The sequence below is a fragment of the Onychostoma macrolepis genome, chromosome 21, assembly GCF_012432095.1.
Source record: "Onychostoma macrolepis isolate SWU-2019 chromosome 21, ASM1243209v1, whole genome shotgun sequence".
Lineage (NCBI taxonomy): Eukaryota > Metazoa > Chordata > Actinopteri > Cypriniformes > Cyprinidae > Onychostoma > Onychostoma macrolepis.
In genome coordinates, this window is record NC_081175.1 from 14,188,493 (window position 1) to 14,425,372 (window position 236,880).

The 236,880-nt window shown below is 36.8% G+C and overlaps 2 protein-coding genes across 8 annotated transcripts; one reads left to right on the forward strand and one right to left on the reverse strand.

Moving 5' to 3' along the window:
• Positions 1–1,926: 1,926 nt before the first annotated feature.
• jam3b (junctional adhesion molecule 3b) lies at positions 1,927–32,866 on the reverse strand. Its single transcript, XM_058758151.1, has 9 exons — positions 32,729–32,866; positions 8,149–8,217; positions 7,929–8,042; positions 6,456–6,608; positions 5,854–6,056; positions 4,812–4,911; positions 4,601–4,730; positions 4,310–4,364; positions 1,927–4,179 (listed from the first exon to the last, which is right to left on the reverse strand). The coding sequence occupies exons 1-9, from the start codon at positions 32,775–32,777 to the stop codon at positions 4,144–4,146; spliced, it is 909 nt and encodes a 302-aa protein (XP_058614134.1). The 5' UTR covers positions 32,778–32,866; the 3' UTR covers positions 1,927–4,143.
• A 45,255-nt stretch (positions 32,867–78,121) lies between these two features.
• On the forward strand, positions 78,122–232,271 carry igsf9bb (immunoglobulin superfamily, member 9Bb). Of its 7 annotated transcripts, XM_058758149.1 has the most exons (22): positions 114,194–114,484; positions 144,290–144,481; positions 152,255–152,401; positions 167,103–167,254; positions 177,893–178,010; positions 180,888–181,029; positions 183,180–183,325; positions 187,833–187,975; positions 189,405–189,545; positions 189,654–189,770; positions 189,856–190,006; positions 192,082–192,205; positions 205,589–205,764; positions 207,330–207,556; positions 207,991–208,075; positions 210,807–210,968; positions 211,256–211,301; positions 216,001–216,087; positions 220,590–222,233; positions 223,265–223,310; positions 224,823–224,845; positions 225,218–225,329. In XM_058758149.1, exons 1-20 carry the CDS (start codon positions 114,421–114,423, stop codon positions 223,308–223,310), a joined length of 4,110 nt encoding a protein of 1,369 aa, XP_058614132.1. In that variant the 5' UTR covers positions 114,194–114,420; the 3' UTR covers positions 224,823–224,845; positions 225,218–225,329. The 7 variants fall into 7 exon arrangements, with proteins under 7 accessions (XP_058614129.1, XP_058614132.1, XP_058614127.1 ...); XM_058758146.1 differs by lacking the exons at positions 114,194–114,484; positions 223,265–223,310; positions 224,823–224,845 and adding exons at positions 78,122–78,248; positions 227,638–232,271 and having other exon boundaries at positions 225,218–225,345; XM_058758144.1 differs by lacking the exons at positions 223,265–223,310; positions 224,823–224,845 and adding an exon at positions 227,638–232,271 and having other exon boundaries at positions 225,218–225,345.
• Positions 232,272–236,880: the final 4,609 nt, after the last annotated feature.

Consider the following 236,880-nt stretch of genomic DNA (forward strand, 5'->3'; position numbering starts at 1 on the left):
GACAGACAGTCCCACAGAATCTCTACATTTGAAAGCACTACAAACCCAAGAACTGAACCCCGAAAAAAGTCCCCTAAGTCAGCTGGTTCTGAGACTTACTAACCTGACTAACTCTGCTAACACTAACCAGTCTCAGACAGCACTGCTTCTCACCCAAACATCAAAATAAATCAAATTATAAAACAATCTAAAAATATATATCTGGAACATTGGGATCAAGAAACCAAAACACAAAGTAAATTACAACTCTATCGAACTATAAAATCAAAATATGAATTAGAAGAATATCTCCAGAGTGTCAAAGGCACAAAGCAGAGACCGATCCTGACCAAGCACAGGCTCAGTGAGCACAGACTAGCCATCGAGACCGGCAGACACAGAAAGAGCTGGTTACCCAGAGAGCAAAGGGTGTGTGCTCACTGTAAGACAGGAGAGATCGAGACAGAGACACACTTTCTCCTTCACTGTTACCAATTTAAATCAATCAGAGACATATACACATCAACAAATTCACAAACATTATAAAGAACTTTACAGCCATGACTGAAGAGGAACAAATTTAGATAATACTAGGAGAGGGACAGACAGCGGCACTGGCTGCGAGATACGTGTGGACGTGCCACAGACAGCAGGTGAATATTATGTCTGACCTCAGTGTGTTTCCTTACTGTCTACCACAGTGACCCTCAGCATGTGTGTGTTTGTACGTTAAACACTGTGGTATGAAATGTTCACACAAGTTCTTATTTGTTACACTGTTTATTTAAGTTTATATTGTTATAATGTTTTTATTCTATTATTTTGATCTTTTCATTGTTATTATATTTCTCCATATATATTTCAAGCTTTGGCAATATTGTATTTTTTACAGTCATGCCAATAAAGCAATTTTGAATTGAATTGAATAGATAGATAGATAGATAGATAGATAGATAGATAGATAGATAGATCCCATCAAGGACAACGTAATTTACTTGCATTTACACACATAGATTAAAGGATTTATGAATAATTTGAAGGAGCCATACAGCATATACTGTACACTGTCATACAGCAAAACTAGGAAAAATGGTCCTTTCTGCACCAGAAGAGTGCGCTGTTTACCAAACTTTGGTTAGCACTTCATTGATGTCCATTGATCCAGAGCTGTTCAGTGTCCAAACAAGCACTAGTTTAATCTAGAAAGGTCAGTGGATCAGAGGTGAAGCCCTCAGCAGTGATGACCCTTCGGCAGGGCTGCTGATTCGGGTTAACTCGTTAATCAGGTTACCCTGCAAATCCTGTTTGAGGCGGCTGTTGGGTGTAACAAGTGGATTGTGCTCGACACGTTTATAAGACTACGGTTAAGAGGAAAGAGCGGGCTTTAGCAACCATACATTGTGGACTGGCGGTACCATTTAATTTCTCTTTTGATCTGAAACCAAGTATTACCAAGGCTAACATTCAATATTAATAACAAGTATGTCAGGTAAATTCTTATTTTTATTTTTAAATAAAATAAACAATTTGCCTTTAACATTAAGAACCTCTATCATAACATTAAAGCTGCATTCAGCATTTTGTTTGTTTTATGGCAGTCGACTTGGACCTATTTATAATATTAATTTACTCACCAAGGAAAAAAGTCCAGAGACATTCTGCTGGACATAGCAGCTACCCATGAGGTGACCTCCTCCATGTAAAATAAATCTATTTTTATTAGACTGCTTATATGTCTGGAGCCTTCATCTCTTTTGAGTGTACAGGATTTTCAAAAGTCCCGATTTTTCGGTGTAAAACACTGTATGCAGACTATGCACCTTTAAATGATCGGCCCAATAACTCGGTCGTTGTTGATTGGCGTGAACTCCAAAATGTCTGTCTCTGTTATTCATTACCTCTTACAGTCATTTATATTCAGACAATGAATTCATGAAGACAACATAATGAATTTAAGAAGTGAGTTTTATTAATCACAAACATACTGTTCAAGAATTCACACAGGATTTGTACCGGTCCCAAACCAATGGGACATTACATGAATTCAGTGAATGAAATATGTTTCATTTAAATTCCAGCTGTCTCCAAAACAACCACAAACTCCACAGAAACTAAAATGAGTGAAAAACATCTGAACTCAGCTTCCAAAAAATCTTGCTCAAGAGTTACAAACAAAAAGAAAAAAGAAAGAGAACTGTGAGCAGAATAATACTGGAATTGGAGAAAATGCTCTTTTGGCAGTCAGTATTTGGTACAGCTCTCCCTGCTTTTTTTCTTTTCTTTCAAACCACAAAATTTTTCATTTTTTGTTTCCCTCACAGTAGTCTAGTGACATATGCAGGGATATTGGGCTGTGTGTGACCCATAATGTAGGCTACCTCGCTTTCTAACTTACTATATAAATCAATCATATATCTCATGTCTAGTGAAACTATGAATTTCCAATTCCATCTGCTGAATTAACACTAGTGCTCTGTCCTCCTGAAACATTATTTCATTCTACATTTAGGCACTAATACATAATAGAATATCTACGTCAATGAAAAGAAAAAAAAAATAAAATCCCCAAATCAATGCACAACAACAGGTCTATTTACAAAAAAATATATAGTATTAGATATGTGTGACCAAAACAGTGAGCACAGAACATTATCATTCCTCTCAAACACCTGTTATTTTCTAAATATTGTCCTGGTTTAAGAGAGATGAATTGGATGTGAATTAGAAAAATTGTTCTGCATATTCCAATTAACTGCTACAGCATTTAACGATTGAAAACTGCATTATTGTCACTGTCTACAGAGGAAGGCACTTAAGAGGAATGATTTATGATTCTCTTCAGAAGTTAGCTTCAGAAGTTTTCTGAGAACATGGGAGAATAAAAAATGGTTTTACACATAAAATATAATCAATAGCATTTAGTTTCAGTGGATTGTACTCTTTAAAGTCTTCAAAAGTATGTGTGAATAGTCCAAATTTATCCATAATCATTGCTATTGAAGAAAATGTAAGTTTACATGGTTCCATGTTGTTGTTTTTTTATGTATTTAATAAGGCAGATCCCCTCTCTACCATGACCAATTCATTTTTCCATGGAAAGAGTGTCATATTTGCCTCATTCAACGTTTGGTTAAACCAGAAACGTCTTATGCACAGTGTAGTGGATCTATATACAACCAGTACAGTTAGCCAACAAACAAACCCTGTAATATTAAAAAGTAACATGGAGAGTGTTTCTCACTCAAATAAGAAAAAGAAAAGATGTAGAGAGAGAGAATGAGAAGAAGAAAAAATAACAATAAAAAAAAATAATAAACAACCTAGACAGTATATTCACTATATACAAGATAAACAGCTAGCATAGAAGGACACTTAAAATCAAGGATACGCAGCACTGGTCTTTCAAAATATTCTCCAGCTTTTTTGCTGGTGTTTTTCTGAAGATACTCACTGTCTAAGACTATCTACAAACATGAACATGGAACGTCCTTTCACTATTAACATGAAATCCCAGCAGTATAGTAAATACATAAGACCTTTGATTGAAGCCAGTGTCGCTGGATGTACAATTGAAAGGATTTGAAATCTGAATGTAAAATAAAACATCCACACATTGAGTGGTCTGGTACATTATTTGTTTGTTGAATGACTGAAACAAGATGGGAAGTTGGTGGAAATGGTTTCTTTCACAACCAAATAATAAAAAAAAAAAAAAAATGTACTGGCTTCCAGGTAAGTATTTTACAAATATTTAAAAAAGTAAAACTGTTTTTTTTTTTTCTGTAGGCATTTTAAAATATACTCCATCAAAAATAGTCTGACAAATTTACCTAGTACAAAATAAATGTTTTAAAAATGACAGAAGATTCGAGGAAAACGTTTTCTTGCTGTATATCGGGTTCTAATTTTAGTAAAAAGGGGCTGAAAAAGTTGAATTAAAGAAACAAGTAACATCTAGTGTCTTTAAACAGTGATCAGATATGATTATTTGTCACCTTTGGCAAATACAAATTGTGTTGTCGCAGACGTGCCGTAAAGCGAGGCACATGCAATGGCAGCTCCGACGTCGATGTCCTCATTTGGAGATTTATGTCTGCGAGGTATAATAGCGCCAATAACTTTCAACGTAATTCCACATCTCTTCCATCTCCCGTCTTCCTCCTCTCAGATGACAAACGAGGATTTGTGTCGGAAATCCCCCTGGAAGAGAGAAGATTGAGTAAAGGAGGTTAAACTGATTCCCTGTCTTAAAACTGCTAGACTTTCCAGGAGATTTCTTAAGCTCTTGGAAGCCTTAATAAAAAAATAACATCTCTTTATTTTCCCATACCTCATCCTCTGTTCTGACATAGTCCACTCCATCTCCTTTCGCTGGAGCTTTGTAACTGAGGAGAAAAAATATAAACTGTCAGTTTTACATCTGCAGAACATTTTAAGCTGACAGTCACTACTATGTATTTCAAATATCTGAACAGACTACATGTGATGTTAGGACTGAGCTAAAAACATTCAGGAGCTCCTTGGGTGATGAAATGGAAAAAAGCCATAAAACGGTGAGTCAAAACTGCTCTGGGACAGAGTGTGACTCAGACCGAAGTCGCTGTCAAAGTCGTGTGCTTACTTGTTTCCCGTCTGCTTCTGGCTGGTGAAGTAGCCTCGTTTATAGGCACAGAAGATGCCCACTGTTATACACAGAAGGACCGTCACCACAACCACTACGCCAAGGATGATTCCAGCAATGTTGATGTCATCTACAAATAAAAGGCCAAGCGTGAGACCATGGCTTTGCAGGGTGTCTTCATCACATGTGAAAAGGCGATCAAAATACGTACAAACTTCCATCATCTGCGGTCCACATTCGGAGAACCCAGCCTCATTCCTGGCTCTGCAGTAGTATTCTCCAGCGTCCTCCTTCCTGACCGCACTGAATTTCTGAAGATTAAGTTGACAAATCATTTTGCATAATGTTTGGGCTCGGTAATCAGGGATGCATTAAATTGATTAAAAAATGAGAATGTTATAATAGTTTTTCAAATAATAATTGTATTTGTAATTGTAATTGAAATAATAATTACGTTTCTCATTTTTTAATCAATTTAATGCATCCTTGCTAAATAACAATGAACTAACAATGTTTCTGTGGACTAAACTTTTTCGGTAACATTTTAATATAGGGACCAATTTTCACTATTAACTAGTTGCTTAGTAGCATACCTATTAATAACATATTGGCTGTTTATAAATATGACCATATACTACATCCCCAATACCTAAACTTAACAACTACCTTACTAACTATTAAAAATCAGCAAATTAGAAGTTCATTGAGGCAAATGTCATAGTTAATGGTTTGCTAATAGTGAGAATTGGACCTTAAAAAAAGCGTGGCCACTTTATGAAAATTAATATACTAAATGTTTAAACATTTGGTTTATTTTTGAACTCTTGCAAGAATGTTTTCAGTCACCTAAAATTAGATATCAAAACGAATGAAATATGACGTGATGAAATATTAAAACAAAATTTAAAGGATCTTTTCATCAAAAAACTGAAACCAAAAGCGTCTTTGTGTGTGCGTATGTTATAAAAGTAAGACAGGAGTGTTGAACGAGGCTCTTGCAGATCTTAAAAGACACACAGTAAACTCTTCAGAGGTTGTCTCCTCAGGGGAAGAGGCTGTACTGCAGCGTAGGTCAGACTTTAAAAAGTGGTGTGAAGGTTGACGAGGGCACAGAGTACAAATGGCGGAGAATGGCACTGTGGAATGTGCAAATGAGGGCAGCAGATTCCCTTCATGGCTGAGCCTATCGCACATCAACTGGCTCCCCAAAAATATCCCTACGCCTACCCCATCGCCTCTTTTTCCGAACTCACCAGAGTGCCCATCTCTCCGCTCAGGGTGTAGGTGGAGTTGAAGAACTTTGGGCTGCTCTTGGGATCCTCCGGGATTTCCTCCTTGTTGCGGAACCACTGGTACTGGGACTTTGGGTAGCCCTCGTCCTCCGAGCAATGCAGCTCTGCGGGTTTGCCTACCGGGACGGACTTGGGTACGGAGCATCTGGGCACGACGGGCTTGACTGCATGGCACAAAAGAGATCATCTCAGAGAAGAGAAAGCATCCTCACACACGTGCACCTTAGTGACTCCAACTGCAAGCATCCTGGCCAACTGAACATGCTGCTCTTTCCCCTTTTAGACCCCTGATTAAACTCAGATGCAGTTTCAGAGGTTTCCTCATATAGCCCTGAACACGCCCTGTAGAGTTAGAGCTGCAAGCATCCTCAAATGTGTGCCAAGGGTGGGTGCGTTGGCCCGCCGCTCCGTCTCGTGTTACATCGTAGCAGTTGGGTACTAACAATGCTACATCTACAACAAATTCAAAATTCCTCTCAAAAGTATGTATACTAAAGACCCATTACAGCACAAGACAGGGTGAACACTTCATGGATGTAGAATTATTTGAGTGGAACCCTCACCTCTTACAGTGAGTGATATCAAAATCTCATCAAAGGATTTCTGGTCGTTTGGGGCAGTAACTTCACAGCGGTAATCAGCAGAGTCGGCTCTTGTTGCGTTGAGAATGACTAAAGTCGCAGGTTCTCGAATTTTCGCTCTTTTTTCCAAGTCACCTGGAGAAAATTAATACAAGTGAGAAGATTCAAAGCTGGCTGAAACAGTTGGATGAAAAGCTGCTAACACTGATACAAAGCAGTGTTCGTAAAATGTGGGACTTAAATTATACTCCAAAAGTCCAAATCCTTATTAAACACAATAGGTTTCAATTTATTAACAATATCTGAGTAAACTAAACACATGAATACTTTATAATAAGTTTCAATTTGACAACAGTAAAAGCTAAACAGTTAAAGCAATAGTTAACTTGAACTTAAATTGAATTAATGTTGTATTGTTCATTTTAGTTCATGTTAATTTATAATAAATAATAAATAATATTAATAATATATAATATAATACATACTACATTATTCACTGTTCATAATTTTTGTTTTGAAAGTGTATCAGTACACATGCAAATTAACATTAACTTATAAAATAATAAACACTGTAATTGTTCGTCATTGTTCATTCAAGTTAAATACTGCATTAACTGTTAAACTGTTAGTATAAATGTTAACAAACTAAAATGTATTATGCTTAGTTGTACCATATTTTTAATTAATCTGGGGTTAATTTATAAATATATTATTGTTTTTTTTTTCTCATTCAAATTTATGTATAGTACTTTTAATTTATATTTCACTGAATTTAAAAAAAAATTCAGGTCAATAAAATTTTTATTTTATTTTTTTTTGTAGAGAAATTAATACTTTTATTTAGTATGGAGGTATTGAATTGATCAAAAGTGACAGTAAAAACATTTTTTAACTTCCAAAAAAAATCTATTTCAAATAAATGCTCCTTCTTTCTATTCATCAAATAATTCTGAAAAAAAAAAATCTCACTGTTTCCACAAAAATATTAAGCAGCACAACTGTTTCCAACTTTGATCATATTAAGAAATATTTCTTGAGCAACAAATCAGCATATTAAAATTACTTCTGAATGATCATGTGACACTGAAGACTGGAGCAATTCATCAAATTCATCTTTTGCCATCAGAAGAATAAATATATTAAAATAGAAAATGGTTAATTTAAATTGTAATAACATTTGACAACATTACTGTTTTTACTGTACTTTTGATCAAATAAGTGCATTAGGGATTTAAAAAAACACATATTAAAAAATCTTAATGACCCCAAATCTTTGTATAGCGTTTTTTTTTTTTTTAATTAACACTAACCAACAGTATTAAAATGCTGTTGAAATTTACTGTTATTACATGTTAAATATTGCATAAACTGAATGTTAGCAACTTGAACCTTATTATAAAGCATTACTCAGTGTGTTGTATGGCACAGTGTTCAGTAGAGAGTTGTATAGCTTACCTGCTATTTCTTTTTCAAAATATACATAACTTGGCTCTCCCTTCTTAATCTTCTTCCATTCTATTCTGGGATTAATAGTGGAGATTGACTCTATCAGGCAGGACAGCTCGATAGCTGCATGGGGAGAGAAAACGAAAGAGCTCGTGAGCAGTTCCAATGGCCTGTTTAATGTTAGAATCAGCAGCTAACGACTGCTGGAGAGCAAATTACTCAGCCTTACATTCAAACTCATTGACCCACGGTTTAGCATTTATCGTCTTGAGGATGACTGCCAAGGTGCTAATGTAGCCTGCAATGAGAAGACACAAACAAACATCAGTTTTATGTTGAATTAACAACTTGACATTTGGGTGGGGGTGTTGTTACGGTCTAAACCGCACATGATATTGGTACCAATGTATTTCTCTAAAGATTTCTGAAACTCAATTAACAGATGAGCCCAACGGCCAAACCCTCTACCCTGACAGCACACATTCTTTGCATCACTGTGAGCTGTGAACAGATATGTTACCAGCCATTTTTAGTTTCACTCTCACAACAAACATCACTGATGTAAAAGCGTCCCACCGCAAATAATTGTGTAGACTGACAAGCAGTCTCTGTTCTGTTATGAAAAACAGCTGACTGCTTTAAAGTGAAGGCCAGGGGGCTCGCTAAGTTCATGTAGTCGCTAATAAACAAGCTAAATCAAAAAGGTCAAGTTTGAAGTTCATACTAATTTTAGAAAATTGTGTCTCATCGTTTTTGTCCAACATCAAGAAAATGTTTAAAAGAATTTAAATGAATCTAGTAATGAAGGTTCACAGAGGAAGAAAAACAGTGTTATATATGCATAGAACATGACCTATAAACCTTATCACTTTCTTTACCATTTTAAAAGGTTAAAAGTTAACTCCCTATGAAAAGCTGTTTGGTTAAAATCAATTTTAGCACTACCATGGATAAGCAATTGAACGCCATTCAAAATCAGCTACTGGAATAAGGTAATTTTGTGTCATAATCTTCCATATAAATATCAAAAACATTGTTTTTTTATGAAAGAGCATATATTCAGGGCAAATGAAATTTTAATGGCCATCTGATTGCTAGGGATAATTTTTATGAATCTTTGATGATTGTATTTTGGGCCAAGGCTCTTGAGAATTCATCCATCTAACACAGAACAAGGCTAGCAATACAACAGAAGTAGCAGCAAATCTGACTGAGAAACCGCATCAGTGTGTTGTGGTAAAAAAAAAAAAAAGTGAGAAAGACAGTATGATGAAGATCACTGTCAGAAATATCCAAGCTTTTTCTTTTTGTTCCTGAATACCATTATTAATTTACACAATTTTATGTACACATTGACATAGGAACAACCAGAGAGTAAACAGACAAATGTAATTCTCTCAAACAATAAGTTTACATCAAACCAGACAGAAAAATGAAAAATGACTCAGCTGAACATAGTAATGGCTCGGGATGATTTACTGAGTAAGTTTGAGGATGCTTCATGAGTCTTTTTGACCAAATCATTAAAAGAATCAATTCATAAGAGTCATTTGATTGCAAATCAGGATATTACTACTGACATTGTGCACACACACCCTAGTAGGACTCAGTGTTATTTTAGTATTATTTATATACTATTAAGGTATTGATTCATATTTTGAATTATTATATTTTCATTTTAATTTCAGCTATTTTTTTATGCACTTTTGATTTTTTGATTAGTTTTTATTATTATTTCTATTTAACTCACATTTATTTTTATTTTAGTTTTAGTTTGAATCATTTCAGTATTCAACTTCAAACTTGTTTCAGTTATTTGCCAAGGCAACATTTCAAATCAATTACCATAGATTAATTGTTTTAGTTTTAGATAATAACGGCACCAGTTTACTCTGATGAATTCAGCATGCACAAAAAGTTTTCCTGACTATTTTTTGAATAATTGTCAAATTCTTTTAGCCGTATTTGTGATCATTGTAGTGACAGACTATATGGCCCTGCATAGACTGAAGAGCAAAAACAATGCTGTTTATTGTGTATAAAACAGTATGAGATGAATGTCATACTTGAAAGTATTAAAAATTGTCTTCACAATTTCCTTTAGTCAGATAGATCAATTAGGCATGACTAAATATTAGTTCTTAATTCAGTACTTATAAGAAGAGATGCAGATCAGTGCAATGATGTAACGGCGAAGGATGCAGGATGTGCCCAAAAAAAACACAACAAAACATACCTCACACACAAACACATCCACAGATGCTTACATCCTCTTTTACAATCACATCCAGCCATATGGAGGACACAAAGGCCTCTGGCCACTCTAGACGGGCAGGAAGTGGTGACGATGTCTCCCGTCTCCTTTTTCTGCCTGCCACATCCTGTCCTATCATATCATCAAACAGGAGGCTGGTGCTCAGAACTACCAAAACCATAGCTTGTGTCAGTAACGTTCGCCTCCGTACACCTCACCCGGTGATATAAGTTCTGTCCTGTCGGGTAAAGTCTCTGTGGTCTGATGCCATTTGAAGAATAATTGAGCCCTTAAACAAGGCAGGTGCTCTATGACCTACATATCCTGACCTCTCTCTTCCTGTTTGGAGAGCACAGCTGGATGAGATGTGACAATCCTAGCCAAGCTTTAATCTTCCACTTCTTCCTTTAGAGGCATAACTGTTGGTTCTCTTCAGTAATCTTAGTGTAATGCCCCGGTAAAATCCTAGGCATTACTGAACTGAATAATACAATAGACAGAGAGAGCTTCCATGACTTAGCCTAATTTCCATATCTACATAATGCATCTGCACGCTTTTAAACGCAGTGGATAGTGTTTGTGGCACAATGTTGATAATCACAAAATTTAATTTCCACTTATCCATCTTTATTTTTTAAAAAAAGGGTCTGCCTAACAGTGAGGTACACAGGAAGTGAACTGGGCTGTAAACACTAAAATACTTATTGTTTCAATAGTATAGCCACAAGACTGCATTTTAACATGATTTGATTGTGAAAAAATGCTTACAAACATTTTATGTCTGAAGTTATATTTATTAAAAATAAATAAACACACACACACACACACACACATTTTGAAATAAGTATCTTATGCTCACCACTGCTGAATTTATGTGATCAATCAATCAATCAATCAATCAATCAATAAATAAAAACAGTATTGTTGTGAAATATTATTACAATTTAAAATAACATTTTTCTATTTTAATACATTTTAAATATAATTTATTTCTGTGATGGCAAAGCTGAATTTTCTGCAGCCTTTACTCCAGTCTTCAGTGTCACATGATCCTTTACAAATCTTTCTAATATACTGATTTTGAAATCTTTTGTAACATTATAAATGTCTTTACAGTCACTTTTGATAAATTTAATGCATCCTTGATAAATAGAAATATTACTTACTGAACAATATCATCAAACTTTTGAACAATAGTGCTAGTGCTTTAAAAAAAATATATATAAGCTTCACATTTCTGCTCTTAAATTATCCACACTTTTTTTTTTTTTTAAGAAAAGGAAGGACAAGTCTAAATGAATTTTTTTGAAGTAATCAATACCATGCCTGGAATACTTCTTCAAAACCGCACAAATGGACCACCTTGGAATTAAACTGAAAAACTGCACGATGGTGAAAAAGGTCAACAAAGGGGTCGCCCTGCTCGAGGAGGCCATTTTCTAATCCTGGCATCGACACCTAACTCAGCATGACGGTCTATGGAGAAACATTACACCACAGAGAAATGAGTTGTACGGCCAGAATCATGGGGCTGTTTGGACAGCCTCCACAGCGCAGCGTTTAAACCCCACCACACCCTGCATCGTGATCTGCGACCGGCGTGCAGAACCGCCGAAACACATTCTGCTCCGATGCAGCCTGTCAGAGAGCATTCAACACATGCGGTTCACTCAGCAATGCATGAAGTGGATAATATTCCTTGTTATTTTTAAACGCCAACATTGGTTCATTTTGCTGGGGGGAGGAGGGGAGGCTGTTCACTGGCTGAGAAAGAGATGCCCACAGAGCCATTCATTACACATCCCGGGTCTACTTCACTGGGATTTGATTGGATGTTGATCGTATCCAACTGGAATAGATTCTAAAGCTGGAGGAGCGATATCACATGGAGAGCCGAACTCGGGCTCTGCCCCCGCAGCTTTAAAATGATCTGCATGTTTGCAGCCCTGAACAATTCATGATGTGCAAGAGGTCGCAAATCCTCCTCCACTGACACATGGATAACTGTACAGCAATATTCCCAGTGTGACTTTGCTGAGGAGTGTGGTTCTTACACTACACCCTCCGAGCCTCGATGCACACTTGTGCGGATGCATGGTATAAACTTGAGTGTCGGATTTATAAACCACTGAGAAATAACAAAGCAGACAACGTGTTTTAAATTCACATTTCGTCTCATGGGCATTTTGGCATTTGTTTTTGTTTGACGCTGACAGGAGGAATTAAGGCTCTGTTCTGAAATCTACTGGGCTAACTACCGCCTACATAGGCAGCTGGCTTCTAAGGGAGCATCTTAATGGACAAAGAGCCTCACAGTGTCTGATGTGCAACACTTTACAACTCCATATTCACACAAATTCTGGGTAAAATGGTTTGAATTATATTTATAATCAACATTTCATTTGCCATCTTGGATTTTTTTCCAAAGCTATATATATATTGTATTCATATACAATATACAATATGTAAAGAATAACTGACGACGGGTCACTGAATTATTAGAAAAATAATGCACACCCAAGGTAGTGATGCGGCCACAACGCGAAGTGGATTATTATTTTTAATTTAATTTTGCATTATTTTTCTAATAATTCAACGGGCCGGAGTCAATTATTCCGCTTTTACTATGGTGGCCACACCTCAAGACATCAATCAGATTATATATTTCAAGGTATTCGTCTGGTTTTTGTACTTAAAATGCTATTGTGAGTAAGATTAGTTTCTTCCGCATCTCATCCAACGTCTCTGTTGCTAATTCCAAAATGTCATTTTAGACCTAGTAACTGAGGACTGAGCCGTTGATAGCAGACTTATGCAACTATTAATGAAGTTATTAGAGAAAGAGAGAGAGAGCAAGCCTGTGAATTACCTCTGTGAGTCTGTGTGTCTCTCAAAAGTGTTCAGCAGCAGCGTCTCTACTAATAGTGAAACTTTAAGTTCATTTTCTTCATGAATAGCACCGTCGTTACCTTGCTTGTGAGAAATGTCACGTAGCTTTTAAGTTGCTAAACTATTTTACTAATAAAACTGATAGCGCTAACAACATAAGCATGTATGTATCCGTGTGTGCGTCTGTGAGGGAGAGAGAGCGGGAGAAATAGAGTATGTGCTTTACGTAGCCTACATAAAACATAATTTTGGGGCAAAACATGGAACTAATCTCTCGTTTTTATCCTATTGACTACTATATTTATTTGTTTGGCCAGTGTCGTTGTGGGTTTTGGTTATTTTGCTGTTGTAAGCTGTAAAAGCCTTTGAAATAACTGAAATAATTTGGTGAAGTGATATTTACATGTAATGCGGTCAAGAGCTGCCTGGAACTACCTACCTCTGCGTTTCCCTGAAAATAATTGCACACCTTATAACATTGGTCAACCAATCAGATTCAAGCATTCAACGGTCCCGTAGTATAAATAATTATAATTATAGGAACTTTTAAAATTATAAATAAAAAGTATATATATAGTTTTTTTCCTACTGAGATATTGCTATATATATATATATATATATATATATATATATATATATATATATATATATATATTTATTTATTTATTAATATATATTAATTTTAATAATTCTAATTAATAATATATCTAATTAGTAATAATAATATAAATAATATATATATATATATGTATGTATTTATTTATTAATATATATTATTGATTTTAATTAGTAATATATCTAATTAGTAATAATTATATATATATATATATATATATATATATATATATATATATATATAAAATAGGAATTTTTAAAGTAACCATCTAAAAATTATTCAGTTTATTTTAAATGCGAAATTCCATAATATTAAATCACATGCTGTAAATAAAAATATGAAAAATAGTTCTGGATTATTAATCTCAAAATAAAAATGATTAATTAAGAAATAATTTGTTAATCAAAGAGAAAGGAAAGGGAAGGAAAGGTCATTTTACTCAATGCAAAAATATTAATGCCCACTGTATTCCAATATTCACTAAAAGCATAAATTTACAAGAGGAAAATCTCATGTGAAGATGCATTTCTGTTGAGATAAGGCTCCTTGTGAAGCCAGTCATCTCAATACTTGACATGGCGGTGTTAAACCCCCTCTACAAATAATCTCCTGCATAGGACATCCCACCTGCTCCAGGGAAAGTAGCTTAGCTGACCTCTCAGAACTCATGAAAACAACGGCATCAACAAAAGTGTAGAGGTTTAAGCTTTGAGTCAGTAATGGTGGTGTTTTTACAGCTGTGGACGAATGACCTCAACGGTCTACATTTTTATCTCCTTTATTTACACATTTAGGTCTGCTATGGATTTATTTGCATGGGTGTTACAAGTCAGAAAGGTTCAACAAAGACTCTTTTGCATAAGCACATACGATTAAAGTGAAAATCTTCATTTGTAAAGGTCTGAAGTTGAATATTCAGTCGCTTACAGTCTAAAAAACTCCCAAGTTGCTGGAGAAATGACAGTAATGACCTCTTGCTCTGCCCTCAGACTCATCAGTTTCATCTAATCTCAAGTGAAGACATCTAATAATGAAAGCTGAGAGGAGGGTACCTCAGGGAGCTAGACACAGTCATTACATCGGCTGTACATCTTGTTCATTTCTCTGTAACCCTCATGTTGGATCTATCTGTATTCTCTGGTTTTTATTCAATTGAGAAAAATGATTCTGTTGCACAACATATTCCCAAAGTCCCATTACTCTAAATTTTGTGAACTGCTAGATTTCTATCATGGAAGAAATGGGTTTGTTTCTTGTTCCACCATGACTAAAAATAGTAGCGTTCAGCAAAGATAAGGCAATCTCCACAACGAAAATACCTCTGATATTCCTTCAGCTGCTGAGCAAATGTCACTAGGCGTCACTTCAAAGTGCAAGTGTAGAACAAGCAGGCATTCCTCTTGAACTGCACCTCTGACGAAAACACAACACTGACTTTGCTGTGGTCTACAGTAGGAGGAATGTTCATTGTCTTTGTGTGAAGATCTTTTTAAAATGACTTTTTTTTTTCACTCTTTACATAAAGAGTGTTCCTGTGTTCAAAAACAAGTAGACGAAGAGCAAGGGAACAAAACAGAAAGCAAGGGAATTGAGACACCTTTTTAAAAGTTTGACTATTTTTAACTTGACACAGCATCTTAGAAACACACCACCCGCGGTGGGACGCTCAGGAAATGGCATGCAACAGCTTAAGATGTCTGTCAACATATAGATCCTATATATGTGATATATATATTTAAAACTATTTTTAAAACTGTAAATACAAATTTTTGCACTATATAGATTATATATATAAATATACTGTAATATATATATATTTTTTATTTTTTTGAAGTGGTAAGTAAAACAAAGATTGGAGTATGTTTTTCATGAAAATTCTATTTCAGCTTTTCCAATAAAAAATATCACATTCAGTGTGTTCAACGTAATTCTGAGTGAAAATTGTTTCTATACCATTTTTCTCAGTGTTCACACACACACACACACACACACACACACACATATATATATATATATATATATATATATATGTATATATATACACACACACACATTTTTAAATATATAAATATAATTTCTTTCTATCTGGATAGATAGATAAATAGATAGTTTATTTATTGAGAAGGGTAAATCTAGGTAGACTAGACTAGGTTGCAACTCAGATCACGTGCAACAGGATTCATTTGCATTACTTCTAAATTTGGTGGTCTGTGACAGTTCACTTTTCGCCAGAGGCTCTGCTCTTTGCATTTGTAATTTTTGCATTCACGTGTGGATGCTATAGGCTCTCTTGGAGGTATTTGAGGGCTAGACTCCAGCCGAACTCCGCTCTGATCTAGCCAGGTCAAAGACTAAGCTTGAGTTGAGCCAGTGAGAGAGGGGCAGCGGTGTCACAGAATGCCTGAGTACATGTCACTTTGCGTCAGCATTAGTTACTGCAGGAGGCCCCCTTTCCTTTTGTCCTCCAGCCGACTGGAGTTCACAGGACCGGTGTGCGTATCTCCCACTCCACTGTGTCCATCTCTGTCCTGTATCGCTTTATGCCCCTTCTGCATGCCAACAAGCATCAAATGAGGTGAGATTTTGACAGCCAGGTACGATTTAGTGATGGAAGGTCAAAATAACTGAGTATGGCTTCGGTTGACTGCATTTGGAAATATTATATTTTGGCACCAAAAACTAAAAATTAAAATTAATTTCACAGATATGTCATATTAGAAATACTTTCCACTTCACATTCCAGTCACATGAAATAACTGGGCTTGATTATATCACCTCTTTTTTTTCCAATAAAAATAGACCCCTTGTTTAGTGTCACACATCACATGGTTGAAGTCCACATGAACACCAATCGAAACCTTTGTTTTGTGACACAGTTTCAGGCAGTGGGAGTGAATGAATACTAAATTAATCGGGACAGGGCCTGATGGCAGAACAAAAGCATTCCTGATAGCAACAGTACAAAGGCGGATCACTTTTGAGTGGCACAATTTCACTTTTTTTTTATACAAATATCTGTTAAAAGTTCTGTTAAATTTGAATTTACGGTTTTAGCTTTTAAAACAGTGAAAGTCAAAACATTATATAAAAATATTTACATTTATAAAACAAAACAATAAATGATTAAATGATTAAAATAACATTTTAAAATAAAAAGTACTATGGATGGTCATCTTTCCATGGTGTTTCTCTGCCTTCGGTCTGAGATGCTCCAGCATCACTTCATCACTTTCCTTACAGGAAAAAAAACAAAATAAAATAAAAAATAACAAAGAATAAACTAAAATAATAAAATAAAAAAAATACAATACAATACAATAAAATTAAATTAAACAAAAAACAAAATAAAATAATAAAATAAAATGAAATTAAAAATAAATAAATAAATCTAAAGTGTGTACATGTAAATTTTTTTGGAGTCCCTGAGACCCCCAAACATCAGTAATTCAATATACCTTTTAACATGCATTTTTTTATTTTGTTTATAATAAGTATGCGTAGGAAAAGCTTTGATGTATCAACTTGATATTTAAGTGCTTTTCAAGCTATTAAAATAGCCCTGGGGTCTCAGAGATTCCCGCACAGAACATGATGGTTAAAATGCAGCCTCGATTAACCACCATCATTGAACGTCTCCCAACACAGGTTAGTGATTATTCAGAGGGCAGTTGTACGTAGCAAGACCATGAGTTATTTTCCACAGGGGTGAGAACAGGTTACCGTTGGAGAAGCCTTTGCTATTTATAGCAGCTGTCAACAGCAGGCAGAGACTGCGCGGCATACTAATTGGTTGCATTTGCAGGTAAGTCAGAGCTGTGCATCTCCCCCCGTCCCATTTGTGGGCAGCTGGGAGCACTGACCGACCCCCGATAAGATCTACTAGAGGCTTATTTTTCACCCTCGTGGCTCTCAGATGCCATTTCAACAACTGCTTCCCACAGAAACTGATAATGAGAGATATGAAATGCATTTGCATACATGCACACATTATATTTTAGACTATGCTTATCTCCTCCGTCAGCGATAAAAGGCCCTAATTTAGCTCACCAAATCAGCTGATCGGAGGATCCCGTATTCGCCGTGAGGCTCCAGCCGAAATCTGTAAATCGTGTCGCACTCAGCTCCAGAATTAGCCGCTCACTGCTTTCAGCACAGATGGCGTCATCCCCGCTCACTGCAAATGCCTCACATTCTAGTACAAGCACACTGACCTCTTCCTTAATCCTAATTAGGACTGCAATTTCTGCCAGAGCCTTCTTCAAGAGATGTGGCAGTACAAGCGTGCGCTTTGAAACATAAAGAAAAACCTTGTCTTCTCTAACTTGTGACATTAAACAATATGAGATGGTAACATGGCTGGATTTCTGATGACGTCTTTACGATGATGGATTAGAGCAATACATACAAGTGTCATTGCAGCCAGCCTGCGTGTTTCTCTAAATAATGGGCTGTGACAAATACATAGGCGAATTGGGCTAAATCCCTGAGCAGGCTTAATAAAATCGAGAGTGAGCTGAAGTTTAAAGGACATTAACTCGTATATTCTCTCAGCTGTTAAGAATCCTAAAAGAGCCCAGTGCTGGAAACAACATCTATTGTTGAGCATGTGAATTGTGCAGCAAAACAGCTAGGTGCGGATTGGCTGACAGCTGAATAATGCCACCCCACAGTCGCTGGAGACTTGTTGATTTAGCAGGGATATGCACATAATCCTCCTCTCTTCCTGTTGAAGAGAAATGCCCCAGAATGCAACAGGGTAGGTGAAAAGAGCACCCTGGGGGTGACTCTTTGTATTGTTATGTTTCACAAATGTAATAAACATTTGGTGAAAAAATTTAAAAGTTTGTGTGTACAACTTGGTAATTTTGAAAAGGTTATTTTAAGAAATGATATATATATATATATATATATATATATATATATAAAAAAAAGATAAAATATAACAAAAAAATAGAGAATTTATTTTTATTACTGTTGAGAATTTTGTATTTTAAAACAACGTTGTACATGTAAATATATTAATAAAATAATTAAATTATATAAAAAAACTACAATGGACTGGCCATTTTTCCATGGTGTTTCCCTGTCTATGTTCCAAAATGCTGGGATAGGATTTATTTATGTATTTATTTTTTTGGAAATGCAGCATGCTAATCATGTAATTGTAACTTTTACTCATAATAATCTAACAAAAAAGTTATATAACATATTAAAACATAAATACCCAAATAATAAATAAAATAAAATAAAATAAAAACAATGGAGTAAAAAGTCTCTGTAGAATCACGCTCTCGCAGAGCAGTGACTAAACCAGCAGCAGGAAGCCTATAAACTGCATAATAGACCCGATAGCAGCATTCACTCCTCTCTTCAAGATACAATCAGTGCTAAAACAGCAAGCCAAGCAAAAACCCCTGAACTCTCATTGTCTATTGTACAGCGCTGGCCCCCCATAGCATCTCTTGTTAATTGCCTTTTGTTTGCACTCTTGTACAAAAGCCATGTTGTGTAGTGCTACTCGCTGCTCTGAACAGTTGGAGCTGAAGTTGTTGCTGCTATTATAAAAATCTTTACCTCTGCCACACGCATCTGTTATAAAATAAATTGCATTTAAAAATTAAATCAGTATGACTATTGGTGAAGAATAACATTAGTTTGCATCAGTATTTGCGGATTGATTTCTTGTCATCACATATTTACAATATAGGGAATTCTAGAAAACAACAAGTAAAATGTGCTCAATCATCTTAATGTATAAAATGCATAAAGTCTTTTTGTATTTTATTATTTTTAATTAACGAAATTTTCTCTTTAAATCAAATTAATTAGATTTGAATACAATTTGAAAAAAAGCTTATATGCTGCTATACAAGTAGTAGAGTCTGCCAAAAAGTATGTTCCTTCATGACCACTTCTCTCTTTTCATTTGCAAATGTGCAAATACAGGCCACATTCACTTCTGGCTCTATAGCAACACCATAAAATATGCCTTCTCTCGCTTTGCTTCAGTACCAATAATTAACTAGAACACAGAGTTTTAAATCAGGACCACAAACCCAATCAATCCATGAACTCAGTTCTGCAAATACTGTATATAGCTGGTTATGCAAGCCTTTCATTTGGAAAACATCCAAACACACAGACGTTGAGGTTTTCAACAACACTAAAATGCAGCAGAAAACCTGTTTATCTGAGTAAATTAATTAACATGAACAGTACTGTGACAGTCTTCCGGGCTTTTGAATCTCCAAAGGGTCTCTAATGTAAACGAGAGTGGATCTACTCTCAGTATGATTTATACTATGTTTAACCGACTCGCCTGTTTGAGGAAGGCTTTTGAATCTGTTTTCTTTGATGCCAGATTAATGCTCATCCTCATGCCAGATCCACAGAGGTAATGCAGAACAGCCAGGCACGAGGGTCACGGATAATGTGTGTCGGTCTGAGACAACAGACAACAGGTGAGTCAGTGTTTGGACAGACACTAAAGGTGAGAGGTCAACCAGGGAAAGCTACTTTCAGGGCTGGATCGACTTTCTACAACTGTTGCAACTTTTCTTGTTTGCCGATTGTAAGGGATTTTTTAGTCAAAATTGAAAATCCTGTCATCATGTTCTGTTTTAAACCTATATGGCTATATATACCCACACAACATATATATATATATTTTTTCAAAGTAGTCTCTCATGCTCACCGAAGCTGCATATATTTGATCAAAATGATAGTGATATTGTGAAATATTATTACAATTTGAAATAGCTGCTTAATATGTTAATATATTTGAAACTTTAATATATTCCAGTGAGGCAAAGCTGAATTTCTTAAGTGTCACATGATCCTTCAGAAATCTTTATAATATGCTGATTTGAAACTCAAGAAACTTTTCTTATTATAGTCAATGTTGAAAATGGATGTGCAGGATCTTTTATTTATTTTTTATTTTTTTGTGGAAACATTTTATTCAGTGTTCTTGGATGAACAGAAAGTTCAAAAGAAGAGCATTTATTTGAAATGGAAATCTTTTATAACATTATAAATGTTTACTGTCACTTTTTATCAATTCAATTCATCTTTGCTGAATAAAAGTATTAATTTAAAATGCTTACTGATCCCAGACTTTTGAACAGTAGAGTATAATTTAAATATATTCATATAATATATAAAACTAAATAATAAAAAGGCCAAGATGTCAAGAATTTTAAGCAAATAAACTTAAATTTCAGTCAATTTCTCACATAATATGATCATGCAGAATATGTGCTTTATAAGTACTAATAAACAGCCAATATGTTAATAATAGCCATGCTAATAAGCAACTAGCTATTATTAACATATTGGCTGTTTATTAGTACTTATAAAGCACATATTCTGCATGATCATATTCTACATTCCTAATCCTACCCAATACCTAAATTTAACAACCTTACTAACTATTAATAATCAGCAAATTAGGAGTTTATTGAGGCAAAAGTCATAGTTAATGGTTTGTTAATAGCAAGAACTGGACCTTAGATCAAGTGTGACCAAATATTCTTATGTAATCAAAATATTCATATAAATTCCATTATAAATCAGAAAGAATTTTCCAGCTTGTACTGAGACGCTTTATGCATAAACATCTTCAGTTTCATGTGCAAGACTGATCACTCCTCAGAGACTGATCAGTCTTGAGGAGTGTCGACACTACCACAAATTAAAACAGTGAGAGTTTTGCACAAATCTGTAAAATATACTTGCTTCACCTTAAAAAAAAAAAAAAGGCTGAGGAATTTAAAGAGAGCGAGTTAGGCTGAAACAACAAATGTTTGCAAAGGCATGCTTCAGACTCAAATAGTTCGCATACGCCGTCTAAGTGGCCAGAGAGGGAATGCTGCAGTAAAACAGGTGGGGTGAGAGTGGGGGTGCACGGCTCGGGACGCACACCATCTGAGCACCACGCAACGCAAGCAGTGACCTCCCCAAAGGAACCACTTCATCACCTGCTCTGGAAGATCCCCTCTTGTTTGGGAAACGCTTTGCTCCTGCTCACTCGGCGAAAATGTGGAGCATTCAATGCCCATCCGCTTGCCCGGACATCTAAAACAAATGTGGACATTCCGGTGGACCGTGGGAGGATGTAAAAGACTGACATCTCGATGCAACCACAGGAAAGCACATGATATCATGTGGCTGTAGCAGCGGAGCAAGGGTGTGTACTTCTATTCAACAGTCAGATTCTGTTGCCCTTTTCCCCATTTGCAGATATGCCAGAAGCGTTAACACTTGCAAAAACAAACGCAGCATATTTCAAATCATAAAATGTTCTTGGTTTTCCACAGAGGCGACATTAAAACTTGGACAGAGCGCTCACAATCCTTCATGATTTACCAACAGTGACATTTCAACTGCTTTTGCGCTTCTTCAAGGCCCAGGAGGCCCCACTGATTAAGGATGGAGATTACAGACACATCTGATGTTAACATGACCAGTTTCAAAAGAATAAATCAGGGAAAGAACCACGCTTACAAGTGGAGCTTGTAATTCATCAAAAGGACCCACTTAAAGAGTCATTTGTTTATGAATCGAACTACAATGGTTGTGCCGCATAGTTTTGATTCCCAAAAAAGGAATGTTTTCATAAGAAACATTAGTTTATATATTGGATGTTAACATGCATAGAGAATCAGGGAAAGAACCACGCTTACAGGTGAAGCTTGAACCAGAAGAATCGGAAACTAGGGCTGGGTATCTATACACATTTCCTGATTTGATTCTGATTCCTAAGAGTATTTTTCAGTTGCGATGCTAATTTAAATGGTAAATGGTAATCATCAGAGTGATTCAAACTCCTAAGCTCGTCAGCTTTTTTAACAACTCACCAAAAGGACCTACTCAAAGGAGTCATTTGTTTTTGATTTGAATTACACTGGTTGTGCTGTATGGCTTTGATTGTCTAAAAAGAACCAGTTTATAAGACTCGTTAGTTTGTGAAATTAACTACACCGGCCATGCAGGTGTTATTAATTGCAGCCCATGTGGACAACAGTGGAGCAGGCCATTTTACCTCACACATTCAATTTGGAGGGCAAACTGAGGTAAAATATGGCTTCTTTTGCTGAAAAACTGCAGACTCAGCAAAAAAGTGGTGCAGGAAACACTGGCACAGAGTAAAAGATTGACAATCGATAAAGTGTGCTTTCAACTGTTTTTATCAAGGTCTCACAATTATCATCATCAAATGTTGGTGCATTCAAGCTAATCCACAAATGTAGAGCAGAGAAAACTACAGTAACACAGCTCCACCTTTCCTGTAAGGATTTATACACAATGCATACATTTTGCATCGGTTGATCCAGATGTGCGTGCCTGCCAATTCCTAATGTCCTGACCCGGCTGCATGACGCTTATCTGCTTTAAGCCTTTGCTGCCCTGAGAGAATACAATGTAAACTCACTAATGAGGGTAGTTTTACGAAGGGAATAGTATTTCCTCAACTGCTGAAAATATCTCTCACTCAGTCAACTCTATTGCCGTCATTTTGGAATCTCCAATTTGGATAGCAGTAGATATAATTAACCCCACCCATGATAAGTGTAACACATGCGATTTCTACTTCTGATAGACAACTGCACTCTATTTTCCTGAAGTGCGGCCAGATAAAACATCCAGCAAACTGATACGAGAATAAGTGCATACCCTACATTTTCTACCTCAGATTTGGAGTTTCCATTGCACTGATGGTTTCAACTTGTGCAAATATTCTCCCTTAACAATAGGATGTTGCCCATAGACATATGAGGAGTGATCTTGAGTGGTGCTGATAAGAAATAAAGCTGCATGGTTGCCCACTTCTGCATGAATGACTCTGTAACAGAGAATTTATTTCACTGAACGTCTGTAGCAGTTTCATCCGCTCAAAAATGGAGATTCCAAGTGAAAATTCCATGAATGTGCACAGAACCATAAGATCATTGTGCACTGGAAAAGAGGAGGAAAAAGAATCTATTCTCAACTTTGGGGAAAACTTTCACTTCTGAGGCGTGCAATGGCTATATGGGTTCGTACTTTCAAGGGACCAAGCTAAAAGGCATTATTTGTGTGTCTTCTTGGGCCTTATTTTTGTCATAAATTATTTGTTGTCTCTATTCTCTCTCTACTGTTTTATGTTTTAATATTTCAAGAAGCCACACATCAGTGTTCTCTTTGTTCTTCAGTCCACAGAACAACAAAGGAAAGCTGTAATTTAAGGTACTACACAACACATCCTCAGACAACGTGGCTTCCTGCCTCTTCTAGCTCAGTACTGTGAAATCAAACACAATAATTTAATCGACAATAAGTGCACTGCATCATGATAAAAACATGGTAAAAAAAATAGTAAACATTTTTCTACACAAATAAAAAAAATGAAAGTACTAAGTGTCCCTTGAGCTTGGAGGCAAATGACTGAAACTAACCCTCACAGAAATTCAATTGAAGCATCAGCATAATTAGAAATTCTCTGTCCTCTAAAGAGACAATTTATGCAAATGCCATTGCAGTTCAATACTTTCAGAAGCCAGAAATTATCATAAAAGGCATTAGGAAAAATTGCTACAGCCAATCATTTCAACTATTTATGAGAACATCCCCCAGGCCATGCACACTCCCAGAGCTTTGCCAATGAAGAGGTCAAGCACAACAGATACAGGCTGTTAATGTAGTGCAATAATGCTAGCGAATACACATCAGTGTATATCTAATACTAAATCGATACACAAACAAAATTATAATCCAGATCTTGCCTGAGCACTGCAACACTGATATATATTGATATATACATACATGAAACTATATTAAATATTTTGATAACGCATAAAAATGTTTATGGAAAACATTGCAATCTGTAATCTTGATATGGTCAATATACTCAATTTAAATTTATATATTAAACCAAAATTACAAAAGGTACACTTTTGCACTCCTTCTGTATTTGTACTCTGTCTGCTCTGATGTTTCGGTAAACATCAACAACAGCAGCATCTTTTCCACTTCGGTTAGTTACAGTAAGATCTTTTAATTACATCCAGCATTCTGGCATTGTTTCCATATCTCTGCACGTTATTAGGACGTCTTAAGTCTCAGCAAATCTTCTTAAAGGCTACTGTCTGATTAGTTTCCTGCAGGAAGCATCTCATGCACCCTATCTTAGCGACTCCTTTTAAGGTCATCTTGGTGTACGCTGATATGCAGCCATGAAGTAAACACGTAGCCTGTATTGTCTGCTATAGGGCAAATCTCTGAGATAACATGTTCGCCTTGGGACACCCTGCATATGTATAACCGTCAGTTTTCCGAAAAAAAAAAAAAAAAGCTTTTTGCCATGATACTTTGGCCTGATCCCATTTCTACCCCAACCCTCTGTTTTGCGCGTTCATGTGAAGAGGTAGGGGTGTCTCGATTCTCTTTTGGTTGGACGCGTAGGGGGAGGGGCCAGACAGCCTTTCAAACGAAGATTTTTCAGGACCACACTTCAAATGAAGGGGAATGAGAATTATCTCAGCATAAACCGGCTACAGCGGCAACATGGCTGTCCAAGCGAACAAAAAGTACAAAAACGTAAGCATTTTTGGCATTAATAAAGATTTTAAAGAAAAGTAATTATTTGATTTATGTTACATTCAATCATGTGTTCATATATACAGTCATGTTGGTCAAAGAAATGTTGGCAAAAAAAAAAATATATGAATGCGATAACCACAGTAGACATTGAGGGGGACTAATCCCCGCAATAATTATAAATTGCTAAAACTTTTTCTCAAATTTTGCCAATTCGAGAGAGAGAGATCTGAAAGTCTCAAGATCTAAAGTCTGTGCATCTCTCTTTACAATGAGCGAGTTTACTTCAAAAACAGCTATATTATCCTCTCGTTGCTAGAAAATACAACGTAGCGATTCAGTATTTAAACTGTGTTATTAATAAAAGTTGCGGGGCAGCGTTGAAAAGTTTTTTGTTCCTGGGTGTGTGAGCTGCATGTTCTGTGCGTGTGTATGTGTCAATAAGCAGCGCATTAATATAAAACGGTAATCAAAGGCTCTAATGCACACCAGTATAGGTGTGTGTATTCTAGGGGCTAATCGACGTATAATGATGTGTAACGGTATAGTAGTGATGGGATTGGGATTGGGCCTTAGACTATAGAATGATAGAAGAACATGAATTGTGAAGTAGTTTTACATTAAATATCACTCAAATTTATATTTTTGTTTTTTTGTGTTTGTTTAACTGTTTTTCCCAATACAACAAAAGTCAATGGGGTCTGAAACAACAGTCCATTGACATTCAATGTATGAACAAAAAACAGACACTTTTCAAAATACCTTCTTTTGTATTCTACAGAAGAAAGAACGTCAGACAGGTTTGCAACGACATGAGGGTAAGTAAATGACAACAGAATTGTCATTTTGGGCGATCTATCCCTTTAATTTTCATTCTCATAAATTCGAAACCTCTATACTCATAAAAACTCATTCGAAATTCCTGAGTTTTCCACATTGGCCAACTAATTGGCGTCATGATTGAAATTGTCAGTAAACAGTTGGTTAACAGCTTTATCCATAAAACCACCAGTCAAATCAAACCTATTCTGCCTATTAAATATACTATACATACATAGGCTTATATACACACCTCTGAGCCACCGGGTGGGAAGATCTCGACCAATGTCTGGCACAATGACAAATATCCCAGGCACTTACTTGTTCAGGACATACTCTCAAACCCACAACAGCTGTACTCAGCGCATACTATTACAAAGTTCATTTAAGTTTTGAGGCCACTGGAGGAATCAAACATCCTTTTCAAAATATAGACAAACCATTAAGCTTGCATTTAAGAGCAACTTGCTTTTTTCAGTCTGATTTTGCTGTGCATAAAGTCCATGAGGGAGCTACAGTGATGGTAATCTGACTTGAATAAAGACTTTTAAGTTTTATCTTAATCTTTAAATACAGACGCTCAGATTTAATAGCATTTTGTGAATCAGATGGCATCTTGAAATAGATCTAATTCGCCTGAGGCTGTCATAAAAAGTTCAAGCACAGCTTTAAGGGTTGCCTGGTTTTATTTTCAAACTCATCCCTGTTAACTTAGCAAGTAAGTGCGAGAAGCGGTATGAGGTGGCCTTAACGCCGGCCCGCCAGATGGTCTGAGCGCAATCTGTCAGTGCAATCTGACCAGTCGGCTAAACGCACACAACAAATCTGGTGCTAATGGTGGATTTTAACCCAGAGTGGAGTTACACTGCAAATAAGATTCTCATTAAGGTTGCTCCGTTTATGTTGCCTTAACTTATCAACTGCTAATCATTCTTTGATACAGTGAGTGGAGGCACTATTTTAAAAGAGGTATTTCACAGCTACTGCTCTTTAAAATATATAGGCTTAAAGGCACTACAAATGGAAATCGTTAAAAATTGATATGAAATAGGCTAGGGTAATACATTTTCTCCTTCCTGGTGAACAGCCGTGCGAACCCGTCGAGCAGGTGATAAATTGTTCTTATGATTGACTGTATGCAGGTCTGACTAGAGTCATAAAAATGACAAAGCGTAATTCGATGGAGAGATAATAAATCCAAGTGGATGAGCTGTTTGTTGATAGAGTTTCGTATCATGTATCGGAGTTTCTTGTACAGCCACACATCATCTCCCACAGTCACTAACCTCAAAAATGAGCTTCTGCTTATGTGAACTTCTCAGTATTTGGAAATTGTGAAAATCTGTCACCCTCAAAACCTTTGCTGGAAGTCAACGAATGTATTTGCGGGTCTTTTTTTATCACCATACCGAAGTCATCTGCTCGTCATAGCAGTTGCTTTAGAACTTGATATCTGCTGTGAGGGATTCAAATCATCGTCACCAAGGTGAATCATGGGAGTTAGTCTGTTCTATCTGTCAACATTTGTACTTGTGATAGCGAACATCAAATACAAGGTGTGCAAATGGCAGATGTTTCAGCTGGGAGGAACTCAATGAAGATGCCACTCCATTTAACCGAGGCAAAGATCTTATATCTAACTGTTTTCTGTCCTTACACATCATTAGATGCATGAGACACAAGGCAGTGGAATGACGAAAAGTTTTTTGATAATTGAACTTCTTTTAATTTGAGCGGTGCGTCATGCACCAGACATTACAAAAGATGTCAGACACAAGCACAACAGCATGTTTACATAGAAAAATAATTGAAAAGCAGCACAGTGGAATGCAAAAACGCATTCTGTTTGAACATCACCTTAATCTATATGTGACTGATATAAAAACAACAGAAAATATGACAGTTAGAATTTCAGTTATTATCATGTCAGTCCTATTCAAACTACTGTCGTATGCATTTGTGCGCTTATAATCAGGGCACATAGCTTGTTTCCATAGAGAGCCCAGTATTTGATTCCAGCGGCTGTCAGATGATCTGTTGCATATTTCTATTTTTAGCAATAATAATTACCTTTGTGATTACATTATAAATCAAGGTTCAATTTGAATTTGTTCCATACACGAAACAAGTCTATTTGAAAATGAAAACTGAAGAGGAGAGAGACGCTCATTATCTTAGTCTCTGAAATTGGCCAATAAGAAATTATTGCATGAAGCCGACAGAATCCAACTGATTCACTCTGGAGCTATTCACCTACTGGGAAAGACAAAGTTGAGAAAAAAATTGCACAATCTTTTCCTTATAAAAGGATGTGACAAGATAGAAGTCAGTGACAGGAAGTTATCTACAGTCTTCAGTATTCAGAAATTATCACCCAAACTTGGAATAAATAAAGAAGAACTGTATCTGGGAAGTTGAAAATATACAAATACTATTTATGTATTATGATAATTAAATGCATTGTTTTAGAAATACCAGTCAAGAGGGAGTCAAAAATCAAATATAATCAAAAAAGGAAGACAAAACTATTTAAAGGGATAATTCCAAAATGACCCGCAAAGACCATATTAAACCCATTTTTTTTTTCTTCTGTGGAAAAAACATTTGAAAAATGTTTTACACTTTAATAATGTTGGCTCAACTCTCAACACTCTTTTTTAGTTGTAACAACTTCAAATGAAGTTATGTTTAACCAACAACCTAAACTGAGTTAGAGGAAATCAATAATTCGTAGCGTAAACACAATTTTTTTTTTTTACATTTATTACAAAAAAAATTAAGCTGCCTCAAATATTTAAGTTGGTCCTGGAACCAATTATTCTTGAGTATTTCAGTTCAAATTAACAGCTACACTCTAAAAAATGCTGGGTTAAATACAACCCAGCACTGGGTAAAATATGGACAAAAGATTGGGTTGTTTTCAACCAACGGTTCGTCCATATTTAACCCAGCATTTTTTAGAGTGTACTAACACATGCAAAATGTAATGTATTTAGTATGTAAATTTAATGAACAAGTAAGATATCACCTGTCACTGGCATTAGCGCAGTCATTGCAGTGTAGCCACCAACAAGCACGACTCTACTGCACAGTGGTAACCACAAAAACTTCAACATAACATGTTAAACATAACAGCATTAAACACTTACAGGTCTTTACCTTCACTAATAAAACACATTAAAAATAACACTATCCAGTCCTATGCAAAGCATGTTGAGAACTAGAAATCCACCGTCCAATTTCCAAAGTTAACAAGACCATTTCATTAAGTTACTAGAACTTATTTTTTTAAGAAAATAACCTGACACAGAAATGTACGCAGAGTTTACATTACACACAATATTCTGTTGATGTAAATATCAACATAACGTTAACTGAACTCATCAAAATAATGTTTGCAAATTAAAAGGTTTAATTAAATCATTAAATTAGAATTTTTAACTCACAACCACGTATTTATTTAAGTTGTGGTAACAGGTCGCCAAAATAATTTTTTTAAACAATGAAAGTGGAGTTCAGTGCTGTTTTTGTCTTTCACTTTATGTTAAAAACAGTCTTTCAAAATATCTACTTTTGTGCTCCAAGAAAAAAGAAAGTCAGGAATGACACGGAATAAAAATAAAAGCGGGGTCTGTCCTAATCCTGCTCCTTTGCACGGGCTCCAGTTTATCCAGCACAGCAGTCAGGAACTATTTTGATCAATGCACATCTTACACATGGAAGTCTTATTGACATTTAAGGAATGCACATGCCTGCCATTTCTGACTTGCGAATCTGTTAGTTCTAGGCTTTCCCTTCCACATCTGTCACTGCTTACCAAAATACAAATACAAATTCACAAAAAGCAGGATAAGCAACACCTTTCATGCTTCTTTCAGAGGGATTTCCATTTCATAAAAATCTCTTAGATTTCCTTTTCGCACTTTTATTTAAATGACTTAGTTTTTAATACTTAAAATGCAAAATGTTTTGTTCACTTTACATCATCTTCACCTCTGCGTGACTGTTATTACGCATATGAAGCGAATTAATTATCACGGCTTCTGTTTGTGGGTGAGCTTTCCACATTTGTTCTCAATGCTGAGTATCTGTGGTGGGCTGAGTGGGACATATTTCAGCTCTGTGTCAGGGGGGTCCTCCATTCACTCGCACCCACAGCCGCTCAGCTGTTTCTGCACGTTACTCCGGGTTACTCCGGCTGGCTGACCGTTCTCCTGTTGCTCAAAGACTCAGCATGTTTCATCACGACAGCCTGCCTGTCCTGGTACCCATGCGGATTATGCTGGGACCCCCTGTCTGGAATTTTTCCCATCACTATACAGTGACGATAAACTGCCTTTAGGAACACAAGATGCTGTTTACAACATACTTTTCTCATGCGGTACCTTCCAGCTAAAACGAACCTTATCACGTGCGGAAGGGCAACGTGTCTTTGTCTGCAACAGCCCTGGGTGAAGAACACAGAGAACGGCTATCTTTTCCGTGCATATTTCTCTCTGTCGCTTACTGAACACATCAAAAATGTCAGCATGTAACTGATGGACATGCCCAGAAGGTCCAGCAAGCTTTTCATGAACCCCCAGAAAGCCATTTGCTGGGAAGCAGCGGGTAGAAGAGAAAGCACACTCAGCCTTCTAGGGACAAGCTATCACTTTCACTGTTTTTCACTATTTAAGCTGTATTTAATCACATCTGAAGTACTAACTTCACGAACAGACAATTATCAGGATTTTCATAGGTGACACAATGGTGAATATGTTTTTCTGTTTCACGACACCACATTTCTCCAAAAGTCTGAAGCGTTCTCTGTGGACTAAAATGGAGGTCTACCACTCGTCCAAGCATTCATCTAAAATATGGGGTGTGATCTCAACCTTTGTACTATTCCTGAATCTATTTTATCCTATCCAGTAAAGCATATCTTGGCACCAAAAGTGCTGGCAAAAGACACCGGAGAGTTTCCACTTTACAAAAACACTCCAGAGACTAGACACAGGCTTTTAAACATATAAGGTATAACAAAGCACAGAGACACTTCTTTTGGCATAGACTTTCAGTTGTTCTGTTGATGAGGTGACTTACATTATCAAGTACTTTTAATCCATATTAAACTGAACTGCCTGAAGAATTCTATGGAACTTGTAGAGTTACGCTTAAAATTACACTCCACATTAGTTGCAATGTATTTAAACAAGTAAATACTAAAAACAAAGCATGTTTAAAAAAAATGAATGTATGACTACTACTAGATTTTGCCAAATCTAATTGCAAAACAAATTTTAAACACTGTTCTCTTTCTCAAAAACATAAATTAATTAAATAAAGGAAGGGACAACTCATGATAACAGAAATTAAGAATAAGAAAGATGGTAGATTTTAGAATACGTATAAAACACAACACAGATTTATCAGCAGTATTTAGTACTTTAGTCTATAATTAAGCCAATCAGCACACTAGAATAATCACAGGAGATGTGCAATTTCTACAAGAGCCTACGTGACAGTCTAGAAGCCTACATCCCCACAACCACAACTAGGCTACAGTTAACCTTTAAAAAAGGTAATTTAAATCAAGCAGAAGTAATAGAGATAAACAGAAAATAAAAAGCACATGACCTGAATAACTGAAAGAGTTTATACTGGCTTCAAAATCGAATTCGACAAACTGTCAATATGAATTATTTAGGCTACAACATCGAAGCTACTGATTATTTTCAGTCCACAGAAAGAAAAGAAACCTCATTTTCTGACTGAATTTAATTAAGCTATTGGTCTAGACTGAGTCTGAAACCTCTGATTAAATTACAACCGACTCTTCAATCGAGCCAGGACAAAAATATGACATCTTTTTAATTATTTCCCCAAGCCCTAAACTTAAGACCGAAGTATTGTGCAGACTAAAGGCAATATGCTGTTCAAAGCGCGCCGCCTGATCCCCTCTCGTGCATACTTTAGGCAGAAAACCGTTATCTCGCAATAAACATGCCCCGTGCCAGTTTCTAAAGACAAAAACACCCAAAACTAACGAAAGCGTGACAGTTTTGATAAAGCAAAATGGAAAAAAACACCACCACCAAAACACCACTCAGTCCTCATTTGTTTATGCCATTTCAAAAACTTTTAAAGCGTGAACAAAGAACCGAGCCGAATGGAACAGTGAATCAAAACAGCACGAAAACAACTTTTACGTGAGTTTATGGGATTATAAAGCCTGAGCTTTAAAAACAAATCTAATATTCCCGTAAACAACCCATGTAACCTGTAGAATTGTGGAATTATAGAGGCGTGCGGATTTATTTATGGTTAGTTGGACAAACACGCAGAGCGGGATGCGAGTCTCAGCCGGCGATGAGAAACATTCCAGCGAGAGAAAACTAAAACCTCAAGCTCGTGCCGCGAAACACGGCACATCCACGCGAAAATGTTACTTTTATCCCACTTTGGATTCAACAGCCACATCTAACATCTCATCTTAAAGAGCTAACGGGTTAGCTCAATAGTTTAGTTGGATTGAAGAGACGAACACTTCTGTGAAACTGAAACAGACGTTCACTGAAACACATTTCAAGAACTTCTATAAATGATTCACCGCTATTTGTATCACTTTTGCCTCTTCTGCAAAGAAAGTATAAAAGTGTGGGGATGCGTACTCACATTGCATGGAAAGGAGAAGCAGAACGCAAGCCAGTGGTGTTAACGCCATCTTGGAGTCGATGAAATGTTCAGTTTAGCTGTACATGCGCAAAGTAAAGGGCTTTAGGAGAGGATGGAGAGGGCTCGCGCTCACCGACCGAAGTGAGAGAGAGAGAGAGAGAGAGAGGGAGAGGGACGTAGACCTATTGTGTTGAGTTTCCATGACTACAAACAGCATCATAGTCATGAATATTCAAGATTTTTTAGGAACTGGTCACGGAAGTTGCTCCAGTTCATATACTGGAAACATCATGTTTTTATAGTTATGCTAACAAATTAGTTATGATCATTCATTACAGCTCAGAATTTCACATGTGACAGACTATCTAAGCGTGGACGGATTATGGACGTTTCCACAAACTTTTAAACTTCATATCACACTATTTGAAATGACTTTACATATTTCCAGTCTAATTTCTCATTGTTTTATTATATTTCACAAATGATCAAGAGGGAAACACGGGGCTAAGGAAATTTATATTCCAATATAGAGCTATCCACCCTTATGAAAAAAGAAGTGTGCTTGAAAGTGCACTTGCAGTGTACTACATCAGATCGTAAAAGTAGCCTATAAAAATGTATAATGTAGCCTAATTAATTAAGGGCCTCTATTAATGAAATAAAAGGCCATTTTCACTGAAAAAAAAAAGTAAAATTTACTTAATTTTTATTTTGCAAGTTTTTGCACGCATATTTTTTAAAGTAAAATTTAAATACAGAAATAAGTAAAATCTACTTAACTAAGTTATCTAAAATCAGTAAAGGAAATAAGTAAATTTAACGTGGCCAGGTAGAGTTTGATGAGTAATTTCTACTTAATTATTTTAAGTTTACCCTACAATACTCAAGTACATTTCACTCAGTCACAGTTTGTAAACTTTACTCAAACATCAAACATAGCACTGAAAAAAAAAAAAAATGCTTGTAAAGCATATGGTTAAGTTACAAGCACGTATGTAAGCACATAGACTGCTTGTTATTCATTTCAATGTAATATGTTGACTCAATATAGTTATTAACTGAATGAAGAGACCTGAATACTTGGCACATGATACACAATGACGGTGACAATCAGTGAATAGTGTTTGAGTATGAATGGGTCATCCTGAGTAAAAAATGAACTCCAGATGTCACAAAACAGCAAGTTACTTAACCTAACAACAAAAGCAACCACAAACAGTGTAAATACATCTCGAAAACAGCAAAAAAAAAATTACCTTATTAATTATTCATGCCCAAGTGCATGATGGGAACAATGCGATCATGACGTTGATATTTACTTAAACAATATTTGTAAAAATAATAAACAATTCCAAGTAAAATATACTTAGAAGTTCAAACTTTAAATTCTACAAGCTTAAATTGAGTACTAATATTGAATTTACTCTTTTATTTAAATTCTTGCCTGAACTAAATTATTTAATGTAGAAATTACATTTGTTTTTCTTCACCACAAAATCATTTTTATCAGTGAGACAATACTTTAATGACTTCTGATTTATTAATACATTTAAATTCACTTAAAAAAACAACAACTTTGTAATACTTTCAAATTAAATGATTTACGTTAAAGCAGGCCTACATTTCATTCATTATGTTTTAATAATCTTTTGTCATGCTTTAAAGTACACTAATTTAATTTGTCAACTGACATATAAAGCACATATCAAGTACTTAATTATAATTTTGACTCCAGTGTGTAAATATACTTTACATCTTTATCTTTACAAATGTATAATTAAAAATATAGGTTATTTAAATAGATGGCATACACGTTTCAAGTATATTTTAGTTTACCATATACTTGTCAGTATTCAGCAGTGCACTTTAATCATATATAAGACAGTAAGTGTTTATGAAATTATACTTCCACAAGTATGTCAAAAACACATTCTTAAGTTCAACTTAAATTCAGTTCGCACTTCGCACTTAAGTATGTTCTTTAAAAGTATATTATTTCTGTAATAAATACTCTTAAAATGTATGCCAAAGTGTGCTTCTTTTTCACAAGGGCAGTCTAGTTCGGGGTTTTCTCTACAGTCTGTATTGTATTTAGCCATACAATGTGTTGGAAATCAAGTACAATACTGGATTTTGAGAATCCCACATAATCTTAAAGTAAATTGCAGGATTTAAATCTGCACAAAATACCACAGCATTAGAGTTAATAAGTGATGTTATCACAATCTGTTTATGTGAATCTGTCTGATGGCAAGGATAGAGTGTGTGTGTTTGTGTGGGACCATTTCAGCAAAAAATTATTCCAGTGTCTGACAACGGGAGATAAGAGCAAATCCTGAAGGCTTAGGGCACATTATGTTTTTTCCAATTCCAGACATTATCGACAACAAGGACGTTCAAAGCAAGAGACTCTGGCTTTGCCAACCACTCGCAGCACTTTGACACATACTAAGAGATGTCGTTCAGTATGAAACCAATGTGCTGGGAAGTGATTATAGTGGGGCTGAAGACGAAGAGATATCAAGGCAGTGTATTTATATCTTGATGTTCTATCTTTTATATGGAGGGTATACCAGTCAAGGCCACTCGCATCCAATGTCACTCTTGTTTGACAAGAAATATAAATAAATAATACAAATTAATAAATAAAAAAGACATTTAAAATGACATTTACAGGATGACCACAAGCTGAAAAAGGACACAGAGTAAGTATCATATGGACATATTGTATTAAATAGATATATTTGTTTACACACATTCGCTACTTACTACTTACTACTCCTTGTTGCAAGCTCCAGAAACTGGATTATTACATTTTTCCTAAAAAAAAAAAATTAAATGAAAAAATTATATCAGTATATCAGTGCAGCACTCGTCAGAGCTCCATTAAGTAAACATAAATGTTCAGCAAAAATAATCTGATTTAAAATGACATTATCCTACACGTTATTAGAAAATAGCCGTATAAAAATAGCTTTTTAATACGTCTTACTACACTGTAAAAATAAATAAAAAAATACATGCATACATACTTAATCCTATCATTGGAAAAAAAAAAAAAAAATTAAACCCTGGCAAGCTGTGGTTGCCAGAATAATTAGTAAAAATACAGTAAAAATACAAACATCTTTACAAAACAACCAGTAAATGTACAGTTTAATGATAACCTCCATAATAACACGTGGTAAAAAGAAAGAATTATTAATGCTATCTCACGACCCAATTCGTACAAATTTGTACGACCTCACTTGAACAATTTTGTACGTTTTCTGTGAGGGGTAGGTTTAGGGGCGGGGTTAGAGGTGGTCATTCGTACGAATTCCTACGAATTATCCACCTCGTAAAAAACATACGAATTGCTGTGAGATCAGGTTGCAAATACATAGAAGGTGCAGTGTCAAATACAATGGAAATATACATAACATTAAAATAACGCAATAAACATCATGCGATAACTTTACTGTATTTTACTGTAAAATGACCTGAAATAAATGCAGGGAACTTTCTGTTAAATAACTCACAGGTTTTTACTGTAGCATTTCTAAAGTTTTTACAGTGCATGTTAAAAGAGTATTAGCAATAAAAGCTGGGAATAGAAATATATTTTTTTCCTTTTGGTTCAGTTTCACCTTTCCCCCTTTTAGACTTTTACTGCAATTTCATTTTGTAGCACAAACAAAGAAAATGAGCAATGAAAGCTGCGTGTCAAGAGAGGAGTGGCAGATGGTGCTGTGTAAGGTGGACAGTGTGGTGAGCTCAGGGGAAATGAATGAATTCCCCCTGGCTTTGCGTGGCTTGCGAGCATTCAGGCAGACATCCCGACATCTTCACACACTCACCGTAACCCCTGGCCGCTGAACACAGGAGAGCAGTTGTGTGTGTGAAGATGTACTTGATATTCTGGGAGGCAACAGAGGTTTGATCTGTCAAAAGAGTTTTGTGGTTCTGCATGGAAATTTCTGAGGAAACTCATGTGAAAATACATTGGAATCTTAAGCAACTATGGTATTCTTAAGGGCTTTACTCATGGTTTACTGGAAAACCTCAGGCACCTGGCAGCCTCATTAGTAGTCATGTCTGATAAAACAGCCTGGTTAACTGTAGACCAAAGTATAAATTAAATACATCAACATACATTCCACACATGAATAAACACAAATTAAACATGAACAAGCAAAGACTTAATCTCAGATCACATTCTTTTAAAGAATTTGTATTGGGTATTGTATTGTATCGGCCTTGATTAAAAAATGCTTTACTTAATAACACCAGATATTTTGTAAATACCAAGGTATCTGCAAACATGCTTGTCTGTATTTAGCTGTGCAGTTCATCCTTTTCCTCTTATACCAGTCGTGCAGAATTCCTTTGACTTCCCATGTTAACACACTTCCCGTCATGCGCTTAAGTTAAACAATATTCCCCACTTCCCTATTGGCATCAATCACTGCTATTCTCTAACAACACATTTCGTCCAACTGTGCTAAAAAAGGATGTGCATAAACATTACAAATATTACTGTATTCCGAGTCTTTTACCTTCAAAGGTTACCATCGAATCGGGATGATTACGCTTATTATTATTATTACTAGTATTATTATCAGTAATAATTATAATAATAGGCATTATTATTATTTTTATTTATTTTATTTTACCTTGTGACAGACATGGAACTGAAAAAGGCAATCGTATAATGATTGTACATTAAAAAATTTTTTTTTATTATTGTTGTTTTCTTTACTATTGTTATTTACTTTATTACTAGTACTACAACTAATAATAATAATAAAAACTCAAAAATATGTCAGTTTAACATTGTATGTATATATTTATGTATTTGCTTGTGACAAAGGTATTGAAATGAAAAACACAGTTTCAGGATAATGGTATAATTTATTCTGTTAACGTTCCTTGTCTCATTACAAAGCTATTGTAATTGGTTACATTCAATTATAGGGAGTAAATGTCTTCGGTACATTTGAGGAATGGGGAAAACAGTTCAGTTCAGGATTTTTTGTTCTTGTTACCCTCGTTTGATGAGTCACACTGTAAGATGACACATTTAGTCAAGCTGCCAACAAACGATTTCAGCCAGAAATGATGAAAACTGATCCAGGCTTCACGCAGCTTAAATGGCCCATGGTTAAAGGCTTCAGTTTTTAAAAGAACATTATAAAATCCTCTTGAAAAATGGATTTCAACTTAAGTGGGTTGGATCCTGCGACTCTCCCCCCGTCTAGCTAGGGAGGAAATTTAATCTCATGATATCAAGACACATATACTGATATTCAGTGCAAAGCAGAGCCTTCCACCAGTGTGGGTGGTAATTTTGTCAGCTGAACCTATTTAAAATACATTTTTACAACCTTTTTGACTCCAAGGCCAAAATTTGGCCAAGACTGCATCCGATCTTAGCTAATATTAAAAAAAAATTACAATTAAAAAAAATTAAGACTTATTGGGGCCCCTCTGGAAGCTTGCTGAGGCCCCCTAGTGGGCCCCTGCTTAAGAACCACTGTTGAAATTCATATTAAGTCATATAGTTTATAACAGCAGCTCAGAGGTGAAATCAGAGAAAATCAGTAAATAAATAAATAAATAAGGCCATATACACTATATTAATATGATGGAATCTTTTGTATTTATTTTTTGCTCATATTTTTAATTTCGCATAACATTGTATTATGTCTTAGGATTGAAGGAATTGTCTTTAGATGTAACGTAAAAGGTACTGGTGATTTACTTCCACAACATTATCCATTTTTCTAAGGATTTCGTTACATATACAGGATGAGAACACTAAAGGATGTCATTTTTATAATTGTTAGCTGTCCTGTGGGTACTGCTTTAAACAGGAAGTCTGATAATTAAGTTAGCAACTCCCTGCCCTACAGATGTTTAGCTTTAAATTCTATAGGACTTCCCGGTTTTCACTAATGAAGCCAGTTCAGCTGTGCCCTACAACAATGTGAGGACTATCACAAGGGAAAACAAGAAGACTGATCAATGTCTCAGCTCAAAATTAACATTGATCACTTCCTACTTGTGGTGAAACTAAATAAGAGTCATTATAATGGATGCTGCATGCTGAGAACTGAAAATGTGCAGTAACGAATCCGAGTTGAAATTTAGAGTACAGTCATTCAAATTCCAACCACTGCTGTTTCTATTATGAACCAATGACACAACGTGCGGCTGATAGGATTGTGACACTTGTTGGGTGTGGTTGTTATTCTCCTACACATATTTTAAAAGACAGCTGCATAATAAAGCACATCGTAACTCTTCGCTCGCGTAAACATTTCACATTGCATAAGAGAGCTTCACACAGCTTCAGTCTTTACATTAAATGCTGTTGCCATATCCGTCGGTGCGTTGTCAGTGTCCGTAACTGCCTCTCATCACAGAGAGATTGTCGGACGCCTTTAAAGTCTGCAACATGCAGCATCTGTGTGAGGCTGAGCGAGGCACGCCATGCAGGCAAAAACACAGGACAGCTGCATCTCAACTCCAATTAGGTAATGGGAGCTGACAGTGTCGGTGCCTACAGCCTCGGTTCAAGGGGAGAGAAAGAGAGAGGGGCTGAAGCTCTAACCCTACAACCCTCGAATCCCTTTGGGCCTGGCTGGAGACAGGACGCAGACAAAAATGATTGTGGGGAACCTAGCTGGAAGTAACTGTAGGTGTCACGTGAAATCGAAGTGTAGGCTCAGTGAAGCTCAGCACAGGGTGAGGGAATTAATTGCTTAATTCACTTAGGTGAAGTGTAAGCACTGCCGGTTTACACACCTAAATTAAGAGGGATTAAGATTCACTGAATCCATTTGATGTAAAGCTCTCGATTGGAGTGGAGCTTCTTAGGTAGTAATATACTAGGACATTAGAGGAGCTTTTGTGGAAGGTATTAAGTCCTAAACCTCTTACACCTTTCTTTTCACACTGTAATATGAAGTCGGATTGTGCTGGTAATGTCTATGAATGTAATAAAATGAGTGTAATCTTTATTTTTGTCCTGGAAAAGGAAGACTTTTGGACAGTCATGTGTCTTTATGTTGATTTAATGTTGGTATAGGATTTACTCTGAAACTATTTTCACTCAGAAAATTCTAAGAAATGATAAGTAACACATTGAATTTAATTTAAAAACTGGAAAAAGTAGAAAAAAGAAAGACTGAAATAGTATTTTCTTGTAAACGTTTTCTTTCCAGTGTACCTACATTTTTGCAAAACTCCAAAAATATACCTACACATACAATTCACTGCAGTATCCAGCTGAAATGAACACAATTCCTTGCACAATATTATGTTAGGAGATCAAAACACTTTTAACACTTTTAGTGCATGATTTGTAAGCTAATACATTTGATGTTTGCATCAGATAACCAGTTCCATATGTAGGGCTTTTCTGATGTAGTAAACTTGCTCAGTAGCTCACCTGGTACAGCGTTGCACTGGACCCTATTCACAGACTGTGATGACACATATCTGCAGTTATTAACACTATGAATCTATCTAATTTTTATATTTTCATTTTTTTTTTAATTTTGTACATTTATAACATTATACTTTGCGCTACATTACATTGGCATTAACGCTACTGTACATTTCTAATACAATGACTGAGTGAGAGCACATTTGACATCTTTTGCAAAGTTATAGATATGTTATTGTGATTTTTTTTCTTTTGCTAATGGAGCAAATGGGAATGCAAAAATGATATTTGTTGTAGTTTCAGTTCAGCACTTTAGAGGCTTAACCAACTATGACAACTGAGAACCCTGGAAATGTGAAAATAGTCCCTTGCGATGTGGAGCACTTATAGGTATGAGTCCTGTGAAAAACAAGCCTCAATAAAAGAGCTCAAAGACTTGAAGATGCAAGCTAAAGTTGTATGTTTGCCTTAGAAAATGCATTTTATCCCATGTTTGCTTTTGGTACACTATTGGTAAGGTTTAGAATGGGGTTCACATAAAAAAAACCAATGTAGTACAACATTGCCAGATTTATGTTCATGTGTTTTGGATTAAACTGAACTCAATTTTATCACCACTCCCTGGACATTTCACCTTAAAAGTGTTGCAAATCTTACAAGAAGCAATGACTAATATCATTTTGCAGAAATATCACTATTTTCCAATGGGTATTGTTTTGAAATAACCTAGTCAGCTATTATGATGCTAATGACATAGATCTGTGCGCTGTCAAAACATCACGTTTTGCTTTAAAAGAAGCAGTGATTGCCCAACATCTTTTCACAGCTCCATGTTTACTCTTTCCAGGTATTTGTCACAAATAGATTAAGTCACTTGAACACCGACGCCTCACATTCCTGGCACGTGATATAGGTGTGCCCTTGGCCAACCCCATACACAGATGGGTCTGCTAGTGCTAGTCTTATCCACCTGTTCATTCGGCCTGCCAAGACTCAGGCACTGTCACTGTCTGGCCTACACAGTTACAGCTGTCATGAGCTCCCAGCGTGTCAGGCGTGCATGTGGTCAGAAGAGCTAAAGAGGGCAGAGCCTGAGTCTGAGCCGTCGGCCACTGATGGAACGCAGTCTGGCTGTAGTCACTGCTCTAATAGGACAGAGAGGAACATACGCAAAGGAGCAGACAAGTGAGAATGAGCAATAAAAGTAGGGAAGCAAGTCATAAAGAATTCCTCTCAATGATTCAGTTTCCTTAAAGGAATAGTTCACCCAAAATTAACGTTATAACTGAATTAACCTTTATGTTGCCCCAAAACTGTATGGATGTCTTTCTACAGTGGAACATGAAAAATGATATGTTGAAGAATGTTGGGGTCCAAGCAACATTCAGAGTTTCACTGTAAGGAAAAAAGACAAAGACATTACTTAAAATAATCATACACATTTGGAATGACATAAGGGTAAGTAAATCATTTTGATTTTGTGTGAACTTAAAAGAATTGTTGATGGAGCCATTAACAATAGCTAATTCTTTCTTTCATTCTTTCTTTTACAAAAATGAATTTAAAACACTGCTTTTTAATGCAAAGCAATAACTGTCCTTATATACTACAAAACAAAAAAAGTTAACATTTTAACATTATACGTTTTGATTAATTAAAAAGAAACTAAACAATTGTTCAAGAATCAGACTACATAGGTTGCGTGCATTTTTAATTCACAAGAACCATTAGATTTAGATTAATTCATTCGGGAATAGTAGCCTACACCCGTGTCATTCTTTCTGGAGTCAGACGATGTCTGTTTTGCGCTCTAGATTGATTATCACTGTTCTGTCACTAAAAGCTGCTATGGTATTGGTCTGATATTCTGTCGGCAACAGATTGCAAAAACGGAAGCAACAAGAACAAGACATGGATCTCAGTTCCCAACCCTAAAGAATAGACAGAAAAAGAGAGCATGGAGAGAGAGATGGGGCTCTGGATGTCTGCCATCCGAGCAGATGCTACACACAGGAACACCTGGGTCTACAGCTTGTCTAACCTCCCCGTGCACAGATTAGCCAAAGTCTCACACTTCTGAAAACCTCATGAACCAATGATAATTATCCTGGATTGTATTTATAGCCCTCTCGTTCATTGGCAGCTCCCAAGTTAATTTCCATTGTGGGAGGAAATTTATACACCTGCGTTGCATGGCAACTGTGTTAAGCTGGAATACAACTTGATGGGGAGGCGTTTCTCATAGACCTTTGATTACAGCTGGAGGGGTTGAGTTGCCACAGTGAGTTTAACCAGTTAGAAATGGATGAAATCTCCACATAAACATCCACCAAAGGTTACAGCAGACGTATTGTACATATTGTAATTACTACCACAATTTTTTTGCTTAATTACTATATTTTATTTGCTGATTTCTCACTGACATAACGCTTCACAGATGATTCAAATTCACCATCGAGTGTGTGTTGATGCCCACAGTGTGTTTTCTGTAAAAGAGCCTCCCAGTAAGGGAAGGATTTTAGTGTTTCCCAACGGTTGTTCAAATTCCAGGCTGGTTGTCCAGGTTTCCAGGCCTTTTAAGACTCTGCCAGCTCTCCTCAAACCCTCAAATGCCCTCGGTGGATTGAAATTCTCCAAGCAGAAGTAATAATACGGAGTGCAGATGATGAATTCGTAACACCTGGTTCACCGGTGTCTTTCAAAACAACCCCCGTCACGTTTGAGGCTAACAGGCTAACTTACTCAAGGAGTTCTTTTGAAAGAGAAACTGGTCACATCTGGAGCTGGTCAGCTTTGTAACGTCACACGCAAATGAACTCCATACGGTGTAATATAAATCCTTTGAAAAGGTACATATTTGAATGAATTACATTTAATAGCAGTTGTTGAGTCATACAGGAAGCAAACATACTACATTTTACATATTATGAAACGTTATCTTTTTTTAAAAAAAATGTATGTATACATATGAAGAGTTTACTTGCAAAAACAGATGACTTTGTTTTTTTTTTAAATTTTCAAAAATCATGTTTTTTTATTATGTTATCATGTTTTTATTGTGTTAGTTAGCTGTATTTTTTAGTTATTTTTTTACCTAATCAAAATAACCCAACTGCAGTTTGATTGAGATTAATTGGAATGCACAATAAAAAAAACATGATTTTTGAAAATAGTTAAAAACAGAGTTATCTGTTTTTGCAAATGAACTCTTCATATATTTTTAATTATATTCTTTTATTTTTCAATTAATACTTTTATACAGCAAGGATGTATTAAACTGATCAAAAGTGGCTGTCACTTTTGATTAATTTAATGCATGCTTGCTGAATAAAAGCATTAATTTATTTTTAAAAAATATGTACAAATATATCAAAGAATCCTAAAAAAAAGTATCAGAATGATTTCTGAAGGATCATGTGACAGTTGAAGGGCTGAAAATTCACCAAAATAAATTACATTTTAAAAATACATTAAAATAACTGTTATTTTAAATGATCATTTATAATATTATCGTTTTTACTATATTTTGACCAAATAAATGCAGCTTCGGTGAGCATAAGAGATTTCTTTAAAAAAAAAATTTAAAAAAGAAGAAAATCTCACAAACCCCAAACTTTTGAATAGTAGTGTAAAGTGTTGTTCTTCCAAACATTGATACTGAAACATTATCACTATATTGACAGCAACTTAAACACAAGCATTTCACATGTAAACGACTTCAGAGACATACAAATGTTGATGAATGCTGTCAGTATATCCTTATTGTAAGTCCCTGTATATATCCAAACATACAAAGATATACATGTAAACATTACATACAATAATTTGAATACTAGTGCGATCAGAAATCAAAGATGAGTAGTGAACTACATACAAATATACGACATGGTATCACAAGATCATCAGAGAGATGCATCAAAAAGTGTCAAGAAGTGACAGAGGAACAGTCAATGTTTCATGAAGGAGTCTCGTGCATTATTCACCACTTTCATCTTTTATGGAAACGAGTCATCATACACTTAAAGATTTAAAAGAAGTTGTCAGCGAGGTTTGTGAGAAGCATCGGTCACACCGAGCGGCATCTTGTGACCTTCTGATAAAAGGAGCCCTTCATTGGTTTGGACTGGCCTCTAATCAGATTTTCAGAGGCTGTCACATTTGTCAGATTTAAGCGCTGATGCTTCAGTAGGGCTCATGCTAAAAGCTTTCATGCAAACAAGCTTGTGTATATATTATTGAAACTCCTTTCTGTGACTTGCACGCTACTTTGTGGGTTACGTCATCAATTTGTTTGGAAAACAAGCCACTTATTCCCTTGCTCTATTAAGATTCTAGTGTTTATTTGAAAAAGAAACTTTTATTTATTTTATTATTATTATTTATTAATTTTTTTGTAAAAATGTCTTTAATGAAAATAGAAAGAACCCTCTGACAGCTTTTACAAGGGCAAGAAACATTATATTTATTTGAAATATAAAAAATAATGACAGTGAAACTGCTGAAAATTAATTACATTTTTAAAATATATTAAAATAGAAAAACGTTATTTTAAGTTATTATTCAAAATAATATCGTTTTTTACTGTATTTTCATCAAATAAATGTAGCTTTTGTGAGCACGAGACTTCTTTCAAAAATAAATAAATAAATCTCACAAACCTCAAACTTTTGAATAGTAGTATAAAGTGTTGTTCTATATATTTGTATTGATACTAAAACATTAACATATTGGCAGCAACTTAAACACAAGCATTTTACTTATAATCAAATTTAGAGACATACAAATGTTTATAAATCTTTTTGGTTAATAGAATACTGAATACATTTTTAAAACTGGTTGATTTTATAGTATTTACTCGATTTAATAGAGATTAAATATATTCATCAAATGTATTTACTGTATTCTGAAAGACCCCTCTGACAGATTATACAAGGGGCAAAAAAAAGTTATTTATATAGCACATTTCATGCATTACGGTAATTTTAAGTGCTTAACATAGGCATAGTTAAGATAAAAGAAAATTAAATATATAAAGAAATAAAGAAACTGTAAAAATTACTTATGAATAAATGCATTAAAGAAAAAGATAAATAAAAGCATCTTTTATTATATAAAATAAAAAAACTATAAAACATAAGCTATAAATTTCATATAATATAAAAATAATATATTAATATAAATAATGAAAATATATATATTTTTTTAAATTACAACTTAAACAACAAGACATAAAGGGTATAAAAAATATTTAGGTGTAAAATAATATATGTATACTTAATTTGATTTAAAAATTGCATTTTAAATTATAAATCTGAAAACAAAACACCAAGGTATGGATTGAACTGTATTGTTGTATATATCTGACAAAAGTATATATATATATATATATAATTATATAAATATAGGACAAAAAAGGAATATGAATTGAAATAAAATAATGCAATTAAATCAGTAAAGCAAAGCTAGATTGTTTACCCCAGGAGCAAATACTGAGACCAGAGGGATTTCAGCTTTACAGCTCTATCGCACTATATGAAAACAGACATCGCATAGCTTCCACAGCAAGGACAATTGTTTAGCAGCGCGTCATAAAGGCTCCAGACTGTCAGTTGTTGTCATTTTGTGATCTGCCAAATGCTTTCTAATGTTGTAAATGAAATGCTGGAGAAGGAATGTCATCAGAATGTACAGTTGACATCAAAGTGTGTTAACATCAGCCAGAGTCTAGAGGAGCTGTGATGACAGATGAGTGGGCCACTCCGCTATGGGATGTTCCTTCTGCCAAGGCACAAAAGCCTCTTGGCACAGGCACGACTAAAGACGCCCTAAAAGATGAAGAGATAGTCCTCTCATTCACTGTCTGTTGCAAAGAAGCAAACTTTGTAAAGTAGGTTATATGGTGGCAAGTGATGAGAAATCATTTGCTATCTATCTATGACTATGACTTATGAATTGTACGAGGTCAGTCATTTGGAATATCGGACAGAAAGGCAAATGCTCTAGACTGCCACTCTCACATCCCGGGCCATTTCCATGCTAAATGTTTAAGCGGCAGGTCTGCCTGAGGCAGCAGAGCACCGTGAGGAGGTCTTAAATGCCTTGTCAGATCCAAGGAAACTCATGGTGAAACTGTTAGTGGAAACACCTGCCCACAGCAAAGTCACTTCAAGTCTCTCCTCAACAAAAGGCCTGTTTCAAGACCGCCAGCAGGCGAACTGAGGAAAAACGGCTCTGACAGCACAGGAATACGAGGAAAAAGCACACTGAGATTACCTTTGACCTTTTCTCCCAGTCTTTGGAGCTCCATATGAATGCATTTTTTATTTCTAGTAGTGTAACCTGTTTCTGGTTCTGTGCTGTAAAATAATAATGATAACACAAGTAATGCTGTAAAATATTAACTGTACATAAGAATCGTTTTCTTATCCTTTATACCCTATTCTCACGATGATTTCGAAATCAGCTGCTGCAGTTTTGAAGAAGCAGTCTTTCATACTGTTTTCACCAATGTATTACTATTTTCCAATATCCACAGCCCTGTAAATCATCAAATACTTCTTGGCAGGAAAAAAGAAAAAAAGAAAAAACACTGCAGAGTTTTGTAAATCTACAACATTAACATTCATAAATAACTGATGAAGAATGAATTGAAAACATGACTGAATTATTGATTTCTAGAAAAATAATTTTAGCAGCTGCAGCATCTAAAAAACACTGGTTGATCACTGACATCTAGCGGTAAAAATGAGACTTGCAGCTAATTTATTTTCCTGAATTTATGCTTTGAGCTTTTTGTCTCACTTCTAATAAAGAGAAAGAGAGAGAGAGAATATATTAATAACAATTAACTTAATTATTTAATAATTCAATTTATTAACTAACAGTTAAATTATTACTTTATTATTATTATTACTACTGGTAATGGTAGTAAGTAGTAGTAGTAGTCGTCGTCGTCGTACAACAGCAGTAATAAACAAACAAAAAAAGTTTAGTTTGATATAATGTTGTAGTTTATCAAAGTGATTTTGATATAGGTCATTGTCTACATATTTCTTGCAGAATTATGCCAGCAATTAAAAAAAACAAGACAAAAGCATATGACTCTCTTATACAATCTCAACACAGAGAATGGCAGTAGCTAATATATTACTATAGGTGGTGATATTTCACTAATACAGATATATTGCGCGTACGCCATTTATATGCATATGAATGAAACACATATAATATATAAATATGTTAAATTATTTTTTTCAAGTAAACACACACACACACACACACACACACACACACATACAATTTCAAAAACAACTAATTCATAGCATTCATTCATGCTTAACACTAAAGTCTCCTATTTCAGTTCAGGTAGACTGAAATTTCCATAGATGTAAAAAAAATTCAAAAGGTCCCAGATAAGTAGATTATCACCTGTTACCAGATGAGACTCTGAGGATTGAGGGAGACGTGCCCAAACTGAGATTACGTCATAGGCTTCTGTTTCTATATGAGCCATTAAAAATAGTCAGCGATAATGAAGTTAGTGTAAAATCACATTGAATTTAGATTGCCTTCTGCCTGGATATTTAACAGCAGGGTACAAATTCTGTGACGATAGACGGTGCATTTTCATCTGCTATTATGAGAGGTGTGATAAAATATAGCTGAATAAGAAGATGATTAAAGCTTTCCTTTATTACAGATAAAGTTTATTCACTCTCAGATCTCAATAATATGCTATTACGACTGTTTCAAATGAAACCTGCACACAGGTTTTATTTAATAATATATATTTTTTTTAGTTCACTCCTTATCCTCATCGCCTTGGTTTTAACTGTAAGGGGGAGCTGATAGCATCAGTTTGCAATCCTCTATCAGTCACAAGAAGCAGAGGAAATCCAATATAATGCAGCATCGAATACAAATCAAGACTCCCAGCTAAACAACAATCAGGAATTACAAATAAAGCTTATAATGAATCCACCAGCCATGCACACATATAGAATCACACAGTGACATAAATGCTATCTCTTGTCAGGGGTCCTCAGCTGTGGAGTGGTCTTACACCCTTGTGTCACAGCACAACCAGGTGATGCCATAACCAACAAAAGTTGCTAAGTGATCCAGTCCCCCTGGATAAGACGCCTCTCTCCTGAGACGCCCATTTCTTACATGCAGCACTGAACCCCACGTTACTGAGAGAGCCTAAGAATGAAAGCTCTTGGATTGTTTTTCACATCATATGGTTCTCCTCATACTATAGCCATGTGCTCTCTTCTGTTTCACAAATGTGACCATGGACAAAAAAAACAGTCTTAAGTGTCAATTTTTCAAAATTGAGATTTATACATCATCTGAAAGTTGAATAAATAAGCTTTCCATTGATGTATGAGTTGTTAGTATCAGATAACATGAAACATGAAAATCTGGAATATGAAGGTGCAAAGAAAATCAAAATATTGAGAAAATCGCCTTTAAAGTTGTCCAAATGAAGTTCTTAGCAACACATATTACTAATCAAAAATGAAGTTTTGATATATTTATGGTAAGAAATTTACAAAATATCTTCATGGAACATGATCTTTACTTAATATCCTAATGATTTTTGGCATAAAAGAAAAATAGATCATTTTGACCCATACAATGTATTTTTGGCTATTGCTACAAATATACCCCAGCGACTTAAGACTGGTTTTGTGGTCCAGGGTCTTATATACTGTATGAGTGTTTCCTAACTTTTATTGTCTTATGCATGCCCACAGGGCCATCAAAATGAATGAAATACCCTGTTCAATGACACAAACCAGAAATTAGCTCCTATTAACTCACATTGTGCTACATATTATCATTAAATTAATTATTACACAACAGAGTTTCAAAAGTTTGATCTGAGATATTTGATCAAAAATACAGTAAAAATATTATTGCGTTTTAAAATAACTGTTTTCTATTTTAATACATATTAAAATGTAATTTATTTCTGTGATGGCACAACATCTTTATTTCAGTCTCAGTATCTCATGATCCTTCAGAAATCATTCTAATATGCTGATATGCTGCTCAAGAAGCACTTATTATTATTAATGTTGTGCTGCTTACTATCTTTGTAGAAAAATATATATTTATATATTTTAATTATATATTTTTTTAGATTTTCAAAAAACTTAATTATGTATGATTTATAAGCTGTTTTATAAGCCAAAAAGAAAAATAATAATAATAATGTTCTTTGGTCCCCATAATATAGGCAATACAAACACACAATACCATGATACCTGAACAACTGGACAATAGGCCAAAGTATAAAATTTTAACTACAAAAACCATTTTCCTTTCTAAAACGGAATGAATTTTTTTCTCTGATTTATAGTTTTAACAAAGCCAAACTGGAACCTGGAATTCATATTCAAGAATGAATAATGAAATAGCTGTGTTAGAGGGAGGTGACTTACATCATTATCTGGCAAGTATTCTTCCTTTTGTAATTTATGGAACTGAGATAAACAGTATCTAAATATACTAACTGTTAGTGTGCTGAGACGTGAGTGTGATGTTGTATGTTGTTATATTTAGTGCAGTAATAGTGGGAAGAATAGTTCCTACATACTGTAGGAGGAGAGAGTTCTCAGTAACATGTTGTGATTATATCTTTAGATGTCAATTAAAAAGTGAGACATCTACTTGCCATTTTTAACAGTTAGGTGAGAACTGAGATTAAATAACACATGTAAGCTTAGATTAAGTACAGGTGAGCTGTGCCACTCAAGGTGTAATTTACAGCAATAAAATGGTGAAAAACATCAAGACTGTTCATACATACACCTTGAAACTGCAGAGAAATCAACTTTTTTGAGCAGTATCATTTTTTAATTTCTTTTGATAGGAGCCATGACAATAGACAATGTGATGTTTGATGATTTACAAAGGGTCACCTACCAAATTGAGTCAAAAAGTACCTTCACAATCTTATTGTTTGTTTGTTTGTTTGTTAAAATTCTACATTACCATTCAGTTGGTAAAAAAATTTCATGTTTTTGAAATAAGCCTCCGTAACACTTTACTTAAAGCCTCTATGTAATGCATTATAAAGGTAGTCATAATGTATGTTGCAATGCATTATATCTTTTCATAAGTAATTATAACCTAATTTAAAATGCATTATAATATTTGAAGGTTTGTTTGTCATGTGTTTTAATGCATTATATTTTCTATAGGCGTAACAATGAATAGATTGGTATTATAATGTACTATAACTGAGGTTATAATTATTCATGAGATCATACAATGCATTATAAGGTTTATTATAAGGCATAATTAATGCTTTAAAACTTTTATAATACATTATGTATAAAGACCTTCAGTCTCTTTGTCAGGGTTATGTTTAGTTTTGAGTTTGTTTTCATTGTGTTTTCTACCTGCCCTGACCTAGTTTTCCTTAGTCCCCCCAATTATCATTCTGATCACCTGTTCCTTGTTAATTTACTCATTAGTCCCTCGTTTGGTTCAGTATTTATAGCCCTGCCTTTCCCGTTTCTTTGTCCTGTCTCACGTCGTTTTAAGAGGTTGTTTGTTTATTTTTTTCCTATGTGGATTTATTAAAGAATGTTCGTTTGACTACCAGTGAAGCTTTCAACCCAATCGTATGGCAAAAAGGTTCATTACTCGAAGCTTTTCAAAAGGGTTCATGCTGTGGCCATCTTGTGGTCATAATAATGAATAACACCTTCCAAAGTGCTGTGTTCCATTTGTTTTTTACAGTCTATGGTTCCATTACAGCTGCTGGTTTCACATCTGGTTCTACAACTGATTATTTGTTTTAATTTATTGTATAAAAATAATGGCCATTGTCAAAGTCATTCATTTGTCGGTGTACTGCCACTAAAATAATTCAAATATATCAAACATAAACTCTGTGATTTGTCTATGTTAACTCTGCCTCAGTCCTTAGACTGTTATTTCATGGGCAAAGTTCATTTGACCTTAATTTATACATTACGATAAAAAGAAAACAATGCTAACGCATTATAATGTAATATAGTGTGTAAAGGAAATGGTGCTGAGGTTCGAAGATACAGGAAACCAGATACTGAAGCAGTCACGGGATGCGCATGATCATCGCGTTCGATATATCGCCCAGCCCTACTTTGAGCTTCTTGCTCGAGCAACCCGTGACAGAAGACAGGACCCAGAAGATAACTGCTGAGGACAAGTTGTGGGGTTTGCGGTAGGCCGGTCGGAGGTTGGAACGGTATGTGGAGGATTTCCTCGAGCTTGCTAACCAGCTGAGCTGGCATGACACCACTCTTGGTGCGTGCTTTCAGCTGGGGCTGGACGATGAGACAATCCGCTGCGATCTTCCTGTGTGTGATTTTCCCCCGATTGAGCTGATTAATCTTGTTCTTTATTTAAACGGTTCCAATTATGAAGTTTCAGTCTTGTCGTCCAGTCCCCTATGAGGCACGCCGTGTCTCTCCAGCTCACTCGACGGCAGGAACCCCCACATACCGCACCAACGGATCAGACTGCCTGCTCCGTCCCAACTATCCCCGTATCCTCCGAAGCTCCACCATTGCCCTCAGCCCAGAAACGCCAGCCATTCCCGAGTCAAGCCTGCCGGCTGTTGTTCACTCAAGCCCTCAGTTGACAGCAGCTGCCTCCCTCACTTCTAACCAGAAGAGGAATATGAGGAGAAAAAGACTGCTCTCAGCCCTCATACCAACCCCATATATGACCCTCGGCCCGGCCACTATGGCCACGGAGGCTGCTCCGCCATGGTCCCCTGAGCTCCCTGCTCTGCCATGGTCCCCTGAGGTCCCTGCTCCGCCATAGCTCCCTGAACTGGCTGCTCCGCCATGGCCTCCGGAACTCCCTGAACTGCCCTGGAGGCCCTCCTCGTCTCCACCCTGTTCATGCCCTGCACCAGCCTCCAGGGCGCCCGCCGGGTTATATTTAGTTTTGAGTTTGTTTTCATTATGTTTTCTGTTCTACCTACCCTGACATAGTTTTCCATAGTTCCCTGATTATCATTCTGATCACCTGTTCCTTGTTAATTTACTCATTAGCCCCTCGTTTGGTTCAGTATTTATAGCCCTGCCTTTCCCCTGTTTCTTTGTCCTGTCTCACATCGTTTTAAGAGGTTGTTTATTTTGCCTATGTGGATTTATTAAAGACTCTGTTCATTTGACTATCTACCTCCTTCGTGCTCCTTTGAGCTTCTTGCTCCAGCAACCCGTGACACTCTTATTGATACTCGTGACATTTTTTTCACACAATTCTGAGTTTCTATCTCATAATTCTGACATTTTATATATAAACTTGCAGTTTTGAGAGGAAAATTCTGAAATGTCAGCTACACATAGAAAAAAGTCAGAATTGTTAGATAAAAAGTCAATTATGATGTGAGCCTTATTTTTTTTTATTCTATGGCAAATCAATAAAAAGAGCTTGCGAGATATAAAGAGAGTTCTGAAAAAAAAGGCTGCACTAGACTTTCGCAGTAGAAAGTACTGCAAGTAAAGAATTGTGAATTGTGAGATGTAAACTAAGCATTCTGAAATTTTATAGAAAACTATGAAAGCCTGTTTCTGCCATAGAATAAAACAATAATAATCAAAAAAGATAATTAAAACATTTTATCTCACATTTTGGACTTTTTTTCTCGCATTTCTGGGAAAAAAGTCAGCATTGCGAGAAACATACAGAAATGTGACATAAAAAGTTGCAGTACCATTTTTCATTCTGTGAAGAAAACAGACTTCCATAGTTTTATATCGTTACATATATTAAAAAGCAATTTATTCGTGATGGCAAGGTTAAATTTTCAGCAGCTATTACTCCAGTCTTCAGTGTCGCATGATTCTTCAGAAATTATTATGTTTATTTGCTGATCAAAAAGCAATTCTTATTATCAGAGACAGTTGTTCTTCTTATTTTTGTGAAAACCGTGATACCTTTCTTCAGGATTCTTTGAAAGTTTAAAAGAACAGCATATACTTTTCAACATTAGTAATTTACCGTCTCTTTTAATCAATTTAATGCATCTTTGCTTAATAATCTCTTTACAAAAAAATCTTACTGACCGCAAACATTTGATTGGTAGTGTAGTATCTGATTAAAAAGGAATTTTATTAACTGTTAAGGGAAACAATAGCATAAAAGGCTAACAGCATGAACTAACAGCGACAAAACTCTACTTTGATGGGTGCATGTAACTTCTGAATTTGTAATGTATGGTAAATTTTGTCCATCTAGTCTCATTTCGGAGGCTGAAGGTTGGGCCTACATTGCTAGTATTTAGTAAGGCCAACTCTTAGTTTGAGGGTCTGACTCGCAACTCTTCCCTCCCCTTCACTTTAACATGCAGGGAGCCACACGCAATACACTGTGACGAATGAGCTGGAAACCATGGCAACAGCAGGGAACAAGCGGCTTGCCGTTCTTCAGCTGTACGATCAGAACGACAGTCTGGCTGACCAGCAGAGTGCTAACGGTGGGCCGGCGGCTTGATTCATTGTTGTGAATCATCTCTGTAGGTCTAATGAGCGTGTTCATTTCAACACCTCCTTAGAACATGAGAGGGAGTCCGGTACAAGGAGGGGGAAGGGAGGGCTATCTGACTCACGCTGGACACGGAGGAGCCGAAAAAGGTAGCTGAAGGTTTCTCTGTCAACCCCTATCCCGTCACTATCAGACTGCTACAAGGAGATGCGCTCTGACTCACGGTGAAGTCTAAGTACTTAATGTACCAAGGGCAGCACGTACCAGCGTAGGGATGCTTAAACAATGACGATACAGTGGGGTAAGTACTATGAGGCATCGGCATCAGGTGTGGGTTGTTCGTGGGCAGCAGCTGAGAGGAACATGTCATTCAAACAGGAACGTGAGGCCTTTATATTATATTACAATTGTGCTGATGCTATGAAAGGTCATAGACGATCATCCTACACACTGCAAACTCACTCCTGACCATGAAATCACGTTTTCAACAATTTCTGTTTCATGCTATTTCATCCTATTATCCAATAAATTTTATTAAATACTATTTGACTCACTGTAAATGTTGTATTATTCATAAGGTGCTTTTCGATGATAGAACCTAAACTGAAAAAGCTATAATGTTAGATAGTGCTATAAATCTTAAACTGTTTAATGTAGTATAGTGAAAACTGACTTCAAAGCAGTATTTTTCAAATTGGGTTCAAGATTATAGGGTCATGAAACCCCAGACTACTTTTTTCAGAGATTTTAGCAGAGGTGTTTGTGTTTCATATCATAGAAGACCATGTTAACATCCGTTAATTTTAATTGTTGGAGAAAACTGGTTAATTTTAAGCTTTTTTGCGCTATTTTCATACTCATACTCATACTTCATTTGTGACGTGGCAAAGGACTGTAATACATTGATGACACGTCGGTGTCTATTAAATTATTCATGAGACTGCGTGTTCTTATTCTATGAGAAGACGCTTTGCTTAATTATTCACAACAGCATGTATTATTTGCTATGACAGATGCTTCAGACTGAGATCACGTACATTAACTGAGAGAAACGTTCATGGATCGAAGGAGAGTGATTGTTTTTGCTTTGTAATAAGAGTTTGGCACAACGCAATTCATTCACTTAGTGAGTGTAACCGTTTTTACAGCTCCGTGACACAACCCGTCAAAACACCTCCAGAAGAAGTGAGTGTAAGGTAACATCACTTCTGTCCATAATCCATAATAACGCTTCCTCCAGTGAAAAAGTCCATCCCCTGTTGTCCTCTCACATCAAAATCAACCAATCTTGATCTGTACATATTTCTCTCCTGATTCAGACAAAGTTATTTTCATTGGAGAAAGAGTGGAGTATTTTATCAGCTGTTTGGACTCTCATTCTGACAGCAATCATTCAAATGATTTATTGGTGAGCAAGTGATGTAATGCCAAATTTCTCCAAATCTGTTCTGAAGAAGAAGAAGCATACTCATCTACATCTTGAATGGCCTGAGAGTAAGTAAATTTACAGTATTTAATACATCACAACTTCACAAGCAGATAGGGGTTTAATTAGAGTATAAGTTTTGAATCAAACTAAACAAGCTATGAAAAAAACTGCAATATTTAATTAATTCACTGATTAAAAAAAAAAAGGTCTGAGAAGTTCTGCATTAAGTCTTTACTGATCACCACAACATAAAACTGCTCTGTGATGTTTAATGAATTTCTCAGAGAGCAGAATTAAACTAGCTTCTCATATCAGGCAGTTTGTATGCATGAAGAAGTCCACTTATGGACCCCACTGTGAGAGGTCATGTCTGTGGGCAGAGAATTACATGGACAGTACAGTCATTCAATGAGTCACCAAGACCCCCTATGTCCAATACATCTTCAGATTACAAACACAACCCAACACCACCGCCCACAACAACAACAAAAAAACTACATTAAAGAACACTATGAGAGTATGTGACAAGGGTGACATTTTAGAGCAAGATTTGCCAAAACAAGTTCTTTATGGGTAAAAATTAGTGCAAAGTTTCAGAGATATTAAAATTGTAACAAAAATGTCAATATCATGGCACAACCTGCTATAGCTTGGATCTTTTTCACATATATGTAAGTGAAGTGATCATGTACGCTTTAAGTCATGTTGGTTTATTCTGCGATAAATACTAGTTAACTGCACATTAATGTTACTTGGCTATTTATCAAATAAAATTTTTTTTTGAGTTTAAATACATTTAAATGAATAAAAACGTCTGTTACAACAAAACAATTGGCCTAGCAGCATCGTGCACTCTGAAGTCATTTTTTACTACTATTGATAACTAAAACACAAAATGGCACCAGTTTCGTTTGTAAGAAACGAAAGAGCGAGTCCGCAGTGTGATACAAGAGACATTAAAGTAACGCTGCTTTCAAAGACCTTTGAGTCCAAAGGTGCATTCCACTCAGAGGTGGACAAAGTACACAACTTCATTACTTGAGTGGAAGTACAGATACTACTGGTCAAATACTACTCCACTACAAGTGAAAGTTGTAAAGACTTAAGTTTTTACTAAAGTAAAAGTACGAAAGTACATGCTTTTAAAAGTACTTAAGTATCAAAAGCAAAAAGTAAATGCATTGTTTTATTGTCACATTATTGTATACTTACAACACCTTATGCCGCTAATGCAACCTACTAAATACACTGATTAGCTTGTATTATCTTTGGAATTAAGAGCTTTTATGTTACCAAACCTATAGAAATGGAACAACTGAATGAAGATAATCACTTTTTTTATTTATTTAACACTCCTACAGCTACATTGAACTCATTTTATTACTTGTTTAAAAGTTACAAAGTTCTTTTTCAAAGAGATATTGAAAGCTATGATACGGTTCATTTTAGGAAAACAAAGCAATCATTGAAAAGAAAAAAAATCTTTCGTTTTTTCAGAAAACTGGAACATACTCTCTCAGTATGTCCATGGTGTGCACATTGCACCAAAAAAATGTCTGTTGAATGTTGCCATCAACTGATCAGTGTTCATAAAATGCTCAGAAATCAGTGAACTTCAACATTGGGACCTGTGTGATCATTTAACCTACTTATTGGTCATTTGTTTGCAAAAAAGATATGTATTTATGTGCAGTGTTTTGACAATAAAATAATGTTCAGATTTATATACTTCCTTGACCAGTTTTTAGCAGCAATTTACTAGGGATTCACCGGTATCGGTATCGGGCCCGATACTGAGCTCCTGTACTCGTACTCGTTAAAATGCCCCGATACCAAGCGCCGATACCTCACAGCATGTGATAAGTGCCATATTCAGACAAAGAAACAGGACAACATGCAGCAGAATGGAGTTATTAGAGATTAAGGATGTCTACTAAGCAGATGTATGCAATGAATAATGTTAAACATTCAGTATTAATGCCTTTATAGCTGATGTGCGCGAACTGAAAAGCAAAGCGCTGAGTGGATTGAGCGCGAGGCGGCGCAGATGCGCGAGCTTGTCGAGTGAATATACTTTTCTCACAGACATCACTGGAACGTTTGTAGTTCGGTCGGATATGTCAAAAACAAGTAAGCAAAACAATGCACAAGTTACTTAACGGTAGGGAGGGAGGGAGAGATAGAGCGCGCGCGCACTTCTGTGATCTTTATTGATGTTCGCTCACATAGCATGCATCACTTGGATTAAAACTGAATCGTAAATATAAGACAATTTATAGGGGCATTCACTATAAAATAAATAATTTATTTTCAACCTTAAGCATACACGACTTTCTGGCGAAAGTGAAATTTTCAGCCCGGGAGTGTAATGCTCAAGACCAGCCCACCACCTATCCCCATCCAACCCCCTCCCACCGTGGTGGCTTCTGGGAATCTGGATCAACGAAGTGACAGATCTGTTCTTACTATCCTGTTATATTTATTTTTGACACGTTTCAATAAAAAATATGAATAATGTAAATATGGCCATAAATATCAATAACAAATCACATACTGAGTTTTCTGCAACAAGTAGTCCAACTGTTACATTATGAAAAGAATGGTTTGCATTCAAAGGAAAATAGTGCAGTAAGAAATATACTTTTTGCACTATTGCTTTTTTATATCCACGTCAATGTAATAAATAAAATAATGAAATAAATTATATGAAACATTTCTGTAACAAAACATACAACTGTAACATTATTTAAAAAAAAAAAAAAGTTTAATTCAAAATTGAAAGCTGCCAAGCAGTCATCAATAACTACATGGAAAATCAGTAAGCATCTCGAAAGAAAGAAAGAACAGGCTAAAATCACTTACATTTAATTGAAACAGACAATCAATAGAAAAAACTGAATAAAACTGAATACTAAACCGAATTAAAAAAATTCCTTCAATGTAAGTCAGTTTGGATAAAAGCGTTTGCCAAATGCATAACTGTAAATGTTGCTAGTGTACCTTGCTTGAGTCGCCAGTTCACGTGTGTTCGTTTGTCTTCTTGAAAAAATATTTGTCAGTTTGGCACATTTGGCCGCGTCATCCTCCAATGCCTTTCTTTTTCTGGCTTTTTTTTTTTTACTATCCATTTTATTCTTTCCGCGATTAGCGCACTCTCGCTACACATTTCAGCATTAATGGTTTCGGTTTGTCTCCATGGCAACGACCTGGGACACTCGCTTGTGTAGAGGGAGAGAGAGGGTGCGCGCGCGCGCTCTGACAACAGAAAACGTCACATTTTAATGTTAAATTCAAATATAGTGATATTAGCTTAGTTATCAGCCACACAGTAACTTAAACACATAGACGTTATTCTGTGTATGTAAAAAAATAAAAATAAAAATAAAATAAAAAGCTCGGCCCAATTTATGAGCGGGGCAGAGCGGCCCACCAGGAATTCTCCCGATGGCCACTCCGGGCCTGGACTGTACTGTCCCTCTCATTCTGCACCAGTACAAATACGTGCGCGCGTTGTGCATGTTTTGCTTGCTTCATGAGTGTTTCTGCATTAGAAAGAAAAGCAAAGAAAAACGCGACTTCTATTTCTGAAAATATCACAGGATATTTATAACGAGTGGTTCCCTGCATTATTATAGCAAAACGCCTGATTTTAGCAGCTCTAATGCAATTGAATTAAAGATGATGTAGGCCTACCATAGAGCAAAAAATAAAATAAATAAATAAATAACAGTGAAAGTAACAAAAACTTGTAAAATACATTTTAATGTGCATAATTAAGTGTGAAAATAACCGAAGGATATACAGTCAAACCAAAAATTATTCAGAGACCAAATATAATTTTTGATATTTTTTACTAGTGGGTGCAGGACACTATAGTTCATTTATGTAAGTGAGGATAGCAAAATAAAGTCAACTGTGACATATTATATCCAAAAATTCTTCATACAGTGGACTACCAATAAAATTGATACAAATTTGGAACCAAAAATTATTCAGACCGAGTCTGGGAAAAAAACTGAAGTTCAGGTTTGCATGAACCTGGTTGACAGCATGCCCAGGAGACTACAGGCTGTCATTAAGGATAAGGGTGGCCTGACAAAGTATTGATAGTTGTGTAAATATTGTCATACTAACAGCTGTCTGAATAATTTTGGTTGATTGTAATCCATCACATACCTTTCTATCAAAGTTATCTGATATTATCGAGCTGAATTTTTCTGACACAGTTTAACTCTGAGTTCTTGTCATATTTTACTACCATAAACTACAGCGAATAAACTGTGATAATGTGAGAAATTTTGAAGGTGTCTGAATAAAGTTTGGTTTGACTGTATCTATTTGATAAATTAAGTTAACCAACTAACATTATACATAATCTTTTGGTTTCTGCACCCAATATTTAAAAAATTTACAAATGCAATGAAAATATTGGTATCGGTACTCGGTATCGACAAGTACCAAAAATAAAAGTATCGTTATCGGGCGAGTACTGGAAAAAGTGGTATCGGTGCATCCCTACAATTTACCAGTAGGCCTGAGTAGTAAGGTTTTTTATATATGGTAACAGCAGCCATTTTTGACGGATATATTTGCCTACCATTTGTATTGCCATAGTTTAACTACAAATATTAAACTATAGCTACTATAATGAAACTATGTTAAATTTGTGGTTACTGTAGTTTTACAACAAATAGCAAAATTACGGTTACTATAGTGAGAGAATAGTAAATTTGCGGATACTGAGATTTTACTGCAAATACCATAGTTAAACTAGTTATTATAGTAAAAACATGGTTCATTTTCCAAAGAGCTTTAATGAGTTAACACATACTGTACACATGCGAGTTCACAAAGAATAAAAACTATACATTTTCTCTGTCATGTAGATCAAGGTGTAGGAAATATTACCATATGCCGATCATTTATTTTCTATGATCTTTGATCGTAGTGCTCGGTCTATGTAAAGCATTACGTACAGTTGTCTCTTTAAAATCAATGTGGTGAACACACAGATGATCACACCACACTATAAATATGTGCCTTTTTTATCATTTATTATCTTATTTGCCTTTTTAGAGCACTTTTAGCTGTGCAGTAGCGCAGACATTTACATTAATTTAGCGGGGAAGGTCCCGAGGTTGCCAGATTTGCCAAATATCCATTCAAAGCTAGACGGAAAACCGCAGGCTTAGAAAAACTGTAAGACTTGGCAACACTGGAAGGTCCTGGCAGATCGCAGGCTGGATTTTCGCAGAAAAAAAGGGTTTAGTGAATCTGAAAATGACCACACTGTAAAAACTGCTACATATAATGACTTTCTACTTGGGGACATTGATATAAATGTAATGGAGTAAAAAGTACGATATTTGTCTTTCAAATGTAGTGAAGTTGAAGTAGCAAGTTTCCAGAAAAAATAATACTCAAGTAAAATACAGATACTCAAAAAGTGTACTGAAGTACAGTACTCAAGTAAATGTACTTCGTTACTGTCCACCTCTGGATCCACTCGACAGTAAGTACCCTGCGAATTGCACTTCACAGTGTGCAAGGTGACCAGGAAAACAGCAAAACCCACCCAATTGCTACTCAAAACTAGCCTAAAACTAGCTCAATCGGTTTTCAGGGGGGATCCCCTGATAAAAGTCACATTCCAGGGACTAAATATCACATTATTGGGGTCGATTTAAACCGCGGACATGAAAAACATCGGAAAGCAGAAAGAGTGTTAAAGTAGCCCAATTTTGTGGGAAAACCTTGGCAACACTGAAAGCGACTATTACGGGCTTTTCACACTGAACGCGAAAATTCGGTACGAATGTTCAGCACAATGACGTTTTTGAAACAAAACAATAGATCCCTATGGGGCTCTTCACACCAGGCGCAATCATTTGCAGCGCAAAAAAGCAGTTTTTTTATTCGTGTTTCGAAAACAAGTGTAAACAAACACAGAAGAAGAATATTCCGAGCGATTCCGAAAGAGAAGAGAGTGGATGCTGAGTTCCTGTTATCTTTGGTATCTGAGAACAGATTTATTCTCACATGTTCTTAATAAAATTTCTATTAATTCTCAACTGAATTATGCGAGTGTTATGAGTCAGAGCGTGTGAACTCACTAGATCTTCCGTATTAAAAAAAAGAGTGAAATATATTTCTACACATGAAATATGAAAGCAAATAGACATATGATTATAAAGATATATTTTCTGTATGTGTTTTGTATGCAAGCAGCTCATGGTATTTTTTATAACAATAAAGGATGTTTATGACAAGAAGCAGTGTGACGTTATTAAACATACAAAGAGTGCTTGTCTGCCTATTATAGAATCAAAATCAACTATAGATCACAATCGGAAGTTATTACAAGCACTCGATGATAGTTTAAAGTGGGTTTCAAGCAAAAACATTAATAATTAACGTACATAAATTTTCAAATGTGGCTTGATGCTACTTCTGTTTGTATTTTAAGATGTTTTTTGTAAGCATTATAGATAGTTTGTGTTTCTCGCACCGAACCAAACTTTATTTATCTTAATTTAATGCTGTATATTGCACAGCGGACGATGTTAAATCCCTATCCACCTTTTTCTTGCCGTAAAAACGCGCGCAGCCATTTGTAAATTCTTTGAGTCTAGCTTCCGGTTTCATCCACGTCCAGCTATTTTTAGCTGTACAAAAGAGTTTGTTTTGCTGCTTGATATGCAGGCGTGAATTAGCAGAAGGCGATCAGTCGTTTCACGCTCGGTGTGAAAGCAACATTCGTCTGCGATTAGCCTCACTTTTCCGCATTGTGCTCAGTGTGAAACGGCCTTTACAGTGCAACTACCATGATTATGGTTAAATAAAGTAAAATACACATCTACTACAACCAAATTACGTTTTATATGTTAACATCACAATAGTCATCCATCTTTCAGTTCAGCACTTTAAATCATGCCATAAACACTTAAATTGATAATAACTTAATAATTATATAAATACCCATGGATATAGTATACTTTATACAAACGTCTATTAAATCAAATTCATTTATATTCTAATTATTTACAATAGACATAAAATGTAAATATTAAATGTGTTACTACTAAGTTTCATTGTGTTTGATGACATTTCAGGGTGTTTCGCATGAACACATTTTGTTAAATGAAATGGACTTAAACTGATATCTCGTGTTCAGGTGGTAGGGAGCAGTGACGCTGCGTAGGGACCCTGCCGATTGGAACACAGCTTGTGTTTAAGCTATAATTTCAAACAGTACATTCCCTCCTTTGACTTAGGCCATCTCTGATCTCCAGACATGTACTCATTTCTTCAATGACTTTCTTTATTCAAGCAAGCACCTCAATGGCCTCATTTGCAGGAATGACAGGGCAATATTTGCTCGCCGCTTACTGAAGCACTCGGGCCCTATGGGGAGATATGAGACAGCCTTGTTAATATTCCACTCAGTGGTCAGACTCTTGTGAGGGATCACAGCAGATGAAGCACAGCGTTGTGTAAAAGTGACGCGCCGTGTCACTAACAGGGTTGTGGGATAATGAAGATGACTGCTCTCCTTGACAGTGTCCTCTCCTTTTTTCCCTCCCTCTTGGGAAACGCATCTCACGTTTTCCTCTCCTCAGCACTAATCTGAGGAGGGTCTGGCACCCCCACACTCTCCATAGCCCACAATTATATTACACTGAACATGCTGAGAAGTAAACATGGAGACCAATGATTGCAAAAACCACCATGTTGCTGAATTAGAATTTCAACAATTGTTTCTCACTCCTCTTGTAAACCTTTTAAGTGTTTCAAACAACCTTCAGCTGAGCATGCGAGCTCAATTATAATTTAAAATAAGGATGATTAGAAAGCACAATGCATAGGAAATGAGATATGCACACAGGGGCAATTACACTAGAAAGTACTAAAAGCTGTTTGGAAAATTGGTTCAGACTGACTTTTTACTGTAAAAACATTATTCCCATGCTCCATTTACACACAAAATGTACATTCTATCTCACTAATAGGATGCCTCAATTAATAACTAAAAGTTACATTTCCACTTTAGAAGAATAGGCTTAAAGTGCCCTTATTATGCCATTTCTAATATTGCCTTTCATATTAAGTGTTTTTTGACCTTGCATGCATGTCTCGTAGGAGACTCCCAAAACAGTATTAGAAACTTTAAAAATGGCATAATAGGGGTACTTTAATATTATTGGGGCCCATCTTGGAAGTGATTCAAATGTACTTTGAAAGCAAATGGAATCAAATATTTTCTCAGACTGAAAAAAACATCCCTATATATCAGTGGCCCTACATTTTGACAACATCAGAACTTGTTTAACTTTACTTACTGCATGATTAAAGAGTAAAGCTGGCAAACAAAATGCTTTGACAAAATCACAGCTTTGAGGTAAGTAACTGAACTGGAACCAAATGAGACCCTGATCCTGGTGAAATATCCATTGGCACAGAGCTGAAATTTTAATAGATTTATTTAAAAGGATGAATTAATCTACTCCAGCATGGGAATAGAACCCAGGTCATTCTGTAGACCGAGCACTATTGCTAAATGTGCCCCAACTGCACACTGTAAAATTCCTATAGATCATAAGAATGCTCAAAAATGTGTTAAAGGTCCCATGGCATGAAAATTTCACTTTATGAGGTTTTTTAACATTAATATGAGTTCCCCTAGCCTGCCTATGTTCCCCCAGTGGCTAGAAATGGCGATTTCCTTTGAGAAAATGAAAGCTCAGATCGCCCAATCTGGAATCTTCCCTTTATGTCGTCATACGGGGAAAGGTTACCTCCCCTTTCTCTGCTTTGCCCTCCCATGAGAAAATGAGCTACTACCATGCGAGGCGAGCGCAATATATATTTTTTCCTCGAGAGACAGCGTGGCTTGCATACATAAACAAACCAACTAAAGTACCGTATCCAGACACAATATTTTAAACTAACCATTCGGAGACGTCCTGCTGTAGCCGCTGAGTTGCAACTTCTTCATCAGGTGCTTCTCCATCCGGATCAGATTCTGGGTCAAACTGAAAAGCTTGAAGGACTGTGTGTCTACGAGCCATTGCGATACATCCACTGTCAACATTAGCGCATGGTAGCGCAAGCTGGTTAAGGCCACACACCCACCCTCCACCTTGCCCCGCCTCTCTCCTCCTCATTAGCATTTAAAGCTACAGACACAGAAATGGCACGTCCTAAGGAAAGCTCATTGTGGGACTGGCTCGTAGTGGCTGAAATTCTGCACCAAGGCTGAATTTTGGGAAAGAGACATCAGATACAGTACTAGGGACCACTTAGGCCTATATAAAAGCATCCAAAAAGCAGAATGTCATGGGACCTTTCAGTGTCAGGTCCTGAAATCATAAGGTTTTATGATGTTAACTTGATATGCTAAAATAAAGCAATTTAAAAAAAAAAATTTAATTATTGTTTTTCACCACATTTTTACCACAATTTACCACAACCAGTGTCCAACAACCACACTGAAAACAACCAATACCTCCTCTCCAAGAAGTGACACTCCTATGTCTGAGGCAAAGCAGTGTTGGATTGCAGACAAGTCAGCCTATCATTTCACTGTCTCAGAAACAAGCAGTCCACACTGGCACAATACAGGGTGGCTTATTTTGTGGATATGTGGGACAACTCGGCCACACGGTGCCCTGCTGAGCCACATGGATGTGACTCAGAGTGTAATAACCAGCGAATGAGGGCATTAAGTCTGTGTGACAGTGTTCCGAAGGCCCACTTTACGTCTGACAGGGGGGTGTTAAAGGTCAAGGCCACATCCAGCGCTGTTATTCCTCTAATTTCACTCCCTGTCAGAATCGTTCTGCTCTCCGTTTGTGTGAATGGTTTAAGTTGTTTTATTCAGGCCCAACAAACCAACAGTATCAACTGAATTATTAACATCATTTGTCATACAAGACGGTTATTGTGAAACATGGCATACTGTATGGTGAAATGTGACATAGCATTTTAACTACATGACATGAGATCAAGACATGAATGTTTTTGATGCTGAACATTGAAAACATTTGTTAATAATAGCCACCATTTCATGCGTGGTTTTCACCAACAGATCAAATGGTTCCAGAGGGGCGAGTTGGAACTCTACATAAAAGCTCATCAATCCAATGATACAGAGGTGTGAATTCTACTCGGACACCATCATTTACAGGTCACATGATCATAAAGTGTCTGTTCAGTCATTTATTAATGTTAACATTTCATGCTAGAAAGAAACTTATTTGCCGTTTAAGGCCTGTATTTTCTTAATTTGACAGGACAGCAAAGAACATGTGCATTGTTGTATGGTGCTTTATTGCGAGTTAAAAAATCAGAATTGCGATATAAACTCACAATTCCAAGCCCGTAGGCAGGGGGGGTTCGGGTGGTTCGAACGAACACCCCCTCACTGCCAAAGGTCCAGAATTTAAGTCGGGTTTTTTTTTTTTCATGTTATTATTGTCATCATTGTTTTAATCAATGCTTGGGAGTGTGACAAATATACTGGGTTGCTGTTTCAAATTAATATGATACATTATTGTAGCTGGACGTATGTGTGTGTGTGCGCGTGCAGTTCAGAGAGAAGGGGGTATTTATATTTATATATATATATATATATATATATATATATATTAATTAAAATGATTTCTATATTTTATCCACTCAATAGTCTACAATATAATAGCCATATAAACGTAGCGTAATTATAATAATAAAACATAGTGGATATTCAGTGATATTGGCTGTGCAATATCGACTTTTGTGATTGGCCAAGACCGCAGACTGGAGCCAATGGAAATGCTTCTCCTTCGTGCGCGTCTTATTCCTCTGAGAACGTCTAAGCAGACCGCTTGAGGTAAATTATCTGGAAGAATACAGAGGTAAAAATTCAAAATGTGGAGATTTGTTTTATAATATATGATAGACTGACAGTTAAGTAACACAACTAAGGGATCTGTTCAACTGAATATTATCACGATTTCAAATGTTACATTGCATTTATAGTTTAATAAACAAGTAGCCTAATATGTAGTCACCATTTAGACGCAATATTGACGTTTTTGTTCTATTTCACCAACGAAAAAAGTTACAGAAGAAAAGCAACACTCAGCACGGTGTTTTGTTATTGAATGATTCATCATTTTGAACGAATCGTTTTAATGAATGACTCAATGATTCATTTGTTAAGACGGTCACTTGCCGCCACCTATTGGCGGTTTAGTTTCATGTTTAAAAGTAGGCTATCGTCGTCGTCGTTGTTTTTACATTTGTTTAAACATCAATCTCATAAATTATTTATTACAGTTGTAATCTTGCAGTGTAAATTATTTAATTTGATTGATAACAGCCCTTATTATTAAAACTGAATTTGATCAAATGTAAGAATTTGACATGAAAGATCAAGCTTAAAAAGATAAAGTAGCCTAGAAATAAATCATTTTTAACCTTTAATATTAGAATGATGTACCAACTGGGGTTCCTTATGGTTTACAGCATTAGTTGAGAGATATTTTTTTCTTTGAAGAAATTTGCGATGTACTGTACCTGATAGGCCACAACTTAATATTGAATCAAATTGTGTCAATAAATGTTTTCTTTTTATTTATTTTTTAAATAAATGTATTGATGCAAAATGTTTCTTGTCAGAATGCACCAAAATGCTTCATTTGGTTAAAATCATAAACATAGTCTCATGGGGGACAATGCCCCAGACACCCCTACAACAAATTACTTCGTAAACATGTCACCTTTTTCAGAACTTTTGAGTTTGCAGGTCTGTAGTATTATTTACTATGATTTACCGTGTTTCTAGCATGATTTACCATGATTTACCACATTGCTAGCAATTGTGTGAAGTGTCAGTACAAATGAAGTGATAAACTCTGTGAGAGTGTTATGTCTGTAGCGAGAGGCATTGACAGAGTCAAGAATTGATGATGAGAAGAATTATTATTAATTAATATTAATATTTCAGTAAAGTTCATTAAATCTATTCTGTTGTTAGTGTGGTCTTTAAACTTATGAACTGCGTATGGACTGACAAAGGTGTTACATGAGGAAGCAATTTGACAACAATGCAGTAAATATTTTAGGTGCATCAAAAAGCGTGCTTGTTAAGATACCAGCAAACAAGCTAATCCAGCACAAATTAGTGCATAAAAGGTCACCGAAATGAAGTATTTGAACCTCATAATTAAATACAAAAGAAGGAGAAAAACTGCAAAAAGGTCCACTTTTTGAAAAAAAGAACCCCCCCTTTCAATAGGCTGGCTACGGACCTGCAATTCTGACTTTTGTTTCTCAGAATTCCCATGATATAAACTCACAATTGCGAGCTATAAAGTCAGAATTACGATTTATAAAGTCACAATTGTGAGATAAAAACTTGCAATTCAGACTTTTCTTCTCACAATTCAGACTTTTTTTCCTCAGAATTGTGAGATATAAACTCAAAATAAAGTCAGAATTGCGTGTTTATATCTCACAATTATGACTTTTTAACTCGCAATTTTGGGCAATTTTGTTTGTTCAGACTGCATATCTAAAAACTCATCAAGTTTTGAATCACTCAGATTGAGGAAACAATTAAAAAAAGAAATCTGTCCAAAATGAAGATAAGCATATAAAGGCCAATTCACACTGCACAGACAAACGCCAACAAACACCAACAAACTAGTCTGTTGGAGTTTGTTGGATCAGTGTGTTAGAGGTCTGCATTCCCGCGGCTGTCCCGCGGGAACCGCGGGACCCGACCAGATTTCTTGCGACGCGGGATTAAATTCCCGAATAAAACGCGGTTGCGGTCGGTAACTCTGGTGCAATTTGAACGGGAGCGGGCTAACAATATCCCGTTCCCGACGTCTTTTCAGAACAACATATCTGCGCTTTATTCAAGCATCGGTACAGCCTGCACGGGACTGTTATGCACGCGCAGCACGCATGAAACAGTGCTTCGTTTTATTTGCGAGGTCTGGGCACAGCATGTGTATAACGATGCTCAGAGCAGGCTAGCCTACCAGTGAATATACGGCCCACAGACAGAACAGGCAGGTTGTCGATGAGTGACAGAGCAGAATAAAGATGGAGCAAAGTGTGGATGCGCTGTCCTTGAAGAATGCTCAACTCGGTTTTGTTTATATTTTGCTTAGCCTATAATTTTAAATGACACATGTCCAATTTATTTATTTATTTATTTATTTTTCTTCCGCGACACTTTTCCTAGGCTAGCTACTGTGTTTACAGCAAGATGTTAAACTAATTTAGTATTTTGACAAGACGAATAAAATTATAATAGGCCATTTTTGTACAACCTACATTTTTTTTAATGCGACACTTGTTAAACGAACTGTATCCTGACAAGACGAATAAAAATAAGGAATACAATTTTTGTACATTTTATTTTCTCTGTGACACTTTTTTCCTACTGTGTTGGCAGCAAAATGTTAAGCAATTTCGTGTCTTAAGACACAAAATTGTTTAACATTTTGCTGTCAATAAAAGACTCTTGACGACGAATAAAATAACAAATACAATTTTGTGCAGACTACACTTTTATTTGTTAGCCTATTTGTCTTTCTTTCAGTAGAGGAAATTTAAATGTGTGATTCTGGAAACGAGATCTAAATTTAGCGGGAACGGTCGGGTCGGGAAGAAAATTATTCAAAGCGGACAGCGGGTGAACAAAGAGTAAATATATCGCGGGAGCGGGCGGGTGCGGGATATAACCTTGCGGGAGCGGGACTTAAAAAACAGTACCGCGCAGACCTCTACAGTGTGTTACCCCTGCTGGCGTTGGTTGGAGTTTGTTTTCACCCGACTGAACATGCTTAATCGGCGTTTGTTGGGTTGTGGAATCTGAGCAGTGTGAAATGATTTTCCAACAAACGACAACAAACTCTGACGTAATCTGATGTGGCCACAAACTGTTGCCATGACAATGCACATATTTCATTTAAAGAGAGCTTCAACCATGGCGTCTTTCGTTTTATTTGCCATTTTTCATGCGAAGAATGACACGCAAAGACATTAATAACAGTAAAATTTTGATTGTGGCTACAGGATCATCCATTTCTTCCCCAGTCAGACTTATACCATCTACACCGGACGCAAACGGTGCGGCACGACGCGAAAAAATACAATGAAGTTCTGTTGATTATAATCAGTGATGCTGTCTTCACTGGATGTGGCGCGATGCGACAACTATCGCGTCCGGTGTAGACACGGTGTTACTTGACTATCTTTGACTTGAAGTTTGTTGGTGTTTGTTGGGGCAGTGTGAACATGACAGTTATTTTTCATAAAATTCTAAATCCAACAGCCAACTTGAGCCAACTTGTTTGTTGGTGTTTATCTGTGCAGTGTGAATTGGCCTTAAAGGGGTGGTTGATTGTGATTTCACTTTTTTAACGTTAGTGTGTAATGTTGCTGTTTGAGCATAAACAATATCTGCAAAGTTGCAGCGCTGAAAGTTCAATGCAAACAGAGATGTCTTTTAAAATTCTGGCAGTTTAATGCCTACAAAAACGGATCGTAGGGACTACTACAACGAGTTACTTCCCGGGTCCGTTACGTCACGAACCCAGATAAGCCCTGGCCCCGGGAACACGCAGCAAAGGGGCCGAGGCCATGCTGCGCTGCTTTAGAGAAGAGGAAGAGAAAACTAGGGGTACACGTAAAAATCTATTCATATATGAATATGTCTTCTAACGATTCTAATGGACACAATTTTCAAAATCAATGTTCTAAAGCAGCAGTTCTCAATCCTCTTCCTCGTGTCCTCCTGCTCTGCACACGCTCTGCTCTCCCTCTCTCTCTCTCTCTCTCTCTCTCATATTCAGATCATCAGCTCAATGAATACACTTATTTTCACATACTGTAGCTACGAGAAGCGTTATACATGGACACGCGTGCAGTTGCCGCACTGTATTAAAGTTTTAATCATGATAAAACCGTATGTTAAAGGTTAACAGAAGCAGTAGCATTTACAAATAACAGCGTATCTAAAAGTATGAGACAACAACAAACAAACATACCATTAAGAGCCGTACTTGCACAGGTTCTGCGCGATCCTTTTCACTAATATCCTCTGCATCTCAGTTGGGCTCAGATTGATAAGATAAATAGACGACACCATTGTTTACAATACAACCGGAGCACATGCCGCTGAGCTGAGGGGTAGGACGTTTAGACGTGCACTAGAGCATCTTTAGCCAATCACAACACACTGGGGCACCTAACCAATCGCATATTTCTGAGGGAGGGGCTTCATAAAAGCATGAAATGATCAGCGAGTTTATCAGAGAAGGGACAGAGCGGTGTGGAATAAAGGTAAATTATGTGAAAAATAATGTGTTTTTTTAAAAACGACGCATTAACACATGTTAGACTGCACCCCATAAACACAATCAAGCCTAGAAAAAAAAAACAGTCAACCACCCCTTTAAGGGCATTTAATGGAATACATTTGACCTTTCATCATTTATTCCCCTTTACGTTATTCCAAATCTGTTAGACTTGCTTTCTTTTCTGTGAAACACAAAAGTAGCTGTTCAGCAGAATGTTTGGGCTGTTTTTTCCCCTTTAATGATGGATGAGGGCTGGACTGTCACCATAAACGTACCTTAAAGTGGTCCATATGAAGTGTTCTGCAGTCTTCGGAAGCCATTAGATAATGTTAATTTCTCTCTCCTTCTTCCACATGAGACTGGACAGTTCCTGTGAAAGGACAGTTTTTCAGGAAATTTTATTTTATTTTCCTGTAACAAATGTTTCAACAAATGCTGTTTTATAATCATATTACTGTTGTTTTCGAACAGAGATCTTGTTCCTGGCTGAGGTAGGAGAGGAGGGCTGTTACAATAATAATAATAATAATATTTTTTTTTACCCCCAGTATTTGTGTTGGTGTTATGGCAGCCATGTCTTTTGAATGACTTTCTTGAGTTACACTAGTTTTAACAAAATGTACAGTTGTTTGAATATCAACCTTGTTGTGAAAGACTGAGTGATTGCAGTGCATGTAGTGAAGTTTTTTCTTTTCATATCTGAGTTTCCCTCAGATTGATGTACAAGAAGTGGTTCAAGGTATGGAAATTAATGTTTTTTATTATTATTTAATTATTAGTAGTAACTTAAGTCAAAGTACAGCTGGTCATGTGATCAACATTAGGGTATACCTCTTGATAAGCAGACTGTGATGTTCTGACCCAGCGAGCCATGAAGTATGTCCTGGCTTACATACAAGTGGACGTCCTCTGCTCAAATGTCTTTGTTATATAGTTGCCCAGAGCTGAAACACAAAATACACTGCTATCAGTCCTTCTTATCAAAAAGTGCTGATTTCCTACAGAGTACAAGAAGACATTTTGATTCTGTATATAAAACTGCAGAGTAACTTTAAAAAAAAAATTTTTTACACTAAAGACTGGAGTAATGATGCAGAAATTTCAGCTTTGCATCACAGGAATAAATTACACTTTAAAATGTATTCAGATAGAAAACTGTTATTTCAAATTGCATTAATGTTTGACATTAAACTGTCTTTACGTATTTGTTACAAAATGAACATGAACTAAATATGACCTCATAATTAGCCTACAGTCAAAAGAATTCACTATGCAACATGATGTTACATTGATCAACAGATTACACTTTTTTTTTTAGCATTTCATGTATTGATATTAAATAGGATTTTGAAATCCTATCAAAATCGTCTCCGGTTACTTAGGTAACCTCGGTTCCCTCAAATGGGGGAACGAGACGTCGCGTCAGAAGCTAACGCTTTGGGGAAACACCTTTCTCCTGAAAATACTGAAGCCTTATTGAGGTTACCCAAGTAACCGGAGACGTTCCCTATCAATTTCAGTCTCTCGATGGCGCGTCAGAAGCTGACGCTTTGGGGGACGTCTAAAATCATGCCGCGTTACCGTGATACCCCATAAGGGGAGCAGATAGCTCTGGTAAGGTCACACAAGCATACACAATCAAGTGACTCTCTGGCGGTAGGCGCACATAGGCGTGCAGTACCAACCCCAGTTAAGCACCTTAGATTCAAAACCTATGAAATGGCTAGGCGGCGGTAGCACCTACACCTCCCCCTATATGACGTGTTATGCTACCGGACCTAGTTGAAACACGCACCAAGCGAGGAGGGGCTCTCGTTCAGCCACTCTAGCACATCCATGAACAATACAGGGGAAGGGAGGGGAGGCAGCGTACCCCGTGCTTGTGAATGCTTGAACTGTAACTCGCTGGTAAAGGGGGGCCAGTGGCCGCCCAGTGAGAAGTAGAGAAAAAATGACATAGCATTGTACCTGGCTATGAGGTCGCTCATCAAACGAGGTGTTTAAGCCTCATTCCGCCTCCTGATGATTGCAAAATGAAGCGAAGGCTCTGGTTCATAATTGCAGTGTTAGGGATGTAAAGCTCAACCTAAATAATGGTGTGGTTAAATACAATAGTTTCGATCCATGCACCAAGAATCACTGAGTGGGTTAGGCGATGGCAGCACTGGTGAGCATACAAACGTCTTGTAGAAGGAGCTTGCGCTTCTGAAATAGTATTTAGCACGCGCTGAGGGAGTGTAGCTATCGGCGAGCTCCGCTGAACGCCGTTGCAGATCCCATAGTTCTGGTTGGGGATGCCAGTTCGAGATTCCTGCTTGAGACAGAAGGTCCTTCCTCAGTGGAATTGTCCAAGGCTGTCCCGACAGCAGTTCTAACAGGTCCGAGAACCAAGGCTGCGTGGGCCATTTCCGTGTGACCAACAGTACTGTTTACTTCTCCTCCCTGATCTTGCACAGCACTTGATGGAGGAGCTTTACAGGCAGAAACGCATATTTGCGTGTCCTCGACCAGCGGTGGATCCACTCCCATGGTGGATTGTTCCGTCGGGGAAAAGAATAATGGAAAGTGAGTGTTCTCTGCTGACGCGAAGAGGTCCACTTCCACTTGCCCGAATACGTTCCAAATCATACTTGCTGTTTGAGGATGCAATCTCCATTCCCCCTGGAATAAACCCTCTCTCGACAGCATGTTCACTCCGCAGTTCAAGTGGCCGGGGACAGGGACAGCTCGAATAGATAGGAGATGTTGGTCTGCCCCATAACAGGAGCGTCGTTCCGAGCCTCAAAAGGGGCCGCGAGCTGATGCCGCCTTGGTGATTTATGTATGCCACCACTGCCATGTTGTCCGAATGAATGAGAACATGCTGGTGATGGACTTGAGCATAAAACTGCTCGAGGTCTAAATGAACCGTCTTCAATTCCAGGCAATTTATGTGCCACGTTTTCTCCATGTCCGTCCAGACACCAAAGGCTGGGCTGCCATCGCAAAGGGCTCCCCATCCCTTGCATGACGCGTCCGTCGTGACAGTTTTGCATCTGCTTACCTGTCCCATCATCACGCCCCGTCTGTACAGCACATCGCTCATCCAGGGGGACATTGCTTCCAGACATTTGTGAGTCACCTGCACGCACATCGATCCCGAATGCCATGCGTGCGCCGGGACGAGGGCTTTTAGCCAAAGCTGGAGGGGGCGCATGTGGAGCATACCCAGGCGACATACCGCCGAGGCTGCTGTCATCAGGCCAAGTGCTCTTTGAAAATGTTTCAACGGTAGTAGCTTCCCTTCTCAGAACGCCACGAGCGAATTCATAATCGTATGCACGCGTTCCGGGAACGAAATGCATTGCGTAGGTTGGAGATTGCTTTTTTGGAAATTGATTGTAAGTCCCAAACACTGCAGCTGGTTGATAAACATACCCTTGTGAACATCTAGCGCGCTCTCTGAATGAGCCATCAGCAGCCAGTCGTCCAGATAGTTTAGAACGCACACTCCGTTCAGACATAGAGGAGAGAACGGCGTTCATACATTTCGTAAATATGCGTGGCGCCAGGGACAGGCCGAATGGAAGGATTGTAAACTGGAATGCGACTCTCTTGAATGCAAATCTCAGAAAGCGCCTGTGTCGGGGGGCTATTTGGATATGGAAGTACGCGTCTTTTAGATCTACAGAAGCGAACCAATCCTCCGGTCAAATTAGCGAGAGGATTTGTTTAAAGGTGATCATCCTGAACGAGCACTTCGCCAGAGCTCAATTCAGTCGACGCAGGTCCAGAATAGGGCGGAGCCCGCCGTCTTTCTTGGGAACCAGAAAATAACGACTGTAAAACCCACTCTCGCATTCGTCTGGATGAACTACCTCTATCGCCCCTTTTTCCAGGAGGCTGTGAATCTCCGCTCTCAGAAAAGGGGACCACGAGCCATCTGCACAGCGAGTGTGAGTGGTGATTGGAAGACGAAAACAGCTCTTTTTGTGAGGTTGTTTCATTTTAATTGCACAACAAACAACAGAACAACTTAGAACATTCTCGTCGCCCGGGGAGTGGATGGGCCAGGAGAGCAGGTACGCCGACGTGTGCTCACCAGCAGGCCTGCCGGCTTCCACCTCAGGGCAACGTGACTTCGTCTTGCGCGGCTCAGCATAGCTGGCGGAAGGAGACTGTTGCAAACTGAGACTGGGCTGCTTGTTGAGCAAGATGGCTATCCGCGTTCAGAGAGCCTTGACGCTCATCTTCCCACAATGAGGGCAACTGGACTCAATGACTGCGGCCTCCGCGTGGGCGCGGCCCAGGCAGAAGACGCATGAGACATGTCCGTCTGGGAGCTCGATGGGTCCCTCGTAGACTCCACAAGTTTTGATGGACATCGTCGTTCTCACCGGAACGTTCGAAGGGGAAAAAATACACTTATTCTGTAATAAATTCCACTTATTCGTCGATGAATCCACGGCAAGAAACTTCTAATGTGTTTTATGAAGGAGAAAGGTTCTGAGGAAATGGCGCCAAGCGACGCATTATATAGGGAGCGGTGCCACTTCCAAATGCGCGCGCTTGAACGCACAAAATTTGCAAAAAAATCTTACTTTCCAGCCTGAGATGATATGTAAACAGACAATGGAAAGACTTCACTGCAATAGAAAAATAATGTTGGGAAAGTGTACAGTACAGAACAGTATGTGTTTAAATAAACCATATTTCTGAAATTTCAATTTGATTAGAAATTGTTTGTACTAACAGTTAGAAGCCAAGAGCAGAGCATAAAACCCCACACAATTAGTCAACGCTGTCTTTAAAGAGGTCATTACATGGAATTTTCTTTAAAAATAAATAAATAATATGCTCCTTGAAGTTCACGTATAAAGTTAATGAGGTTTTTTGCACAAATGTTATGTGGGAAAAAAAACGTCATTTACACATAAGGAATTACGAAATCATTTACTTCCAAGTTACAGTTTGAAATGCAGGTGCTGTCAGATAGTTGGCTGTTTCCCTTTTCAACAAAGGTTTTTGCGAACTCTCCAGTGACTTGTTTACAAAACAATCTGCAGTTTAATGTTCCGAATAAACACCGTCGCAATCCGGGACGCCACTTTTTCCTGCGTTTTTCAGTCATTTTCTTGACTTTCCCCCCCTTATGAACAACACATTTTCGTACACGATAAAAGCTCCTTGTGTTTTCTCGGTTTGACCGATTTCAGCATTCATAAACAACACAAAACACAGGCATCTTGAGTTTCTGCTACTGATTCCTATGGAGAAAAATCACTTCCTGCCCTCCAGCTGCATTTCGCGCCACAGCAATGACGTCATGTGCAAACAACCTATTAAAAATAAACCAACCGCTTGTTCCTGGCAAAGGGATCCTACTGGTGATGGGAAGTTCGGATCATTTTATGGACTCGGACCTTTGAGTCTCGTTCAACAAAATGAACGAATCTTTTTTCGAGTCATTTCGTTCATTTTAGTATAATATAAATATTAAAAATATAATTAAAATGTTACGTGCTACTTCCCTAACACATCTACTAATTATGCAAACGTTGATCACACTACAAACAATACAAAAATATAATGTATAAGAAACAGAAACAAATCAATTCATTGTTTACCTGGGTCTTTAGTCTATGATTAGCTCACCTCACCTCTTATCTGACAAGTCTTCGGGTTTGAGTCGTTCGTTCATCACGTCACAGCCTCATAAGCTAAACCTATGCAGTCAGAGCCGGAAAGAGAACTGATTAGTTCATCTCTTGAGTCTTTCGAGTCGGTCGGTTTTGTCACGTACTTGACAGCATTGGACAGAGAAATTAGTTAATTTACAACATTCCTTACAAACAGCTGCATATTATTATTATTATTATTTACTCTTACAGTTACTTAATGCGTTTCTGGTCTCAATTGTAGCTTTTTATTTCTTACAGTTTATAAATGTGTGAATTTCTGTCATGATGGTTCTTTTCCATAACACTGAATGTGGTAACAAAGGTAATAAACTAAAGAGTTGGTTATTATTATTATTATTAAGTCTTTTTCCGCTTTGACTGCATAGGTTTAGCTTATGAGGCTGTCACGAACGAACGACTCAAACCCGAAGACTTGAAACAGGTGAACTAATTCAGAACAGAACCATGCGCGACTGAACGAATCACTCCCCGAGACAGCTCTAAGTGAATGAAAACATCTTGCAAAGTTTTAAATCTAAAAGTGCACCATGTATAAAGTTATTGTCTTTCAAAAGAAAGAGTCGACTCCGAGTCATGAAAACGAGTCGTTTTCATGACAATCTTTAGCTGTTTCAAGGTGACGTCAACATGAAACATTAGCATATTTATGCCCGCCCACTTGTTGCGCGCACAGACCTGGGAAAACATGAACTCAAACCCCGTAGCGGGATTCCTGTGTAGAAGACGCTGTGCTCTGCACTGTGAGGGTTAGGGTACAGTTAGGGTATGTCAAAAAACTCCCAACTTCAAAATCATGCAGAAGCACCGACCCAGTGTTTACTAAGCAAACATGCAACAACAACAAAAAAAAAAGGTAAAACAACGATGTAGTACGATCTTGAAGTTGGAGGAGAAAAGTAGAAAGGTGAAAAGTGGAGTTTTTAGACATACCCTGTCTTGAACAGTTGCACACAGACAAAGTACGCATGCGCCTCGCAGAGCTAGACAAGACGAGCATTTGTGGTTAAAAAGTGTATAAACATTTTTTTTAAAGAAAATTACAAATGGTTTCGCAGTTGTGACTGATAAATTCTTTGCGACTGAAGAAAGGAAGACATTAACATCTTGGATGACATGGGGGTGAGTAAATTATCAGGAAATTTTTATTCTGAAAGTGGAGTAATTCTTTTAAAAACTGTTGCTGTCATGTACTCTGTACTGTAGCATGCAAAATACGTATTTAGTTGTGTGTGTTGTGTTCGCTCCGCGCAGCTTGTAGGTCTCCGTCTAACCGGCTAACAGCAATATCAGCTCGCTCGCAATTGTCTAGAAATGTGTCGATGAATAGTGAATGTTTGTCGTTGTTATTATTTGGAGTTCTGATAAAGAATAGAGCAATACATTGGTGTACAAACTGCACTGCTTTATCAATGCGTTTCTGCATTGGGCTAACGCATATACCATGGCTCTTTGGGTGTTTACCACCGAGCTGTGGGCTAAGTGGCGATGGGCGTTCCTTTATTGACATGCGCTGCACGCAGAAGACCAATCACAACACACTGGGTCATCAGACCAATCACCGCAGATTAGCGTCACGCAAAGGAGGGGTTTGGAAAATGAATCGTTGAAGGAGCCGTTTGGGATTCGTGAGCAAAAAAGGAAAAAATAAATGCATATTTTAAGACAATGAAAGTGTTTTTTTGACCTTGCATGCATGTCAACCTGTTGTTGGGGACTCCCAAAACCAAAATATGAACCTTTCATAACCCATAATAGGGGCATTTTAACTGATCCAGAGCCATGGCTCTGAACTATGCTCTGAACTGATCGAATGCTAGTGGGCGGGGTCTATGGTGCGATGATGTATGATTGGTCGAGGTCTTGCTGGAGGCGGTCATATGCAAATGTATGACGTAACAGGCGCCCAGTACCAGTATAAAAGTTGTCAGAAGATCAAAGCTCAACCTGTCAGCTTTCAACCATTATGACATTTTAATTTGGAATTCCTGGCCACACAGATTCACACGGAGTCAATTAAGAAATGAAGCACAAGGACTTAGAGAAAGTGTGAAAGACTTCTGAAGGCATGTCATAATATTCAGAAAGAAGACACCACAACAACAGATGACAGAAGAGTCGCCAACAAGTAAGATTTTAACTATGAGATTTAAGAATAGTTATAAGTATAATCGGCAGATAAGTTACTTTTAAAGTGAATCCTTAAACAGGGCTGCCAACTCTTATGCATTTAGCGTGAGACTCACGCAATTGACACTTTTCTCACGCCACAAATCCATTTTCTCACGCAATCAAAAGTACCCTCAGTTAAAACTATAATAACAGGATATTGGCAAATTGCAGTTGCAATTATTTATAAAATGACTTTCTTGCAATTCTTTGTACATTGCTATTCTTGTAGTGAGAAGAGTTAATAGTTTTGCAGCACTGCAACAGTTATTTTCCATATTTTCCAATTTTTATATAAAAACAAAGTAGGGAGATGAGCAATTTTTTACTTATGTGGTCCTCAAGATAAGGGGAAATGATGCAGAAGTACAATGAAAGTATCTAAAGCATGTTTCCTATCATTTGAAATTTTAAGATAATTTACCTCTTTTAAAAACTAATTTAATTATCAAATTTCCTTTTCATATTTCATTTCTTAAAACTAACTTAAACAACATAAAACCAACCAAATTAAGTTTAAATTCAGTCTTTAGTTGTTTGCGTTTCTGAAACAATATGTTGAACACCAAAGTTGTAATCTTCTCAAAAACAGACTAAACAGAAAGTTTAAGTAAAAAAAAAAAAAAAAAAACTGGATTAGACTGAAGGAATAAATGTCACTGTAACTAATAAACATTTTAGTCAAAAGATTCCTGGCATGGCTTGCCCTTCATGCCAAGCTGCCACATTTCTGCAATGTTCAACCGGCCAATAGGGACTTACGGTTGGAAAGATATATCTGATTATAATGTGACGAAAAGCATCTTCTGGTTCTTATCAGAGAAGGATTTGGTGCACTTGTACATTGTCCCTATTAAATAAACTACAAATAATATTTATATAATAAACTAAATCAGTTGTGTAATATCACATTAAAGCATTCAGTGTTTATGGTGGGGTAAGTTAAAATGCTGGCTCAATTTACCCCACATCATTTGGCTCACTTTGCCCCATAGCTGCCAATTTGGAAAAAACTAGCTTGTTTACCAATTCAGGCTAATATTTTGTTAAATGATTTGCATGGTATTATATGTTGCTAAATCACCTATGCATCATAAATATTTCTTAGACCTGGATAAATTGAGTTACAGCCATTACATCTGTTATGCTAAAATTTTACTTTGACAAGCCAAAAACAGTTTTTAAAGTAAATGGGTGCCTGTTTCTTCTTTTCAGTCTGGCAGAGATAATCTGTGGTTCCAAAATATATGGTCACAAATGTGTACAGTTGGCAAGATACAAGATGCAACTTACCAACTGGCTCATCTTACCCCACTCTCCCTATGACATTAACTACTAGGCATGCAGATGTCAGACAAAACTCTGGTGGTTTATATATATATATATATATATATATATATATTTTTTTTGTATCAACAATTGTGTGTGTGTGTATGTGTGTATGTATGTATATATATGGTATATAATAAAAAAACAACCCCCCCCCCACTCCAAGTTGAACTCAAAAGTTGCCAGCCCTGCCTTAAATTTGTAAATCACATTTTCATTTATACACACAGCTGTTAGCAGTGTTTGAAAATTAGTAAGGTTTAAGAGCTGTGCTATAATAATACCTACAAAAGCAACTCTTGTATGCTAACTTGCATAAAGCCTTTAAACGAGACAGACATGCAGATATTTGGGAACGTTTTATTTAAGATGCTTTACAATTTAGGCATGTTGCAAACTAGTTAGATGCTATTTACATTTAGTCATTTAGCTGACGCTTTTATCCAAAGCGACTTACAAATGAGGACAATGGAAGCAATCAAAATCAACAAAAGAGCAATGATATGCAAGTGCTATAACAAGTCTTAGTTACACTGTTAAAAATGACCGTGATTTTAACGGTAAAAGACCAGTTAAATGGTTAATGGTAAGTTAGGGTTGTATATTACATCTAATGTTGTTAAATGAATGTTTATTGCATATTTCAGTTTAATGAGTCTCACCATGATGGTGTTAAGTGTTTGTGTGAATGACACTGTGCACCTTCTATATATGTTATTATTTATAAACAGCTTGTGATGGGCTTTGGTTCATCATGTGACTTTCTCATCACCTTCTGCATTTGGTGGTTATCAGTGTAATACAAAGGTACAAAACAGATTTCAGTACTTCAATAGGTTGGCATATTAACATTATATCAGTTAATGAAATTACGGTATTTAACTGTAAATTTAAGTTAAAACCGTAAAAAAAAGTAAAATTTAAGTTAAAACCGTAAAACCTAAGACGTTGCTACCGTATATTTTACGGTAGAATTCTGGCAACCACAGCTGCCGGTATTTTACCGTATAAAAAAATATTTTTATTTTTTTACAGTGTAGCTTAACACAGTATACGTAGCAAGGTTTTTTTTTATTATTATATAATAAATAAAAAATAAAACTGATTGAATAGAAAAAGAATAGTGCAAGCTAGTGTTGGAGGCCTTTTTTGCTTTTGTTAATTGTTTTTTTTAAGAATAAATTTAGAATAAAGATAGCTAGAGATAGAGGGTCAAATAAAGATGGAAGAGATGTGTTTTTAGCCGATTCTGCTCGGATTGAGTTGGGCAGATCGTTCCACCAGGGGGGAATATTTAATTTAAAAGTCTGTGAAAGTGATTTTGTGCCTCTTTGGGATGGCACAATAAAGTGCCGTTCACTTGCAGAACGTATTAGAGGGCACATAAGTCTGAAGTAATGAGTTTAGGTAAAGGGGTGCAGAGCCAGTGGTGGTTTTGTAGGCAAACATTAATGCCTTGCCTAATTAATTAATTTATTGTTATTATGCTACTGTTTTTGGTAGCACTGATACAGCCCCTGCTGTCTATGGGCCTTTTTTCATTTTCACACCACAGACATCTGTGAATACTAAACAATCTAGGCAACTGTCTAAAAAATATATACATGCAGACAATTACAGGAGTAGGAGTAGTAGTTAAAACATACTTTCAATGAACTTTAATTTTGTAAATTGTCTGTATTTGTTTAGTTATTATTACTTAATCAAAACAACCCAACTGCAGTTTGACTGATATTACTTGGAATGCGCAATAAGAAACGTGATTTCTGGGCCACGGGTAGTGGCTCCTCGTGGGGATGGGGGAATCGTTCCTTCCCCCCACAATCTCTTTGAAGCTCAAAGAGAAAGTTGACTGTCTCTGCTAGCGTTGGAGAAGATGGCGATAACGCTCTTTGATACGTTTGGACGTTAGACATGCATCTTTAATTGCATCTGTAATTTCATTACAACAAGGGAGGAGGGAAAGTTTAAGATGCCTAAAACCTGATCGAACATCTTGATTGCATTCAAACGCTACAGTGCTAATGTAAAAACTTAAATGGCGAACTGTTCTTGCGTCTTGTACAGTGTAGGTCAAAAACACATAAACGAAGGTCTTCATTTCACTGTCTCTTCATATTAAACTGGTTAAATGTAAATTAGTATAATCTTACCCTGTGGTACATTAAAAGTGTTGATCCAGGATTTTTTCATCTGCAATCGTGACGACCGTAATATGAGACTTCTCCTGCTTGCATTGTGATCTGTAAACCCACGCTTCCAAATTAATACCCACAATATTTATTTTAAAATCTTTTATATGTCCCTCCATGGCATATTTAAGTACCACTTGAATGGTGGTCCTTCTGTGTCCAAAATTTATCAAAAAGTTATAGAGACAAGGTTTTCACACTGACAGCTGACAGTTAGCAACTCTGACAGTTTTTAAGTTCTTAACAGTAACTAAGCCAATTGACCTATCGGTAAGCCCCGCCCCCCTTAGTTACTGTTGCTCCCTCGGACAAACAAACGGAGTTGCTCACTGTCTTACAATTACAGATAAAGTGTGAAAACCTTGTCCCACGATGTTTTTGCACAATTTTGGACACAGAAGGCCACCAAATAGGAATTAAATATTCCATGGAGGGATTTATAAAATATTTAAAAATAAATACGGTGGGTAACTGGAGGGTTTTACAGATCACAATGTAAGCGGGAGAAGTCTCATATTACGGTCAGTCATAACGATCGTGGATGACAACATGCAGAATCAACACTATTCATGTATCGCAGGGTAAGATTAAATTAATGTACATTTAAACAGTTTAATATGGAGAGGAACTGAAATGTAGACCTACATTCGTGTGTTATTGACCTACACTGTACAAGACGCGAGAACAGTCCGCTATTTAGGTTTGTACATTAGCATCACTAACTTTACCGTTAGCTAGTTTTAGCCAGAGATACCTTGCTAAAGCACAAGATAACATTAACTTTCTGTTTGAGAAAATGAAAACTGTAACTTAATGAGTGTATGACAACCAGAAAACTAACGTTTTTGTCTTCATTTGTATTGGGGTGAATACTTGGGGACATTTTACTGTTTTGTTTGGATTCAGGAAATGTAATAAAATAAATTCCATTGCCCATCCTCTCCGGATATCTCAAATCAGTATTAAAGTGCCCCAGGCACATCGTTTTACCATTTTTATGGCACAATCACCACAAAACCGACGAGAACTCGCAATCTTTCAATGCTTTTCTATGGCGCTGAAACCTAAAGATGTCCGAGTTCCGGTCCCTGTGCAACTGATACTCGACTGCTATTGGCTCATCAACGTTCTAGGGGAGGGGCTTACCGATAGGTCAATTGGCCTTTACGTTGAATTGGTTCCTAGCTCAGGTGCAGAACTCTGGGTGGGACAGACCAGCTGTGTAACTGCCTGTACAATTAGAGAGAGGCCAAACCCTGATTCATCGGCTAAACCCCGATTCATTTTGGAAAAAAAGACTTTGACGTAGTTTTAGGAAATGACAAAAAAAAAAAGGTCCCAGAAATGTGCTACAAGAAGTAATTTTAACAAAACATATTAATGTTTTATTGTGTACTACTACTGATAGTGCTTACTCATGAGCACATATAACAAAAATAGCAAAATATGCTATCAGTGAAGGGATTAATCACAAATTGTGCTTACTCTTGACTTTTTTATTCCGCAAAGAACTGTGTCCTTAAACTCCATGCAAATTCTGTCGAGTGTCAGCCAACTTAAAATCAATTGTTAAACTCCCAGTAGAGTGCTCACTTCTCAAGCATTTGCATGTGGGTTCATAAGAGACTTACATATCCTTAAACCTATTGGTTTTGGCAAACATAGTTTATAAGAATAATTTTATGTAAATCTGAATTTAATATGGGTCAAGAACTGCCTTTGTTTTTTAATGTTGTACTGTTCTCTGAGGTCCACTTATAATGTTATCAAGATTTTTACATCAAAAAACACAATTTAGAGGTGATAAGCTATTTTCTGTCCTGTTTTTAACCCCCCTCATCAGAACACTTTGTTTGAATAGGCGTGGCGGATTGTAGAATGAGGAGTAAACGCCCACTGCTATATGATTGGCTAATAGTTGAGTATGTTTGACAGCGTACATTCCTCATAGACGCACGCTGCTGTGATTTAGGTCAAAAATGCATAAATAACTCAATACATATCAAACAATCCGTAAGAAGAGAGAGCAATAGAGACCACTTAATGAAAACTGTTACTCACACTTGTGTTGTGACATTACTGTCAGACCCAATATAGTCGGCACAGCATCATCTTTTAGTTTCAATCTTTTTGAAAATCGAATTGAATTGTGCTTTGTTTGTAAATGAATCCACGGTAAAACGAAGTGAACAAAGGACCAAGTTCTTACTGATGCAGTCTGGATTTCACTCGTTCCTAACCCTGGAATCAGAAGGAAGGCAACGCAAACACTGTTTTTTTCACAACTTGGCACTGCACAGCGTCTTGTCTTCAGAACCATCTTTATTGTTTGGTTTCTGCGTAGACCTGCATGTTCGCCTTTCTCGTAAACACTGCATGCACAAAACGGTGGGCGAGGCTAAACTAGCAGCAGTGCAGAAGCAGGCGTTGATCATCTTCTGCAGAGGCAGCACTTATTAGGACAGTGCAATTAATTGCATGCGACTGTCACGCACATCTCATCAGTAAAGCTGGTTCCGTAATTGGCATTAAATCGCCATCACCTACTCTCAGATGGAGCGGCATTTAATACACAGAGCCGTAGTTCACTGACAAGCTATACAATATCGCGTTCAAATCGCAGATGAATTGCATACGATTTTGAACGCGATATTGCCTAGCTTGTCGATTTAATGCCAATTACGGAACCAGCTTTACTGATGAGATGCGCATGACAATCGCATGCGATTAATTGCACAACCCTAGTACTTATCCACATTGTATCTGATATCTGAACATATGGAAGAGACCATGGTGTAGCTTGACATGTTAATGGAGGCCTGCTGTGTCTCAGCATAATCTTGTAAGCACTGTTTGTTTTCTGTGTAATTAAACAGAGTGAGTGCCTGCTAGTGTTGTCTCTAATGTGTGCTGCCCTCTCTGTTGCTCTCTCACTTTATCTGTGCACTCCCGTTAAGCAAAAGCACTATCGGGATTACAGGCGATTCCTTGGACTCCTTCCAGCCCAACCAAACATTTAGGAAGAAAAAGAAGAGAAGAAAATTGATATTATAATGTCACATTAAATATAATTATGGGATAATATAATATAATATAACATAACATAATATATAAGCAATACCACACAAGTAGACATGAGATATGGCTGTATATCAGCAGTTCGGCACGGCTGTGATTCGGCCGTATACAGCTATATCTCATGTCTACGAGTGTGATATACAACAGTTCGACAGCACGAGTGTGTGAATACATAAAAAAAATAATGGATCATCTTTAAAAGCCCTCTTTTGTGCAGAAATACTTCCTTCCGCCACAGATTCAAATCTAAAGTTGACAGCTTAACAGCTGAGCCCAAGCCTCCGTTACTAATTCCAAAACGTCACTTTAGAACTAGTAACGAAGGAACGTTGCTTCATTAAAAGCTTATTGTATTACTGTATTGAAAGTGGTGTATTGTGTTTAGTAGAGTATTATGAAAGAGAGACTTACTGGGCGATCGTGATTACCTGCACCTGATCCAGCATTCATTCTTCAGATCAATCTCATATTCTCATTAAAACATTAGTTTGAATGTCTGATAGGCTTGTACTATCCTTTCATCTGTTAAGGGTGAATCCTGATGACAATGCTGCACGGTGTTGGCTGCTTACAAGCTTTTTGAAAGAATAATGTCCTTGTTCAAAACTGCGCTTTAATATTTTTCAATATAAAAGTCTTTACTGCTGACTCGTAAAACACACACACACACACACACACATACACTGTTTCCTGATACTAAATACTACTGTTATTTATATAAAATATTATTTATTGAATTGTAATATTTAATTAACAACAGCAGCAGCCATCATAAAAGTTGCTAGGCAAATCAGTTAAAAGTACAAAGGCAGCGCTCTGATATATAGCATTGAAGTTACATAAACATGGTGAGCTTTTGCCAAAACGATTTGCTTTGGAACAAATAATAGATTGAGACCAAAGACTTCCCATTAGATTTACCCAAATCGAAATATATCTCATGTTTAACCACTATATAGACATCAGAGCAGCGGTAAATTCCAGAAGATCTGGCTGAGGTTAGCCGCTCTCGGCAGGTTTATGAGGGCTGAATGGCCGCTGACGTCCTGGAGCTCACGTCTCCAAAAACTTCGAAGCAAATTTTCAAGTAGATGTTATCTTTATTAACAAACCGCATATTTGAAGTCCAAACAAGTACATTCTTACCTAAAGAAATTTTGTAATGCTGACACATAACTGATATGGTATACAAATATATTGCGCTTCCATTCGATTCCATAAAATAAAATAAAACACCACGATTGACCAATCTGAGTCAAATATCCCAGAGAGTCATATAATAAATACAAATAAATACCTAGTTTCATTAATCACCTTCTTCTTTTCAAACTTTAGTTGCATCGCCTCGTATATATAGTTAAGACTGTGTCTGGACTTCCTTCAACTGGTGTGACAATTTTTTTCTCTGACAGCTCTTTGAAATACTGTGCCATTTAAAATTTTTTTTTGACGTTTTGATGTATTTTTAACACATCTGCTTTGTAATCTAAATTAAACACAGTTGCTCTTGAACTGCATTGCACAAACAAACTCTAAGCATGATGATTTCTCAAGCCTTTAAATGCCTCCACATCAGGAAGTGACTGAGCTGGACTGGAGGCCCTCAATATGCTGGCAATTAAGCCTGAGCACCGCTATAAAGCATTAACCGTGGAGTCGAAGCATGCTGCACTCTGATTTATTGGCCCCTCTCCATTGAGAAAATGAGAATGTATATGAGATAGATGTTCCTCCAAGCATCGGGCCATCTAATGAGGGCATTCCCGCTTCACTCCACTACTGCTCACCAAGGCTCAAGCTTTATTTCAGTTATCTGGCTTTAGTCTGGCATAAGTAAAGCCTGATAGCTGACACATTAGAGAACGAATGGACCGTTGTTTGTTGGACAAAAGTGCTGCCGGGAATGTCCGGATTCTAGAATGCAGCTGAACAGATGTGCGTGCAATAACCTTGACTCTCTGTGTAAATTACGTGCTGTTTACAGTTATAATCAGCTTTGAGTGATTTGACTCCAGGGCACGAGCGTAACTGTTTTGATAATGTTCTCCTCAATAAAAGAACTGAACGATGATTTTTTAATGCACCTTGGCTCCTCGTGCCATTAATGTGCTGTACTCTGTGTAATCTTGTCTGAAGGCAATATTTTAATGAAACATTAACTTGATTACAGGCCACCCAGAATGCTGTCATAGATGAGAATGACTCAGGTAGAAAACGTCAGTAAACTAGTCATTTTTGCTTTATTCACAGATAAAGCAGCTTAAGAATAGCTCTGCTTCTGTTATACCTTGAAAAATACTGATAAATACCACAATAAAACAGGTGGTTAAACTTAAAGCCACATGACAGATTTGTCAATGACCAATCACTGATAAACAATGTAAAAATAAAACATTATCAGCACACATGGCACCACAATTAACATTAACTACATAGCATGAAATGCTCAAATGATCATGAAAAACATAATATAATTAAAATTTTAATGTAATATCATGTAAATAAATTATAATCAAATATGAATTCTGGGAAAATCTTTTACAGTATTTTACTGTAAGTTATGAGATGACTTGAGGTGAACTAGTTAAGTGTAGTATATTTTTTCACTATATATGGTAAGGCAACTTACAGTATTTTAAAATATGACATTTTTATAGCTTCCAACCTTATATAAAATAATTAGGACAATTTGTCCAAGATATCCATTAATAGGCAAGAACTATGACCTTGCTATGAATAATAATAATCTAAAACATAATTTAAATTAATTATGATTAAATGTGAATTCTGGGAAAATCCTTTCTCTTTATTTTTCTGTAAATTATGAGGTGACTTGTATTTTATGTTTTATATATATCATTCATTTTATGTTAAAATATGACATCTTTACACTGATGCCTCCTGCCTTTTAAAACAATTAGGACACTTTTTCCAAGATATGTATTAATGAACAAGAACTATCAACCAGACTACTGTCCTACTAAACTGACACACATTGTGTTAGTAGTGATCACATCAGCTAACATACTGTATCTAGTGCACCATGATAAGCTTATAGATACAAATTCATCATTCATAAAGCTAAGTCTACATTGGTTTCATCCATCCCAACACTTGCATGTCTTCATTTTTATTTCAGTTTGGTTGGTTGTGAAATTGCTGACAATATTGCACAATTAGCATATATTCCTCTGGGAAGGGTTTTATGATTAATTTTGTGTCACCAGAGATGACATCAATTCTACGCACTTTACAGTTGCACAGATAATAGTGCATACACAAGAGTTGTGAAATCTCCGCATAGAAGCAGCTGCTGTGGAGGAGGCAAATTGATGTAACTTGCAATCCCTGGTCAGCGTGACCATGTAATTCAGATGAGTAATAAAGAGCATGATTATGGAAGAGTTCAGATGGTCTTATTAATAAACGTCTTCCTACTCATTTATGGATGCTCATATTATACCTTTTAACGAATCATGTTGACAAGAGAAAAACAATGTCTTATCAAAATATTTATGACCCCATAAAAAGTAAAATTATGGCTAGTGGTAAAATGAAATGTAAGTAATAATAATCAGCTTTGCCATCACAAGAATACATTACATTTAAAATATAATAAAACTGAGAAACAGTTATTTTAAATTGTAATGATAATTCACAGTATAGCCCCGTTTCCACCGCAGGAAATTTCCCCAGGAACTAGGGACTTTGGGCCGGTACTTGGTGCGTTTCCGCAGCAGGAACCAGGATCTAAATAAAGTTCTGGGTAAAAATTTGCCTCTTAGAAAGTCCCTGCTCGCGAGGTAGGCTAGTACTTTTTCAAAGGTCCGGAACTTTCGGGGGTTGGACTTGGGCGCTGAACATGGTTGAGTTCACGCAGCGTTGAGTTCATTTCAAGCACCATATATTCGCATATTTAAAAAATATGGGGCAAGAGACTGTACGACATTCACGTTACATGACTTGACTGATTTTTACATAGAGAGGGTGACAGCGCACCACATTAAAAGAAATGATTCATGTTTTCATAACCGCTGGCCAAATTCAAAAACTAAAACTAAAATTAAAACATCTTTGAGAGCAAGGGGGCCCCCTGGTGTTTCGGGGACCCTAAGCTGCTTGTTTATTCTGCTTATAGAGAGGATCGGCTCTGGCAGTTTATGACTGTTTTTACTGTATTTTTGATCAAATAATTACTTTTTTGAGACTTTTTTGTTCAAAAACATAAAATAGTGTAATTATTCCACACTTTTAAACACTTTAATGGAAAATATATAACAAACAAATAAATGAATGACAAAATAAAATTTGGCCTTTTAAAACAACTTTGGCCTCATGACTTCCTTCAAATGGCCTTTTCATTTTTTTCCTCCAGGGTAAAAAGATTCACATTACACTCCCTAATATGTTAATGATGGCATATGCCATATGAAATAACTGTGGATGTCTTCTGAAGTGTTAAGACCGGTCTGTCGCTCTCATAGGTCAGTGAGATTTTGGCAGTGTAACTTCAACACTGTTCCTGGACCAGCTGTCAGGTGGCCAATAAAGGAAAAAAAAGCTACGTGACAAGCAAATTACGAAAGCAATCTCATTTGCTCAGATTGATACATTTTGTTGTCAGCAATGAGGATTTAAAACATACTGTATCTCAATAGATTCATAACACAAATACAGTTTTTAGAGAAAAGAGACTAGAATGGATCAAAAGGAATAAATCTGGGCTATTTATCTTCCATTACTGGATTACACAAATGGAGAGAATTGGTCTTTTTTTGTACTAGCAGAGAGCACAGGAATGCTGAAATGGCAAGAATACCAATTTTTAATACAATATTTTAAGGAGAAATAATGGCAAACCGTTTTCTGAATGCAATGCACTTGGTTGTTGAGCATTACTAAAGACTTTAAAAGCTGTCTGGCGAGAGGACAGCTCAGTTCAATTACATAGTTCAGTGGCCCAGAGCGACCAAACAAGTTCTACCTCAGTGACGGGGCTGGATTTAGATACAGCTTAAAATCTTGCTGTTGGATTCTTCAGCTTTAAAACTACTCTCATCTTCATTCCTGAAACAACCAACGTTTCAAACTCTTCTGTTGCAGTTTGAGCATCCAACTCATGTGGTGACGTGTATGTATCTATCTGAGCTTGACTGACGGCAGTGAGCAACACTTTTGGCTGAGGCCTGGTGCAAACCCCTGTCTGGTGGGAGAGAGAGTCAGGATGAATGTTCTAGTGTGTCACTCAGTACTTGACTCCTGATATCTCTATGAGAGCTGCAAGCAGGGTTAACCTGGTCCCAACTGGCCATTCTTTGACTGTCGGTCCAGAAAGTATTTCTTCATTCAGTCGGCCCTTTCTAGCACAGGGGAGAATTATATTTAGAGCGTCTCACACATGTCCCTTTGTGTAATCTCTCTGAGGTGCAAACTCAATGAACAGTTATTTAGAGCTCAATTTGCTGACTCACTCTAGAATATAAAGGGTACTTTATAAGCGGTAATTCACATTTTAATTAACCTAAAGATTAATTTTAGAACATAATGATTAGTATTCGAACAAAACATCTTCCAGAAGACACATTTAAGAACAATTGTGGTATTACAAAAGTAATAAAAGGATAACTCTGTTAAAAGCACTGTTGGCATTTTTGTCTGCACATGTGAAATCTATTGAACCCAGTAACTTAAGAATAAAAATAATAATAAAAAGTGACAGTATGACTTAATATTTCACAGTGTGACTTTATATCATGCACCTAGACTTTATCTAGCACTTACAAATTTATAACTTCCAATTTGACCTTAATATCTCACAATGTGTCATATCTTAAAATTGCAACTTTCTAATTGGAACTTTATATCTTACACATATACTTTATCTTGCAATTGCTACTTTATACTTTGCAGTCTGGTCTTTATATCTCACAAATGAAATTGTATATCTCACAAATGAAATTGTATATCTCACAATGTTAGTTAAAATTGCAAATTTATATCTGACACCCAGACTTAAACTGACACTACAGCCTCATATCTTGCAATTTGGCCTTTATGACTTCAAAAGGAAACTTTATATCTCAAAATGTGACTTTAAATCTCAAAATTGCAAATTTGTTACTAGTAATCACAACTTTATAATTCTCAGGTTCAACTTTATATCTTTCACCTATAGACTTCATCTAGCAATTACGACTTTATATCTTTATATCTCAAAAGCGAAACTTTGCGACTTTATATCGCACACTTGTGACTCACACATTAGGCTTGTTTGAGATGCGCCTCGCCTCGCCTGAAATGTAGGCGAGAGTAGGCGTCTGCAGTGAGGGGAGGAGTGAAATAAGCGCAGTCAAGACGGACAGTTCTGACCTCTCGAAGTGGAACAGATACCAACGAGATCAAAGGCAGATATCGCGTTATTCTCACTCATATGCTGTGCTGCTGATAAACATGATATAATTTCAGTTCTGTTGCTTTTATATGAATATAAATATGATGAACAAGACACTCTTGGTATTTAATTCCATACGAAAGGCGTATTTATCATCCATTTTTATTTTAATTCAAACATGTATTTTAGATTTTTATAGAAAATATGACAACAATCACATATCTCACCCAGAGATCGCACTGTCATAGTGTTTGGGAATATTCATGCACAATTTAAATACATAATAGCATGAAATCAGATTTAAAAAATAAAACATTTTAGAAGAGAACGCAGCATCATGGTTGTCTGAACCAATGAGCATTCAGCTGTGTCTTCAGTCAGTCGTTTCCCATCATGCTTTTGATCAGCGCAGTCGGTGGAGAGCAACTTCACGCGACTGCTCAATCCGACACAGCCGCCTCGCCGTCGCAAGAGTTTTTTGGCACACGTCAGCATGACATCAGAGCAAGGCGGACGTAACTCGGACACTTGTGTTGATTGGTGTCAGATTGGTGATTGGTTCTAACCGGCATGCATCTCGCGGCGATCACCGGTGATCGGTTCTGCGCAGATTTTGCTCATCTCAAACAAGCCTATTGTCAGGGATCAGTCACCATCACAACAGTCACCACCCAGCACAATCACCCAATCACAATCACCTGACTTCTGATTGCACGCACCTTCTGACACCAATCAACACCAGTATATACACACACACACTTCCATACCCCACATGGGTCTACCGTTCACTAGATGGACAGCTCTGGACTTACTCTACGATCCTGACTTACCTCTAAGCGTACCCATTGGCTTCCTTGCTGATTCTCCCTCAAAGCCTTTGACCACTGATCTGAACCTGCAAACAAAGACACGACATCAACCACAGCTAAGCAATCTGAACTCCACTTTCACTTGCTCACTCACCTGCTTTTGATCACTCCCGATCCTGATTCCCCGAATCCCTTCAATAAACCTGTTTGTTATGACTCACCAGTTGTGTTACCATGCTTTGTGACACATATACTTTACATTACAATTTAGCTTTGTAGCTCACAAATTAATCTTTATATTTACAAATGAGACATTAGATCTCCCAACTGCAACTTTGTTTGTCAATACTTCTTTGGAGGGAGGAGTTTTGGTGTGAAGGCGTTGTATTGTTCAGAACTTTTGAGTTTTTAATCCTTTTTTTAAAACACGTCTTAAATGCTTATGCCCAGAGTACAAAAACTTTGTCATAGTTTGACGCATCTCTGAACAAGATGTTTGGAGAGGCTGTTCTCTTCCAAATAAACCTTGGCCGAGTGGTTTGATCATCATGACTCTGAGTGACACATTCGCAGCACAGTCTGTCGACAGTATGTCCATCACACATGCCGTGCCTGGCTCCACTAACCTTTAACTAAGTCAGAAGTGTGGGATCTCAAATCGCACCTCAGACCTGACAGCAAAAACAAAGTTTGAAACATTAATTGATCTTTAAAGGGTCATATAATGGTACATGCACTTTTACAAGTTGATTGTACTGAAATGTGTGTTAGCAGTGCCTGTACACAACCATCATAAAATGATAAAAATCCATCCAGTGTTTTTTTTTTAATCTCCTTATTTGTTTTACCCTGTCTCAAATCAAGCCGTTCGACCGTGTGACGCCACACGGTCGGACGCCCCTCCCACGATGGTTGATTGACAGCAGTGTTTCAACACAGACCCGCCCTTGCTCGTGAGCGAGCTGTCAATCATAGTCCGCGCGTCATTGTTGATATACGCTGGAGCTGTCTATGAGCAGAATGGCGTCTAAGCGATTGTGGTGTTCTGTTCTCGGGTGCAATAATGAACACAGCAGTCATTTTGATGTTCCTAAGTCCGAACCGCTGAAGACACAGTGGCTGAGTTTTGCTTTTGAAGGAATATTCCCCACGAGCAACGTCAATGTTTTCATGTTTGCGCGAATCATTTTCACCAGACTGCTTTATAAATGAAGGTCAGTATAAAGCTGGTTTTGCTAAGAAGCTGCTCCTGAAAAAGAATCGGCACCAACTATTCGTGTTCCTGCTGAACCTCCAGAAGAAGTGAGTGTAACGTTTAATTAACCTTTATATTAATCTTTATATTAATCTTTGCAAATCGCTAGCACGCTTCACGATGTATGTGGCTAATGTTTACATTCAGGGTACATGCATGTTTTCTATTCTGACGTTCTCAATATAATTAATAATCCCACGTTTATAATGAACAAAACGTTATGGTTATTGTGTTATTACAAACTGTGTACGCAGGTATTAAAGTTAACATGATAACACTACACTAAGCTTACTTTTGTAGATGGTTTATAACGGTGTCTGTTAAGAAGTAATGTAAAAAATTTAAATAAATAAAAAACAGTTATAACTGCATGAAAATTAATGGTTTCCGCCCTGAGAGTTGTACCTAACACTGCATAGATAACGTTACGCATCACTGACAAGCCTACATTTACCGAATTTATTTTTCATGACCATTAGCTGTAACATCAATCTGTCAATGAACTAACGTATCAGTAAACACATAGCGTTCGTATCTCACTACTCTACCTGACAGTACACACAAAAATAGATAAAAGTGACATTACGTTAACCAACCATCCAGAAACGTCCCGTTCGAGCCTTAATTGTCGAACTTCTTCGGGGCCGTCATCCTGTTCCGGGTCCGACTCCGGTACTAATTGATACGGTTGCACAGTATCCTCAGAGACTCCCGCTGCCATTCTTCAAAATATACCCTCAACTGTTGTCAAGGCAACACTCCACGTGTGTTGTGTCAAAACGCCCCACAGAACAGAGGCGGGCGAGCAAAGCTCATTAGCATTTAAAACACACGCACTAAAGCGGTGTGCTGAAAACAGAGCTGTTTTTGAGCAGGTAAAATGAGTGTTTTCTTACAATACTAATGAGAATTTTTAATTAAAGTATATTACAAACTTTCAATTTAGACCCTAAAGAATCATATTAGCTTGTACAAAAATGGCATTATATGACCCCTTTAACAGAAAAAAAAAATTAACATGAACAAAATGCTTGAGAGAGAGTTGATGCACAGGAAAGATTCACTCTCTGAATGTCGTCATTTGAAGATGTATTCGAGAGTTTCAACATACTTAATGAAGTTTGTCAAGATTAAGTACAAAACATCTTGAAGTTACTTAAGAAACCATTTAGAATGTTTGACACAACTTGACAAGTCTTAAACTTTGCACACAATTGATGTCAATGTAAATATTGATTTGAAAGAAGTTGTCTCATTTTAAATCACAACATTTGCTTTCATTGGGTCGTCCTCCATTGTGCATTTATCCTTCATTAAAGACTCAAAGTCATCTCATGAATAAATTGCATATTTGTAGATGCTGTTGTTGACATGTGTCAACAAGTAAACTAACTCCCATTCACTGTTTTGTTACTCCAACAAAACAGCAGCAACTCAGGGCCTGTTTGAATATCAGAGTATCGCTTTGAACACAGCAATTAAAAATTAATCTAGAAACTGTAAACTGCAGAAACAAGTGTTTGTGTTCTTCTGAGGATCAGTGTGCTGAGAGACTTCATTTCAATATCTTAAAATAACAACCGAAAGAGGGACAGACAGAGCTGTGTTTAATAAGATGTCGACTTTAAGAAAAAAAAAAAAGGTTGGAATAAAAGTGATGAATAGTAGCAGAGAAAGCACTTAGTACAATTTCAAATAGCATTTTATTATTCACTGACAATGAACTTATTTATAAAATTTAACTTGTAATACCGTTTCACAATATTAGTGTTTTTAGTGTATTTTTGAGCACATAAAAGCAGCCTTGATGAGCATCAGTTAAAGCTTTTAAAATTCAATTCAAGTTTATTTGTATAGCGCTTTTTACAATACAAATCATTGCAAAGCAGCTTTACAGGAAATTAAGTTTCTACAATATATTTATAGTGACGTTCAGTGGTAGTAAAGCTCTTATATAGTGATGAGTGAGTGCTGAAGGTTTGAGGTAGTTGTGCTTCATCAACGCTGTCATGAATTTACACACCACTGTGTGATGTAATACAAAAACCTGAAACAGAAGATACTACCCTCCCCTCATTCCTGTCACGGTGCACACAGCAGGGAGGGACGAGGAACACGCAGACGATGATAAACTTCAAAATAAGTCTTTAATAATGACATCAGGGCAGGGCAAGACAAGGCAAAGTTCACACAGACAGGAACACCGGGGAATAACGAGTAGACCAGACGAAAACTAACTAAACAGGCAGGAACTAAATACACATGACAATCACTGATAATAACTAAAACACAGCTGGACAAGACTTAACTAATAATCACACTTAACAAGGACAGGAACATGACCAAATATGGAAACAAGAGGCGGGAACACATGACAGACACGACAGAGGACTGACATTACTCCCCCCTCCCGGAAGGCGCGACCCGCGCCGTAACAGTTCCACCAGGGAGGGAGGGGAGGGGAGGGGAGGGGAGGGAGGGTGGGCACTCTGGAGGCCCCTCAGGACAGACATGGACAGGAACACAGGACGGGGACCTCCAGAGCAGAACAGACAGAGGCCATGGCAGGGCTGGGAGCTCATGGCAGATGGTCTTCGTGGCCATGGCCACATTCTTGACCCGCCCACCCTACCCAGAGCTCTACCCCAAATTTCCTTGGGGAATCCAGGGGGTATCAGGAGCCCTCCAGGGCTTAACAGACAGGACACTGGCCAGACACACAGACAGGACAAGATAGGATAGCCCTCCAGGGCTAAACTGACAGGGACAGGACAGGGACAGGACAGGCCAGACACACAGACAGGACAGCCCACAGGAACAGGAAGCCCTCCTGGGCTAGCTCGGAAGCTGAGGCTTCCTCCGGGCATGACAAGGAGTCAGGGGCCCTCACAGGGTCCCTCAGCAACCGCCTCCACTTCCACGACAGGAGGGGCAGGCGGCTGGGAATGGCCTCCATGGCCACGACTAGAGGAGCCGCCTGCCCTCGACAAGTCTCCATGGACATGACAAGACAAGACTAGGTAAGTTTCATTAAAATGTTCCTGTGGGCAAGACAAGACGGCACTCCTGGCCGTCACGTGTGGAACTGCTCCACTGGGACCCGGGCCTGGACTGGAGTCAGCGGCGGCCGGCGGGCTTGCACTCCAGGCGGGCTTGCCATACGCACTCCCGGCGGGCTTGCCACACTCCAGGCGGGCTAGCCACACTCCAGGCGGGCTAGCCACATGCGCTTCCAGGCGGGCTAGGGTGAGCCGCAGGCGGCGGCGTGAAGGGAGGGAGCCACCGACGTTCGGGTTGGCTTTCCCTGTAGTCGGCGGCGTGTACGAACTCCCACGCCTTTACGTGGGCTAGAGCGGGAAGGACGAGCGGCGACTTCCATGCCGCGGGACAGACAGACAAACAGGAACCAAAATAAAAACTTTCCAAAAAACGAACAAAACAAAACGTGGTGAAGGGGCGCTGCTTACTGTTGGGGTCTGGTCTTCTGTCACGGTGCACACAGCAGGGAGGAACGAGGAACACGCAGACGAGGATAAACTTCAAAATAATAGTCTTTAATAATGACATCAGGGCAAGACAAGGCAAAGTTCACACAGACAGGAACACCGGGGAATAACGAGTAGACCAGACGAAAACTAACTCAACAGGCAGGAACTAAATACACATGACAATCACTGATAATTACTAATACACAGCTGGACAAGACTTAACTAATAATCACACTTAACAAGGACAGGAACATGACCAAATATGGAAACAAGAGGCGGGAACACATGACAGACACGACAGAGGACTGACAATTCCCTGCATTGTTGGGCATTTTTTCAGCATGACAATGAAGATATTCATTCTCCCAAGGTGAAAATCCTTCAGTGGACATGTATTTCACTCAATCTTAACACTATTGTGAAAGCTGTGGGGGATTCTGTAGAGACGAGCTGAGCAAAACTCCCCATTAAAGACCAGAGCATTTAAGGAAGTCGTCCTCCAGAAGTTAAACAGGACAGATGTGAAAATTTGTCATGAACTTGTACACTCAGTGCCAAGAAGAGTCAGAGCAGTATACTTAAGTTTTGGAGGACATACTAAGTACTACAATATTATACATTTGCTGAATTAAGTCTAGGGTGTACTCATTTCTGCAATCCTTCATTTAAACAAAATTGGCTAATTTACTTATCTTACAGAAAATATTGGCATATATTTTGTTGTTTTTATTAATTATGTTTAATACATTTCAATTTTGCCATCTTTCCATGAATTATATTAGTGATCATTAAGAAAATACAGCTTTATATTTATTCAGAGGGGGTGTACTCATTTATGCTGTGTACTGTACTTTAAGTACCCCTGAGATTTTAAAATAAATTTCAATAATTAGGTATCACATTTGCGTGTTCACGGTTTCTTTGATGTTGAATAATGGTTACATGGAGGTAAATAAAAATATTTCATCTTTTTTTAGTAAGTGGTTTATTTTAATTGCTATTTTAAAACAGTGCCTGTGTCCCAAAGTGCATACTATCTATCCTAAATTACATGTGATAGTAGTAGTTTTCAGTACTATTTAGGGCAGATAGGGTGGATAGTATGCACATTGGGGCGCAGAGAATGTATAGAAATACAGAGTGTTCACTCCTATACTTATGAATGGGAGAAACTGCAACACGCAATATGGAGGAATAGTCCCACTTTCTAAATGAAAGAGCCAATCGCTGATTGGAAAAGTCATTGTGTCACTTCAGCGCCCGTTAGAATCTCCGGTTACCATAGAAACCTGAGGCTAGACCAGCCGATGCGCATGCACAGACATAAGCGCATTATGACTGTGCATGCGCATTAGCTGGTCTAGCCTGAAAAATAAGCTTTTTAAGAAACAACATTCATGGGGCAATTAATTTCAAATTTTTGCTGCTGATTTGATGTATGTAATTTAATTGCGAGTTCAGCAAGCAGTTTTTGAGATTTCAGGATTCCCCCATTCATTAAGATAGGACTTGGTCTTGTATGAGCTGCCCGGAGGCATTGCAAATATGGTCGCCGAGTGAAGAGACTTTGCTTGAAAGGGACTTTGTTTTAAAATGATTTATTTTAATTAAAAATTTTTATTTATTAATTAATTGTTAGCTTTTCATTAAACTCACGAGCCCCCTGCCCCCTTTATGAACCCTAGTTTGGGGTTGCATTTGATGTAATACATTTAATGCACTTCATGTTGTAAATCACAATGAATGGAACACATTTTCTTACTCTTTGCATTTTTTACATCATTATGATACAAGATAATCCTATTTAAATCAATGTGATAAACAAGTTGTCAAAAGTAATCTAAAAGTAATCTAAAAGTAATCTGATTATATTACCTAAAATGTGTAATGTAACGGATTACGTTACTGACTACAATTTTTGTCATGTAATCTGGAATCAGTAACGGATTACAATTAGTAAGTAATCTACCCAGCTCTGCATATACATGTGTGTGTGTGTATATATATATATATATATATATATATATATATATATATATATAACATAAGTAAAAAGAGTACATAGAGTCTTAAAATTTTGAGATTAAAATCTGTGAGTTTTCCAATTAAACTTCTACATTAATTAGACAATAATTAGCAAAATGATGCATAATACAAAATGCAAAATACAATAATTTTTACTAGTGGTCTCAGACTATCGGATCTCACTGTATAATTTGGGTAGGCTGATTTGTATTTTATCTTATGATTTCTATACACTTCCCAGAATCTCTGTGCCTGTGGCAGGGCTGTCTCAGGATGTTTCTTGCTCGCCGTAATAAATCACACTTGCACCTTTGGCCTGTCAATAAGAATTATAGGACTGTAATCCAGGCCCAGGGGCATATTACTGAGGAAGAATCCATAAAGGCTGGCATTTGTGTCAGCATTATTAGGAATGAGCAGTATGAAATTTACAACCATATTGAAGCATCACCTTCAGTTAAGGGAAGATAGTAACTATGGCAATGCTAGAGATTGACACGGAGGACAGAGGTGGGTTCTGTGCTTCCAGCTGAATCACAACACAATGACAAAGATTTAGTGGAGAACAGTGTGTACAGTTATTATCCTGGCAGCAAATGATGATGTAATCAAGTGTTTCATATGCAGGAGGAGAACGTATCTTATTGCTAATGAGACAGGAGTGCTGCAAGTATACTGTTATTAAATGCTGAATAACAGGATGGTAAAAATAAACTGACAGTTCCTGCTGCTTACGAGCACTATTACACTCACCATTCATCACATAATTTTTTATTATGTTTACTGATGTCTATTTTATGCCACTGACATGTTTCTCATTTTCTAAGCAGTCCCTTAATGGTGTTCTTGCATTTAGGAGTTTCACACTGTTCAAACCTGAGTCACTCATGTGGGTTTATGTCTTGCTCATCGACATTTGTGTAGCCAGTAAAACTGAGTGTCCTTAGAAGGCATCAATCATTTTTATACATCCTCTGCTGGTGAAGCTCAGCAATTACATTGAAAAAAAGAGAAAGAATGGGAATAAAGCAACTCACCAAACAGCAAGATAAAAATGAGAAAAGAGAAAAATTCTTAAGTAGATTTGGGGGTCAAAACACTAGATGAACTAGCAATAAAATGTGAAAATTCAAACTATTCCTGGCTGTTTATCATCATTTGCCACTCTGTATTTATACTTCTAAAAGATCCCGATGTTAAAAACAGGTTTATTTTTAAGGTCCCTGATCATTTCAGTTTGATCTTAAGAGCTTGTGCAACACATGAAAGCACAGACTGTTTTATGAACCTGTCGCAAATGTAATGCAGACTCTGAAAAGGCTGTTATTGAAAGATGGGGCAGTTATAAACTGTAATGGACATCACGGCAAACCTGCAAGCTGGTGTGTGAGCAATGAATTACAGCACTCAGCTCTGCTGCAGGTTTCTCATGCAAAGGGATATTTACATAAGGTTCTTAAAGGTGCAGCAGCACAATGGCAATATTTCATATCACACAGAACTCACTATAAAATCAAGCAGCTTTCTGTTGGTCAGCATGGTACACTTAAATGACCAACTTGAGCGAAATCTGCGTAGGGAACTCTTTTTGCCTTCATACAAAACTCCCTATCGCAGAGATTCCTATTGAAATGACTCAGTTTTGTCAAACATTGGTAAACACACTGTAAAAAAAAAGAAAAAAAAAGTTGAGCCAACTTACAATTTTAAGGCAACCAGCTTCAGCAGATTTTTGAGTTTGCTTAACTTATTTTTGTGGGAGATCCTCAAATGTTTGTTGTATAAACTTAAAACGACAAGTTGAGAAAACTCAAAAATCTGCTGAAGCTGGTTGCCTTAAAATTTTAAGTTGGCTCAACTTTTCTTTTTTTTTTTTACAGTGCCTAATAGCACTTTAAGAGGGTGGAAAATGGTCCAAATACGAAATATAAATGAGACCCTGGACCACAAAACCAGTATTTTGAAATTAAGATTTATACATCATCTGGATAGGACAATATTTGGCTGAGATACAACTATTTGAAAATCTGGAATCTGAGGGTGCAGAAGTTCTTAGCAATGCATATTACATTTTGATATATTTACGAGGAAATTTACAAAATATCTTAATGGAACATGATCTTTACTTAATATCCTAATGATTTTTGGCATAAAAGAAAAATCGATCATTTTGACTCATACAATGTATTTTTGGCGACTTATGAGTGTTTTTTTTTTTTTTAAATGTATCTCAAATACATTTAAAACTAAAATATGAGACATTCTGAAACAATCCATTTTACTAACAAAGGACCTCTTAAAAATAATAAAGGAACAAAATAAGTGCAACAAAATAAAATAAAATAATTTTTAAAATATAAAAAAATATAAATATATAAAATAAAAATATAAGATACAATAAATAAGATATAAAGATACTGTAATTTTTAAATAATGATTACCTTGTTTACATATGTCAAAATTAATGAGCTTCAAAGAGCCATACATTTCTAAACTCACAATGTATACAAAAACCGCATGTAAAGAGCAACACAAAACACTCTCTATGTGTATACAGTACATCAACTGATGATCTGCAGCTTGACACATTTTCTAATTTGGCTGTATCTCCACATCATTCAAACTGTGTCCCCAAAAGAAGGAAAGAAGTTGTTTATCAGGCTTGTATGAGAGACAGTGTTTGCAAAGCAATGGATCAAGCTCATGGCTTAAAAACGCAATGAGCCCTGCCACTGAGCTTTATCCGATTACAGTCCGCAGAGCTTCCCTCTGTTTGCTGAATTATGCTCTGTTACAATTACCTTTGATATACTCCGCATTAAAATTGTTCTGCTAGCATATATAATGAATGGAAATACTTCCATCATGCACATACTATAAGAACAAGGGTATACAATCTGTTAACTATTCACTAGGGCATATTTGAAGTATTTCATAATTCAATTGCACTGACCTCTTTTTTGAATAGTTTATCATAAGGTAATTAATCTCATTGCTTCATCCATGGCAATTATTCCAGGGCCGTTGATTTCCCTCTCTCTCTCTTTTTTTTTTAATTAGCACATTGTAGGATTTTATGAATAAAAAATGCTAGCGCACTTCTCTATGCTCTCACAGGGGACTCATTTTGCCTTTTGGCCCAGATTCTTTGCTTTAAGCTTTCATTAGGTAATCTCACTGACGTACAGTATATTACCTATCCTCTCGCTCTCTCTCTATCACACACATTTTCCTTCCTACTCCTCCTACTCAGACCTCTCTTGCAGTCTTTCTGTGGCTCAGCAGTTTCTTCCTTCTAAATAAAAACCAATTAGTCTGGGCACCTACATTAAATATAGGCTAGAGGAGCCACCTATTCATCTTTCAGAGGCTGACACCTCTGTTGAGGCTCTGGAAGACAACACGAAGAAACGTTAGAGTGTCTGTAGACAGGGGGTGCAGCCGAGGAAACTTTTGCTAAAATAAATAAATTAATAATGATCAATGAAAGCTTGTTCTGTACTAAATCATCAGAGTTTGGAATAAAATACATGCAATGAACAGGTTAATACAGAGTTACTTACATTTTACACACAATGGGCCTCATTCATGAAACTTTCGTAAATATTGGAGTAAATTCTGAGTAATTTGCACGTAAAACGGACCTTCCCGAAAACTCTCCTCCGGATTCACAAACGCTTCGTAAACGTCCGATTTGATAGTTAAACATGCGTATGTTAATGAATTCCAGTCATTCGTAAATAGGGCGCTCTTGCACGCTCATTCACAATTAGCATAATCCCTTTTTATGACTACAGCTACACAAATTTCGTGTCCAGGAACGGACTAGTGGAATATTCTGGTTCACTTTCTCAGGTTTCGACTCTAGTATATTGCATAAATGCAAAAAAAGACTAATAGGCCATATGGCTAACAATATTCAATAACGTGTGTCCACCAAAGTGTTTTTAGCCACCTAAAAAATGACAGGACTTCTTCTGAAAACGGCAAGCTGGTGGCGCTTGAAAACGCTTTGGTGGCACAGCGTTTTTCCCATTTTTCCCAACTAAATAAAAAAACAAACAAACAAAAAAACAGAGCATTGGAAGTGCATCAAGATTCAGTGTCATCAGTTTGCCAAAAAGAACACAGAACGTTTTACGCACCATTTACACCTGGTAGGGAGCAGGTGTAGATTTCTTTCGTACCAACTAACATTTTGAAAATACGAACCTTTTCATGAATCTGAAAATTGACCTCAGAACAGCTTTACGAACGATTTACACAAAAAATATTTTTGCTTGTTTTTCATGAATGCCCAATGTTGGCATTTAATTTGTGTATATTTTGTTCCACTGATGAAAATAGTTCCAAACGAAGCCACAGCAGAATCAACTAACTGTTTGAGAAACACACAGTGGTGCTACTGAATATTTCATGATCTTTGAATGAATTGGCTGAGAAAATGATTCAGTGACTCAATCATAAAAACAGTGGTTGTGTTTAAAATGTGTAGTATGAATGAAATCTAGATACTACATCTATCATATTGTCATGTGACCTACCAGCGTCAGTTATGTCAATTCACTCCTATTCTCTTGTGGCCGCATGGAATAGTAAAGTGTTCTTCAGATGCACACTTTAAATTCTCAATATCATTTGGGTACTTTTAATCTATGAATACTGTGAATTTGGATGTACTCATATACTGTTTTAAACCTATACTATATTCCTGAATGAATCAGTGTTTTCACTTATGTGAATGATTAAATTAATCACTTGTCACCACCTACTGGCATATTAATGTAATCATCAGAATGAAAAATCCCTACTGATAATGCAAAGACTGGCAGTCTGTCTGAAATGTGCAAACAGACAAGCAACATGATTCAAACAGTAAAATGTTCTAGTACTTTTTGAAAATCTGTGACTCAGAAAATGTCAGCCCTCTAAGAAAATGTCAATTTTGATTCACTTGTGGTCCGACACAGTGTGAGGGGCTGTGTTATACACACAGATGCCCTGGAAGATCAGGATGTGCACCAAGTACTCAAAATAACTGCACTTCACTTTAGAGAGGATTACGTCCAGAAGCCAACTTACAGGCCCCTCATATCACTCTGTCTTCCCCCAGCCATTCAGGCTCTAAAAAACAAGACATGCCACAAGCAGGATTTTCTCCTCAATACTCAAACTTTCATACACAGAGTAGAGTGACATAAACATTCGATATGTGCACTATATATAGTTTTACGCATTCGTGAATCTGAGATGCATCATGTAAAGCTCTCCATCTCCAATCAGCATGTCTCAAACTGTTACCATGAGAAATGCATCTTATTCCCTAAGGAATATGGCATAGCTGTATATGCCACCTGAAGTATAACTATTCTACATAATTGAAGCAAATGCTTGTGCCTTTCTCCATTAGCACATTCTGTAGCATGTCATCATGACTTTGGGTGACATGTAATGTTGATGTACAAACTTGGCAAACACAAAAGTACACTTAGATTAGTGCCATCACAAGTGTTGAAGCTTATGTTCCATCTATCTATCTATCTATCTATCTATCTATCTATCTATCTATCTATCTATCTATCTATCTATCTATCAATATATTTGTCTGTCTGTCTGTCTGTCTATCTATCTATACTATACTATACTATATGGACAAAAGTATTGGGACACCTCTTCTAATGAACAAGTTTGACTACTTTAGAAACTTCCACGAGTATAAATCTTAATGTTAAAACATAATGATATTCTAGGGAATTGTGTGCTTCTAATTTTATAGCAACAGTTTGGACAGGACCCTTTTCTGTTCTAACATGACAATGCCTCTGTGGATAAGGCAAGGTTCAAAAAGAAATGATTGATTCATTCAGTGTGAAAGAACTTGACTGGTCTGCAGAACGCAAAGTCCCAGCTGAACACCTCTGATGTGACTTTAAATGCAGAGCTTGAGTCAAAAACTCATCACCAAACACCAATGACTTGTACTATATGGACAAAAGTATTGGGACACCCCCTTTTTAGTTTCTATCTGCATTCTGAGCAGTTTTGAGATATTGAGCTTCAAAGTTTTTGCATTCCATAGACTTTTATAGATAGAACCCTTTTTGTTTTCTAAAAAAAGGCCCAAAATGTACACAGCTTACAAAAGAAACATCACATAATGTAAATAAGTTTAAATAAGTCACGAATACGAATATGTGAATAACTCCATTTTGACAAAAATATCCATAGAAGCTTATAATTCCAGGGCGATGATTTCTATCTATCTATCCATCCATCCATCCATCCATCCACATTTGAAGTTGGTCTTGACAAATTAGTTTGAAATTTCATCTTGTCAAAAATAAACTTTCAAATTTGAATTGCAAATCTGCATCCTGTTTGCTACCTCAGTTCAAATTAAATTCTGTTATTTAAATTAAATTCTAAATAAGCCAGACAAATATCATAAGCTGTGTCTGGTAGGACATTGATATTTAAAACTGATCTCTAGTGTTAAATCTTACGTAAGACTCAATGTAAGTGTGATTTTTTTTTTATCACGTAATTCCATTACATCTTCAGATGTTATGTTCCAGTCTGCCATGTGGATGACAGAGCATAATTCACTCAAAACTGATTTTTACTGAAAAACAAATACAGCACTCGGATCTTCTTTTCCCTCTTGCTCACTTGTGAAAGAGATGTCTTTTTTCAAGTGTAATCATTAGAAAAAGTCTGTTCGCTGTAATAGTTTGGGCGTGAATTACACACTTGAGCTAGATGACATCTTTATATGTGATATGACGGCAGTAACCGCAGTGACCTTGAATTATGCACATATTTACCGTTTGTGTTTGCTGGAGTAAAATCTTACATGCTGGTGATAACAAGAGGACAGTCGACAGCTCAGCGGTGCCGCTGACACACTAACGACCTGACATATTGATCATTAGGGCTGATTCTGTGCTTTCACCACTAGTACTCACAGTTACTATGGTTATAGTCCCAACACTTTCCAACTAAAACCGAGAGAGCTGATGGTTTTGAGTAGGGCTAATGAATTACTGGTAGGGGGTGTTGGTCACAGGCAGACTGTAGCTGACAGGAGTCCATATGACCTACTTTCCACCCCCCACCATCCCCAAATCCGAAGTGCCATGGCCAGGCGTGTATGCCAGACTTCCCATGGGCACAGGGGTGGAGCAGTGCCAGCCAACAGCTATGCAATTATTTGCTCAACCCGACCAGAATGAATGGGGATTACTTTGGCTAGTTCATTTGAACATTGAGGTGCTTTTAAAGGTGCCCTTTATTGTACAGATGCCATACTGAAAAATTAGTAGAAATGAAACAGCTGACCACTTATCAACCGCTCTAAACAGCCTGTACAGTAGATTACAGCAAACAGAGAGAGGTCATTTGTAAATGAAAGAGCTTACTGTGGATGCAATTTTTGGAAACATGACATTCATGGCACTCTAAACAAAACGGGTAAACATAGATACAATTACAAATGTGCTAAGGTTGAGTGTGCAGTAATGTGTGCAGAGTGCACACGCATTCACGTTTGTAATTTTACAAAGTTCTGAAACTAGTTCAAATTAGTTAAACTGTCTCATAACTGTTTTCTATTTTAACATACGTATAATTAATTCCTGAAATAGAAAAGCTGAATCTTCAGCAGCCTCAGCCACCATTACTCCAGTCTTCATATATGCTGATTTGGTGCTCAAGAAACATTTCTTATTATCATCAATGATGAAAACAGTCATGCTTAATATTTTTGTAGAAACCATGATTTTTTTTCTGGAATTTTTGATAAAGAGAATCTTTAAAGAACAGCATTTTTGAAAGATCATTTATTGTATAAGTCTTTACTGTCACTTTTGATCAATTTAATGCATCCTTGCTGGATAAAAGTATTATGTGTGTAGTACATATCACACACACACACACACACACACACACACAGATTTTATAATGAATTAGTATTTTGTATGTCAAGAATCACTATATTCTATAAGTCATATATTACATTACATATTTTTAATCAAACATTTTCAGTGTGCACACTTTTTAAACGTCATGGGATGATCTATAGGAAGCTGTATGCAGAGAAGTGGACTAGCACTTGAATCTGAGTGTTAGAGCATGCAATCTAAAGAAGCAAGAGGCAGATCGATCGTCCCCTCCCCATATGTGGTGCATTTTGTCAATATGGCCCTAATATGGTGCTAACACATGCAACAAACCCCTGTTCTGCATTACTGTACCTTTTTCTATGATAAGATCTTCCTGATTTGTTGGGTAATGAGATTCATCAGATAAAGAGAGCAATGTCATTTTACCCAACTGGTTTCTTGTTTACTGTTGTTTAGATTACATTTGTTTCTCACTTGGCTCATTTACTGTCTACTCTTTTTCACAAGCGTTTACCACTTGCCCTCGGCTCATCATTGCTCAAATTCAGCTAAACTTTATTTGGAAGTGAACACAAAGTCTGTGAAAACAGCATTAGAGATTTTCTTCAATAGCTACACTAATATCTTAACTCAATTTACCATATCGAAAAAACACCTGATGAGAAGATCTGTTTGTCTTTCTAATCCAGGAATCAATGACATTGACCGAATGAGTTGCCCTTGATCAATTGCAATTACTTTTAAGGAAAACCACAGGGATGGAGAAATAATTGTAACATCAGAGTTGCTAAATGGTAAATGATTAACAACAGCTTTTAAAGATTGAGGAACACATGATGCTATTTCCCCATTCACACAGTAATGCTTTGGATTGAAAACCATATTACTAACAGATGTGACTCTCGAATCATCCTGTTCACACAAAAGCGTACAGAAGCAGTTCAAATAAAGCCTGTAAGACTGAATAACCAAAATCGTGCACCTTTTATAGAAAGGTCAAATACGGTAACTGCTATATGTGTCATAACAGACTAGTTACTACTAGGCTTAACTGTGTTCACATTCAGAGAGAGCAAAATGGTGTCAAATTGATATAAACAATTGATCAGTAAAAATGACATCTTATGTCTTTTTCTCGCTATTTCTTTCTCACTAGTGTGTTTTGCCTCTGTATGCATCAGAGAGTGAAAACATCTAGCGACATGCAGCATTAACATTAGCCAGTACACTGGCAAGCTGTTTATCTCTTGTCTTTGTATTTCTTAAGGAACACAAGAGCCTGGCCAGAGATGATTTGCATTCTTGTATTTGTCAAGTTGACAGTGGTTAACATTTCATGAAATGGCAGACAGTCCAAATATGGCCTGAGCACAGAGAAGTGACAAACTATAGTGCAAAGCATCGGCTGTTCTTTTGATATATGTAAATCTTCTAATGGAGTGGAAAAACACAAAAGTCCTATTTATTATCCCCTGTGGGTACATGTGAAAAGTTTAAAGCATTTCACGACTCATGCCCTGGAGGACCTAATTTATGATGCATGCACATTTAATATGAATTCTTATTATACAGAGTGCTCCTGACTTTCTGGTCAGCATTTTAAATATATCCTTTAAAGGAATAGTTCAGCCAAAAATGAGAATTTTGTCATCATTTAGTCTCCCTTGTGTCATTTTAAACTGGTTTTAATTTCTTTCCTCTGTGGAACACAAAAGAAGATATTTTAAAGAACAACACTGGACCCCTTTGACATAATTGGCAAAACACATACACGTGTGTCAAAACCTCTTTTTTTGTGTTCCACAGCTTTGGAAAGACATGCGGGGGAAAATATTCCCTAATGAATCAGCACTGAATCACATCGAAAGCTTGTGAATCAGAATTGAACTAAATCTGAACATGCTGATTGATTCCCAGTCCTACTCACTTTATCTCGATAACTCCCGTTTTTTTTCTGTATCGGTACCACTACAGCATTAAGAAAGGCTGTTTATATAAACAGGCAAATCTTTGACTCTAATGGCCCTTTAAGGGCTCTGAAGCTTCTAGTTTGCCTACATACAGCACAGATAGGTTTGAAATGGTAAGGAGTTGCCTAACCCCATCTATCTCCAATATCAGGAGACAGTTAAACTATACTCTCATACTTCAGTGAAGAAAAATAAAATCACAAACCAAGACTTTGCCCATATGTTATGCAGGTCACACATTGTGTCACACATTCAGGGTAAAAAATAAGATCCAATCTGCTTATGGCCAATCAAAAGAGAGCTTTGAGAGTTGTGATGACCTCTGCCAACAAGGTTCAATGAAATATAAGATGGACTGAATACAAGCTAAATAAAATATCTCTCAAATTTTTAACCTCTGTTCAATTGAGCGGTGAACCACTGAGAAGTATAAATATATTTATAAAATTGCTTATCTTGCCATTAACAATAACAGCACTGAAATCCCTCGCATATGGCTGGAGTGTTTTGATTATAATGTGAATTTTGTGGTCATTCAGGCAGTCAAAGCTTAAGATTGGAGGTGTTGCATTTTAGCCTTATTATTATTCTGTGATACAATGCTCCAGTGAACTCTCCAGTACAAGATGATTCCTCACTCTTATAAGTGCTCTCAAAAATGTTTCCTTTTCAAAGCAGTTTTAACCCTGAAATGAATAGTATCTTTTTTCAAAAGATGTTTAAACACATACTTGCATGAGAATCCAGTCATATCAATAGAATAATGACCACGATCAGCCACATACTACTCACTTTTATAGATGGATAAAAAATACAGATTTTATGATTAATTCATTTGAATCCTGTTACAGGTCCTTAATATCCCAGATCAATCCATTACGCTATAGCTATTTTCAGTTATAAAATCAGTTATATTCAGCCACGGCAAAAACAACCTGTTCACAACCTGTATTAAATGTAATGCAATTAAAAACTACAGCCATACCCAAAAATATCGGCACCCTTGGTAAATATGATCAAAGAAGGCTGTGAAAATTAATCTGCATTGTTAATCCTTTTGATATTTTATTAAAATAAATTCACAAAAATCTAACCTTTCATTGGATAATAAGAATTTAAAATGGGGGAAATATCATCATGAAATAAATGTTTTTCTCAAATACATGTTGGACACAATTATTGGCACCCATAGAAATTCTTATGAGTAAAATATCTCTGAAGTATATTCCCATTCCCATTGAGCACTCCAGGGTGATTATGAACATTAAATTATCCAGCCATGGCTTCCTGTTTCACAGAAATATAAATAGGAGGGAAAACAAACCCCAAATTCCCTTAATCATCCATCACAATGAGAAAAACCAAAGAATATATTTCTGATGTGCAGCAAAAGATAACTGAGCTTCACAAATTAGTGAAGTGGCTTTAAGAAAAGAGCTAGAGCAGTGAAAATTCCCATTTCCACCATCAGGGCAATAATTAAGAATTTCCCATCAACATAAAATGTTACAAAACTGCCTGGAAGAGGATGTGTGTCTATATCGTCCTAATGCACGGTGAGAAGGAGAGTTTGAGTGGCTAAAGGCTCTCCAAGGACCACAGCTGGAGAATTGCAGAACATAGTTGAGTCTTGAGGTCAGAAAACCTTAAAAAAATGGTCAAACAGCCCCTACATCACCACATGTTGTTTGGGAAGAAAAATTCTCCTAGCTCATCCAAAAACAAACTCCAGCATATTCAGTTATCAGACACGACTGGAACTTCAAATGGGACTGGCTTCTATGGTCAGATGAAACTTAAAAATGAGCTTTTTAGCAGCAAACACTCAAGATGGGTTTGGTGAACACAGGGATAAAAAGTACCCCATGTGTACAATGAAATATACTGCTGTATTTTTGATGTTGTGGGCCTATATTTCTGCTGGAGGTCCTGGACATCTTGTTTAGACACATGGCATCATGGATTCTATCAAATACCAACAGATAAAAAATCAATAAGTGACTGACTCTGTTAGAAATCTTACAATGGGCCATGTTTGGATCTTCCAACCGCACAATAATCCAAACACAAACCTCAAAAACAACACAAAAATGGGTCACTGAGCACAAAACCAAGCTTCTGCTGGCCATTCCAGTCCTCTGACCTGAACCCTATAGAAAATGAGTGAACTGAAGAGAAGAAGCACCAACATGGAGCTGTGAATCTAAAGGGTCTGGAGTGATTCTGGATGAAGAAATGGTCTCTGATCTCTTGTTCTCTAACCTCATCAGGCATTACAGGAGAAAATTTAGATCTGTTAAACTTGCAAATGGAGGTTTCAAAAAGTTTTGAATAAAAGGGTGCCGTTAATTGTGGCCAGTGTGTATTCGAGAAAAACATTTATGTCATAATGATATTTCCCCCCATTTTAAATTCTTATCCAATGAAAGGTTAGATTTTTGTGATTTTTTTTTTTTATAAAAGATCAAAAGGATTAACAATGCAGATTAATTTTCACAGCCTTCTTTGATCATATTTACCAATGGTGCCGATAGTTTTTGGCCATGACTGTATGTACCACAACAAAAGTGTCCTTTTTCCATGGCAACAAGTACCAAACTCAACCAATGTAAATCAATTCATGAACAAATGACTCTTATAAGCTGATTATTTTAATTAATTGGACATAATAACTGAAAAACTGAAATATACCCTAATGAATCAGCACGGAATGAAATTGAAAGCTGTAAATCAGAACTAAACTGAATCTGAAAATGCTAATCGATACCTAGCCCTACTTTATAACCCCTGTTGCCGAATGCATTCACAGTAGAATAAATCAAATCAATATTTACCAGTAAAAGTCCAAGACAACTACAGTATAACATACACAAAAAATATAGTGCATCTTAGCGATCTATACCATTACAGCTTTACGCATGGTGAGTTGTAGGGCTCAGCTGAATATCTTTATCTGCCCTTCAGCTCTAAAATGGTTATGGAAATCAAGAGCATTTTGAGGCCTGTGTGTTATTTTCAGTTCAGATGATAGCGCAGCTGGTGTCAAACCCAACAGATGTGTATTTCTTACCTGAGGGAAAACATCTTTATCTTTTTACCTGAGGGAAAACAAACACATCTTTGTGTGAAGTAATGTATTCAGCTGTACCTACAAATACGTACATATTGACTGCATGTACAAGCAGGTTAATAACTCGTATGGGTGAGTGGGTGGCATAAAACTTGGCAATGAATGTACATACTGAGACAGATAAGTGAGAGGTTATAAGAATTCATAAAACCTCCAAGTGTTGGGGAGTTTTTTTTTCTTAAGTTGCCTCTGAACAGTGTGTGTCATTGAATGTGGGTTTATATACACAAGGACGGTACACTCATCGGCTAAATACAGTCTGAATGGGCATTTCTGGAGGATTTGAAAGAGCTTTCTTTATAATAGCACAATGATATTAACGGTGTAATCAATAAATCTATTTTGTATGACATCAAACATTATCAAACTGCATTAGAAAGTCAACTAGTCCTGCACTCATAAACAATAATACTTGCGATTTTACTGAATAAGAAATGTACCTAGCTTTAAGATTTGTATAATTTGGAAATTTCTTGTCCTGAAGTCTATGAGAACATGAAAGACGGTTGAGAACTGTCAGTCCAAGCTGCTTTACCATAAACTCTCTGAAGTGGATGGAAGTTTTAAGGTATATAAGCATTGGCAGAACACCAGAATTGCCATTAAAAACATTGCTCAAATGGACTGTATAGCAGATTCTGCTCTTTAAATTGGAAGTGAGATGCTACATGTGAGTTTACAGCTGTCTCCTCTATTGGGCTGATTTGTGGATGTTCAAAAACCACCAATTTAGCAAAGATCACAGCATGCATTAAACATTATGCTGCTGTACAGTGTAATTATTTGACACCTCTGTATTCCTGCAAATTTGCTTTTTAAACACATATTATTCAGACTTAAAACAGCCTACAGCTCCATTTTAACAATGTATGATATGTGACAGTTGCATTAGTTAAAATCCTTATATAAAACAATGCGCTTTAATTGAAAATTCTGTTATTTTACTCAAACCCATAAGCTGTTTTTTTTTTTTTTTTTCTGGGGAACAAATAAGGAAAATATATAAATATGTGGCTGACACCAAATGATAAAATTAAGTCTTTTGTTTTTAATCTGAACATGGATAACAAAATGATATTTTGGAAAATAATATCTGTTCCCAAAGCTATTGTATAAATTAATTAGTTGTATGGACTACTTTATTCAGATGTTACTGTCAGAGATTGGGCTACAAATGATTATTACCAATTCCTTTGACAGAATGAGTTAGATTGGGGTAAATTGACAGTCAAGTCCTATTTTTAACCTTCATTAAAGTGATGGGTTGCCAGATCTTGGTCTTCTCTTTTTTTCGAACTGCTTTTGTAACATGAAAAAGGCAACCGGCACTGTGGTCTTGCAGCCTGGTTAAATTAACAATATCGCATAAAATCTCAAAAAAAAAAAACTAATGACAGACATGAGAAAGAAAAAAAAATCATGAATTATCTGTTGATATTTAAAGTTTGGTAATCAGTTTTCTGATAACATAACTTTGTTATGAGCTACTGTATGGAAAATAGCTGTATTAAAATTCTTGAAAAGTTCTCCTTTTTTTCCACTAAACAAAAACAACAGCAGGGGGGTTTGGAATTATCTGAGGACAAATAAATGACAGAATTTTCATTTTTGGGTGAACTATCCCTTTAAGAGCAGTTTATACATTTTAAAATGGTAAAGTTGTATTCTTTATCTGAATAATATAAAGATATTTTGGACTCACTGGGGGCACTGAAGCATGATTTTGGGCAATGGAACTTTATTCATTTATTTTTTAGTGAACAGCAATTCAAATTAGATTGGCTTGACTCATATCGCCAGTCTCATATCATCACAGTGCTCTGGTTACTCGTCTTCTCTTAGAAATAGTTTAGAGCTGGAAATTTGGTTCACCCATGATGTCACTAACAAGTGACATCACTACTACCGGAGAATTCAGTGTGGCTCCAGATTCATGTCTCAATAATAGGATCGCGCGCAGTGCAATCGATGGGATGAAAAGCGAATGACGCATACAGGTTGAGGATTTCCTCCCCACACATTAAAGTGTGTCGTCTACCCCTCCGCACCTTTAACTTTCACAACACCCGAAGCCTTGTTACCTACGCTGGGCATCCGACAGGCTGCTTTCACGACTTGCGCTTTTGCGCATGATACTGCGGTTCCGACGCCACTTCACGCTCCAACTCACCTTGAAACGCGGTGCTCTCAGTTTTTACGTGGAGAGCGACGGAGAGGCGACCAATCCCCGCCCCGACGCCTCCCCCACCGGCCAATGAAATTCGAGCGGGGGCGGAGCTAATAGCTAAATTGTCATGCTTGGTTTCACGTTGGCATTGCCATCAAGCCGCGTCTGGCTGCCGTGCGCTGGTGCAGGTGCTCTATTTCATCGAGAGAGGATGCGAAAGGAAAGAAGGGGAGGGAAAGAATGAAGGGAACCGTCGGAGAAAAGTATGCAGGGCAGGAATAAAAGGGTATCAGCAGCTGACAGTGTGTCTAACGTCCAGGGGCTCGGCTAAGAATGATTTATTGAAAGGGGCACTTTGAGATATGATGAGGTTTCTCTCTGGTTGGCAATAGTACTATGATTTGGTATGTGGCCACTTTGATAGCAAGTGTATTCAGCACCAGAGGAACAGCTGCTCAAGGTGAGTTGAAGTGCAATTTATTATATACAGCCTTAAGTTTGCTGAGTTTTTTCTTCTTCTTCTTCTCCAGTCATTAATATACATATATATATATATATATATTATTTATTTTTTTCTTTTCTGGGACTGGGTCATCATGGGTTATTATTTATTTATTTTTTTACATTTAAATGCTATTTTATTCATGTTGAACGTGTATTTTATAATTATTTTGGATTATAATTTTGTGTTTATTTATAAATATTATTGCTGTGTCATTGGTTAATGATATTTCTGTTCAAGTGCTAGTTTTTAAGTAATTCGGTCTTGCAGAACTGAAGGGTTTGAGCTGGTGCTCTCTATTCCAACCATTTTCACCTGTTTTTCAATCCCACGAGAAACTTTGGGCTTGTATACTTCATATTAAGTGTGTTTTATCAAATTAAAGTGATTGATCACACCAAAATGAACATTTTGTCATGATTTACCCACCAAAAGGAGATGGTATCATTGTATATTTGTGGTAACTGAGGCTGTCATTTTGGCTAACATGGTTTGCAACCTCAAGAGATTGAGTAAATGATGACAAAATGGGTGAAATAACCCTTTAAGCTCTGAAAATATACATGGTGAACTTTAATTACACATCTTAAGGTGCTTTTAATGGAGATGCTGATATGTATAAATGGTATTGTGCTCAATAGTATTTTATTATACAGCATCAGTTGGCTGTATGCAGTTTCAGTTATTCACTTTTTGAATAATATGCCTTTTAGACCTTGCCGAGCTTTTTAAACACGAGAGCACTCTAAAGGAGCCATCATAAGTGTAATTCAAAATGTGTTCTGTGAATCTGATCGACCTTCAGACTAGTTTGAATAAGTGGTGTGTCTTTATTTCAAATGTTGGGTTCATGGACTCACATAGCCCTGCAAATTCTAACTCATCCACTAGAGGGCTGCTAGCTGAATGGCAAGGAGCATCCAATCTTGAATCACATGAGAACTTTTTCATTGCATGCACTATGAATAATTACACATTTCCCATGTTGAGAGAGACACTATACCTAGTTCAATATATGGCTGTAGATGTAGGTGTTATTTAATCTTAATTTTTATGTCCATAAAGCATAACGTGATCGTCTTACCTTGCTAAACTTGAGCTGTATCATCTGCTTAATCTGACAGTGAGACGTCTTTCACCTTGCTGTTCTGACTGTGCACTTTGCTACGTACGCTCAGTGTCTCCCTCCTGCGTGTCAGAGTCACGCTGCACTATCCCAGTCCCAGTGCAGCTCTCTCCCTACCCTCACCCTCCTGTCTCAAGCTGTCAGCTGGCAAACAGGCCCGCAATCACCAGCTACAAACCTGGCCAGGTGCCAGATCTCTACTTTGTTGCTCTGTCTAAACAGAGGACTCGGAGACAGCAGGCTGAGAGCCATGAGCTGATGTGCTGCTCCGGGTAGGCCCTCGAGGCTCAATGCTAGCTGACCACACTGAATTTGTTGAGACCTCCAGCAGTCCACCTCAGGAACAGGCCTACTTCCCTCATGATAAGAGCTCGTGCCTAACATCTGTCCCCTTTAAACTTGTTTTGCCAAATCGACATGTCTGTTCGAATGTCATTTTGGCAGGTGTTCAAATTGATCTTTTTATCTAAATTTATCTAGATTGGCACAAAGGAGGTTTATAATACTAGGAGAGAGTTATCAGATAGCATTACCGTTCATGTCAAGAGTTTTGAGCCAATCACCTGAGCCCCAAATGACATGTGACTAATATGTGACCCTGGACCACAGAACCAGTCTTAAGTCGCTGGGGTATATTTGTAGCAACAGCCAAAAATACATTGTATGGGTCAAAATTATCCATTTTTATTTTATGCCAAAAATCATTAGGATATTAAGTAAAGATCATGTTCCATGAAGATATTTAGTACATTTCTTACTGTAAATGTATCAAAACTTAATTTTTGAGTAGTAATATGCATTGCTAAGCACTTCATGTGGACAACTTTAAAGGCGTTTTTCTCAATATTTAGATTTTTTTGCACCCTCAGATTCCAGATTTTCAAATAGTTGTATCTCAGCCAAATATTGTCCGATCCTAACAAACCATACATCAATGGGAAGCTTATTTATTCAGCTTTCAGATTATGTAAATGAAAAATTGACACTTAAGACTGGTTTTGTCGTCCAGGGTCACATATAATATAATCCTATAATATAATATAATATATGAGCAATATCACACGAGTAGCTGAACGATATGGCTGTATATCAGCACGGCTGTGATTTGGCTATTGGCACAAGGATGCAGGCATATTTCACGGCATATTAGTTATGAAAAATATTATTTATTGAACAATAATATTTAAATGAACTACAATAGCTATTATAAAAGTATAATAAGTTTGTAAATAAACACAAACAAACAATACAGTCAAAAGTAGAAAATCAGCGCTCTGTTTAGAACAGGATTTAATTTCATAAAAATGAAAAGATTTGAAACTTAACTTTACCCTAATGCCAAATTGATTTGCTCTGCAACAAGTAATAGATTAATAAGACCAATGTTTTACTGTTTAATATAACCAAAATGAATTAAACCTCGTGTAACACCATCTACATAAGGGCCAGCAGCAAATTCCTGAAGGACTGGCCGAGATAAGTGTTCTCAGTGGGTACATGAGCCCTGAACGGCCGCTGTCGGCTTGGAGCTCACATCTCCGAAAACGTCTAAACAAATTGTCAAATATTCACTATCTTTATATATAAATCGCATATTTGAGGTCTGAACAACTATGTTCACACCTAAAATCTCTTAAAACTACATTCTGTGACACAATAACAGTAATAATATCGTACAATTATTGTGGGTTTGCTCTTCTGCCATTAACGCTTATTGAGATAAATACTGCCAGTATCCGACAACAAGTGTAGTGATACCACTGGAAAGGGCTCTCAGCCAATCAGATTTGAGACCCAGAACAAACTGTTGTATAAAATATAATATAGACAAATTCTCTGCATTTATTTGATCAAAAATACAGTAAAACAGCAATGTTATGAAATATTATTACAATTTAAAACTGTTTTCTATTTGAATAAATTGTAAACTGTAATTTATTTCTGCAGTGGCAAAGCTGAATTTTCAGCAGCCATACTCCAGTCTTCAGTGTCTTTCAGAAATCATTCTAGTATGCTGATTTCTTATTATTATCAGTGTTGAAAACAGTTGTGCTGCATAATATTTTTTCAGGATTCTCTGATGAATAGAAAGTACAAAAGAACAGCATTTATGTGAAATTGTTTTGAAACATTATAAGTGACTTTACTGTAAGTTTTGATCATTTTAATTTATCCTTGCTGAATAAAAGTATCCATTTCTTAAAAAAAAGTTTGTGACATTTTTCCATATGAATATTATATTATATTATATTATATAAATATTACCTTTTATTCTCCACAATGCCGTAGTTACAGCATCTACCAGAAGCTGCTAACAGGCCATGCTAACCAGCCAAATCTTCACTCCTTGATTTGAGCAGACAGGATGTGATTTGAGCTGATGTGGATACATGCGAAATGATGGTGATTTGTTTTAGCAGTTAGCACCTGCTAGCAGACTAGATTCTGCCTGGGTTCTTAACCCTTAGGCGTTGTTGATGTAGCTGCCAGCTGGAAATGGAGAATCTAAAGAAAGCTTGCTCTGGAGGTTTGTACTGGAGTCTATGTTTCATGGAAAGCCTGTTAGAGGAGGGCTAGCGGGGGACCTGACAGCTGCTCATTTTTAAGCGGTGTTGGATAACATTGGATGTGTTTTCCAACAGTCATCACTTCTCTTTCATCCTCAGGCTGTGATGGCTTGATCCTCATCCAGCGGAATGATAAGCGTGTAGGCCTCTTCCCTGTGGAAAAATTAAAATTGTTTATATAACAAACAAGCAGCCTGTCATCACATCTGGACTGGTTTGCAACACCACTCACACGAGCATGCCGTTTTCATGTCGTTTCTCTGTTTTGATACTACAGATGGCAAAAAAATAAAAAAGGAACCCTCAAATTCCTATGTTTCAACTCATTGGCTCTCTTGACCAATACTTTCGATGTCTTGTAATTATGAATTATAATGTCAGCTATAATCCAGCCAAATCCATTGCAGGCGTTCCAATCAAACAATGAAAAGCAGCTGACTTGCGCTGATTGCATGGAAAGCTGCAGAATGCGAACCACAGAGGGCACAGCTGAGGCAGCCAATTTCCGAATGAATTTTGTTGGCTCCAGTGATTCTGAGTGAGGGGTAGTGCTTTGGGCAATAAAGAACAAAGCGGAGTTACAACTATTAGAACACAAAAAGTATTTTTTAAATTATTATTATTATTTTACAGTTACTTTTTATTTGTTTTTTGGCTTTTACTTTTCTATAGGAAAGAGTTAGGAAACAATATAAAAAGTAGAAGGGCAGACAAGTTGGACTCTCTCTTTCTATTAAAAATTGTAGTATTGTATATGTAGCTATATATATATATATATATATATATATATATAGGGCTGCACAATTATGACAAAAATCATAATTGTCGATTATTCCCTTGAGATTGAAATTGCGATTATTAATAACGATTATTTTGAATAGATTTATACCATTGTTTGAAGCTGCATGCCATATTTTTATATAAAATATATATTTAAAAAAAGGCTGAAAACTCTCTTCCTGAACTTTTATTGGTTTTCTATAGCACCGAGCCTCAAATGTCAACTATAAATTGGTTTGGTTTCTTCTTTAAACAAAAAAAGGTAAAATTATGCATGGTATAATAATGTTATACTAAAACTAAAAGAAAAAATGGTTTACTAAATCTATATATTTCATTTACAATTAAACAGACAAAATTTCAAATTACAGTAACATTTTACAGTACAATTTATATTATCAGGGCTCCAGACTGACATTCGAGAGCAGTGGCACCAGCACCTGATTTGGTAGCATTGAACATGTAATATTACAAATTTTGTCTCTTAGAAATGCACATTAGAACAGGAGCTTGAGTTCAGAGTAGCAGGAGCTTGAGTTGGGATGCAGATGTACATTTAACAGTACCATTGTGAAAACTGTAACAGCCTCATCTTTTATACATAACCAAAAGTTATGTTGAGTTAAATTGAGTTAAATTGTTGAGTTATGTTAAAAGTTAATAACAGAACTATGGTAAATGTGGGTGATTTGTGGATTGAAACGTCTTCTAACTGGATCGTTGTTGCACTGTTTCTGCTGCTTTCCTTTCTGCATCAGTGTTGATGAGAATAACAGCTAAAATTTATTTGGCTTTAAACTAGTTTAAATTAAAGAGACGTGATTTGTACTGGAGAAGTCTGCGCTGAACTCGAGTGCTTCTTACTGGATTTCACAGCGTTGTTTAGTGCGTGATCACTGTAATAAATGCATATGCTCTAAACTCGCGCTTTTCCCCGCTTTTGACATGTTTGGCGTTTAACATATCTATCATGCACAACAACAGAGTGACAACGACTATCAGTTAGACAAAATGTCTTTTATCCAGTCTGTTTGAGTTTGTTAAAGCCCGTGCTGCAAACACCTCGTAATCACGATTAGAAATTCTAGATTAGATTAATTGTGCAGCCCTATATATATATATATATATATATATATATATTAGTGCTGTCAAACGATTAATCGTGATTAATTGCACCTAAGATAAAAGTTTTTGTTTACATAATATATGCATGTGTACTGTATATTTATTATGTATATATAAATACACACACATATAGTATATATTTTGAAAATATTTACATGTATATACATATATTATATTTTATATTATATATAAAAATATTTAATATATAAACATAACATATTTTTCTTAAATATATACATGCATGTGTTTGTATTTATATATACATAATAAATATACACAGTATACACATATTATGCAAAAACCTTTTATTTCTGTATGCGATTAATTGCGATTAATCATTTGACAGCATTAATATATATATATATATATATATATATATATATTTATTCAGGAGGGTACTAAATAAAAAATAACATACATTTTTGGTAAAATAATTAATATTTTGCAGATTCTGCAAGGTGTATGTAAACTTTTAACCACAATTGTATATAAATACACACACACTAGTAAGGATATGGTCATCTTAGAGATATTTTAGGGCACTGTAAAGTGCAGTAGGTTGTGAATCATCATGTTTTGTCATATTGGAAGTACATTTGGGATATCTTTTTCAGTTTTAAACAGGAAAAAACTGACAAAAATCTTCAAATAGCTCCCCAGCGCTGTAGATTCTGATGTGAATGTCTTATCTATATTTGTGGCTGGATTCCATTTCTACTTTCTCAGCACTTCAAAGGCTGTTTCCTGTCTCTGATACTCTCTCTCCTCAACACTCTCAGTCTAGTCCGCCACCACAGCCAGATATAAAGCATGTGCCCAAACAGACTCCCTGCTGAAGCAATAGAAGACTTTGTCTCATTCAGAAATTTGTTGGTAGAGCCTTTCAGAACTGGATGTTTCTATTATCCACAGACTCGTTCAGCTGTTAGGAACTTGGATATAAATTCTGGCCATTATCTGAGCTTCAGTCTTTCTGGGGAGAATAATGGACGCATAGAATGATTTCTGTAACTTTGATTTTGAGTTATGGCCTCTGTTGTTTCTCACTTTTGGTTTCCCTAAACACATTAAGGGTGAGAGTGGTATGATATTATGTTGATATCTGGATCGCAGTGCAATCATGGTTAGTGTATTCAAAATGGTTATATATATTGTGATTCTAAAGACCTTTTTTTAAAAGGCTAATTTGCTCATTTTTCTCAAATATATTTGTAATATTTTGTAATGTAAACATTTGAACTAAAATGTTTTGTTTGTTCTATAAAAATGGTAAAACCTTGTTGTGAAATAATGCATTACTAGTTGAAAAAATAATGTATGCATATGTGTATATTTATGTGTATATTATCAAACTGTACAATATAATATAATATAATATAACACTTTATTTCGATAGTCCACTTTAGACATTCTACTAACAGCAAGTAACTTTACAACTACATGTCAACTAGCAGTCATTAGAGTATTAGTAGACTATCTGCTTAATATCTTCTAACATTTTATTTTGATGGGTCCACAACATACAACATACTGACTATCAGAAACTTTGCAAGTATGTCAACTTATTCTACTAACCCTAAACCTACCCTACTGAGAGTTAGTAGACATGTAGTTGCAAATTAATGAGAATTAGTTGACATGTAGTTACAAAGTTACTTATAGTTAGTAGAATGTCTAAAGTGGACTATCGAAATAAAGTGTAACCTAATATAATATAATATAACATAATATTTACAATGGCACGAACTGTCGATCACATAATTATCGCAACTTAAAACTTTCAACACTGTTTTGTGGAGTTTCGTCTACTGAGTTTTTTTCGTAAAGACATTTCGTCAGTTCAACAATCGATATGTTGTTAAACAACAGTACAGTTTTTTTTTTAAAAGCGCTGTACATCTCTATCCCTCTCAGCCGTGTTTTTTATTACCGTCAGAAATTAAATATGGCGCTACCCTAAGGTCTATAACTTCAATCCCTGGTCTCTTAAGATTTTTTTATTAATATCTTCCTCAATGAAATCACTCACCAAACACATCCTGTAGATACCCTGTGAACCTTGAGTGCTCTAGCATAAATTTTTCACCAAAGGCAGGCCTGAATCCCGATTGATGTGAATAGGAAGTAACAGGCCACCGATGGCCCAGGGCGAAGGGCTCGTTCCATAAAAGTCACTAACCCTTATATGTCAATCAGCTGGTATTTGGGCCAGCATTGACTCAGGTCCCCCTCCCCCAAATGCAGTCTTCCTCTTCCTCTGTCTGACAGATGCATGCAAGACAACACTAGTGGAAGATGTTCCATATATAGATACCTTCAAAAGAGCCCTGTGGAATTTGGTTAATTATGCATGACTTAGCTCTGGCGTTGAAGTAAAGACAGTATGTTTCTAATTCAAGCTCATCAACAGATGAAAACCTCCCCTCCCATGTTGGAGAAGATGCCAGATTATTGTTTTATTTATGTCAAGGTACTCACTGACTCCATTTAAGTGTCATCAAAGATCTAGTTTTTAAACAGCAGTGTAAAACAATCAAGTTTACATGTATGCATTTGGTAGACACTATTATCCAGTGTGACTTTTACATTGCTACCTCCACTTAAAGAACCTAGTTAACCTTCTCTTTGGGTTATTTTATGTATCGTCCACACTGGGAATGGAAGGACTGGGGTTTTTTCCCCATTTACTGTGTGTTTTTTCAGTGGAAAGCAGACTCTAAGTAAAAGCTACAACTTTATGTCTGCTTTAGCACCATGGAAATCACTGAGCAGAAAGCCTTTGATCTTTAAAGAATTGAGAGCATGGGCCTATTGATCGATACACTCTTTGCTCTTGTTCAGATCTGCATCTGTGATGTGGCCACAGCCTTTAGCACACCCAAAAGATCCTCAGTCATCTTAGAGGGCCATTGTGCGAGGAGTACTGTGGATGATGCTATAATGCAGTGGTATCTTGAAACACTTCTTGATTTCAGAAACTGAAATGTCCCTTTTTGATTGGCACAACTGAAAATGATGACACTCAAGGACGGTTGGAAGATGGTACTCCAGCAGTGTGGTTAGAGTGCTGACTAATGGAGGAGTGATGCTGGGCGGAGGTGTTTAGTCTGAGTCAGCGTCGGGGGAGCAGAGGAAGAATCATGATTCAGCACCTGGTAGAAATTCTTTGGTGGTTCAGAGTTTGAGGCAGTGGAATATTAGGATTACAATAGGAGCTGGTTTGAGCTGGTGCTTAGCTGGTCATGAGCTGGTTTAAGCAGCAACTAGCTCCTGTTCAGGACCAGTTTCGGACCAGCACATGACCATCTTAAATCAGCTCATGACCAGCTAAGAACCAGCAGCCATGTTTCAAAACATACCTAACCAGCATATGCTGTTTTTTTCAACAGGGAATTTGGGTTTTGAGCAGTATGAACAATGTTGGGGTTGGTACACTACTTTTGAAAAGTATGGGATATGTAAGATTTTTTTTTTTTGTAAAGAAATTCATACTTTTATTGAGCAAGGATGCATTAAATTGATCAAGAGTGACACTAAATGTTACAGGTTGTGGTTGTGGAGTGAGCAAACTTAAATCTAAATAAATGACGAGAGAATGAAATGGCTTCAACGCACTTTTCCCATTTAATAAACATCAAGAACGGACAAAAACAAATGGAGAACTGAAGGCTTTTAAAGGAACAGGAACAAAAGAGCAAACAACATAATTAAACTCAGGTGGGGACAATGAAACGATAATTAATGAGGACAGGAACTAAACCAAATAAGGAAAACGGGGACTAGGACAGGCAGACACGTTACAGTACCTCCCCCTCCAAGTAGGCGCGTCCCGCGCTGCAACAGTACAACCGGGGAGGGGGGGCAGGCGCCCTGGATACCGGTGCAGGACCGGGACACTAAGGAGGCATCCAGGGGGCGGAACAGGAGACTCTTAGTGACCATGGCGGGTCAGGGGACTCCGAGGGCCATGGCGGGTCAGGAGGCTCGGAAGGCCATGGAGGATCCAGGGACTCGGGAGGCCTAGGAGGAGCAGGGAGCTTGAGGAGCCATGGTGGAGCAGGGAGCTTGGGAGGCCTAGGAGGAGCAGGGAGCTTGGGCGCCCAGGATGGAGCAGGAGGCTTGGACGACCATGGCGGATCCGGGAGTTTGGGCGCCCAAGACGGAGCAGGATTCACCGGGGAATAGCCCCCCCAAAAAATTTTAAGGGTGAAATTAGGGGCTTTCAATCTTAGCGCGGACTCTTGGGGGCGCTCTGGAAGCGCGGAGCTGGACGGAACCAGTGGAGACTCTTGGGGGCACTCGGGCAGCGCGGACTCTTGGGGGCGCTCGGGCAGCGCGGAGACAGGGAGGCGCCTTCGTGGCGCAGGCACAGGGGGGCGCTCTTGAAGCGCAGACTCTTGGATGCGCTCTAGCAGCGCGGAACTAGGGAGGTGCCTTCGTGGCGCAGGCACTGGGAGGCGCTCTTGAAGCGCGGATTCTTGGATGCGCTCGGGCAGCGCGGAGCTAGGGAGGCGCCTTCGTGGCGCAGGCACAGGGGGGCGCTCTTGAAGCACGGACTCTTGGATACGCTCAGGTAGCGTGGAGGCAGGGAGGTGCCTTCGTGGCGCAGGCACTGGGTGGCGCTCTTGAAGCGCGGACTCTTGGATGCGCTCTGGCAGCGCGGAGCTAGGGAGGCGCCTTCTTGGCGCAGGCACAGGGGGGCGCTCTTGAAGCGCGGAGCTGGACGGAACCAGCGGAGGCACAGACGAGCTGGACGGGACCAGCGGAGACACAGGAGAGCTGGACGGGACCAGCGGAGACACAGGAGAGCTGGACGGGACCAGCGGAGGAACAGGAGAGCTGGACGGGACCAGCGGAGGCACAGGAGGGCTGGACGGGACCAGCGGGCTTGCCACATTCCATGTTGGCGGGCTTGCCGTACTACTTGGCAGGCTTGCCACATTCCATGTCGGCGGGCTTGCCGTACTACTTGGCGGGCTTGCCGTATTCCGCATCGGCGGGCTTGCTGTGGCCACGAACGGTGGCGTGCTTTTCCCCGCTGACGGCCGTGGACGGCGGCTGGTGAGGAGGAGTCGGGGATGATGGCTGATGAGGGAGAGCCGCGGCTGACGAGTTGGTTCCAGCTCAGGCCCGGACGCTTCCCAGACACCGAAGAATGGCCTCTCTCCAACACAATCCCGTGGTGTCTGGGAGGCCCACGGGACGGTGGAAAGTGGCCCCGAGCCGGAACATCTCGATGATGGTGGAATCAGCCAACATAGTTGTCGCGGCGAACTCACAAAACTCCGTTCTTCTGTTACGGGTTGTGGTTGTGGCGTGAGCAAACTTAAATCTAAATGAATGACGAGAGAATGAAATGGCTTCAACGCACTTTTCCCATTTAATAAACATCAAGAACGGACAAAAACAAATGGAGAACTGAAGGCTTTTAAAGGAACAGGAACAAAAGAGCAAACAACATAATTAAACTCAGGTGGGGACAATGAAACGATAATTAATGAGGATAGGAACTAAACCAAATAAGGAAAACGGGGACTAGGACAGGCAGACACGTTACACTAAAGGGATTTATAATGTTACAATTTTTTTTTTTTTTAAAGGGTTACTCTACCCCAAAACTAAAATTTTGTCATTAATCACTTACCCCCATGTCGTTCCAAACCCGTAAAAGCTTCGTTTGTCTTCGGAACACAATTTAAGATATTTTGGATGAAAACCGGGAGGTTTGTGACTGTCCCATTGACTGCCAAACAATTAACATTGTCAAGGCCCAGAAAAGTATGAAAGACATCGCCAAAATAGTCCATCAGTGGTTCAACCATAATTTTACGAAGCTACAAGAATACTTTTTGTACGCAAAGAAAACAAAAATAACGACTTTATTCAAAAATTTGTCTCCTCCACGTCACCGTAGCGCCATTTTGGAGAGTATCCGCTGGATGCAAACAGCATACACTGTTCTCTGTCAGCCACACCACACGGATACGCTGTTTTCGTTCAAATCAAAGTGTAAATAAACATACAAAACGTGTGGTGCGTCTGGGCCAGGATTTTTCTGATAAAGAGCATTTTGTGACATTTTGGACTTTTTATGTTTGTGGTTTTTATGGTTTTCTTTATGCACCTCGATTAGGATTTGTCATATAATATCTGATTCTAAACTTTAACAATCAGTCTTATATTGTCTGTATATTGATGGCTAAGATTAGAAGTATGGACGATACAGGTGCATCTCAATAAATTAGAATGTCTTGGAAAAGTTCATTTATTTCAGTAATTTAACTCAAATTGTGAAACTCGTGTATTAAATAAATTCAATGCACACAGACTGAAGTAGTTTAAGTCTTTGGTTCTTTTAATTGTGATGATTTAGGCTCACATTGAACAAAAATCCACCAATTCACTATCTCAACAAATTAGAATACTTGGTCCCACTTTATATTAGGTGGCCTTAACTACTGTGTACTTACATTTAAATTAATCAACATGTACATACATGTTTTTACATTGTACTTAATTTTTAAAAATACCTATATGTACTAACAACTGTAATTAATTTCTGTAATTACATTTATAATTACACTGTTGAGCCATCCCTTACACCTTAACCCACCCTTAAACCTACCCATACCACCAAACCTATCCCTAACCTTACCCATATCCCACCTCAATAGCAACAGAAGTGTTTTGCAATACAATATGACCACAATAAGTACATTGTACTTATTTTTTGATGCAAGTACACAGTAGTTAAGGCCACTTAATATAAAGTGTAACCGAATACTTCATAAGACCAATAAAAAAAAACATTTTTAGTGAATTGTTGGCCTTCTGGAAAGTATGTTCATTTACTGTATATGTACTCAATACTTGGTAGGGGCTCCTTTTGCTTTAATTACTGCCTCAATTCGGCGTGGCATGGAGGTCATCAGTTTGTGGCACTGCTGAGGTGGTATGGAAGCCCAGGTTTCTTTGACAGTGGCCTTCAGCTCACCTGCATTGTTGGGTCTGGTGTCTCTCATCTTCCTCTTGACAATTCTCTATGGGGTTCAGGTCAGGCGAGTTTGCTGGCCAGTCAAGCACAGTAACACCATGGTCATCGAACCAGCTTTTGGTACCTTTGGCAGTGTGGGCAGGTGCCAAGTCCTGCTGGAAAATGAAATCAGCATCTCTATAAAGCTTGTCAACAGAAGGAAGCATGAAGTGCTCTAAAATTTCCTGGTAAATGGCTGCGTTGACTGTGGACTTCAGAAAACACAGTGGACCAACACCAGCAGATGACATGGCAGCCCAAATCATCACTGACTGTGGAAACTTCACATTCGACTTCAAGCAACATTGATTCTGTGCCTCTCCACTCTTCCTCCAGACTCTGGGACCTTGATTTCCAAATGAAATGCAAAATTTACCTTCATCTGAAAAGAGGACTTTGGACCACTGAGCAACAGTCCAGTTCTTTTTCTCTATGGCCCAGGTAAGACACTTCTGACGTTGTCTCTGCTTCAGAAGTGGATTGGTAGCCCTTTTCCTGAAGACGTCTGAGCGTGGTGACTCTTAATGCACTGACTCCAGCTTCAGTCCACTCCTTGTGAAGCTCTCACTAGTGTTTGAATCAGCTTTGCTTGACAGTATTCTCAAGCTTGCAGTCATCCCTGTTGCTTGTGCACCTTTTCCTACCCAGATTATTCCTTCCAGTCAACTTTGCATTTAATATGCTTTGATACAGCACTCTGTAAACAGCCACACCTTTCAGTAATGACCCTCTGTGACTTACCCTCTTTGTGGAGGGTGTCAATGTTCATCTTCTGGATCATTGCCAAGTCAGCAGTCTTCTCCATTATTGTGGTTTCAAAGAACAAGAGATACCCGGAATTTATACTGTAGGGATGGCCATTTATTGAAATTCAAATGTAAATATTCTAATATTTTGAGATACTGATTTTTGACTTTCATGAGCTGTAAGCTCTAATCATCAAAATTAAAACAAAAAAAAACCTTCTGAAATGTTTTACTTTACATGCAATGAATCTAAAATATATGAAAGTTTCACTTTTTGAAATAACTTACAAGAAAAAATGAACTTTTTCACGACATTCTAATTTATTGAGATGCACCTGTATATCAGTATTGAATGTTGGCTAATTGGAGATTTTTAATTTTATTATATCAGCTACTTGGATATTTAATTGTACATGCTCATTTCCTAATCTAAGTTCATTTTTAAAACACTTATAATTTAATAAATGTACATTTTAGCAAATTTCAAAATTAATAACTATTTTTTATACTGTACTTTATAATGCTGTGATGCATAAATTCACTTGTAGCATTGATGACTGTGTTTAGTAAAATGGCTGATTTTAGTTTTTAGTGATTTATTTATTTAGTCAGAATAGTATAGAATAAAAATACTGGTGCCTCCCTAATGAGAAATGGTAGTTCTGTCCAATGAGATTTCAGTGTGGGTGGGGCTACCAAGCATGAGGCTGCAGTAACCGTGGCTGATTAGGACAAAAAGTCTGAGAAGTATAGAAGAGATACCTTTTATCATGTTACCACTTCACGTCTGCACAGAGAACAGCACAACACAGGACACTATCATCATCAGTCAGCGCTGAGATCGAGATGCCAGACTGCATGTATGCTTTCAGATCCTGCTGTATCGTGTGTGTCAGGAAAGGCTGCTGGACTTCACAGTGAATTGACAGAGATGTAGAGAGCGTGTGTGAGCGTGTGACTCCTCTGACGCGCGTGGGCCCGGCAGGCAGCCAGGCAGCCAGCCAGGCAGCGTGTTGATCGCCTCTCTCCCCACCCCCTGACTGGACCGCTTCCCCTCGCGTCTCATTTTTCAGCTGTCCATTGATGCAGCGCACTCGGCTTCCTCCCGCCCGGCTCCACCACGTCCATTAAACATTCATACTCTGGCCATGAGATACTTCAGTACTGTACCCCAGGCTCTCTGCCCAGGATACTCTCTTGCTTGCTATTGCCGCCCCTCTCGCTTTTCTCCCCAACCCTCATTTTCCTCTCCTCCTTCACCACCATCCTTCAGAAGGCAATCAATTCTGAGCGATCGCTATCTGTGCATCCATCTCTCTCAATCTGCCTGGCTGCGCTATAGATCTGTTAAAATTAGATTCATCATTCGCCACGACTCACTGTGTACTGCGGTGGACGCCTGGAACGGGACGTGACGCAGGCGGGATGCTGACTGGCTGTGATGAATCAGGTCCTCCTGAGCCGCCTTCTCTCCTTCTCGTGGCATGGCGCCTACCTTCGATCAACTTTCCCCTTCAAATCCAAACTATCCAACCTTCCACCCCAATCATATCTGCCCTGCCTCTTTCACTCAGAGGTCAGCCAGACCATTAATAAGATTTAAAGGTATTGTCCGGATGATAAAAATGATGCTAATTAAAGGGGCTATATATACACGATTTCTCAACCACTAGATGTCACATGGGAGCACTGCCTCTCAGACCATAACAAACGTGCACTTTGACCACCCTACCCCCCATGCTACATATCAAGAAAACGGAATATACCGGTATAACAAAATCGAGATATTTACAATATCAAGTGATCTGGTAACTATTATGCTGCTATAGAAACATTGTCTAGATGTTAATATTGTAATGTAATTGTTACAAATTTACTAGTCAAATTGGATCCCTTTAGCTGCTTGTAGGGCTCTATATCTCAAGAAAGCCAGACTAATGTTTATTCTGGTCTTATTCCTCTCTTTGTCAAAGACCCTTTTTTTTTCTGTGATAGTTGGCCTTCAGCAGATAGCTCTGCACTGTTCTCCGCCATCTTGCTTTTACAGAGTGGTATGGGAGGTCACTCTCACAATCACAATCTCCTTACAAATGCGGCCAACAGTTTCAAAGGGAAGGTGCTCATACACAGTAGTGAACATGCCCCTGCTAACAAACATGCTTACAAGAAATATTAATTCTTGTCCGGTGTTTGTTCCAAAAGTCATCAGCGATTTAATATCTTTGTACTCGTTCAAACTTCAAACTGTCTTGTAAACCGCCTCAAACAAGCACTCATCAGTGTGCGCTTCTATTTGATCCATCGCATCTGTTTCTTTCTCGACTGTGAAACAGCAGGGACAAACTAATTTGTGAAAAAGCTGCACATGCGAGCTAAGCGTAAAGACTAGAAAATGTGCATACTATGTGAATTTTTGCCATGCACGCTTAACACTAGAGCTGCACGATTCTGGATAAATTGAGAATCATGATTTTTTTTTGTTTTAAATAGAAATATTGATTGCTTCATTCTGTTAAAAAATGTTTTATTAATTTGAATGAATGATTCAATGACTGACTCGTTAATACTTCACTTGTTCCATTACTGAATGAATCACCGTTTTTGAAGGAGTCTCTTGAATGAATTATTCAATGACAAATGCATTTTTAACAGTCACTTGTCGCCACCTAGTGGTGAAACAATGTAATCAACATTGTAACCAACAAACATTATTTGAAGCACCAATTTGAAGCGAAAATTACTTTCAAAAGATGATTTGCTCCATTTTGACCGCTACCATAGACATTAGTGTTTATATCCGAACTTTAGATTGCGATCTTTGACGATTTTGACGGCTTGGTAAAAACTCTCATGTGGAAGACTGCTCTCAACAGTGAGGCTATGGCTCAGCTCTGTGCTGTGCAGCTCTACTTATCGCATACCCTAGCATACACATAACTGTAAGATACTTTGGGTTTTAGTTACATGTTGTTGATTTGTTTAAAAAAAAGTGAGGTTACGTTATGATGAGACACTTACAATGGAAGTTAATGGGGCCAATTTTTATGCCATTTAAAAGCAGAAATGTGAAACATAGTTTTATAAAAGCGTGTACATAAATTCTTTCGAAGGTTTTAGGCATTATATTGTCATGACAATGAAGTTTTAAAATTTAATACATATTTTAATATAAGATATAAATTAACAGAGTAGTAAGTGAGCATTTTTTTTCACACTAAAATAATATTAATATGTTTATGGCTATACTACTTTTTTAGAAATGAAAGGACAAATGATAATTAACGTTATGTCACAAATGCTATTGATTAAGCTTAATTTGTTTTTGGAACATTCCTTTAATGTAGCAATCTTCTTCAAAAAGACTGGCAGATTTAAGAGCAGCTGACTTACTAGACTATAGTACTGTGATCGTTTTTGCTGTTAAATTAATATTTTGGGTTGAATAAGTAATTTTGTGCTTGTGTTATATAAGGGGCGACATGGGACATGACACTTTTATGTGCGTCTTCACAGTGCTGTGGAGCCAGTGGGAAAGAAATGTTGTCAGGAGACATTCGCTGTGCCATCTTGCCATGTGCAAAGTGTAATCTTCTGACAGATTGACACCAAGTCATCTGTTAGCCCCTGTGTTTGGGAGATGAAAAGACCATGTGTTCAGTGTGTGTTTTAATTTTGAGCAGACTGCAACAGACATATTGCTGCATTGCTAATGTCTGTTGAACTATGCAGATGAGTTCTCACAATGCGCCAGGTCAAACAAGCGCCAACCAGATAGACCAGCACTAAACTAGCAACATGGAAATTTAAGTTGAGACATGCGTCTGTCCAATACTTGTACTACTTTCACTGCACTAACAAACAATTTTGGCAGGAAACAGCTTGATATTGACTGCTTAGCCAGTCGCTGTTACAAATGAAAACAGTTTGCTGAGCTAGCTTGCTGTTAGTGTGTTTTCTGGACTCTCCTGTTCTCCAGAGTGCAGTGGAATGAACTACAGCATGTGAAAAGCATAGGTGCACACCGTGAAAAGGTGAAGGGGAGGTAAACAGGGAATAGTTGTCAGATAGAAATAGAGAGATATATTGCCAAAGAATCCAATTGCTGCTTATATAATGCTAGCCAGCGCAGAGAATCGTAGGTGTCTTCTGCCATTGCTAACCCAAATGTTCATGTGTTTGGGAATATATTTAGATACAGCTTCTGTTTTTGTCTCAGTTATTTTTATATTCGATAGGATTAATGACCTGATATTTTGAAAGGCGTTCCCGGGAATTGCTGTAGCGACTAGCACTGCTTTCTTTGAGTAAAAATAAGCCAGTTCTTGTTCTTTTTTAAATGAGAGACTGTACTGTTGTAATCCACATTTTCCGGTCAAAATCCACATTTCAGCATGGCATTCAGCATAAAACAATTACAACAATTATTGTAGTAAAATATGAATTTGGATTGGCTTAAAACTGAAATCCTGCTTTTTGGGAATCATTCAAAACCAGTGAGATGGTGTTAGCATGTGCAGGTTTTAGGAGACAATGGGTTTTAATTGCCAAATCCGAGAAGGACAGTTTTCCCTCTTTTTTTACTCAGTGCACATGATTGAGAAATCCATCTTGAGATTTGGATACTCTCTGCCTCTTTATTAAATCCACTCAAATGTCATGTGAAATACATTTAGGATATTATGCCATCAAATTTTCTTTATTGGACATTTTACTCAGAGTTTCCTTACAAAGAGCCATAACACTTTGAGACAATTATTCTCTCTGGAAATTTGCATAGACATCTTAATTATGCTGTCATCTATTCTTCATGGTAATTCTAATTCTAAATAAACATATTTGATTCAATATTGAAAAGTATTAGAGTATTGTGCTATTAGCTTAGCGACATGCTAATATCAAACTCTGTTAAAATCAGTTGTAAGATGAGTTTCCCATGCAGAGTGCAATTGGTGAGGCTTGCAAAGTTTCTGCCTATGTACTAGAGCTTTCAGAATCGATTATTTATGAGGTAGCATGACAGTTTGGATGTTGCCTATTAAGTAGCTGCCTATTAAGGTTTTGAAACCGCTAATGTTTCTCTTCCATCCTGTTTGCTATGCAGAGCATGCGTAATCAGTAATGTGCAGAGATTTTCCAGGGAATGATTTTGGATCTGCAGTTTCGGTTGCGGAAGTGATGCTGGAAGGCTTCAGATTAATCACTGACTCTTCAGCCATGAAAAGTTGCAGACTAAGAGGATTGAATACAGTCAACATTTCCCCAACAATATAGGATTAGCAGCCGGGGCCTGCCATAGATGCCTGGATATTCACAATCTCATATATTACAGTGCGCCCACCATTGTCAGATTTGCTGTCTTTGCTTGCAAATGAGCACAGTTTAGCTTAATGGAATTTCACAAGTGCTTAAACATTGTACAAATTCTGCCCAACTTTCTTACCTTCCCTTGTAAAAAAATAAGTACAATTTCGCATACTTTTAAAAGAAGTATTTGTTACTGAAATAATATTTAATAATTTAATTTATATTAAATGCAGTTAGCTGATCTTTAGAGTGTTTTTTTTTTAAACAACTTTATAGTTGTAATCTAATACATCTTTATATGTGATTTCACAATCTATTTTCTTTGAATACTGTGCAGCTGAATATATATATATATATATATATATATATATATATATATATATATATTCAGTTCATTTGCAAAAACAAATAACTTTTTTTTTTTTTTTCAGAAACCACGTTTTTTTATTGTGCATTCCAAGTAATATAAATCAAACTGCAGTTGGATTGTTTTGATTAAGTAATAATAATAAAATAACAAATTCAGGTATACACGGATCTTTTCCGTCCTCATTGTAACACGCTGCTTTTGCAAGGTTCCCTGAAAACGTTTCAGCTTTTATTTTCCTTTTATGCCCTGAAGAAGATCTCACAGGTTCATCAAAGTTCGTCAGAATTATCCATCCTCGATCACTTTTAGTCAGCTTTGATGAAAGTCTTCTCAGCTAGCACGACTTTTCAAATTGAAAGTAGCCTTGTCAGCTGACCTGAATACAGCGAGCTGATTCGCCAAAATGGATTTATCGGCTTCTGTTCAAAAACAGCAAGGGCGCTTGTTGGCTTCTGCAGTAAAACGTGAACTCGCGATGCCTTGAAAGTGGACAATACCGGCTTTTTTTGACAAAATGACTATTACAAAATGCACTTTTTAAAAGTGAACATAACTGTGAAACTGGTGAAAATATAGGCTACTCTAAGTACACTTAAGTGGCCTTTATTAAATTGATATTGTATTATCTGAAAGTGCTGTTTTTAAAAATTTGCTTTTGAGATTTGAAGTGCACTAAAAGTGCACAATTAAACACACTCCTTTTTTCACAAGGGTTTTCTGTGTAGTCTATAGAGGAGATAACTACTTCTCATGGATCACACCAAATCCCCCGAGGTGTATTGTAAAGTGACTCAAAATCTATCAGCATGAGAACTATAATCACTTTCCACTTCCCTTTATTGACAGTTACATCTAATTATGAAACTACTATAAATCATCTTGCATAGCAAACCAGTACAGAGTTTTTGTTTTCAGCCATAAATGAGAAACATATTCTGTGCAAAGTAATGACAGCTATAGATGGTTAAAATGGAATTTAGTTATAATTCAGAATAAAAATAGATGCAAGAAAGTAATCCCGTCACCAAAGGCAACAGCGCTGCCTTTTAAACTTTGTAGTTACCTGATATATGATTAATCCATCATTTTTCCTGGATTTAAACCAGCATGTGTCAGTCTGTTGGCTTTTGGTTACTTGCCAGGAATCAAAAAAGGCAGTTGTCACAGAATCTTTAAGACCTCATTAGTGGAAACCGATATTTTGTTTCTGTTTCTGCCTAGCCTGTTATTGAGTCAGCCTCTAACATCATTACTACACAGTCATTTACACACATGCCTAAAGGAGGAGTGAACGCTGCCTGGGAGAGTTGGGGAGGAAATCAAACTATCCTCGGAGGAGTTTGTGGAGCTGGATCTTAATCATGTGGCCCCTATCTGGAGGATAGATTAACCTCTGTAGCCCTGACAACGCAAGCTCACAACAGCTGCGGGATATTGAAAAAAGAATTGGCAGCGAAACGAGAAATGAGACGCTTCTAACAGATGACGCATCCAAAAATCAAGAGAATATTTTTTGACTTAACGCATAAGAATTGCATGTTATTTTTCAGCGTACAGAGCTTCTCATTCACAAATGTCTAAAAGACTATTAAGTGTTAAACCGTATTTCATAATTTGACTATATGGTGCTGCTGCATCATGTGACCACTAAATATCTGTGGATTATTTTAGCTTTGTATAGGGAGCGGTTTTGCTGTTTACTATACATTTTTAAGCTGATGAGACTTTTCGGCCCTCTACAGCACATGCTGAGCATTCTAAAGATCAGGTTTCTTGACCTCCCAGCCAGCGTGTCACCCTCAAGACACCCTTCGCAATAAACACAAATCAGTTTTGTGCTTATTTAGTGCTTCAGTGAAATCAAGGTCTTATTTAGGGATGTGCTAGTCTACGTATGTCAACTAAATTGACTAGTTGCCTGAACCTCTATTTGACTAATCTCTCATGAAGAAATCCTGAAAGGAAGTTTTAAGATGTTTTTTAAAAAGGTTTTAACCTTTGCATTGTCCCTAAATGGAATGAAAATAACAGAAACAGCAAAAGACACCAAAACTGTTCGCAACGCAGTCTTATGGCAGATTGTACTAATTTTACATTTTGGTAAATTGGTATGATCTCATTTGTATATTTTTGCACGATTTGTTTATGCCCCACAGATGGTCAGTGTTGGGGGTAAAGCATTACAAGTAACGCGAGCTACGTAATCAGATTACTTTTTTCAAGTAACTAGTAAAGTGACGCATTACTTTTTAATTTACAAGAAAATATCTGAGTTACTTTTTCCCATTTATTGACTGACAAGTCTCCTGTCCCCATATTGGGAGAAATCGGAAGTGCAGAGGCGTTGTGTGAACATGATGTTACTGTAGTTCTAGACTAAATGTGAATGTGCATTAATTCATCCCAAAAAAACTGATTTAGTATTCATCAAAATGAATTAAAACAGTGAAATGCAAACTCAGAATATGACACAAACCTGCAATAATTAAATATGTTGAATAACACAAATGTATCTAATCCCATTTTATTAACCAATGTCTTTGCTGCTGACCTTTGATGATCCAGTTCAACCATACTAATAAGAAAAAATAACTTCAGATAAACTAACAATTGTGCTTCATTGTTTTTTTTTTATTGCTGAAGAGTGTTGAACCTTCTTCTTCTGTGTTCTACTGTACAGATGTGAATTTACTTTTCCTTCAGCCTGAGGTTTATTCATTACACTTTTTGGTGTGAAAGGACTTTTACATTTGCTATAAATAGAACTTAATATATTAAAAACAATCAAGCCCTGCTCATATTTAAAAAGTAACGTGAAAGCAACGTAAAAGTAACGCAACACATTACTTTCCATAAAAAGTAACTAAGTAACGTAATTAGTTACTTTTTTTGGGAGTAACGCAATATTGTGAAAAAGTAAAAGTAAGTAAAGTAAAAGTAACTTTCCTCAACACTGCAGACGGTTGTTTAGACCGTTTTAAGTCTTAAAACACATTTCTGTACAAGTCACATTGTATAAATTCATATGTAGCACCACGTTATAAAATAGTTTTATCGTTGGAATGGGTGAATGTTTGTGGCTGTTTCTATGGTGTTTTAATAGAGATAAATTTGAAGGCACAGCATACAAAGGTTTTTAAACTGTCCAGTAACTGAAGTCCTGCCGTTGACAATCCATATATCAATGAAAAGCTTATTTATTAAGCTTTCAGATGATGTGTAAATCTCAATTTCAAAAAATTTACCCTTGTGACTGTTTTTTTCATCCAGGGTCACATATATAAACCTGGTGCAGTTGTCTTTGTTGTCTCCTGTGTTTCTTCTCCACTGTTGACAAAGCCACCATCCTGTCTGAAAAAGACCTCAGTGATTGTGGCCTTGCAGAGAACATTGTACGAACACTATATTAATTATATTTCCATCTCTTATATTCTCTAATTCCATCTCACAGAGCACTGTGCTAGAGGGCTGAAGGAAACAGCCAATTAAGTGATTTCCTCTCATTGCATTTTAAGTGTTAGGTCTTTAGCATTGTTGTTTTTAATGGGAGGGAAAAGCATCCATTTAGCATTTCTGCAAGCTGAGACATAGTCTAGAGTTCTCAATGCAGGTCAAATGCAGATGAAATTTGCTGAAGTAATTTGTAGTAATTTGCTTTGATTTGCTTCTTACTTTGCACTGCCATCCAAATTCTAATGCCTTGAAAACATGGTTTTAGGCATTACCGCATACAGTGTAGTCATTTTGAATTGGCTTATGTTAAACAGAAAAAAAAAAAAAACATATATTAGGGAATTATTAAGCGATATGTGCTGGTCTACCATGAAAAGTGCTGTGTCGTTCAGTCTGAAAAGTGCATGAGCCTAATGAAAGAAAATGGATTAAACCATTAGTCTAGATTAAGTACTCTGTATTTTTCTGATACTTTTGTGCCAGTTGGCCTGTGGTGCTAAAGTCGATTGTGTAAAACCATATCAAATGGAAAGGAAAATTATATGTATTAATGTGAAATCATTAATGTGTCCATCAAACTACTATATTGCCTTTTATTTTTCTAGGTCTCATATGTAAAGAACATTTTCTACAGACTGATAAGATCCCGAGTCCTGCCTCTTGTCAAACTATTCTGGACAGATTTGGCATAGAATGAAATAGAAAGAAAAGATTATTATGGGATTACAATGAAATGTAAAAGTTACTTTGTAGGTGTTAATCGCCACTTGGATTATCTGAAATGTTGAAATCTCATACAATATCTCAACTTTGTGACAGAGTTGTATCTCTAAAGTACTTTAAAACTGTAGCTTCCAGACCTATAAGATACTTATAATTTAACTTATCTACACGATCGGCAATTTTAAGTAAGTCGTTTTCTACACTACAAGCTGTTGCAACAGTAGCTAAGTATTTCGATGCAGTGTCCTTTTTAAAAGTACAAAACAATGAGGCTTTTTCAGAAATTTATGATATTAAACGATCAGGCGAATTGTAGTATGATGATTGTGTAGCACTTAGGACTGAAGTTACAGTAGACCTGTAGAAATAAGCCTGAAAACTTCAAGCCCGAACTAAGAAGAAAAGTTCATTTGGGGCTTATATTCTGGTTTAAGTCTAAAAACCCCAGCTGACCTATTAGGTTAATGTCATACGTGCAGGGGTAAAGCTCTAACTGTGGCTGGCATGCCATTACTGTCCTCTCAGTAGACCAAGAGTATGCTGATCCACCCTTAGCCATCTGCCCCTAATACTAGCATTCAGCAGGGGGTAAGAAGCTTGGTTTGGGACCCACATCTGCAATGCCCTTTTAAACCTGGAGGCCAGATTGGTCTAACATTTGCATAAAAACACAACTGCCATTTCTCACTTTAGAAAGATATTTGAAGTTATATGTTCTTAATAAGTAACTAAACCAGGGATGTGTCTCCTGGCAGCCTTTAACTCAAAATGACCCCAATTTGCCTTTGTAAACTTTGACACAGAGCAACTTTTGCATGCATAAACATTGCATTTCTTTCTAGTTGTCAACTCGTAAGCATACTTCATAAACCAGACAGCCACGAACAAACATGAAAAACATTTTAAGTTTTCATGTCTGCACAAATTCCATCTCACACTTTAAAAAAAAAAAATCAAGTTGAGGTAACCAAGGGCATTAAAATAATCTGATAAGTGGGAGGGACACATTTTAAAAACCTTATCAGTCTGACTCATGAATATTAATTAGGTAATGTAATATTCATCCATTAGTTATAAAATATGACTGAATATATATGAAATCCATAAATATAAAATGAGTTTCTGCTGAATCTATATTTCCTGAATCCGAATATTCAAATGCTTGATTTAATATATTTGTAAGAGTATTTATATATTATAATTTATAATGATATTAATATTATACTAATTTTATGGTAACAATTTAGTATGGGGACCAATTCTCACTATTACAACTAGTTGCTTATTAGCATGCCTATTATTTATCAACATATTGGCCGTTTATCTATTCTACATCCCTACCCAGTACCCAAACTTAACAACTACCGCACTGACTATTAATAAGCAGCAAATTAGTTTATTGAGGCAAAAGTCGCAGTTAATGGTTTGTTAATAGTGAGAATTGGACCTTAAAATAAAGTGTGACCAATATTATTATTAAAAAAATGCTATGCCATAATATGCCTCAAAAGTTTATGTGATATAAATCAGTGACATAGTAAATGGTCACATTAAGAATCAATCAATCATGTCAAATCATTTAGGGAGCTGTCAGATGTGATATTCACCTTGAAATATGGGAGTAGTTGTGGCAGGTTACTGTGCAGCAATCAGTGCGTTCATTAAAGATTCTGCTCACGTGAGACAGCCGGTTGAAACCTCAAAGTTATGCACTGCCCCCAGTTCCTCCTTTGCAATTAGAGGTCCATCAACTCTAACATCTTACTCTGTGGTCATTACTTAGGAGTAATTTATAGTTATTTATAGAAGCAGGCATAAGTAGGTTCATCCTTCGCAAAACTAACCGCTCCGAGGTGTTTTTTACGAGGCTGGTCATTACAGCTCAGTACCTGTTCATAGGAACAATGATAAAGTGATTCAGGGTGAACTGGAATGGAAATTGTGGTGGAGTGGTCATCTTTTATGGAGGTAGTTACTTGGCTGTGATTTTCTGAGATATACTGTCTTCACTCCCCATAGATAGTTGTATATATTGGTCCTTTTTGGGGTCCTTAAAATGTTTTCCATGTTTTTGAAAGAAATCACTTATGCACACCAAGGCTGCATTTATTTGATGATAAAACAATACAGTCAAAACTGTAATATTATGAAATATTACAGTTTAAAATATTTTCTTGTATTCTAATATATCATAAAATTCATTCTTGTGAAGCTGAATTTTCAGCATTCATTGCTATTAGTCTTCAGTGTCACATGATCCTTCAGAAATCATTATGATTGCTGATTTGGCACTCAAGAAACATTTCTTATTACTTTCAATGTTTTTACAACTTAATATTTTTGTGGAAACTGTCACTTTTTCAGGATGTGTTGATGAATAGACAGTTTAAAATTAACAGAATTTCTTTGAAATAGAAATCTTTTGTAACATTTAAAAAATAAAATAAAATTTATGCCTCCCTGCTGAATTAAAGTATTAATTTATTTCAAAATATTTTTGCTGACCCCAGTCTTTTGAACGGTGATATAAGTAGTTAATTTGATAGCTTTTTGTTAGAAACAGACCAAAATTGAAGTCAATTTGAATAATAATTTAGACTTGAATCAGTGATTTGAACTGATTACTGATTGAGTACTTTAAAAGCACTCACAACGATTCACATAATGACTCAAAATGATCATATTTGGGTAAACTATTCATTTAACTCTGTCCAAAAATTTCCCTCATGATAAGCATAAAATACATGACAGAATAAGTGCAGATTCTGTGTGGGTTGTCTCATAGCATCCATTGTATGTGTACTTAGTCTTATCAATAAATATAGTTACAGTAAATGGTCATAAAGGAGACGGAATTTCAGTTATCTCTTTCCTGCATACAGAGTAGCATTAATTAATCTAATTATCCACATTTGAATGAATCTGTATCATGAGGTAAAGAATCATTAGCTATTTAGCTCAAGTGTCTCTTTATTCTGCTCAAGCTGTAATCATATGATTAAGTCACCTGAAATCAGAGAGCAGCTCTGCTGGAGGAGACAAGGGCTAGTAGGGACTCTAAAACAGAGAGCCTGAACCTCTGAGGGCTTTGTGTGAACTCTGTGAGTGATCCATGGCAGGGGTGGTGTGATCCCGCCGATCTAGGTCAAGTCCTTCCCTTCCATTAGAGCGTCATTAGTTTTCAAAGCCACCATGGTATTTTGGTTTTTATCAGCCTTGTCAAAATCGTCTGATGCAGATGAATGGGGAAGCTAAAGTCTATTGTTCACCAAGGGGAGGTAATGTCATTTAATTTGCACTGTACCGCTGAGCTTTTTATTCTTTTTCTTTGTGTTTGCCCATTTGCAGTCTTGACACCTTTTCTTCCCAAGTCATACACAAACAATTTTAACTTGTCGTCTGGTTGTTCTGTCAGGTGAAAAACTCTTCCAGCTGTGATTGCACAGTCAGGATCCATCCTGTTTATTTTCTGTGTGTATTTTTTACACCGCAGATTAGAAATTCTCATCAGCGCTCATTAAAGTTATGCAACAGTCTGTCAAGATTCCCTCTGAAATAGTCAGATGCTTAATTCATTTTCTCGAACATAACAAACTTTTAAAACAATCATGTTTTAAAACAGATTATGTTAATTGAGCAGGTGTGATTGTGTTTTACTGTCCCAGTTTCTGCCTATTGAAACAGAAAGTTAAAGGCTTGTCTTTTTTTTGAATAGCCAATAGCCTTTAATTTGTGTATTTATAGGCCTGGCACAATGATGAAAAAGACACTTACTGGAGCATTTCCTGTATATAGATTTTTTCTTTAATTAAGATTTCTCATTTGTCTTGCCATATTGATTTTTGTTACTGGCGGAAATAGATGGCAATATTCTGACTCTTGGGTGTTGATTCAGTGTTTTCAGAAGAAGCACACTGTCCTGAATCAAATCCTTCACAATCTCGGAGCACTTACGGGTTACTTTGACCTACTTTCCTAAGTGGGATTTTCAAAGGAAGTACAGTGCCTCCAGCCTTCCGCTACATTTATAATGTTGAGCAAGATCTTTGAAGATGATGATATGCTGCTAGATTGTTAATGTATGCCTAATATATTGATGCTTTCCATCAGTATATTCGTGCAAATTTGATGATAAGATTGTTGTAACTTGAAAAAAGTCTGAAAACCAGTTTGCCATCTTCTACTAAGGGTATATTATGTTATATTATGTTATATTATATCATATTTTATTATATTTGGTTGCATGCAATGATTTCCTAATTTGAAATATGATCAAGATTGCATAGGTAGATGTTTTAAGGGAGTTTGGCTGTTGGAAATATAACAAAAATATAACAACCACTCTATTAATGAAATGACTTTTGAAGATTAGTTCAAGATTCCCATCACTATTTCTACTACTACTGCTATTAGTAATTATAATAATAACCACACACTGATATGTAAATGCAAATGTAAATAATTGGGCAACTTCAATTCCATTTATGTGTTTATTTAAGTATTATAGGGGCACATGCTTCTGTCTTCTACCAATTTAAATACTTTTAAAAACAAAACAAAATCAAACAAATGATCTTTGGCTTTTTAGTGCACACAATGTTGAGTCCTCTCTGTTGTAAATGCACATCCTTTTCTCTCAGGGCTCAAGTGGTTTGACTGGCTTGATCCCTTGTGTCTTTCATTGTAAACGGGAGTAAATCTAGAGGGGAGAGGAGAGAGAGCTGCTTGTTAACCGCTTGTTGCTCTCAGCCGTGCAAACAGTGAAGTCATACCTTCCTAGGCTTGTTTTGCTCACCGGTGATGTCACCAGCAGCCAATCCGCAGGCGCTGCTGCAGTAGGTAGTGGGTGCAGCGGGAGTCTTGGGTATATGCACGGGGACGCGCCGACGGCTCTCCGGCTCTCATCATCACATCATTACAGGGATGGAGAGAGAGAGAGAGAGAGAGAGAGAGAGGAAAAGCAGTAGCTGAGAATATCTAATCACAGTCGTGAGTCAGTCATTTGATTCCCCAGCTTTTTGTATGTGATGTGCCTCACAAAGGTAATTACATACTGAATAAATCAATTTTAGTCCACCTAGGCTTGGATTAAGCCAGACTGTTTTATCTGTCATGTTAGGCACCTCTTAAGGAAGCTATCATACACTGATTATGCCAGTTTTTCATTGGCCAGTGACCTTAAGCCAAGGTCAGTTTTGCTCGTGAGGAAAGCAAGACTTGGATTTGTATCCCATCTAATGCAAATATTATATTTGATGAATCATTTTTGATTACCTGTTTATTTGCTGCTTGCGAGATAAGCTCGGATGTCATGGTTACTGTAGCAAAGGTTGATAGCAGTTTCTGATAGCAGTTGATACTCTGTCGTTCATGGCTTATATAGCTTTCTAGGAAATTGTGATTTGATAAAACTCACTCATTTAGATCAGTCTCGGTGTGGTTGTTGTAAACAAAATATTCAGCTTTTCAGGTGTGTGGGACACACAGTGGGGTCCAAACATTTGAGACCATTGGTGAAATTGCTTCTGTTTGCTTGTATTTGATAAAGGAAAATTACAAATTTAAGAGCTTAATTTATAATTTATTTATTTTTTAATTACACATTTTCTCTATAGAGATGATTGTTTAGAATCATTAAAAAAAATACTTTATTTTTTATTTTTTGGGGGAATATTTTTCATTGTAAACAAACTGTGTTTGTGAATATTTATCTTTAATCAAAAAGATTTGATCAATAATTTTAATCTTTTATCAAAAAGATTCCTATAACAGTCTCAAAACTCGCTTAGTGAAACTGATTCAGACTGCTAAGTTTTGAGACTGTTTTGGGAATCTTTTTGACTGGCTCATTAAAAAGAACCTGTTCATAAGAGTCATTTGAATCAGACATGAAATCACGTTAAAACAAAAATTGACTGCACTCCAGCGAGATGACAAACCCACAAAACAAACCTTTCACGACCTGTTGAGTACATTTTAATTAATTTTACATTTTTATTTTTATTTTAAGCCTAATTATTATGCTATCCAGCATGATCCAAAGAGCATTTTATACTTCAATGAAAGCAACAACTGACCATCTGTAAGAAATATATGATCAATGTTATAAATATGATAGGAAAATGACCTAATGCAGAATCTTAAATATTTTTTATTTTATGTTTTACATTATTCAAAATCCTATAAAAACTTTGTTTCCTTCCAGCTATAATAAATAGGGGACAAAAAAATAAATAAAAATCTATATTTTCTTTTCGAGTCGATTGACATTGGTATTAGTTAATAGAAAATGAATGAGTGTGTGTATATTGATTAGTAAAATAGTTTCAGAATATCCGGGTATAGTTAATTTGTGCAGAACTGAACTTCAATCAATGCTTTAGTGGAGCACATAGTCTGCAGACTTACTTGATCTACTAACCAAAATCTATTTTCAGCTGTTCGATGAATCATTGCTCCCCAGAGCTGTTCCAGTGTGTGGTTGGTACAATCCTAAATGCGTGTGATTGCTCATCAAAGTCCATATGTTCTTACAGGTGCCCACGGAGTCAGAGAGGAGCCCCAGTTTGTGACGGCCCGCGCAGGGGAGACCGTGATTCTGGGATGTGACGTGACCCACCCACTCAACGGCCAGCCCTACGTGGTGGAGTGGTTCAAGTTTGGAGTGCCCATCCCCTTCTTCATCAACTTCCGCTTCTACCCTCCTCATGTGGACACGGAGTACGCCGGTGAGCTTGGATTTCCACCTCATTGTATTACATTTTCCACAGAAATATAGCCACTTTTTATCATTTGGACATAACTATAAAGATTTTTATTAATTAAATGATTAATTATTACATTTAATACAGGAAACTCACATTTTACATCAGTTTTAGACATTATTTCTTTCAGTCAGTGTTTTGCATTGGAAGTGACATTTTTCTTTTTTTTTTCCATTTCACATGAATTAAGCTTTTCATGCACATTAAATTGCACTGAAATATTACATGAAATTAGTGAACAGTAAATGCCTGTTTGGTCCAAGGTCATTATTTGCAGTCTTCGTCAGATAAATCATTTCATATATATATATACAGCACTAGGATTGTTTCATCTCAATTCTCCTAAAATTACCCTTATGTGAAGTTGCCTTTCTGCATCTCGTCCTGTTTACCACAGTTTTGTTTCTGAATTATACTAAATGAACACAATGAAATTACACACCTACAAAGAAATACAAGAGCTATTTATATTGCAGGAACATTTAGTCAATTGCACTTTATTGGGTGGATATATACAGTGAGGAAAATAAGTATTTGAACACCCTGCTATTTTGCAAGTTCTCCCACTTAGAAATCATGGAGGGGTCTGAAATTGTCATCGTAGGTGCATGTCCACTGTGAGAGACATAATCTAAAAAAAAAAATCCAGAAATCACAATGTATGATTTTTTTAACTATTTATTTGTATGATACAGCTGCAAATAAGTATTTGAACACCTGAGAAAATCAATGTTAATATTTGGTACAGTAGCCTTTGTTTGCAACGTTTCCTGTAGTTTTTCACCAGGTTTGCACACACTGCAGGAGGGATTTTGGCCCACTCCTCCACACAGATCTTCTCTAGATCAGTCAGGTTTCTGGCCTGTCGCTGAGAAACACGGAGTTTGAGCTCCCTCCAAAGATTCTCTATTGGGTTTAGGTCCGGAGACTGGCTAGGCCACGCCAGAACCATGATATGCTTCTTACAGAGCCACTCCTTGGTTATCCTGGCTGTGTGCTTCGGGTCATTGTCATGTTGGAAGACCCAGCCTCGACCCATCTTCAATGCTCTAACTGAGGGAAGGAGGTTGTTCCCCAAAATCTCGCAATACATGGCCCCGGTCATCCTCTCCTTAATACAGTGCAGTCGCCTGTCCCATGTGCAGAAAAACACCCCAAAGATGATGCTACCACCCCATGCTTCACAGTAGGGATGGTGTTCTTGGATGGTACTCATCATTCTTCTTCCTCCAAACACGTTTAGTGGAATTATGACCAAAAGTTCTATTTTGGTCTCATCTGACCACATGACTTTCTCCCATGACTCCTCTGGATCATCCAAATGGTCATTGGCAAACTTAAGTCGGGACTGGACATGTGCTGGTTTAAGCAGGGGAACCTTCCGTGCCATGCATGATTTCAAACCATGACGCCTTAGTGTATTACCAACAGTAACCTTGGAAACGGTGGTCCCAGCTCTTTTCAGGTCATTGACCAGCTCCTCCGTAGTTCTGGGCTGATTTCTCACCTTTCTTAGGATCATTGAGACCCCACGAGGTGAGATCTTGCATGGAGCCCCAGTCCGAGGGAGATTGACAGTCATGTTTAGCTTCTTCCATTTTCTAATGATTGCTCCAACAGTGGACCTTTTTCACCAAGCTGCTTGGCAATTTCCCGTAGCCCTTTCCAGCCTTGTGGAGGTATACAATTTTGTCTCTAGTGTCTTTGGACAGCTCTTTGGTCTTGGCCATGTTAGTAATTGGATTCTTACTGATCGTATGGGGTGGACAGGTGTCTTCATGCAGCTAACGACCTCAAACAGGTGCATCTAATTTAGGATAATAAATGGAGTGGAGGTGGACATTTTAAAGGCAGACTAACAGGTCTTTGAGGGTCAGAATTCTAGCTGATAGACAGGTGTTCAAATACTTATTTGCAGCTGTATCATACAAATAAATAGTTAAAAAATCATACATTGTGATTTCTGGATTTTTTTTTTTAGATTATGTCTCTCACAGTGGACATGCACCAACGATGACAATTTCAGACCCCTCCATGATTTCTAAGTGGGAGAACTTGCAAAATAGCAGGGTGTTCAAATACTTATTTTCCTTACTGTATATATATATATATATATATATATATATTAGATGTTTAAAAGCTATTTCAACACTACTAATTCAGATGTGTAAAATAACTTTTTTTTTATTAGTTTTAATTTTTATTTTTTTATTTAATTTTGTTTATTTTAATTTAATTAATTTTTTTCCAGGCACTGTCCAAGAAGTACTAGCATTTATTAAAAAATTAGTAGCTTACAAATAGCTTACAACCATGTCTTATCTTATTTATAAACCCATCAGTATCTGCCTTTTTTGCTTTTGGCCTTTAAAATGACAAGTTTTAATTTGGTCAATAATCTGCCTATAAGTATAGGTGGCTGGTCTGTATCTCAAAGTGACGGATAGCTCACCTGTTTCGTTTAGTTTTTTTTCATATGCGTGGAATCACAGCAGGTCGCTTAGTCATATGTTTGACCCAGTGAAATGGAGATATCTTACTGTTGTCTCTGAAATCAGCCCAGTCCAGATCTAAGTACATTATTTAATCTCGCTCATAGAGGCTGAAAGCTTTATCACAGGGCAAGAGCCGGCCGTGTCAACAGATTATGAACCGAAACGTGAGGGCTGGTTTGAAGAAAGCTCTTATCTTTTGCTCCAGTGTATCTAGCGGTCCAGATCTGTGGACAGGTGGAAGAGGCGCTGATCTCAAGAGCAAAGCATCAGCCGAGCAGATGAGAGAGGTTTTGGAATGGGATGGAGGGGAGCGCGGGAGATCAAATATGATCCTTTTCTTCCTAATTGAGATTGGAAATTACATCATTGATAAGGAGTGGAAACAGAAAGGGCATAATTTAAGAGCATGTCAGATTTATAAAAGCAAAGAAACTGTGATAGTTTATCAGACGTGGCTCAGGGCAAGATATGCAATTTTAATGGCTCTCACTCAGAGTGAATGATAATGAGATTGGAAAGTTTTTTTTACTTTCTCTCATCCTGAATCCTCAGCTGAATTTCCAGCAGTGATTTTAACACATTGTGCAGAGCTGAGCTGTATTTTTTAAACAGATTAAGATATTAAAAAATCTTGACGGCAGTTGCTCTGCTGGTGTTGAAACCTGGGATGTGCGTGATTCGAAATTTTATTTGAAAAAAAACCCCATAATAATAATAAGACACTAAAAAAAATTTCTCAATTATAATTGGTAGTATATATAATTTGCATAAATTGCAATTTCAGTCATTTTCAATTATTGCTTTTTTGATATGTATAAAAATACATAACTATTTAAAATTAAAATTAAAATAATTATTTGTTTATCAGTACCGGGAAATTTATATATCTGTGTAGTACACATACTAGATACATATGTGACCCTGGGCCACAAAACCAGTCATAAGTGTCAATTTTTCAAAACTGAGATTTATACATCATCTGAAAGCTGAACAAATAAGCATTCCATTGATGTATGGTTTGTTAGGATCTATTTGGCCGAGATACAACTATTTGAAATTCTGGAATGTGAGGGTGCAAAAAAATCTAAATACTGAGAAAATCATCTTTAAAGTTGTCTAAATGAAATATGTATTGTACATACTGTTCTGTTTGTGTCATTCCACACAGGATGCACAAGTTCCACATGTCTTTTATCTGTTCCACTGAGCAGGATCCATAATTGCCATAGATGGCCTTGTGACCTGTATTTACATGAGTTCTTGCATGAGGTCACATTCAGCAGTGTATTTCCTCTGACCTCTGGCCTTATATTGGGCACCGCCTCCTCCAGATTAATGGCTCTACTAAGCACATCTACAGTAGCTCTGTGTCTTAGAGTGTGAGACCCCTGTTGTAATGGTAACTTGCACACATCCAGCATATCTCAGGCATAGATATCCGATGTCCACCACAAAAAGCCTGCTTGTCACCAAATGACTCTATATGAATCCCATGTATTGGGTCTTTGTGTAAGCATGAGATTGAGAGAAGATAAAGTGGCCACATATGTGAGAGTCAATGTATTATTCATTAATGCTAGACGGAGTTGAAATAGCGATGCTTTAAAAGATTTAGTCTTTTTTTACGCAGGAACTGCACAAAAAAAGCCTGCAATACTGGAGGCAGGAGGCATGTCTGAATCACGTTAATTACAGCTTTACCGCAAAACCATGACTATTTAATTCAAATGTATGAAATATTTGATTTGATTTATATATATATATATATTTATTTGTATTATCTTATTATTATTTTATTTGTTATTTATATATTATTATATAATTTTCTTTTTAATTTCAGTTGAATTCCTAGTAATTTTTTGCTTTTGTCATTTAAAAAAAAAAATTTATATATATTTCTATTTAGCTATTTTTATTTCAGTTTTAGTTTTAGTACTGTAAGTTCTTTCAACTTATTTATTTATTATGTTTTTAAGTCTTTCCGTATTTTTATTTTAATTCAACTGTATTTCAGTGAATGAAAATGATTTTTAATTGTGTTAGTTTAGTTAACTGTAATAACACTGCATCATTTACTCACCCTCATGTCGTTCCAAACCTGCATGACTTTTTTGACCATATGAAGGTCAGTGGGGTCAAAATTTTCAAAATTCTTTAAAAAAGTCTGCTTTTGTCTTCCGCATTCAAGTTTGAACTGTGCCTTTAACTTAATGAGACAGAGAGAGAGAGAGAGAGAGAGAGAAAGAAAAAGAGGAAAAGTGAAAAGAATATGAAAGTAGGAGAGGCAGTTTCATGCTTCCATACTGTATTGACCTCCAGCGTGTCACTTCCTGAGGACTATCTTTACCCTACATCGCATGTCAGCGTTGTTTCTCTTGCTCCCATCAACACTCTCTCACAGCTGTAAAAATAGGCCAGGCGTTTGACCGCTCTCGTTTCGCTTCTGGTTCTCCTTCAGTGTTATTGATCTGCAGGGCCTCACAGAAGCTGCTGTATGTAAGGAATAGTTCTGAAGTTTTTTGATTGTGCGACCTTGGTGTTCAGTGGGCACAATTATGTACTATTTCCAAAAGTGCTGTTTTCTTCTTGAATGAAGAAAGACACAAACGTGTGAAACTGTTTGTCAATGTAACATTATTTCAAACAAATAACTGTTCTTCAGCTCAAATTCTACACAAAAACTTTATTTTTCCCCTGACCTTCTAACTAATGCACAAGATTTTATTTTTCTGACTATATTATTGAGTACATTTGCATAATATTTTTTATTTTTTACTCTGTGGGACTATAAAACATTCCTTTCAGACTGTGTATTGGCCTTGGCAATGCCATTTGTATTGAAAAAAAGGATTTTGAAGAAAAAAAACGGGCCCTTAATAGCCTTTAATGCTGCTGTCTTGCAATCCCTCTGCCTGTGCTGATATTGTTTCCTGCCATCTGTCCAGCACCGTTGCCAGAATATAGAGGAAAAGGCATAAATCCCCCTCTCTGCTTGACCCTCGAAGACAGCCAGCTAGCTATATCTTAGTGTCATGATGGATTTGCCCACGTTTGGCACGTTTAGAGATGTGTGTTTCTCCATGTGCTCACGGGAGTGTCTGGAATTACTGTGGGCCACTTCGGCTCTCACTTCAGCCGTCACGGCCTCTGGACCTGACACTGCTGTCGCCAAACAACATTCATGAGTGATGCGGCTGTGGACCTGGGCTGTGTACATTATTGTAAGAGCGAAGATAAACAATTAGATTTAATTAACTTGAAATAAATGTGTAAATGACCTACGGCTTTTTTGTTTTACATACCAAACCAGAAAGTTTTAGCATTTACTAAAATAGTTCACCCAAAAATGAAAATTCTGTCATTTAATTACTCACCCTCACGCCGTTCCAAACCTGTAAGACCTTCGTTCATCTTAGGACCAGAAATTAAGATATTTTTGAGCTTTCTGACCCTGCGTAGACAAGCAATGTAACTGAAATGTTCCCAGGCCCATAAATGTAGTCAGGACATCACTAAAATAGCCCATGTGACATCAGTGGTTCAACCGTAAATTCATGAAGCTACGAGATGCGTCGTGGTATTCTTGTAGTTTCGTAACATTATGGTTTAACCACTGATGTCCCATGTACTATTTTAACGATGTCCTTACTACCTTTATGGGTCTTGAACTTGTATTACGCCCCGAGTCTAGGGAACAATAAGGGTATAATAGAAATAGGTTGGTAGTGATGGATTGGTGTCTGTATTCAGAAAGGCACGGAAAGCAAATAACGCGTTCTAAAAAAATAACGCGAGCCACAAATCCTTGCTAGCGGTAGCCTGTTACATTACAGTACATAAGATTTCACTTATCATATAAACAGAGTAAGGAGAGATGACTGAGGATGATGGCAAATGATTTACAGATCCTGAGCACCACTGACAAGCATATGATCTTGTAAAATGTGTGGTAAGTGCTGCTGCTCCATAGTATAAATAGAGTATGTGCGATCGCGAATCTCGAACGCAAAAGTAAAAAGCGATCGTGCATTTGAAAGCAGTTTCAGTGCCCCGCATATTAATAGCAGCTCCTTGACACTCGCATTTTATATACAGTATAATTACCCGACGATATAACTGCAAGAGAAAGTATTTAAATATATATTTTCCCTGTGTTTCCTTCCTACTGTGAGCTACTGAAATGAGCCGCACTGTGAAACAGCCAATCAGAGCAGAGCTCAACATTATTATTCATGACCCTTCCAAATAAGCCAATAACAGACCATTTCATTCTAGGGAGAAATCCTAGGGTTGTAAATGCACATGTAAAACCGTTTCTGGAGAATTTTTGCCCTTACCTAAGCCACATACCTTCTATGTCGATATCAGAGAACAATTTAAAATATTGTATTAGTGCATTCTATGGCACCTTTAAAGATTGTTGGTGAAACATAGAGAGCATCTCCTCGGGCTGGCCACAGGCCAACATAACAAACAAAAGGAATCTAGAATGAAAAAGTAGAAATTAATTAACCTGATCACATTGTAAAATCAAATACAGCCAGCTTACCTAACTAACCAAGAAACAAAACCCAAACAAATTCACACAAAATAAAAGGGCAGTACACCCCTTTGCTCTGTTTCACAAGTGTGCTGCATCCTTAACAAAAATGAGAACTAAGCTTTAGCCACAAAACATTTGTTAGACAATAGTTTGGCCGCTGGCCGGAGGAGGAATTCAGGAGCTCCAAACCCGTTCATGTTCGCACCAACAGAGAGCTCCCCGACTGCTGGCAAGCTGCGTTCTTAACAGACTTATAGAGCGACCAATTATGCGCCGACACCACAGCATCATGCTACCTATGAGAGAGCAGACCAAAGAGGAGAGCGAGAGAGAAAGAAAGAAACAGAGCAATACAATACAACAAAAATATTTACCAAAAGAAACGGTCATAACAACGTGTCAGTTGCATTGCTGTCTATGCAGGGTCAGAAAGCTCTCGGATTTCATCAAAAACATCTTAATTTGTGTCACGAAGATGAACGATGGTCTTGCAGGTTTGGAATGACATGAGTGTGATTAATGACAGATGTGACAGTAATTAATGACAGAATTTTCATTTTTGGGTGAACTGTCTCTTTAAGTAACATTTGTGTCTCAAACTGACTTATTTAAACAGTTTACTTGCTGTTTTGTGGTAGACGGGTGTTTTAGATCCCGTTAGAGCATCTCTCATATCTTTTGTGTCTCTGAACTCCACAGGCCGAGCCAGCCTGCATGGCAAGTCATCTCTACGCATTGAGAGGGTTCGCTCGGAAGACCAGGGCTGGTACGAGTGCAAGGTCCTGATGCTGGGACAACAGTACCACACCTTTCACAACGGCAGCTGGGTGCACCTCACAGTCAACGGTGAGTCTCTGACCTAAGATCAGTTTTTGTCTTAAGTCACTTATAGGGGTCAGTTTTGGTTTTTGGCCTGAGGAAGATGAGCCTGGATCAGGCTGAGAAAGTCAGGTTCATGCCAGAACATCCTGGAAGTGTCTTTACCAGATGTGTTGTGATTAAAAAAAAAAAGTTGTCCTAACTAGCTGCAAGTCTGTCTTTCAGCAGAAAGTTGGCTATTTGGTTTTACATTCTGAGGCATAGCCCTAATGATGCTTTTCTCAGAAGTAGTTTGGGGTCAGTAGGTCTCTTATGCTCAAAATGTTGCATTTATTTGATCAAAAATACAGTAAAAATGGTATTATTGTGAAACATTATTACAATTTAAAATAACTGTTTTCTATTTGAATATAATTTAAAATGTAACTTATTTCTGTTGTGACGAAGCTGAATTTTCAGCATCATTACTCCAGTCCTCAGTGTCACATGATCCTTCAGAAATCATTCTAATATACTGATTTGGTGCTTAAGAGGCATTTCTTATTATTATCAGTATTGAAAACAGTTGTGCTGCTTAATTTTGTGGTATTTTTTTTTTAAAAAGATTCTTGGATTAATAGAAAGTTAAAAAACATTTTTTTACTGTCACTTTTGATCAATTTAATGCATGACTAAAAATGTGTACTTTATTACACATTTAAATATTACAATATTTTTTTAAATATAACGGTTGTCAACGCTGATAGCCTTGTGGCAGCACGCTAACATTTAGCACTATTGCGCTACGGGTGTCCCAAGTTTGAATCCCAGCTCGTGGATCTTTCCTGATCCCGTCCCCGCTGTCTATCCCACTTCGCTTCCTATCAGATACTTACTCTCCTATCAAAATATAGGCAAAAAAGCCAAAAATAAATCTTAAAAAAACAAACAAAAAAAATTCCAATTATTTCTTAAAAACAAATAAATACATAAATACATACATAAAAAATTGAATGGCAACTTCCTTTATTCAAGCCGCTTTTCAATTACTTTTAACTTGTCCGAAGGTAATTTAAAATAGTTCTTCTTAAATGTGTAATGTTTTGCTTGAAAAGTGTTGGTCATTTGTTGCAAGTGTCTAAATGGGAAAAGTTCAGTGTGTGTTTTACATTGTGCAGCGTATTGAAAGTGTGACAGCGATCAAACAGAGAAAACCTGTCCATGCGCTGTTCTGATTGGCTGTTGCTGCCGCATCACGCCTGGTACGACACAGTGTCAGTCTTCCTGTGAACGCATCATGTCACTGTGCCTTCTAGATTCCGTTGCCTAGGTAGCAGACACCCAAATCCCCAAACCGGTTACAGCACATTAACTCCAGCTCATTGCTGTGTGATATACGCTCAGCCTCTTCTAATAGACAACAGCTGTGAATCAGATCACCCTTCCAAATGCGCAGCTCTGTGAATCTTTTTATTTGACTCTCAAGTTTTTAGAGGATGAAGGGCTCCCGTCCTCCCTCGTTCCTGCTGCAATGTCGCTCCATGACATTGTGTATGTGTGTGTATCCATTTGTGTTGTTGCTAGTCTCAAATCCAGCAGTTCAGCACACAAGTTGGAGTGTTGACAGGCCAGTTTATCAGCCGCGTGTGGATGTGTGTGACTGTGTGCCTTGCGGCCCTGTGTGACTAACACACTAATATCAGCAGTGTTTCTTCTATGAGACCACAACCAATCTGTCTAGCGCTGGGAAAAGCAGCACAGTATTCAGAGTGCACAATAGTAGTCTCTTTTACACAGTTTAATCAGAGACTAAACTGTACTTTAGGGCGTACTGTAATATGTTTGCGTCTCATCTGTGTCACAGGCAGGTCTTCGCCCCTCATTAGCAATTCCTGCTCTCTCAGAGGTGTTTCTGCAGGCTTTTGTGAAAAAAACCTTCACAAGCATAAAGCTTTTTGCATATCTCTATGAATATATGCATGGGGCCGGCTGATGAAGTGCTTTCTGAAGGGTATTGTGTGGAGTGCTGGCGTGTTTGGGGCCGTTTAAGGGGCGGTTAGAATGGCGAGTGAGTGGCTCTCAGGAAAGAAATTAGCTCTATGTTAGCTGCTGTTGCTGTGTGCCTCAGAGCTGTTGTTTTACAGTTCTTATGATGTTTTCGCACACACACACTCACACTTGTGTCACTCGAGGTGTGAGGCACATGTCAAAAGTGGGGAGAGGAAGTGATGTAATGGTTCATCAATGCAGCAGAGTTGAGCGTTCACTCATACAGGTGATTGTTGAAGCGACACACTGGAGTGCACATCTTTTGATCTGTGTGTTTAAAGCAGTAACTCAAGCAAAAATCAAAATTCATTTACTCACTCATGTTGTCAAACCTGTATCACTTTATCATCTTTCTGCTGTGAAACACAGCATGAGAAAGAAATAGGTGGCACTATATTTCAAGCCTTCAGAAGCAACAACAAAAAAAAAAGTAGGGCATTATGTACTGTATTAATATGAAGGAATTTTCCATATTGATTTCTCTTCTTAGTTTTTCTTAGTTTTTAAACAGGTGTTTTACTTGTATGTTGAATTTTGCACTGTATTATGCTATATTTTAGAGTTAACGGAAATGTCTGTAAAATGAATGGATAATGTGCTGGCAAAAAATTACAGTATATATATATATATATATATATATATATATATTTTTTTTTTAAATACATTATTATTATTGTTGTTGTTGTTGTTGTTGTTTTACAGATGTTTAAAATTTGTTCCAAAATCTGCTTAATATTTTCAACCAATCATTATCTTTTTTAAATATTTTTGTAAAACAAATTGCTATTTATTTTCAAACTTTTAAAATATTGATAAATAAATATTTATACTACAATAATATATACATAATATACATTATAAATATACTGTATGTAATATTTTAGTATTAATAACAACAACAACAACAACAATAATAATAATAATGTTAAGTTGTTTTGTGATGTTATTAGTTATACATTTATTAATATTCTGTGTTGTTGTTGTTGTTATTATTATTACTATTGTTGTTGTTCTTGTTGTTTTAAAATTTGATGTTAAAATTTTTTTTTTAAATCTACTTAATCTTTTCTACCAATCATCATTTTTTTTTTTTTTTTTTTTTGGAAAAAAAAATTGCTATTGCATTTTAAACTTTTAAAAATTATTCATAAAGAAACATTTATGCTACAGTAATATATACATAATATACATTCTAAATATATTGTACACAATATTTGAGTATTAATAATAATAAACAATAAGTTGTTTTGTGATGTTATTGGTTATATATTTATTTAAATCAATGTTTTGGGCTGTTCTTTTTCAGTTAAGCATTAATGTTGTCTCTTATTCGTATACCCTTTCTTCCTTTCTCTCTTTAATTAATTAATTAATTTATACATATTTATTTAAATGAAAAATTAAATTAATTAATAAATACATTGAGTCTGCGTATTGGTAATTGGGTGTTGATAGATTCGTAATGGAATGAGGGAATTATGACAATGTTTTTTATTGCAAGTTATTTCTTTAAATATATCTTTTGGTATTGTTAACATCTCTGTTGCTGCACTATTTACAGTAACTAAGATCTCTAATAGGTGGTCTGACTCTTTAAATAACTTGCTCTCCTCTGCAGTGCTGAATGTGTGTGGAGAGAATAAACTCCAGCACAGAGCAGCACTAGATATCCTCTGCATTCTCTGTTATTTTACAGCAGATTTACGCTCCACTGCTGGTTAGCACTAATCCTTTGGATTTCAGATTAAACTTCTTGCAAAGTTGGAGAGGGGAAGCACAAAACTCTCATTGAAATTCAAACAGAAAATCCTAAATGTTCACTATTTCCCTTTTTGGAAGTTATTTAAAGTCCAAAATTAGTCCTTTTTTTCCAATGTTAGCCAGTGTCATCATCAAAAGCCTAATCAGTGTCATGCTAAAAATAAATTTTACATTTCCGCAGGTAATGTAAATGTTTTTTCCTTATCCAAAAGGCATTCTAAGGTTTCTAGGGTGTTAATTTGTACATTTTTCATCAAGTACACTTAAACGTCTCTTTTATGAAGCCTATTCCGTGATCAGTGTCTGCTTGTCATCCCTGATTTGACATCACATACATGCTCTTATGCTCAATACAAGCCCCGCCTCTTTCAGTTTGAATGACAGCTGCTGTTCATCCTGCTTTCTGGGGTGTGATATATACAGGATGGACACACGTTTATCTGTTTATTTCAACAATCACCTTGTGGTGACTGTTAATGAAGTTAACTAGACTCTAAGAAGCTAGGAGGTCATGTCCTGGACACGAGGTGAGAGGTTGGGTTGTCATAGCATCTCGTCTGTTTAATACTCAGATCCCTATGGCAGGGTCAGAGAGGAGAGCAGAGCGGTTAAATCTATTCCAAACTGACTGTGAGCTAACGCTAATCCCGTGGGATTTAATGGGATACCCGCATGAGGAGAGAACGTCTGTTGCTTAGTCTCAGGGCAGTCCAAAAATCATATTGCATTTCCGCTCACATGCTGTCACTTTGCATGATTGCTGGTGGCAGATCACTTGCTATGAATACAATCAAGCCATAACATCCACAGATTCACCTAAATATCTAATGTTTGAACATATTAAGGAATACATTTCTTTTAAGTTCTTCACCATGTTTTGAAGAATTATTTATTTATTTATTTTTTTAAATTTATTTTACATGTACATTTTAATGTAGACACATCGTCTTTATATAAAGCTACATTCATATATATATATATATAAACGAATTTGGATCATTTTTTACTTTTAGTTCATTTTAAATGGATTTGAGATGTGACTTATTTATTTATTTATTTTAAATTTAAATGTTCAAATATTGTCTTAATATAAGGCTACATTCATTAAAATATATTTTTGACTTTTAGTTCATTGTAAATGATTTTGAGATTTGGCAATTTATTTATATTTATTTATTTAAAATTTGATATTAATGATATATAAACAAATTTAGAACATTTTTGGTTCTACTTCCATTTCAATGGTTCTGGGATGTGACCAAATGTCTGTGATTATTTATTTATTTGTTTGTTAGTTTATTTTAAATGTACAAATATTGTCTCAACATGATATATCATAATAATTATAAACTGCATGCATAATAATTATAAACACCTGAAAACTGCTGTTTAAAACAATTTTTAAGATTTAATACGACATGTCAGCCTTCCAAAAGTTAGGCTTAATGGTTTATATTTCTATTAGTAATAACCATATTTTTAAGTGTTTCAAGTGACTTACTGCTTTATTATTAATGCATCCACAGTGTTCCTCTGTAGCCTGAAATGCAAAGCAAAAGGATATAAGCATGCTGATGTTACTCTGACTCTTATGTTCAGCCTGAAAGATGAAGTCATTGTCATTTAAACAGGTGCTAATTGCCTGCTAGACATATTGGTGTTTAATTAAGAGTTGTTTTAGAGACTTGTGACATAAAAGGCTCATTCCTCTTCGAGCAGGTGAATTCATCCACAGCGTAGAAGTTAGAGTTCAGAAAAGAACCGTTATATATCAATCGGCTTAGATGAACTGCAATTTTGATAATGCCATTACAAATCTTCTTTTCCACAAAGCTTGTTAAGCGAATTAAGTTGCAGCCCTTTCGGATAGAGAACAAACCCTCATAAAGCCACAGAGACAAACGAGCAGAACAATTTTGGAGGTTTTCTATCAGACTTCATTGATCTTCAGGGTGAAGCGTACTGTTGCTTATGCTGCCATTTTAATTGGCTCATTATCAGGTCTGTGACGAGTCAGACTGACCCTATAGCAGAATCACTACAGGGTTGAGTTAGGGAGCTGTCCGTGGTGATGATTTTTGTGACCCAGGGAGCTATCCATGGTCCTGATGGCCTTGCAATCTCATGTGGGTGCTGAATGCTCAGCTCCACAAGGCCATATGCTTCAGAAACACTGCAGATGGCATCATGGCATGAGATAAAGACTTTTAAACGATAGCGCGGCGGTAGGCACAGAATTCTAGATCTGGCAGAATTTTTATTTGCAGCTCTGATTGTGACAGTCTGTTGACCTGCACCAATGTTTGTTGGTTTGTTAATGGGAATGGGAAGTGTGGGTTTAGCTACAGGCAGCCGACAGGCCTGGTTGTTCAATTTTAGTTGAGGGATGGCCCTTGGTGTGTTGTCATTGGGTGTAAATGTAGCTGACAGCATGCCAGCCCCTCGGGTGCCATATTGGTAAGAATGGTGCCATAGTGCACTACTCTTACTAATAATGACTTACTGCCCTTATTTCAGTCTGTTCACTCGTTTCATTGACAAATGTGTTGCATGTTTGTGAGAAAATGTTTGATGGTTGAACTTCAGCCCTTTTTATTGATTCTCTGACTGTTAAGCTATTGATCATTTCACTAATTAAAAATGGGAGACACCAACAACTGCTGCAGGATTTACACGGAATGGCAGCGTTATTTCAAGACCCAGATTTTATATTAGACATCAGGTTGTTATTAGATTATTTTGATTTGGTTTCATGCTTGTAGCAATGTTGTTGTTGTTGTTGTTGTTGTTAACTAAAAATTGTTTGTTAATCGAAATCAATCTGAAACTAATTTAAACCTAATATTAAATGAAACACTTGAATTAAAAAATGAAAATAAATGTTACCTTGGCACCTAACTGAAATAAAATAAGTACCAAATTACTAAAATGAAAAATGAAATAAAATAAATAAAAGCTAAATAAAACTATTTAAAAAGTCAAACAAATAACAAACTTACTAAAACTGTCACGTGTAAAACTGTTTAGTTCCTGTTTGTCCTGATTTGGTCATTTTCCTGTGTTCCCTGATTAGTTCATTCTGTTTCACCTGTGTCTGGTTAATTATCTTGTTGGTTTCCTATTATTTAAGCCCTGTGTTCTCCTGAGTTCCTTTGTCTTGTATTATCTTGAGTTGATGTGTTTGTGGTTGTTAGTTTTCCTGGTTATTCTCCTGTCTATTGAGTTTAAGTTTGAATTAAAGACTGTTGATTTGGATATCTCCTGCGTTGTGCGCTTATCTACAGCCACAAAACCGTTGCAAAAACTTAAAATGAAAATGAAAACAAATAAATAAATACATAAAAGATCATTAAAAAAATACTATAATATTATAGAAATAATACTAAAATAACAGTCTTGTGTGTGTGTGTGTGTGTGTGTGTGTGTATGTATATGTATGTGTGTGTGTGTATATATATATATATATATATATATATATATATATATATTAATATAACGGTCTCAAATAACAGTTAATTAAATCATCCTATATTTATTCATTTTATAATAACTATAAAAATAATTCATTTTATTGCCTAGAATAAATAAAAATAATAATAAAAATAATGATAATTATAACAATAATTTAAAAAAAACTATATAATATATACTAATATATTGGGGTATTCACGTATTCAAATTCTGTACTATAAAACTAAAATCGTTCACACATTTTGGGATCATAACATTGTAATGTATAAAAAATATAGATTCATTTTGAGATTTGCTAAAGATTACATTTAACGGTATTATTAAATTATTAGTATTTTTAAAGATTACCTTTTGAAATGAGCATTTGGGAACATGAACATGAACACCCAATACAAATTAATTAATAATATCAGCCACTAATAGATGTGGTACCAATACATTGTGCATCCCCTATGAAAACCTCTGCTTTTTATCATGTTGAATTAACCTGAAATGCAATTACATAATTAGCCATACACTATACATCATGAACAATATTCACAAGATAACCGAGGAGGACAAAAGCCAAGGATTACATGTGTAAGCAGATCAAAGTTTGTAAGGTGATTATATATGTCTGTAATATGAAAAGGAAAATTAAAGCCTGAAATCTACATGAGTCATTCTCTCATGCATGTGTGAAGTAGATACAGAAGCCGGGGGCCAGTAGTTTCTAGAGCCTTTTGGATCATCTTCCAGATCAGATCTCCATCAGCGTGAGATAAAGAGGATTTTTACATTATGATTAGTGTTTCAGAATAGCAGTCTGGGGGCTGGTTCTGGCTTTTATGTTTGTGCTTAATTAGCTTTGGGTATCACTCCATCTCCCTTTAAACTCCTCACCGGCTCCATTTTGCTGACTTCTTTCATGTTTCACAGTTGCACCATCATCACATAAACACACAATATGAACTGAGAGAAATTTGCGCCTGTGGTTTTATATTACAGATCTCCACCTCAGGCTTCTTTGTTAGTGTACTGCGATGCCAGCAGGATTATATATATTTTTTTTATAAATGGCCCTGTACCATATTATCCACTTGATAAATTTTACTCTACTTAAAACCTGAATAAATAAAGACAAACCTGAATAAAGTTCACAGCTGGAGTGGTTTATGCAACCTGTTCTTATTAGTATGAGAGCGTGTGCGAAGCTACTTTGAAACACACACTCACACACTAATAGAAAGCATACTCTTCTACTGTGCATAACAGAGTAGAACAGTGATGACGAGCAGTATTTAACTAAATGTTTTGCTTCAAAAAAGATGCAGGGACAGTTTTTGATGACAGTTTACCAACCCTCAGGTCATTCAAGATCTAGATGAGTTTGTTTCTTTATCAGAACAGATTTGGAGAAATTTAGCTCATTAATGAATCATCTGCAGTCCATCAATTAACGTTTTGTGAAGTGAAAAGCTGTGTGTTTGTAAGAAACAAATCCATCATTGTTCAGCATGTATTAACTTTAAACTGTCACTTCTGGTCAAAATATGGGTCCATAATCCATAATAATGCTTATTTCAGTGAAAAAGTCAATTTTCTGTTGTTCTCTCACATCAAAATCCACTGACATATTTGATTAGAACAGTTTGGATCGTTTACTCTTGTATGCTTGATCTGTGCATATTTTTCTCCTGATTCACACAAGATGACTTTTTCACTGGAGAAAGCAATATTATGCATAGAGGACTCAGTTTGAAGATAAAAACGTCATAAGAATGGATTTGTTTATTACAAGCATGCTGATTTTTGCTTCATAAGATGTTAATTGATGGACTGGAGTCATTCTGGATTACTTGTGGATTATTGTGATGTTTTTATCAGCTGTTTGAACTCTCATTCTGACGGCACCCATTCACTGCAGAGGATCATTAGTGAATGATGTAATGACAAATTTGTCAAAATTCTGATGAAGAAACAATCTAATCTACATCTTGGATGGTCTGAGGATAGGTAAATATTCAGTAAATTTTAATTTCTGTGTGAACTATTCCTTTATTTTAACTGTCAATCATTTATTGCAGTGAACAAACTGATTCACTTAAATAATCAGACTTACCATAGCTATGTATATGCAGATGTGAGAATAAAACACGTCTACTTCCTGTAGCAGTGAGGTGAGCTAACTTGACATTTGACATGGAAGGAAGTAACAGAGACAGATAAACAGGAAGTGAGGGTCAGTTCTCCTCCTGGGCTAATCAGTGCTTGTTTTAGTAGGGACAGCAGGGTTGGTTTGCAGAAAGAGCAGTGATGCTCTGTACTTTGTTTGTATTCATTTTGGGTTCTGTTGAAATGCCCCTTATTCACCAGGCTTTCAGTTTCCCCTTCCAGCCTCCGGTGAGGCTCCTCTCTTCTCAGTATGCATCGCTCACATTTAATCTGTGTTTGACCAAGAGTGTCTGAGAGATAAGAAAATAGGTTTGCTCACCGATGGGCCCTCCATATGTGACTGGACTTAAAATTTGGTTACATTCACATAACCTCCCAAATATAAAAAAAGACAGTTTCCTTTTGTGGAAAAGTGCTTTGCTGCAGCTATAATTGGCTCTTTGAATTGCCTCTTATCTTCCATCGTTAACAAAGACACTACATTTGTTTGAGCCATTACAATTTGATGCTTTTGTTCAAGTGTGTTTCTTTTGTGAAATATTAGAAATGAATCATAAAGAGGGATCTGCTATGTGAATAACACCTCAGCTGCTTAAATACTTTTTGAAGGAGCATATGAGCAGCGTGATCTAACAGTACGGGTCTGTCAGAGTCTGTGCGTTTCCACATAGACGTAATATGTAATAATGACGTGAATATCTCTATTGATTCACTTGAGTAGATCATGTGACCTTGATAGCAGCAACATCCCGTAAATTAAAATCAGCTTCCTGTCAAGGTCACATGACTATAGCGTGCAGATTGATTCATGGTTGAGTGTTACACTGGGCAGTTTGATAGTTATGTTACCCAGATAAATATATTTATTTTGCTAGTGAATTATTAAGCTGAAAAATGTTATAAATTAAAAAATTAAAAATAGCTGTTAGATGCAATAATAAAAGGACATCATTTTAAATAGTAGTAAATAATACAGAATAAATAATACATAATAGTAAATATTTTACATTTTATTTGTGGAACTCTGGATTTTTTTATTTTTTAATCCTGAAATTCTGTTCAATTTATGACATGCAGATTCATACTAAGTGTAATTTCCAGCTCATTTAGACCTTTCTGCATTCAAAACTCTCACTTTGCTTGGGTTCTCCCTGCGGTTGAGATATGTGACAGTTAACAGCTTCATGCCGGTGTGTACAGCTGGTGCGGTTCATGTATATTTGCATGTGTGTAAACGGGTCTTGTGATCTGATGAGGTGTAATCCAGCGAGCAGCATTCACACAGATGCTGGACTCCGTACAGGATCCTGAGAGGAAGATGAGCAGGATGAAGATGTTCCTGTGGGACTAGCTCCACGCAGCCCTCTCTCCATGCTTCTCCTGCCAATTAGCTCTCACTGGTGCAATGCGTGTGTTGTTAGTGTGTGTGTGCACTAAAACATCTGCCTGTGTGGCCGGTGTAACCACAGAGCCTTATTATAGCTGAATTCTTCTCACAATCTGTGCCTGTGATAAGAGCTTGTGATTTTATCACCGACTGCCGGCTGACACGCACACTCATTGCAAAAGTGATGATGTCATCTTGCCTCGAAGCCCTGGAAATATCGGAGGGATTATTATGCAGCGTCAAATGCAAAACGTGTGTGTGCGTGTTTTTCCATAAAGGTGTGTGTGTGTGTATGCGCAGAGGGTGAGCAGGTGATCGTTTGGCAAATTCAACAGCTCTATTCCAGGACTCTCACTGTTTGCCTGTGTATTAGCTGAAATAATAAAAGGACGTAATTATGAAGACACAACTTCACGCTGTAATGGGGTTCAGTGAGAGGCTCTTGTGTGCTTCACTCACAGGAGAAATAGCTTCTGTTATGGCCGCACAGATAAACACAACCTGTTGAAGGGCTCTGTTATGTCCACCCAGTGTTTCTCAAGCCTAGCAGGGCTGTGAATTACTGCATACTGGTTGTGTTAACACTATAGCAGGGCAATACATCCAAAAAACAGAAAATGTACTGGTGATTTACCAGGGCTCAAAATACAGGAAACTCCTACAAAAATAATGCAGTTCATTGTGCCCTATTTTTAAGATTTTTTAGAAGAGATACATTTAATTAATCAGAAATAACAGTAAAGACATTTACATTGTTACAAAAGATTTCTGTTTCAAATAAATTGTTCTTTTGAACTTTATATTCATCAAAGAATCCTGTATTTCCTAGATTTTGTCAGCTTCTACAAAAATATTATGTAGCACAACTGTTTTCAACATTGATAATAAGAAAAATATCTTGAGCAGCAAATCAGCATATTAGAATGATTTTTGAAGGATCATGGGACACTGAAATCTGTAATCACTGCTGAAAACTCAGCTTTTCCAAAACAGAAAAAAAAAAAAACATTTTAAAATATATTAAAATAAAAAAAATAAAAAACATTTATTTAGAATTGCATGATTAATGAGAAGTGATATAAGTTTCACAATATTACTATTTTACTGTATACCTATTTGATCAAATAAATAGCCTTAATGATCCCAAACTTCTGAATGGTAGTGTCATGATTTAAGTGATGCAAATTCATTGTTGAATCTTGTTTTGAAATGAACTGAATACCAATTCACACATTTTTTTTTTTTTTTTGCTACTGAAGTTCCCATAAAAACATACAACAATGCATTTTTTTATGACAAAATCAAAACAAAAATGCTAACTTTCTCCACTTCTGAAATGAAACAGACACTTTTCATGATCCCATCAATTGCTGCACTCTCAGAAATAAAGGTACAAAAGCTGTCACTGAGGCGGTACCTTTTTAAAAGGTACACTTTTGTACCTATTAGGTTCTAATGTGTACACTTTAAGTACTAATATGTGCCTTTAAGGTACCAAAATGGACTCTTTAGGTACAAACATTAGTTTAGGCCCTAGTGACAGCTTTTGTACCTTTATTTCTGAGAGTGTGGTTGATTAAAACAAGTCCTCCCCTAATTGTTTGTTTTTCTTTCTTTTTTTTCTTCATTGTCAGTATTTTTTCACTCTGAAATCTGTCACACATAAACATGTCCTAGACTAGAGCTCCAATATTTATGAAACAAATCATGATGGCCAAATAACACACCATCGGAAAATTCACAAGGTAGCCTAATTTCATATTGACGGAATAATAATCTTAAACATATTGTATTATTTGCTAAATCACAGTAATATTTAGAGCAAGGCATTTCAATCTAGTGAGACATATTCTCAGTGATTTGTATACACAGCAGGTGTTGGGCAGTTGCTCTCCCTCCATTTAGTGTGCTGTGGCAGGCATTTAGCTAATGTCAAGTGGATTCGCCTGAATGTTTAACCACTAATGGGAATTTAGATTGAAAAGCAAAGGCAAACTTAGATGTCCATATCAATTAGCTGCTCTCAGTGACTGAAACATGAGACAATCACAGATGAGGCTGTTTTTTTTTCATGTAAGGCACACACATCCTCCTCATTAGCCTATAGAGTGCTCGTGCCTTCAGCATTTCTTGAGTGTGTGTGTGTATGTGTGTGTTTATGTTTAATCAACATCACAGGTCAGCAGTGTGTCAGTGTGTGTAAGGCAGTAAATGGAGACTCGCAGCAGATGGAGGCGTGTTTTGCACAGATGTCTCAGCGGCTGGCCTCAGAAATGTTGCCTTCAGCACTCTGGTCATGTGCCATCAGATCTTGGGGGTTCCTTCAAAATACTGAAAACACTTAAGTTTTAATTAAGCAGAATAAAGCAGTGCTAAAAATGGCAAAACAAGTTATGGAAGTATTAAGTATTATAATCAGACCAGTTCAAATCAAGAAGGCTGGATCAAGGTGGTTTCACAGACAGTCTGACATTTAGAGCCATGTATAATAGATGCTTGGCTTGAGAAGGTTCAATCCAGGTCTCTGTAAGTGCAGAGATATCGCTAAACCCATATCTTCTGTGTTCCTTGAGAGCAAAATGTTCCTGTGATCTATGTGGTAATGTGTGACCCTCTTGTCTCAGTGCTGTCTTAAATATGTTTGAGGCAAAAAAAAGTTTCTCCCTAGTGTTCCTTTGTCATCCTCTGCTCAACCGTCTATCATTATGCCTAGAAATAACTGAGTAACCACCAAATTAATTTCAAGAGACACAATAAGAAATATGACCAGTTATGCAACAAGTCACTATTATTTAGATGGTTTTGAATAAAGTATCATGCAGCACAACATAATTCCCCCTCGTGTGTCACAAAACTAGATCCATTTCAAGTTATGACACACAAGAGATACGTTGAGCTGCACACTGTAACCAGACAATTTCACAAAAAATGGTTATGGTGCCACTTTGTTTGCTTTACTCCATATTTATCTGATAGCCTGTTGTCTGAACTTTAACAAAAAAATAAAAAATAAAAAAATTATATAAACGCATTCAAATAAAATATTTCTGTCCAGCTATGAATTTCAGTGTTGTATATGATTTGTTTATAAAAAAGTACATAGTGATATTTAATGATTTATTTATTTGCTGCATAATAAATACAAATATTCATACTACAATATTGCTATAATACTACAATAAAAAATGCATGCATTAAGTATATTTAATATTTTAATAAAATGAATATTTATGCAAAGTTGTTTTGTGATGTAAATGGTCACAAATGAATTAAAATCGAAGTGTTTTATTGCTGTGCATTTATTAATTTATTTGCAATTATGTGGTTTTATTTATTTATTTAGAGTAATCATAGCTGTTCTCTGATCGTCCACCATTAGCAGTTGTGGCAAAGAATTAATTTCATACCTTTCATACATTAAAAAGTTAGCAAAACTGTGAACAACTGTTGAATTGTACTTGTTCTGTCATTCAGTGCTGTGCTGTCTGGCCTACGAACATGATGGCATGGCCACCCCTTCCCCATCTCGATTTATAGATAATGAAAGGGAGATTTTAGCTCCTAAATAACTGGCTGTGAAGCAGGAGTAGAATTATTAACAATGAGTGAGATGCCAGCCAGAGAGCTCATATACTGTATACTAAGAGCTCATAAATGAGTGCATATGTATGCAGGAGGCAGATCCAAGACCAAGAGTCCCTCTTATTCACAGGTACGAGCTAACAGCTCCTATGGCCTTCTGAACTCCTATGGCTCCTTTTAGCGATGAGGCTTGAGTCATACTTCAACAGGGTCTGTAAAAGACACGTATATCATAGGGCATAATATTGTTATGAATGAACCTGCCTTGTTATCGCCAGGCTGATTTATTTCAGGAAATAATGGAGAACAGATAGGGAATTTTCACATTGTTTCCCTGTGTTGCAGCTCCCCCAACTTTCACGGACACACCGCCGCAGTATGTGGAGGCCAAAGAGGGAGGCAGCATCACTCTGAGCTGCACGGCCTTCGGGAATCCCAAACCTTCAGTCAGCTGGCTCAGGGAGGGAGGCCCCGTACAGGACAGCAGCAAGTATAAGGTGAGCAAACACATCTCTAGTTTAGGAATATTAACTGTTTGTCCCCCAGATGTCTAGTTAAAAAAAAAAACACCTTGTACCAAAAACAGCTGTTATTTATTTTTCGCCCGCTCTCTCGGTCTTTGTTATGGCCTTCATCGGGGCAGTACATGTTGATTAATACAAAATATGCCATGTGCTGTGTTGCCCTATTCTCTTACAATAAATTATTTTGGGCTTGCTTTTTCTGGGGTTTTTTTAAGTGCTTATAAGTAAAATGTAAGGATTTTTCCTAAAATAGAGGGGGGGAAAAGAGGATTATTTCCAGAATGCAGTCGTGAGACATTTGTTAAATTAAATTACATTTATTAATTAATGCAAGACATTTTATCTGTTTTTTTTTCATCATATATGTTATGCAAATTTATGCTGCAAGAAGATTAATGAAATTAAGATATTTTATTTACATACATATTCATTAGACTCTTTTTGGTGTGGAAAGCCACTTAATTTGAATCATTTTTTTTTTTACTCATTTTTCTAGTGAGATCTGGCAACACTGCACTCTATTTAAATTAATGTTCTCACAGTTCGGAATGGCCATCTTAGTTTTTTCAAAGTTTGGGGTCAGTGAGATTTTTTTATGTGTTTTTAGATAAGTCTCTTATACTCACTAAGGCTGCATTTATTTAATAAAAATACTGTAAAACAGTAATATTATGAAATATTAGTGCAATTTTGCATATTTTTAATGTATTTGACATGTAATTTATTACTGTGAATTTTCAGTAGCCACTACTTCAGTCTTCAGTGTCATATGATCCTTCAGAAATCATTCTAATTTGCTGATTTGGTGCTCAAGAAACATTTTTTATTATTGTTGAAAAGAGTTTAATACTTTTTTGTGTAAACTGTGATACATATTTTGATGAATAGAAAGTTAAAAAACAGCATTTATTTGAAATGGAAATGTTTTGTAACCGTATAAACGTCTAAATTGACACCTTTTTTGATTCCTTTAAAAAAAAAATTACTGATCGCAATCTTTTGAACGGTAGCGTATATTTTTGTTTTGTCCCATTTAACAAATGCACAAAAAATATATTCAATAAATGAAGATAAGCAGATGTTATAGTTTGATTGTCTGAGATCAGACCATGACCTTAGACTCATTTGACCACAGAGATATTTACTGTAATTGTTAAAACAAAATGCATTTACTAATGCTATATTTTCCATCAAGCCAACATGAGATATTGCAGCCAATTTAAGGTCATGGTTTCAAACATAATGTGCCAGAGCCAAGGTTGGCCTCAAAAAAGCACACTGTCAGTCACTTACCTAATTGAGTGAACAGGACAGTGAAGTTATACATGACAGACAGAGACTGTTCACAATCCAGAGCTCTGACAGATGAAAAAATGATATGTGTTTTTTACTATCGACTCTGGGAAAAGAAAACATTGTGCTATTATCAACTCACTTCCTCTCAGCTGGGGCAGTTCTGTCTGTGTGTGTGATTGTGTCCGTTGAAGATACCAGCGCTTCAGTGGTCCAGCACCCATTAGTGTCAATGTAGTCATTGAGTCACGTCTAACTGTGTTTGAGATCTCTCTCTCTCAGTGATTCTATATCAATATGCAGCATACTATATATTAGAGATATATAGGTGTTATAAGAGATGATCATATGGCCGTGTGCTATGGGTTTGTGTAGAGTAGTAAATAAATAGTGTAAAAGCTTGTAAAAAGTCATTTTTAATTACAGTAAATACTTGCCATGGTTTTAAATGAGCTTTTTTGGTATTTGTATTAAAGCATATTTGTTTTTGCTGTGGTATGTGAAATTGTGAAACTTTAGTATGTGACAGACATAGTGTTGTGGATCCTGAAGAGTTCCTGTGGTGTTTGATTGATATCCTTCTCTGCACAAATACAGGATTGGAGTTGTCACAGTGAGGGCTCAGGATATTTGATGACAGTGGAAATGACAGGTCAAAGGCACTTTGTCATCTCTTTTCCTCTATCGTTACTTCTTCCTCCCTTCCTCTATCCAATCTACCATTGTCACGGTCCCAAATCCAGCCCTCCATGAGGTTATCAGTGGCCCACCAGCACAATTCAATTGCTGCTTCTGTGTCTAAACTACAAACAAGTGACATGCAGAGAAAGTGCCACATGCAGCGCTCACTTGCAGTTTTAAAGATTTTTGTTTAGGTTTGATTTAATTAATATTATTAATTGAAGTAACCAGAATTAAAGGAGTAGTTCACTTCCAGAATGAAAATTTCCAAGATGTTCATGTCTTTCTTTCTTCAGTTGAAAAGAAATTAAGGTTTTTGAGGAAAACATTCCAGGATTTTCCTCCATATAGTGGACTTCAGTGGTGGCCGTCGAGGAATAAGGGAAATGATTGGTCATTTTCTAAGAAAAATACAAATTTATATACTTTTTAACCACAAATGCTCATCTTGCACTAGCTCGACTTCAAGAAAATCAAATGCCCTTTACAAAAAAAAGTAAAACAATGATGTCGGACGATTTTGAAGTTGGAGGGGAAAATGAGATGGAGTTTTTCGCCCTACCCTTCCTTTTTGAACCGAAGTACACAGACGAAGAACTAATCACATGTGACCTTTCCAACGAGATTATGTAATGCGTGAAGTTGCGCATGTGCGTTGCAGAGCTAGTGCAGGATGAGCATTTGTGGCTAAAAAGTATTTAAATTTGTATTTTTTTTAAGAAAATGACCAATCATTTCACTAGATAAGACCCTTATTCCTCAGCTGGGATCACGTAGAGCCCTTTGAAGCTGCATTGAAACTGCAATTTGGACCTTCAACCCATTTGATCCCATTGAAGTCCATTATGTAGAGTTTTCCACAAAAAGCTTAATTTCTTTTTGACTGAAGGAAGAAAGACATGAACATCTTGGATGACATGGGGGTAAGTAAATTATCAGGACATTTTTGTTCTGGAAGTGAACTAATCCTTTAAGCAACAGAACATGTGAACACTGTCATTGCTATATCTCTGACACTGACAGGAGGAAAAATATTTTCTAGTTTATCAGTTCAGTTAATAGCTGAATTCTTTATTATCACTTAAAAGTTTGGGGTCTTTATATATATATATATATATATATATATATATATATATAATTAATTATTATTTTTATTTTTTTTGGCAAGGATGCATTCACATTTGATAAGTGACAGAAAGGTTATATTTCAAATAAAGCATATTAAAATGATTTCTGAAGGATACTTAACCCTCTGGGGTCTGAGGGGGTTTTGGGGCCCTGGTGAAGTTTTGACACGGCCTGACATTTGTGGTTTTTTTCAGTATCTTAAAAACATAATAATGGCTAAAGTCATATTACACTGTATTCAGCGCAAACTGGGCTACAATAATATGTGAGCAGCATGAATGGCGTAATGATGCTGAAAAATAGAAAACAGTTATTAAACTTTAATAATATTTCATACAAAGACTGTTTTGCAGTATTCAAATATGCAACTTTGGTGAGCATAAGAGACTTTCAAAAACATTACAAAATCTTACCAACTTCAAACTTTCAAACTTGTAGTAGTACAGTATGTGAGATTTTGAACTATTGGGGGCACTAGAGGGTTTGAGGGATGCCTCTAAAATTGCCACCAGGGCCATTTAGACTGTCTCTAATAAGTTTGTCATAATTCAGATGGTTTTCCGTACTTTTGTCTAAAAGTGCCTTTAAGCAAAGCAATTTGACTTTCCCTGCTGTATGTTTTAAACTTCCTCTGTCAGATTGAAGAAATCAAGCAGCAGTTTTAACACGGTAATCACACGGCCTGTAGGAAGAGCTAATTAATCCTCCTCAACCCTGTCATATTCCCTAGTCATTTAGCACTAGCCCTCTGTCCATCTCAGTGCTCTTAACTGTGCTCATTTTAACTATGTGTCATAGAGGCGTCCCTTGGGCCTGTTATGTTCACAGTGCTGTGTAATTAGGAACCAAATAAACCATCCTAGTATTTCAATACTAGTGGAATTTCTCGACTTGAGTGACATCTTTTATATTTCATCAATTGAGCTGCCCGTGATATGAAACAGACTTTTAGAGTCCCTTGTCAAAAGCAGTGACTAAAAAAACACAAGCTCTTTTCTCACAAGCGATCCATTGATTGTGGCTCATCAAAACCGGCAAACCAAACATACTGAACCTAGCCATCAAACGCTTCCGGAATATAAACCATCTGCTCACTGAAGACTAAGCGAAGAGATTCCTACAGGAACGGATGGTTCAGTTCTCTGCCTGAAAAGAGTTTGATTTACAAGATCCCATCGAGAGATCTCCATCTCCTCACACACAGCAGAGAAATGACAGCTTGTCAGCGACAAGCTTTGCTTAGTGATTGAACACTTTTGAAGTAAGGTGAGATAACATCAGGAGAGGAACAACGGTATTCGTTGCTTGTTAATTTGAATGATGGCGAGCTCTTTGTTCAGTCAAAATAGAGCATTGTTTTGACTGATTAGATCTCTAATGTTGTTTACAGAGGGACGAAGACAAGTTCTGGTTACAGTTGGATAGTGTTTTTGCTGAATGTGTTTGAAGCATAATTCTTTGGTAGGTTAATACAGACTTACCTCTTTTAATAGTCTTTAAAAGACAGGAATTCCATCCTAAATCAGTGTTTAACACCTATTTTTTGTCATATGTACTTCCGTAAAGTTCAACAGAGCTGGCCCAGTTTTTCAGGACTCTTCATTTTCCCATTCATTTTTCCTATAGAGATTTTCAAAAAGTCTTTGTGAAAGAGTAATAAGCCATGAAACAAACAAACTAGTCAGAAGGGGAATAGAAGAATGTCTAAAACCTTGATTTGAAGCCAAAAAATTTAAAATCGGACAAGAAGTATGTAAAAAATAATGTTCCTTTAAAGTCATGAAGTACAGTTTAAAACCTGCTTTACTTCCATAATGTGATGTATTTCAGAGATTTAACCATTTTTATTTCAATTGATGCCTTTAAATAGAAATGAATTTAGCCAATATCAGGGTTAATTATAAATGGAATGTGGGATGGAGTCTTTGAATAATGCTAAATAATAGGTATCAATCATAGAAATAGTTTTTTATTTACTCTGAAGTGGTGTGCTATGATTTATTAGACATGTGTGTTGTTGTTGGGTCTGCCATAGCATGGCCGTGCATTTCCGTCTGTGTAATTAGCTGTTAAAATTATGGACTCTGGGATCCACAGTGGAGTCTCAGGCTGCTGCCGTTTGTTGAGTAAATTGGCCGCTTACCCTCATGCTGCCTATTTGTAGACTGAAGGCATGTATGTTCAGTTTGTAAAAGCGGCGGAGTGTGTATGTTCATGTCAAAGGGTCAAGGTTTGGCTGGTTAGCATTTTCCTGTTAACTTCTGCTGGATAAATGTAACTACAAAAAAAGTATTTCTCCATTGACGAGCGTTCAAATGTAGCTGTGCATACTGATAAAATACATTAATTGTTAGTTGCTTTTGCCAATGTCATTTTATCATTATTTATGTACAATTATAGTATATATTCATATTTTGAATGAACTTTCACTTATATAATATATACAATTTTTTTTTTTTTTTAATTTTAATTTTATTCCAGCTTTATTTATTTCAATACCAAAAACAATTTTTCATAGTTTTAGTATTAGTTAACTAGCTCTTAGCAGTGCACATGTTTTGGGATTTTTCAAATCAAAAACTAAAGTCTAACATCCAAGAAATATTTGCCTCAAGGTGTGTGTAAGTCTTCTAAGGAGAAAGTCACACATGCTTGATATCACATGAACTGTGATGATGATGCTTGCTAGTAGGTCTTGCTATTACACCGTCTGATGGAGCGCTGAATAATTCATCAGAGAGCCCCCTCAGCGAAGCCTTTACTTTACCATGAATCTATGTCATCTGTCTCCACTTTTTGCACTTTTTTCTCTAAAAAGTACTCTTCACCTGCTCGGCCGGCAGCAGTAAAGTGACCCTCATGTATCGTTAACCGCCTAGTTCTGACAGGCCGGGGAGAAAAGATGCTCTGTCGAGTCCCTTACCTGTCAGGTCTGTCTACGGTGAGCAGCAGAACTGTTGTGCTGTTCCAAGACTAGTTGTACCCGGACACATATTTCCTATGAGATTATGACTGGCAGCGAATTGCATTCAAAAGTGAGTAAAGGGTTTTTTCCCTTCCCTTGCTGACTTATAGTGAATATACTATTAAAGGTGTAGTAGGAGATCTCGGAAAATGCTAACTTTAGCCTGATAGCACTGAAAGCGAACGTCCCACCCTCCCTGCTATCGCCATCCAAAGCCACGCCCCCTGAACTCACATACGCTCAAAGAGCAGAATACCAGAGACAACATTAAATTACTACAATAGGCTACATCAACGGTTTCCAATTACAGTCCTCGCACCCTCCCTGCTCTGCACATGTATATCTTATCACATCAGATGGTTGTTCTATTCGACCGTAAGTCATTAAGTGCCCTGCGAAGTGGACATCACAGGATATTCCGCCATGATTCCAGTTCAAAGCGAGCATATATGTTCCATACAAAGGGCATTAAAGTGTGCGAGACGTGAATTTAAATTGTATTTATTTACAGAGGTATATTATGTCACACTTCACACTTCTCTAGTAAGTTTCGTCTGTGTGTAAGATGCTGCGCAGCGCAAATCCGTGAATGAATGTAACGAAGTGAAATAAACTTCAACGGATTTCCCTGCTCAGGGAGTAGGGAGCAATGAACACTGTGTAGGGATCATGTCAATCGGAACACAGTTCATGCACGTAGCTCTCTTCTAACGAGCTGGTTTTATGAATCAGGTGTGTTAACTAAGTGAGACATGCAAAATATGCAGAGCGGGTGCGCGATTACAGTTAGTAAAAGTACTACAATACCAGGAAGGAAGATCGGGTTGTTGATGTTTGCCTGCCATTCTCTCGCTCTGTCTGCACAGTGTGCGTGAACACGCTGATGACGTATCTGTCTGCGCGAACAGGGTGTGCAGAGGTATGCTAATACATACGTTGACAGGCAGGTAGGAAAGACAATTAAAACGCTCGGACCGAGCGTTTTGATTGGACAAATGTTTCTTGGTCCTACGCCTTCCACAGAATATATTAATACACATAAATACATTTAGACCACTTAACTTAATGATTGCTAGCAGGATGTGAAGAGACTTTCAACCAGAATAACAAAAAATGTTTCTGAAGACAATCACCTATGACACCTTTAACTTTAAATACATTTCATTTTTCAGTAAATGTTGTTAGTTTCATTTATTTCTAGTTTTTCATTTATGACATTTGACATTTCAGTTTACAAAAATGTTTTGGAATGAGTTGTTTTATGAAAATGAAATGACAAAAACAAGAATATGAGAAATTATTCTGAAAATGAGAATGAACTATTGTTCTCCTGAAACAGTTGGTATCCACTTTTGAAGAGGCTTTTTGACCTTTTGACCCTTAAGCCTCTTGACTTGTATCAGTGGTAATGATTTTTTTTTAAATTTTTAATTTATTGTTATTTGGTATTATTGCCATAACCTATATTGCACTAACAATTAAAGTTTAGAAAAGGCTACATTATTTCATTGTCCTGTGATGTCAGCTAAGAAGAAAGTTATTTCCAAAGGTGGAGCAAGTTATTACATTTTGATGAAAAATTACAAAGACAAGCATTGTTTTTTTTTTTCTTTTGCAATAACATGTACTGATGAATCATGCATAGTGAGTATCAGCATCCCGCCCCTTACCTGCCCCTCTGCCACCAAAAACACACACTTGTACTGAGTAAATCAATTATTCAGCTCACTCTCTGAGAGCATGTGCATGATTCAAGGCCAAAAAACAAGCAGAGACACTCTCCCTCTCATAAGTACGGCCTTGTCTCGAAAGGATGATTGTGAAACCGAGCCAGCAAGCTAACCATCACAGCTTGAAAGAGCTTCAGAGTTCATACAGGATCCTATTAATGAATTATGACTTGCATGTTTAATATCATTTCAGAATAAGACAAGACACGGAGCAGGCTGGCCTAGTATTTTACTAAAAACAAAAGCCTGCACAAAAGAAAACGTCAGAATAATATATGGGTGGGGATAATTTGTTGCACAAAAGGCTTAGCTCATGAATATTAATTAGTTTTTCCACAAATAATTTTAAATTACTTATAATTTGTGTAAAGTAAATAAAACTAATAAATAAATAAGAAGTGTAGATGCTTCCTCTGTATTAGATACATCCCAGCTATTTAATGAAGAAGTGGGGACAAAATTGGCCATTGCTAAAACTGGCTGGGAAATCCCCATTATAAATTATGCTTTTGTATCCTAATTTCTAAAATGTTTAATAAAAATACCAAACCATCCTTGGTCCACATGGCACAGCCCATCTATCCAAGAAAAATCCAGAGCATATTAGATAAACACAAGAACTGCTCTGCAATTGGTAAAATGGAAATAACGCTTGTGTGGGTGCAGAAAGAGAGATGCAGATTGATCTTTAAGTCTCTGTTGGAGTGGCCTGGTTTGTTTGATCTCTCCTACGCAGTCTCTGCCTCTCTGTCTCCGGTTCATAACGTTTTCACTGCAAAGCGCTTTTGTTTGTACTGTGTACAAGACAATTTGTTTTGTCAAATTGTTTTATTCGTTATGAGTTGTTTTGTAAGAGTGGCCCCTGTCATGATACATGGGTTAAATGTAAAGAAACATTGCTGTGGGTTTGGCAGCAGGAAAAATGGATGTCTCATGGGATGCTGAGCATGGTTCCCCCAGCACATCATTTCTTCTGATCTATGTGTTCATATAAGAAAAAAGCAAAATCTGTCACAGAGATAAAAAATAAGAAGTTGCTCAAGACTTAAGGCACTATTGTTCACTTGACGCAAACACACTTAAAAAAAACAAAAAAAAAAAACACCTGAGCTGTTTAATAAGCAAAAAGGAGATTTATATTGACTTGTGAGAGAATGTGAAAACATAATTTGTATTCATATATTTAAGTTTCAAAGAAACTTAAACAAACTTTTTTCTGCAAAAAGTCATTTTCTTAATCAGTATTTTTGTCTTGTTTTCCAGTATAAACACTGAATAAAAAAAAAAAACATTTAAAATCCTGAAAACCCCAAAATGTAATTTTTGGACTGTACTAAAGCATAAAAATACCATAATGTTTGCCACAAATTTAGGAAACATGCTAAGCTGACATACTTGTAACTCTGAAAAACAATGTTACAGCCAGTTATTCTACTTTGAAATGTGCGTTCTGTGTCGGAATGTCTGTTTTTGTTTTGTTCTGTGTGATTCCACCCACTGCCAATTTACCCAACAGTATTTCAACACCTGGGTTGCCCGGTGGTGGAAAACACAGCGTATTACAGCCATGGAAGCCAGCAAACCAATTGGGTCAGAGATTGCAGATTCTACCCAACTTAAAAAGCCTCGACAGCCATCTAAAAAGCTCTATGACCAGAGGCATATTAAAACATGGATAAATCAACTCTAAATCAACTTACAGTGTAAGGCTCGTCACCCTCCATTTTCAGTTCTCCTCGTTCCTGTTGTGTGTCCTCAATCTGGCAACTCGCATGAGCGTTGAGTCTGAGGAGAAAAACGCTTTCCAATATTTTGAATTTGGACTGCAGTTCCCTTTTCAACCACTAGCTGAAAATATTACATACTGCACCTTTAAAGGGATAGTTCACCCTAAAATTAAAATTACCCCATGATTTACTCACCATCAAGCCATCCTAGATGTACAGTGGTGGCCAAAATGATTAAAACACTAATATTTTCACCAGCTATAAAATGGTTTTAAGTCAGTTATTTCTATCTTTTGCTGTATTGTGTCAGTAGGAAATAACAGTTTACATTTCCAAACATTCATTTTGCCATTAATTGTAATAATCTGACAACAGCCAGTGCTCCACACAGATATCTGATCTCATCATCATCCAGTTTGGAATAACATGAAGAAACAGAACAAACTGAGACAGACTAAATCCAGAAGAACTGTGGCAATGTCTTAAGTTAAGTTAAGTTAGTGACGTATTGTCAAGTATGGTGACAAATTAGTGCTCACCCATATTAACCCATCCAAGTGCACACACACAGCAGTGAGTAGTGAACAAATGCACACACACCCGGAGCAGTGCTGTTCATTCACAATCCCCACCGGCGCAAGAATCGAACCAGCAACCTTCAGGTTACAAGCCTGACTCCCTAACCATTAGGCCACGACTACCCCATAAGAACCACGCTGCCCCATGTGAGGCTCGAACTCACGACCTTCAGATTATGAGACTGACGCACTGCCTAACTGCGCCAACTTCTTGAAGCGTCTTCAAGATGCTATCCGATTACGGTTGAACCACCAATGTCCTCCTTATTACGTTTGTGGGCCTGGGAACATTCAGTTACTTTGCTGTTTATGCAGAGTCAGAGAGCTCTTGTATTTCATCAAAGATATCTTAATTTGTGTTCCGAAGATGAACAAAGGTCTTACGTGTTTGTAACAACACGAGGGAGAGTAATTAATGACAGAATTTTCATTTTTGGATGAACTATCCCTTTAATGAGATTATTTAGAATTTGGATCTCAGTAGGTGATGCTGTGACCTCTCTTCACAGGTGAGTGATGGCAGCCTGACGATTGTTTCCATCAGCCGTGAGGACAGGGGAGCGTACACATGCCGAGCGTACAGTGAGCAGGGAGAGGCCGTCCATACCACACGCCTACTCGTCCAAGGTAACACCATAACTACCCTAAACTGTTTCTACAGGACTTTATTGTTTGCTCTTAACTGAATGACATCACTATCGTGTTGGAGTGCTGTGTGATGTATTTGAACAGTCCTCTGTGTGTTTGTGTCTATGTATGTGTGTACAGTCATGCTTGCAAAGCTGCATGCTGCATGGCACCCATGCTGTAGAGCTACAGAGATAATTGGACTCCATATGTTGGCTGTCTGGTACACTATAAAGCAGTAATGGGTTCACTGTAAGAGAGATTTTTCACCATAGTGCTGCCAAAGAAGCTTTTTCCTGTTGGGATCCCTAATCTATTCTGTGTCTGCTGCTTTTAGCATGCCATGTTAGCATGTAACCCAATAACCCAATGGATTTATAACTTTTATTGTCTATTTGTTAAAATTTTTTTGTGTGTTAATTAAAAAATATGAAACCAAAGCTCAGCTCTGTGGCTGTGGTCTACCCATAATCATAAATATACTTTACTCTGAGAGATTTTTATACAAATATAAGAGCTGTCAAAAGATTAAAATTAGATTTCAGTGCAATAGTGTTCTTTATTTACCTTTTTCACAATTCTAGTCAACAATAAAGCACTTCTTCCCATCAAATGCCAATCAAACCAGTATCAAACTTAGTGCAGTCATAAAATGACATTCTATTTTTCCGCTTCTGTTGAATTTCTTTTTAGCCTACTGTATTGAATGGTTCAAAAGTGAATCATTGTAATAGTAGCCATTTAATTCTAATAACTATAATGCTGAATTATATCCTGTATAATAACAAAATCAACACTGATTAGGGGGTATGGAAGGCCGTTTCTGCCACAGTTAAGTAAAAAAAAAAATTCTGTAATTCATGATAATGAGAAACGTTCTCATAATATTTTATTTATTTATACATTACATAGAAATTATAGCAGGTGCTAATTTGCATCTCATGTCCCTAGAAAGGCTTTTCTAAAAAAAAATCGTTACATGTATAAATAACCAAAATGACTATAATTCTCTGTACCAAAAAACTAATGTCACAAACCCTTCATATAAAATCCTCACACATTACAAACAGAATACAGAACAAACACATGCACCTAGTTTTATAGACTCTTCTAATCCTAATTACTAGTAAGGAACCATATGAAAATATAAATATGCGTACAGTTCTGGTTTATTTTAAGCCAACGCTTAACCATCAAATTAGTCAATAATGACTTGACAATATGAGAAACTTTTTCACAGTAAAGAGAAACCTTCTTGTTTTAATGACTTAACAACTCATAGTAATAATAATAAACATTAATCATGAGAAAATACCCATTATTATGATACTACGCCTTAGTCATGAGAAAGTTTATTATTATTTTGAGATACTAATCATTAATTATGATAAAGATTCTTATTATTATGAGGTACTAGGGGTGTAACGGTACACAAACATGAAGGTTCGGTATGTTTTGACGTCGTGGTTCGGCATAGCATGAGGAAAAAAACAAAGCATAAATTGTTTTTTTTTAATTAAACAATTGTTTACTGAACAAATTGCTCTTTCTTTAAATAAATTCAATTATAATGCAGTTTTTATTATTTAACATGCATTAGATAATTAAGACATCACTAACAGTTAAAGTCAAATATAATTAAGTATATAGTCTAATATTTCGCAAAATGTTCTTTCCTAGACTTCATTTCTCTAGCAAATAACGAGCTGTAGACACCGATGACTTGTTTACAAGCTGCTTTAATGACGTCTCTCCATGGTTGAAACACTAATTGAGCGATTACATGAGGGGTGAGATGTTCATTCATGTTTATTTCACGTTAAAACTAGTTGTAAATAGGAAGGTATAATCGTGCTCACTCACGCTCCGTGCCGCCATTTGAACTGAGGTGTTTATACAGTTGTCGCGCCACATCAAAGAGTGCCAAAGCAGCAGTTATTGTCTGAATTTCCTGAAAAAACTGAACAATTTGTTTGGTACACAAGCACCTGTACCGAAAATGTTCGAATACATGTACCGTTACATCCCTATGAGATACACTGCATTATATAAATGAGATTTTCTTCTATGAACATTAAACCTTTGGTAACTTTACGTTGATCATGTGGTCCGTTTCCGTTTGAGTAGGTGGTTCTTTACCAGAATAAGCATTGTGGACCAGACCAAGAATGACAGGAAACTCTAGGGAAAATAAATGAGTGAAAGAATTTCCATTTTAATAAGACCTTCACTTAAAAAAAAGAAAAAGTTTTCTGTTAGTTTAAATAAAAATCAACTGCTGAGACATAAAAGTGCCAAGTTGCAGAAACACGGTTTTGTAGACACGTTGGCTGTCTAGCGAGTTTGTTTTTGTACTGTAATGTGTGTGTGCTGTCGAGCAGGACGGAGAGCATCTGTAGAGTCCGTGCCTGCACGGGGAGCTCTCTGCAGGCTTTCTCCACAGAAGAGCCCTCTCTTTACACTGGCACTGCCAGCTGAAGCGATGCCCACAGTGGGTGGTAGAGTGAGATCTGTGGGTAGGCTGCTTCAGATTCTCACACTGTGTAGAATTCTTATCATCTTGACCAATGATATTCAGATGAGACGGCAGATCCAAATATGTATGGTACAGCTGAGTGGTACCTTAAACCTATATTAACTCATTCAGTATGATATCATTCGGTATTCAGTATGTACACTACTGTAAATGATGTATTGATCTGTTGAATACAAATAACAGAATGAAAATATATATGATTGGAAACAATTATATTAAATATTTTCTCCAATATTGTTGTTTTTAACCTTGAAGAGGGCTGAGATTTCTTATGCTTCAATAGGATGTGACACATCCTGATATGTAATGCTGATTTATTATGTGTCTCTTTTCTATTTCAGGACCCCCATTTATTGTCTCACCGCCAGAGAACATAACCGTAAACATATCCCAGGATGCATTCTTCACTTGTCAGGCTGAGGCATATCCTGGCAACCTAACATACACCTGGTTCTGGGAGGAAGATAACGTCTTCTTCAAGAAGTAAAGTTATGATCGGGTTCATTACTGTACCATACCCCCACTGTCCTGTGTCCATGTGGAGTTTGTCACAGTCCATGTAGTTTCGTCATCATCATTGAGGCATCAGTGAGTTTTAGGGACTATGGCCATTGTGATACTGTTTTAGGCTTTAGTTAAACATTTTTGTGACATTTTCATAGAAAACTGAAATGTTATCATAGGCGCACAAAATGCTACTAAATATGCCACCACTACTGATATTCTGTACACTACCGTTCAATAGTTTGTCGTCAGTTAGATTTTTTTTTTTTTAGATATTTTATAGAAATTATAATAATACAAAAAAAGTAAATGCTGTTCTTTTGAAAGAATCCTGAAAGAAATTGTATCACGGTTTACACAGAAATGTTAAGCAGCACTGTTTTCATCTGTTTCAACTGTTTTCAGCTCACCGTTTTGACCTTTTTTCTCAGAATTCTGAGTTTGCAACTTTTTTTTTTATATCTCAATTTTTTTGTGTGTGTTTGTTTTGTTTCTACCACAGAATACAAAAATAAAAAAGGCAATTGTGAGAATTGTGAGATATAAACCCAGAACTGCAATAAACATAATTGTGAGATAAAAAGTCCTTTTACCTTTTTTATTTTTAAATTCCGTGACAGATATAATCCGAAAAGCTTCCTTAGAAAACAGTTCTTTTAAATTCTAAAACCAGGGCTGAATTTATTTGATAAAAAATCTTACTGACCCAAATATTTGAATGGTAGTGTTCATCTATTGATAAACAGATGCATTTTTAATTTAAACTGGTTTTTAAAGAGTTGTCAGTCAAAAAAAGATTCATTAGCGCCAAGCTCTGAGCTCCTTACATTTGCAAATAGAATTGCCAAAAAAGATGAAATTTTACTTGGGAAATTTGGTTTTGCAAAGTTTTAACAGAAAGTGTTACAATGAAAGTTCACTATGACAGTTTTACTGTAAGTTTTTCACTTGTGTTTACATTGTGTGAATGTGTCAGTGTCATTACACTTGTTTGCAGGTTCACCCACCTCAGATACTGTCTCATTTGTGTCTCATTTGCCGTGTGTGAACGTTCTGACGGACTGAAATACTTTGATGCCTTATAAGTGACTAAATGGAAATGCTAGAAAGCAACTTCTCACCTGAAGACCAATTGATTTCATTTGACTTTATCAATAGCATGATAAGCATAAAAACACATAGCACACAAAAGTATTACATAAAACAGTGTGTCCTTTATAGTAACCTTGAATAGGAAAGGGGTCACACTAGGTGAGTGCCCACTATCATCACGATAAACGACAAACACAGCTTCACCATAGACCCTCTCAGATTCTCATGGTTCACGCTTCTCCTTCTCTCCCCCATGAAAAGAATATTTAGCGACATGGCGCTTGTGTCATCATACGCTCCGCTAGCACTGATTAGAAGGAGCAGTGCCCAAAGCCATCCAAGACGCCCTCATGCGTGGCCTGTACACTCTATAGAAAAAGGATATTATGTTTTTTTCTTTCTAATAGAGGCTCTGTGCAGCAGGACAGGTGGAAGCACAGGCAAGAATAGAGGCCACGCAGGCATTTTGTCCACTGGAGCGTTTTTTTTCTTTCTTTTTTTCTTTCTCTCTCTCTGATCTCTGCCTCGGACACTCCATCTGTTCTTGTTGACAGAGTAGACTGTAATTCACAAGGCTTTGAATTGTGCTTTATTCTCTGGCTTTAAATTAATTTACGTAGCCATACATATTTATAGGGATAGCTTAGGGAAAAAAAGGCAGTATTTACGAACCTTCATGTCATGTTTCAGTACGTGGAACATAAAAAATATTGTTTATTACCATTCAAAGGTTTGGGGTTGGTAAGATTATTTTAATGTTTTAGACCAAGGTTGTGTTTATTTTATGTAAGATAACGAACAGTGGAACAGCATTGAAATAGAAATCTTTTGTAATATTATAAATCTCTTTACTGTCATTTTTCATCAATTTAATGAGTCCTTGCTGAATAAAAGTATTAATTTCTTTTTTTTTTTTAAATCTTACTGACCTCAAACTTTTGAACGGTGGTGTATGTAGTAGTGTAGGCTGTTGGAATCATCAATACTATTGATACTAATTCAACTTCTTCTTTGTCAATCTTTCTTTCTCTCTCCAGTGATCTAAAGCGCAGAGTGAGTATTCTGATCGACGGTTCGCTCATCATCTCCCAGGTGAAACCTGAGGATGCTGGGAAATACACCTGCAGCCCGAGTAACAGCCTTGGGCGCCCACCTTCTGCATCAGCGTACCTGACAGTGCATTGTGAGTCGGTCTGCCGATACACAACTAGACACACTACATCTTTGTCTTTCATCTGAAAACATTTGTCCTTTTCTGATGCCCCTAAAAATTCTCCCTGCGTTGCACAGTGCAGATGCTGAACTACAGCTGCAGTATGTAGGCGAGAAACCACCAGAATAGAATCCATTTGGTATTTTTACTTCTTGTCAAAGTATCCTGCTGATCATACAGTGGAGTTCAAAAATGTGAAAAGCTTCTGTTTTGTTGAACGTGATGATCATGTATGTTATCCACCATGATTTAAAATTGATCCAAAACATCTTGTGCTTCTAAAACTAAGAACGTCTGACCTTTTGTGAACACGGTCAGTGTCACAAATGTGCTTATATTTGATTAGTGACCTGGTAATCATAATGAAGTGATCTTCCAATTTGTTGTAAATAAATACTTGAATCATTAAACCAATAAATAGTTAAATTAAAGAATAAAGTAATAATTATGTCATACATTTTCTTCCAATTTGTTGTGAATTAATAAATAATAAAAAAAAAAATCAAATAAATGAATGAAAAAATAAATAATTGAACCAATAAATAAATAAATAATTTAATTAAACAATAAATTAAATAAATTGCTATAAATGAAATAAATGCATATATTTACATGCATTACAAATTAGACGTTTAATTCCCAGATTTTCAGTATGGTCTCAGATGTTTAAACGCCAATGCAGATACAGTGATATAAGACTTCACTGCCATTCAAAATTTTGGGATCACTAAGATTTTTTATGTTTTTAAAGAAATTTCTTAGGCTCATCAAGGCTCTATCTATTTGATCAAAAAACTGTAATTTTGTGAAATACTGCAATTTATAATAACAGTTTTCTATTTTAATATACTTTAAAATATAATTTATTCCTGTGTAGCAAAGCTGAATTTTCAGCATCATTACTCCAGTCTTCAGTGTCACACGATCCTTCAGAAATAATTATAATATGCTTATTTATAATCAATGTTGAAAACCTGGACCTGTGATTCTTTTTTCAGGATTCTTTGATGAATAAAAATTTAAAAAGAACAGTGTTTATTCAAAATAGACATTTTGTGTTATAATGTACACTACTATTCAAAAGTTTGGGCTCAGTAATTTTTTTTAAAAGAAATTAATGCTTTTATTCAGCAAGGATGTTAAATGGATAAAAAGTGATAGTAAAGACTTCTATTTTAAATAAATGCTATTCTATTTAACTTTTTATTCATCTAAGAATCAAAGAAAAAAGTATCACAGGTTCCAAAAAAATATTAAGCAGCACAACAGTTTCAACAATGATAACAGCACATCATGTGACACTGAAGACTGGAATAATGGCTGATGAAAATTCAGTGCTGCATCACAGTAATAAGTTATATTTTAAAGTATATTAAAATAAGAAAGCAATATTAGAAATTGCAACAATATTTCACAGTATTACTGTTTTTTGTCTGTATTTTGATCAAATAAATACAGCCTTGATGAACATAAGAGACATAAAAAAAACATTAAAAATCTTACTGATCCCAAACTTTTGAACGGTAGTGAAGGTGATTTCCTGAACTTGAATGGTGGTGTCCTGTATTACTTTTTATACAATGACAACCTTTCACTGTAACAAATTATTTTTAAATGAAGCAGTAATTCCCAATTGCCTATTATATTACGTAATATCATGCAGTATGTGACATAATAGAGGAGGAATTCTCCTTCATCCTGAATCTGTGACATTGGTCTCACTGGATTGAGTGTGAATATTGAGTAACAACCTTCACCAGCAGATTATGCCTTTTCTTTGCGTTTTCACATTGAGATCATGTATGCAGAATAACGGTGGTATAACAGTGCTCTTTTGTAATTTATGAAAGGGTTACTTTAGTCTCCCAGCATATTCCGTCTCAATACATGGGCACGAGGACGTATTAGCTTCAACTGCTGCTGTTGGGCAGGCTGACGCTTTCTATTTGCAGCCGAGAGATTGGAATGGCCTTCTGTCCCCGGAGTCTGGAGCTGAATTGAAACAGTGACCTTGAGTCAGTAAGCTAGCAGATCACTCAGTCATGGCTCACATCCTCCACGCCAATTGACTGATGCAAAGAACATGGGTTTTCTAGACGTTGTCCAAAAAAACACACCAACAAAACCCAAACATGTTGCATTTGCAGTAAATAGTGACAGGAATGAATGCTGCAGAAGTGGCTGTGGTATCCAAGGCAACAGACATTTCAGATTCCCTCGCTCGGAGGAAGCCTGTGTCGGACCAGCTTGGCTCGGTTGAAGCGGCGGAAAGGGATTACATCATAGCAGAATTCCCAGACTGCAGAAATGTTCTCCTGTCCTCCAAAACAGTCTCACGTAGTCTGGCCGCCCATGTGTGTAGCGAGCAGAGAATGTGTATTTGACAGTAAGTGAGAAAAAAGGAGGGGGACTGTAAAAGGATGACATCATCCTGTGTGGAAACCCTCTTCTCTGCAGTGACGTCACCTGCAGACACTCCGGCAGGCTGGTAGCGTGGGCGATGGTGGCCCCATTGGACGGCTGACGGCATTGCAGCTCTGCTCTGTGCATCGACATTGTCTAATTTATTTTTCTTTCCTCTTCGTTAGCAGTCCTGTGCTTCGTCCTCATGACTCGCTTTTCTTCTGTTCTTGTCTCAACTCTGGTCCACTCCTCCCATCGTCCCGTCCCTCAGCTCCTCTTGTGCTAAAAATAGACCCTGGCACTTTGCTAAGCGTTAAGATGGAGCAGTGTATTTCTTCAAAGTGTTCGTTTTGGAGCGCCGCTCCCTCTCGTTCTCCAGCATGCTGCGGTTGGCTGGTGTCTTCACTAATGAGAGACTGATTTATGAGTCACACGCAACTGAATCTCTTTTACAGCGTTATTCATAGTCTTTGCTTTAGATGTTGTTTATACAATATAAAGAAAGGAAAAGTTATCAGAAATAATACTGTTTATGCTTTGTGGCACAAAGGAATTAAAGGAATAGTTGATAATTCTGTCATTAATTACTCATCCTCATGTTGTTCCAAACCTGTAAGACCTTTGTTCATCTTCGGAACTCAATTTAAGATATTTTTGATGAAATCTAAGAGCTCTCAGACCCTGCATAGACAGCAGCGGATGAAGCTACGAGTATGCTTTTTGTGTGCACAAAAAGTATTCTCGTAGCTTCATAAAATTAAGCTTTAACCACTGATGTCACATGGACTATTTTAACAATGTCCTTACTACCTTTCTGGGCCTTGAACGTGTCAGTTGCGTTGCTGTCTATGCAGGGTCATAAAGCTCTCGGATTTCATCAAAAATATCTTAATTTGTGTTCCGAAGATGACAAAGGTCTTACGGGTTTGGAACAACATGAGGATGAGTAAATAATGACAGAATTTCTATGACAGATATTAACTATCCAGTTAATAGTGGCTTTTCACAACATTTGGTTGGTTTTTGAAGTTAGTTGGTGTGTTTATTTGTTATGTTTATGTAATAATTTTTCATTTAAAAGTTTGGGGTGGGTTATTAGCTTATGCTCACCAAGACTGCATTTATTTGATCAAAAGTACAGTTAAAAGTAATTTTCATGTATTTTAAAATGTATTTTATTCCTCTGATGCTGAATTTTGAATCCTGTAAAATGCTGATTTGTTGATCAAGAAACTGTTGTGCTGCTTTTAGTGGAAACTGTGATACTTTAAAAAAAAAAAAAAAATTAATGGAAAGAAAGTAAAGTCAAATGAACAGAATTATTTGAATTAGATTATATATATATATATATCTTACTGACCCTGAACTTTTAAACGATGAGTCAACTTAAGACTCCAGTTCTACAGTAATAAAAATATTTGCATAGTTATCTCTAAAACTTGAAATTGTTTTATATCATTAGACATGGCGTTTCCTTAGGAAATCTTACACTAAACGCTGCCTGTTTAGTCAACTGAAACGGCAAACCATATTTATTGACAAAAATTTAATTGGGATTTGGGATCTGTTTTTGGGGCTCTCTCAATTAAAATCATCCCACAACACCCTACCAATGTCTTTTCAACTGCCTATGATGTGGAGAGTTTTGCATGGGCAGACACAACTCACATTTTCTGTAGAAAATATTAAAATTTTGTTTTTATTTCAGTTTTATGCTAATTGTAGCTATTTTTTCCCTGTCTTTCCAAGGCACGTACTGTGCTGTACTACGATTAGTTTAGTAAAAGTCTCAATGTGAGCTTGTTCAGACCTTTTTGTCTAATTTCAGACTCTCACTTCAGGCATGTGAGAGCAAAACAATCTTTATAAGTGTACTTCTCCATCAGTAGTTGACTTATTCAGAGGATTTGTGCTAAATGTTCCAGACTAATGACTCAGAGAGACATCTGGTACAAACTCTGCTCTTCTGTCTGACAGTTTAACAATGCACAAAACCTTACATGTCTAACTCAGATGTCTAACATCTCAGCATTTATGCTGTATTTTTTGTTTCTATTCTTGTTGTGTCCCATAGACCCTGCCCGTGTGATAAACATGCCGCCCGTTATTTACGTGGCCATCGGACTGCCGGGGTACATCCGCTGCCCGGTGGATGCCAACCCGCCTGTCACTTCAGTGAAGTGGAAAAAAGACAGCCTGCCTCTGCGGATAGAGAAGGTGAGTCCAGCTGGACAATGATCTCAGTGTTTTCACAGATGCTGTCACATGGGTCTGTGTGAGATTGGTTTCATTCACAGTTCACACTGATCTCATAGTCTCACACAGACAAAGATCACTGGCTCCTCTTCAACTAGAAAGCCAAATGGGGAATAACTGACCTTAGCGAAGAAACAGGATATCAGTTTCATTCTCGAACCCTGTTCCTCCTCAGTACAGTTGGCTTTTAAGAATAGTGACCATGCAGCTGAAAATATGTAGGCTTATCATGTTACATCTTAAGTGCGCTGAGAGCAAATCCACTCCATTTATTTCAGTCAATGCAATAGTTGTATGGCTTGTGAGGTGAATAGCAACCATTATAACAAGAGGGTTTTAATAAATTCAAAAGCTTGATAGACACTTTTTGTGAAAAAAATCACAAGATTTTAAAAATTTAGGAAGCAGTACAAAGAAATAATTGTTGCCGGCTATGTAAAACGATGTCCTTTAGACTACTACTACTACTAGAAACAGTCTGCTGGTTGGTTATGGTTTACACCCACTTACTGTATCTGCTTTTCAGCAATTTGATTATGTGATTTAGTGATTGCTAATCACATAATTAATAATCACGATTCAAGCTGATATGGTGTATAAAATGGCCCCTTCACTTTTTTAGTTCATTCATACATAAGTGATTTTATTCTGTGTCTATTAGCCTCAAATTGATTGCATATCATTCTCAGAGAGGCGTGATTTATGATCATTAAATTTGCGCTTTATGTAATTTCTTACATAATGCCGTTTTTACATTGTATATTTTTAATACAAAGCATACAAATTTTATACAAAGCCATTTACATATTTAAAATACTCTACCATTCAAACGTGTGGGGTCAGAAAGTTTTTTTGAAAGGAATACTCTTAATTCATCAAGGTCCCAAACAGTTGATCAAAAGTGACTCTAAAAACATTTATAATGTTAAGGTTTATATTTTAAATAAATTCTGCTCATTTGAACTCCTTAATTATCAAAAAGAAAATCCTGAAAAAATATTTTTGTATCACAGTTTCCACAAAAATATTAAGCAGCAACTGTTTAAGCATTAACTGTTTTCAACATTGCTAATAATTAAAAATGTTTCTTGAGCAGAAATTCAGGACATCAGAATGATTTATGAAGAATCACTTGGCTGAAATATATTAAAATAGAAAATAATTCTAAATTATAATCGTATTTTTAAATATACGTAAATGTAGCTTTTGTGTGGGCATAGGACTTTTAAAAAAAAACATATCTTACTGACCACACACTTTTGAATGGTAGTGTACAAAATAATTCTTTCAATTAGTTTAGTAGAGAATCAAACGTTTCATGCTCTACTGTTTGAGATACAGGAAACGATTTCCCTGATTGTGTGTGTGCTGATGTTTCTCTCTGTTGCAGTACCCTGGCTGGAGCCAAATGGAAGATGGGAGCATTCGAGTGTCTGAGGTGACAGAGGACTCTCTCGGCACCTACACCTGCGTGCCTTACAATAGCCTCGGTACAATGGGACAGTCCCCTCCCGCCCCTCTGGTGCTAAAGGTAAAGAATGAAAATTCTAGGTTTTATTTGAGCTTCCTTTTCCTTATGTACCTTTTTGATAATATCAGCTATTTGCGTCAATATAACATGGTGTTTGGCGGTGGATAGGACCCACCCAAATTTCTGGTGGTTCCTGGAGGGGAGTACAGGCAGGAGGCTGGTCGAGAGCTGGTCATCCCCTGTGAGGCAGAAGGAGACCCATTCCCCAACATTACATGGAGAAAGGTAAGCCGCATCCTTAAGTAGGATCCTGTATCATTGTCAACCCAACTGACGCGTTTGCTAGAACTGTTTTCTTTTATTGGAGAAGGTAGGGAAGCCCAGCAGAAGCAAGCACAACGTCCTACCGAGAGGCAGCTTACAGTTCAAATCTCTCAGCAAGGAGGACCACGGGGAGTGGGAGTGTGTCGCCTCCAATGTCGCCACGAGCATCACTGCCAGCACGCACCTCCTAGTAATCGGTAGGAGGCGTTGAGACAAATGGCGCTACGTCATGATGCACAAACACGACTTAACGCGATAAAGTGGTTTTTCCATTACCTGTTTTTTTTTTTTTTTTTGCATAAGTTTTAGTAATATGGTTATGTACTTTTTAAATTTTAAATTTTTCTATTTAACTTTTTACTTTTTTCAGTTAGTTGCCAAGGCAGCATTTCCTTTCCTTTCCTTTCCTTTCTTGTCCACAAGTGGAAATTTGTCTTTGGCTTCACAACATATTATAACAAGACCAATACAATAATAGACACTTACACAACAGCTCTAAAAGGTAAGACAGAATAAAATACCATACAATACAATTGACTCAACATTTCACTTTAGCATACACATATATACATTCCCACATGTACATATATCTGCATACATATTAATATTCATGTCTCAGCATTTAAAATTCTAACTGCAGTTGGCACAAATGACATCTGATACACATTTTCACTTGCCCAAGGTTGTCTAAAACGTCGCCCTGATGGCAACAACTGAAACTGACAGTGCAAGGGGTGTAGTGAATTCTCTATAATAGCTAAAGCTTTTTGTTTAACTTTAACTTTAGCTGTATAAATATCATTTAATTTCTAATTTTCAGTTTTTTAGATGTAGTATTTATTTATTTATTTTATTTTTCATCTTTATTTCAGTTAGTGTTTTTTTATATATAGTTTTAGTTTTAACAGTAACTGCTCTTCACTAAAACTTTGGTGAGCAAATTATTCTTTCAACTTTTGTTTCAGTGAGTTCATCTAACAGGTTCACAAATCAGCTTCAATGACTCGGTTCTAAATTGTCTAAATCAGAGGTCTTCAACCCTGTTCCTGGGGTTCAGAAGGCAGCATTTTTCATTTTTCGGATGCAGCCACTATCCTGAAGTGTTTAGCTACCTACAACAACAACCCTAATCAAACACACCTGAAGCGGCCAATCAAGCTCCTCAAGGCTGCTTGAAAATTGCAGGCAGGTGTGCTGAAGCTTCGGTCCTGGAGGGCCGGTGTCTGCTAGCTCCAACCCTAATCAAACACACCTGAAGAAGCTAATCAATGTCTTCAAGATGACTAGAAAGTTACAGGCAGGTGTGTTTGATTAGGGTTGGAGCTAAACTCTGCAGGACACCAGCCCTCCAGGACCGAAGTTGCCCATCCCTGATGTAGACTTTATAATGATATCTGTCAGTTAATGTTTTACCCTATTCACAGACGTATTTTTAATTTACGATTAAAGTATTGTGAAAAATGTAAGAAAATTAAGCAGGTTTTCTGAGAAAAAGTTAGTTGTGATCTCCCTAATCATCCACAAGTACTGTATATTAATGTAGCTCATTCGATGGTACTGATATGACTGGTGTTTTCATTTCATGTTAAGTCACTTTAATAGCACATACTTGCCAAAAGTATTGATTTTTATGTAAAGATTGCTTGCTTCAATACTTTGAAGTATATTCATACGCAGACTTGCACGTTAATCTTATACGTCCTCATGGTCTCTTTCTGTTAGTGGCTAGTGCAGCTGTAAACAAACACTGCCAGCTTAGTCCTTATATTGCTGCCCGCTGTTTTGGCATATACACTGTGCTATTGGGCACTGTTTGTATTTGTGTGACTGCAGTGAAACTGTCAGTTAAAGAAACTTTCTGATTAGCAGCCAAGCAGCAGCTGCTAGGCTAAACTGTTAGCTATTCAGTGAGTTCCTCTAAAAAGCTCTCTGTACAAAAGTCCTTTGGTAGGTTGGGTCTCTGAGGGATATTATATGCTGTGAGCGGACTGCTAGAAATGTTTCAGTGTCTTAGTATAGAGGGATTTTCCTCAAAAGCATCCCCACAAGCTAACAGTTAGCTGTTGAATAAGAGATAAAGGATAAATGATGCACACAGGGTCTATTTGTTTGAGTTAGCGCTAGTGTTTGTGTTAAGACAAGTGAGCTAATCGCTTTGACCGAGGGCTTTTTACAGACAAAGTTTTAGGGAAATAAAATATGTGTGGCCTTAGCTTTTGTGTACAAGTATGTGTTTATATTGAGTGTGACACGAGTTGTCCTCTTCCCACAGGCACAAGCCCACACGCCCCCGCCAAAGTCCACGTTTCGGTCTCGACGACCTCGGCCAACGTATCATGGGAACCCAGTTACGACGGCGGCTTTGAGCAGACATTCTCAGTCTGGTACGGCCATGTGTGAGTCATCCCAGCATGCTTTGCTTTCTGCTTCTTTTCCTAACTGTTGACCTGAGCTCTGCTGCTGCTGTGAGGCTGCTACATCTGGGGGCAATGGGTGGGATGGGGCAAAACCTTTTCCCTTAGGGGTGAGATGGCCAGCAGGACCCTCCAATATTGAGTCGGACACACTGTTAATATTAATGTCAGTGCAGCTAAAATGTTAAGTGTATAATATCATGGTCAGGACTCTTTATGCGGCATATAATTAATAAAATACAGTCTAGTTTGATGTAAGTCTTGTTCATAACTTCATACTGGAAAGATAATCATTCCGTGAGTAATCCAGACCCACTGTTTTCTTTATTGAGTTTTTTTTGTTCTATGAGCAGTTAGCTAGCATGTTGGCCGTGTTAATCTGGCTCATAACGATAGAATTGGAATGGAATGATCAGGCAGTAAAATCCCTCCACAGAGTCGTTATGAGTCGAACTGCATGTAAAGTACCTTATTAAGTTGACAAGACAATTTTGGTGTTGTGTGCAGTTCGACTGCTTTTTAAACACTTCTGCACACAAAAATAATGACATATTTATGGGATTTAGAAGAAACAGTCTGCTGCTGAGTGTGGCGTGCCATCGGTTGTAATATTTGTTATGGAAAACACATTTACTTTTACTAAAATATAAAGGCAGCTCTATATTTTTATTTATACATTCATGCACACATACCCGTTCATACTGTGAGAAAAATTATATTATTGTTCACCCAAAAATTTAAGTTGTCATCATTTAATTTAATTTAATTATTTATATATTACTATATAGTTTTTGTTTTTAGTTTAAGTCCTAGTAATTATGTTATGTGCTTTTGTCATTTTATTATAATTTTTTTAAACATTCTATTTAACTTTAACATTTTTAATTTTTAATTTAAGTTTCGTTATTTTAGCACTTCAACTTTATCTTTTAAAAGAAATGTAAGGTTTTTTGTACCTTTTTTGTAAATTTCAACTTGATTTAAATGATCAAAAACTATTTTTAATAGTTATAAAATGTTAATATATGCTAATAGTCATAGTGAGTGTCTTCCAAACCTGTATGACTTCTTTTCTTCATTGTAACAGAAGCACATTTTTTAGAAATGTCTTTTGTGTGCATAGAAAGGAGTAACATGAGTGTAAGTAAATGATGATAGAATTTTCATGGAAGCAACATATTGTAGATATTAATCCTGATAATATAGAAAACATCAAATGGCATTTCTAAAGAATGTTTAGACGTACAGTAGAACTTCTCAGATGTGAACCTGTAGTTTGTACATACAGTACAGTATGAAGCCCTGAGAGATTCTGATGATTCTTCTGCATGAAAAGTATTTATTAATGTAAAGACTTTGTCTTGTGCCTTCTCGCAGTTCAGTGCTAAACCGTTTTTGATATTTTAACCGTACACAGAGAACCAACTATTGCAAGTAAGTATTTACTGTATCATAATTTAAAAAGTTTTCATTACTTGCTTCAGTAAGGTGACATCCAGGGTTTAAAGAGGTGCCCCTGAGGTACTTTTTTTAGTGACTTGATCCATAACGGCAAACTCTCGCTTCTGGCTTAATCAGCAGCACATTCGTCTCCTTGTTCAGTCGTCTCCTCCGCCTCTCTTCATCTCTCTGCTGCCCATGCCAGCGCTTCTGCATCCCTGTGTGGCGCTGTCCTCTGTGATATTCACCCGGAATATCAGCATTCTATAGCTTTCTGTGCTCCTGCCTCTATAGAATGACACATGCTTCGCAATAACCTTTGTATGTTTGCTGCTTCGGTGGATACGAGCAAGAACATTTCAATCGTATGTTTTTAAAGCTGTGACTACTTGGGACTTACTCATTTTAGAACACATTTCTGCAATGTCACACCAGGTAACAGATGGCAGCAGTGTTTCATGGGAATGTAGCATGAACAGGTTTAGCCCGTTGCAAGCCCTGGAGACAGATTTCACTCCTTTTTGAGCTATTAATAGTCATGAAATATAGTTTGCCGTTTAGAAACGCACATGACTGTCATATGGAGAAAAATAGAGGAAAGTGTAGAAAAACAGGATTACATGGGCTGGGAAAGGAAGTTCTATGTACTTATTGGACAGTATAGATCTATACACTACCCTTCAAAAGTTTTCAGGTTGGTCGGTCAGTTTTTTTTTTTTTCCCCCTGTGATCACCAAGAATGCATTTATTTGATGAAATATAAAGTATAACAGGGAAAAAAATTAAATATTATTACAATCAAAAATAACTATTTATTTTTAAAACATTTACAAAATGTTATTTATTCCTGTTATGGCAAGCCTGATTTTTCATCAGCCATTACTCTATGCTTCAGTGTCACATGATCCTTCAGAAATCATTCTAATTTGCTGATTTTAAAATGTATAAAACTTTTGTTATTATCAATGTTGAAAGCAGTTGCACTGCTTAATATTTCTGTGGTTAACATTTTTGTGGCTTAATATTTCTGGATTCTTTGATGAATAAGTCTTTACTCTCACTTTTAATGCATCTTTTCCTGAATAAAAAGTATTCATTTAAAAAAAAATTATTAATAATAATAATAAAAAAATAATAATAAAATTTTATATATATATATATATATATATATATACAGACCACAAAATTTGAACTGTAGTGTTTGTATAAATGTATGTTAATTCAACATTATATGCCTACATTGCGATCACAGTAAGGTACCCAATTAGAATCAGAATTAGCTTTATTCACCAGGTGTGCGCAAACACACGAGGAATTTGTTGTGGTTTTAAGGTGCTCCTGGTACATACATACATACATACATAAATACACATGTGACATGAGAACAGAAAAAAACATTTAAATAGTAAGACTTAACAATGGATAATAATCCTAATAATAATAAGTATGAAGGATAATAATCCTAATAATAATAAGTATAATAAGAATTATTATCTTTCTTAGCGCTTGTTGTCATTCTGTGTCTTTTTGGGGTTTTTTTGCGATTTTTGCAACTTGCAATTTTAACTGAACAGAGGAATCACGGCACATATTATTATTATATATATATATATATATATATATTTTTTTTTTTTTTCGTTGTTGTTTTCCATCTTCTTCATGCTAAGGGTGAATAAAAAATAATATAAAAGATGTTGCTTCAGATTGAATATGTTGTTTCAGACTAAAAAATGCTCATCCGGCTGATAACTCATCAAGAAATTAGATGTATCGTATTCATTTCCAAGTATGTGGCCCAGATCAGAATTGAATTTATTTTCAATGTGATTTTTCCTCTTCACATTGTCATCCAAGACAGATCTGTGTCTCATATAATGGAACCGTGTCTGTATGCGCTCAGCATTTACATTTAGTTATTTAGCAGACGCTTTTATCCAAAGCGACTTACAAATGAGGACAATAGAATAGAATAGACATTTCTTCACAGTCTGTACCGAGTACTAACTTGAGTCCTTCCACTAATGCAGCAGTCCACACATGCAAAAGCTAAAGAAGAATAGAAGCCCCATGGAGGATGAAAGCATGTTAATCCTCACCCAAGGGCCAGATCTTCCTCACCGTTCTGCTTCCGACTTCTTCTTAGATTATCATTATCCGCTGGCCTGATGTGTCCACCACGGGTGCCCGAGCGATCGGAGACCTGTGCCAAGAGCTGACTAAAGGTGTCATTTGAAACATTGGGCAGTGTGACTCATGCTTTAAAGGTTGTGTATGAATGGCCTTTAAAGGTGACCCACGTGAGATTAAACAACAGCTCCTGTCAGCCTCATTGACGCAGATAGTTGGCGTGTCCCTGCTACTTCCTGTGCATTGCAGGAGAGGTGCCGAGCGACCGCTGAGATGCTGTGAAAAACACACATCTCAAGAGCCTGTGAACTCTCAAGCTATAAGGGCATGAAGGAAGTGATCAATTAGACCTCAGTGGAATATTATGACTCATCAATAGGAACGGGGCGAATGACGTGAACACCTGATTCCTTACTGTTTACTTTTTGAAAGTCATTAATATTCCTAACATAGTGTAATTTCAATATCTCAAAGGATGCCTGGTGTTTAGCACAGCAATCTGTGAGAGAGATGACATTTTGAACTTTTTGGTTCTTGCATTAGAATGATGTAACTATATATATTATTACATAAAATATTTAAACATTTGTTATGAGAAAATGAATTATATATATTTTATATTTATGGAAGCCTGCTTCCGCCACTGAATAGAAAATAAAAAAGGTAATTGCGACTTTTTATCTCACAATCTCAGAATGGCGTGATACAAAAATAAAATATTAACTCCCAGTTTTGAATTATAAAGTCAGAATGGCAAGATATAATGTCAGAATTGCGGGAAATAATTCTGACTTTTTTCTAACGAATGTGACATATCTCGCAATTCTGACTTTTTTCTCACAAATGCAGCTTGATTCTCGCAATTCTGACTTCAGAATTGCGTTATATAAACTCACAATTCTGACTTTTTTTCTCTCAAATGTGATATAATAAAATAAATAAATAATCAGAATTGCAAGATATAAACTCAGAATTCTGACTTTTTCCCTCAGAACTGCGAGTTTATATCTTGCAATTGTGACTTTATATCACGCATTTGCGAGTTATCAAGTCCGAATTGTGAGATAAAAAGTCACAATTCTGAGAACATATCAGTCTTTTTTCCCCTCTGAATTGGACTTTATAACTTACAATTGTGAGAATATGAGATTGCGAGATACCTGTAATTCTGATTTATAACCCTCAACTGCGGGTCTGAACCAATTCTGAGAAAAAGTCAGAATTACGAATTTATAGTATGCAATTCTAAGAAATAATTCAGAATTGCGAGATGTAAACTCGTAATTGTGAGAGAAAAGTCAGAATTGTGAGATAAAAAGTCGCAATTACCTTCATTTTTTATTCAGTGGCAGAAACGGGCTTCCATACATTTCTAATGTCATCAATAAATATTATATTAAGATAAATGTTATATATATATATATATATATATATATATATATAGTGATTAATCGCATCCGAAATAAAAGGTTTTGTTTATATAATATATGTGTGTGTACTAGGGGTGGCACGGTACACAGATGTCACAGTTCGGTACGTACCTCGGTTCGGGGGTCACGGTTCGATACGATTTCGGTACAACAGGGGGGAAAAAAATCTACTATGCTCAGTTTCTTTTCATTTATTTTGAACAGACAGTAGTGCAAATTAAAAAATTTCCATCTAGATGTGAAAATACTAAATATTATTACATGTTATATATATAAAATCTGTTTTGTTTTCATTGTGAGTGTGCACAAATAAAAGCAGACCTTTATACAGTGATTATTAATAAGACAATAAGTGTTTACAGTTGATTCTGCTGGTATCCACCTTTTTCTTGACGTAACAATGGGCGCGCCCATTTGTAAATTCTATGGGTCTAGCTTCCGGTCTCATCCGCATCCAGCTATTTTTAGCTGTACAAAACAGTTCGTTTTGCTGCTTCATATTGCAAATTAGTGTGTCTTATCATATTATTTGAATGTATTATCTTAATCATGAACACACTGGTTTGTAGTGCAAAAGTTTTACCGTTTACTGCATGTTGTTATTCTCCTCGTTATTTACCTATCAACCGGAAGTCTCACCCATAGGCTTACTTCGCGTTGAAGAAAAGGTGGATAGCAATCAACCGGAAGTCTCACCCATAGGCTTACTTCGCGTTGAAGAAAAGGTGGATAGCAATCAACCGGAAGTCTCACCCATAGGCTTACTTCGCGTTGAAGAAAAGGTGGATAGCAATCAACCGGAAGTCTCACCCATAGGCTTACTTCGCGTTGAAGAAAAGGTGGATAGCAATCAACCGGAAGTCTCACCCATAGGCTTACTTCGCGTTGAAGAAAAGGTGGATAGCAATCAACCGGAAGTCTCACCCATAGGCTTACTTCGCGTTGAAGAAAAGGTGGATAGCAATCAACCGGAAGTCTCACCCATAGGCTTACTTCGCGTTGAAGAAAAGGTGGATAGCAATCAACCGGAAGTCTCACCCATAGGCTTACTTCGCGTTGAAGAAAAGGTGGATAGCAATCAACCGGAAGTCTCACCCATAGGCTTACTTCGCGTTGAAGAAAAGGTGGATAGCAATCAACCGGAAGTCTCACCCATAGGCTTACTTCGCGTTGAAGAAAAGGTGGATAGCAATCAACCGGAAGTCTCACCCATAGGCTTACTTCGCGTTGAAGAAAAGGTGGATAGCAATCAACCGGAAGTCTCACCCATAGGCTTACTTCGCGTTGAAGAAAAGGTGGATAGCGGTTAATCAACCGGAAGTCTCACCCATAGGCTTACTTCGCGTTGAAGAAAAGGTGGATAGCAATCAACCGGAAGTCTCACCCATAGGCTTACTTCGCGTTGAAGAAAAGGTGGATAGCAATCAACCGGAAGTCTCACCCATAGGCTTACTTCGCGTTGAAGAAAAGGTGGATAGCAATCAACCGGAAGTCTCACCCATAGGCTTACTTCGCGTTGAAGAAAAGGTGGATAGCAATCAACCGGAAGTCTCACCCATAGGCTTACTTCGCGTTGAAGAAAAGGTGGATAGCAATCAACCGGAAGTCTCACCCATAGGCTTACTTCGCGTTGAAGAAAAGGTGGATAGCAATCAACCGGAAGTCTCACCCATAGGCTTACTTCGCGTTGAAGAAAAGGTGGATAGCAATCAACCGGAAGTCTCACCCATAGGCTTACTTCGCGTTGAAGAAAAGGTGGATAGCAATCAACCGGAAGTCTCACCCATAGGCTTACTTCGCGTTGAAGAAAAGGTGGATAGCAATCAACCGGAAGTCTCACCCATAGGCTTACTTCGCGTTGAAGAAAAGGTGGATAGCGGTTAATCAACCGGAAGTCTCACCCATAGGCTTACTTCGCGTTGAAGAAAAGGTGGATAGCAATCAACCGGAAGTCTCACCCATAGGCTTACTTCGCGTTGAAGAAAAGGTGGATAGCAATCAACCGGAAGTCTCACCCATAGGCTTACTTCGCGTTGAAGAAAAGGTGGATAGCAATCAACCGGAAGTCTCACCCATAGGCTTACTTCGCGTTGAAGAAAAGGTGGATAGCAATCAACCGGAAGTCTCACCCATAGGCTTACTTCGCGTTGAAGAAAAGGTGGATAGCAACTTAATCAACCGGAAGTCTCACCCATAGGCTTACTTCGCGTTGAAGAAAAAGGTGGATAAGAAGGGCCGTTTCTCAAACGGAAGGCTGCATCCTCCGGAGGTCGCACTTGTAGGCTGCATACCTCACAAAGAAGATCTTATTTTAGTATATATTAAGTTATAAATTTGACCATTATTCTTAGTTATGTGTAAAATTTTGTAATATGCGTTTGACTCGCAAATGTAATGCTCAGTTAACTGAAATTAACCAGGCTTGATGATGTATGCAGCCTACAAATGCGACCTCTGGAGGATGCAGCCTTCCGTTTGAGAAACGGCCAAGGAAACAGTTGAAGTGATCGCTCTGGAGCGCACGCGCACACACACACACAGTTCCAGCATTGCTAACTTGACGGCACAGTTGGTACTTTATCAAAATAAAATAACGTTACAGTGAGCCAAACATCAGCACGCGCGCCTCTGTGTCACCATTGGAACGCGACTGAAGTACAAATCCTATCATTTACATAATAAATAATAGTTTCGCATTCAGATACGTTAAATCTCAAATATGGAAATATTATGGAAAATTTGTATTTGTGCCGAATGAGAGAGGTAACGTTAGGATACACGAGCACAAATCTCCATTTCGCAAACAGTTGAGTGCGCAAGCCTTTAAAGTATACTCCCTTGTCAGTCTATGTGAGAGACGCGTTCAGAATCAGCACATGGTCACTGTCTGGGGGGCTTTGTTTTCAAGTGTGCAACTCATGGCATTCGCTGCAAATATTATTAACATCTTTAATATGTGAATGCTGGCAAATGACCATGGCATAAACGAGATAATCTGCTGCGTGTCGGGCGGTTCTTCGCCTCCATGTCGTGCATTCAAATCGTTTAATGCACAGCTAGCCGTTGATTATCCCTTACATGTATGTCTAAAGACACACACATGCAGTATATATTTTGAAAATATTTAAATGTATTTATATGTATATATTAGTGCTGTCAATCGATTAAAAAATGTAATCGCGTTAATCACAGTCATGGACTGTAATTAATCATGATTAATCGCAGATTTAAAATACTAGGATTTACCTGTAAATGTGTTGAAAAAGAAATGCATGGCAAACTAGTTTAAGGAAACAGAACCTTTCACACTTCCGCCAGGTGTGAGACATAATCCTTATTATTCTTTTACCATTATTCATTTGTTTTTATTCAGCCATTGTCAGCCTTTATACTGGCAATGAAACGTTTACCAAGCCACATCGCTTCAATCCCAGTATACATTTACCCAACTATTATCAAAAGTATTTCTAAATAAATACAGCAAAACATTTGTGAAGTATTATGACAAAATGCATTATGACAAAGATTTGGACCTGTTCTGCAGGTGCATTAAAGCTAACATTAGCATCGTGCTACATAAGACAATTTATGAGATTAATAGTACACTTTTACTCAGAACTCACTTCAAACCACCATCGAGTGATTGTAATAACTCCCTTTTATGATCACATGTGGAATTTGGTCGTTTACTGTTGTTAAAATATGTTATTTATAGCATTTTATATGGCTGCACAAATTAGCATTTCAGATGTACACATTCAACTAAAAAAATCACATACAGACCATATCCTATCATAATAGTGTGTTTATTATCTTATATAATCTATAGTGGCTGTTGTCATGTTTATTTCTGCTGCTCTGCTGAAACTCATGTTGTTTGTGATGTAACGTAAGCATCTCTCAGTTCTTAAGTTGCCAGGGATACATTCCAACAGGGTTTCCTCTTAAAACGTCTTAAATTTACTTTATCAAATTTAAGGTCATAAAAAGTCTTAAATTGTACAAGAAAGTCTTAATTATGATTTCAAGATGTCTTCAATTTGGGTACAGACCAGAATCACGATGCAGCTTAATGTGACGATTAAACTTCAAAAAGCTATAAATAAATATGAGCGCAGCACCTTTCAAAGTCCGGTGCTGCTTTGTGTTCTGCTGTTACCAGGGAAACCGTTCGAAAGCGCCTCCTGCTGGCAGAGAATGAATCTGCATGTTTCAATAAGGCTGTTGTTGTGAGTAGTGTATTCATGCAATACCGGAGGCTGTAGTTTCAGAACCGGATTTCTAGCACCCTATAGTTTTTTTGTTTTTTTTAAATTATTTTATTTATTTATTTTTTGTATGTATGTATTATGTCAGGTCTTCCAGCCAGTTCTATCAAACCTTTACAATTAATTCAGAACGTGCAGCAAGATTAATTTTTAATGAGCCAAAAATAATGTAAGAAGGAATGAAGAACATCACACCTCTGTTTATAAATTTGCACTGGCTACCAATAGCTACGACCACTGGCTCTGCACCCCTTTACCTAAATTATTTACTTCAGACTTATGTGCCTCTAGAAGCTTACGTTCTGCAAGTGAACGTCGCTTTATTGTTCATCCCATAGAGGCACAAAATCACTTTCACAGACTTTTCCCTCCTGGTGGAATGACCTGCTCGACTCAATCCCAGCATCTTCAAGAATCGGCTAAAAACACATCTCTTCCATCTTTATTTGTCCCTCTAACTCTAGCACTCTCTATTCTAATTCTATTCTTTAAAAAAAAAAAAAAAAAACTTGCTACTGTATGTGTACTGCATTAAGCTAACTGAGACTTGTTATAGCACTTGCATACCATTGCTCTTTTGTTGATTTTGATTGCTTCCATTGTCCTCATTTGTAAGTCGCTTTGGATAAAAGCATCTGCTAAATGACCAAATATTAGTGGCTCATACTATTTTATAGCACTTGCTATTCAATTCTGTGTATTATTATTTTTTAAGGAATTATGTAGTTGTTTAATTGTATACACTTAATTGTCCTAAGCAACTCCTAACCCTAAACATACCCGTTGGTAACCCTCTTGAAATATTTAACCTAATTTATTTCAATATATTCTAAATATTCTGGTTTTAAATTCAGTTTTCTTGGAAAGAAAGACTTGTGTCTGTAAGAGACTTCAGTTCATTAGCCGCAGCGCTTCACGTCTGATGTGTGACAAACTTGAAGTGCAGTAAATGGTAAAACACTTGCGGTACAAATTGGTGTGATTATTAGTACTTCAATAAATGTAAAATAATTTGAATACAAATACTAATTTACAACATCCAGCATCACAATGAACTGTTTTGCACAGCTAAAAAGGCTAAATGGAGATTGCTGACTCCCCCTGAAACTGTTCACGCTAGCTCTTACATTAAAAATAAGATAGAAAGATAAAAAATGAATAGTTTCCATGGATCTAGTCTTTGCATCTGTTTGTTTAATGTTTGAATCAGGTCTCCTCTGTTGGAGTAGATAGCGCTGTCCCAAAAAATAGGGTCCTAGAACTGCAGCCTCCGGTATTGCAGGAACATTAGGTTTTTTGTTCAGACCAATGTGAAAATCGACCCATGTTTTTACCTTGCAAACACGCAGAGCTGTAAATGTGAACTGGTGGGTCAATAAGAAGATAATTCATTATAAAAATCTAAACCGTAAAATGTGTTTGTATGTTATTTAATTAATATAATAATTTATTGATAATAATTGTTTAAATTAATGTAATTAATATTTTTGACTGGTTTAAAGGCTGAAATGTGAAGTGTATCATTTTATAAAACTTTTTGTTTTCCTGAAAACTTATATCTGAACTGTAAATCATGCTTTTTACAGTCATTTTACAGTTTAATAGTTTACCATAGACATTGCCCGACCCTGCTCATATGGTATTAATTTTATTTGTGCAGGTCTTAAAAAAGGTCTTAAAAAGTCTTAAATTTGAGCTTAAAAATCCTGCAGAAACCCTGTTCCAAGTATAATACACATTAGTAAAAGGTACATTATAAAAGTAGCCAAAAAACCGCAAACCACGGCTCTGTAATTTTTCCCGTGACTGTATTTTCAAAATAGCCCACTTGTGCCGTTACCCTGGCAACACTGTGCTGTACCCTCATCACACAATGATAGATAACCTTCCGCGCGGCGATGACGGGAAGAAGTTGGGGTCAAACCTTATCAAACGATTAATCTGCGTTAATAAAATATTAACGCGTTAAAATTTTTTGATTAATCACATGCGTTAACGCGTTAACGTTGACACCCCTAGTATATATATATATATATATTTATATAATTTAAATATTATATAAAATATATTTAATATATAAACATAACTTATTTTTCTTAAATATATACATGCATGTGTGTGTATTTATATATACATAATAAATATACACAGTACACATACATATATTATGTACACAAAAACTTTTATTTTGGATGCAATTAATCACGATTAAAGCCCAATTTATACTTCTGCGTCGAACCTACGCCATAGCCTACGCAGAGATGCACAGGCCTGCGCCGTAACCTACGCCGTACCTGACGTGCACCTCTCCAAAAATCTAACAGCGCGTCAATTCTACGCGGACCGCAAGCGCTGTGATTGGTCTGCTAGAACCCCTCCCTCTGTATGCACTTGAGTTTTGTGTGCGTTTATGAGCGCTGTAATATAGTTTAATGTTACACCTTCTTATTTAAAATAAAACAAAGCAAGTGTCTTATCATTTATTATGCTACAGCATTATACATCACTAGTTGTCCGCGACAAACAATGTTGATCCGCCGTGGTACACGTCCTTGTGGAGACTGAAAGAATGCCATCTTCTCCTGTTCCATTGTTGTCTCCTTTTTGTATATTTAAATAATGATTTAATGATTTGATATTTATTTGCTGCCGTCACAGCTATGCTTCTCCGACGAGCCGCTTCTTCTTCGGCTTTAGCCGTGGTACTGCGGGTTCACAAGCAACATGCCCGTGGACACTGCAGACTATTGGTCCGCATGTGTACTGCACGCCGACGCGGACGACGACGCAGAAGTATAAATGAAAACCGACGCACAGCTTACGGCGTAGGTCCGATGCAGAAGTATAAATTGGGCTTTATCGTTGCCCAGCGCTGAGATATATATATATATATGTTTATTATTTATTATTATATTAGTTTGTATATTATACTTATTATTTATTTCATTTTTGTTTAGGTGATCAGCGTATTTTAACACATTCTTATTTTTATGATGGATATTCATATTTTAAGACTGATAGTTTGATTAGTAAAAACACCCATGTCAGTTGTCACAGATTCACCCTTTATAGTTTATGGTGAACAAAGACACCATGAATGTTTAGTCCGTCCTTGGATAGGCGGTTTATTTTAAATAAATTATAAATATATAATAAATGGAGAAAATAAGGTGTCATGAGGATGATAATACTGCACTGAAGGGTGGCTGAAGAAATTCAGCGCGAATTTAGTCGGGACGTCTGGTGGGAGTCATTTCATGCATGCCTAGGGCAGCAGTTTATCAGAACGAAGCATGCTGGCTGTGGGTGCAGTTACACAAAGTTTTGAGCATGCAAAACTACTTGCAATGGATATGTGCAACAGGACATGATGTGACAGTCCAGAGCTTCTGTAGTTAAAAAACAATAGATTATCAGCATATAAAAATCACTACTCCACTTATCCACAACATTGTAGCCATTCTGGTGGTTTCTATAGGAGATGTATCGTCCATAAGACTCATTTCAAGCCATAGGTCATTCTCAGGAGATCCAGGGAAAAGGGCTGTAGGGCGTACACTCTTAAAAAATAAAGGTGCTTCACGATGCCATAGAAGAACCTTTTTGTCTAAATGGTTCCATAAAGAACCTTTAACATCTGAAGAACCTTTTTGTTTCACAAAAGGTTCTTTGTGGTGAAAGAAGGTTCTTCAGATCATAAAAAGGTAACGAAAAGATGGTTCTTTAAAGAACATTTGACTGAATGGTTCTTTGTGGAACCAAAAATGGTTCTTCTATGGCATCACTCGAAGAACCTTTTGAAGCACCTTTATTTTTAAGAGTGTACCAGGCACACTGAAGATCTATGAGGATATTTTTGTAAAGATCAGCGGTCGAAAATGCATTCTTCAGAATTTCATCTTGGAAACCGTGAGACAGTTTTGTGTTATTGGATATCACTGAGCACTCACACTGAGCCAAACAAGCTGTCTTTTTACGTCTAGCTGCAGGCAGTGCTCTCATCAGTATTGTGAGCGACATGGCAATCATTATCGGAGCGTATGCGCATGTATGCTTGTGCCTTGCTGAACTCTCTCCATCTGTGCATGTGACTCCTGCAGGGTGAAGAGGGAGCAGTTAGGACCGCATGACTGGCTGTCCATGCCTGTGCCCAGCGGGCAGCACTGGCTCCTGGTGCAAGGCCTGGAGCCCGAGACGGCCTACCAATTCAGCGTCCTGGCCCAGAACAAGCTGGGGACGGGCCCGTTCAGCGAGGTCGTCACTGTGAACACACTAGGTTGGCTACCTGCATGATACAACTTACAAAGACAAGATCATCTCTGCCTGACAGAAATTCATTTTATAGTAGGGATGGGAATGACAGAATTTAAGGATTACAGTAGTTTTGATGTCTGTTAGTGATATTTTTAGTACTTTTGAATAAGCTCCAAATACATGATCGTAACTATGTTAGACTATATTATATATTTGATTTATACTAGAGATGCACAAATATTGAAATTCTGGCTGATACTGATAAGATCATCTGATCATTTTAATGGTATTGTCAAAACTTCTAAATGGATATTAGTATTACAAATACTACAAAATATTATTAAAATACTATTTTGACACACTAAAAACTGAAAACTAGTCAAGTGAATTTAGGCATCATAACTTTATATGTAAATATTTGTAATGTATATATTTATTTTGAGATGTTGAGTTTTTTTTTTTTTTTTTTACATTTAACATTAAAATTATTAGTGTTTTTAGGATTTTCTTGAACTGAGCATTAGATACCAATAAATAATGAAGTATCCAAAACTGGAATATAGTGATTAAAAAAAAATCTAATATAATAATAATAATATAATAATATAATATGGCACTATTTATTTAATATAGCAAATTTATCAAATTTATTATATATGACTACAGTTCAGATGTTTATGGTCAGCAAACATCTGAACTGCAGATTCAGATTTTTTTTATTTTTTTATTTTTGTTAAATTTATACTATACTATAGAAATTAATACTTTTATTCAACAAAGATGAATCATTCAAAAGTGAACATAGAGCAGTACTTTTTAGTATAACTGAGACACCATTATAGTTTTTATTAAAATTGTAATAATTGTATTAATTTCAATTTTAGGTTAAGTTTTAGTAATTTTTTTTATTTATTTTTTAGTACTTTTTAAAATTTATACTATAAAAATGAATACTTTTATTCAGCAAAGATGAATCAAGTCAGCAAAAAGTGTCCATAAAGCAGTATTATTTTAGTATAACTGAGATACTATTATAGTTTTTATTAAAACTGTAATTTTATTAATTTTAATAAAGTTATAGTTAATTTAGTAATAGTTAATTTTGTTGTATGTTATTTGTCATTTTAGTAGGGTTTTTGTATAAGTATGTATAATATGTGTGTGTGTGTGTATATATTATTTATTTATTTTAGTTTTAGTAATTTTAGTAAATTAAGTTTTTTATATATTTTATTTTTTAATTTATTCAGTTAACATTTATTTTCATTATAGCAATGAAAATATTTTTTATGGTTTTAATTTCCATTTCAGTTTTAGTTAACTATAATAACACTGCTGTAAAGACACTTATAATGTAACAAATATATATATATATATATATATATATATATGTCAAATAAATGCTGCTCTTTTGAACTTTCTTTTAATCTTAAAATAAAAAATAAAAAAGTATAATTGCTTTCACAAAAAAAAAAAAAAAAAAATGTTATGCAGCACAACTGTTCTCAGCCTTAATAAGAAGAAATGTTTATTAAGCATCAAATCAGAATGTTTAAATGATCTAGTGGTTTACTTTGTTCCCTCTAGTATTTCCTATAAGTACCCCAGAACCACTGGTGCTGCTTACCCCACCACGGTGCCTCACAGCCAACCGGACACAGCAGGGAGTCCTACTCACATGGATCCCTCCAGCCAATCACACGTCGCCAATTGATCACTACATCATGGAGTTCCGCCTCGGGGAGAGGTGGGATGTTCTTGATGATGCAATCCCTGCTGGAGAGACAGAGCTATTGGCTAGAGACCTGGTTCAGGTATGCCTGTGATGACCATTTCAAAAGATTAACATATAAGGCTTGTATTGGCAGTCCTGCAGGTGAGAAATTGTTTGAGCGTAAACTATAAACTTACGTTTTAATGCTGTAGCTCTAAAAGGATAATTCATCCAACAATAAATATTTCATTATCATTTATTTTATGAAGTGTATATTTAGGGGGAAAAAGCAAAAAGGTGGGAAAATCTCCCTCAAGGTTTTACACTAATGAAAGGTTAAGAAGATAACAGTATCTCTATTTCTAATGTTTATTTTTGGATATTTGTCACATCTTGTCACTTTTAGATGCAAATTTATTCAAATGACTTCACACCCTTACAGCTTTCTAATCTACTGCAAGTTCAAATGGATTGAGTTTTCTAGTCATCTATTTAAAGGAAACATGCTGTACATGTGTCTGCATTGTTTTGCAGGAGGCCTGGTATGAGTTCAGAGTGATGGCGGTTATGGATGACCTTGTCAGTGAGCCCAGTAATGTAGTGGGAGTCTCTAGCACAGGTCAGTGCTCTGAGGATTTTTATAGTCCATATGGGTTTTGAAAATGTACTGTGAGATTTACTGCACATAATATCATGTCATACTGTGACATTTTTGTGTAGGCCCACACAAGCATTAATGGAGTGAGTTGATTCTGAAATAGTGATGGTCTGATGAGACTCTGCTGCCATCTGCTGGATTTAATATGAATTACACACAGTTTGTCTGAGTGAACATTTTTTTGGGGGGAATTAAAACAATATAAATATAAATATAGTTTCAAACTATTTCAGTGACTGTATAATTAGTCTAGTTGTGTACAAATGTTTCATTGTCTCAAACCACAGAAAATTTAAATCAAAGAATAAATATTGTCCAAAGAAAGTATGTTACATTTTGGAAGAAGACTTTGGACTTTGTGGAAGAAGTCTCTTACGCTCACCAAGACTGCATTTATTAATAACAGTAATATTATGAAATATTATTACAATTTAAAATAACTGCTCTATTTTAATATATTTCTGTGATGGCAAAGCTGAAGCTGAAGACTGCAGCCATTACTTCAGCATCACTTGATCCTTCAGAAATCATTCTAATATGCTGATTTCATATTACTATCAATGTTGAAAACAGTTGTGCTGCCTAATAATTTTGTAGAAACTGATGGGTTTTTTTTTCAGGATTCTTAAATGAAAGTTCTAAAGAACAGCATTTATTTGAAATAGAATAGAATTGAATTTTTGTAAAATACAGGTGCTGGTCATATAATTAGAATATCATCAAAAAGTTGATTTATTTCACTAATTCCATTCAAAAAGTGAAACTTGTATATTATATTCATTCATTACACACAGACTGATATATTTCAAATGTTTATTTCTTTTAATTCTGATGATTAGAGCTTACAGCTCATGAAAGTCAAAAATCATTATCTCAAAATATTAGAATATTACTTAAGACCAATACAAAGAAATGATTTTTAGAAATATTGGCCAACTGAAAAGTATGAAAATGAAAAGTATGAGCATGTACAGCATTCAATACTTAGTTGCAGCTCCTTTTGCCTGAATTACTGCAGCAATGCGGCGTGGCATGGAGTCGATCAGTCTGTGGCACTGCTCAGGTGTTATGAGAGCCCAGGTTGCTCTGATAGTGGCCTTCAGCTCATCTGCATTGTTGGGTCTGGTGTCTCTCATCTTCCTCTTGACAATACCCCATAGATTCTCTATGGGGTTCAGGTCAGGCGAGTTTGCTGGCCAATCAAGCACAGTAACACTATGGCCATTGAACCAGCTTTTGGTACCTTTGGCAGTGTGGGCAGGTGCCAAGTCCTGCTGGAAAATGAAATCAGCATCTCCATAAAGCTTGTCAACAGAAGGAAGCATGAAGTGCTCTAAAATTTCCTGGTAGATGGCTGCGTTGACTGTGGACTTCAGAAAACACAGTGGACCAACACCAGCAGATGACATGGCAGCCCAAATCATCACTGACTGTGGAAACTTCACACTGGACTTCAAGCAACATGGATTCTGTGCCTCTCCACTCTTCCTTCAGACTCTGGGACCTTGATTTCCAAATGAAATGTAAAATTTACTTTCATCTGAAAAGAGGACTTTGGACCACTGAGCAACAGTCCAGTTCTTTTTCTCCACAGCCCAGTTAAGACGCTTCTGATGTTGTCTCTGGTTCAGAAGTGGCTTGGTAGCCCTTTTCCTGAAGACGTCTGAGCTCGGTGACTCTTGATGCACTGACTCCAGCTTCAGTTCTCGCCTTGTGAAGCTCTCCCAAGTGTTTGAATCGGCTTTGCTTGACAGTATTTTCAAGCTTGCAGTCATCCCTGTTGCTTGTGCACCTTTTCCTACCCAAATTCTTCCTTCCAGTCAACTTTGCATTTAATATGCTTTGATACAGCACTCTGTAAACAGCCACACCTTTCAGTAATGACCCTCTGTGACTTACCCTCTTTGTGGAGGGTGTCAATGTTCGTCTTCTGGATCATTGCCAAGTCAGCAGTCTTCCCCATTATTGTGGTTTCAAAGAACAAGAGATACCCAGAATTTATACTGTAGGGATGGACATTTATTCAAACTCAAATGTAAATATTCTAATATTTTGAGATACTGATTTTTGACTTTCATGAGCTGTAAGCTCTAATCATCAAAATTAAAAGAAATAAACATTTGAAATATATCAGTCTGTGTGTAATGAATGAATATAATATACAAGTTTCACTTTTTGAATGGAATTAGTGAAATAAATCAACTTTTTGATGATATTCTAATTATATGACCAGCACCTGTATATAAAATTTACTGTCAGTTTTTTTTTAAATCAGTTTCTTGCCCCCAAACTTTTGAACAATAGTGTTAGGGTTTTTATTTTCAGTTTTATTGACAGTCCTTGTTCAGTTACCACTTTCCAGTGATTGACAGTCACCTCTGAATGATTGAATTTACTAAATAGAAGCCGTCAGAATTCAATCACTACTTGAAGTCAAAATAAACACGAGGATGCCATTCAGGCTTTGTTTTCATTTCTTAAAGCATCCCACAGTGATTTTGAATGTATTTTGAATGTCTTTATGGATCAAGATAGGCGACTATTTCATTCTGTTTCAATCTTTCAAATCTTCCCTCCTATTAACTAAATCATTTGGAATGAGCTGTATGGTTTATTGTTGAAACAGCCCACACTAAGAATGAAAGCGCTTGTGTGTGTGCGTGCTGAAGGCGAGCTTGTTTATATCTTTCAGACTACTTCCCGCCGCCTGAGGTGCCAGACGAGGGGCTGGCACGGCCGGTGGTGGCAGGCATTGTGGCCACCATCTGTTTCCTGGCAGCAGCCATCCTCTTCAGCACGCTAGCGGCCTGCTTCGTCAACAAACAGAGACGGCGTAAGCTCAAGCGGAGACGAGGTCAGTGGTGCCCTCCTCTTTCTCATGCAACCCCATGCCCTTCACATCTTACCCCACAGACTGTTCATTTTGTTTTTGTCTAAGGAGTTCAGGAAAACACTGAGAAACTTTCCATTATGTTTAACGTTCAAGACATTCCCACAATTTTGTTCTCTTACAGTTTGAAGGGGTTTAAATAAATAAATAAGTTGCCACTATCACACAACTAATGATGCAGAAAGCTTTCAGGATGCTTTTCATCATGAAATGAAAATCTGAAATCTCTAATCTGGTTTTCTCTTCAACAGATCCCCCTCTGTCTATAACACACTGCAGAAAGAGTGTGGAGACTCCGTAAGTAATGTCTTTTAAGAACTTCCCCCTTCTCCCCTCACACCTCAGTTTATTCAGACAGAGAGTGGAGTGTGCTTCATAAATCAAGGCATCCGAAGGCACGCCCTCTCGTTTAAAGATCCTATTAGTAGAGCCATTAATTACTGCTCAGTGATAGGCTGGTGATGTAGTGTGTTCATGGACTGGACGGTCTAAGTTAATTTCATCAAAGAGCAGTGTCTTCATTTTTTCATTAGTAAGGGTTTCTAAATAGTTCTCTTGTGTGTTTGCCTTGATTTGCACTTTAGATCAATGGATCTCAACCTTTTAGACTCCAAGGTCCCCTGTTTAGAGGCTCCCTAGCCTTAGTTTTATTTTCAGGTCTCAGTTTCTGTATAGCTAAAATAATTACTGTATAATTAAAATCAAAATAATACATGTATGTATGTATGTATGTATGTATGACTATTCCACATCTGGAAATTACACTTTTAAAATTAGGCTTCTGGATATAAATCCTGTGGGAATCCTGGTTCTTCAAATGAAACAAACAGTTATTGTGGGGGTGAATTAAAATAATACATTTCTTGATTAGATAGCTTATTATAATGCTTGTTTTGTCTTATTTTAAATCATTTTTAGTCATCTTGAAGCCCCTTTGGAAGTTAGCCCTGGCCACCTGGTAGAGATTTGCTGCTTTACAATAGATGTTAATGTGCATTACTGTACTGGCTTATTCAAATCTTAGACACTAATCTAATTCATTATATTCAGGTTTTGTGGTAATTAACAAAGTATATATTTTTTTTAAGTCTATCTATCTATCTATCTATCTATCTATCTATCTATCTATCTATCTATCTATCTATCTATCTATCTATCTATCTATCTATCTATCTATCTATCTATCTATCTATCTATCATCTGCCACTTTTATTAATGACCAAATGAGAGGTGACAGAAAAAAACAACCTGAGCTGATTTCAAAACTGCATCATTATTGCTGCATTACAGCATTTATTAACGGTGATGTGTGTAATGCATTACAAGTAACGCGTTATGTAATCAGATTACTTTTTAAAGTAACTAAAGTAACACATTACTTTTTAATTTAGAAGGAAATATCGGAGTTACTTTTTCAAATAAGTAAAGCCAGTTACTTTGTTTCCCATCTATTGACTGACAGCTCCCCATGTTGAGAGATATCAGGAGTAAGTGCAGCGGAGTTGTGTGTGCTGTGTGTAAACATGATGTTACTGTAGTTCTAGACTAAATGTGAACATGTATTTACTCATCTCACCTGCACAAAAACAGATTCGCTATTCCTAAAAATGTATAAAAACAGTTAAATGCAAACTCAGAATATTATACAAACCTGCAATAATTAAATATATTAAATAAGAAAAATATAATTTATGTATTTAATCCCATTTTGTTAACCAGTATCTTTGCTACTGACCTTCGATGATCCAATTCAACCTTACTAAGCAAAAATTATACATTTGTGTTTCAGTTTTGTTATTTCGGAATAGTGTTGAACTTCCTTCTCCTTTGTCATATTCTTCATGCAATTTGTTTGAGCTGAGCCCTCTACTGTACAGGCGTGAATTTACATTTCCTTCAGCCTGTGGCGTATTCATTTCACTTTTGGTGTGAAAGGGCTTTTACATTTGTAAAATAACTTTTTATATTAAAAACAAACAAGCAAGCCCTGCCCAGATTTTAAAAGTAATGTAACGCATTACTTTCCATAAAAAGTAACTATTAGTTACTTTTTTACTATTAGTTACTTTTTTAGGGAGTTAAGGTCATTGCACACTGAGACCGAAATTTTTTGCACGTTAAAAAATAAATACGACCTCACGTTGTGTCAGTCATGTTCACACACTGCCTCCGAAACTTTCATCCGTCATAAAAAATTTGTATCAGGTTCTATTTTCTGCGTTTTCACGTCCGTAGCAAGCATTTTGATAGGAAAGGATGACAAATACAAAAAATAAAATACAAATGAAAAAACGCATACGAAAATTTCGTAGTCGGTGTGCAAGGACCTTAACGCAATATTGTTGTAATGCATTACTTTTAAAAGTAACTTTTTTCCCAACACTGTTTATTAATGGCATTTGAAGTTTATTCCTATTTTTTTCTGTAACTGAACTTACTGTTTTTTGGCTGTTAATTAACAATTTAAATTATTGTAGGAAAAATGTATTCATGTATTCCTGCTTGATAAATTGACTGTGGTTTTGGCCTGCTGTCTATGAATGTTTATGGTTTTGATGACTCTTTCTACCATAGCAAAGAAAGCACTGTAGGATTAGGGTCAGGTTCATCCTCATAGTAATTGGTTTCTGCATAGACACTGATTTAAAGTGACCTGCTGCTTTTGAGTTCCCATGGCAACAATCAGACACTGAAAAGAGAGTGTAGAACATGCTTGTACAGTACAAGCACTGTAAATGATATGCAACATCTGTGATTTAAAGTGCAGTTGTGTTAAAAGTGTTATTTAAATCATTTTGTTTGCTATAATCCAAACACACAGAATATCTGTAGTCTCTGTAGTTCACCCAAAATTTGTTCTTGTGTGTCTCAAAACTTTTTGAGACAATTTTTCAGTGAATATTAACTTAAAACTGCTTATAAGCACATGAATATTTAAAGCATTGAGGCTTTTGTGATTAGTTTTTTTTTCTTCCCTGAACATTAAGCAGTATTTCATAACTTACCATTAAAAGCAGTACTAGTGCGACAAGTAGCTTAACCCAATGTCAAAACCGTTTTTTAAAAAGACGATAATCCAGAGTTAATGTAGCATGAAAAGCCCAGATGACAGAACTGTAATGAGTTTGGGTGATAACAACAATATCTGTGGATTCTCTACCATGGTAAATGTGCATGCTGTGTAGTCTCTGCTTAAAAGAATGCCTGTTACAATGTGTTCATATTTTTATTTTGCATTTACCATGGTATACTAACACACTACTGAAGAACAGGGAGGGTATTTTACTTTATTTCTCCAGTATACCACTGCAACAATCTCTACTTGTCTTAACTTACATTTTACACTAACTCTGTTGTTTGTCTTTCTTCCCAGTGCTAATAGCAGTGGACATCGGTGACTGGGATTTTCATATTTATACATTCAATAGTATTTATTCATATTATTTCTTCATAATCTAATATTTAAAGTATTATCCTATCACAGTATTGCATACTGCTTTAATGAAGCAAAAAGAAGCAAATTTACTTGCAACCTCTGATTTCCTCTAATGCTTCAGAAATCCAAACGATGAGATTTAAAGGGATAGTTCACCCAGAAATGAAAATTCTGTCATCATTTACTCACCCTCAAGTAGTTCCAAACCTGTATGAATGTCTTTGTTCTGCTGAACACAAAGGAAGATATTCTGAAGAATGTGGGAAACAGAGCAGTTTATGGGGCACTATTGACTTCCATAGTATTTTTTTTTTCCTACTATGGAAGTCAATGGTGCCCCAGAACAAGCCTGGTTACAATCTTTTTTCAAAATATCTTCCTCTGTGATCGGCAGAACAAAGAAATTCATACAGGTCTGGAACTACTTGAGGGTGAGTAAATGATGACAGAATTTTCATTTTTGGGTGAACTATCCCTTTAAGTGACTAGAGAACATGCAACAGTGCTTCTCTATAATAATACATTTAGACTAGTGATGTCTCATATTACATTTATAGTACTTGATCCTCCTACATGCATCTTTCAGTAATCTTAAGCTAAGTGGGTTAACTATAGTATGATGTCAGTCATAAACTGCATAGTCGTGACATTTAAAGACATGCTGCTATTCAAGTTCACTTTATTTCTTGATATGCTGGGATATGGTATCTATTTGTGGTAGTAGCATTGAATTGAGTATTTTAGCTAGTTATGTAACTGCTTTTATCTGCAGTATTGTTACGGCATCAATTATTCATTTTTCACAAAATATACTTTGAGTAATTGTACTTCTTTTTACATAGGCTTGTGCTTTGCTAAATTATACAGTGGAGGCAAACGTTTGATGTCACTAAAAATGTGGTATTCATTGTGAAGGAAGGAAGGAAGTTAGTTATTTTGAACATATAAAATGAAGAAATGTTAATAATGTCAAATGAATGAGAAACTCTTAACATTCTGTATTATTTCAATAAATAAGCAAATTTGTGTAATAATCAACATTGTTTTCCACTGAAGCACAAGATGGTCTTTGGAACATCAAATCATGCTGGAAAACAGACTCCACAAGTTTGTGTAAAAAAAAAAAAAAAAAAATCTAAATTGGGAATATAATAATTTAAAAAATGCAGACCTGAAGCATTTAGTCTCAGATCTTTGGACTCCACTGTATATCAGCTGCTTTTTGTCAGGAATCTCAAATAAACCACTGAATGTCTACTAATATATCAAAACAAGGATGCTGCATGGATCCAAGTTGGCCTTGACATCCCTGCATGCATAGGCCCTGAAATGAGTGAAAGATGATAAACTTTAATAAATGAACAATCCAGTGCCCTCGATCATTATCCTTTCTTATGTCCTCAAGCTCTCCCTTCCTCTTTCCTTCACTTCTATCTCTCCACGTCACTGTTTTTTTTTTTTCTCCTGCTATGTTGTTTGTATGGAAAGCAGCCTCGTTAATTGCCAACATGACCCCTCCCCTCCCCATCCTTCCCATCTCTATTGTGTTTCCTGCCGCAGGAGTCCTCTTACCCCTCTACCTGGCATAGAACCCTACTGGGAAGGCCAGGAAAGGAGCAGCTACAGGCCTCCGCCCTCCAGTCCTCTGTGAGTGCCTGCACCTTGTTCAGCAGTGTGCACTGCCTTATGTCGCATGCGTCCCATGTGCGCTGCTGGGCACGGTTGTTTTGGCAGGCTGTGAACCCATGCGCTATACACACAGGAGACCCAAAGCTTAAGACTTTGTTGCCTTTTGGCATCCTGCCGACTTCCACATTTACACTTAGGACCGTGAAATTAAAGGCGCTTTCTGGGTTATTTTCAACTTAATTTCTGTTTTAGTGTGTGTGAATGTTTGTATAAAGAAACATTTACATTAATACACTTATAATGGAAGCAGGAAAGCGTGCAAGAGGGTTTCACATCGGAAATGTAAAGCTTATATTATTTTTAAACACCTACAAGAGTGTAAGTAAATGTTTTTGTTTGAAGTTATCATCTTTATTTTAAGATGGCAATTGTTCTCATGGTGGAGCAACTGGTTATGTATTACAAAAATAATTATTCTGATTGGTTAACTAAAATAGAAGTATAGGGATAGTTACATGAAAAAAAACTGTATTATCACACTGCTCTCTGTCTGTCTCTCTCTCTCTCTCTCTATAAAAATATGTGAGCCCATTAGAATTGGTTGATTTTCTGCATTAATTGGACATGAAATGGCAAACACAATGTGCTTAAGCTAACAACACACACACAAAGCACATTGTTATTGTCAATACTTGTGACATTGATGAAGATCAGATGACGTTCTATGACCAATTAATGCAGAAAACCAACTAATCCAAAGGTTTCACATACTTTTTCTGACCACTGTATTATATCCAACTTTGATCACGTGCATACAGTATGTTCATATGAAGTGATATATACTACAGTGTATAGCAAATCTCTACTGTCTACTTTTTAATTTCCTCACAAAATATAAATGATCACATTAATTTTGTACATTAATTTAAAAAATAAAATAAAATAGTTTCATAAATATCCCCTATCGTAGGCCTATACACTACACAAACCTGTTTGCCTCCTAGGCTTCCATTCTAAGTGTATTTACCTATTCCATTTATAAATTAAGGGACTCAGAATTGTTTGTGAGAACTGAGAGCGTACCAAACTTGCAGTCCTTAGACTTTAGGTTGTAAATAACCTGGTGTGCACCTTTAATTTGATTAAAGCCTCAGTTTATTTTCATGTGTCCTGTAGAGGGCGACATAGGACCTTTAATTTGATTATGAGGCCGTGCATTAAGAGCTGTGGAATCCTCTCACAGAACTGGGTCAAGTTTGTCATGAACGCTTGCTCTATATGAAATTAAGCAAGCAATCAGACTTTAAATAATTTAGCCCTTTATTGAAATTTCAAGAAAAATATTTCACACACAGTCATCTCTGAATCAAATTTAATACAGCTCCCCAAACTCTCATCAAGTCACCCATTACATGGCTGGACCTTTGCTGTAAGATGAAGGTGTGGATGTGAGTTTTGATTCTCTTGTGATGCAGTCACTTCTCCATTTAGTTAAGCCACCCCAGTTTACTCTCAGTTCTTCTTAGCGTTATTCTCACTCCTGATGGGCCTCTCTGGGTGATCTGTTACTTTTTCTCTCTGTCTGCCAGATATTTTTTCCTCCACAGGTCCATATTTTTAGTAGTAGCCTATCTATCTATCTATCTATCTATCTATCTATCTATCTATCTATCTATCTATCTATCTATCTATCTATCTATCTATCTATCTATCTATCTATCTATCTATCTATCTATCTATCTATCTATCTGTCTGTCTGTCTGTCTGTCTATATATCTGTCTGTCATGCATTTATAACATTCATGATATTTACTTGCTGTATTCTACATAATGCATTGCATGTGAACTTTTGTGCTTCCACACATTTACAGTAGTTTAAATAACACTGTACACACATTAAGCCCACAGGCTGCCGAAGGGTGGCTTGCACTCTCTTTCATGTGTCTTAAACACCCCCATAATGTTTGTTTCAGATTTCTCCCTCCCAAGCACCTGAACCACTGCCTGTATGTCACCAACACACCCTTGCACACCAGAGGTTAACGTGCAGCAGCTAGTGTTCCTGCGTTCAGATTGCTTTTTGTTGTTATTTATTGTTTTGTTAGTGGATTTATCTTATATAAATAGTAAATGTTGCACAATCCTGGTATATTGTGAAGCATGTGCACTTTTTGTTATTTGTAATTACTTTTAAAGTGAATGGTAACCGTAGATTGAGCTTTTAATTAGATATTCTGTGCCAAAAACTGTATTAACTGTGGTATTACTGTATATTGCCAGACAATCATTCTTAAATGCTCAACTTGATTAGTCCAGGAAGATTTTGAATTTTGTGACCTAAAAAGCAACACCATGTTTGCATGAATTTTCCATGTGCCGTAGAATCAGAATTTAGGCTCAGTTTGAAGACTGTATTATAAAGCTCTAGGAGAAATTAGAATGGAAAGCCAAGTAAAGCCAGAAAAGGTTTATTTTGGTGGCCTCTATAAGGTCTGATACCATCTCCCTGTCAGCAATCCTGAGGTCATTATCTTTCATCACAACATTTAGCAGGACAACAACTTGACATGATCAGCTGATAAGGATAATTACAACTAAAACACACTGAATCTTTGATGTTTTTATCCAAAACATGTTTACTCTTGCAAAATGAAAGCACAGCCTTGTTGACAAGCGAGCCAATATCCGATCAAACCTGTCTGTGTGTTTAGTTTTCTTTTCATTCTCTTAACAGACATGTTGTGTATTATGCCTCTAAACATTTGTGAGAACAATTGTGGGAAGTTTCTTTGGTGGGGACTTTCTTTTGCCTGTATTGTGTGTTCCCTCTGCTTGGCTGGAGAAAAGCCTGCTTTATGGTGCACTGTATTGTTGCTTGGAGCAGGCATAACGTCATTGCACCTGAATGGTGGTCATCAATAGGCAGTTGCCATGGAAACCAAGCTCAGTCACCGCAGCCATTACAAGTGAAAGTGCATGGTGTAATGATTCAGCAAAAACAAAGCTTCAGCCATTACATGTATATTTGTTACTGAATAAAGTATTATGGCTCCAACATTTCCTGATTTTCTCTCTTCTTTTCTGGACTATGCTTGTTATTTCTCGTTGTTTGGTCACATAAATACTCTCAGTTGAATATCTTGGACAATGTCACCATCTATGATTAATGAGGACTCTTTTTTTTTGGATTTGTGATGTCTACCATACACACACACACACACACACACACACACACTAAACACATTTCTTGAGAAAACAATACTGTTAAAACTGAATTAGCTGTTACATTCAAACAGTGGTGACTGGAGAGTATAAGGCCTTAACAAGGATGAGTTATGACAAGATATATCCAGAAAAAAACTGTGAAAATTACAACCAACAATCAAACTCATTGTAATATGTAGTCATCTCTATTAGATTTCAGGGTGCTATTTTATAGGGCCTTAAATAATTGTGTAATTATTCTCAAGTCCTGTGTCCTAGATATTTTCAAACTGATTTGAAGATAACTGAATTGTTTTTAACATGTAAAGTAGCATAAAGATGTCAAATAGATAAACTGGCAAATAATCTAAATTATAGGTTACGTTTAGCTAATGTGATTATGGCCTTAAAGTAAACAAAGCACTTCAGCAATCATTCTGGTTTATGCTAAGAACATGTTACACTGAAAGCTTGAGGACAACTGGTTATCTTAAGAAATGTTTCAAATATGTGACCCTGGACGACATAACCAGTCTTAAGTGTCAATTTGATGTATGGTTTGTTAGGATCGGACAATATTTGGCTGAGATACAACTATTTGAAAATCTGGAATCTGAGGGTGCAAAAATATCTAAATATTGAGAAAAACACCTTTAAAGTTGTTCAAATTAAGTTCTTAGCAATGCATATTACTAATCAAAAATTACGTTTTTATACATTTACAGTAAGAAATTTACAAAATACCTTCATGGAACATGATCTTTACTATAATGATTTTTGGCGTAAAAGAAAAATCGATAATTTTGACCCATACAATGTATTTTTGGCTATTGCTACAAATATACCCCAGCAACAAGACTGGTTTTGTGGTCCAGGGTCACATATATGTCAGAAAAGTTTCAGAAAACAGTTCAATTATTAACAATGATAGCAATCATTTCAAGTAAACAAGCAAGTTTCAGTTGCTTACGTGTATATGCACTGTTGGATTTCATAGCTTACGTCATTCTCACCTTAGCTGTCACTTTGAGAGGTGTGTGTGTAGGATACCTTGAAGTACTTTGGGTGCGAGACTGTCAAAGAATCTTTCACAGTGCGTGTTGGTCTGTTGGTGGTGTAAAATATTATTAAAATATAATGAATATATTATAAATGTATTTGAATCACAGGTATCATCAAATGAGAGCATAAAGATGAGTGATAAACAACATCATATTTATAACCAGTTGTCTAAGATATATTTTTACCTGAAACTACAATGACCATGATGTAATTCATTATTTATTCTTCTTTCTTTTTCTTTCCCGCTTTTATAGATCATCTTCTGGAAAGGTTAGTCCAGAAAGTGTCCGCTCCATAGGACCTCCTTCAGAGTCCTCCGAGGATGGTTTACGAGCTAAGAAGTTTCCTCAAAGTCCTGCCAAGGAGAAGGAGCTGTCTTTATACAAGAAGACCAAGAGAGCAATAATTAGCAAGAAATATAGCGTCTCTAAGCACGAGGCAGAGGCTACCACGCCAATTGAATTGATCAGTCGTGGCCCAGATGGGCGCTTTGTCATGGAACCTACGGATGCGGAAACACCAATTAAGGCAAGGCGCATCGAGGGCTTCCCCTTCGTGGAGGAGTCTGATCTGTACCCTGAATTTCGACAGTCAGATGAGGAGAATGATGATCCGGGGCCCATGCCGCCTATGATGGCTACCCTCAGACCCCATCAGATCTCGCCCATTTCTTCTAGCCAGGAGTCTTACTTGCAGCCCCCAGCCTACAGTCCCCGCTTCCAGAGGCCCATGGAAGGCATGACTATCATGGAAACCAGTCGACTCCAGGCTACAGGGCAGATTCGTGGTGCTCCTCACTTCCGAGCCTTTTCCCATGGCCAGTTCTACAGCTACTTGGGAAGTCCAGGGGAACCTGAGCCTCCGCCTCCCTTCTACATGCCAGAAACCAGCCCTCTCAGCTCAGTAATGTCTTCTCCTCCTTACCACATGGAGGGACCTTTCGGTCATCCCACCATCCCTGAGGAAATCGGTGAGGGAGATATTCAGCATTATGCAGTCTCTGGCTACACCCTTCCCTTGGCTCACCCCTCCACCTCGCGCTCTCCAGACATCTGGCAGCGACCCGATTTTACCTTTGCTACAATCGAGGGTCCTCACTTTATTTTTCCACCCCCACACCCTTTGCATCTTCATCCGGAACCTCCCCTTCCTCCCCCTCTTGTTCTTCCTCCTAGTGCCCTCCAGCCCTCCACCCTTCAAGTATCTCCGTACCCTGGTATCCTGCAGCTGGAGGCCCCAAAGAGCCGCCCAGGCAAGTCTCCCAGCAAGGTCAAGCCTCAGGGCCTTCCAGCCAAGCGTTTACCTATGCAAGAGGCACAGAGTCTAGGGCAGCTAAGACACACAAGCCACGGTATGGGTGTACCAGTATTGCCTTACCCTGACCCAGTGTCTCACATGGTTGGCCCAAGCTCATTCGGAAGCCTGGATACGCGATGGTACGAGCTTACACCCAGGCTTAGCCCAAGGCAGCCCCGCAGGATGGAACCCAGCATGGTAGTTCTTCAACCATCCCGCCTCTCACCTCTAACTCAGAGCCCTATTAGCTCTCACGAAGGCTCACCGGAGATTGTAGTGCGCCCCAGGCCCCGTCCCAGTGTCATCCAGCCCCCGATCCCTCCTGAGATGTCTGAGATCACCCTTCAACCTCCTTCTTCAGCTAGTTTCTCTAGAAGGTCCTCCCCCTCCTCCTCTCCTGCTCAAGGCCAAGGCAGCCGAAGGGCAAGTCCCAGCTACCGATCCCACATGGCATTTGCCACCTCAGCAGCAAGCTATCCGTCACAGTCCCCTTCACCTCCTGTAGAAAGCAGCAACATTTTCGGGCAGATGCCAACCCAGAGGAGGACTGAGGAGGAGATCCTTCCATCAGAACCCTCTCCACCCCAGTTATCAGCTTCAGGGTAGGTGCACTAGGCCTGTAGAGTGTGGATTGATCAACCATGTACCATTTGGCCTAAGTGTAACATCTAGGACCCCCCTTGAGGGGTCTTCTCAGTGGAGAAATAACCACACTTTTGATTTTAGTGTAAAGCTACAGTTTGCTCACATGGGCAAAATTATGTTTGCTGCTTGCCTTAAGCTGGTTTTAGTAATGTTAGAACTCATGCTTTCATAGATACACTGCCCCAGATGCCTTGCATTATTCAAAACCATTCAAAGCCATTTTCTACATAGACAAGTTGTGCTATAGTTTTCAAGTTGTGCTATAGTTTTATATGCCACTGATTTTGCTTTTCATGTCAGACATCCGATTTCATTCATAAGGTCTGTGAAGCACTTTAAAGCACTTGTCTTCAATCAAAAGCAAGCGACTTTAACCAAATGTGGTTGTGGGGTAACAGATTCTAAGTCAAGATGAATTATTTGCTTCACAGACGTGGTGACAGACCTTTTAGGGCTACGTGTCTGGAGAAGTTACATTTTAAGTTGATTTAAAATGCAATAACGAAGCCCCTAAAAAGCCTGGAATCAGAGGTACACCACCACAGGATCTCAGCCTTTCCATCCACTGTCATGCTTTACCCTGCCTTTCACCCAACAGGAGGAACCCCACATGTGCAATAAAATTGACCAATCCCAGTCCAAATGAAGCCCAACGTTTTGACTAACTCCAGGCTTTTTAGGACGACTCTCAGAATGTATGATGTGGAGGCTGAGGTTGGTGTGTCCGACACAACAGGGACAGGGTTCTTCTCCTGTTCCAAAGTAACCTGACCGCATGATTGCCTTTTCCACACTCCCCCCTCTCTCCTGCCTCCTGTCACCCAGGTCACCCCAGCTCTGACTGCCAGGGGGAGGCTTGTTGGGCGAATCGTGTTGCAGGGACTGTCTGCTCTCATCTGTTGCAATGTCGCCATCATTTTAAATAGGGCATTTGGTCATTTTTGATGACTCCTCGAGTCTTACCTGCTTTGTTTTTGATTGATCTCAGCTATCTGGGCAGCGTTGTTGTGACCAGGTCCTCTACACCGCAATAGGTAAGGGTTGGATCCATGTCTGAAAGGGGGGGGCAGCAGGTGGGGCTTTTATTCACCACGTCCTTTAAAGGGGAATACAAGTCTTTGGGTCTTGCTTTCCTTTCGTTTATTACCAAGTTTACAGATTTTTTTTTGGTATATTTATTTTCAGATAGCCACATTTTTTAGTTCTGCAGTCTTGAATCCTATATGCATTCTGGTCTTAGTATGCATATGTACGTTTCCCAGTTATTGATTAGGAAACCCAGCATATTTCATTTAATCAACACAACCTCATGCTTGAGACGCAATAAAAATAAAACATGTCAAGAACCGAGCTTTAATATTGATTTTATGAGAATCCGCCATTTAGAAATTCCTCACAGTTTGATTCATTGTAACCTTCCCGGTAAACTTGCTGTTTATAAAATAAATGTGCTTTTAAATGAAGGTTTATATTAAAGTTTATATTAAATGACAACACAAACACCTACTTGCAGTGGCTGGGAATTTGAACTCAACCTGAATCAAGATGATCAATTGTTAGGGATCGTCTCAAGCAGGAGTTGCATGTTTATACTTCATTTTAGGTAGGTGCTTTTTATTACTTGAAACCAATTCAAGTGTTTTAAAAACCATGAGCCTTGTATGGACACCTTGTATGATAAAATGCTACATTTTTTTGTATAATCATGATTGATCTAGTGTACATGCAGTGTATGCATAAAACTGCACTTTTTTTGGACTGCAGAACACATTTCACAATCATGCGAAGCAAGTTTTCTTCCAAAACGGTTCGTGCACTTCCTTTACAACGGGGAAAGAACTATTGGCACCAGAAAATGCTCCTTTTTAAGTTGTTGCTTTCACCCAATGAAGTGCTTTTCCAAAGTATTCCCCTTTAAAGTTCTGTTCCATGTGCAAATTGCCATGCATGCCATTGCTAAATATTGCTCTTCAGTTGAAAAACCAACAAATATCTGATTAAATTCTTGTTACATTTGTTGTCCAAGTGCTTTGTTTTATTTTTCATTATGTGACTGTTCCCAAGTAGCCATTTTCCCCTCCCGCCATCTCTCCCCCTGTCAGCATGGTGAAGCCCATTGTAGACAGTATTCATGTCTATGAGCACATTTCTGACAATGCTTTGTCGCTGAGCTGTGATTTTCCCCTCTACTAATGGCCTTTAATTTCTCTCGGCAGCCACAGCAGAAGGACGGCCCCTCTATAATGCTATATCTGTTATTTTATTGTGCCTCATGAGAGCTGTGTATGTGTGTGTGTGTGTGTGGGGCAGAGTATGCGGGCTGCCGGTTTAAGTGCCTCCATACTGTATTTGGATGGGAAGACTGTACATACAAACTTAAATGTCTGAGAATAGATTGATAAAGTTTTTATATATAAATGTTTCCATAAGTAACATTTTAAAGTACTTTACCTTTACAGTATTATTCTAATATGTATTTAAGTATGCTCATCCTTTGTAATTACCCCAATCTATGTCATAATTTCTCAAAATCTCTCTTTAAACAGATACATAATGTTGCCATATTGAGGTATTGTATACATTTTAAAACTAAATTCTTATTTTTTCTGTTTAAATGTTGATTTGATCTCTAATTATTGAAAAACCTGCAGTTATAAATGTAATTTTCAGAGGGAAATTCCTGAAAAACTTTAAGTATACCTCTCTTTCCACTCAAATAAATGTTTTGCATCATACTTATCATGCTAAACTGGACCATGCCTGGTTCAGATCATTTGAGTGCAAGAGATTCATGGGTAATCTGAGTTGCCTGTAGGCCTGTACTAGCAACAGTAAGCAAAGGCCATGTGGTCACTACTATGACCAGTTTAACACACATGGCGAGCCACCGCACTACCCTTCCACTGTGTGATGGCTTTGCCTCTCTTTGCTTCCTGCACAGAAAACATCGAGGTGCACCAAGTGGCTCTGCAGGGTCTGAGAGGATAGAAGCACTGAGATATCAACGAGTGAAAAAAGCTAAGAAAGTCGGCATCAACAATAACAACTCCAAGACCAGACGAAAGACGGGTGAGAAGCAACTCACAAGCTACTGTAATTCTTATACTATACGCCTGTTGTACAAAATATTAAGGTACATTTTCTCATAAACATACTGTAAGCTCTGTTCCAAAACCTAGTGAGTTGTTTTGTTGTATACTACCTTCTGGGGAAGCATGCTAACTGAAATGGAACATTGTAAGTGACTGATTTGGGTTGCTTTGGAGCAGCCTTCATGTCGGTAGCATATGCCATAAAATGCTGTCTATGGAGGCATCACTTAGTTTTGAAACAGAGCGACCATGTGCATTTTTACAACATATTTATTATGTGTGAGCATCATATGTTAAGGGAAAAGGGACATTATCCTCACGAGTTGTTTAAAATATACTGAGTCAGTTATGCATTTTATTTTTGTAGGGCACTGAGGTGTGAGAGAGACTCTTCATAACAGTGGTTCTCCACATTGAAGTGCCCTCTGTGCTTCCTTTAACACTATAAAACCTTTTCCTAGAATATAAGTGGCCACTGGCACTGTACTGATGACGATCTGTGCTGTATACTGCTTTTTAACAAAATTATCCACTTTTATTTACATTTATCCTGACTCATGATAGTTTATGCTATACTTTATGCTCACATTATAACATTTCATTATCACTTAGTGTGTATTGTGCAAGAAATATACTACAAAAAGAGTTTATACTTGACAAAAATATTTTTTTTTTCTAATTATCTAAAGTTTTTAGTTTTTTTTTAATGCAGTGGTTTTCAACTGATTCTGCTTCAGATCCCAGATTTTACATTGTTATCAAGCAGCAATCCTTAACACAGCAGTAAAATTGTTTCCCCTCCAAAAAAAATGTATAATATAAAATTGATTTCATGTTTCTGGCATGCAACAAATGTTTATCATAAGATAATGTAATGTGATCTATATTTTCTTTAACCTTGTGTAATTTTGTTCATAGTTAGGGTTAGTTACACACCATTTTACCAAATGACATATGAAATTGAAATATTATATGTATGTATATATATATATATATATATATATATATATACATACACAGTGGTGGCCATAATTGTTAGAACACCTGACAGATCTGAAAATATTTACCTTTTTTGCTTCCAAAACATGATTTCATTTCATAATGTTAATGAAACATGCTCTGAGCTCAACAAATATCAGATGAAGTGAGTTGTACTGTTTTTATTCAATTTTATTTGGTATGTCCACCTTTTGCAGCAATTACAGCAGCAACACTCATAAAACGTCAACACTAATGTTATGCCTTCTGCAACTCAAGACAAAGGCTTTCCTTTGAATGTACAGTAGATCTGTCCAGTTTATTTTCCAACTCACCCCAAATTTGCTCAATGGGGTTGAGGTCCGGACTTTGAGGGGGCCAGTCCATCATTTTCAATGTTCCAGCAGATTTCTTCCATCGCAGGTAGTTTCAGCAATAGTTCATTTTATGGGTATTGTAATGACCAATTCAACAAAAACAACTGAAACCTCTTGACTATGCCAAGTGTTCTAACAATTTTGGCCACCACTGTATATGTACTAATGCACACTACTATTCATAAGTTTGGGGTCAGTAAGATTGTGACAATAGTGAAAGTGACAATAAAAGCTTTTGTGTTGCAAAAGATTTATATTTCAAATAAAAGTTGTTAAAAGTCGATTTTTTTTTATTCATTAAATTCTCAATTTCCACAAAAATATTAAGCAGCACAGCTGTTTTCAACATTGATAATAATAAATTATTCATGAGCACAAAATCATCATATTAGAATGATTTCTGAAGAATCATGTGACACTGAAAGTGTCAGGAATAATGGCTGCAGAAAATTCAGCTTGCCATCACAGGAGTAAGTTACATATATTTAAAACAATTGTTTTAAACAGTAATAATATACCACAACTGTTATTACTGTTAATACTGTATTTTTTTTAAATAAATGCAGGCTTGGTGAGCATAAGACACTTCTTTCAAAAACTTACTGACAAGTATTGCTATGGTTATATAACAACTGTAACAATAGCAATACTAAATGGAAATCCTCAGAAATTTCCCCTACAAGCGATAACTGAGATGCAAGATGGCACCAGTTGCGTTTATGTTTTCATATGCAAAACAAGAAAGAGCAAGTCCGCAGTGTGATACAGGGGCAGGAAAGTAGAGCTGGTTTCAGTTACATGAATATACATATAAGGCAGATCGGAAAGTTTTTTCTACTGGTTTCTTTAGCACCTCTTGCCTTACTTTTAGCACACCTGCCCTCATGTGCTCATCAGTCTTTCTGTCTGTACAGGTGTGCTCCCCTCTCAGACCCAGCAGCCCCACACCTCTCAGGTCCTCCAGCCAGAAGAAGCTCTCTACCTCCGCAAGAAGAAGAAAAAGTTGACTCGCCAGGACCCGTACGCCCGCTTCTCCGCTCTGCTGTACCGCCGCCCGCCCCGAGAAGACCAGAAAGCCATTTTGGCTAGTATGGACACAGCAGACCCAGACCACGCCACTCTCCTCTGAAGTCCCAGAGATTACAGGCCACACTCTCCCCAAACTCTGAGCTCCTTCCACCTTTGCTCAGCCAGCCAACGTCTTCACGTCCACACCTGCCTCCACTGGTTTACTCCTCTTCTCTTTTCCGTTACACTCAATGTATCACAAGAAAATGCTTGTGTTCCAAGGTTTTGCTCTAGTCCATTTACCTCAAATTCAGAAGGATCGGTCACCTTGAGCAGATTAAAAAGAATATCTTATATGCCTCAATTTATCTTTGGGATTTAGTGACTCTTATCAGATGGTGCGTCAGATAAGAGCACAGCTGTCAAGCTTCTGTTTCATTCTGCCAACAGTCTCAACCATATCTAGCAGATCACAGGGTTTTCACAGGTATACCTCAAACACACCACAATCTCAGTGCTGCTATACTGACAAACAGTAGACGTTAACAATCCAAACATTTGTTTGTATTTTTAAATACGACATTCCACAGTGCAAATTTCGGACATATTAGCAAACCATCCATGAAAAGTGCAATGTACACTACCATTCAAAAGTTTGAGGTCAGTATGATTTTCAAGTGTTTTTGAAAGTAATATCTTATGCTTACCAAGACTGCATTTATTTGATCAAATAAATGCAGTAAAAAACTAAAATATTATTACAATTTAAAATAACAGTTTTTATTTTAGTGTATTTTATAATGCAATTTATTCCTGTGATTGCAAAGCTGAATTTTCAGCAGCCATTACTGGAGTCTTGAGTGTCACATGATCTTTCAGAAATCATTTTAGTATGTTGATTTGATGCTTAAGAAACATTTCTTATTGTTGAAAACAATTGTACTGCTCAATACTTCTCAATATTAAAATTTTTGGATCATAAAAAGAACAGCATTTATTTAAATTAGATGTATTTTGTCACTTTTGGTCATTTTAAATGTATCCATGCTAAATAAACGTATTGATTTCTTACTGACCCTACATTTTTTTAAATGGTAGCATATGAATTTTTAACATATATTAGCACCATGGCTGTTAGTGATGGTATTAGGCATGATTATGTGTGCATTTGAGATGTTGCAAGCGTTGTCTACTCACACACTTATACTAATACTCCTTCTCCACATTTGAGGAGAAAATGGAAACACTTTTCTACAAAGCACAACAATTCATCTGTTAAAGCTACAGTACAGGCAGAGACACAGGCTTGGATAGCAATGGCAACCATTTGAATAAGGGAACATTTCATTCCAATGCCATTTTTGATAAACATATGTACAGAAGCTGCTATATCCTTCTACACTTTTTGAATGCAAACTTGCACTGAAGCAAAACCTTGGTGACTACTGTGAGTGACATTTTTTGTTTACGCCAACCTCACTTCTCACGGTTATCAAGCTCTATTCAGAAAGTACTATAGTAATGCCAAAAATACTACAGCTTCCTTAATCAATAAGACTATAAAGTGTACTGTACTGTGAGGAGGATAGGATTTTGTGCCATAATAAACTATAGTATTTTTGTCATCAACATGCGATGCCCCCTTACATAAAAAGGCATACATTGGCCTTAATAGGGCTCCTTAATGCTTATTCCTGTTGTGTTTGTTTTATTTAGTTCTTTTCGTTTAAGTGACAAAAAATGAAATCTACTGCCTTTGTAGGCCATTTTCGAGCCGTTTTGTTTTTTGGTTAAACCAGAAACGGCAACCCAGCGCCTGTCTCTCTCCTCTGTGAAGACCCTTGGGGGAAAATCTCTTTGGGATGAGAGGGCTATTCCCAGCGGCCAAAGGTTTTTATTGTGTTTCTATCATCCAACGGTGCTTCTTTTCTACAGAAAGACATGTATTTTCACTGTCTGAACAGACATACCTGGGCAAATGTACATTTTAGCGTGCTAGCCATTGTCCAAGGGGGATGTAATGGCCGTCAGACGAGAGGTGGCATGTTCTGTGTCTTATCACTTGTACAGATGTGCAGTCAGCTTGTACATTTGAAAAATGTCTAAAACTGCAATTAATGGCTGATTATTGTACTGTTTCTTCAGCCTGGAAAACAAATTCAAATCGAAAAGCAAGTAAAGATGAACCCTTGACCTCCAGATCGCAGGTTAAAGGGGTTATGGGTGCGTGGTTCATGGCTAAGCCCCTCCCAATGGCCAATTGCCACATTAAAGGCATTTTAACAGCCTACGTAAGGTGCTATAAAAAGTCTTCAGACTGAACTCTGTTAATAATATATAATTAATTTGATCTTCCAGCAGATAATGGCTGCTGCTTATAGGTGCCGTCACATTTCGACAAAATTTTGTGCGCAAAAATGGTTTGTTGTCTGTTATCAATAGTGTTGCCATATGTGAAGTTACTTTCAAACCAATCAGCTTTCTGTTAAGGTGCGGTCACATTTAATGTTGTTTTCACAATATTAACAGGAATTTTAACAGGAATTTACACGTTTGGTAATTTTGCATTTCCCCACATTAGATTTCATGGATTTGCTGCGTTGACCAACAAAAAGCTGTATGGTTTGAAAGTGACTTCTGCGTGAGCTGTTCTTCATTCATTGTTTTACTATTGATTATAGAAAATAAATTTCGCCGAAATTTTGCTAATGTGACTACACCTCATATCCTGAACACCTCAGTATGTGATGTTTTAGGATTTCAACACCATCTGTCTGATAAGCCTTCAAGTGCTGTCACATTAACCATTGTTCGGCGAATTTTTGCGGGTGGAATCCAGTCATTTTAATGGAAATCCTCATGTTTGGAAATTTCGTGCGAAGACGTAGATTTTGCAATGGGTTTCAAGTTCACCAGGATTTGAAAGCGATCTTTTTCTGAGCTGTGCTTCGTACGTTGCTACTATTGTCGATAAACAAAAACACTTTTCTCCCTGCGAAATTTCGCCAAAATTTCGCTAATGTGACCGTTCTTTTTGCTGTCTGCTGTGGCGTTTCGAAGGTCATCAATGATATCGATATTCATACTTGACTAGCATCGGAGCGTTATATATTAGTGAGCGTGAGTTGTGAGCTGGGAAGCATACATGTCGGTTGGAGAAGCTGTTGTCGCAGCTGCCGTATAGTGAAGATTTTATTCATTTGTTTGGATGTAACGTTAGCTTATACATGATAGACCAGCGCATCAAGTGCTCATTTGCACCTTTTAGGCGTCAGAAAAGGTCAACCTTTGTGGAAGATGTTGATTTGGATCTGGGGATTGATTGTCAAAGAGTCAGACACCATTTTAAGCTTTTAGCGATTCTGAGCTCGACACGTTTTATTTAGCTTCGCGCCGTGAGACCTGCTCAGATTCCTGAACCGTGATTGAGCCGTTATTTGTATGTCGTGTGAATGGCTTTACATTTTGAGCAAAGACTTGATTGTTCATACTTGTAATTTTGTTTTATTTGTAAATCAAGTAACCAGATTAGATGAGACCTACTTGCTAAAGTTAGGTATTCTATTTGTGTGTGTCAAAACACACTGTTTTAGGTAGATAGAGGCGACTGATCATCTCGTTCACTCGGGAGATGTGCTTATCCTAAGTATTTTTGATCCATTTCACTGGGCAATTGTCAAATATGGTGCTTTCTAAAAAAAAAATACAACTGTTTAATTATCTAAATATTGTGTTCCTTTTTTATTTAAAGCCTTCATACAAGAGAATAATATCGAAATGAATATCCAAAATGCTAGGAATGTACTGTAATATGTCAAAAAAAAAACTGTATATAATATAATAGCATATATTGCACAATGTATTATAAAATTTTAGTAATTTTGAATAAATTGGCCAATATATGCACGCAACAGAATATATTGATATAAAACATATTGTCATATTTTGGATTCAGTTTTTAATATGTTACTTTTTCATCATGGTTGAAATGCATGAGAGCATTTTTGAGCCAAAAGAGCTATTTCCGTGTTGTAAATGATTCAGTCCACTTGCATTCACTCTCACGTTGGATTTGCAACTTGTTTATTTTGTCGGTGAACGTTTTTTGGATACCAGTCTAGCTCACATTCTGCTTTGCAGGGGACTTCTGCTACTGTAGCATCAATCGTTGAACAGATTGGCTAACTCTAGAGCGGCCAGATAAATGAGCTGTTTGGGGAGTTTGAGAGGTAATTAATGCTAACTTGATTCGACTCATGGGCGGTGTAAGATGAGATTCATTGTAACAGATTCTGAAATGAACCTTTATCTTTTTAGTAGCATTATAGCCATGGTAGAGATACAGTCAAGCACTAGTTGGTTTATTTATTATTATACTGTACTGACTTTATATGCCATTTATATCTGAACGGTGATGAAAAGATTATATTGCTTTTGACAAAACGTCTCAAGATTAGCATTTTTCCATTCCAGATCATTCTCTGAGGTGCATAATTTTGAATAAAACAACATCCTAGTAAATCTCTGTTTCTTTGTTTTGTTTTGTTATCATCATGTCATATCCTAGCAGCATGTTTCGCTTTGCATCTCCTAGTTTTTTCATGACACGTTCTTTCTTATGTTTACATCACATTCACATTTAAGTTCAGAGCGGACACTTGCTTACCAAAGCAACTTACAAGAAAGTGCACATTTTGCAGAACTGGCAAATGCCCGAATATTACTTCATCTTGGAATGAAAGATGCTTTACTCATAGGCAAACCGGTTTTAGCTGGTCTGTTGATTGTTTAGTTGCAGAAGCTGTTTGGATGCTGATTTATGCTGAAATTGGAGCTGTTTGCTTCCAGTCACAGAAAAAGAGCTAGAAAAGTTTTTGAGAGTCTAACCCTGTTTTATTATATACATGTTTACATAATAAATAAAGAATAGATTTGTATTTATTACCTTTTTTAGCATGATTTTGCTGAATGGTACTGAACCGATCAATCATAATATGGGTGCAACAAGATATAATATTATTTATGTACTTATCGTATAATGAAATATTATTATTTAATTATTATATTTGTTTATTATATTTATTTAATTTCAACAGAGAGAAACAGTGCACAAAAAAATGCCACTTATAGATGCATAATTCTGTCATTTACTCACCTTCGTGTTGTTCCAGTAAAAAAAAGAAGGTATTTTGAAGAATGTTTCTGTTCAGCGGAATCCAAAATTACTTTCATTGTAAAAGCATTTTTTTAAAATTGCTTTCACAGAAGAAAGTAAAAAACATGAGATGGGTAAATGATAATGACATTTAACAGAGGTAAAAAACAAGCTTTTCTTCACCACCCTAAAAGAAATGTATGATAGTTTGATGAATAGAGCAATGACATTAATTCATGTGCACTTTCAAAAATAATTGTAAAAAAACACAATGCATTGCACACTTAACACATCCTTTAATACAGTTTTAACAGTCTGAGCAGATGAAATTCAGAGCGCTTTAACCCTTAAAATGACCCTTACTGTGTGTTCATTCATTTCCTTTTGTTTTTATTCATGACAGTTGCACATATTATGTATCCATGTACGAATATACACCTCTTTTCCGATTATTGATGCCACTGAGTTAACAAACTAACCTATAACTTAACCTCTCAAAAGATGACCTCTTATAGTACATCAGGGATACAAAAAGCATATGAATAATCATGCTGCTCATCGTTTTGCTACACAGTCTCAGATCAAGAGGGAGAAAGCATGGAATCAGCACAATGTAGAGGACGAGAGAGTGTGGCGGTCATGTCCTCACGTGGCACTTAGTGCACCATGAGCCTGCAGGAAACACATAGGGATTTTCAGGACACCAGCTCCACAACAGACACACATACCAGAACTACCACAAGGTGTAAATAAAAAAATGCAAATCATGCAATATCTATTTTTTTGTAAATGAGTATATGTGGTACACTGTGGCTGTTGATGGACGAGTGGTCATAGAGTCATTTTACAGTCTGTCTCAGTGGTTTATGGAAACATGTAGCAGGCCTTCACTTTTAGATATATATATATATATATATTTGGAATAACATTAAAAGTTATACATGCTATTAGAATCGCAAACCAAAGTGGAAGGTGTCTATTATTTTTTGCCATTTTTTTTCCGTGGTTCATTGTCATACAGTACAGCTCTGGTTCAAGCAATACAAAATATAAAGAAAAATATGACAACACAATATACAATGAGAGATAAAACCTATATTAAAGTGACATTTCACATTCTCAATTCTCATTTCCAAAGGAAGCATGTGCCGAATATTATTTCGTAATGGATTCATGCTCATTTTTAGAGAATCTTATCCATGTAAAATGAACTGTATTCTCATTAACATTACTTTGGCGCATAAAGAACAGAAATTTGCATCAAAAAATGGTTCACAAATGACCAGTTACTGAATTTTGCGAGTCAAATATAGCTGCAGAGATGGATTTGATTTCTTTATTTTTGTTACGTAGTCCAGCTACAGTGCTGTTTGACCAGTCAGCACAAGATCTTGTGTCTGCTGACTAAAACGGCGTTTGATGGTCTGTTGTGCGGGTAGATTGTGTGGCACCTGCAATATGTATAGCAGCACAGTCCAAGATATACGTATGTATTCTGTATTCTTATAGTCAACAGACTGTACCAGTAGAAATATTTTGACAGTGTACTGTATGTATAAATAACAGATATTTATAGTTACGTAATAAAGGCGAATTGGGGAATCTTTAATTTTGTACTGCGAGAAAAAAACAAGAAGATTTGTTCCAATTTAGCTGTCTTGTTTATGGAGAAATACAGTATATGTTCTTTCTGCTGTTAGATGCTCATGGTAGCAAGGTGTGGTCATTAGCGAATAGCAAATGATGCAAACTGCTTTTGTAGTAGGTATGTATTCTATCACCGTAATCTTTTCTAGAGACCTCAGTGTGGTGTGTAAGCAGCCATACCATTGAACATATCATGACTTGGTGCTATTGCTGATCTATTTTGTGGTCCAGACCAGAGATAACTCTGCGCCTCACATTTCTCACCCTATTTGCTGTAGATTTACAGAGAGTAAATGAGAGAAAACCACACATGAATACCTGAAAAAAAAAAAAGTACTTTGTTACCTGAATGTGCTACCAAAAACTAGAGATGAGCTTTGGCATTTAGAAAATACTGGAACCAGACACTTGGGAGTCAGGAAAACAAACTATAAGAGGTTAGAATTCCGGTGCAACACAGTTTTGGCAGTTTTAATTTGTTCAGGTTTTTTTTTTTTTTTTTCAAAAGGCATTTTTGTTGTGGGCCTTTATTTGTTATTTTATCATTTCGTTGTTGTTTTTTTGTTGTTGTTGTTTTTTTTTAGGTAGAATAATGTTAATAATGACAATGTTAACCCTTTTGGTAGCTTCAGCATAGGTTGCACTGATGTAATGCGTTTGCACCATCACAGTCTCTTTTAATTTCATTTGTAGAATCATTTGCAGATTTGCACATCACAATACGACCTCATTCAGAGTCATTCAGAGTCAATTTAAATGGCATTAATATTCCATTACTTTCCATTGATGTGGGTTTCAATCCATATGCTGTACACTCAACATTTGCCTGTACAGAAACTAAAAGGAATTAAACATCAAATTGTAATTTGAGATCATAAACAATACCAGGATTTTATAGTGTGTTGTTGTTTTTTTAAAATAAAATATTTTCTTTTCAGCTGGTTTGCTTTATATATATATATATATATATATATATATATATAGTTCATCCCCAAACATATAAAATTGTCATCATGATATTTGAGAACTGATCATTTATGATGTGCATAAAGAACACAATTTTAATTTTTGGGGGTTGAACTACTTTTTCAAAAGTGTCATTTCTTATTCTATATTACCGGATGAATGTTATTATCTGTTGAACAACACATTAAGGAATGTGCTAATCCACTTTGTTTTGAATCATTTAATCTCATTTGCATTGTTGTCACTGCTGTTCAATAGCTTTGCTGTATTGTTTTGATGTGCTTTCATGTTTCAGATAAATGAAATTTGAAACAGCACCCGTAGGGTTAACTCTGTTTACCTCTCTTGTACAGTGCTTTTATTAATTGCACCGTTCTGTAATGGTTGCCCTTACATTATGAGTTTCAATCAATACTTTGACTGCTATGGTTTTTCATTCTCCAGTAGCTCTACAGCTCTAACAGCTACACAACCTCAGACACAGTGGAGAAAAGAAAGTATGCTGTTTGCTTTAAAAAAGAGAATCAGAGTTGCTTTATTCATCAAGACTAAGGTTATAGATTTTACATATATAGTTCATATAGAATAGATTCACGTGGAGCTGCCAAGTATATAAATAAAGAAAAAAATATAATAACTATTTAAAAAAAAAAAAGACTACAGTGGTAGATACTGACCTCACCCTCAACACTTCGGTTCACATCACTCAGTACTGGTACAGCTCATTGACATTTTCAGATGCTAGACCCATGTAATTTTTTCCCTGCTTCAAAAATGTTTTGTATTTTGATATAATAAAAGAGACAAGAAAATGACAGTATACTTGTGTGAGCTTGCTTATATGTAAAAGACTGGGGGATGTTATTGTTCATTTTCTTTATACTATGTTATATTTTGGTGTTAAAAAAAAGTGTCAACAATAATAGTAATATTAAAATAGTTTTATTTTAATATAATTTAATATATTTTAAAGGGATAGTTCACTCCCAAGTTGTCTTAAACCTTGTTGATCACAAAAGAAGTGTTTTTTGTTTTCCATACTATGGAAGTCAATGGCTACCGTCAACTGTTTGGTTACGTTCTTCAAAATATCTTTTGTGTTCAACAGAAGAAAAACACTCTTACAGGTTTGGAACAACTAGTGTGAGTAAATAATGACAGAATTTTCATTTTTGGGTGAACTAACCCTTTGAATTTGTTTTCAAAAAGGCAATAGTGAAATAAATTGACTGAAATTAATGATCAAACAAATGTATATATATATATATTTTTTTCCACTTTATTTTTATGAAATTATCAGTCACTAGAAACCTGTTCTCAGATCATAACTCAATACTTCATATATATATATATATAAATATATTAAACTTAATAAAAACAT

Bases quoted from the DNA above. Each gene is read 5' to 3' on its own strand.
- jam3b (XM_058758151.1), bottom strand. From the start codon at position 32,777: ATGGCGTTAACACCACTGGCTTGCGTTCTGCTTCTCCTTTCCATGCAA. The intron at 6,057-6,455 runs GTGAGGGTTCCA...TGTGCCATGCAG, and splicing joins GATATCACTCACTGTAAGAG to TCAAGCCCGTCGTGCCCAGA. The intron at 4,912-5,853 runs GTGAGTTCGGAA...CTTAATCTTCAG, and splicing joins GCGGAGAGATGGGCACTCTG to AAATTCAGTGCGGTCAGGAA.
- igsf9bb (XM_058758144.1), top strand. From the start codon at position 114,421: ATGATTTGGTATGTGGCCACTTTGATAGCAAGTGTATTCAGCACCAGA. The intron at 178,011-180,887 runs GTAACACCATAA...TTTCTATTTCAG, and splicing joins CACACGCCTACTCGTCCAAG to GACCCCCATTTATTGTCTCA. The intron at 216,088-220,589 runs GTGAGTGCCTGC...CCGCTTTTATAG, and splicing joins CCTCCGCCCTCCAGTCCTCT to ATCATCTTCTGGAAAGGTTA.